Consider the following 285,844-nt stretch of genomic DNA (forward strand, 5'->3'; position numbering starts at 1 on the left):
GCCACCTGGGCACACTGCTGGCTCATGTTCAGCCCCTTCCACCACCACCCCCGGGTCCCTTTCGGCCGGGCAGCTTCCCGCCCGCTCCTCCCCAGGCCCGCAGCGCTGCCCGGGGCCGCCGCGGCCCAAGCGCAGGAGCCGCGCAGGCGGCGCCTTCCCCTCCGGCGGCGAGGGGCGGCCCCTCCCGCCGCCCGGCAGCGGCCCCCGGCCCGGCCCCGCATGCGCGGCGCCCCGGAAGCGGCGGCGGCCTGACCTCGGCGGCGGCGGCGGCGGCGGCGGCGGCAGCCATGCTGCGGGCACTGCGGGCCGGCCGGGCGCGGGGGCTCCTGCAGCAGCACCAGCAGCAGCACCAGCAGCAGCAGCAGGTACCGGCCGCGGCCATTTCGTGGGGGACGGCGGCTCCGGCGAGGCGGGGGCAGCGCGGGCGCCCTGCGGGAGGAGGCGCGGGGACGCGGGCCCTCGGGGCCCGGCGAAGCCTGTGAGGGCCCCGTGAGGGCCCCGTGAGGGCCGAGCCCGCCCGCGGGGGGACCGGGCGCAAGATGTCGGGTCCCCGCGGGGCGCCCCGTTACCGAGGCGGCGGCAGGGGAGGGAGGAAGGCCGGGCGGGAGGGAGGGGAGCTGGGGACGGTGGCAGGGAGGGGACGGTGGCAGGGGAGCTGGGGACGGCGGCAGGGGAGCTGGGGACGGCGGCAGGGGAGCTGGGGACGGTGGCAGGGGAGCTGGGGACGGTGGCAGGGAGGGGACGGTGGCAGGGGAGCTGGGGACGGTGGCAGGGAGGGGACGGCGGCAGGGGAGCTGGGGACGGTGGCGAGGGGACGGTGGCAGGGGAGCTGGGGACGGTGGCGAGGGGACAGTGGCAGGGAGGGGACGGTGGCAGGGGAGCTGGGGACGGGCCCGTCGGAAAGCACCGCAGCAGCTGCGGGACAGCTCAGTGAAATGCACGGGAGGCGAAGCGGGGAATGCAACGGCGGGGCTGGCAAAGCCGGGCGAGCACGGAGGGGCTGCCGGGGCTCTGCGAGGGTGGCACAGAGCTGTGAGGGGACCCCCTGGGTGCTTGGGAAGGGCCTTTTGCTTTAAATGAGCCATTTGCCGTAAGAAAGCGGTTTGACTGGAAGTTTGATTTGCTCCTGACTAAAGCCGCGCTCTCCTCTTGCCTTTCAGTTTCTCCTGAACTCCTGCCGGCACTGTTCTTCGGCAGTCCTTCCCAATGACAGGATCCGCAACATTGGGATCTCGGCCCACATCGACTCGGGGAAGACAACGTTAACGGAGCGAATCCTCTTCTATACGGGCAGGATAGCACAAATGCACGAGGTCAGTTTTCGGAGGACTCCAGAGCAGAGCTGCTTCATCGTGGGCTGAGCGTGCCGGGTACCGTTGTGACGCTGCCGTGACTTGTTCGTCTGCACGGTGTGCTGCATGGAGAGCTCCATGCAAGTAGAGCAGTGCTTGGTGGGCCCGGTGAGGCTCTTCTGGCCAGGCTGGAGAAGGAATCTTAAAAATCTGCTGGTTTCCCCAATACCCCTTTAAAAATAAGCGGAGGGCAAGGGGATAGAAAGTAATCCCTTGTTTTCTGCAGCGTTCTCCCTCTTTCAGAACGCTTCAAATCTTATTTCAAGACTGACTTCTCCCTTACCACCTCTGTAGTAAATATACAATGGAAGATACATGTTTCTTTTGATGTAGTCAAAGGTGACTGGGAGAAACAGAGAACATAGGGGTGTAATTTTTTAGCTTCAGGTATGTTACCTTGTTAAATTCGCAGTGAAGCATAATTTCCCGCAGATTTCTGATAACTTTTTTCAGGAGTGATCCTCAGGAGAGCAAAATACATTAAAGTTGCAGATGAAGCTGCAAAAAAATAAAAAATCAAACTTGTTTGTAGTTCAAGAATTGTAAGCGATTCTGCCATGTCTGCTTTTCTTCAGTCCATGAAAGATGATGCTCAGTGTCTAATGCATCACTCCTGCACATGCAAAATTCTTAGTAAACAACCTTGGACTAAATTTTTTCTTTTTCTTCCCCCCCTCCCCCCCGCCTTTTTTTCCTAAGGTGAAAGGTAAGGATGGAGTTGGAGCTGTCATGGATTCAATGGAGCTAGAGCGACAGCGTGGAATCACAATTCAGTCCGCAGCAACATACACCATGTGGAAAGACACCAACATCAACATCATAGACACGCCGGGTAACGACAGTTCTGAACGCGTTAAGATTGCTGTTCCCTCGCGTACGCACGGAGCGTGGTGCCGCCTTTGTGTTCGTTAGTCGCTCACGTTGAGCTGCTGTGACTCTTGCTGTGTAGCCGGAGGCTGATTCTGTCGGCTGTTGCTCCTTTCTGCACGTATGAGAAAACAATTTCTCATTACCTTTTATCATCGATGAATAATTTTTTTTGTTGTTTTTTTTTATTCAGGACATGTGGACTTCACAATTGAAGTGGAGAGATCTTTGAGAGTTCTTGATGGAGCCATTCTGGTCCTCTGTGCTGTTGGAGGAGTTCAGTGCCAGACAATAACTGTGAACAGGCAAATGAAACGTTACGGTGTGCCATTTTTAACGTTCATCAATAAACTGGACAGGCTGGGCTCTAGTCCAGCCAGAGCAGTACAACAGTTGAGGTATTTATCATTTAAAATTATCTGTGAAATAATTCTGAACTATTCACCTAGCAGGTTAATACCAAGAATATTGAAAAGGGTTCTCTTGTGAGGTCTGTAGTTGCAGTTTGGAGGATAATAACTTGAGGTTAAATCTTAATCTGACCTATAACAAGTCTCCATTTTCTCCAGAAAAGCTAATATTTGTGTCAGCCCAGGCCTGCAGTGACCGAGAGTTGGGGTTTTGATACTTCAATTATTTTGTTGATGGAACTATATTTGGAGCCACTTTGAAAACAGCGTTTTAATTTTACCTATGTCCTGGTAGCATACGTGCTGTAGCTGACAGCAGGGAGATGACACAGGGTTGGACAGCTTCTAGTTCGGATACCAGCAGTCCTGCTTTCTCCTTACCTGCAGTCTTTCTGTGCCTGATTTGATCTGTGAGATACATGCATTAATATGCATTAAGGGAGAAGCAACTCCCGTAATCAAGTAATTAATCTGAAACCAGTTTGCAGTGCCTTCTTTCCCATGGAAGTGGCTCACCGTATCTGTTGGGATATAGAGGGCTGGCAGTCACTCGGGTTAAAATGCAGCTAGGCATTTCTCATCAGCATTGGTAGACTTTTGGCACTGTCCAAAGAACAAAAGAGAGTGATTTTGTAGGAGTGGGATGTTGTTCAAAGACCATCTGGAGCACATATATAGAAATGACTTTTTTCTTGAAGTAACTTATATTTGCTCACTTTTTCAGATCCAAGTTAAAACACAATGCAGCTTTTGTTCAGATTCCAATTGGGCTGGAGGGGAACTTTAAAGGAGTTATAGATCTTATTGAAGAAAAAGCTATATATTTCGATGGTGCACTTGGGTAAGTTTTGAAACTTGCATATTTCTTAGTTGGAGCTAGTCTTTGTCTGAGGAACTACCTATAGTTGCTCTTCAGAGGTGAAAAAGCCTGCTGTTTGGAATGTAAGGGATGCAGCTTGTGCTAGGGCTGAGGTATCACCCTTCAGCTCTCCAGGTTACAGCAAAGCGATTCCGCAGGGTCAGGCTGAGTGATGGGCAGCTGCAGCGTGAGTCGTTTGCTAACTGCAGTAGTGTGAAGGGGTGGTGGCCACACTTGCCACCCTGAGAAAGAGGAGACTTGCTTCGTAACGGGAACTGAGAGCCTACGTTTGGCGCGAGCTTACTGGGATGCCGATAAGATGTGGGTGAGGTTGTTAAACAGGTTATCCTGCATCCTTGCAGACTCCTGCCATGAGTAGGAAGAAACCCTCTCCTGCTAAAGCATCAAAGATAACATGTTGATATTCTTACATGATTTTTTTTGTTGTTTTGCAATATCCATATCAACAGTGAATTTTTCTTGGTCAGGCTGGTCATCCCAATGATTAGTGATTGAAAGGTTGATTCGTGTGGTATTTCTTTAGAGTGGTTATGTTATTTATGTGTGTGTAGCCAGACTCTGCGCTATGATGAAATTCCAGCTGAGTTTAGAGCTGAGGCTGCAGAGAGACGTCGGGAGTTGATCGAATGTGTTGCTAACTCGGACGATCAGCTTGGGGAGCTGTTTTTGGAAGAAAAGATTCCTACAGCTGCTGAGTTAAAGGTAACTTTGTTGTGGTTCTTCTTCCTGTAGCGCTGTTATCTCGCTCTTTTGTGTCCCTATCCTGCAATCCTCCAATAAAGATTTCTTGAAGTCTTTGAAGAAATTTTGTTTGCTTGAGTTCTCTGGTATGAGTGTCACCTCCCACAGGTGGACTCCCACTTCACTCCCCATTGAGGGCTCATTCCAGATTTGTTTTTTGATTTGCGTTGGAAAGTCTGAGCTTGCATCTGCCCTTTAGGGACCAGCAAATGGCTCGAAGGTACCTCTGGTCATTTTTGTCATTCTGTTGCCTTGCCATGCTACAGCTTGATGGCTCTGACTTGCTTCGTGTCCCGCAGCAGTGGGATCTGCTCAACAACAAGTCAGTTGTTGAGATGCTGTAAGTCGTCTTTGTGCCTAGGAGATCCTGCCTTGTTTTGTATTTGCACTGATCACACCTGAAGCGAAAAGAGCAGTATGCTAGAAGGGAACTGGAATGACTTGACTTGGAGACTCCAGAGGGAAAGAATCCAGGTCAAAATACAGTTTTCAAAAAAAAAGGAGAATTGCAGTTCTTGAAAGAGGGGGAAAAAATTGATAGATGATTTATTTTATGAAATACTTCAGATATCAGGTGGCAAACATGCCAGCATAAAAAGATGCTCACAGAAGTAATCAAATGGCCGTAGGCTGAAAACTGTTCATTCTCATGACAGTTTGGCACCGCTGTTTCTTCAAGCGCATGGTCACATAATAAAAGCTGGTGGGGAGACCTAGGGAGGTCAGCTGCAGTTGTACGCTCTTTACGCAAGTCCTGCCGGTGTTCGCTCCAGGATGAGATCCGCTTGTGCGGTTCCGCGGAGGCTGGGCAGCAGGTTGACGTGCGTTCCTTCTTTTCGACTGTTTTATGTCAGACTTGGCAATCTACACATGCCATTGCGGGTTGTTACCTGGCACGCAGTCCCTCCTTTAAGGTTGGTAGTTGACTGATAATGCCTCTTGAGTTCCTGTGGGATTAGCTTTAGTCAGGACGGGTGCAAAAGCTTGGCTATGCCGGTGTGAGAGAGCCTGTGCCGCACGTGGACCTGCTTCTGCTGGGCCGTGAGCGTAAAGGTAATCTGAGGACGCTTGCCCCTGGAGAAGCAGCGCTAAGCTGGCTTGCATTTACCGCGCAGCCCCGTGGGGCAGGTGTCACTCGAGACGACGCCGTGTAGCTGTTGAAGCCCGGCAGGCTGCCGTGTGCCGTGTCTTGGCAGACGGTAGGGCGAGGGAAGCACGCTGAGGGTGGTACGGTTTGCAGGCCTGATCTCAGCGGGGGTGGGTTTTGCCCCTAATTGCCCGCTCGGTGCAAGGATTTGTGTGATGCGTCCTGCTGTTTGCCACCGCCTCTTGCTCGTGTTGGGAGTTAACTTGAGCGTACTCTTCTAGTGCCTGCTGTTAATAGCTATTAATTAGTCAAGAAGGAAACTGCTAGAGGAAACCAGTTGCTTAATACGTTTAAATAAAAAAGTGAGGTCTGAAAAGCCCATTGCAGTGGGAGAAGCCTTGCAGGCAGGCTGCTTTTCCTAAGAATGCTGCTGTCAGAGCTGGAACAGCTTGTCTTTGAGCAGTGGTGTTGCACAGTCTGCCTGGAGCCTGCCTGACGTGGCACTTTTACCTCCTTTTGCTTCTCTTTGCCTGCAGCTGGGTGCTTCAGTTGGTAGCTGGAGAAGACGAGCGGAATTGAGGCAGAACTGGTTAAAAAGCAGGAGCTGTTTCTCTGAGCGGAGCCTGCTAGGCCAGCTGAGTTCGAGTGATCACTGGGGTTGCTACTTTGAACATAGCTTTGATATTTAAGTCCTCTTCTAAGTGTTGGGCCCGTTAGCAGTGCCCAGCTGCCCCTGCGCCGTAGTCCATTCCCTGCTAGGATCTGCAGCGCTCGCTTTCCTGGACGTTGCCCGCTCTCTGTTGGGTTCTAGAGGACTGGCAGTCCCTCAGAGCTGATGCATGTTGCAAGTCCCCTTAAGATTTATTGCTTTCAATCTTCCTGACCCCTAAATTTTGATTGCTTTTAACTTTGCTACATACCTCGGGTTTAGAGGCGTTTTCTTTAAAAATTGCTTTGGCTGTATGGGTGATTTACTGGTGATTAACGTCTCTAGGAAGAGTACGCAGGAATCTGTATATCCCAGCTTGGCTTGAGACAAATGCACAAGGGTTTTTTTGAAAGTACCAAGCAAATGCATCTCTTACTGATAACAAGGCACTTAGTTATTCCAGTAATTAAATCTTATTTTATGAAGCTGAGCTATTTCTGTTACAAAGCAGCTTTGATAAAGACAGAAATGTAATAGCAATTTGAGAGACCTGTAAGGATCTGTCCTTCACCTGGCAGAGGGAATGGTACCGATGTGAATACGCTGCATCGCTGTAAGAGGTGGGAGATTTTTAGCAGGAAGCTATTTTTGATAGCTCCTGCTGGGAGGGAAATCTGTTACCAAGATAAATTTGTCTATTCAGCATGCCTCTGCTTCCCACTTCTGAAAGCCAATTAATTACAGCTCTAATGGCTATACTATTGCAGATGCAGGTTAATTTGTACTAATATGTCCCTGAAGATGGATTTTCTTTCAGTGGCCAGCAGCCAAGTTTCCACTGAAAATATCTTTTTGTGGAAATGATGCTAAGTATCACTCCTGGCTGCCACAGTCGTAGCATATGATGTTTGCTGAAGATCAGCTGCTTTAAACATCACCTAATTTGCCGCTATCCATAATACTATACTCGAGGAACCGATGTGCACCGGATACTCAGTGGGGCACTCGGTGAAAATAATCTTGATGTGAAAATAAAATTACTTTTTTCCCCAAGATAATTGTTAATGAGGATAAATTGCAGTCATGTTGCTTCATTTGAAAACATGTGGCCGAATAAAAACACCAGGCACCGGCGCAGCCGTATTTCCAGCGCTCTGGTATATAAGAACAGAGAAGGGCTAGACGAGCAGTATTGCTGATGTAGGATTTTTTTCCTTGTATTATTGTTGTGAAGTCATTACATCAAGAAATTTAAGGAACCGCTGTTCTGTCTGTTAATTATGAAGATAGTTTAACTGTCCGTACTCTAAATAACTCCCAGATCAGATGATATGGTTAACTATCTTGGCTGTCAAGGAGAATTCATTTCTTTTAGCTTACCCAAGACGACAGGGGCTGCTTTTGGTGGGATCAAGTGCCTCGGTGAGCGCAGGGGGATGGCATCCTCTAGTGGCAGGGAGAGGTGAGACCGCGGTGGCAACCTTGGCTTCAGTAATTAATTGCAGGGTGGGAAGAGGGGCACATAGCTTCTGTCCACCTTTGTGGAAGACAGCTGTGATCACTGTTAAGGAAGCTGTTGGTGCTCAGTTATGCTTTGCAACGTCGTGTGATGCTCGGGTGAAAGGCACTGAAGAAGCAGGAGATTACCGTGCAGTTAGTTTATCTTGCTCTGTTTGCTAGAACGTGCTGGAAGGATTCCCAAGACGTCGGTGCAACTTCAGCAGGTCTGTGGATGAACGTGAATAGCTTCTCCTGTTGTGCTTTTAAAACATTCCTCATCAAAAACTGCTGATTCACTGAGCATGGCACTTACCCAAATATCCCTTCCCTACCTAACTTCCTCTTTCAGAAGAGTTTTCCATAGTTTAAGCATACTGAAGCATCTCATCTTACTTTCACAAATTTAAATGTGTTTTTTTTGCCAGTGTAACTAAATAGGGACAATGAGACCTAAACTAGAAATGAAGAGTCCTGACTTTACCAGCGGAGAATCAAGAAACTTTTTCTGAGTATTTTGGGGTTATCATTATATTTATCTGAGGCATTTTCATTTTTAAGTTGAATTTAAGATGAGGGGAAAAAAAAATCTCACGCTTCTCTAGAATTCCAGTGAGCAAGTTTTATGGGAAGCTCTTGTGTAGGGGGTGGTACAGGAGACTGCGTGGGAGCGGCTACTTTACTCCAGGAGTAGAGCTGGCCAGCAAAGAGACAATCTAGACTGCTGCTTGGTTGGTGCTGCATCATGCTCCTGTAGTTACAGAATCATAGAACCGTTTAGGTTGGAAAAGACCTTTAAGATCGTCCAGTCCAACCATTAACCTAACATTACCAAGTCCATCACTAAACCAATTAAGGGGAGAGTAGCAATTTCATGTTTCCTGGCTTGGTGGCTGGATTATTTATAATGAAAGTAAAAACCAGGAATCATTAAGATTGGAAAGGCCCTCTAAGATCATCAGTCCAACCATCAACCCAACACCTCCATGCCCACTAAACCATGTCCCAACGTGCCACCTCTGCCCGTTTTTTGAACACTTCCAGGGATGGGGACTCCCCCACCTCTCTGGGCAGCCTGTTCCAATGCTGGAACGTTGTTGCAGGAGGAGAGTAATGCACTGGTATTTTTCAGCTTGCAATCAGAAGAGCGACACTGAAGAAGTCCTTTACCCCAGTACTTGTGGGAAGTGCTTTAAAGAACAAAGGAGTACAGCCATTGCTGGATGCTGTCCTGGAATACCTCCCCAATCCTTCCGAGGTTGAGAACTATGCTATTCTAAACCAGGGGTAAGTATATTCGTGAGCATATGAAGTGGTCTGGGAATCAGGTTTCAAAGCACTGTAATATGTAGCAGGAAACATTACTAACAAAATACCCGGTCATTTACGATTTGTATTAAATAATGCCATCATCATTTTGCACCAACTTCCAAAACGAAGAAAGCTCACCTCTCATTACTGTTTATACTGGTATTTTTAACACACATTAAATGTTAAATTTGAAAAACTGTTATCTGATGAGATAGTTCTTTAGAAATTAATGGTAACCCTTAAAACCAGGCCTACAGTGGAGGAGAGAGCACATCTGAAATGTGTAAACAGCGTTTTAGTCTTTGGACTTGTTTGTTGAAGTTGATGTGCTTTCACAATTAAGAAGCGTGGAACCCAACATTAGAGCCAGTAAATAGCCCTTAATGTTCCAGTCATGGCTTAGGGGTGGCCGTCAGGTCTCCTTAATGCGTTTGAGTTGTTCGGACAATATAACGACAGCTAAATAGCAGTTACGCTAATAAATACAGTTTATGACTTTTTCTCCCAGCAGTTACGTGACTCTTCGAGTCCTCACTGCTGCTCTGCCTCTCGCTGCCTCTAAGATCTGCCTGCTAGGGTAGACGAAAGCTTCTCACGTGGCTCATGAGCACTGTCGGAAGAGTTACTGCAGCGTCTCTTCTTCACTCTAAAACTGGCCTTGCTCATGAGTTGTGTCTGAGTGTATGATTAATTGTTTTTGTGGCAAAACAGTGGGATGATATCAAGGACTAGTGATATCTGTCATAGTTTTGACCTCCTTTTTGGGATCCGCCCCAGTTTCTCTGAGCTACTTTCTGAGCATATGAGCTACATATGAGAGCATCTTTAAGTCTCTGTTAGGAACCTGTGACACTCAAGGTCCTTGGGACTTTCCGAGGGTGGGCTCCTGTTTAGAGGAGGCTGCCATGTTTGAGTCATTACACAAACTCCCTCTCCGTGCCTGTTTTTAAGGGATTCTGAGGACAAAGCCAAGTTCCTGTTGAACTCCACTCGAGACGATTCCCAACCTTTTATAGGCCTCGCTTTCAAACTGGAGGTAAGCTCTTCATGTTTTCCTTTCTAATGCAGCAAAACCAGTAGAGAAGCGGGACATTTCCTGCACAAGTTGTTGGTGTACGCAAGTCCTGCTTGCGCTGAGCTGTCGGTGGCTTGTTGCTGATGCCTGGCAAATGCCTTTCGGTTTCGGGGAAAAGCACACATTTAAAGCTTTGTGTTTTCGGTGTAGCTATTTGTGCGTGTGGTGGCTTTTTTACTTGGTCACTGTATACCGCGAGTCCAAACAGGTGGTACTACCAAAACTTTTAAAATCAGCTTGTTTAAATTCAATATGAATTTAACTTCTTTTAAAAAAAAAACCAACTGGTTTCAACCGTCCACAAATGTATCAAACACTGCCAAATTTTTAAGTTTTAAAATGGGTTATGTGCCTCAAATTCTTCATGATTTTTCTTGCTTAAAACCTGGGAACATGAGAGAGTTGGGGAGGTAAAAGTACACAGTTTTAACTGAACAAGTTGTTTGCTACCTAGAGGGTGGCAGTTCAGATTTTCGTGGAAAGTGGCTGGCCAAATTGCTAGTTAACGTATGCCTCTGTTGGGAAGGTTTAGGGCTGGTAAAATCGGAGAAGTAAAGAAAATCGCCAGGAGATGCCAAGTTCCATTCCAGAGCCAAGTACAGAAAAGACACAAGACACAAGAAAGCTGAGACTACGTTAAAAAAAGTTTCATTTGCATGCCTAGTGTTTAAATTCAAACCAGAAACATCTAATCAGTCAACGCAGATCATGCTTTGAATAGAAGTGGTCTTGACTCCCAGAAGGCTTACATCTGATTTTTAATGAATTTTGGTTCCAGGCTGGACGTTTTGGGCAATTAACCTATGTTCGAGTTTATCAGGGGATGCTGAAGAAATCTGATTATATCTATAACACCAGGACCGGGAAGAGAGTGCGCGTACAAAGGCTTGTCCGTATGCATTCAGACAACATGGAGGTGAGTGTGAGGGGTACAATCCACGCGGATTGCCTTTTGAACCACTCCTACTAAACAAGCCTCTTGCTTTTCAGCTCTCTCTGAACAATGTGCTATGTCAAAATTCTGCTTTTGTTGTTAATCCGTACTTGCCTGTAGCACTTAATAGAGCTCTACAAGAAACTGGAATGATCTCTAGTGTATTATTTCCACTGAAGTGGAAGAAGCTTTCCCCGAGAAGCATTATAAAATGGCTTTGAGGTGATAGCTAAAGAAAGCCAGCTGTGGTATTATCCCCATATTCCATACTTCTGGGAGAGGGGAAGTAGGATTGGCAAAGCATACAAAAAAGTTTTCTTTCATGTGATTATTGAATACAATTCTTAAACTAAAAATGGATTCTCAAACTGCTGCAAATACTACTCTTTCCTGTTTAAGATTCCTGAAGTGGGTCAGGACTGCCTGAAACACAGAATGTTGCTTGCTTCACATCCTTAAACTAGAATAAGTTGGCATCCAAGCTGAGGTCTCCTTTTTGTGCTTTGAATAAAGAGGGAAGATTTACAGAGCATTTTATCAAAGGTGGAATTTTCAAAGGAGCTTAACATCAAGCTTTTAAACACAGTATTTATATATCTTCTTAAAACCAGGTGAAGTTTGTAATATATCTTTCAGTGTTATCTAAATAGTGAACTTTTCTTTCTCAAGGATGTAAATGAAGTTTATGCAGGGGACATATGTGCATTGTTTGGAATTGATTGTGCGAGTGGGGATACGTTCACGGATAAAACCAGTACTGACATTTCCATGGTGAGTACACCTTTTCATCCCTATGCCTCATGCATTGGAATTTACCAGGATTTTGTGGTAAAAGTTTGTAATTGTTTGTTCAGTTTAAATATTTTGTGATGTATATGCAACTGCAAATATTTTTTGCAATTATTTGTTATACCACAAGGAGCCTGAATATATAGAAGTACAGTATGTGCGAGAGACACACCTGTGTGCTGTGCTTGACATCAAATATATTACTTCAGTGTTAGCAAACTGTTCTGGGCTGCTAAAATTGGATGCCGTTACACCAAAATATTAAGCTACGGATTTGTATATGTATTTCAATACATCAGTTGTATTTATGTATGTGTTTACAAAATCTTATAGGAAGCAGAGTCTTCTAACTAGTGTGAAATCCAAACATCGATCAACTTGGGTCTAGGAAACGGTGTTGGAAATAACATGGCTGGCAGGATGGCGTGCATTACATTATAGCCGTGTAGGAATCCTCAGGAGAGTGGCATAATTTTGTTGCACAATGGTATTAGATACAAGCTAGATAAGTAAAACAGCCATCCCTGTTTGTAACCTGGAGTTCTTGTGACCATACTTTTCTGGAGAAATAACACCACCAGGTGTAGTGGAACTCGGTTGTATGATCTCTTCCTTTCTGGCCGTTGCAGGAATCGATTCACATCCCTGATCCTGTCATTTCAGTAGCTATGAAGCCTTCCAACAAGGTAGGGGCCTATGAATCAACCTTTTTCTGAGTGACCTTTCCCCTGCTGCTCTTATAATTTTATGCAGGTTAGCAGTTAAATATGGAACCACAGACTAAAATGAGCAGTGTTTTAAAATGTTCCATCCAAAGTGCTTAAGAAGGTATTGTTCAGATAACTCGGCGCGTGGCTGGGTTAGATGGTATCACTTAGCCACAAAGCAGCAGCATGTCTTTGACCCGGGTAAACGTGGACTTGAAGTAACTGGAGGGATAGATACAGGTGTAAACGTACGGCTGTATTTCAGAAAATAACCTCATGAGAGCAGAAGTGCTAAGCAGTTGATAGGATTCGAGGCCTTTGTGTTGTGTCACTTCTGGATGCTGAGTTAATGCTTTCTTGGGTGCTAATTGTTTTTCAGAATGACTTTGATAAATTTTCAAAAGGCCTGAACCGCTTTACAAGGGAAGATCCCACTTTTAGAATCCATTTTGATGATGAGAGCAAAGAGACCATTGTTTCTGGAATGGGGGAGCTGCACTTAGAAATCTACGCCCAGGTAATTTGGAAAGCAGATTCCATGGACTCTGCTTTTGACTGTTTTTCCCAACCAAGAATTCTTCCTTCCTGGCTGAGACCAAAATCTGTCTGCAGACAGACAAACTGACACCAGCCTTTACGCCCAATTTTGTAATTGGATGCCTAAGCGCACGTCGAGTTTACAGAATGTTTGGAGGTGTACAACTCCACTTGCTTTAGTGTAAATCAGGGCTATTGTGTGACAACTATTTTAAGATCTTCCTGACAGAAAGCACCGCGGCATTAATGTGAACAATGCCAGCTGCTTAGGGAGGAGCTTAACTACTTAGTCAACTTTTGAAGACTCTTTCTCTGCAGTGGTTCTGTTCTGAAGGCTTGTAATCCATTTAAATGAAACTTCTGCCTGGAATATTTTTACTTTTTGGTTCAAATTCATAAAAAAAATGTTGTATTAAGCACTGCACTTTCCTTATAAGGAGTTTTACCATTAGCCGTTTCCTATGGGAGAGAGAAATACTCTGTTTCTGTGGTTTTAAATGTATCATTCCATAAGAGACGATGCAGGCAGGAGGGAATAGTTACTTACAGTGATTTATTTGTTTCTTTCAAGTGGATGTCTGTGCTTTATTTTAGTCTAACACAATAGATGTATCTGAAGTGTTGACAGAATGAAGAAAAGATGGCTTTTGTCTTTAAAAACTTAAACTCCGGTAAACTAATTAATGCTGTTCCCTTTTCCTGTATCTAAAGCTATAGGCCCTAAACAAGGTTGACCACAGAATGACAGTGAATAATTTGTAACGTCTAAAAGAACCAAGAAACGCCCCCCCCCACCAAGACCCCAAAAATCAATCCAACCCCAAACCAAAAAAAACTGGTTAACCCTGCTTAAGTTTCTCATTTCAGAAAGCTCTGTAAATAAAATAATTTCCAATCTATTGTTCCAATGGAACAACTCTATTTCATTCTATTTTTTTTTTTCTGCAGCGAATGGAAAGGGAATACGGTTGTCCTTGCACCATGGGAAAGCCCAAAGTTGCCTTTAGGGAGAACATCTCCGCGCCTGTGCCGTAAGTATTTGTTCTGGCAACAGAAGTTTTTTAAATGTATTTTGATGCAGCATTTGATTACGTAGCAGACAAAGTGCCTTTTGGCTTATCAGATCAAAGCACAATGTACAGGGAAAGTTTAATTGAGGAAGGACTTCTTTCTTCGTACCTTGATTGCGTATCCGCCCTCACCAACTCATCTGCCCTCCCTTCAAATGCTTATTGTAGCATTTGGGCTTCTTCCACTGCAGTAGCGGGTGGTCGGCTATTCCGATGCATCTTTTGGCTGACGGCTGTCCTGTGTTACTTGAACACCGTGCTGTGGGTGCCAGAGAACTGTCATTTGCCAGGGAATGATCTCCTGTGGGTAGAAAATAAAACCGTAGAAAGTGAGAAGGTATTTTCTCTGAACAATACCGAAGGGGAATTGACTGCTGTAATACAGCCATACCTGGGCTGAATATAAGTAGGTTGATAAGCACCAGTAACACGGCAGGGTAAGCGCTGTAACACGCAGTCCTGCTGAGCTGTTCAGAGATCTGAAATTCTCCTGCAAGCTTTTTTCAGCCTGTGTTGTGCTCCATGCTGCTGCAACTACGTTTTTCTTTCACCTAGGCAAGTTTTGCAGCTTGAGCATGTCTGTGTTGGATGACCCCTCTTACTGTTAGTGCTATTGATATTTTGGGACATCTGCCCTTTGCCAAACCGAGTACAATGAAGAACCCATGCTTTTGTCCTGCAATTAGTTAGCTACTACTTTTCTATGAAGAAAAATTCATGAAAACTTAGGAACTTGAACCACTACAGATGTCCCAGCTTAACTGAGAGTGCAGTGGGGTAGGAAGCAGTGGAGCTGGAAGTGGGAGTGAGATCTCTGATCGTTAGCGGTGGATGATCCCTTACAGGAGGTTGCACAATCAAGAGCTTCTCTTTCAAATTTTCTGTGTTTTTCTTATGAAAACACTTGCCTAGATCGCGAAATTGCGATGGAGGATAGCAAGCAATGTAAATACTGTTCTGGAAACCAAAGTTTCTGCCGCTTTCTTGTGTGAGCTGCTGGGGTAGATGATACCTCTGTGTACCGGTCCACTGCTGCTGTCCTCTAGCGTAGAAGCACTCTGCAGATCCAGCTGGAATGCAGTTAAGCAGTCCAGGATGCTGGCAGCCGCTTCTTCCCTTTATCCCTGGCCAGTTTGGCAATAGGATCTCCCAAGAGGAGAGAGCTGTGAATGACCAGTGTATTGAACCTCTGCCATTCCCAAGAAGGGCCCAGAAATAGCTGAAAATGACTGTCTGCTGACACAAGTTAGAGACGTGTTGCCTCCTGCCTGCATAGGGGCAGAAGCTGGTAACGCTGAGACAGAAAGCGATCGTTGCCCTAACCTCACCCTGTTTGCTGACGGACCTGCAAGCATCAGATCTGTGAACGCCCCGCCATCTGCATGCCCCAGCTGGAGGTTACACAGTTGGCAGTGGTAAAAAAAGGCTTTTTAGAAATAAGACTTTACCTGGGACACCTTTTCGTGAAGTAGAATCAGGTAGTCAAATTCAAGATATTCATCACTTCTTTTCTGGAAAGACAAGATGAAATGGGCTGAATCTGGGGCTTTCCCCCACCTTAAAAGTGAATCAGTTCTCTTTGGTTATCATAAAAATTCTCTGATATACTTCACATTAAACCGGCAGCTCGTGTTAACAGATAAAGCAGATGGAGTTTAGTCACGATAACAAAACAAAAAGATACTGTTTTGTGTTTCTGTGAACTCCCAAAATTGCATTTGAGAGACTGAATGTGAAACTTAAAACCGTGCTAATTCCTCCCTTAAAGAAGCTAGATATATCTCAACTTCAGGACCTCATTTGGGAAGGGAACACCTGATTCTACAAGGTGTCAATTTAACCCAAATAATCCTAAATAAAATTGCCAGTGGGATAAGACTTGGAATGCACTCCAGCGGCCTTATAGTGGACAAGAAGTTAGCAGTGATTGTGTGAGCGACAGAACACCCGCTGGCCTTTAGAGCATATTCTTTATGCATCTATTCTTCAGGGAAAAGAAAAGGAACAAAATTACTACAGAGAGATGACAGCTGGTTTAGTTTAATAGTCTTATCCTTAAATTCATCTGGCTTGTTAAAAGGGGGGTTTAAAAATCTTGCTTGCACACAGCCCTGCGGCATCTGTGAACTGCTTTCAGGTAGCCATCAGAGGGAGCAAAACGTTAACAAATCGCGCTCCAGAATGAGTTTCTGCCTTTCCTTCATACCCAGAACTTCATGGGAACTCACTGGCTGCTCTGAGTGGCCAAACATTCGGGCTCTGAAAGTCTGTTCTGAAGACTCCCGATATATTGGGTTTTTGAAATGCGAAGCCCTGCTTCTTTATTCTAGCGGACATACTAAATGTCCTTGAATTTAAAGTTGACCATCCCTTTAGGAGCTATTCTTAACGCACGGTATATTTTCTCCAAATCGAATAGAGAAGAACCAGGAGAATCTATAGAATTGCATTAACTTAAAAACAAAACTGAAAACTTTGCTCTGATAATAACTTTTCTGAAAGCAAGTTGCTTTATCAGTTAAGCCTGTTCCAGGTAAGACACCTGCAAGGCCTGTGATGGTGGCAGCCAATGACTCAATTAATTTGAACAGCTAGAGTGACATTTGCCAGTCATATTTATTTCTTAGCTTAGGGCGGATCTAGATCTGCTCAAGATAAACACAGCACTTGTAACCACTCAGAAATAAGTGAAAATAGAAAATATTTTGTCCCGCAGTATTCTGTTCCCTTTCTGCCCTGTGACACGTCTTCCTGAATTCCATTTTCTTGTCATAATCTTGACTGATGCTCATCATGCTAATGTAAGTCTAAAAGCATGGCTCCAACTGACTGAATTTTTCAAATCAGGTAGAAAGCTATCCCTGAAGTAAGTGTTACTGTTAACTGGGTCATTTAAAAAAACTGAGACACCGCTTTGGCAACATGAATATTTCAACTAAAAATTAATTTTAGGGCCCCCCCCCCAATAGTAAATTTGGGAAGAACAAAGTAAAAAAGCTAATATTGAGAGTGGAATTAAATCAATACTTTCTTTCCTGACTAGTGTTTTGAGGTGAACTAGCAAATGGACAGAGACTGCAGTAGTGCAAACAAAAGCAATGTAGATTGTGTTTTACTGAATTTGAGGTGCAGCCCACTGCTATTTGTCTAGACACGGCTATCACAGAGATGTCAAGCAGTATTACTGTGACTGATTGCTAGATCACGGTGTAGATCAAGAGATAAAGGACAATATTCCAGCGCATGTTATGCAGATGCAAGAATGCTGTCAGCTGGGCTTACACTACAGATGAAAGGCAGGAAAGTAATATAAAACTATAATCAATGTGATGACCTCTAAGTGGAAGAGTCAATTTTCGTAACTAAGTAAGCGTAGAACACCGCTCTTGCCAAGAAGACAGTTTCTGTAAGCAAAATTTATGAAGAGGAGTAGTGATCTAAAATAAACACTCAAGCCACCAGTGAAAGCCTTCATCATTTGCTAGAGGAAAAGGTGAGGGGGAAACAAAAAGCAAACGCTGGCTTAAAAATGAACCGGCCCAAGAAGTTCAGACACGTTTGAGGTTTCTCGCTTAAGAACTTAGCTTCAGCTGTAGTCCAGTACACGCACAACTGCTTAGCTCCTAAATACGGTTTTTATTGCAGGGCATTGATGGTAACTTACCACTTGCTTCACATGTTTAATTTGGGCAAGGTGGAACTCTGTGTTTTCAGTTGAGTTCTGCCATATCACGTAGCCGGAGGCGGCCCAGGCTAGCAGGCGGACGGGCTCCATTTCTGGGGACAAGTTGCCGTGGCTGTCTGGCAAACAAAATGAATAATATACATTGAGCAAGATCGACGGAGTTGCAGCCATTTGCAGAACCTTATCACCTCATAGTAGGGTTTGGTGCTGAAGTCACTCGCTCGCGTTCCTTGCTGTGTCGGAGCCCTTCCGTATAATCTCGGAAGAGCAGCTACATCACCACTGTGTCTGTTTTCCTCCCGCTTCGTTCTCTTAATATATACACTATAAGGTCTTCAAGGCAGGGGGTTGCTCTAAAGTAAGAGCAGACCCTGGTGCGGCAGCCGGTGTGTCTGAGGTACTGTGCCGAGGACGGCCGCCAGCGGTGAGCGGGACGCTGGGAAAGGAAGAGGTACCAGGAGCGGGTGGTTTTCAAGAACAATCACAGGCAAAGCACGTTACCGGTTCTGGGTTTCAGAAGTGATGAATAAATTTAGTAATGTTGAGATTGACGCAGCACCCGGAATGAGAGAAAGTGAAGCAGCACGTATGCAGCGTAGGGCTGACGGCCCGATCCCCTCGGCCCTGGCTCCCGTCCTGCTCGTGGGCCACCACCAGTTGAGCTCAGGTTTGCTTCTGGCTACGGAGGACATTGTCTCAAAAACTTCCTTCTCACCCAGCCCCCTTCTTTGTACCTGGTATGTTTTCGGCCACAAGCTCTTTTTCCAGGCTCTTGATTCGGTTGTAGAATACGTTATCTGCTTCCTCTGTGTTCTTAAGTTCTCCTTCAATTGTGAATTGCACATCTGGAGCAATGTTTTTGTTGCCCAGATGGTAAAGAACCTCAGCAGTGCAGTTAACAGTACTGTCCTGTTACAGAGTTAATTATGTGTATTAATATTTGATTAAATACATGTATAGTATTGGTAATTCGCACTTCTAAAATGTATTTTTTTTCTCTATGTAGTTGCCGTTTTCTCCGAGTCTGGCCCATAGAGATTTGTTGTTATTTAAGACCTATTTAAATCCATGGCATTTCTGTGACTGTACTATAAGGGTAGTTTTCTTTCTGCAGCGGTAGAAGGGGCAACATTTGTGGTGCAGAACCTCACTTGTGCTATTCAGTTGGACTAATGGGTTCAAATAACTTCAGTTTGAATTTGAATGACACTGAAATGCCATCCCTCAGGCATTTTCTTGTGTCATAGTGGTAGGCACCAGATGTTCAGGGCTTTTATCACGTAGAAGATGGGGGTTCCTTTTGGTAAAGTTAAGCCTCTTTTTTTTTTTTTTTTTTCTTTCCTCCCTGATTTGCAGTATAGAAAAATACTGACTCAGTAGCCAAGTGTTACTAACTGGTGTGTCCGCTGGCCTCAGCTAGGATCAGCAGCATAAAGTGTTGGGTTTTTATTACATACCAGTAGTGCCAACTTCTGCCCACAGAACCTATTAATTAAATAAATCTGAACTCACTTTGTCAAGGACGTCTTCTAACACCAACTCCAGATGGTACTTATGCCCAGCATCAGCGATGTCCTAAGTAAGGAAAACATTAAGAACATTTATTTTGTAAAATACTGAATCACTTCACGTTGTGGAAAAGATTCTAGTTACTGCGCAACGCCGCAGCAGTGCCATTCTCCGCAGGGGCTGTACAGAGCTAGGATAGTCTTGTATTTCTTCCTGCCGTGTTAAGATCGCTCATTGAACGTGTGTGTGGTGCAGCGTCCGATTAGTCCCTCCTCGTCCGTTCCTAGTCTTGTATACTACTTAATTGCCGTATTTGGGCTCCCAGTTGGGCTCCCAATTGGCATATTTGGGCTGCTTGGTTAAATACTGAGGTAGGAGTCTTAACTGGGGTCCTTACAGTAAGTCCATTTTGCACTTTATTATGAATTGTGCCGTGTATGTTCTGGATGTCTACACCAGCGACTTAAGCGGGTTAGCTTTGCTGTACCCCCTGTTTTGGCAGGGTTAGAACGGCTCAGTGGCGAGCTCTCTCCTGGTCGTCACGCAGACAGCACCCTCCTCCCGAGCCGGTTTGCTGGGGAGGTTCGGCAGGCACCCACGCCTCGACGCGCTACACGGGCACGGCGCAGGGCACGCGTCTTGTCCCAACGGGCGAGAACACGAAGCGCGTTCCGCGCCGGAGCGTGGGCGGCGGGGATCTGCCCTGCTCTTCGTGAACAACCCGAGGGCGACCGTCACGAGCGGGGCTCGCTCCTCCATCCCTCGCGCCACCGGCGCGGCCGCAGCGCTGCCGGCACGCCGTGCCGCGAGGAGCATCGGGTGCGTGAAGGGAGGCGGTTTTTTCTAGCCCTGAGATTACCCGCCGCAGCCCAGAGAACGCCAAGAGGCCATTTTTGTAGGATGCGCCGGCGCCTCTTTGAGGCGGCCTTGCCCTCAGCCGCTTCGTCCCTCTGAGGGGAGAAGCGAAGCCGCTGCCCGCCATTCGGGAGGCAGATAGGCAGCAGCGGAAAAGCAGGCAGCAGCGGAAAAGCAGGCAGCAGATAAGCAGGCAGCGGAAAAGCAGGCAGCCGGCCTGTCCGTGCTCCCGGCCTCGCCGCCCTCACCTGCCTGCGGGCGCGGCGGGCGGCTCGCAGGACCAGGCCGCGCCCGGGCCCGCCGAGGCGGTAGCCGGCGTAGCGGGCGGCCAGGGCCGCGGTGCGGGCAGCGGGCTGGCGGCTCGGCGGCAGCTCCTCCATGGCGGCGGGGAGCGGCTTCTTCCTCCCGCAGGAAGCGAGCAGGGCGGAGCGGGGAGGCCCCGCCGGCTGCCACCCCCGCGGCGGCCCCGGGAGGAGGCGGGAGGAGCCGGGGCCGGCCGTGACAGGGCGGGCTCGTCCCGCCGCCGTGGGGGATGGGGGGCAGGTGCTTCGGAGAGACCTCGCACCCCTCCACTTTCATTTGAAAAAGTATTTAACAGTTCATCTTCGCAAGCTTTCCCCCACCTGATCCCCTTGTTTAGTGTCTGCACTTAACATCAAACTACTTTGTGGGTGGAGACCATATGTATGGTGTATTGTGCAGAAACAAACAAAAAAAATCATAGAGTCATTCAGGTTGGAAAAGACCTTTAAGATCATCCAGTCCAATCATTAACCTACACTACCAAGTCCACCACTAAAACAATTAAGAGTAGAGGAATAATTTCATGTTTCCTGCCTTGGTGGCTGGATTAGTTTTTAATTAAATTAAAACCAGGAATCACTAAGGTTGGAAAGGCCCTCTAAGATCATCAGTCCAACATCAACCCAACACCCCCATGCCCACTAAACCATGGCCCCAAGTGCCACCTCTGCCCGTTTTTTGAACCCCTCCAGGGATGGGGACTCCCCCACCTCTCTGGGCAGCCTGTTCCAATGCTTGACTACCCTTTCCGTGAAGAAATTTCTCCCAATATCCGATCTAAACCTTCCCTGGCGCAGCTTGAGCCCATTTTCTCTCATCCTATCGCTCGTTACCTAGTCAACAAAAAGCACAAGCCTAAAGGTAAGCCAGCTTTGTTAGCATTGCGTACCACATGCAGAAGAACCTGGGGTTTGCAGTTGTTTTTTGAGAGATTAAACTCATCGCAGTCGCTCAGCTTCCTGCCTGCAAGATGAAGAGCCACGGTGCTCCCTCTTCGGGCATTAAATATCCCCAGCTGTTTTTTCAGCCGCTGTTAGGTATTTAGCCGTCGTGGTTACGCATAACCAAATGGAATAAAGCCAAATGCGGAATGGAACTTTTTTCCTTAGATAAATGGTGGTTAGAGCATGGTTTGTGTCATGAGTAATGTGGTATTCTGGGGGGATTTGTTTGTTCTTAGGTTTGAATATACACACAAGAAACAGACGGGCGGAGCGGGCCAGTATGGCAAAGTTATGGGCGTTCTTGAGCCCCTGGATCCGGAGGACTACACAAAATTAGAGTTTGAAGACAGAACCGTTGGCACAAATATTCCAAAACAGTTCGTGCCCGCTATTGAAAAGGTACGAAGCATTTTGTGTGTGTGTGTATGATCCAAGAACTACCAATTCTCGTCGTTTTCCTGCTGTACCGACCACATTTACTGTGACTGTCTTGCCCCAGGCAAGGAGGCTTTTCCCATTACTTCAGTGGAAGCAGAGTCAGATTTGTGTGGCTTTGCTTAATATCTTACATTCCGAGGTTTTTCCACTTCATTTAGAAGCTGCTGTTTGTTTTCTTTGGTAGCATGTGCTTGCTCTATTTCCGTAGCGGTGCCCCAGTGCAGAAGGTAGGCTTCCCTTTCTTACAAACAAGCCTCCTCCTGTTGAATCCACTTTTCAGCGGCCCTCTTCTGCTTTTCATTGTGGCCACACGATTCTCATCTCTAACCCCGAAATATGTAACTTCTTTTGTGGCTTCTCTGAGGCCAGTTATGTAGGAAACTGTAATTAAGTTAGATTTCCTGCGTGCATTATCAAATACTCCTTCTTTTTAATCTCTTCTGTGGGATTCTTCTCTGTGTCTGTCTCTCTGTAACTGTATAATTTATCACGTAGTACTTTAAGTAGTACCTACCATGATCTTTCAATTCCTGTAATAATGCATCAACCTAAAATCATTCCTTTGTTAGTCCATGATGCAACACTTAAAAGATTTTTGCCAAATCCTGGAAAAAGCATGCAATCTTAAAGGAACCTCGTTCTTCAGTCGAGTGGTTAGAGTCGTTCTTCCCACGTGGAGCATTCTTTCAGTTCGTGATCATACAGCCCCTTAGCAAAGCAAAATCCTGAGTGCGTTTCTTTTTCTTGTCCTTAGATTGTCCTCTTCCTTGTCCTCTTGTCCTTGTCCTGTTACATGGTTTCTATTTTTAAAAAATAGCAGTATGAAACTGAGGTGCCAAAGAATGACAGTACAAAGTTTTCAAACGCTTGGGAATGAAAAGTTTTGCCCACGGTTATTTTCTTGCGTTACCAAACAAGAAGGTCTGTTGGGTAGATATGGGATTGCTGTTAAAAACTGTGAAAGGTTTTGGGGTTTTTTTGGTATTGCTGTTTTGGTTTTTAAGTTTAATGTCTTGTGTAGGCTGATGTTAACACTGCTCTTTTTTTAAGCTTCATTTTGGTCTACAAACTGCTGACTTTGAGATGTTATTTGACAGGGATTCCGAGAAGCGTGTGAAAAAGGCCTAGTGTCAGGGCACAGGATATCTGGAGTGCGGTTCGTCCTAGATGATGGTGCACATCACATGGTGGACTCTAACGAAATCTCTTTCATCAGAGCAGGAGAAGGAGCCCTTAAGCAAGGTATAAAGCTGGTTGGTTGAGCGCGCAGCCCTGCTGGCTTCTTTGTTGGAGCTAAATTTAACAGCCCGCTTGCTTGGAGGTTCGTTTGTTGCCTGGTGTATCCGTGCGTACATTTGAAGTTTGGCCGGCTGCGTAGAGCAGAATAGATGCAAGAGTTTATAGACATTTTGAGGGAGGCACAATAATTCATTTCGGTGTATGAAGGAAATGCTGTTTTCCTAGAATGCAGTAAAGAAACACCAATAGCTTCATCCTTACGTGGGTACAGAAAGAACATTCTCTCCAACTGTGTACCTCCCGGCATTACGGTCTCAGGGATAAAAGGCAGGGGAGCTGGAATGCCGCATAGTCGATTATTGTTTTCTCCCACTGATGTAAGAAGCACTTAGCATTAACCATAAAACACTTCTTTGCTATGCATAGGGGCATCTTGAATTATACCAGGCTTGTTCTTTGATGTTTGATTATTTAGTTAAGTTTTTTTTTTTCTCCAGCTATGGAAAACGCCACTGTGCGTATACTTGAACCCATTATGGCGGTGGAGGTGATGGCACCCACTGAATTCCAAGGAGCAGTGATAGCTGGAATTAATCGCCGTCACGGAGTGATCACAGGACAAGACGGCACAGAGGGTTACTTTACTCTCTATGCTGAGGTTTGTGCTGTTCCCTGGTTCCTGACCTTTTCCTTTTCCTGCCTTGCCTTTCGACTCCGTTACTGTTTTACTTCCTGACCGATAGGCGTAAACTTGTAGCCAGGTTTTTCAGTGGATAAACATAACGTTAGTTTTTCAGCGGATAAGCGTAACGTTAATTTTCAGCTCGTGGCAGCGTATAGCGCAGTATTAGTGAACCTATGGTAAATCTGCCTGGCTCCAGAGAAGCCGACTTACTAACCTAAAATCACACGGTGGCAGAGAAAGGGGCAGAACTGGGGTTTCTCCAGGTGGGCTGGCCGCGCTGCCTCAGAGCGAAGCGAACTTCTGCAGCCGTACCAGTGCACGGAGTTCAGGGGGAAGATCTTTTTGGCAGCTTTTACCTGCATTAACTGTAATAATTGCAGATAAATGCAAATGCCTTTTCTTCAACGTTCCTTCTTTCACGTCCCTGCTAAAAACATATTTGTTCTCATGTCAGGTCGTGTAGAAGTGTACGGCTAACGGTGGCGGTAGGGTAAATCGCCTCGGCAAAGCCTTAGCTGATGACAAACCACACGCCGTGTCACGACTGCTTCGTAAATTGTGTTTAGGGCTGCAGTCCTGAGGTTCAAACGTTACGATCTTGTGCCTGGTGACACGGATTGCTGAGTTCGGGATACTCCGGTATCTGGTGTGTTCAAACCCCGAGATTTTTGGGGTTTCGTGCTGAAAACACATTGTGGATATAAATCAGTTGAAATAAGAGGTACTTTGCAAAAATAGATAATGAGATCAGTACTGTTTACAAAGAGCACCAGATTTTACGGTCTCTTTATATCGTAATGGAGATTAATTGGATGACAACCCAAAGTTGATGGAAAAATGTCTTGTTTTTACAAGAATAGTATGCTTGGATTTTAGGTGCCACTGAATGATATGTTTGGATATGCCACTGAGCTGAGGTCTTGCACAGAGGTAAGCACTCTCGGTACTTTTTGCTAGAACATGTTTATTGCTGTAAATCGAGTGTGCTAATTTGCATCATCATACACCTAGCATGCGTAGCAGTAAAAGCGCTAAAAATCAAAACAAATGTGGAATAGGAAAATAACCTTAGAGTTTTTACGGTTACTTTAACTGCTTGTTAATTAACATGGCTATCATCAGCTGTGTCATTTCTGGCCAAAACATTCTTTCATCCTTTGAGGAGGGAAGAGGTTCAAAGTCGTAAGTACTACAGAGCGCTAGGTATCAGTGAAGGTATTAAATTCACAGGCTGGGAAAGTTGAGGCATACTCCTTAAATTACAAACGGCTGCAAGTAGAAGAGATTTTTGACAGCAGCGCTCCCGTTATTAAGATGTCCTTTTTTAATAATACGTATGCCTGTAGTTTTACGCCCATTGGATGCATTTGAATCGGGTGAGTTTGTGCATTACGTAAGATTTGCTATTCCGCATCTCGTAACACGGGAGTGCCGCTGGTATTCTGCGAGCGCTTGACCGGCTTGTTATTAATACCGTGATCATTTCCAAGTTTTTAAGCAGAATGTCACCCTGGTGAACCCCAGGCTTGTCTCAAAGCAGCAATGTTCAGCTACTGTTTGTACGTCCTCACATCTCATAGCTGCGTGCGTGTTGGTATGCTGAATTGGAAAGGATTATTGCGTGTTATTTCACAGATTAGGGTGTGGCCTGCTGCTAAACAGGTTTACGTGTTTAGCGTCCTCATTTTGACTGTTCTTTTCCAACTCTACAGGGAAAGGGTGAATATACAATGGAATACTGTAAATACCAACCGTGTTCGCCCAGCACTCAAGAAGAAATAATTAACAAATACCTTGAAGCAACAGGGCGACTTCCTGCAAAAAAGGGCAAAGCCAAGAGCTGACTTTTTTCCTCTTGAGTGAACGGTTTTTCACAATCTTCTCTGAAAACTGAATTGCCCAAGCAATAGAAGCAGTCGAGGCTGGCTGGATAAGTGCGGGCTGCAGTGGGACTCGGGCTCGTAATTTCGTCATAATATCCTTCCTTTGTGGTATTCTCAGAAGCCACCGGGAGATGACAACGGAATTGTTCACATGTAAATGCTGCTCATTCACAAAATATATAAATGTTATAACGCTGATAATAATTTGTCTTGAAATTTGTCTTAATCCATTTGTATTAAAATTGGGTGGTGTTTTTTTTTTACTTGATACATCTTTTTTTTGTAATTAGGCTAGTTACCGTTTCTCTGGTTTTGAAAGCTGAAAAATCTTAGTTTAGGAGGCTAAACTAAATGTTAACTGCTGGACAGGCGCAAGGGCGGCTCGTCATCCAGTCCTGAGCAGTTTCCACATCTGTGCCCCAAGCGCAGCTCCTCTAGCTCCTGCGCTTACAGCCTACAGCCCGGGGAACGAGCGTCACTTTTTCCTCCTCATCCTTCAGAAACAGCGCTGGGAGCCTCCGGACTCCTCACGAGCTGGGCAAAGTCGCTGTCAGTGCAGCTGCTTATCGCCACGTCTGCTTATCACTGATGGTACGAGGCATTCAAAAAGAGTCAATGATAATCATGTACGTAGAAGTTAACTCTTTCCAAAAGTATGAACAACATGGATTTATTTTTCCGGGCTTGCTTTCTTGGCTCTGTGTTAGAAAACGAAAGCAAAGATTCCTTTTCCCAGAATCTTACAATCAAAAGTGCGCGTCGCTGATGATGCTCAGCTTGGGAATGGGTTGAACAGATCTTGCTCACTCGGAGAAGAGAGAGAAAAGAAGGATGTTATAGTTAGGTGAGAAAGAGAAGGTATTACTGTCTTTTTTTTTTTTTTTTTAAATTACTACCAGAAGATCCGCGCTGGATTTCCTTCGCGTGCTCTCTCTTCCTGACATACTCAGCTTAACGGCATTTTTGCAGGCTTCCAGTAAACAGAGAATGAAGTTCCAGTTCAAAACCAGCTACGTTCCTGGCACAGGACTGTGCGTGATGTTTACCAGACGTAGACGGAGCTGCAGTGGCTGGGCTTTTTTCTCAGCCTTCATGGAAAGACGGTGAAAGTTATTTATTTTAACCTTGAAAAAAGTACAGAGATTTGTCAGGGGCATGTAAATGCTAACGAAACACAGGCACAACGTTGTGTATGAGCGTGGTGTTGCTTTGGGCCAAATCCTTCTTGATTCCCTTACATTCAGAGCTTTATTTTGATGTGAAAATACTCAGCTGGAACCTGTTTCAAGAAAAGCCCTGCAGGTTCTCTGACATTCGGAGATTTTCTTAAACAAGCAAATACAGCGTGTTTACTGACATCCAGAGATCTTATAAAAGCAGTATGAATGCAAGAAATAAATGGGGCGGCACAGCGGGGTCTGCTGAGCTTGACTGCGAGGGAGAAAGTCTGCGGGTGGGGGAAGGCTAGTGGATGGCGGGGGACAGCGGAAGAAGGACAGAAGCACTAGCAAGAGCCTAATTTTGGGGCGCCCTGGGTTTTGTTTCTTGGTGCGTGACCTTTTTTTTTTCCCTTTAATCGAATTTTAGATAGCACTCGTAGTCTATCTGACTGAGTCGAGCTCTTCCTAGCCACAAAGATGGAAGAGAACGATTCCTCGTCTCTTGTCTGTACAACCTCTTACAGACACGCTCTGCACGTGGCGCGTTTTTAGTGTGAAGAATTCTCTGTGAATTCGCCTGACCCACAACTCTGATAATGTCTGCGTTGATAAAACCCAGAATTTTGCCTGAGTAAAACCTGTATGATTTTAGGTTCTGATCCACTGACTGAAATCTTGGCCCTAAAGAAGCTGGCGGAAATTTTGCCTTCGAATTCCAGCAGGTTTGCTACTTGTCCCAAAGCCGTCGTTGTGCGGTTTCTTAACTGACGTGAGTTTGTGTTGCTTAGCAGCAGTCAACATTACGCCGATCTGGCAAGTCGGAAGTGCCCAATCCTCTGCTCCAGGTCCGGAGAGCGGTGACAATAAGAAGGTAAGGGAACTAAACTTGTGGTTAAATGCATTGCTAAAGTAGAGCCCCGAAGTGCAAAATCCACGCTATTTTCTTAATTCTAAAAAAAATATTTTCGTCACCAATTTCTTTAAGAAATGTTGCCATTATAAGCTCTGTTTTCATGCTTTTGATGGTGAGGAATGTTTTACCGACACAAAGGAACACACCAGGAGTATGTGAAATGCTGCTTCACTGAATTTATTGTGATGCCTGTTACGCACTGACATAAAAAGCTTCAGTCAGTAAAAGTATATCAGACTAATACACTCGTGTAAAATGCCTGAATTTGGGGGCTTAACAGATCACCCAGCCTAAATATCCCCCGGTTAAAGCTTTCACCTTGAATACCTTAATCATCGTTACCGACTACAGATCAACAGTAGCGCAATATACCGCGAGTTACGAAGAACACAACCACCCCAGAAGGCAGAGACCGTTGCCTCTTCTCCAAAGTGAGGTGTACTTATTGATACGGAGCTAATTTAACCTGGCAGAAGTCTTGCTAATGGGGAAAATAATAAAAAAAAAAACAGACGAACTTGAGACGGTTTGGCACGATCTCGGATAACAAAGGTGGGACAGTGGGTGTGCTCTAAACCCAAATGGAGAATGTGGTGTGAAAGGGCAAAGCCGCGTTCTTGCAGGTGGGCTTTGTTGCGTTTCGGATGGGTACGAGACACGGCAGTCGTGAACAGAAGAGCTGTTTGACGGGGTGTGCTGGCAGCGGGCTGTTTCCCCCGCCAAACCCAAATGTGGAAGTTCATCCGTACAGAGCCGTCCTGTCTTTGCAGTTCCGTCTGTTTTCGTTCAAGGTAAAATAGCAAGAACTGCGTCGTCCTGCAAATAGACTGAGACAACATCCTCAATTTCCACCCGACAAACACTGCCTCGCAGTGTTCTGGACTGGTGACAGATGTGGGAAGACAACAAAACATGTTTTCCTTGTATCAATATTTTCTGAGTTGCCTTCACAAATACGAGCGAAGAAACTTTCTTTTTATGTCAGCTCAGGCTGCAGGGAACAGCAGTGCGTCAGCGGGACTAGGGCCACGCGGATGCTGGTTGCTGGCTTCTGGAGGGCCGTGCGGGGAGGCGTTTCGCTGCCTACGCTCGTCCACATCCTTTTTAAGGCCGGACACTGGGAGAAGATGGGAAGCTGGGGTCAAACAGCAGCGTCGTGAAAGAAAACCCAACCTCGACCCTGCGTGGTGGTATTTGTTTTATTGGAGATGTAAGTTAGAAATCGGCATGTATCTATCCCAAAAAATGAAAAAACAAAAAATTAGTAGACGAGTATTTCGTAGTGACAGATTAATACTTTTCTCAAGACTTTTATCCAAATATATTATCTTTGTTTACAAACCATGTTACTCTAAGTAGCAGTGACATAAAATCAACTTGCGTACGTTTATCTGCATGTACGTGTAGTAGCAAAGTTTTTAGGTAGCATTCTAGAACATGAGTTTCGCAGTTTAAGAATTTATAGGAATTAATTTTGGAACAGAACAGACTAGTGAAAGCATTCAAATTCACTGTTCGGCTTGTATAGGAAAATTATCACAACTCCAGGTGTATTAACACAAGGATTTTCTCATGTAATACATACACGTAAAGCTGACGGTCGTGTTTAAAAATTTGCTCCCTTTTCATGTAAAATCCCAGCAGCTGACCCAGATTCCATTGCAGATCCATCTTCGAGCCCCTGATTGTCTGAAGCGCAGAAGTATTTCACTTTCAGAGGGTGACCAGGAAGCCAAGTGAGCCGCATGTGACATGAAATAATTTCCTGGAGAACAGATTTAAAAATACACATCTCTTACGATCTTTATACTGTTCCTCTGTGGATGAAAGGAGGTATTATACGCATACGCTTTCTCACCTGTGTTGGAATTTCGTGGAGTAGGACAGTGTAGTCAAACTCAATAAAATCATCTTTCCTTAGCTGGGCGTGGATCAAAAAGAAAAAAATGAAGAAGAACACAGGTTATATGGCTGAAGTTTAGAGTCTACTCTGATTTACTTGACTGCATTTAGCTTGCGTGGGGAGCGAGACGAACAGGGCTCGAGATGGCCGTGGTCGTTGGCGGGAGTGAGACAGGCTTTGCATGAGGAGAGATGGGGAATTAGGAGCCCTTCCTGCATAAAAGCTTTGAAGGCACTGACTGCAGCGTGGCTCTGCAGTCTGACAGCTCTCTGACACGAAACTAGGCTGACTCAGATGCCAATTAATTGAGTTTAACCCTCAAATAAATTTGAGAATCTTACCTCCTTAATCTCCCCTTCAGAGAAATCTCATTCTAAATAACTAGGGAGTAAACCCCGAACACCGTTTATCGATCACAGATGACTGCGGGACCCAAAGCTTTGGGAACCCCTATATGCTGCAGGTCTAAGATGTGTTCCCCGGAGAGCGCGTGTTGGGTATTAGGCTGATGCTACCTTCGGGCTTGGCTAGGAGGGCAGAGAGTACGAGGAGCGACTTGGTATGGGGCTGATGAACTGCAGGACCACGTGTTCAAACCTCCCGATTCAACCTGCAGAAGCCAACAGATCCACTCATGCAAACAAAGAAAACCAAATTTTGTCCAAATGAGTAAAATTTTTCCTCCAAAACCTGGACAAAATACTTGTCCGGAGGTGGAGATACTTGTATGGAGAAGCCGCTGGGATTTGGGGAGAATTGCACCCATTACAGAGAGCGTGAGCAGTTGCGGCTCGGTTTATTCTCTGCTGCTTGGTAGACTCTGTTAGCTTCTGCAACGCAGACGTGTAATTTCCACTGCACTTACCCACTGCTTCACAGACTTGACTTGTGCCATGGAGTAACCCAAGTTCTCCGTTGACTTTTCCCACATGATGTAACTGCTGCCAGCAACAGCCAAAGCCCACACTGGCTCCAGGGCAGGTTCAATATTTCCATAGCTGTCTGCAAGGGAGGAAGAGAGTAATATAAAAATGATTAATTCTGGCTGTTGAGCAGACAAATGATAAAGCCCGGAACACTTTTGCCTGGCGTAGCACTCTGCCTGGGAAGTGACTCTTCTCTCGGATGCGTTACAGTTGTGAACAGGGAGAATGATGCTAAACCTGCAGTCACAGTAGAAGTATGAAAGCGTGACAGAACTGGAATTGCCGAGAGACTGTTCACAGGGTGCCCGCAAGGAGGTGAGAACCCCGGCATCTGCGAGAATGCAGGTCCCTACCTAGCCGGCAGGAAAAGAGGGAGCGGGGCGCTCTGCTTCCAGGATGGAAAAATTCTGTTAGTCATCCCTCGTGAGTTTCCACCCGCAGCTGGGGAAGGTGTGTGGGTTACGGCAGTTGTTATTACTTGAGGACATCTTGCATTTACTTGACTATAAAATGGCGTTTTACTTGAATATAAAATTGCATAGGCTTGGTTTTAAATCCAAACCACCTTCACACCATTGTGTTGACTACCATTATTGCTAAACGCAGCAGGTTTTTTTTTTTCTCCCCAAGAATCGCTGGCAAGGTGGAATTGTTTTGGTAGCTAGCTCTGTGGTTTTAGGGTGCTGCTGTAAGTGTGTGTATCTGCTTTTTAAAATGAGTGTATGTTTGCTTGTGTTCTTAAAAGTGCGCGGACTCTTTGAGATAAAATGAAATACAATTGATTATTTGGAGGAATATACCTGGAATATTGTTTCCAATTATTGGTTTGGTTTGGTGCCTAATTTTTTGGTAAAGTCTGTTGTCCTCTTCTTTGATTTGCTTCTGGCCTTTGGTATGCGTGCACTTGATACTGACAACAGGCAGAGACTTTGTCTTCGGATACAGCACTGTAGCAAGGCAGCTCCCGGCATTTTCCTGTGAAGGTAGAATTTAGAATTTAAAACTGTTATCTTTAATGGAGATTTTATTTACCAGCACCACATTCTTAGAAAAGCTCTTGGTATTAACATGTGAAGTATACATGTGGAGTACGTACATGTCTTCATGAGACGCTTTGTATGAAGCTGTACAGGGGTCAAGAAAGTCTTCAGATGGATATAAATTTTTTTCCCCGAAAAGTAAATAGGTTAAAACTACAAGGCTAAAGTGATTTAACAGAAGTTTTTAATTAAAGTGTAGCAGAAATGCACCAAGTCATCTTGGAAATATGTTTGAGAGTTCTCAAGAAATAACATTAATTGGTAACAGGGAATTTCGTTGTATGATACTTCAGCCTTAAAACAAAAATATGCTTCATATTAACTTCTGAAAATAATCTGAATTTCACAAAACGTGTGTGTAACGGAAAAGCAGATGCTTACAGTGAAATTGCTAATGACAACTGTCTGACAGAATGAACAGGGGGGGTTACAATTAAAAAGAACACACAACTGTCAACCCTTTAGTCTTTTGGTGTGTGGACGCAGCAGGAGCTGCAGCGGGATAACGAGGACCGTGCTGTCACACTGAGTTTGGGCCGCGGCAGAGTTTTTCACTCAGGCGTTTCGTTGCCTGACGTGACTTCAACGAGACGATTTCTTCAGGCACTGAGCAAAGCGGGTAGCTCCGGCGCTCTGAGCACCTGGACCCCGGCGGAGGCAGAGGACCGATCAGAGGAGCTATTCGGGCGATGCTCAGTGCAAACCATGCCCCATGCGGGACGGGCAGGTAGAAGCATAAAGGTAAGTCTTTCCATTGCGAAAGATCCATTTACGAAAGCAATTAAATGTAGCCTGTTCTGAAGATGTTGACCTTCATTTAACGCACGCTGTCAGAGGAAAACATTGTGGACCATCAACTCACCCCACTTTTGTAGTCTTCGGTAGTGAACTGCAGGTAGTACTTGTGACCGGAGTCTGGGATGCTCTGGAAGAGAGAAGGATTCAGGCGTCAGTGTAACTATAGCCTTACGTACCGCAGCTTGCTGAGGTGTTGCCGTGAGCACTGAGGAGGGCAAACGAGGGCGCCGTGGCTACGTCCTGACCTTGTAGCGTCAGGAAATTGGGCGGATGAGATGCGCGGAGATGATCCTAGCAGCAAACACAAAGGGTCTTAACAACAACAATAAATAACCTTTATGTTAAGGGATGTTTTAAAGCCCTTCCTCGCAGTGATATGCAAGAAGAAAAATGCGGCTCAAAGTCCTTCACGGGACGGATTGATACTGAGTAACTTTAAAAATAATAAAATTACAACTCAGCGTTCAGCTGCCGAGGAGGTATTTTTTGCACAGGCTATCAGAGTGCCCTTGAATATATAAATGAATCAAGTCTTGCTGACTGATTCACAGCTGAACAGGCATTACACAGGCTAATTTAATCTTAGGGATGCTAACCTTTCTAGGGTTTTTTTTTTCTGTTGTGACTGGAAAGACTGATTTCGCTACACAGCGTGTCAGAGCAGGATTCTGATCTGTCTGCTCTCCTTTGCCCTGAAAATACCAGTCATTAAGTTGCCCAATCAACTATCTGGGATTCTGCTTGTTGAGGAAAAATAAAAGAATACTCCTTGCTGATGGGAAGCAGGCAGTAGCACCTCTTGTAGCACAAAACATTAGAAACACCTTAGTAATGTACACCTTTGAAATACATAATTTTCTTGGATTTGGGTTTTTTTGGTTCTTTTTTTTTTTTCCTGTTGCTGACAGAAACAGTTCAGTTAACAAATTGTATTTTTGGTGTGCGATATCACAGCCTGTCCTGGCCCCAAGCATGCTGAAACGGAAACTAGCTTTTAATGTTGGCCATGAAAGATATTAATTACCCTGAAAAAGGATCAGTGTCTCATTTAATAGTGTAAGAGCAGAGCCTAATAAAAAGTATTTGCATTATCTTCTCTTTACTTCATGAGTCAGTCTTATATTTTCCTACCAACTTGTATATTCACTTTTGAAATTTCTATATTTATTTTTTTGAGTGGGGAGTCCAAGTAACAAATAGTATGGAAAACTTTATATGTATTCAACTAATTCCTTGTAAAATGACATCATGTGTCGTTTAACCGTTTGGTGCGTTTCCAAGCCTTTCCTTTGATGAAACCAGCCAAAAATATGCTATACTGTGATTTATTAGATGAGCTTTCTCATCTATATACAAGCCAGGTCACTTCTGTGTCTGCAAGTTTGATCCTTTTGCATATATTACCTGGTTTAATAAGACGCAATCTCCCTTCTCCTAAGCCTCTTCTCGCTTCCATTTGCTACCGGTGTAGGATATACAGTTACATGGGTTTTCCTTTGTGCGGCACATGTCAGGTAGTGTGTACAAAATGCATTTTACCGGAGGATGCAAGCTGCCTTTGAAAGTGTACATTTAAGTCAAATTGCTGTATTGCAGCAACAGCTTATTCGGTTTTTAAATACAATACTCTTCAGATAAACAGAAGGGGAATTCTGGCTGTTTGCACAATTTTGAAGGTGAGAACCCAAAGCAAACGTGCACATGTTTTATTTATCTAAACTCAGGCCTTTGTGTTCCCATCATACTTTCTTCCAGGAAGCCATTAATAGCATAGCGTTAGCTAAGTTTCATTCCCAGGGCAAGGCCATCAGCCCAGCACCTGCCTTTAGTATGTACATGGAGTTACACGCTGCAGGTGAGAGGGCAAATTGGTTTAGTCACTTGCTCTACTTTCATGAAATCCCCTCTTGAAGCTTTACGATGAGGCACATCTGGAGCTGGACCCAGCTGACACTGTGACGGGAATGGAGAGGATGAGTTCAGACTTACAATCTCTTCTCTGCCTCCTCGTTCTCCCCTCCTCTCCTGCCCCCGTTTTCTGCATTGGCTACCATCTTGCCCTCAAAATGACAGAGCTTATGACATGAACAGATGCTCTTAGCATAGCAAAATGGTAAAAAAAAAAAAAAAAAAAAAAAGAGATTATGATATGAACAGACACTCTTAGCGTAGCAAAATGGTAAAAACTAGCTTTCTGAAATGCAGGTTTACAAAAGAATCAATAATTTGTGGCGCTGAAAGAAGGGTCTAATCTGTCGTGATAATCACTGCAGTTAGGTCTAAGTTTCTCATTATTGTAAAGCTACCCGAGAGGTCTTATCTCCCTTGTTTCTGACATTCTTCATTTGATCAAGTATGGGTACTTTTTAAGCACAGTGACCTAGGCTTGTTCCTTCTCTTGTCATCAGTACCACAGATGAGAGAACCTGAAATAGTCAGCTGGACTATACCACCTCTGAAGCAGGAGAAACTCAGCTCTGATTTAGCAGATGCTAGTGGACAGGGTTTCCTGCTCAACCTTTTCCTCAAGGGGCACCGTACAGCAGCCCGACTGCACGCTCCCAGTTACAACACCATGGTCTTAGTTTGTAACAGAAGCCTTCTATAGTTAAGCTGGATCTTTTCTGTCCAGCATATTCAGTCATTTAAAATCTGTTCAACTTTTCTTCCAATATTACTTGTTCCTGCATGATGTCACCTGTTCTGTCTACTAAAGAAAAAATGTTTTTTATAGCTGTGATAACTTTGAGAATAGTAATCTGATTCTGACAAAATACCTCAGCAGTTTCATTGCATTTGCCCGATATCAAGCACTAAAGAAGAAAACAAAATCAGTTGGAACTTTTGATAAACTAATTATTCAGTCTCTGATTCTTCTCAATAGAAGGATATAGAAAAGCTTCATGACTAATAACTTGCTAAGTACTCACTTTAAAAAGAACACATAATTCTGTGCGTATGTGGGTTTTGAAGTAGATGTTCTCTCTTCATTTGCAACAACTCCACCACAGCGGTACTACTCACCTAGAAAGCTTTCAAGTGGTGCTACGCAGCCAAAATACATATTCAATCTGTGTATGCATACCAGAGAGCTGCTTTGATCTTACCAGGGAGAGGGAGAAGGTACGTTTGGCATGAAATAATTTTAACTTTTACAAAAGTATTTCTAGTTTCGAAGAAAAACAGCACCTTTTTTTTCCCCCCGTTATTTTCCACTATCATCCCCAAATGCATCACTGTAAACCATCCCATAGTGTGAGTTAAGTGCGTGCTAAGGAATATTTGACATCACACAGCGATGGCTGGCTGAAAGCAGCCAAAGATAAAAGTGTCCAAAAGAGAAGAAAACAAGTGAGTAATTCATTTTTCCACTGAATATCTGGGTCACGGGATTTTTATTTCCGGGCTCAAAATTAATGCAACTGTCATGACAGATTTTTAGTACTGTGAAGGCTAGAAGAGCAATTTAAGAGCAGTTTTGTTCCAGGTCCCCAAGGAGGCAGTTTCGCAACTGGTCTGCACTGCTCTAAGTTCCCACTGGCACAGAAAGGGGTGATCCCTCTCTCACCCTTTGCTGCAGGTTTCCATCTCTTCTCCTGTGTGCTTCCCCACCAGCATTTCTTCCCCCGGACCAGTTTTCGGTCGCTGGATCAGAGGGCTGCCCTGATCACTAAGCAGGGAGAAGCTGGCACTGCTGAGAGAGGAGTGAGAGAGGTGTCCTTGGGGGTCTTGCCTCGGGGGATTGCCATCTCGCAGTCCTGCTGCGTCCCAGCAAGCCAGCCCGGGTGGCCCATGGCTTCTGGAGGTGCTGGGGACGTCTGATCTGCAAGCAGACAGGTGAGCTCTCGGGCTGCCTCAGCAGGGAGGAAAAGCCAGCAGAGATGGCTATTTTTGCTACCTCTCTGTATCTAGCTTTCCCTAGACAATTTACCTACCCTGCCACTGATTTTACCTTTCTCACTCTAACGTGGGGTCCTGACTGCTGGAAATAAGTAGAATCACAGAATGGTTTGGGTGGGAAGGGCCCTTTAGAGCTCCCCCAGCCCAGCCCCTGCAGTGCCAGGGACAGCTTTAACCAGCCCAGGGTGCTCACAGCCCCGTCCAACCTGGCCTGGGATGTTCCCAGGGATGGGGCCTCCACTGCCTCTCTGGGCAACCTGGGCCAGTGCTTCACCGCCCTCAGTGTAAAAGATTTCTTCCTTATATCCAGCCTAAATCTCCCCTCCTTTAGTTTAAAAGTAGAAATCTTTTAACTGACTTCCAATATTAGGACTATAGTCCTGATATTACACTGTTTTGTGTCAAGATGAGCTTGTGAAGAGAAATATCCATCTGTAAATTGTATTTTGTAGTCCAATTTAAGCAAATGTTGCAGTTTAGCCAAGAGATTACCTAGCTTTACCTTTGACTTCACCTCCTGATTCACCTACCTACTGCTCAGTTACGATTTCCAGGACAGCTTGGTATGGGAGACTGCTACATCAGTGTTTTGAAAGTTTCTCTCTTGAATTCTAGGATCTTCTGCTGGCACACACTAATGCTTCTCTTCTCAAAAATGGATTTTAAAGTGCAGCTGTCAACAATTCCATGAGATGCATGCTGCTGTTTCCTAGAAGATACTCACTTAAGAAAAAACCCAGATCAGTGAGAAGGGACAACAAAAAGAAAACTGCGGGTGATGGCAAGGTAGGAATTGTTATGTCTGGTATATCTCTACTATTTGTTGCTAGGAGAGAAAAGCACTGAAGTCTTATTTTACCCAAACTTGAAAAATCCTTCACATCTAACAGAGTTACCGTACTGGTGACTGTCTCCGGTCCTGTTTCTAATAACCACAGTTTCACTGGCTAGTGGGCTAATAATGTTAGCTTTAAAATACAATGCTCATGATTAAATTCCACGATAAAATTATCCTATTTTTACTAGATCCAGTAATACACCAACCAATAGGAAACTACCCTTCTTAAAAACAAACAAACAAACAAACAAAACCAACCCCAAACCCCAACATTTCTGTCTCTTGCATTCACATAATATAGCACATTCCTTCCAGGAAATTCTTTTCATTTTTTTACAGTGGAGGACAGGAAAGAAGGAAGTGACCGTGTCTAGTGCATTTCTCCTCTTGTTTTCACAGAGTGTGCAAAGAAAAAGGGGAAATAAACTGCAGAAAGGGGTTACAGCGAGCCCCTACAGCATCAGTACTGTGAGGAAATAATGAGGCATTTCACTTCTCTGTAACGAACCATTCTTTTTTCTTTCCTATATTAAAAAGCAGGTGGCTGATAGTGAATAGAAAAAAACCCCTTCCCCTCCCCACAGCCAAAACCACCTTGCAAATATTCAGTTACACTGGGGTTGGAAAGAGGATGTGCACCAACCCCTTACTTATGTCTCTTTACTAGACAAGCACACACTGCTCCCAGAGGCCACATCGTTGTGCTTAAGAGAGGCACAAGCATTTGTATATGTAAACATATATGTATATACATAGGCACACTACCCAGTAAAGTGCCCAGTAAATACAGAAGGAGTACTTGTATGTTTTGAGAGGAGGATCAAATATCACAGTAAATTTCTGCCATAGGTGTGTGCAGCAATTTCATAGGAAGAATTATGTCACGTATGTATAGGGAAGAAAAATGTCACGCAAGCACGTCCATGCTCAGCACCTATTAAACTCTATATTTAATGACGTGTTTGGGAATGATGATGAGAACAGAGAGATACCTAAAGGGTATGGTCTCAGATAAATCTGTAGCAGGATATCATGTTTGCGTTGCCCGACTGGCAGCATGACTAACGCTATCTTTCAGCCTTGCGTTACACAAAGTAATACACAAAATCTGAATCGTTATACAGTAGTTCGTGTTTTGTCAAATTTAATTGGAAATTATTCTGGTCTGTTAGCTGTTGTGTGCAACTCAGGCTTCAAATTGTTTTGGAACCACTGTCAACTGGGATATATGGGAAAGACTGAGTCTCAAGTTCAATGTTGTAAGGACCGCAAGAGTACATCCTAAGCATCCTAGGCTGGCTTGGAACTTCTTTTCTTGAAAGAGAAGATTTTACACTACACCATCTTATTCTCAATTGTAGGAGTGAGGGCCTGGATTGAACAAGCTGTGCAGATGATGAAAGACAAATGTTGGAAGATCTCCTTTTCAGATGCCAGAGCCATGAAAAGGATCCAGTGGAATCCAGTGCTGCATTTGGCACTTCAGACTGGGAAGCCAAAACAACCAGCCCTCGCTGTAGGCTGCTGCCCAGCACTAGCCTGGCGAGAAAGACTAGATGAGGGGGCTGGTTTTAAATCCCATCCACTGCCATAGCTTAGACCCTCCTCAGCTCTCCAGGAAGGCAGTGCTTTCCTTCCAGGACCTACGGCCTTGGACAAATGTTCCCCAAAAGTTTTTGCTTGTTCTCTTACTTTCAGAAACTGAGTAAGCTGTAAAAAAATCCCCAAAACAACCCAAAACCTGTGGTCAAAGGACGAGAAGGGCTGAGTGGCAGGTGCTTGCGGGCAGCGGTGGGGGCCCTGGGCACCTCCGTGAGCCTGCCTGACAAGCTCTCCGTGATGGGAAAGCTCTGTCCCTGTAGCTGCTCCTATCTAGGATTCCCACCCCGTTCTGTCACCTCAATTTGGCGTGTTTCTTGCGAGATAAAGGCGTGTTTTCTGCTGGGAACTGTATCGCCTTGAGTTGAGCTCTTGGTCTCCAGAGATAGAAAGCCAAAGGTCTTTCCCGTCCCTACTCACACGAAGTACATGGTCGCTCCAGAAGTGATTCTGCTGAAAATATCTCCTTATCGAACCGTTTACTTTCCATCATGTGCCCACCATGTGCCTCGGTTTCCTCTTTCCCTCATCTGCCCTGCGCTGCTTTTGATTCCAGGACAGGGCCCTCGGTGCAACCTCAAGCAGCGTACAGGGTGCTGGGCTTGGATTTGTGGGATATTTAAATCCTGAGTAAGTTAATGACCTTTCAGGGTGGATCCTCACTCCCCCTCTGAGGGGACCTGGGTGCCGCGAGCCCCTGAGGGAAGGGGCATCGGGGCAGCAGCCCCTGAGGGAACCTGGGTGCCCTGAGCCCCTGAGGGAAGGGGTATCGGGGTAAGAGCCCCTGAGGGGACCCGGGTGCCATGAACACCTGAGGGAAGGGGCATCGGGGTAAGAGCCCCTGAGGGGACCCGGGTGCCATGAACACCTGAGGGAAGGGGCATCGGGGAAAGAGCCCCTGAGGGGACCCGGGTGCCCTGAGCCCCTGAGGGAAGGGGCATCGGGGCAGCAGCCCCTGAGGGGACCTGGGTGCCATGAATACCTGAGGGAAGGGGCATTGGGGCAGCAGCCCCTGAGGGGACCCGGGTGCCATGAACACCTGAGGGAAGGGGCATCGGGGCAGCAGCCCCTGAGGGGACCCGGGTGCCATGAACCCCTGAGGGAAGGGGCATCGGGGTAAGAGCCCCTGAGGAGACCTGGATGCCCCGAGCCCCTGAGGGAAGGGGCATCGGGGAAACAGCCCCTGAGAGCACCCGGGCGCCCCGAGCCCCTGAGGGAAGGGGCATCGGGGAAACAGCCCCTGAGGGGACCCGGGTGCCATGAGCCCCTGAGGGGCATCGTGGCAGCAGCCCGAGGGAGGCGGGAAGGTGCCCGTCGCCCAGCCCGGGACCGCGCTAACCTCAGGACGGCTCAGCGCCGCACCGCTGCCCCGCTCTTTCATTCTAATAATTATTATGAATTTTACTTTTCCCGGCGTGACTTTAAAGACGGCGCTGCCCTCCTGGCGAGCCCGCCGCCCGCACCGCGCTCCTCCGCAGCCACCCCGCCGGCCTTCCCCCCCGCCTCTCCCTTACCTTCAGCGTGGCTTTGCGGACCTGCCCCAGCGCCCGCAGCGTGCCAGGGGATGCGGTCTGGAAGTTGAGGTAATGGAGGGCCACCCGCGCCGCTCCCGCAGCCAGCCGGCCGCCGGGGTTCAGTTCCCGCTCGGCGGCCGGCGCCGCGACCGCCGGCAACAACAACGCGTTGAGGCGGAGGAGGAGGAGGAGGAAGGCGGCGGTGAGTCCCTGCATGGTGCTGAGAAGCGAGTGAGCGGGGCGGCTCCGCACTAAGGCGGGCTTCGCCGAGGGCCGGTACTAATAGTGGAGGTGGGGGGCGGGGGGGGGACGACGACAGGCCCGCTACCTCCCGCCCTCCCTCCGCCCGCTGTCAGTGCCGGGAAGAGCTCGGGGAAATTTCTGCCTTTTCGGCCCTCCCACCTGCTGCAGCCCGGCTGGGGGCTTGAGGGGGGCCGGGGGTTGTCCGAGGGGGGACGGGGGGCCTGAGGCCCTGAGGGAAGGGGCATCGGGGCAGCAGCCCCTGAGGGGACCCGGGTGCCATGAACCCCTGAGGGAAGGGGCATCAGGGAAAGAGCCCCTGAGGGGACCCGGGTGCCCTGAGCCCCTGAGGGAAGGGGCATTGGGGCAGCAGCCCCTGAGGGGACCCAGGTGCCATGAACCCCTGAGGGAAGGGGCATCGGGGCAGCAGCCCCTGAGGGGACCCGGGTGCCATGAACCCCTGAGGGAAGGGGCATCGGGGCAGCAGCCCCTGAGGGGACCCGGGTGCCATGAACCCCTGAGGGAATGGGCATCGGGGAAAGAGCCCCTGAGGGGACCCGGGTGCCCTGAGCCCCTGAGGGAAGGGGCATTGGGGCAGCAGCCCCTGAGGGGACCCGGGTGCCATGAACACCTGAGGGAAGGGGCATTGGGGCAGCAGCCCCCGAGGGGACCTGGATGCCCCGAGCCCCTGAGGGAAGGGGCATCGGGGAAACAGCCCCTGAGGCCACCCGGCTCCCCTCAGACAACCCCCTTCCCCCTCAACCAGGAGCGGTGCCTACGTGAGGTGAGAGCCCGCCGCTCCCAAGACAGATGCGCAATCATAAGAACACATATCAACAACAAATACACATAATTCCCTGGAAAACCCCCGAGTTACCCCTCCTCAGCCTTGCAACAACACTTCCCCAAACCGACCTGGCTGGCTTCAGAGATGCGCCTTCCCCCAGATGCCGCTGAAATATTCCAAAAATCGTGCGCAAGAAGCTGAAGGAAGCGTTCTTCCCAGACGTAAATCTCACTAAGTGAAGTTTTTGGAACTGGTTGGGTCATCTCTCTCATAGCGGGAAGAAAATGAACCGAGACAGCAGCTCGGCAGCCAGTTTCCCTTAAAATGATTTTTTAGGACACAAGTGGGCTTGCTGCCTTGCTACTCCTGGAAGCATGTCTTTCAGGGACACTGCATGTGGTATAAACATAAAAGACTGCAATACTTCCTGGGTTGAAAATGCGCATTTTTTTTTAATGACCTACACTATTACCATTCAAGTTAGATGGGCATTAGTACGCGCAGCCGGGAATCTATTTTTATGCTTCTGCATGTGTATTGGGGCATGCTTCTGGGCTGGGACGTCAAATAAGCAAATCAGAACTCTGCTTAAAGGCTCAAACTGTCTCTCATGGAGTGTGAAGCTGCCGTTATTACTGTAATGCCTTTTCAGAGAACTTGAAATTCGGTATTCTTCAGGCTTTCCGAAGTGAGGGAAAGAATTATTACAATAAAGGCTTGATAACATTCTTTGTTACTTCGTTTTCTGTGCCACCCAGCTAATTTAATTGCCCTGACTTTGGTGGTGATTATGATTTTCGTTCCTGAAATATTTTCAGTAGGTAATAGTTTGCATCTTCACATTCTCTGGCATGCTGTTTGATTTCTTTCCATTGGGGTAGCAGATGCAAATGTAGTTCCTCTCTTTTATCTTACCTTCCCAGAAACCCCGCGCTGTTTCTGTTTTGCCCCTTCAGCAGCTTTCTTCATTCCTTTTTCTTGCTTGTTAACAAATTCTTTGTGACATATTCTTTGTGACAAACTGAAGTACCTCCAGAGAAATGGGCCATGTTTTGGGTGAAAATGTAAGACGAAGACAGCTGTATTGGGTCAGGCCAAGAGTTCATCTAGCCCAGTATCCTGTGACAATGCCTGTCCTCCTACCCTACTCTAATGATTTTTTATTGTAATGTGCTATGATTGGTTCCAGACAGGAGTACAAACATGTTATTTTCCCATCTCTTTCTTTGACGTTATTTAGCTTTCTGTCTTCATCCCCAGAGAGTCTGTGTAACCTGTGTGGCAGTTTCCTCCAGGACTTGTATTAGGAAAATAAAAAACCAGTCTTGTTCTCTGATACCAATCGTACTAGAAGACAGTAAAGTTTTAGTAAATTCAGACAATTTCAGGAAGTTTAGCATCCAGCACCAAGAGTGCTGCTATGCAGTTTGGGTCTTTTTGCCTTCAGTCTTCATTGACATTGTCAATAACTTATGCAGCAAATTAAGTTTCTTTTATCTGGTTTAGGAGCCAACCTTCTCATCCACATCTGAGTTATATCCCACATAGAAAGGTTAACTTTTGATTAACTGACATCTCTCCTACTTTTGCAATGCACTGCTTTACTTAACATCATGTCTGGAGTCAGCCACACAGCCGCTAATTAGAGGGTAATGGCATTTTTCATATATTTTTTGCGGGAAGTGTTTATAAGATTTTGAAGAGGGAGCAGGCAAATTTTTTCCTTATTGGGAAACTTGCCATGTTTGTGTCCAATATTTTCTGTTTAGCTGGAAGAAACCAAGCTCCAGTCTTCTCTCATTTATCCTCACTGCGATGACAGCTCCAATGTTACTTTTAAAATGAAATACAACGTGTGATTCTCCTTAGCTGACACTGGAGGGGTTTGAGCAGCGCTAGTTGTTTCCTGATGCTACCGGTTCGCTTCACGCACTTCATTTCTCACCACAGTGCTCTGGAGGTAGGACGAGCGGCTGAGGACATCGTGGGAGCGGAGGAAGCACGGGCCGTGGAAGGGCAAGCAGCGAGGTGAAGCAGGGATCGCTGGTGGCGAAAGCTTTGGTGCAGGGTGGCTATCAGAGGGTGGGGAGGGAGGAGGTGAGGACAGTGAGGGGCCAGCTTCTCCAGCTCATGATGTTAGCGTACTCTTGTTCTGCAGCTGCCCCTGTTCAAGGAAAGAAGTTAAAACCACCCTGCACAGAAGTTTCACTCACAGTTTTGATGCCTTAGTTTTTGTGGGAGCTCAGAGGCTTAAATGAGAGGTAAGAGCTTAAAAAGAGGTAAGAGCTTGTAGATCTGGCTCTTTGTCACTCGTGCTGGAAAAACCTGCAAGCCCCTGATGTCTCAGTACTGAGCCATGAGGCTTTGACCCCATCCGTAATTTTCTATGTACTTCCTTTTCCCTCTTATGTTCTCCTCCTTTTCCTGCTTTCTCGGTCAGCATTGCTGTCAGTGGTATGGTTGTTTCCTTCCTCCCAAGTGCAACAAAGAGGTTGTGAGTAACCAAGACCCGAGGGTCAGTATGACAAGGACAGAGAACCTGTATCACAAAGCAGGGACAAGAAGGAATTTCCATGGCAATTTCCTAAATTGCTGTAGAGATTATGTTGCTATAATTTGCTCTTGATCAAACATGATTCTGAATTTACAAAGCATTTTGACTTGGGAAAATAAAAGCTGAAACGCCAAACAGGTCCAGGTCAGGGCTATTCCTAAATGCGTACAAACACAGGCATTTGCTGCTTCCGCAACATTTAGAAAACATATTTATTTTAAGCCTGGATTTTACGCGGCCCTTAAAAGCTGAAAGTGCATCTTCTGACAGCCAGGCCTCAAGCTAGGCTCTGCTCGTTTGCTTCAGACTTTTTGGTGACAGTAAAAATGAAGCTCTACAGCATGTAACATCTGAACAAAAGGAACCAAAGCAAGTGGTCTAACTTGAAGTGACAGATATATTCTAGTTAGCTAGAATGCGGTGCATGTAGGTTTTTGTCCTTCTGTAATACCTTTCTATCTCTCAGCCCAGTTAACTTGGTCCAGACTCAAGGAGGACAGCGGTGGTGTAAGTTACATGTTAATAAGCCTCTCTCGCTCTTCCCTTCTCTGTTCTTCTGTAGCAAACTGTACATTATGGCACGTTTCCCAACGTTAAGATTGTGCGGCGGTTTGCATCACGCTTATGTCACATCTGACTGGGACCCTTTAGAAATGGAAATGAGGGGTGTTCCAGGCAGCTGGTCTAAAAAGTATTCTGAGCTTTTCGTTTTCTTACCATCTTTCTCATACATCAAATGCTTGTTTAGAGGCCAGTTATCCCTAATTTGTTTCATATTTGAAGACTATTTCTATATCCTGTGTAAGCATTTTACAACAGACCTCACTGGCTCATAATCACTAACAGATGACTGTAATGTAATACAATGAATTTGGACAAACTTCAGTTTATTTTGTTTTGCAACTTTTCCAGTTCTAACTTCAGCATCTTGCTGTAGTTAAAAACAAGCTTTGTTACTTGATTTTAAGTGAATTGTTTATGGCTTCCCCCCCCCCCCCCCCAATAATTATAGCTTGATTTGATTCCAAGTAATTAATCACAAGAGCTTATTTTCTGTGTAATTAGTCTCCACATTGTTTTTTGCTGGATAAATCAAGCTTTGAATAGGTGATCTAATGCATTGCTGGGGTGACCTTGCCTGTGGTTAAGCATAGGCATAAAAATATGGATGTTGTTTTAGCGTGGCTCATTTTTTGAGGGAAATTTGGTTTTGAAGGCTTCTGACTATTTTTAAGTCTTTCTGGTTATGGATAGGATTTTTTTTTTAAGACACAAACATATGTGTCAGCAGCGACAGATGCCATTCTCGCACACCCAGGTGACAGAATCTTCCCAATGGATTTTATGTATGTGACTCAACACAGACTGTGTTTCCTGCAGGTGTTAGTGGTCAAAATCTGTGATATATCGCATTTTTACAAAAGGGCAGGCTACGTTAAAGCCAAAATGAGGTCTCTTATGTTTTGAGTGAGTATACAGTAGACAAGTTTTCTAAAAACCTGTGTATCATATGTGTTGATTGGCCTATGGGGAGGTTTGCTGTGTTCCATAGGGAATGAACAGAAAAAATACACAAGCAGAGAGAAAGCAATTGAAGCCAATAAACACTCACTGTGACGTGAATTACCTTCGAGGCCTTTGACTTGGTCTCCTCTTAAACTTATGGGATTGTTTTTGAGTAGAATTTTTAGAACCAGGAAACGAAGAAAAGTGAAAGGACTTGAAAGCCATCGCTTAAATGCAAGTTATTTGGGTCAGTACAGGAATAACACTTGACATGTAAGGGACTACGATATCTATGTCGGTCAAGGTCTAGTAACCCCTCTAGTAACCCTGCCAAAAACCTGCAAATTGATTGATGCTATCCGTTTCCATTATTTTGTATATTTTTATATTGCTTTTAAAATGCATGCCAGCATCCTGTAAAAGTGAAACAGTCACGAGTTCTCTTTTAACCGCTCCTGTGCTGTTGACAAACTTTTCCGGTGAACTATCCATAAGGACTTCTGGTCTTGTTGCTTGGAGGCTACTCCAGTTCAGAAGCGATGTTTGGTGGTGTAGAGCACCTTTAATCTCCCATTCTACTCTCTTTCCCTAAGGTTTTTGAAGCCATGTGGCATTTCTTTCAATCTACTGTAGCTTTAGTGTACCAAACCAATACCTTTTACAGGGTCAAATATTTAAGTGCAGAAAAAAACTTTGTGAACCTAGTGAAACAGAGAAGCACAGAAATTCTCACGCACATGAGCATTTACAGGATCCTTTTTTATTGCACTTCCCCAAATATTAACAGTGGCCGCAGTATAAATGCGCTAGCATCCATTCCAGTAACACAAAGCACGTGCGATTTGGATCCTCTTTAATGGTGGTATTGCATATACCTGGGGAATTCAGCATGAAACCATGTGTCACCGGGCTGCATCTTCAACCGTTTCGAGTGACTAATGCAATACGCTACACCGATTCTTCGGGGTTTCCTTGAGGGTATATTTCATAACAGGACCATATTTAAAGTCATCAACCTTGGGGAATAGTCACAAAACTATATATACTATATATATATATATATACACCACATTTACAGCTATTCTTAGTTTCTTAAACTTTATCAAGTGTACGAGACTGATGCTACACGTGTTGCTGTGCCAGCATCTCTGGAGTCTGGCTGGCAGAAAAGCAAGCTGCTCGGCATGTCAGTATGAAAGGTTTCAGGGTATTTCTTGGGACGGACTTTGCTTGGGGGTTGCTGGGCTTGAGAAATGAGACAGGCTTATAGCAGATGGCTAAATTTGAGAAATAAATAATGGAATCAGAAATGAGGTTGTGCTGGAAAATTGGAATAGATGTGAAATGACCTAAACGCAAGAAAAGTGAAAGGCTATATGTTGTAACCAGGGGGAGTAAATCCTTGCAGATTGTTATCACTGTTATTCTAACATTAAAAGGAGACACAGAACATTTTGCTAACTTGCTTGGATAATTTCCTTTTGATTATGGAACAGGTATGGAACAGAGAAATCTTAGTTTATAGCCCGGCCCCAGCAAACAAATCCCTTGCATGCCCAGTGAGATCTAATCATACAAAGCCAAGAATAAACACAAGCAACAAATAATACCTGTTAATAAACTGAAATCACAATTCTGCCTTGTAAAACTGTAACAGATGGGTCTTGGACACATGCTCAGGCCTGTTTAAGAACAAATAGAAATTAAAGCAGCCATTTAAAGATGAAATGCTGATAGGTATGCACGCCTATTTGAGTATTTTGTACCACTGATGGCTGTCACAGAGGAACTCGGCTGAAAGGCTGGGCAGAGCTGTGATGTTTGGTTAGAGTCTTTCCTTCCTTTGTACAGCTCTTACAGCCGTACTGCCTCTCCAGAGATGTTTGGACAGTGCTCCGGATCTCCAAAAGGTGGGGTCTAAAATGAAGCCTCTAAAGCGCTGTCTGTATTCAATTCCTCCCAGCAGATCCAGACGGATGCTGTCACGACCCCTCACCCCCCCAACCTATTTTAATTTGTTTGAGGATAACATTTACTTGTAGCTGACAGCAATAAAAATCCCCCTGAAATACCAGCTTTTTTTGACACAGGTTTTATAAAGATTCAATATATGTCACATGTAACTATTGCAGCAGAACAATAATTTTTGAAGTGTTTAGTTGCACAATGTTTAAACAAGGTATTAAATATTTGCACAATAAGGGAATGACGGCTGTTAGTGTTTTATATAAGGTGGGGACAAATGAGTGAATTCTTACCCTAAGTTCCACCGCATTCTGTCACAAACCATTTGTATTGTAAGGTGATGTGTTTGAAAAGATCCAGCAGAAGCAACAATCAAGAGGAAACACATTTTCCATGTCTTGCTCACTGTATCCTCCCATTTGTCCTCTCCTTTGGGACCGCTGTTCTCTCTGCCCTTCGCAGTGACCATTTCCAGGTATCTGCTCGCCCCAGGAGCCGCAAGTGCTGAGGTGTAAGGTCCTGGCTCGCATAATGGAAAGCCAAAATGGGCAAAACACTGGTAGGAGCACAGCCGGGGACAGTTCGAAGCTGTCACTCCTGAACAGACCATGCTGGGCAGACAGACCTAAAAGGTGATCCTGATTCCCCACCTCTCGCCCCATAATTTCTGACATCTCTCAGACAGAAGATGGGACACGCACACAAAAATATTCCTCATTGAAGGGTTCCCTTGGTTAGCTAGGAATGTTATTTAGGCTGGAACATAGGTAGATTTTATTGTTAATTCTCTGGTAAGAAGTTTTGTTGCAGGGAGATGTTTTGGAGATCAGTTCTGCATAGTATCTGATAGATTATATTCTCCAGAGCTGTCAGACCATTTTCGTGCCTTCTTTTTTGCCTCAGTTTTTGCTCTTTTGAAAAGGGCTATTTAAAAAAAAAAACTAACCAAGATGGATTAAAGCCAAAGCAACTGAGCCTCAGAACTATCAGTGTCGATGTCAGGTTTGTCAGTCAGCAGCAGCGGTTATACTTCAAGCAGTAATACCCGGTCCCACCAGCTGTCACTGGCTGCTTGGTCCTGCTCTGCTTATGTGTGGCATTTTATCTTCACATACTGCATTTTGTACTTACATTTTTTTAAGATTTGCTCAGAGTTAAATACCATAATCTGTATTTATGTTAGTAGGTATATTACCCAATTTTCAGCTCGCACCTATAAAATGGTGTGATGACAACTTGCAGGTTGCTAATTTTACTCTCCTGCGGGGTTTTCTGTAACACCAGATGATACAGTCCTGAAGCAGATTGACCACCTTGACAGCAATAAAGGCAGATTACTCGTCAGAACCTTCTAAAACCATATTATGATTTTTTTTTTTTCATTGCGAGGGTCATATTTGGTTATTGTAGGCACTACTTACGTGACAAAAAATAAACCGGTACTATATTTTTACTCTGAGCATTAGATGAATATGGAATAAAATCATTAGAGCAACTCTCTCCAGTTCTTTAAGAAATTCATATATATTTTTTATCTCCTTTACATACTAATGAACGGTTCGTTTTCTCAGGATGTCTCTCGTTGGTCAACAACAGTTTTCTTATCATTGCTCCACCTCATGATAATCACCTTTTCCTGGTTCTGATTAGGAATAATTCCTTCTTTGTTCTTTTCTGCATCACTGTATGTTCCCAGAACTTCTGAGAAAATGATCTTTTTTTTTCTTGATTAGTCATACTGTTTTGACAAATATGTGCTTGTCTCCTCTATAAACGTATAAGAACTATTGTGTTTATTTCTCCACATTGTGTAGCTGGGCTTAATCAGCAGGATGGCGGTGGAGTCAAAATGAAAACCTCTCTGTTAGGTTTAAGGCTTAAAGAAAATATGGAGAAATAGCATTGCTTACAAAGCACAGACTTCAGCGTCGCCAGTGTGGTACTTCATATAATCACCGAAACACTGTTTATACTGAAAAAAATCCAAGCGACAACCAAAAGCTATGATCTCAGTGGCAGCTTTGATCCCGTAATAAGACTGACTAAAAGACTTGCAGCCATTTAAAGCTCAAGGAGAAAACAGTTTGTGAAGAACACTAGAGGAGCACTAAACAGTAATTTTCAGCGACATTAATGCCAGTTGGAGAGACTAGAAGGAGAAAGTGCCTCAGCTTTCATTGCCGCTAAATTTAAGTGAGTTTGTGTAACCTGGCAAGCCTCCACCACCACGAGCTGAATACGGCCCAACTGCACCGCGCTACAGCGGGGAGCGAACTGACCGCTTGTGTGGTCGCCTCTCGCTACGTGCCGTTGTAAAAACAGGTTTTATGCATTTGGTCAAAAATGCTGAAACAGGCATTGATGTTTAGCATTTTCCCTTTATATCGAGAGTTTCTATGAGAAATAGAGCAAATGAAAATGGGAAAGGTTTCATGTCATGTATAGTCTAAGCAGTAGTTCTTGGTCTGGGAAAAATAAGCCTTTGGTATTTTCAAATGTTCAACATATTTTATCAGATTTTTTTTTTTTTTAAATATGCGCCCTGGTCTCTAATTTTACACATCAGCAGATTGGTAGGCCAAGACCTAAGAATTTTATGGATTTTTAAGGATATTTTACTGATGGAGAACATGATATTAAATCAGTTTCCCTGGAAATGATTGGCCTATTAGTATGGATCAGGAGATGTTTATGCCCAGCTCCAGCACAAATCACTGACCTGGTTTTGGGGGACTTTTCTTTTTTTTTTTTTTTGCATGTCTAGATCTAGACGTAATGGCATTGAGCAGTCATCGGGTTTCTCCTGCAGTTTGTAGAACACATTATTTTTCCCCTGGTGAGCAGCCTTTCTGGCACCGTGTTTGTTATCACCAGCAACATGCATCTAGCTCATTAGGTAAGCTGCTTCGGACAGGGAATACAATGTGATCTGGGAAATTATTCTGCTGTTTCACTAAATCAAACTGAAATGTCAGGGCTTTGGGTTTGATACCCTCCCAAGCCTTTAAGAAAATGCAATTTATGGCAGAAACCAGATGAATATTTTATATTTTACAGATGCAAATTTTTCTGTTGGAAGATCTCTGGTTCTCCTGCTGACACTAATACATTCACGATGAAAGCCTGGGATAGGGCAAGTTCTGAGCTGAAGTTGTACGCGATGCATCAAACAAAACTCGACGCCATTTTCCTCTCACGGGGGAGTTGCTTTTTAATGGCAGAGTGTCTGTACTGAACCAATGTTAGCATGAGATCTGGGGCTCGGGTTACAATGTAAAACTATGGTTGGGATGGTTTTGCTAAATTTTTTTTAAAGAAGAAACGCATTCTCAATTGTGGAATTTTATTCTTCCCCATATCATTGTTATTAGGTGTTACTATAATGTGCTGAAGTATTTGTATTGACACCTCAGATGAAATGATTTGCTGCCAGTTTAAGAGCCTGATGCTATCATCTTCTATTAGGTAGGACTGGGCTTCAGATCTATAAGATGTTCACAAACAGAACATACTGCTGCATGTATATGAAGCAAAAAAAAAAAAATATATATTGACAGAGGTGTAACACATATCATCAAAGTGTTGCTGTGAATATTGTGTTTAAGATTTCCTTCCTCAATCCCTGATCCACCCCTTCCTTTTGAAAGAATTTTTAATTGAGGGTGGTATTCCATTCTTGGTCTTAGCCAAACAAATCTAAGAGATTTAAGGGAAATTATTGCTTAAAAGAAAAAGGGGGAGGACTTTTCCTTTTTTTCTGTGTAAGGCATGACGATTATTGCAGTTTTCCATGCAGATAGCTCAAACCTATATTGGCTTTTTTTTTTTTTTTTTTTTTAAAATAGTCCTCCCTGACCTTGCTCCCAAAGGCGAATGGGAAGAACAATAGCAGGGGAGTGAACGCTGAGCATATTTAAAGCACAATAATGGGAAATGCTGATGACCTCTCATTGCCACTGAGTCCTTTTCCTTTCCCTGGCAAAACCCATGGCTTGTCCCCACCACTGCGCTACCGGTCCCTGGTTCCATAAGCCTCTTCAATAAGGTAACCGTTATCAATATTAGAAGCATATATATTCTAGTGGTAACATTTTAAGGGTACAATGAAATCTCATCGCGACAGGACTAAGATAAACTTTTTTAATGCATGCATAAGTTGCTGCTTATGACAGAGACACGCTAGTTTTTAACAGCAGATTTCTCCCAGTAGCATCTTCCAGTTTAATTTCTCATGAATGCTTGGTTAAGTATTATTAATGCTCACTTTGAATAAAAACATTGCTGATTGTGTACTTTTTGGATTTTTTCCTCTTCACATTTTTGGGAAATGGGAGATTGGGTTCAAGAAGTCTGCTATATATTGGCTTCTATACAATACTAAATCAATTTTAGTTTTAATAACTGGACTTTTGTACTGACCTGAGTTAAAGTGTTTTCCAAAGTAACTTGATGTAGCGCAGCCATGATTTAAATCAAGGAGCTGAAAGCAAGTTCCTTTATTGCTCTTCTTTCTGTACATTCTGTTATGCCATATTCTAGAGGGTTTCTTTAGAAGGTTAAACATGTATTTTTAGCTGTTATAACTTTGCCATAATGCACAAACTGCAGACAGAGCTGGAGAAAAGTAAAGTACTTCCGTAGTAGCTGAGCATTTGCAGCAGTCAGTGCTTGGCCCTGCGCAGACTGCAATTGCAAATTTGCATGGATAAAGCACAGGCAAGGCAAAACATGTTCATGGACAGAGAGGAGAAGGCAGGGGATTTTATAAAGCGCTTGTGAGAGCAGTGTAGTTTTGCCTAGTAATACATCACTGGAGACAGCAAAAGCAGGGAGGATGGTGCTTTTAACCCATGTTTCCTCATGGGCATAAATGCAATCCCCATTTTGCACTCTGAATGTTTGTCAGAGCAGAAGACTACAGATTTAACCTCCTATTACTCATGCAGAGCTTTCATTCAGCCTTCTAGGTGGAGCCCAGTGTAATTGTGTGGTTTTGTAGTATTAAATCAGTGAAATGTGACCTTGTTAAAAAAAATAAAAAAGTTGTGCAAGCACCTCATTGTGAATGCTGGCACTGCTCGGGGGTTTGCTTGTAGTGGCAGAGGGAATTCTATCTGCATGTGTTTTACGATAACTGAGGAATTAGGAATAAAAGGGCACAAAGAAACACGCTGCATACAAAGGTAGAAGGAAATGCCTCGAGCTGGTTTACGTAAGTGATGTTACAACCTAGGCACCCTTATTAATGTCTGGTGTGGACAAATAAAAATATTTTTCTGTACCGAACTTTGCAATGATAAAGAGAACCAAAATCTACTGGAATAGAATCACAGAATCATAGAATCGTTTAGGCTGGAAAAGGCCTTTAAGATCATCAAGTCCAACCATTAACCTAACACTACCAAATAGAAAAAAGAAAACCTAATAGATTAGGTTTTGCTGAGATTATGCCGCTGTTATGATTTAACTATGTATTTTTAATGAATTATTTTTTTCTAGTCTTCTGGATTCTAATAAACAGCTTTGCATATTTGTAGTGAATGCAGCATTTTAGAAGGAGAAGAATAAATGTGATTTAGGAACAAGACACTTAAAATGGAGGGGGTTTTTATATTACTTTTTCACTTACGAAGGCAGCCTATTGACCCAAGGAGGGAACGCCTGGCAACCCCAGTGAAAGAGTCACAAGTACCTGCTCTTATATCAAACAGATTTTTGGCAGGAATTATCTAACTGCTCATGATAAGTGTGGTAGAAAACATTTCCTTATACAAATAATGAAGGTACCTGAAAATAAAAGACCGGATCATGACGTGACATTACTGAAATGAAAAAAAGTTTTAAATGAGCTAGAGAAGGTAACAGAAATCTGCTGTTGTAGTAAGAAAATATGAGGTGGTGGAAGAGCAACACCAAAAATCACAGACAGTGGGATGGGAATGGACCTGGGGAAGTCATGTAGCCCATCTCTCACTGATTGACTCACCTGAGAATAAAGTTTATTGTTTATCACAGGAAAAGCCATGGTGTTGTCAGGATAGAAGTTATAAAAACCTTAACTCATGATATAGCACCTGATCTTGGCCCATGATTTGCGTGACTCTGGTGTGGGCTGCAGAGGTGTGTTTGTGCACGTTTGCAGACATATATGTACGTATGTATCGGATACTACAGGTATTAATTGTCAAGTCTGTAGGTAGCTATACCTGTTTATATTTTGTTAGACACTGTACAATTGTACCTGCCAATACAATTCCTCTCTGCTTTGTTCATGAGGTTTGTGCTGTGAGGGTTTAGTATGACAATGTCCTTTTCCGAAAGCTTGCTCTCAGTCACGGGGTCATCAGAGAGATTGAGAAGGGAACAAAATTTTAGATATGAGAGCAAAGGTACGATCTAACCTATTGAGATATTTATAATCCATCTTGAATATTAGCATAGGATACTTTCCACTAGTTCTGTGAAGTTTTTTTTCCCATCCATTATTTTTGCTGTGTTTCCATCTGCCAGCAAAGTAACGAGGGAGCATGAGTTTAGGACAGCCTTGTCCAGGACAGCCTTGCTGACACTTTAAGCAGTTCAAGTTTCCCCCATCAGTCTGTCTAATTAAATAAAAACATAGCACTGAAAAAATGTTGGATATTTTTTGAAGTAGGCGGTGATAGACTTTTCTCAGACTAAACCAAAGGCAACCTGTTTATGAAGCCAGCGTGTGTCCAGGGGCTGAAGCAGCTTTGCAGTTGTTGATCGGAAAAGGAATCGCAGACATTAATTCCTCGGTTTTGCCCCTGTTTTTTCTTGCTTATCCCTTAGCTGAGAGGTGATGAAAACAACCGGCAGCCCCTCGGGTGGGAGTGCAGGGGCATCTCACAAGCCCTAGGAGTGAGTTGCTGGTTGGGAGCTGGATTTGTGATGAACTGGTGTTGGGCTCTAGGGCTTATCCCAAGACAATAGTATCAGTGGTAAATCATCACTTTGGGGCCAACGTGGTGTTAACACAGAAGAAACTGCAGGATTGCTGTGGTAGATATTAATAGTAAGCATACAAAATAAATCTTGAAGGAGGAGCATATCTTTCCTTAACAATGCCTGGTTGCTAAATCTGTTTGCTGAGTACCCAGTGCACACATAAATGAGAAAAGCATTGCAACAGCACACAGATATGCTTACAGATTCAACACTTCGTGCTGCGTCAGCAGGACCGTTTACTGCCGGATGCTGTTTCTTTTCTTACAGACCCCCTCCTGCCCAAACTTTGACTGATCCAGTTGCTGCATACATCAAGATCGGGGTCGTACGGTTGTAGGCTGAAACGTGGTTGTGGGCTTCAGCAAAGGGTCCCCCTCGGCCCCCCGGGAGCCAATTATGACATTTGGAGCCCGTTATTTTTCTCTTGACTTCCTTGAAGACATGTGTTGTGAGCAATGATTCATCCACCAGTTCTTCCCAGTCCCCTGGGACCTGTGAAAGGGTTGTTTAAAATCGCTGTGTTTCTTCTCCATTTCCTGGAAGCACTCGCTGTTTGGGGCAGGTTGCTGGGCTACACGCCGTTGCTGGAGACCTTCCACGGCTGCGCCGGGGCCAGGGCTGGCTATTGAAATGTTATCTCCTGGGTGTAACATCCATGACATTATCTCCCTGAAAACCCAAGCGCTTCACTTTTGTAGGAAAATTACTTTTCCTATGGGGGACACGGGGTATGAGGCTGTCTGTGGGAAATATTCCCAGGGAATAAAGGCTGGGAATGTGCTGAGAGCTGCATTGCTCTTTCAGGTGTCAGTATAAGGAACTTATAAAAAACTTTGTTCCTGCTTATTGAGCAGAAAGTGCAGTAAAATGGGAGCCAGGGCTAGGAAAAACTGGACTAGAAGCCAGAATGATGTTGGGAAAGCTAGGGATGGAGGCAGCAGGGTCCTTTATGGAAGACCCATATAAGGAGTTACACTGGAGTGAAAGCTTAGATCCAGGTGTTGTGTTTTGCTGTTATTTATAGTCATGAAAAAGCGAAGTTTGGAAAGCGTGGAAGCCTAAACCCAGAGGCTGTGTTTTCTGCTAAGCCGCATACTTAAAGCCTCTTTTGCAGACTCCTCCTCGCAGGGTTATTGTTCCGAGTGCAGGGTTCTTGCCTTTGCTTTCTTTTTCTGTGGGGCAAAGTAATTTTCAGCAGCAAGTAATGCTCACTTCACCGGTGCCCAGGCTGTACACAAGCGCTGCGTGTCGTGCACGTCTTGTCTAAAGCATCGCTGCTGCCCAGGGATCAGTGCTCCATCCCACCTCTCACCCTGGGGATTTTTGATGCCACAGCTCTGCCTGGGCTGATGCGCTTGCTAGTAATTGCCAAATTCCCAATCTGGTAGTGGTAATAACCATCAACATAATTTTATTTTGGGCCAATTCTTCACAAGGTATGCAGCAGATAGGGATCTCGGCGCACTGGGAATGTTTTTCACTTTCTCAGTCAAAATATTTTGGCATGTGTAATATTTTTAATAACCGTAACGGATCTGTTCGAGCACACTAATATACCGAGAAGAATTTGATCAATGCTCAGCAAGAGAAGCAGAGCTGGGCATAGTAACAGGCAGCCTTTAAAGGAAGAGAAAACTTGGAAGTGTGGATTTTAGGCAAAAATTCATTCAAGGATGAGGAATTCTGATTAGTTTGCAGTGTGACTTTGGTACACGTGAACTCACTTTGGAAGATGAGATTTTTGAGTCCTAAGCGGTGCAGGTTTTGAACACCTGACTATCAAAGCTATGTTTTTGCTCAGTGTGAATAGTTGTGACAGTTGTTCACTACGTCATACAAGTCTAAACACTAAAACATCTAAATCTTGTTCAGACATACAGGTCTAGATCCTCAGTCACACTGAGGTGCCTTTCAGGATCCAGGGCTAAATTATTGGAGAAAAATGTAACCTTTGGGAAGTATAGACACGCTACTGTGGGCTGAGGAATGACCAAGGACAATGCCTCTTTTTGTGAAATGTAATGACATAAAAAAATGTCATTGCAAAATGTTCCTATCTTAAAAAAAACCTCTATGTGATCCTGGCTCCTTTGTGAGGTTAGCCCTGTGTCTGCAAGAGGAGAAGGAAGCACGGACACTTTGTGCTTGCCGGTGCCATCCCTCCTCCACAGCACGCATCAGAGCAGGGTTTAGATGCCAGAGTGCCTTGTTCCACCCATCTCACCTCCTATTAACCTACGGACTCTCCAATTCCCTGAAATAATCAGACTTTAAGAAGCTATAAAAGCACTAATTGTTTGTTTCTGTTCTTTTTGTAGCGATGTAAACACTCCCATGCAGCACAGAAAAGCTGTCCAAAATAACACGGTCATGACCAGTGCTTGGAAAGACTCCGAGGGACGCATTCTCCAAAGAAATTAAGAGTCAGTTCTTGTTCACCAGCAGGTTATATGTAAATTGGATAGCAGGGCATTTAATTAGAGATCTCGGAGCCTAAGTCTGTCCCAAAGCAGTTATTGTTTAGAGCGTAACTATAAGCTGGAAGAAGTGTGATTTTATACAGTTTGCCAAGGGAAGCAAACACTCCAGATCTTGTGTGGGGGCCAGGGTGGGATGTTATTACTTGGCATCATTCTCAAAAGCAGGATTTTTATCTGTTCCCTTTCCTGAGTTCAGTTTTCTCTTTCCATTTTATATGCCCTGTAATTTTACAAAGCAGTATGCTTGGCGTTTGTTGTTAGATGTTATTTGAAATAGAAGCGCCACAGCAGTTCACTGCCTTCTTGTATTTGATTTGAATGCTTTGTGGATGCAGATCTCATTGTAGATATGTCACATGAGCTGACCGCTCAAGTTTCCAGAAAAAATTTTGCATTTGCTTTCCAGATAAGAGAAAAGAAGAAAACTTTGTATTCTTTTTTTCTCTTCAGTTTCTTCTAAACTAAGACTTCATCTAATGGTTACCATGCAGACCCTGGGCTGAATCTGTGTGAGCAAAGCCGTGGATGTGCAAGGGAGCACTCTGAACAGGGAGCTGGTGTTCACCCAAGCTCTGTGCAGGTCCAGAGCGGACAGGCATGGCAGGAAAGGAAGCTAAAGCTGTTACTCATGGAGCATGCAGTCATTTACACGTGGAGCACCTGAGACGGAAGGAATCCCAGCAGCTCGGGATAGGTGAAGCCAGTACAAGCCCTTTCCAAGCCATCCCTCCTAGGCCGATGGGGAACACTGGGATGTTCGAGGGACAAAGAGGAGCGCTCAGAGGTTTCCCATCCAGGCGACTGCATGGTGTGAGCTCTTCTCTGCAGGTTAGCTTTCTCTTCAGTCTTGGGCTCTCTTTAGAAAGAGCAAACAACTTGTTATAGCTCAGAAGGGTATCTGCATGTCTGAACAGTGTGTAATCAAAACAAATCTCACAGGAAATGTCAAAAGTCAGTTCAGTGTAGTGTAATTTTTCCTTACTCATCCAAGTGAGATCACAGTTTATATGTCCAGTTATGGTAATTTAAATTTTAACCTTATTGGGACTTTTGTTCCTGATGGAAACAGGGAGAGGTAAGGTTGCAGCCTTCCCATGTCACTGGGATCAGTTTCTTTTTGTGTTCCCCTACTGCTGGTGTTAAGAGGCGGCCGTAACTTAGGATTTGCCAAATGGAAGTTATACAAGCAAAGCATAAATTCCAATAAGAACCATCTCAGAACTTTTGCTTCACCCATTTGCTTACGCTCAGATAAGATTATTTTCAAAGAAGTCTTTGTTCCTTTTCCTCCTTTCTGAAAGGAACCACCCAGAGCTCAGGGACAAATACACTTTGCTGTGGGTAGGTCTGACTCAGGTTGCAAACAGGTGACAGGGACAGCACGATTCTTCCTACCTGCACGAGAGGAGGCAGGACATCTTGCTTGGCTGTGGGGTCAGGAACACGTGCCCTCTTTGCTCAGCCCTGACCCCGCACGGTGCCCGGGAAGTTCCCCAGCTCTGGCTGCGCAGGAGGGAGGGAGGGACCGCGTCTTTCCGCCGCTGGGGTGAGGATTTTTCCTTCCCAGGCGCTCATACAAATGAACTCATGTCGCCAACGTACAACAAGGGCATTTAAAAACTTCAGACAGAAATACATGCAATATACATATTTTTTCATACCATCTACAGACAATACACATAACAATATATGCTATATATATACAGAGCATACAGTATATGCAATGAAAGGATGTATGCGTGCCACTAAATCATCCTCTCCGCCTGTCCCTACATTGTAGAAAGAAGGTGAGTCCTGTGGGTGTCATTAAAAAAAAAGTGTCTTAACATGGTTTTCCACACTAACAAAGCTAGAAGGACCTTTCATGGAAACTCTGGCCTAGGGATGATGTTAACTTCAACGCGCATTTACTCAGTATTGATCACCTCCGTGTATCGCAATCGCGATGTGCCTATGCTGCCAGGAAACATCAGTGTAATATTTCAGTTAGTCACTCATATAACTTGTATTTATTCACGTGTCATTTATGTGGAAGAACGTGAATCTACTTGGGTTTTTTCCTATTGCTATGAATAATATTTATGAAGTTGTTTGTACTTCAAAACCACAAAGTGGTGAACTCGGAGGTATAAAAATGCAAAGAATTGTAATCTCTAAGGAATGAAAATGTGAAATCAAGTGTTGAGCAAGGTGCTTCTAAAGGAAACAATATATTTTCTGAATTATATTACAAGTGATTTTCTTGCTGCACAGAATAATTTTTCATTCACTCTTTGAAGGAAAGTAAAAAAGGAGACTCTGCATTTCATCCCCCTCTCCAGCCCCGTACTTTAACAAATGCTTAGGCAGAATAATTCGTCCTCATTTTATTTTTGATTATCAGTTTAGGAAAGTTTTTCCTCCCCTCTCCAGGCAGATAAACTGCTAGTTTCCAATCCTTTGCCAATGAGGAAACAATTATGCTTTTTTGTTTTTGCTTGCCTCCCCCCCCCCCCCCCCCCCCCCCGCTTTTTTCTTCTAAATGAGACCTTTTTGTGATTTTTTTTTTTTTCCCTGTAGTATCACTTTCTTGGGGTCATGAAACAGAGCAAAGCCTTATACTCTCAGAGATAAAGCTGGATATGTGGAGATCACTCCAAATTATTGGAATGATACTGATTTTGCATTTCTTGGTTTTATTTTGAAAGGTCTCGATCCAGTAAGATATGAACGTATCCAGAGATTAACCTAACCATGTCAACTACAGGTATAGATTTTTTTTTTTTTCAAAGAAACTAATAGGTGAAATACATCACGCTTGTCTTGATTATTTGCTGCTCTTTATGGACAATCATGCAAGATCACTGAATTTTGAGAATTCCTGTAGTGGATGAAATATCGACTTATGCTGTGCCATTTGCTAAAAGTGTTGCAGCTGCAAACAAGAATTCATGTAAATGCTGGAGCAATGGAGCAAAGGGGAAGTGACCATAAATCAGGAAATTAAAAACTGATGGCAGGGTGTCTCCTGGAAGAGCAATTGCTGGGTAAGAGTGTGTGTGAAGTGGGGCAATAGTTATCAGGGCGTTGTCAGGAAAGACCTCGTGCTTCGCAGCAGGTTGCACCTAGATAAGGAAGACCTCAAGCAGAAGGTTGCCCAGTGAAAGAGACATTGCAAACAAACTCACAGGTCGAAAGTGGAAAGCAGTTCCTCAGATCCAGGGCCCAGGAGAGATAGTGAGAAGCAAATTGCACAAAGGTGAGAGGATTCATTTGCAAGGAAAGGAAAACGAGCGATCAGGTGCTTCAGCAAAGGAATTAATCACAAAGTTCAGGAAACAACCGTGCCACTCAATAAAGCTGTTTGCTTGGAAAGTCCTGCTCAACTCTGGGCTGCAGCCTAGGGAGAGAAGGAAAAGATAAACAACCCGTCTTAACCATGTCTTGGAACCTCTCCAGAAAAGTTCAATAACTTGAGGGCGGAGGAAATGCCTGATGAGGAACTGCTTGATGTGCATAAAATACTTCAGCCTTGGCGGGAGAGAAAAAGGAGTTTGACAGCAGATCTGCTTTTGGAATAGAAATAACGAAGGGAGATAAATACAGAGCGAGGTGGGGACACCACGAAGCTTTCTGCTGCAGTTAGAAAGGAGAGCTTCTTGTCGGCTACTTAGAATGTGTGACAGCCTGCTAGCCAAATTACTGGGTGGTAGTAATATACATCAAGTTAAGAAGAGAACGACATCTGTGCGGTGAGCTACTCACGTTATATATTTACAGGGTTATTAAGGGTACACTACAAGGCCTGCGATGGCGTCAGTGGGAAACGGTTTCTTTCTCCCATCAGTTTCTATATGCTTTCATTTCAAAAGAATGAAAAGTCTAGCCCTGGTGACAAAGAGCGCCTTTGCGCTGCTTTCACTTGGTCTGCAGCCAGAGGGAGGGAAACAAAGCCCTTGTCAAGGGTGTGAGCTTCCTTCATTCCCAGGGCCGCTGGGCCAGCGAGCGGTGGCAGTGTGTCGCACCAACCGTTGAGCATTTTTTTCAAAATCAAAGCTTCCTTCCAAAATTGCTGGGCTTGGTTATAAAAAAATACTTCATGTCCATCTGGCTGAAAGAAACAGTTGAGTTTTTAAAAAGTTTAAATGTTATGAGAATGCATCTTTCCAACAACGAACTATCCGGTAAATGCTTTGGCTCACTGTCTCTTGGGCATCTGTAGTTGTTCAGTATTTCAACCAAGTAACCTGGAGATTTTTAAAACTTAGCACTGTTAACATACAGTGCTACCACAGGGAGAGACAGGAATGTGTGTACCCTGAGGAAAACCTTTGCAGGCACAAAGGGAAAATTGTGCATTGAGCAAAGTAGAAGTGTTATCTAGCAATTCAACTATAGTCCCCAAAGTCAAAAGTTCTGAATTCCCTTCCCTCCCAGCTCTGGACACTTTATTCATTGAATAGAATCACAGAATCGTTTAGGTTGGAAAAGACCTTTAAGATCATCCAGTCCAACCATTAACCTAACACTGCCAAGTCCATTATTTGGCTCTAGACTCGTACGCGTACGCTAAGCATCCTCTGATAAACTTTTTTTCCTTAGAAGGCTTGTTAGACATGAGCTGTTTCCAAAGTGAAAACTACTTTCAACTTCTACAGGTTACGCTTAGGAAAGCAACAAGATGAGAGTGCTGAGTTAAGCTCTGGAGTAGACACGCAGTGCCCTCCTGCAGGGTGCCTGAAATTGCACAGCTCTGCTGTCCTGGTTTCGGCTGGGATAGAGTTAATTTTCTTCCTAGCAGCAGGCATAGTGCTGTGTTTTGGATTTAGTAGGAGAAGAATGTTGATAACATGCTGATGTTTTTAGTTGTTGCTGAGTACTGCTTATGCTAGTCAAGGACTTTTTCAGCTTCCCATGCTCTGCCAGGCGCACAAGAAACTGGGAGGGGGCACAGCCAGAATAGTTGATCCAAACTGACCAAAGGGCTATTCCATACCATATGACGTCATGCTCAGTATATAAACTGGGGGGGGGTGGCTGGGGAGCAGCGATCGCTGCTCGGGAACTGTCTGGGTATCGGTCGGCGGGTGGTGAGCAATTGCATTGTGCATCACTTGCTTCGTGTATCATTATTATTATTATCATTATTATACTGTTACTATTAGCATTACTATTTTACTTTATTTCAATTATTAAACTGTTCTTATCTCAACCCAGGAGTGTTTCTCACTCTTACTCCTCCGATTCTCTCCCCCATCCCATCGGGGTAGGGGGAGTGAGCGAGCGGCTGCGTGGTGCTGAGCTGCTGCCTGGGGCTAAACCACGACATCTGCTCACGCCTGTCTCTGCCGGGATGCACAGAGAAAGCGGGAAGCGATCTCTGAGAGCGATGCAATGAAGCAACCAGACCCAGCAGCTGGGAAATGGGCCGGCTTCAACATCACACCCATGCAGACGAGCCTGTGAAAAACAGTAGAAAAACTACGCAGAAATGGTGATTTCTGAGGAAAGGTGATGGATCCAGAGGCCTTTTGTAGGGAGAAGTTATTGTGTAGGAGTGCTGCGGCCAGCACACCGAAGAGTTACACCACTCCGCAATGCTCTGGCCTGTGTGTCCTCCCTGGAAGCCGGACGCCGGCATCTGCCTGTGTTCCTGCCGGCCCCTGGGGCTCAGGCAGTGAGACAGCCCCGCGGCCCATGCCCCTCGCTTTGGTCTGCGTCGGTACATTACTGCCCGTGGAAGCGCAGGCACCGAGCACCCACCTCTGCACGAAGGGTCAGGGTTGGCAGCGAGAGCAAACGGGTCCCCAGGGCTCGAAAGCAGCCAGCTAGGGCAAAGTGGTCCAAAAAGGAAACGGCACGTGAAGGTTTAGAGGTCTCCTGTGTCGCATTATTTCAAACAATAGCCTGTTCGCAGGAAGTTAAATAAAGTTAATTAGCAGGTATTTTAGCAGTCTGCTCTGATTCTTTTTTTTTTACATCCTGCTAAGTCAAAGTACCCAGGTAGTAATAATAGAAAAAGCCTACTGAAAGTACTGGCTTGGCTGAGAGGCTACACATCATTGATGATGCTCTCACGCTCACTGCAGGCTTGGTGGTTTTTTATACATTACTTGAGCAGATTTCACTAGTAGAGATACAGCTTGGTACCCACTTGTCTTAGGGAATAGTGAGGGGCTTTAAGTAATTTTGGGAAATCTGAAGAGCAATCTTTCTTGATGAGCGTACTTCCAAACCCAGCAATAAACCCACAGTGCTCAGTGCTGTGGTCTGCTGTCTGACTCAGCTGAGCCTCCCCTGCTGAGAGGGGAAGAGGTGTTTGCTTTGGCAGAGTATCCTTTCAAGCCTCAGGAGGTTCCGTAGGCTGAGGCCTTTGGTCTCAGACAGATGTAATGGTGCAAAAATGCTGCCTCAGCCTTTTTTCAGGTGTTTACAGAAATTAGACATGTCTTAAGGAGATTGTACATAAGTGCAATAATATTGGAGCGAGACCGGAAGAGTACAGGACACGGAGGGCTTTATAATAACCTGTTCCTTACCACATGAAGTGATTAAAAAAATGTTTGCGTGCCCATGTATGACAGATATTTCATGATAGGTTGCTAATGCATGGTGGAGGCAAAGCACAAGATTTTTCTTTCAGAGAATGGATAATAGTCTAATGACGGTGAAGTAAATTTAATCATGTTAAATGTGGTTCCTGCTGCTTTGCAATGTTGTCATATTTTGAAGCATCTTCACTGAAGACAGTAATAACTTAGAAGAACTGAACTCGGAAAGCTAATCGTTGTTTCACATGAGTATTTACTATCCAGAGTGTTCAGTGGACTTGATTGATCTGGGCAACGCAAAAAAGGTGAGGCCACAAGCAGAAGAATTTTATAGCGCCTATAAAGTACTGTACACAGTTTTTGCTCAATTTTATGCTGTTAAACTAAGCATTTGGTATCATATGGCACTTTAAGTACTTTGATTTATGTTAAGACAGAAATTGCATCTGTAATAAACATTCTAAAGTATGAGTTTAAGAGCAATCTACTGTATTTATTTGTGACATAAACACTCACCTGCAATGCATTTGAGAATCATCTTAGACTTAACTCACACTGCACATTACAGCCATTAAGCTTCAGGCACAGCAAGGTCATATCCAAGGTGAAGACGGAAGCGACTGGGAAGAAAGCGGTGGCATGGCAAATATTTTGAAATAGCAAATGGAAAAATATTCTTCTCCTGCTAAATATTCCAGATACATGAGCGTAATTTCTTACTCTACTATAAAGGGTCCTATGTTATGCCAAACAAGATAAAGCACAAATCCAGTCTCGTTTAATGTGAAATATTTAAGCACACAGCCATGAAAATAACATGAAAAACCCACTAGACACCTTTGAAAAGAAATATAATAAAATTGCATGTGTTTCAGGTTTATGAAAACTCCCTCAAGGATGAATGAAAGCACAGAAATCTTTTGTTGTACCGGACCCTGCCACGGCTGTGCTCCCTGTGAAGAATCCTCCCACCATTACATTTGCTATTTTGGTACTGAATGAATTGTGCTCAGTGGAACCTGCTTAAGTGTAACATAAAATAATAATTTTTAGACTATTTAGGTAGCTTTTTAAACAGCTTAAATAGCTAATCCTTCCATCTTTGTGTATTTTTGTATGGTAGTAATCGAGCATGGGAGAGTGGCAATACCGTAATTGATATTATTAGGAATGAATGACAAGGCTTCGTTGGCAGAGCGGGACGTTGACGCTCACGCATTTATTTCTTAGAAAATCATAGAATAAGTGAATTCAGATGGATCTCTGGTCTCCCAAGAGCAGGCAGAAGAGAGGACAAGAAAAAGCAAGACATAGACTGGATGATCTTAAAGGTCTTTTCCAACATAAACGATTGATTCTATGATTCTATGATTCTATATTACTCAATCATGACTTTGAAGTTTTCAGGATAAGACAGCTCATTTGGGTCATGGCAAATAAAAAAGACAAATCCAGCATTCTTTAGTAAAAATAATAAAATTAGAGATTATTAAACAATAGTCAGCCTTTGAGGTGGTGTATGCTGAACGAGCCTCACCTCACCGTTTTTACAGGGAAAGGAAGGAGATGCTGTCTTTCCATCTTGGTCACATACTGACGCAACAGTGGAACACTGAATTTCTTGCAGTAAGGAAGACTTGGACTGTAACGCTATGGAGATTTACATCAACTAGAATGGGACACAAGGATGGGAAAACAGTGCTTAAAATCCTGCTGCTAAGTTTACAGACAGTCAAGATGATATTCTTTGCTGATTATTTATTTTTCCAGGAATCCTTTGTCATCGTACTTGGCAGAGACAATCTGACAAGAAGCTCGCAAAAATACTTTTGCAGAGTGCATTTTTTTTTTTTTTTTGGTCTTTACTGTAAAAACCACTGCAACAAAAGCACCCAGGATGAAATCCTGATCCACAAGTCAGCTTGAAAGATTGCAGGATTTTTTGTGCTAGTTAATTGATTAATTGAAGTTAACCAAACAAGAGCTTTGGTGAGGAATATCCCCAGAGCCTCTGAAAGCCGTTCACTTCCGTTCTTCCCATTGGCATACACAGCTGAATCTGGCCATAATATTATTACCCTAAATCACAAATTGCAGTTTAATATGTTTACTTGCTATGTGGTTTTGCCTGTTACTTTCATTATGGGGCTAAAAAGCCTTTTTGAGACTTAGGAGATAAAATCTGTTTTGCTAGATCTTCCTTTAAATATCTTCCCTGACAAAATTGATCAAAAGTTACATGAGGCATTTTCTGTGGGATCCTTTTGTCAAAGTGCTGGCATCATGCCACTGCCCGTATGAGTTGCGCATTAGATTGATTTGAAATTGATACGAGAGTATTGTCGTTTCAAGAACAAAATGCAAGTACTACTGCGCAGGACAAGGATAAAGCATTAAAATGGCACCTCTGAGTGTCTGCTGCTTACCTCTCCTTCAGCTTGAACTACCGCTTCTCTATATTTACCTGCGCCTTCTGAACTGACACTTAAAAATAGTTACAGGGAAAAGGGCAATATCTATTTGATGATAACATTCAGGCACTCTACAGATTTGTTAAGTTTAACTTTGCTGGGTGCAGCAGCCTGGGATTTGTACCTATCGTTTTATGGCGGAGGTTGTGCAGTTCATTTCTCCTTCATGAGCGTTATCTTCTCTGACCCACAACAGAATGTCTCAGGAATTCCTGTGGTTGAGATGATGCTCGAAATGGAGCAGGAGGGTCTTGGGGAAGCAGCTGTGAGCCACAGCAAGGTCAGTTCTGTTGACTCTGGCTCTGTACCTGATGATCAGAGCGGGCTGGGGCTCCCTTCGCCCTCACCGACGATGGATCCAGCTGTCTCCTGAGGTTTCTCAGCATTTTCTTTCCAAGAATGACGGTGGGAAGGTAGTTTAGCCTGGTTTCGGCTGGGCTAGAGTTAATTTTCTCCCTAGTAGCAGGCACAGTGCTGTGGTTTGGATTTAGGATGAGAAGAATGCTGATCACACGCTGATGGTTTAGTTGTTGCTCAGCACTGCTTATGCCAGTCAAGGACTTTTCAGCTTCCCCTGCTCTGCCAGGGGCACAAGAAGCTGGGAGGGGGCACAGCCAGGAGAGTTGATCCCAACTGGCCCAAGGGCCATTCCATACCATACGGCGTCATGGGCAGTATAGAAACTGGGGGGGTTGGCCGGGGAGCAGCGATCGCTGCTGGGGAACTGGCTGGGCATCGGTCGGCAGGTGGTGAGCAATTGCATTGGGCATCACTTGCTTTGGATATTGTTATTATCATTATTATATGGTTATTGTTATCATTACTCTTTTACTTTATTTCAATTATTAAACTGTCCTTATCTCAACCCAGGAGTGTTTCTCACTCTCACTCCTCCGATTCTCTCCCCCATCGCATCAGGGCAGGGGCAGTGCACGAGCGGCTGCGTGGTGCTGAGCTGCTGCCTGGGGCTGAGCCCCGACAGGACTCTGGCCTTTTGCAACAGCCATATTTGTGTCCTGGAGGGAAACTAGAGTGTGTGCATGGACAAGAACCATGTTCTGTGGATCAGAGAGACCTAGGAAAGTACCGGCTGGCATGACAACAGTCTCCTGGAATAATTGGTCTAGTTAGCTAGGAAAAAGACTACATATTTTTCCTGTACACAGGCTTTCACACTGCTCTCCAAAGTTATCCCTTTTATCTGTGTTTACAAACTATCTCCCTTTAATTATGCCCCTGTGAAACTCAAGGTGATCTGCATAGCCATGTGTTACCTTTGAGCTCCCTCAAGCGGCAATGAAACCCTCAAGCTCATTTGCACGGGCGCTTTTGCAAGAAAGCTTTGCAGTTCAAGACCATGTTTTTTAAGAGCAACTATGGTAACCTGAAAGAGCTGCTCTGATTTCAAGGAACCTAGGATAGATTAGGGCAGCTGAACATGTGACCCTCAGAATTTCATAACACAGCTCTCGTTTGACAGATCTGTTAAAAGACACATATTGAGCGAAAAGTAAGCATTTTATGCCCCGTAGCAGTTCACAGCAGATGCGCTACAAGCACGCGATACCAGCATGCTTTGAAAACTTATCTTGATTTTCTTGAATGGTTACTGGCCAAATTAATGACAGAGTGGCTGGGAAGTGGACCTCTTGGTTCACAACATGTCAGGTAAAACTCAACGCTTTCCTTTCTATCATGCTGAAAAGGTAAATAAATCCTTTGGCTTAAATAACAAGTATTTCTGCCCTCATTAAGAACATATTTTGATCAAAAGCACCATCTGTCACTTGATGACGTGCACACAGGATTCAGGTCATCTTTGGTGTAAGAAGATGAAATTTGACAGAGGCTGGACCTTTTCACAGTGAATAAGTAGCTTTTGCAAGAGTTTGTCTAAAACAGGAAGACATTTTTGGACCAAACGGCTCAAGTAAAATTTTAATAGCCAAAAGGAGGATAATGGAGCAATTTTACAAGATTTCGCGTTTCTCGATGTGCTTATTGTAGGGCTTACTGCAGTCTATACTTTAAACTTTTTTTTTTTTTAGTTTGCTGTTGCTTACGAGAGGTTTATTCCTCTTGAATATCTCAAGCAAAATGAAAAAACGAAGCCTAGTCATGCGAGGGGAAAGGCTGGCGAAGCAGTGGAGGAGGCAGGGACCCGTCAGGGCCGACGCGCTGGCTGTGATTGCTCCTCGGCACCTCTGGCTCCAGGCCGGGAGCACGTGGCCCGGGCAAACCTGCCTGCAGGAAAACCAAAAGCACCTCTCGGGTTTTACGTTTTCAATCAACCAGAGGCAAGAGAGGCACTGAGCTCGCTCTCCGTTTGACCACGACAGGCCTGCCTTTAAAATCTAAATAAAATTTAGAGACAAAAGGCTATAGGTGCTAAAACCTGAAATGCAAGGTCCTGCACCTGGGTCGGGGCAACCCCCGATGGCGATACAGGCTGGGGGATGGAGGGATGGAGAGCAGCCCTGCGGAGAAGGACTTGGGGGTGCTGGGGGATGAAAAGCTGGACACGAGCTGGCAATGTGCGCTTGCAGCCCAGAAAGCCAACCCCATCCTGGGCTGCATCCCCAGCAGCGTGGGCAGCGCTCGAGGGAGGGGGTTCTGCCCCCCTGCCCCGCTCTGGGCAGACCCCCCTGCAGCCCTGCGCCCAGCTCTGGGCCCTCGGCACAGGACACGGAGCTGCTGGAGCGGGGCCAGGGGAGGCCACAGAAATGCCCCGAGGGCCGGAGCCCCTCTGCTGCGGGGCCAGGCTGGGGGGGCTGGGGGTGCTCAGCCTGGAGAGGAGGGGGCTGCGGGGAGGCCTGAGTGCGGCCTGGCAGTGCTGAGAGGGGCTGCAGGAAGGGGGGGGTGAGCTTTTTAGCAAGGCCTGTCATGACAGGGCAAGGAGTAATGGCTTTAAACTGAAGAAGAATAGATTCAGACTGGATATAAGGAAGAAATGTTTTACAGTGAGGGTGGTGAGGCAGTGGCACAGGTTGCCCAGAGAGGCGGTGGAGGCCCCATCCCTGGAACATCCCAGGCCAGGCTGGACGGGGCTGTGAGCACCCTGGGCTGGTTAAAGCTGTCCCTGGCACTGCAGGGGCTGGGGGAGCTCTGAAGGGCCCTTCCCACCCAAACCATTCCATGATTCCATGATTCTAAATAACTCCTTGCCAGCCCTACCACACTGTTTCCCACCGCTGCAGCGCCGGGCACGCTGTGTGTAACTAATGCCCTCACCACACCACGAGGTCAGGGTAGGGGTAGGTTTCTGGGGGATTTTAAGTGTTTTTTTGCCACTGTAACGTTCCTGTTTTGACTCCAAGCCTCACTAGTTGTAACTGCTGCTGCTGGGGATTTTGCGCTTCTCACGGGGGCCACCTCCCGTCCCTCACAGGCCCGCCGGCTCCGAGGGGGCCCCAGGGCCCGCCGCCGCGGCTGCCAGAGCAACGGCTGCCACAGCAACGGCTGCCACAGCAACGGCTGCCAGAGCCGCGCGCCGCCGCGCATTGTGGGGCGGGCCCGCGCCCGCCCACGTGACGCGGGAGTATCACGTGACGGCCGCTCACGTGACGGCGGCAGCGATGGCGGAGGAGGAGCGGGCGCTGCTGGCCTCCGCCGGCGGCGATGATGGCGGTGGCGGGGGCTCTCCGGGCCCCCCCTGCGCCCCGCCCGCCCTCTGCGATCCGCGGCGCTGGCCGCACCGCCTCCTCGTGCTGGCGCTCATGTGCTTCCTGGGCTTCGGTGGGTGGCGGCGGGCGGGCGTGCGGGGGCCTCCGGCGGCAATGGCGGCGGGCCCGGGGGCAGAGCTCTGAGGCGTCCCCTTTCTCCCTGCAGGCAGCTACTTCTGCTACGACAACCCGGCGGCTCTCCAAACGCAGGTTCAGCGGGTGAGTAGCTGCCTGGGGCGGGAGCGGGGTTGCGGAGGCTGGGGAAGTACAGGAAGGACATTGGGGTGCTGGGGCGTGTCCAGGGAAGGGCAACGGAGCTGGGGCAGGGTCTGGAGCACAGGGCTGGTGGGGAGCGGCTGAGGGAGCTGGGGGTGTTCAGCCTGGAGAAGAGGAGGCTGAGGGGAGACCTGATCGCTCTGCAGCTCCTGGCAGGAGGGGGGGTCGGGCTCTTCTCCCAAGGAACCAGCGATAGGACGAGAGGAAATGGGCTCAAGCTGCGCCAGGGGAGGTTTAGATTGGATATTGGGAAAAATTTCTTCACGGAAAGGGTGGTCAAGCACTGGAACAGGCTGCCCAGAGAGGTGGGGGAGTCCCCATCCCTGGAAGTGTTCAAAAAACGGGCAGAGGTGGCACTTTGGGACATGGTTTAGTGGGCATGGGGGTGTTGGGTTGATGGTTGGACTGATGATCTTAGAGGTCCTTTCCAACCTTAGTGATTCCTGGTTTTACTTTCATTAAAAACTAATCTAGCCACCAAGGCAGGAAACGTGAAATGAATTATTGCTCTCCCCTTAATTGGTTTAGTGGTGGACTTGCCAGTGTTAGGTTAATGGTTGGACTGGGTGATCTTAAAGGTCTTTTCCAACTTAAACGATTCTGTGATTCTGTGAAGTACAGGCGGTGGCCAGGTCACAGAGCATACTTGTTTCTAAGTGCTTCTACTTGGGTGCTTGTTCTGTGTCCTGGTAATGACTTTTTTTAATTCCCCTTGTCTTTATGTAGGATATGAAGGTGAACACAGCTCAGTTCATGGCACTCTATGCCTGGTATTCCTGGCCCAATGTGGTTCTTTGCTTCTTTGGAGGTTTTCTGATAGACAGAGTTTTTGGAATACGGTAAGTGTGGTGTTACTGTCGCTCATGCTCAATGGATGGTAGGCTTAAAGTGCATGTCAAGTATAGGCTTTATAATACAAATTTTTTTCAAATTGTAAGTTTTTTTCCAGTTTTTTTCCCCATGATTTAGGAATTTCCACTAGTATAAATGAGCTTCCTTCCCTTTACAGCTTAAAGTGTCTTCAAAAGCACCAAATTGTACAACATTTTTTTAAGGAAGCTGTCAAGCTGTAGCATTTATTATGGAGACCGTTTATTGCACATCAACCTCCCCTTCTTTCCTTGCTGTAGGTCTACTATAGTGTTTTTTAGCAAAAAAAGATTTTAGCTATGCATTAAGTGATATTTTTCTTACAGGTTGGGCACTATAATATTTAGTATCTTTGTTTGTGTCGGGCAGGTAAGATCTGATATGTTTCTGAAGCTTCTCTACTGGGGGTGGGGGAAAAAGCCTGAACAGCTTCTTGCGTAGTAGCGTGTATTTCAGATGGGAGTGGGCAGGTGAAGAGAACTGAAATGGGAGAGCCCTGAATTGTATTGGGGTAGTTGGGAACAGATGGGATAACTGGGAACAGAGGACCTTGAAAGATGAGTGAAATGAGAATGTGAAGGAACCAAATGTTTTATCTGTTTGATGTGCAACCACTATGTAGGTGTATTTGGGTGGGGTTTGATGCTAAAGCATGACTTGTGCCTCTAGTGGTGTTTTCTGAGTGCAGTTGCAGGGTGGGCCAGGCTGGATGTTCTGTAGCCAGCAGGATGATGAATTAAGGGATGCAGAGCGAGGAAAGGCAAAAAGCTAGGAGTAGGAAATGGGTGTCAAGTACTTCTGCAGGTCTGGGAAAGGAAAAGCATTTTTGTTTCTGTTTTGAGATGGTTCTAGTTTGTTCCATACTTCAAATATAGAATTAGAATTTTTCCTTAAATGTTTATTTGGCAGGTAATTTTTGCTTTGGGAGCACTACTTAATACTTTCTGGGTGATGGACATGGGCAGATTCATATTTGGGTAAGTCTAGCAGAGTACAGTATGTGTTGTCTGAGGTAAGGACCGTCTTCCTGTGTCCTAGAAAGCTGCTACCATCTTCATACTCAGAGACAAAATTGTTGGATTTTGAGGCATTATAAAGTTGAGGCATGCAAGATCTTCAGTTGCGTTTGCAGTCTAACTTGAAGTTAGAAAACAAAAAATAGGACTTTGCAGGTCTTACTGAATTCAGAAATTATGAAACTACCCAAATAAAGACATTCAGTAAGTTGATAAAACTGCGTTAGTCCTCTTTTTCTGTTAATTCTTTCTTTCCTGAGTAAAAAGAATTCTTAGCGACAACAAATACAACAGGGCTCCGACAGTGGCGAAAAATGAGAGCAAATATCAGAAGAAATACCTCCAAGCTGTGAATGTGCCACAGCATAAAAATGTTAGAAAATCTGACCCACTGTATTGGGGGGTGGGGCATGACTCCGTTAAATTCTGATTCCAGGTAGGGTGCCTGCTTTTGGCTTCATTTGGGTCAGGATCTATACCACTTGGTTCTTTAATGCAGAAGAAAATGAGAAGCTGCTGCCCGTTGATTTAATTTCTGTAAATAACCAAAGGCAATTATAATTGCTCCTAGACTACTTAAGATACCTTGTACTCTTAATTATTCTTAAGACACTGCAATTCTCTTTCGAATTGTCTTTAAGACTTCGATTGCCTTGTACATACGCATCAGATCGACCTGTACACAGATAGATTTCTCTGAAATACTGTCACCTTGGTATTGCCGGCAACTGATGGATTGCTTCCTTGTTGCTTTGCATGTTGTAATTAACGTGTTTTCTTCTGTGCCTCCCTTCTTTTTTAGAATAGGTGGAGAGTCCTTAGCAGTGGCACAAAACACATATGCGGTCAGTTGGTTTAAAGGCAAGGAGTTAAATCTTGTGTTTGGATTACAACTGAGCATGGCCAGAATTGTAAGTGTAAAACTGTATAGCTTTAATTCATAGACTCTAAGGTGTGGGGCTTCTCTTGGGAGTGAGATGGGTGGAAAACAGCATTTCTAATGCTCCCTAGGGAGTTTTAGTTAAAAATGGATGTGAAATTTAAAAGGTTAAAAACTTGTGGTAAACAAACAAAGGATACACAAGGAAATGGGTTAATAACATTTCTTAGAACCTGCCAAACTTCCAGAGAAGCCTGGTGGTGTTATTAGTGTAGATTAGCGGGTGGGACAGTCACAGTGCTGCATTTTGTCAGACTAATTGATTCTTGGCATATCAGAAAACATTGGCTTAACTGAGTGTGGCTTGTGGCTCGGGGACTAAGTGCAGGCTTTGATAAATGAGCTGGGATGGCTGCTTTAAGAACCCCCATCCTTATCTGCTGTTGTGAGATGGTTTTGTCCCTGTTGCTGGTTCTGACAGGAACTGTGTGACTGCATCTCAGCTGTGCCATTTCGGTTTGCTGTAATCACTTAAACTGCTGCTAGAGGTGGGTTTACACTGATACCCCAGGCTGCGAATGGAGAGACTGGAGACAGGCCTCTCCTGCCAGGGGTTCTCTTCAGCAGCCTGTGGTGTCTTAAACCACTGTGGGTATTTACCTGGGTAAAAGAGTGAGCTGGCCACAGCTGGGTCTGGGTTGATGTTCAGGCTGTTGCTAATTAGCAGTTGCCTCATCTCAGCTGAACTGTAGTTAACTGTCTGTTGTTCGCCTTGGGATTGCAGCCATGGATCCCTTCTCTAGGGGGAGAAGGGGGGAAAAAATGTGCTTCTTCCTGGTGCCCCTCAGGTGGCAATACTGTTTGCTTTAATGTGGTATTAAATTCAGCTCGGTTTATGAGCTAATGCAGTGTGTGATGTAGATTTTATGGCGCTTCTAATGTCTCCATTGAAACGCTGTTAGAGTTGTATAAAATTTCAGTTTGTGACGGTATATTATTGTTGCAATGGTTGATTTATTACAAACACTGACCAAGCCAGCAGGGAATAATTTCATCATTGTTGTTGGTGATTTATGTTCCCTGTGTAGCACCTTACCTGTTTGTTTTAAACACTGTTCGATAAGCAGTCTGCCAAATGTTCCTTTTGAATTCATATAATTGTGAAATACGTTATTCTTCACATGTGTCTGTTCTGCCTAGGGAAGCACAGTGAACATGAATATCATGGGATGGATATACTTGAGAGTTCGAGATCTTCTGGGGTATACTGGTCCCAGTACTCTTGGGTTAACTCTCATGATAGGTCAGTAATATTTTTGAGTTGATGTCACCTGCTATTTTAGGCTTCTGAATTTGAACAGCTTGCATAGGTGTTAATGATTCTTACTAACTTGAAAGTGGGACGAACATGTTTGAGACTAGGAAGAGCAATTCAAATACTGCTTGTATTAATGGCTAATATTCTTACGCAGAGTGTATGATTACTGCACCTGAAAACATGCTGTGTGATTTTTGCAGTTGCCAAACTCAGGTTTGTATCTTATGGAGACAAAACATTTAACATACTTGGGGTAAAGGACAGACTTGAAAAATTTTCTGAAGGGTGTCATGTCAAAGCTTGCGTGAAGTTGTCTGCTGTGTAAAAGTGAAATTTCAAATACCTTTGGCTTTGTGCTCCTTTCCTTCAGAGCCATGGGGATTAAGGCCCTGGTGTTGGTAACAAGGCACAGGCTTTGTTTCTGTTATTATGATAAGGAGCTTAGCTGTGCTGAGTGGGAATGGTGGTAATGTTTTAAATAAAATAAATGTAGCTACATGTTCATACTCTTGTTCAAGGCAGATGTCTCGTGTGGCAGGCTTCAGTATCTACACCTTGCTCTTTGAGTTGTAGAGCTACTGAGTCTTGTACATAAGGCAAGCTGGTGTTAAACTTAGTTTGTATTCGATATGTAAAGGTATGCTGTGCTAGTTGTGCTTAAAAACCAAATTACTACTTGAGTCAACAACTAAACATGTTGTGTTGCCTTCTTGCAGGTGGCGTAACGTGTCTCTTTTCACTGACCTGTGCATTAATCCTTGCTTATCTGGACAAGAGAGCAGAGAAGCTGCTTTGTAAAGAGCAAGGGAAAACGGGTGAGTGGTGCGGGTGCTGTGGCTGAACCTGCCTCGGGCTCCGTTCCTTCATTCAGGAGCAGCCCCTTCCAGTCACTCGGTGTGCTGTGTAGGTTTGCATTTTATCTAATTCAGTGGCTGCTGCTTAACGTCTTTTTGACAGTTACAGCTTTAATTGTGGTTTTTAGTTCATTTTTGTATCAGTAGGAAGTTTTACAGTTTTAAACACCAGTTCACAGGCAGGTGAACTGTCATCTGCTTTATTTATAAAGCATGTGGAGAGCCTTCCAGTTCACACCAATTTGATCTGTGCCATTGCCACTGGTACTTGTTTTGTTGGAATTGATCTTATTTCCTTTAATAGGTGTGCAAAACCATGCAGCTCTTCTCCATTTGTGTGGTGTTTTGAGTTTTCAGTGTGGGAGAACTTAGACCAATTAAAAATAAACTCAATTTGAGATCCAAGTAAGAGCATATGACGTGAGGCTTCAGACATGAGTTTTGCTAGCTGATTAAACATTTCCTTGAAAAAGTGGTTTGTATTTAATTCTCCTGCATAAGACTTTCAGAGGCTTTAGAGAACTTGTACATCTTGTTGATTTACGGCTTGTATATTCTTGACCAGCTCTCACTGTGTAAACTTCAGACAAGAGGGTAGATGGTGTCAGGAGTATATGCTTTAGTAGTGACCTGTGATCACCTTAATGTTTATTCAGTGTGGGTGAATTTCAGATGTGCTTATGCCGACTGAAACAATATTGTCTCTTGCCCCACTCCAGGTGAAGTGATTAAGCTAACTGATGTGAAGGACTTCTCTTTGTCCTTGTGGCTCATATTTGTAATCTGTGTCTGTTATTATGCAGCGGTTTTTCCTTTCATTGGACTTGGAAAGTAAGTTATACTCTCACTTACGTAGCTATTCCCCTTGAATTTGGCTGGGGTTTTAACTAGCTACTTACAAAGGGAGAGGTGCAGGCTAATATTTAAGAACCCCAGGTGGCTACAGAGCTGCTGGTCTCCCAGCAAGTCTGTACTGTGGTTTGTCATTTCTTCTGTGACATTGTTCGCTATACTTGTGATACGAATAAACACAACTCTTAACGGTTTCCTTATGTGCTGCACTTTGTGGGAAATACCATTGCTTAGCATAGGCTGAGTTGTCAGAACTCAAAAGCGTAATGCATGCTCCGTTTCCTGATTAAAACTTGATAGAGATTTAAAGCGTGGCGTGTGTTTTGGTGTGGAAAGCTGTGGACAGCTGTTATGTAGAATTCCTTCCGTACTCATAAGCTATTGACTGAATGCAAGGTGGGGGCTTAGATGTAGTTACAACTTCAGACTGAAGTTCTCTTACTATGCTGGCTTTGGTATATATCGAGTTGAAACTTGAAGTATTCATCTGTAGGTTTCCCTTTTGAACCATGTGAATTGATCTAATAGCTCGATCAAGTGAGTTTTGAGTATATTTGGCATTTGAAACAGATCTCTTGAGCTCAATGCACGTTTTATATTGAGTGAGATGGAAAAGTCTGAGATGGCTGGGAGAGGCCTTACAGTCAGCAATGTAGATGCTGATTTTGTCCTTGTGCATGCACTCTAAAAATTCTCACTTTGGTCTCTCACAGTTTTTTCATTGCTAATGTAACCCAGTAATGAGACATGTTGGTTATGTACTTTGGATGTTTTCCCCAAAGTGTAATTTGAATAGTCCTTAGACAAAATTTGTAGAGTCTGATAATAAGCTCCTAAATGCATTATAAATGAGGATCTGTGATGGGATGTTTATGTCAAAGCTATATTTAAAAGTTTCCTGTAAACTAGGTGGTTGTCTTTACTTTGTCTGGCTTAATTTTTCTTTCATGTCCTACAAGTGTGCATTTTTCTAAATCTGGGTTTGGTGGTTTTTTTTTTTTTCCTTTTAGGGTTTTCTTTATTGAGAAATTCAAATTCTCATCTCAAGAAGCAAGTGCAATTAACAGGTATATTGTGGTTGATTTAATAAGTAAATGTGCTACTGCCATGCTCGAGGGGATGTATGTATCTTTGGGCTCTCACCATGTGGGAGGAATTTGGGATCTACTGTTGCAGGTGGTGACTTGCACTTAAATGGACAGATAGATTTCACACAGCCCAAGGAATAATTGGGAGGTGTGGGTATTTGTTTCAAGACAAATGTCTTAGATGTTCACATTGAGGAATTGGAAAGAAAAGGCTGTCTGAAGCGTGTTATTTTGGTATTTGGTGACTCCCTTCTGAGTGATAGAAACAGTTTAATAGCACTGAATGAACTAAATTTTCCTAGTTTGAAGGTGAATTTGTGATGTGGCAAAAAACCAAACAAATAAAAACCACCACCAAAACACTTGCTGGTGTATGATTTCAAGAGCTCCGAGTGTGTCACTGTTTCCTTGGATGTTGAATGTTTTCATGTCCTCAGACCTTTTTGGAATTTTGAGTTCCAGAGTCTGTTGTTTGGGGTGTTTTTTTTTTGGGGGTGGTTTTTCTTATGGCCTCACAGGTAACAAGGGAATATGGTGTTTTGTCTGGAGACACTTGTATTGTGTAACACCTAAGGCTGTCCATGGCTAGCTGGTGTTCAGTTCTCTTATTTTTATTCTCTTGTAGTATTGTGTATATCATATCGGCACCCATGTCCCCAGTCTTTGGACTCCTGGTGGATAAACTTGGAAAGAATATCATCTGGGTCTTGTGTGCTGTAATAACTACACTTGCTTCTCATATTATGTTGGCTTTTACCTTCTGGAACCCCTGGATAGCAATGGTAACTAATTCTCTGAGGCTTATAGCTAAATATGGTAAAATAAGAAATGGAGTTGAGGATGAATTATTCGCGTAAGTTGCCACTGTCTTCTGAGTGTTTAGGTAGTCCTCAAAACCTATTTTGATACCCCTGACTTGAAGAAGGATATACTATGTGAAACTGAGTTTAAAACTAAAGATGGTGAAAAAGCAAAGAATGTGTAATACGGGCAAAACTACCATGAGCTCTCTGCAGCCTAAAGATGTCTTCAGGCTTTGGTGTTTCGTGGGGGGAGGCAGTAGTTACGCCTGTGTGTTTTGAGGTGGAAAAGATGGGCTGCTGTCTGTAGCAGTAATTCTGTAGCTGTTCAGTGCAAAAGGGTGTTCAGCTTCTTGGGAAGGATGGGCTTGGAGCGCAGGGCTGTATGGAGTAGCAATTCCTTGTCCCTTCAGAGAAGGCCGTCGTTCATCACAGTATGCACGGTTCGGTGGTGCTGTGTTGCAGAGGTCTGCTCTCGTGCTTCACGGACGCTCCTTCCACTAGCTACTACTAGATTACTGTGCTAGGGGCTTGCTTTTCTCCTAAAACTTGTTATTTTGGTGCAGTTCTGAAGCTTATTACTATCATACAATTAAACCAGTTTCAATGATTTTAAACTGTCTCTAACATGCTGTATTGGATAGTGGTAAACCTCAATAAAAATCTTTGTTATTAATTTCCCCTTTCTAGGGCAGATTCCCTGAGAAATTGCTTTTGAGCTAAGGTTTACAGGCTTAAATACGGTGCTCACCAGTGTATCAGGATCGAAAACAGGGTCCTTGTTTTTCAGGTATTTTTCTAGTGAGTTGCAGCATTGATTGTTTCCCCTGAGTATTCAAGTCAGGCTCTTTACTTAATGCTAATTAGATAGGGTTTAGTTTGTGAGTCACTACTGGAAAAAGTTTTCTATTTTTCCACTACTGGAAAAAGTTTCCTCTCCTTCTAAATGTACGTATTTATTTAGAACAATGTTGCAAAAAGTGTTACTTTAGCTCTTTTCCCTTTTGGGAGAAGGGAAGAACCAATATGTTTGTTTATTAGAACTTTACAGGAAAAATGCATCTTGTCTAACATCTGTTTGCTTGTTCTTATTTATTTCACCAGTGTTTGCTAGGATTGGCCTACTCATTGCTTGCCTGTGCCTTGTGGCCCATGGTGGCCTTTGTTGTTCCAGAACACCAGCTGGGAACTGCTTATGGCTTGTGAGTACTTAGATCTGTCTGCTTACGCTGCTCTGCAGTGACCGTGTCCTGATACTGTTGAACCACTGAGTATCAAGCAGTTCTAACACATTAATGGTTAATAATTCCTCCCAGTTCAGTCTAGCAGGAAGTCTCATGTAGTTTCAGGATATATATACATGTGATAGAGCATGCGGTTGTGGTAGATGCGCAGAAACTTCCGCAAAAATGTGGAGTCACGACTCTGTCGTATGTCATAACAAACAGGGAGAAGTCAGTTTCTTTAAATAAATAATAAATAATAAATTTCTACACAGTGGTAATCCTTTGTTTATGTGTTAGTATGCAGTCTATCCAGAATCTCGGTCTGGCAATTATTGCTATAGCAGCTGGGATGATTCTGGACACAAGAGGATACTTGTTTCTTGAAGTCTTCTTCAGTGCTTGTGTTTGCTGTAAGTATTAAAAACATTGAAAATGGATTCTGTACATTCAGGAAGCTTTATTAGGCTTTTTTGTTAATGTTTCCTGTTGAAGGTAACTAAAACCTAGTGAAATGTTTTGTGGTTTTCCTGAAGCGATTTAGTGTAAGTAGTTTCAGTGTTTTGAAAAAAAAGGAGTAAAAGGGTAGGTGAATGTTACTCTTAAAGGCTATGTTTGAGGGCTGTTATTAATATAACTAAACCTAAAATCACCTTTTCTGAGTTACCATCTTACTTATGGGCATAGTGGAATTTTCAAAAGCAATTAAGAGATGCTGCTGGCAAAAATCTCCCTTCAATTACAGCTATCATGAAAAATCTTAGTTGTTGCTTGGTTGTATGTTAAAGCTGTTCTTCTGTCATTGTTGTAAACTTACTGTCAGCTAAAACTGTTCCTTTTTTTTTTTAGTGTCACTAATAGCTGTAGTCATGCTGTATTTTGTGAATCACCTCACAGGTAAGTTTCTCCTGATATTTGTTACAATTTTTGAAGTTGATCAAGCTGCACCATTTACAGGTGGTGTTGTGCAGTCCTGTGTCAGGTGCTATAGTCATGGCTTTGGTACCAGGAGCACCTCTTGCTGAGGCCTGTCCTTGTAACATCTTCGTAGATGCTGTAGTATGTGCTGAGCCTTGCTGTGATGTTCAATCTCATCAGCAGGCCAGTGGTACCTATCCCTTCAGCTGACTTGAACAAATGTTTAGGCTATTCTGCAGCTTTTTCTAAACTGCGTATCAAACTTGACTGTATATGTGCCTGCAAATGTAAAAACTTGATTCTGTAGGCTTTCCTTCAGATAGCAGTGTTCTGTTTTTTGAAGCAGTGACTACTGAAAGATCTGGAAGAGATATTAATAGTTTCTTTCAAAGTTGCTTCCCCTTTCTTTAGTTTCACGGGGTATTATGGTGAGTTGTAGAGAAACTTCATTGTTACTCAACAGAAAACTGGATCAGGCTTGAGAGCTTAGTTTGGGTCCTGATTTTGCTTGCTTGGATGATTATGAACATGTTGCTCTTTCTCTTTACCTCAGTTTTTACTTTTGTAAACTTACTCCACTGATCTCCTTTGTCAAGTGCTCCGAGAACTTTGGTAGTGAGGTATGGTATCAAAGACACAATACAAAAAGACCAGTTTTGAAAGTTTCAAAGTGTATATTGCTTATGTTGCAGGTGGTGATCTCAACTGGTCTGCAAAGAAAAGGGAAAAACTGCAAAAAGTAGCTGCAGCTGAGTAAGTGTAAAGAACAGTGTCCTTATGAAATGTTTAACCCAAAGTAGTTAAGTAGATTACTGCCTGAAGTCAGGCTCTTTTGTAGTCTGCCATTTGTATTGAATGTTGCTTGCTTTCTTACCAGTTAGTAGTAGGATTTCATATTCCTGCCTCCTGTGAATGAATAATTAGAAGATGTAGCGATTAACCAGGTGTCCTTTCCTGGCACTCTTTGCTATTTTTCTTTATTTCAGTGACCTTCCAACTGAGTGGAACTGAAGCGCATTTAAAAAATGTTCTATCACTTATTTAAAAATGTGCTGCCTTTATGTAGTGCATACTTGACCCAGTCAGCAGCAAACATTGCCTGGGTTTAAGGTCAGGTAATGCATGGACCAGTTTTTTTAAGTGTCATTAAAAGCTAGATCTCTCTTCAGAAGAAACTGCGCTCCAGTCACTTCCCCTTTGGTTTCAGCTTGCTCCTCTTGCTGTCTTATTTAGAAGTCTTCATTCAACTTAGAATCATGGAATCATAGAATGCTTTGGTTTGGAAGGGACCTTGAGAGATCATCGAGCCCAGCCCCCCTACTTGTCTCTGAAAACTCTGGCTTGAGCCTAAATTGCAGCGCTAATGTGAAACTCAGTTTGTGGTCAGATCTGCATCACAAATATTATTGATTACAGTGAAAAGTTTCCATTTTTACAAAGAAAATGGGACATAGATATTTCAATAACGTGGAATCCGCTTCCTTTAAAAGGAAATGGAGCACTTGAGGTGGGCTTAGGGCAGAAATTGTTGCAATAAGCAAATTTTGACAGTTCATCCAGTTAAGCAAATTTCATTCTGTGGGGACTTGTATGTCCTGCTTTCTTTACAGAAAATAAGGACAGTGATACTCTTCAGAATAGTAACTTAAAAAATTCTTTTCCTTGGTCTTGACAAAACACTGGGGACATGTTAAGGGTCCGTTGCTGTGCATAGTCCTTACAGCTGGAATCAGGTACTCTTGCTTTTTAAGAGTGTTGTTTGAGCAGACGTGGAGGTATCAGTCACCTGCTGCTGGGATATCCCCTGAGTTCTGGGGCACTGGATTTATCCCGCCTGCACAATAGAAAGTTTACTTGCTTTTTTGTTTGCTATCCAAGGACGCTAAATGAGGGGTAAAGCTCTCCATGGATATGGAATGCTGTACAAGGGAACCAGACACTGGGTTAGTCCTACAACTTTCAAAATAATTGCCTTGTATTGGGGGAAGAGGAGAGAAAAAGCATTGTACGGCAAAGTCCATTAAGAGATGTCACCTTAAGGCAGAAGAAAAGAGCCTTCCACTCCAGCTTCTCCATTATCTACTTAACTGTTTAGAAAAAGAACTGTGGTTTGTTTTGTTTTTATGTAGACATAAAAGTCTATCCATCAAACTGAGTTTGGGCAGCTTAGTTTGCTCTGATGACCTTGTTGAAGACGCTTTTTCTAGTAGTGTCTCAGCACCCGAAAATTGTGTTACCTTTTCCTAGTTCTAATTAGTGCTGTGAGGAATGAAAATATGTGCCTTGGAGAATGTAATGTCAATGGGGATGCAGTCTTGGTTAATGCTTTTTTTTTTTTATATTTAAAGCAAATGTTTAATTTGAAGGGTAGAACAAGTCTAAGAAATCTGAGGTTCTGCTCCTCTGATCTGAATTTGTTTTGGTGAGATGATGATAACTGTTGGAGAGGGCACAGTATATGCGTTTCATGACTCTAGTTGTAGTTTAACATTTGTCACATGGAAGAGTAAGTCAATATGCAGCAAGTCGCAGCTTTCAAGTAACATCTGTAGAGTTCAAGCTGCTTGTATGTGAACAACACAGAATTTTTTCCTTTGAAATGCTTTCTCTTCTGACCTAATTCAGCTCAGCGAGCCTCTTCAGATCTTGAAGTTCATTTGCCTGTAATGTTGTCGGAATTCTTTACTTTTTAATAGGTAACTACATTTCACCTGCAGATATTATCCATCTCACAGCTTATATCTAAGTTTGTTGCAGATAAATACTTCGCTAACAAGACATCTCTTATAAATGGACTTTTCTAAAACTGGACCGTGTAACTGTCCATACGATGATACTTAAGTTAGTCTCGAAAAAAACCCCAAACACCTGTCAACAAGGTCTAGCCTGGTGACTTGTGGGGTTTAACATGGTTTTGTTTCTTGTCCTAATTTGTGGGCTTTTTGCTCATCAGTCTTGAGGAAAGCTCAGGGAAACGAAAACCTCATCAGACCTGGTGAGCATGCTAGCTTGGTTGTGATGAGTATCATTTTTGAGCCAAAAGGTCACAGCCAGTTTTTAATACAAATGCAACAACAAAAAAAACCCCCAACCCTTGAACCCAGGAGCAAAGGAATTCTGTGTCCAAATAGAGCCGCTTTTCAATCTGCCTGGCCCATGTGGGTCGTGTGTAACGCTTCCAATGTTTTCTGTGAAAGATGGCTTTGTGTTAGTGTATGCTGTGGGGTATAGTGTCTTAGAACAATATTTTCAGTAATTTTTATTACAATGTTTTTTGCAGAAAAGAAATTTGAATAGCAAATACCATCCAGAAGTGGGGAGCATTTGATCAGCATCATGTCAACTTGAAGAATTAGTGTTGTTTAGTTTGGTGGTCAGCACTGGACAGTAGTTCTTTGGAAAAGAAACTAACACTTTGGGGATTTTACAGCAAATGGCTAGATTTTATGCTTTGTAACCGGTTTGAACTAATGCCGAATCATCTCTTAATTTGAACAGAATGAGTTTACGGTGTTTTACACTGTGCTTAAGCTCCCTCATTGGAGAGGGTACTCTGCAACCCAAGACAAAGCTGTTCATCCTAAGATAAAGATTAGTATAAAGTGTCTTCTATCTGCAGCACTACCATTTTGGTGGGGGTGGAGACTTCTTAACATGGCATTTTACGTTCTGTAACGAGGCCCGTTGCCTTACAGAGCTTAGAAAAGGATCTCTGTTACTATCTTTGTCACTGTCCTAATGCAAACCACTGTCTCAAGCTGAGTGTATTTAGAGCTCTGTTCGGTCCTGTTTCTCTTAAAGACTTACACGGAAAATGAGCAACAGTGCTCTGATCAAATACTGACTCTTGTAGGAGACTGCTATTAATGCTGAAGGCTGCTGAGCAGTCTTTTATTTGCTTTTTTGATGATCTATTCTTTTTGTATTCTAATCTTTATTTTAAGGAGTGAAAGCTTGTTTAATAAAGAGATAGTAAAAATTGTTAGAAAAGCTCACTGAGCATGTTGTAATCTGTGAAAACCAAAAGGTTTATCTTTCTGCTGAATTCTTGCAATCTAAATAAAAGGAAACTGCAGAAAACAGCCTCTCTCTTTCTTTACACTGAATTAGAGTAATCCATACGCATCTCTTAGTCTCTTGTAATCTGAGCTCCAGTATGCATCTATAAACATTACAAGTTTTTTCCTAGTTATTAAAAGTAGAACTGCATACACAGGGTAAGGTTGCTTGGGTTTGCACTCCGCAGTGCAAATATCTGAAACCAATTTTCTTTTCCAGAGTGGAAGAACAAGAGAGACTCAGACGTCAAAATGAAGATGACTTGGCTAAATTACGGCCAAAAGCTGATGACTTTAGTTTAAGGAATAAATACCTCTCCAAACTAGGCGCTCAGGTATTGATGATAAAGTAAGGGTTTTAATAGTGAAGACTAGAACAATGAGATGTTTATTTTTAAGGACTTGGCTAATTGTTTCAAATAGCCAGCAAATCAAGGTCTGTTTAAAATGCTAAAAGTACACTTGTTCTCAGACATGAAGTCTCACCGATGGTAATTAAAAATCTGATGAAGAAAATGAATCAATGGCTGGAGGACCAAATAAATTGAGGAGCAGGCTTATTATGATGCATGATTTTTTTAAAATTTTTTTTTTTTTGCAGCTACCAGATAGTTACTCTTCCTATTTATCAACAATGGTACACAGAAGCGTGTTGAAATAGCATCTTGCCCCACTTGCAAAAGCAGAAATGCATTGAAGTTCCTGGTACACAGAACTTTGTTTCCAGTACTGAGAACTACCACGGCTAAAGCAGAGTGATGCACCGTGCTTTTCTGCAAGTATAGATCCTATTTTGAAAATACCTGGCTTAAGCTCCCCCTCCGCACCGTGCGTAAATAACACAGATACCGATGAAGAACCACCTGGCTGTTTATTTGAACCCATGAGCAATGTACACCCTTTTCTCTAAACTACTCAGTGAGTAGCTCGAGTCAATAGTTAAGACTTGATCTCACTACACAACGATGTCTGAAATGTGAAAGCTTTGTTTCAATGATCAAATTGCTGTGAATGAGCATTGATGTAGGTATGGGGTCTCTCAAGCTGGACAACTTTGTTACCATGGTGGAAATGGTCTGTTTCATTTTTTCTTACAGAAAAATGTGAGGAAAGACTACCTTTTTCTTTTGGCCCAAGCAAATATTTTGGAGGAAACCAAACTATACAATTTCAGTGTTACAGTTCAAAAAGTGCTAGCCCTGGAATTTAATACTAGATCACAGGCTTAGCAATAAACCTCATGTAAGTCCTGATTAATGTGAAAATTGATGTGTTTTTAAGAGGTTGTGACTACAAACTATGAAAAGCGTTAAAGGCGAGAACCGAAGTTTGGCTTTCAGTGGGGAAAGCGTTGTTCAATTTCATAATGAAACTTTGCGCTTTCCCCTACCTTCAGTGAAAGGCTTGTTGCTGAATAGCTGGTTCCTAGTAACTCCTGCAGAGTGTTTGATTTTTGTTACTCATGTAACAAAACTTGCTTATGTAAGTATTTTACTCAGGCAATTGGACGAACTGTTTCTAAACTAAGCCAATCTTACTTTAAAAGGCAAGAGTATCTGGCTTTCTGGAGCCCTAGGTGCACCAAACGAAGAGCTGCTGTACAGGGAGAGGGGAAGGTGCACAGGGGTGAGTGAGCTTTCCTTGGCTGGCTTCAAGGAGCCCTTGTGTGCCACAAAATGCTGAAGAGCCTTTGGACAACTGCTTGACTGCAGGGAAAGTGATTTGTGATAAGAAAAATGTTGCATTATACCTGTAATTTTTTTTTTTTTTTTGGCCTACAGCAGACCTTCTGGAACTCACATTCTTAAGGTTTGGGGTTTTTTTAAAGATACTTTTCAGTGGAGATTTCTTTCACGTTCCCGAAAGACTAGGATCATCTTCCTGAACGACTAAGCCAGGCCTGTTTTGGTTAGCAGTTCTGTACTCTGAAGAACAATCTAGGAAGATAAAGTAGCAGGTTGTGAACTGTGCCAAGCTTACTGCCGCAGGGGAGTAGTCTACTGGCCTGCGATAACTTTTATTGGTGCTTTCTGTGCTCTCTTTGAGAACCAAACACTATCAGCTCTGAGAATGCTTGATGCAAGTTGGTTTATTTTTCCTTGTAGACTTGTGAATTCTGGGTCTTTTTTAATAAAAGCTTTAAACGGATACTGGCACCTGCATTTTTCTTACCTGACTGTCTAGTGATGTGTTGTTGCCTTTGGTGGTTGTTGAGACTTATATATGTTGGTTTTTTTTTTTTTAAACAAGTGTGACTTCTGCTTTCCTCTGAGAAATATGTAGAGTTTCTGGGGAAGTGTATCTTTAAGGATCCAAAGGCCAAGTTGCCTGCAGTTCATCCCACTGATAGATTGTTTTTTTTTTTTTCTTCTTGGGGAGGGAGGGAGGGAATTAGATTCTTGTTATTCTGTTGCTCTTCATCTCCTTCAGCTATCTGCTTCTCTTCCAATTCTGATGTGTTACGGTTGTAGGTAACTTCTGTTGTTACGTGTAGGTCGGCACTTTGTGTGTGATATGACAGACAGTAACTGTGAACTGAAATGTCTTGCTGAAACTTTATTTTCAGTTCTTAAATTCTCTGTACCCTTGAGCATCCTGCTGAAATACTATGGTGGACTTCTGTAAATAGTGTAACTTCCCGTGTCAGCTCAACTCCAAATGTCCTCGCCTTGCCTTTTGGAGGGATTTCAGCCCATTGATTTCCTTTACCTTGCTTTTTCAGTTGTGGATGTGGAGTATGGGAGCCGCCTGGCTTATGTTCCCTTGTCTCCCATTCCTCTAATAAATTTCTGGTAGGATGGAGCCTTCCTCTTTCTATTGCCAGCCCTTTTGCTTCCACCCCTGTGTTAGAAAGTCTTGCTGCTGTGTTTCTGCTTCAATGTATAGTTTATAGGTTCAGGCTGATCAAGGAGGTTGTAGCAAGGTGGGTGTTGGTCTCTTCTCCCAAGCAGCTAGCAATAGGAGAAGAGGGAATGGGCTCAAGCTGCACCAGGGGAGGTTTAGATTGGATATTGGGAAAAATTTCTTCATGGAAAGAGAGCCCAAGCACTGGAACAGGCTGCCCAGAGAGGTGGGGGAGTCCCCAGCCCTGGAGGGGTTCAAAAAACGGGCAGAGGTGGCACTTGGGGACATGGTTTAGTGGGCATGGTGGGGTTGGGCTGATGGTTGGACTGATGATCTGAGAGGGCCTTTCCAATCTTAATGATTCTTCGTTTTTACTTTCATTATAAATAATCCAGCCACCAAGGCAGGAAACATGAAATTACTACTCTCCCCTTAATTGGTTTAGTGGTGGACTTGGTAATGTTAGGTTAATGGTTGGACTGGATGATCTTAAAGGTCTTTTCCAACCTAAATGATTCTATGATTCTACGATCAAGAAGAAAATGGGACAAGGGATTTTTGAATTCTGAAATGCCGTTTCTTTTGGATAGAGAAAATCTGGTTGTGATCATTGTGGGAGGGCTGAGGCCAGCAGCTACAGCAGCACGGGGGCTGCCTGCCTTGGCTAGCGGAGGGACTGTTTGAGCATGTGCTGCTGGAGCGGTGTTTGGCAATATCCGCGTGAGTCCTCTTTGCAATGAATTTGGAACGGCTTGAGCTGAAAGCTGCTTATCTTTATAAGACTGCCTATTTTTTTTCCCCTGCATTTTTTCCCTCTGCATGAAGCGTAAGCTTCATTTAATGGCTTCTACCGCCACCAGCCTGAGAAGTTGTTGGTACAGTATGGCTTTCCTGACTTCTTTTTTAAATACAGACTTTATGGGTTGGGCTCTGCTTCTGGACTGCAGTGGTCTGACTAAATTCTGCTAGTGAATAAGTACACTTGTCTGGAGATGTTTATGGAAGAGTTGGTAAATATGGTAGTAAACAGTAGTTCAATGCAGTATTTTATTAAAATTATCTGGGCAAATTTCAGAGGGATGCGTGACTAATGAAGAATATAAATGGTGTTATCTGTCTCTGCTATTACTTCTGCTGCTTACATGGGATGCCCCCAGGCATGGGGGACTCCCAGAGCTGCTGTGGCTTTTGGGTGGTTCTGTTCCTTTCCTTTGGGTGTGGTTTTTTTTTTTTTTCCTTTCTCTTTTGACCTGTCCTTTCTTCAGGGGCTGTCGCTGGATGTTTCAACAGGCTTTCTTATTCTCATTTCAAAAATTGGTTAATAGTCCATTGTGTATATTAACCGCTGTACGTGCTCTCTTATTGCTTCTTCTGTTGTGGAGATGGTCGAGCAAAGAGACAAAGCAGAGCTCTTCAGATGAGCTGCATCTCTGAGTAATGTGAAAATTTCTATTCCTAATATGTTCACGCTGTGTTCTGTTGGATGGGGCAGATGCGCATTGGTGTGAATGGGAAGCCAGAAAGCTTAAGTACACACAGTGTGCTGTTCCATGCAGACCTCTTCAAAAGGAAATGTTTAAAGCATAGAAATACTCTGTAAATATTGAAACTTCCCATGCGTGTGAATCATGAAATACCACTTTCAAACATTCAGTAATGGAGGAGCTGCCTGAGTGACACTGCGGTGCTTCAGATCTCGTGGTGTTTTCCAGGTATGCAAATATTGTTGCACGTTGGAGATCTTTTTATAAATACTGGTCACTAAGAGCAATAAGAGTGTTTGTGCCATAAAGATGGTACTTATGAACAAGCCTCTTATCCTGCAGGACCTTGGAAGTTCTATAACAGCAACAGTAGTGAACTCTGCTTCATCCTGACCCTCCCAAGAAGCCTGTCTTTGAGGTGGCCCCAGAGCAAGACAGCAGGAATGGTTTTGTTTGTCATTACCCATGAGGAACTGTGCTGGAACCAGCTCGTGTGGCCTGCTAAACAGCTGTCGGAAGTGGTGGATTTCAGCTGTTACCAACCTAAGCTGAATTTGAATCAACAGATTGGAAATTCAAGCTGCTCTGTCTCATCGCCAAGGCTCTGCCTGCTGAATGTTAGAGAAAGAAACAGAAGCAGCCTTGGCTTGTCTGGGTGGCTTAATCTGGATTCCCTGGTGGAGTTTGCCCACATTCTTGTGGTTACACCAGACATGCACAGGTGGGGAGAAAGCAAATGCAATTCTGCCCAGAGTTCCGATGGAGGTGATCTGGAACATCTGCAGTAAAGGGTTTGGATTTGGTTTTATTTGAATAAGGAGAAGACGTTTGTAAAATAAATCAAAGTACTTCTGTCTGTTTAGTCTGGGCTCTGGCTTGTGTCAGCATATGTAAAATTGGATAGCTGAAGCAGTTGCTGTGTCCTGGCCATCTGGTCTGCTCTTCTGAGAGAAGCTGCTACACTGCTGTTGCAGAGATGACTTGAGAAACAGATTTTTTTTTTTTCCCCAAGTGTCTTAAAGCTGAGTATTGTTTAGAGGTTATGAACAAACACGACCCATTTTCTTGGCTCTTGTTAAGCTTGCTTTCTGCTACTGTGTCTCTGCTGCTTCTCGGGTGTATACCTTGCTTCGTCTCTGAATAATTGCTGCTCCCAGCTGGCTTGACTCAAATGTTGTGGGCAGCGATGGGTCTACAGTTGCCTGTAGCTCAAATATGGGTTTGGAAGCAATTAGCACTTTCTAAGAACAACTCCTCAAATTATATTTCTGTTACGGTACTTGCTGAGGTCCTTATCAGGTTCTTGCATGTTAACTTTTGTACAGATAGTCAAAGCCTGTTCCTATCCCATTGTGCCCACGGCATTTAAACAACATGTAATGGGTTTTGACACTGTGGGAAGGAAGAAATTGGAAGTTTCTCATTCCTCTAAGCTCCGGGTTAGCTATTTCATTGAGCTGCCTTTGCAGACAGAACAGAAGGTTTCTGAGGCAGACTCTTACAGCAGTGGCAGTCAATGTGCTGTAGGTGTGGCATAAGATGTGACCATGCGAACAGTGTGTTCACCTTTCTAATTGCCTGGTGCTAGGTAAACCCCTGCTTCTTGGCTGGTGAACTCCCCGAAACCTTTGGCTCCTGCTGCTGTTATGATCTGCATCTGAAGATGCTGTGGAAAATCACTTTGTTACCTTTTCTGAAATACACCACACGAAAGGTAAAAGCCTCTCTTCATAGCGCATTGAATGGGAATGCTCCTGGCTAGCGACAGAAAGGGTTGCTGCCCTAGAGAGAAGGTGCTGATGTGACGGACCCTGCCAAGGAAATAGTAGCCAGGTGGTAATTGTCCTTGAAGTAGTTTTTTGAAGTACACTCATGGCATTTTAAAAATTTGTTACCTAACTGATGGCTGGAGATGACTGCTTACCTCTGCTCTGGTGTCTTCCTCAGTTATTCTGAAGAAATGTTTTACAGTGCGGGTGGTGAGGCACTGGCACAGGTTGCCCAGAGAGGTGATGGAGGCCCCATCCCTGGGAACATCCCAGGCCAGGCTGGACGGGGCTGTGAGCGCCCTGGGCTGGTTAAAGCTGTCCCTGGCACTGCAGGGGCTGGGCTGGGGGAGCTCCAAAGGTCCCTTCCCACCCAAAGCATTCTGTGATTCTATTCACTATCATTTTTCTTTACAGCCCTCTTTACAACTAGAAGTAGCAGGTGTTTTTGGAAAGGGTGCTTTTCAGCTTTATTTAGTCACAGCTAGCCCAGGAATTGATGACAACTTGCCTCTCCGTCCTTCATAAAAGTACCTACTGTGTTCTTCACCCAAATTTGTCCTCACTGCAGTTTGCCCTCACTCTGGGGGAATTGCAATTACACGTCTTTTCTGTTGTGTAGGTGAGTTTTATGGCTCTTCTCCAAGTCTCATACCCAGTGAAGTGGAACAAGTCTGCAGCGCTATGAGAGGGCAGCAGGGACGTGCTTCCTTGGCGAGGGGCAAGACTTGCTGGGGTGTCTGTCTCTTCCGTGCATATGGCAGGCCTGGCAAGAGGACCTGCCTTGGGCAGTCTTGGCTCCAAAGTGAGCCTTGGCTCTGTTAGTTTGACCGGAAAGAAAGTAGAGGAGGGGGTTGATGCAGCTGTTGAGGCTGAGCAGTGGCCTCCAGATCTTGGAAAGCAAACTCCAGCGCTGTAGGAGCTGGCAGTCAGCTACCCGGTGCACACAAATGAAGAGGTAAATGCTGCGGGTGATGTGAAATGGCAGTAAACAGACAGCAAAAAGCCCCCACGCAAGGAGAATGGTTCAAATCGACTTGGCTCAGGTGGAACTACCAGTGGGGTCGGTGTCTGCAGCGTGCTGGGTGAGGATTCTGATCGTCGGGCAATAGCAGACTAAAATGATGAGGAAAGGAGAGAGGAAAGCAGGTTAGGAAACCATGACCCCCTGGTTAGGGCCACGCTGTAGGGGTAGGAGCTGCTGAGGTCCTCGGGGCTCGTCATGTCGTAGCAGATAGTGTGGTTATTGGTAACGCCAGTGCAAGTGTAGATCAAGGTGGGATGAGGATCACCGGTGCCCAGGATGCGGCTGTGCTGGCAGCAACCAGGCGCCGGCTCCGGTAGGGTAGGGAGCGGATGGGGTAGCGAACGCCTAGAAAGCGGTGGACGCTGATGCAAGTCAACAGCAGGATGCTGCCATACAGGTTGGCATAAGACAAGGAACGTTCCAGTCTGCAGAGCAGCTCTCCAAAGGCCGTGTGTCCTGCAGGATGTAGTTGATGATGAGCAAGGGCAAAGAGAAGAGGTAGAGCAGGTCCGCCACAGCCAGGTTCACCAGGTAGGCGGAGGTGCAGCTCCAGTCCTTGGCCTTGGCACGACAGCAGCGGAGCCCCAGCTTGGCTCTGGCGAGGAGCAGCCCCAGCACGAAGACGGAGCTGTAAGGAGGGGGTAACAAGATGGATTTACAGCTTTCCATGAGAGGGCACAGAGCCTTCCCGGAGGTGCCGTTCTCCATTTCCTTCGGTCCCTCCATTGCTGGGTGCAGCTTTAGGCACCGCGCTCTGCTTTTCTGTTGTTCTAAAGCTCTCCCTGCCAGAAATAGAAACGCAAACACCTGGCAGTCATTTGTCACTCTTGGCCCTTGCCTCTTTCCACCTCAAAGAAATCTGTAAAATCCTATTTAAAGCACGCACGATCCTCTGAAGAGACGAAACTGCGATGGAAATGGTGCGTCACTGTTACCGCTTGAGTTCAACCAAAGCGGCGACTGCTGCAAACACTTGGTGGTATGTCCTTGGGCACCATCACTGTATTGCAAGGGCAATCAAATGAAGTTTATTGCAAATGCAGGCTCTGCCACGCACTGAAATTCCTCTGAGCTTCGGTTACTTTAGGGGGGCGGTTGAGGGAAGGGCTCAAGCAAGCACACGTTTTGCAAGAGGCAGTGCCAGGGGCTGCTACTAGTTTGGCATTGCATGCAGGTTGGTTGAGAAGAGGCGAATTTACAGCTCGCCTGTAGCAGCAACAAGAAAACAAACTTGATGAATAGCTGCAGGCGGCCTTGCTCGCTGGGGTGAAGGCAGAGCCAGGCTAGGCAGGCTGGGGAGGGGTTTCCTCAAGATGTGTGTTTGTTGCAATCTGAGAAAATAGGGATGTCATTTCCCTTTTCCCAAATGAGTGGGGAAGAGATTTTCTGCTTTCTGGTGTCCTCTTAGTCCCATTTAGAAAATAGCAATATAATTTTTGTAGACTAAAATTTGTTTTGAAGCTTGTACCCAATATACCTCCCGGATCTTGCAGAAAAGCAAGAGAACCAGGAGGGGAGGGGGGTTCATTAGCAGACATCCTGTTCTAAAGAGGGCAAGGATCAAACCAAACTGAGAAATGACTGGATGTCTTTTTTTCTTGATTCAGGGGAAAGCTTGGTAACTAGAATGGTTGAAGAGTTTTCTCCCAGCAGGAACGATGGCGTGAGTGTTCTGGCGAGCCTCTCTGATTTTGTCTACCAGGCATTCTCGTTTTACACTCTCATGTCGGGCCCTGTTTGGGTTTGTCTTCTGTTGTAAATCAACAACTTGACCCCCTCGGGGCATCTCGGTCCAAGCTGCGGGCTCCTGGGTCGTTACATCGCTCCTGAGACCCTTCCTTGCCATGCGTCCTGCAGTGAATCCGGCTGTGGAGGGTCCTGGCTGGCTCCTCTCTGCCCAGCGTCTGCCTGGTCGTCGTCCTTACTGCAAAACCCCTCCAGGCACGCACTCCTGAGCATGGAAAAGGGTTTTAGCCCTCGCTAGGTAGTGATGTAAATAACTTAAATATCTCAAAATCAGTAACTTACTGCTTGGCTTTTGAATTATTGTACCAATTCCTTCATAATCTGCTTTATGTAATTTGAGAAGCAAACGTTCACTTGGGTATCTTTTAATATTTTGACCCTTTGAAAAACTGGTTTGTGCAATAAGGATACCACGTCCGTGGTATTACCTGGGAGCCAGTGCCCAGGGTTGCTGGGGGCTGCTCACCCTCCGAAGATAGGGGAGATGGATCCGGACTGGTGGATGAGATCAGGAGTGAGGTTTATCCCAACAAATCCTCCTGTTTTCTGGGTTATTTGTCACTAGAGGTCAGCACTGCAACGTTAATATACAAGAAATGTTTTCTGTATTAGGACAAAAAGTCTTACTTCAAGGCTGCAACTGCTGTCATTCATTTCTGTCACTTATTTACATGACTTTGGAGGTTCGTTTCCAAAGGCAAATATTAATACCAACAGTCTTCAGCAGGAAGAGGTCACCTTTATTTCTTCTCATGCAAATAAAACAGGGTAGGGTAATAAAGTGACCAAACTTGCCTTTTTTTAAAGCTGAATCATAGAAGAGTTGAGGTTGGAAGGGACCTTTGGAGATCACCTAGTCCTGCTCGAGCAATCGTAAACGTGTCTAAACTTTCTGAAATGCTGGCCCATGTGTGTCCCCTGCCAGCTGCCTCAGGCTGCCGTGGTTTGCTGTGCAGACTCTGCTACTGTTGCCTTCGGTCCAATTTTTGGGAAAAGCGCCTGTTCCTTGCGGCTCTGTTGGATAATCTGGTGGAGATGCTAGTTAACTCCCATGCAGCCCAGGGCAGAACTAACCGAAGCTTCTGCCATCCCACCTTAATATGAATGCAGCGATGGCTGCGGTTGTTGTGTTGTCTCTTTAGTGGATGTGGAGCAAGCCGTGGTCCCTGGTTCACGCAACGGGATGGGTGGCACCGCAGCCCCCTCCCCGAACCGGAGCTGTTGACCGGCAGCATTGGCATCCTCAGCAAAAATCCCTTTGACTCCCATCAGATGTGTTTTGTGAAGCCTGAAGTTGCACAAAGTGATGTAGGTCTAAATTCTAGCTGGAGTGGTGCCTGCATCCATTATATATACGAAGCAAAGTTATTTAAAACAACTCTCAAAAAAAATCCAACCCTCTGATCCACAGATGGAAAAGGAAGGTGTGGTCAAAAAAGCCCTCAAATTTTGCAGTCTAAGACCTAAACTGTGTCCTCCAGAGAGAAGTGTTATGCGTGCTCAGTGGTTCCTTATGTAGCTGTGTGCGTGTTCAGGCACAGGGAGCACTGCTGACCCCTTTTATGACCAGGCCTTGGTGTTCCCACCACAAAACCCTCTTGTTTTCTGTAATTTCACTTCTCTCAAGAGCTCTTTCTGTTGGTACAGTCTTGGTGGGTTGCAGTGGGATAGAGAAGTTTCTGCTGCATGGAGTCTTGGTCCAACCAGGTAGTTACGCCCCCCAAAACCCTCAGTTCTCTTAAATTGCATTTGTTTCCAAGCTGGATAAATTCTTGGTCTTCTCCGTCTCCTTGGGAATGATTCAGTCCATGTCGCTTAGGCTGCTGGCCTGGGAATAGTCCGTGTTGGAGACCGGCGCGTTATTCAGTGCGTTACGGAGCGGTTTTGGGGTGTGTGTTGTGGGGCGGCTTTGCCTGATCCGGCTGGAAAGGTGCCACCTGGGGAGGCTTCAGCTGGGTCCTGCAGCTGGACGTGACCTTTGGAGGAGAAAATCCATGTATCCGTTGGTTTAGGGCTGAAATCTCTTTGTTCTGCAAGCAAAAGGTGGAGCCTTCCAGCAAACAGAAGGAAGCAAGCGGTTCCTGTTCTGTTTCCTCTGAACAAGCAAATTCTACTCTTTCTGGTATTTTTATATAGCATCTGTGGATCTGTAAACATCAGGCTGTTCCTCAAATTATTAAAATCTATGTTACTATAGTATGTTAATTAATTGTCTTGTTTACATGTTTATAAAGCTTTGTCTGCAGATATGAAACAGCTGTTAATGTCAGTAATTCAGAAATAGTGGAGCTGGCATCCTGCATTTCTCTTGTCAGCTGAAATGATGATTGAACATAAATGGCCACTTCAAATTAAGGTAAGTGAAGTAACTGCCTTATAGCGGCTGGGGTGAAATGGCTCACTTAGGGCTGTGGCAAATTGATGAAAAAATCTCAGATGTCACTTAAATACTTATGGGAAATTGGTTAACCTACTTAATACTAATGACTTAAAGACTTTTTAAAATTCTACTTTATTCACAGAGCCAGTGAATGTCTTACAGGTGATCGTTACATTTGTATTTATTTAGATTATTTTATATTTTTAGATACATGTATTTTGGGGGTTTATTTTATAACGTGGCAGTGGGAACAAATCAGCTTAGATCTGTTGGTCAAGGTGAGGTCTGTTGGGGAACTGTCTCTTAAAACACTTTCTCCGTGTTCCCCGTTGGCCTCTTCCATGCTGGATGGTTTTGCATGGCTGTTGGGCGATCTCTTCCAGTCAGTGTTTCTGAGTAAATCAAACCTGCTAACCTCAGTTTAAAACCCATCTTGTTTGGCTTTGCCATTGCTTTAACGCGAGCTGGCTGGCTCGGGGTCACCCTCATTTACCGTCCTGCAATTCAGACCTGCCTTGAATATGAGGCTAAGAGTAAAACCTCACTTGTGATGCTTAGCCTATCAGAAACTATATTGCTTATAAAAAAAGCTCCCAAAAGCAGATTTTTTCCTTTTCTTTGTATATAAAATTAACTTAAAATAGTTTTTAGTGAGACTAGAGGTGATATCCCGGTGTATGAAATCTGTCGGAGATGATTGATACGCGTATGAGAAACTGAGTGAAAATTGGAGGAAAGATGTGGCATTGCCAGGCTTCATTTAAATACAAGAGCTATGCATTTAGATTGATTTATTTTTATGCCCACAGGTTCTGACATAAATATAGTGATATATAATGTATTGGCTATAATGTCAACATTATTTTAAAGCTGACTCGAGGAAAAATATCTTATTGTTAGTGCTGAAATATAATGCTTTGTTCTGCTGAAGGGGAAAGCCTACGATCGAGTAACCTCTTTCTTAAGACCCTTTGTAATGGCTTTTAAAATGAGTGAGTAATGAGTGAGTAACAGCAGAGGTGACCTGTCTCAGGGCACTCTGTGTCCTGAAATTGTTTTGGGACTTTCAGGGCCGTGGCAGACTGAGTAGAAGCACATCCCATGCCGCTGAGGCTGTGCTCGGACAGCCCAGCACCGTGGCTCATGCCTTTGCCCTTTGTCTTGAAGTATCCTAAACTTGCATCCACCCTACATGTCAGGTTGGCCACTAGTTTTTAATGCTAATCACAGTTTTATACCATGCACTATGTATGTTGTACTATGTTAAACTAATGGGTTACAAGTCTGTTGGCAATGTGCTGTTGCCCTCAGCCCATCCTAAGATGTCAAATGACCTTATTTGATTTTTGCTTTGAGGTCTTTAATTTTTTTTTGACTTGTTTTGGAGCTAACCTTGCTAGAGGTGGAGGAACTACTAGATGTTCTGGGGTGAAGAGGCAGCTATTCATTGAATGAACAATCTAGTGCAAATGGGATTCACCCTTTTCCTTTACCGCCTCTGCTCTTTACCTTCTGTTCTGAATTTTCCAAGTCAAATCTCTGGATATTCAGTGAAGTAACGTGACCTTCAGGACCAAGTTAATTGGTGTTGGCTGTAGCCATTGGAAGTCAGTGGAAACTGCAGGCTTGCAGTAGGTCTGCCTTTCTTAGTCCACGCTTCTGTTGGTCCCTGGGAGAAATCTTCCAGCCCACTTTTGAGTTAGGTCCACTTCTTCCATGTTCTTCTGCATTTGCTTTATTTGCTTTGTTTAAAACAAACAATACAAAGCAAAACAATGACAACAACAACAACAAAACAAGCAAAAGAAACCCCTGAAAAGTTCTCTTCCGTTACAAGCACTTTGCAGCGTTCGGTTGACTGAAGCCTTTGCATTTGCTCAGTGTAGGCGTGAGAGCTTGGCTGTGCAAATAGCGGCGATGCTGGCCCAAGGGTGGCTGCTGCACGCTGGACTTGTGGTGTGGTCCTGCTGTAGCCCGTGAACCGTAGTGGCAGAGAGAGATTGGGTTAACTGAAGGCTTTTCTTCTCTTGAGTATATTGTTTCTTAGCTTGTGTTTAATCTGCTTAAATTATGCCAAACTGTACCAGTTTAGCTTAAGTCTACCTTTGCAAATTTTACCAGGTTTCATCCCTTTTTGTCTTTAGCATCTTTCTAGTAAGTTATTCTGAGCACGTAAAACGTGTGAAAGTGCTTGTGGCTCATTGCATGGTGTTGCAGCTAAGAGGCAAGGCCCCGTCTGCAGTTTTGCTTGGAGCCTGCTGTTGGGCACTTTGGAAAAGCCCCTTAGGCCGGTAACGCTGAATTTCTTGACGTAGGTGGCCTCCGGGTGCTGATGTGCTGAGCACCTGCAGCTCCAGGAGCGGACGGTAAAAGCTCCACCTGATTATCACCTCTGCCAAGGTGACTTCATCCCAGCACCCACAACTCACGTCTACGTTGGTTTTAGGTTGGCTTCAGCGCACCGGCAAAGGGCAGTTGTCAGGAGCAGGGGCTCAGCAGAGGACTCGAGACTCCCTGGCTGCGTAGGAAGCCCTTGCAGCGGGGCCGGGGCACTGCTGGCTGCCCGGGAGAGTGGGGATGCTCAGGAGCGATGCTTCTACCTGGGGCTGGTTCTGCCTTAACCGCTGAATGGCGCGTTAATAATTGCATATATGCATTATAGCATACGGCCGGAATGGCCTTATGGTCGCTTCCATAATGCTGTACCCATGCGTTTTGGTACATCGGCGGCTGTGACATTTCTATTCATATATGAATTGTCTTAAAAGTGTCAGATGGAGAGTGCTATACATAAATGCAAGCTTTCTCCCTTTGCATGAAATTATTTTTTTTCCTTTCTCATTTTCTCCTGCATTTTTTTACTTTCACTTTGTACAGGCTGCTGATATAAAGGGTTTATTCATGAGGTTAACCTAATTACTGTCTTCAGAAACAAAGCCTGTTTCTACAGTGAATATCCTTTTGATATCCATCATCTGAATATTGCCTAATAAAGTTAGCAAATGGCCTGCAAATGAACCAAAATGATTCAGTATCTCATCTAGCAAAGAGTGTATTATGGTTTTACCGATACTGACAGAAATGTTTAAAATTCTCAATGCATTGCTTTGCCGGTGGATTAATATGCATTTTCTCTGTCTTGAGATGAAAAACACCGTCTGGATTTAATGCAACACTTACAAAACTGCTGATGTGAGTCTCTGTTAAAGCTATTTTATATACACACTGGAGAGTTTACCGGAGACAACTGGAAAGTTCACTTTGAATAGCTCCAATACTTGTAATCAGTAACTAAAATGTATTCGTGGAGCTGCAAGACTAAAAGGCGTGAATTTAAGTGCCTTCATGTATTTTTTTCCTTGCTTGGAACAAAGGTGATACATTTTTCATGTAAGCAAAGCTCCTTGGATTTGAGTATGCTCTGGGGAGGTAATTAAGAAAGATCGATATATACTGATTGATTGAGTTTTGACCTGAGCATATGCTCTCTGTCTTCTCCCAAGTAGTTAGCGATAGGATGAGAGGAAATGGGCTCAAGCAGCTCCAGGGGAGGTTTAGGTTGGATATTAGGAAAAATTTCTTCACGGAAAGGGTGGTCAAGCATTGGAACAGGCTGCCCAGAGAGGTGGGGGAGTCCCCATCCCTGGAAGCGTTCAAAAAACGGGCAGAGGTGGCACTTTGGGACATGGTTTAGTGGGCATGGGGGTGTTGGGTTGATGGTTGGACTGATGATCTTAGAGGGCCTTCCCAACCTTAGTGATTCCTAGTTTTACTCTCATTATAAATAATCCAGCCACCAAGGCAGGAAACATGAAATTGCTACTCTGCCCTTAACTGGTTTAGTGGTAGACTTGGTAGTGTAGGTTAATGGCTGGACCTGATGATTTTAAAGGTCTTTTCCAACCTGAACCATTCTACAATTCTATATTGCGATGGCCAAGCTTTAGAGTGCGTGGCTGGTGGCTGGATCCCTGGGCTGGCTTAGCTGCTGCTGGAGTCATCTAGTAAGATCTCAATGTTGGGTTGAGATGGGAAATAGTTTACATTTGGTCAGACTTCTCTGGCTTTCGTGTGAATGTTGGTTTAAAAACCTGATGTAAAAGCCCATTTCAGCCCTTCCTGGTACTTGTCTTAAGACGAATATTCCTTGCTCTGCTCTTTCATTTGTCTTTTCTTTCTGGGGAGAAACAGAAGTGGTAAGTGAAGACACAAATGACCTTTTTTTCCCTAAAGATCATCATTCTATTAAGTGAATTCTTGGACAACAAAATTTAGATTTAGCTTGCCTTCTCTGAAGCAGAAACCCAGCTAATCCTGTTAAAAAGTGTAACCAGCAGATTTCAATGTTCTTGCTGCGGCCTGCCTGCTTGATTCTTGCAGGTATTTATTGAGAAGACTGAAGCTGTCTTTATAGAATCATAGAATCGTTTAGGTTGGAAAAGACCTTTAAGATCATCCAGTCCAACCATGTATGTTCTTAATCTTCCCTCTCTACTTGGACTGGAACTTTTATAAATAATTTAATTTAATTATAATATATCTTTATCGGAAAATATTAGTTTACAGAAGAATGTTTCAGAAAGCTGACGAACTGCCTTGTTCCACCATGCAAAAATCCAGCATTAAGCGGTGAAGATGCTCGATGCATCCAAAGGAAAATCATTATTTCAGTTACTTCTTAAATAGCTCTCCAGTTTGGAATGAGTATTTGAGTTAATGGTAGTTTGGCATCATTATATATTAATGGGCTCCATCTGATTTATTTTTTCTGGCAGTTATCCACTTGCACGATGTATTACGCCTGACCGTTCCATTTCCCCTGCTATTGAGTGGTAGATGGTGGATTAGTATCTTGAGAGGCTGCATGGGAACATAATGGGATCTTGCATCATTTTTAATGGTGAGTTATGGACTGTCACGCAGAATATCTCGACACACTTAATAACTTTCTGATGACAGCTGTAACAGACGTAAAGGTATGTGTTATCACTGAGCTGCTAGAGAGGCAGGCTCCTGCTCGTCAGATGCTGTTACATTGCACTGAGTTGTCTTTGTAGATATTTTTGTAATTACAAACTTTTCCCTAGCTCCAGTAGTGCTTAAATAAAAAATTGATCCCATGGAATTATATTGCTGAATATTAAAGTCGGTATTTATTTGCAAGAGTCACTTTGGGGTGTCTAATTTGTCCACGAGAGCAAGGTTTTCTGCTCAGGCTGCAAAATGGTGCAATAAAAATCAGTGATTGATGTTTATTATCAGATTAAATGGTTTAGCTGTGGGGATCAAAGTTATAAATTACAGCCCTCCCCAAGCTGTGATTGGCCACCAGAGATCTTTCAAAGTGCCAGCGTTTTTTAATGAGATCACGTATTTTCAAGCTTCTAACGATATCAGCTTTTGTAGTTTTATTGAAATTGTGTTTAAAATAACAGCTTACCGGGTGTCAAAAATATTGGATACGTTTTATATTTGCTTGGTCAAACATCCTGGGGGGAAAAAACGTGAGTTAAAAGCAGGTATTTTGATTCCCAAGCAAAGTCTGAGGACTTAAAAGAGCGTGAGGAATGCCGTCCTCTAGCTCTACACTGGCATAATTTTTGCTGCTTCTGGTTTTTGGTAATTTCGCTATAAACATGGGGCTTCAACGTGCAGCAAATGCAGATGCTCTCGGGCTCTCCCTCGGGCTGCCGCCCTGGCATGCTGCAAAGGGGAACCATAACCTGGTTATTCACGGAAATTAAGTGTTTCCATTCCCGAGTGTTGTGGAGAGACCGCAGCGTTAGCGTAGTGTTGGGTGGATCAAAGTTTCATGGTCAGCTTTTTCTCTGCTGGGAGACTGGCCCTGGTGACACCAACATTTTCCCCCGCTGTTCATCAAAGTGGAGGAAACTGGAGATTGCTCTAAATGGCAGAAGAACGTAAACACCCTAATCTTATTTGCTTGTAGCTGGTAGGGCATGCCCTAAATATCAAAAGCATAATATTCAAATAATAGGCATTTGATGAAAGGAATGCTGAAATAATGTTGTTAGATTGCTCTTAAACTCTCTATCTGAAAGCTAGCAAAGAATAGCTAAAATTTAGTCTGCCATTAGGGGAAGACTAAATTATATTTTGTTACTTGCTATGGGAGATTTATAATTGGGGTAAAATCTCAACTGTGAAGGCATTGATCTCAAGTACGGTATCGTAGCATCAAAAGCACGACACCATCTTCCTGTCCCCAGGACATTCTTTGTTAGAAAATCATTTGTTTTACTCAAAGGAGGTCTTTTTTTCTTTTTATATTAAAAAGTTGGGTGTTTTTTTCCTTGCGGCTGCATTTACTCTGGGGAGATTCTGATGAAGCAGCTCAGTTCAAAAGAGTTCGCGGTGCACGGTCACTTTTGGGGGGGTGTGGAGAAATCATTAGGCGTGCTGTGGGTATTGCAGCCGCTCAGCGGGGGGGTCAAAGCAGGCTCTCTGCTTCCATTCCCCTTTGTCGTGGTTTAGCCCCAGGCAGCAGCTCAGCACCACGCAGCCGCTCGCTCACTGCCCTACCCCGATGGGATGGGGGAGAGATTCGGAGGAGTAAGAGTGAGAAACACTCCTGGGGTGAGATAAGAACAGTTTAATAATTGAAATAAAGTAAAATAGTAATGCTAATAGTAACAGTATAATAATGATAATAATAATAATGATACACGAAGCAAGTGATGCACAATGCAATTGCTCACCACCCGCTGACCGATACCCAGACAGTTCCCGAGCAGCGATCGCTGCTCCCCGGCCAACCCCCCCAGTTTCCATACTGCCCATGACGCCGTATGGTATGGAATAGCCCTTGGGCCAGTTGGGATCAACTCTTCTGGCTGTGCCCCCTCCCAGTTTCTTGTGCGCCTGGCAGAGCATGGGAAGCTGAAAAGTCCTTGACTGGCATAAGCAGTACTCAGCAACAACTAAAAACATCAGCATGTTATCAACATTCTTCTCCTACTAAATCCAAAACACAGCACTATGCCTGCTGCTAGGAAGAAAATTAACTCTATCCCAGCCGAAACCAGGACACCCCTGCATCAGCACAGCGCGGGCTCTTCCCTGGGCGTCGGGATAAGCGAGGGGGTTTTTTCAAAGGCGAGAAAATATTTTTTTTTAAAGCGATGTACAAGTATCGATTGATTTGCAGCCAGTCGTGCGGGTGTGATTTCCCGCATTATACTGATGGGGGAAGGGCTTGCCCGAAGCCCACCTCAGGCGCGGGGGGATCCCGGTTTCTACCCCCTGCTTGGCGTATGCTCGCTTTGGCATCGCTGGAAGGACGCGACTGCGTGAAGTAGCGCTTGCCGTAATGACCACAGGTTTGTACATGGAGCGATTTGCTCTGTTGTTGAGTCAGGCTGGTCTGTTTTGGGGTTTTTTGGTTTTTTTTTTTCTTAATTGTTTTTTAAAGGCTAAAATGAGCAAAGGCGATCTGTGACGACTGCGGCGGGGGCAAAGCCCGATAGGGAGCAGAGATCTGCGCTCAGCGACTGGGCGCTGGCATGGGGCCGTCAAGGAGGCTGGCACTCCCTCGGTGCGAGGCGCGGCCCTCGCTGCTGTAATTGCACCTTTACCTTGCAAGCCCTGTGGATAATAATTAAATTTCATAAAAGCCTGCGTCGTTTTGAGCCCCTGAGGGTATCAATTAAATGTAATAATGGTAACTGCAGCTTTTAAGCAAATACGTAGGGTTTTGGTTTTTTTTTTTTTAAAGAAATGAGGTGAAGTCTTTTGCACAGCGTGGAGCTGAAGACTTGATTTCCATGTTCCTGTCGGGGCTCAGCCCCAGGCAGCAGCTCAGCACCACGCAGCCACTCACTCACTGCCCCTGCCCTTGATGGGATGGGGGAGAGAATCGGAGGAGTGAGAGTGAGAAACACTCCTGGGCTGAGATAAGGACAGTTTAATAATTGAAATAAGGTAAAAGAGTAATGATAAGAATAACAAAATAGTAATAAAAATAATAACAATATCCAAAGCAAGTGATGCCCAATGCAGTTGCTCACCACCCGCCGACCGATGCCCAGCCAGTTCCCAGCAGCGATCGCTGCTCCCCGGCCAACCCCCCCAGTTTCTATACTGCCCATGACGCCGTATGGTATGGAATGGCCCTTGGGCCAGTTGGGATCAACTCTTCTGGCTGTGCCCCCTCCCAGCTTCTTGTGCCCCTGGCAGAGCAGGGGAAGCTGCAAAGTCCTTGACTGGCATAAGCAGTGCTGAGCAACACCTAAACCATCAGCGTGTGATCAGCATTCTTCTCATCCTAAATCCAAACCACAGCACTGTGCCTGCTACTGGGGAGAGAATTAACTCTAGCCCAGCCCAAACCAGGACAGTTCCCTTCGCTGTAAGTACCATTCCTGTAAAGCCTCAGGAGGAGCCGTTGATGCCCAAGAAACAGCAGCAGGAAGATGTTCCGGGGTTTCCTTGGTGGCCAAAGGCAGGTCCTGGCGGTACCAAGTGTGCCCATCATTTTACGTTGCTTAGCTGGGCTACGCCATAAGCGGTAACCTTAAACCGCCCGAGCCAGCTATTGCAATTCATCACCTAGCATCTTTAGGAATATTCCTAAAGTCACCATAGAATTTTTTTTTTTTTCCCCAAGTGTCTTGCCACAAATGAAGATGTGTGTCCCCCTGCCATGCTCAAATTTCTATACCTCGGGGTATCTGCTTAAAAAAATAAATTAGCACGGACTACCCCCCTGATCTGGAGGTTGGCCCCTGTGGAAAAGGGGATGCGTGTTGCTGGGCTGCGGCTCCGTTAGCAGCAGGCTGAGCTGCTTTATGGGAGCGTTCGAGAAGCAGCATACACGTTCTGCAAGGTTGCATCAGAGGGAAATAAACCACCAAAATTATCCTAATAAATTATAATAATTGTGCCTGGCAGCATGCGGTAATTTAAAATAGATTAATCTAACAAGCTTTAAATATGAATAAATAATAAACATCTTCATGCATTGGGAATCTTATTCTACTTAATTCTGAATGAATATTAATTACCCCTCATAAACCCCATGCAAAAATCGATCCGTGTGGAGAAGGCACAAGGTATTAAGTATAGCAAATTGGACAGAGCCCAGACGAGTATTCTCATCATCAATTAAAGTCGGATTACACTGCTGCTCGGCTCTGTCACCAGCTGCCTGGTGATGAGAAGCAGGCTTTAAAACGGGGTCTGTGCCGTTGCGGTTTATATTCAGTTTTGTATCCCTTGTTTCCTGGCGGGGTTGGGCAGCCGGCTTACTGCTGCCTGGGATGGGTCGGGAATGACCCGCTGTCCCTGTGAGAGAGGGGGAAGCCGCAGGTGATGCTTGGCCGTCGGAGCAGCCGCTGGTGCCGGCAGCCGGCATCTCCCCGTGCCACGGCGTGTCCTCCATCCCGCCTGCGCGTGAATCCACGGAGCTGGGGATCGGGAGTCTCACCTCCTGACTTCTGCAGGGATAAATACTGGAGAAAAACTTGCTCGCCTGGCCAAAATGACCCCTCGGGCCACGGTGACCTATTGGGTAGGGCGAGATGCCGTCCCGGGCAGGGGTGTGATGCTGTGGTGCCTGTTGCGCCGTGCTTTGTGTGTACGAAGAGCGGGGATTTCAACTGGAGCAAAACTGAAGACCTGCTCAGTGTTGAGTTGGAACATATGGAAGATGGATGAGTGGGAACATCTGCACCATCTGCTGCAGGGGTGCTCTATCCTTCGTCACCATCCCTGGAAGTGTTCAAAACCGGGTAGAGGTGGCACTTTGGGACATGGTTTAGTCTAGTCTACCCTTGATTGGTTTAGCGTGGACTTGGCAGTGTAGGTTAATGGTGGGACTGGATGGTCTTAAAGGGCTTTTCCAACCTAAACGATTCTATGATTCTATTCTACTCATCCTCGCACCTCGCCGCGTAGCTGTTGTGTTTGGATGATATCCTTCGTTCCCTCCCATTATTGCTGTTCTCCGAAGGCCACGTCTTTCTTCGGCAAAATGCTGTGCTTAGCAGTAGGCTGCACTGGGAGCTCCTAAACGGAAATTTCCTCTGCTGCCTTTTTCTGTGTGTGGCTTGGGCAAATATATTTTGCCTGTACAAGCAGGCATCGGGATCTTGTTTATTGTGACCATATACTGCGTGCCAGAGTGTAAAATAAGCTGGGGCAGGTAGCTGGGGTATCCAGAGGTGCAAAGTGATGCCGGAGCCGAGGCGGGGAGCCGGCGGGAGATGCTGGCTGCGGTGTGGGGCTTGGCACGGCAGGAATGATGCTCCTGCGGGAAATTGCTGGGTAAAACTGGGTTTGTGTATGGGAGGGGAGAGCCCAAGGCAGGCGCATCGCGACCAGCGCTCTCCCCGGGATGCGGGGACGGCGTTTTGTGTCTTGGTTTAAGTCATAAAGCCTGGCAGAGTTAAATGAAGGTCACCGGCTGTAAAACGTGACAGGGACATTTTAAGATGTGTCGTAAAATAAACTGTAGCCTAGCAAAAGCTTATGATGGTATCTGCTGCAAGCTTTGGCCTCCATTTTAAAGCTGCCTTGATCTTTTAACACGGAAGGGGTTTGCCACCATTGTACCACGCCTGAGATCTGCAGAGACTGGACTTGAAAGCGTTTGGAGGCTGCTGGTATCCTCGGGGTTTAAAGATAAGGGGGAAGGAGATTGGAGGGAGGAGGAAAGGAGAAATGCTTCCTTGTGTCTTCCTGAGGCAGGCGTTTCAGGGGTGCATTGAGCAGCTGCTCACGGACTGAAGTGTGCAAGCCAAGGGTGCATGGAAAGGGAATGGATGAAGAGCACCAGGGGGACGTCGCTTGTCTCCCCGGGGTCTGTTCGCCTGCAGCTTTTTCTGGGACCTGGGTATCCAGAATGCTGCTGGTTTGGTCTGGTACCCAAAATTATGTGGCTGGCCGGTGCTGCGGGGAGGTGGAGTGACACCGCATGTGCGTGCAAGCGGGGTTCTTGTACAGGATAAAAACAGGTTGGCTGGGAATTATACAGAACTCTGTGCTTTTCCTCTGCCCGTGTTGTCACTCTTCGGTAAGTAGAAAGGTCTCCTCCACCTACTGCACGTAAGAAGAGTTAACGAGCTAATTAAAAAAAACCCCATCAGCCCCCAAATCTAAATAGTTCCCATTTCCCCAGAAACCAGCAATTAGCAGATGTCCGTCTTGCTTTCACCTACAGCTTAAATACCAGAGAACTATCTTCCCTACTTGCAGCAAAATTTGAGAAGCATTAGCGATCAGCTTTCCATGCTGTCTTCAGTGTTAGAGATGGATGGGCAACTACAGCAACATTTGCTCTGGTTTATGAACTCTGCATGCATCAGTTTTGAATATTTAATAACAGTTTCCCAAGACCCTTTACATGAGAAAAGAATTTTTAAATGGAAGTGTGAGACCGGAACTTCAGCATGAAGTGAGAACCACCCTGGTATCAGCAGGCCAGGAATTAGACTTAAAATAAGGTAAGAATAACACATATTTTGAAGAACTTGAAAAAAGTAGTGATTGCTTTAACGTTTGTATGAATTTGATGGGTTTGTGTATTTCTGCTTATGGATATTTTCTGAATTTGTTGACAGGTTTTACCGAGGTTACACATTCTTTGGCTAAGGGACCGTGCTTTTTGCAAGGGTTGTGAAGAGCCTAGGAAAATCCCCTTTTGTACACAAATGGGCTTGCTAAATACAAGCACTGCATAAAAAGACGACAAAAGGAGCAGATGATCTATGGGCCAGTTTCCCTTCTGCTTAGAGCCTGCAATGGTTGTTTACCATTTGTCACCCTAAGGACAAATTCTAGCAGTGACAGGTACGTGTTTTTGCCAAACCTGACTTTTTTCCATTTAATTTAATACATTTCCCCAACCAGCAGATACTGCATTTGTGGGGAAGGAGGGAAAAAAAAATAAAAAAATCTGTATTATCATCTGCGGAGCGCAGGCACGGGCGAAGGTTCAATGAGCTTTGGACCGAGACCAGTGGATGCGGTCCCTGCAGATCTTTTTGCAAGGGAAAGGTTTCCCAGTCCTTGCCTTGGGAAGCAGAGGGATGGGGGATCCAGGAGAGGAGCAGGTGACGGCTTACAGAGCATCCTGAAAGGCACTCGTCTGGGGCAGTTAATCGATATCTAATATCGCCGTGGCATCCCCTTGGCGAACCCAAGTACACTTGAAAATCCAGAACGCCCACGGGAGCGGAATCGCCGGTCGGTTGCTGGTTCCCAGCTGGTTCATTTTCGTTGCTCCGCTTGCAATGTTTGGTGCGTATTTTGAAGCACCTGCGGCACGGGAGGTGGCGATGGTGCCGGCCCTCGCACGCTTGCGGCAGCTCCGCAGCAACCGTGTTCTCCCAAAAGCCGCCGCTGATGACAGCCAGCGATATAAAAACAAGGAGGAAGGGGGGAGAGCACGCAAAAAGGGGGTTTGTAAGACTGGAAGCTTATAGGTCTACAAGTGTCTTTGGAGGATGCTTCATTGTAGCTTAAAGCGTTAATTAAATGTATGGCGTGAAGGTGTTTTCTTTGTTTTTTTTTTTAAGATGGGGCATGCTGGAGCGAGGACTGAGTTGCAGCAGCTCATGTGGACATCGCAGCATCTGCACTGCTTGGGGATGTGAGGCAAGCCAGCCAAAGCACGTAAAAAACCACAGTGAATTTTAAACATAATTATCATGTAGCTTGTTTTCATCCAGGCTTTTCTGGAAATACCTTAAATCTGACAGTGCCCATTTAAAAAAAGAAAATAATTCTTGTCCTCCATGCTAACCTGGAGACCACCGGCCATTTTTTACAGCGCAGGGACATGGCTTGATGTCATGGGGACAGAAATCACTCGCCGGCATGTATTTCATCCCGGTGCGTGGGGGGGTGAGGGATCGCTGCCCGCTGGCTTGGCCCCTGCGTGACTCAAACCGCTCGCGGCGGTGCGGTGGGCTGAGCTCCTGGGCTGTTTCCCAGGGAGGGCGGCTGAGCACAGCCCGCGGCGGGCGAACCCAGCATTCACGGGGCATCGTCCTGAAAGCCATGCGTAACCTGCGGCACGGTACCGGGAAGAATGTAAGTAGCAGCAATATGGCCTAGCTGGGAACTTTTAAAAGCATTTTTATATAGATCCATTACCGAGGACTTCAGAGAGATTGCTCTTGGGTTTTTGCTGCAAAGGGAACAAAGCGTTATGAGTTTGACCTGTCTGGAGAAGCAGTTCCTTTGCCTTGCTGCTAGGCAAGATTTAAATCCTGCTCCCGTATTGCATTGATCCCGAATAATTGCTTTAATAGCAGTCCCGGTGTAAACAGTGAGTAGGTTTCTGTCACTCAAGTAATGGAATTACATATATTTTTGCTGTGAAAGAATTTATCCCGCAGCTTGGTTTTGTTTCCCCAGGATGAGGAAGCTCCTTGCTCTGAGCCCGGGCGGTACGACCCGCACCTCCCAGCAAAAAGGAATTAGGGGGAAAGATGGGGGGAGGGCAGAGGTTTGGGAAAATAAATTCTTTAAGGCATCAGGGCAGTTACTTCTGTTAGACAAGAAGATAACAGGTTATTGCTTGTATCGGAGGCTGTAATTCCAAGGAAATGTCTCATGGTTTCTCTTTGTCTAGACTCCTTTAGTAACACCCAGCGTGATTTCCCCTTTTACTGAGTAGCTGTTCTCCAGCTTAGGGTGATGTTCTTTCTCCAGTTTGATCATATGTAAATCGTACGGGTTTTGATTAGAACAAGTCAGCAGCATCATCCTCTTCCCTGCGCATCCCAGTCTATTTTGTGACCAAATACAGACCGCTTCATGCTCTTCCCTTGACAATCTTGTATTTATTTATATTGCTTTACCTTTCTCACTTTCCAGCGGTGGGTGAGAAGCTAACAGCATTTGTAAAGCGGGAGAAGAGTAATTTATGAACCAAAGGTCCAAGTTCAAGAATAAGAAGCACATCATCCCAGCTCAGCAAAGTGAGCCTTTGCTTTACCAGGGCTTTGGGAGCTTAGTTTCTTTTTTTCTTTCTTTCTATTTTTAAATACACACGAAGCACTTCGAACAGCCCAGTACACAGCCTGGGCTTCAGCCCTGTCTTTGTGCAAGTGCATTGCTCCTGGTGAGAAACGGGATTTGTGACACCTGCAGGTTTGTCTGAGAGTTTTGTAGAGATATTTACCCTTTGGCAGAAAGCAAGTGAAGAAGATTCTAGCACAAAAGTAAGACTCATAAACTTCCCAAAAGGGAAACCATTACAAAACCACAGCAGTCACAGCGTCTCCGCGTGTAATGAATGCCTTTTTCTTGAAAGAGTGATTTGCAATATAGCAATAACTGGCAAAATGTGTACGCTTCGGTCATAAGCTCTCAGTAACGTGGAGCTCTAAACAGCAAAATTCACCCCATCTTTGTAAAGTGTGGAAAGTATACTTAAAGTATATATATGTATTTTCCACCGCGTGGTAGTTTCATATGGTTCCATCTACTGCATACAGGCAATTTGCATGTGATTTAGTGCAATATTTATGCCAGGCATTTCATGTTGGTCTAAGTAAATGAAGTAGTGCTGGCAATCCTTTTCATTATTAATACTGCTAGAAGTAATGATTTTGTATACCAAGTTGCAGGTTTCCAGCGAGCGGGTCCCTAGTTAATGTAATGTGTTTGACCTTCACGCTTAGCGGGGTGAACTCTGATAGTCTATCTGTTGTGTAATTGCTTTTTGATTATTATTCACCAACCCTGGTATGGTTTAATGGGCAGATTAGTATCTTGCTTGTGAGCTTTGGTTCATAACCATGGCTCTACTAAACATCGTGCTATTTTGTCCCTAGTGAAATCACCATAGTAACATTGTAGGGAAAATAGTGTGCCTTATATTTTTATCCTATGCTGAAATATCAGGGCTGGCTAATATTTTTCTTACTTGTGTCCATCTCTCATCTTTAACACTTGCAGAGGCCGGAGGAGGTTGTACCTTTGGCTTCAAGATGATTGCAGTTTCTCCTGTGGATGTGGATGCGGCTGGTCTGTGCCCGACCCCGTGATGCTTGTGGGGCGCGGGAGCCGCTCCTTACACCACGCCGCTCTTGATCGTGCTGACCGCTACAAGCGAGATGGAAGATAGTCGTTGTCTCAAACAGGTGGTAATCAAATGGCACAAAGCCAAACCCTGTTTTACGCACAGGTGATTGAGAAACTGAAGAGTGAAGTTATTTCAGGGTGTTGTGTAGAGTATTGGGGTTGTGTTGTGCTGCCTTGGGCGTTTGCTTCCTGCGGAAGGTCTCTGCTCTTTGGGTCCTCTGTCATTCTCATTAATTAATCTCCATGTTCAAGAAGCATTTGTCTGTCTAGATGCGTGTTTTTGAAGATAAGCTTATTTTCCCCCTTTCTTTCAAGAAGACTAAGGAATTTAGTTCCCCAGCAGGTCTGTGCATTGTAGGGGGAATATGGCGGCGACTTTGTTGGCAACGATTGCTGAGCTCTGTAACCTTCAGGTTCAAAAGCAGAAGCAGCACAAACTACGCTATTGCACCCAACACGGCACACGGTGACCAAGAGCATCCTTGTCCTGGGGAGGAGCGGGGTCTGGGATCAGTGGGCGCGTCCCGGTGCCACGATGGCTGGCGCCCGTAGGTGCTGCGGGCCCCTTCCCCGTTACCCAGCTGTGGGGCTTCGGCGTGGGTTTCCCTGCTTGTTAAAGCACACTATGCTGTGTTGTGTGAAACGAGAGAAAGCTCTGGTTCAATAATACGTTGATAAGTTAAACTCTGTGATTCTGAAAATAATAATTGGGTTGCCAGTATGTGTTTAAACAAGGGATAAATTATACGTGGGTTTTGGCGTGCAATTTCACCCCTACTGGTCCAGAAACTCATTACAAAGGTAGGAGTGATCGCTAGCCAAGATTTCCAGCTTCCATTCTCTTTCCAATAAGACTTTATACTATTGCCTTATAATCGTTGGCTGGTATCAGCATGTATCATGCCCTAACTGCCACGGGTGATAAAACGTTTGACAGTTTTCTGCATCCCTGTTAAATAAAACCTAGCAATGGTAAATCATCCGGAGCAACGTCCTTTAGCTGGGTGCAGAGCACGTTGTTTTTCAGCCTGAACCTCTCTGAGATGTGAGAGGTGATAACATGTGTTTCCCAGCTCAGTGCAGCAGTGCCTCCTTCCTCGGAAATACTGGGGATGGTTTTGGAAGCCCTTATGGCTGCTGTTACGGCTTCTAAGTGAGGGGGATCCTCCTGCAGTGATTTTTCCAGGGAAGTCCCGCTGTGCGGGCAACCGGCCCAGTGTGGCCAAGCCATGGTGGGAGGCTCCTCTGCAAACCTTAATTCCTTCCCTACCCTCCCCGTCAAACAGAAATCGTCTGCTCTACTTGAGTTATTTTGCTTTGATATGGAGAAGAATGCATTAAATATGTTCCTTGGACTATGGCTGAATAGTGGGTCAAAAACGTGATGGCATTTTTGCTTCTGATCTGAAAAAAGAATTACTCTCTGGGGTGGATGCTGAGAGGTATCATACATACATACAGCTTCCACAAACAGAGCAGAGCTTTGGCAGGGGTTAGAAATTCCTCTTTGGCGTGATGATTTGTGACCATGTTGCTGTGTTATTGGGTTGTCAACTTGAAAGAAAAAATACCCCTCTGCTTCCATTTATTATGCCTGGAAAAAGGGCTCCCATTGCTCTCCTTGCTCTTCTCTTGATTCATCACAATGTGTAACCCCAAAGCACACCGGGAGAGCTGGCTGCATGCTGGGATCTCTGCTCCCCTCCTAAATACTTCTGTAAGTTATGGTTTCACTTATGGCAAAATGGAAGGCGAAACCTGGCCTCTTCCAGCTGCTGGCTTGCTATTTTTGAGGTATTTATGGGAGAAGATGGAACCTACATCTTTGAGGAAGAAGGCTGGGATATCAGCTGGGGTATTCCCCATAGAAATTCAGATAGGGGAAAAAATGGGTCGCTCTGGGCTACCTTTGGCTTGAATTTTTCCTGTCCTGTGCAGAAAAACGCTTTTGGGAGACACGGGTCCAAAATCATTAACAAAACCATCTGCAGACTGTACGTTGGCACAGATGGGCGTTTTGCCTCGGTTCTTGATTAATCGAAGTCAAAAGTGTGTGTTTCCCTGCTCCTTATGAAGAGAAACTGTTCCGCAGAGAGCAGTAAAGCTTGTTTTGGTGCTTGAAGCAAAACCTCTTCTCCTCCTTGAGCAGCTTGCTTGGTGGTGTGACCAAGGTCAAGACGAGAAGCGTGGGATGGGGCCGGAGTGGGGCTGGATGCCATGAGTTGGGGAGGCAGGGGAGATGCAGCTCCTGTCAAAGCAAATATCTGTGAGAGGAGTGTGTAGTTCGGGTTGAAATAGTTTGATATATAGATAAATAATGGAAAAGCACTCAATTCATAACTGCTTAACATCAGGATATTTATGCATCCTTGCTGTTACAAAACCAGTGTTACATGTTACTCCTCCTTATTGCCTTTCTTTCACTTCTTCTTCTTACCGCCTTTCTTTATGTGTTTTGTTTTTTAGGAAATGCATTTTTAACAGGCTGCTTCAGCAAACAGGTATCAATTCACAAAAGCTCCGCTGTATGCCTATATATAAATGTTATAGTATAGTAAAGTATATATATATATAGTAAAGTGTACATACTTTTCATTGGTTCCTCTTGTAAGCCCGGGTGCTTTGGATTGCTTGCACAACTCAGCATTAGTTAAATCTATCCAGGTAACACACTGAAAGAGATTCCCTTAGCATAATGTATTCAAAATGGGGTTTAAACATCCTGCAGAAAAAAAATGTACTGTGTGCGATTTCATTCCCAGGTCACGTTAAGTGCAATTACATTTATGTGGCTCTGAATCAGTTTCCTTAAATATCTGGGCTATATATTTAACTTCCCAATGAAATGGCTTATGCTGTAAATATTGATGCCATCCAGGGTGATTAAATATTAAAAATGACATTTAAAGAAAGCTCCAGTTGCTGCGCGAGCTGAGCTTTCCCGGCTTTTGCCGAAGTGCAAGCTGATAGCCAAGCTTTGCGTCCGGCTGCTGATGCTTATTTCTGGGAAATCCCCCAGGAAATCCCACCTGGGGGTTATGGGTGGGTGTCAGAACCCTCCATGTCCCCGGGACAAGGGCAACGGGTCCTGAGCTTTAATGTCTTCTTGCTTCTCCCTTGCTCAACCAGCATCTGGCTGGTTTTGGCCAGATTGGGCCATTTCCAGCATTAGAGAAGAAAAAAAAAAAAAAATCCCAGGTCTTGAGGGCAGTCCTGGTGATGGGGATGGCTTTGGTGAGCTCAAAGAGGGGGAGAATGACCCTATCTTACTGTCAGCTGGAAAGGGGTTTCTCCTGCCTGTGAGCCTTCACGTTGGGCATGCCATCGGGTAGTAGATTTACTATGTGAGTTTCCAAAGAGCAAACCAGAACCAAAACACCCCAAACAGGCAGCAGAAATGGATTCCCTTGACACGTGTGCTAGCTCCTCGGGCAGGAGGGTGTCTGGCTGTCCAAGTCTTCTCTCTCAAAGGGTTATAGCATGACTGAGGGCACCGGTGGAGGCACTGCTCTAGTGTCAGAGTTGTAACAAGTCAGGCAGTGGGATCACTATGTTATAAAGCACTTGGTAAATTCAATCTTATTTTGTATAGCATCTCTCCAACAGCTAGCATGAAACTCCTGAAGAAAATATATATAGAACAATTACAATGGTCTGTTCGAACTCTGCAGAAAATGAAGCAGATTTAAGGAGAAACCTTAAAACAGCCTACTTGCTTCAGGTATCACAAGGTAATTTATTCCCCTACAAGGAACACAGTAATAAAGACTAAAGCTCTCCTGCCCAGGGTTTGACCTCCAGAGGTCAGGACTTTCACGAGGAGGGAAGTTGCAGAGTAATAATTCAGGGAGAAAGCACCTTACCCGAATACAATCTTTCTATGTGTAGTAAAAACGCAGTGCATGTGCAGCCCTTGGCTCCATTGTAATCAGAATTAAATAGCCTGACAGATACTGTTGGGTTTTTTTCAAAATGACGTTTGTAAGTGTTCAAAAAACGGGCAGACGTGGCACTTTGGGACATGGTTTAGTGGGCATGGGGGTGTTGGGTTGATGGTTGGACTGATGACCTTAGAGGGCCTTTCCAACCTTAGTGATTCCTAGTTTTTACTTTCATCAAAAACTAATCCAGCCACCAAGCCAGGAAACACGAAATTACTACTCTCCCCTTAATTGGTTTAGTGGTGGACTTGGTAATGTTAGGTTAATGGTTGGACTGGATGATCTTAAAGGTCTTTTCCAACCTAAACGATTCTATGATTCTGTACTACGAAATTCCACAGCTCACCTAAATGCGAAGAGGAGGAGGGGGAGGATGGGTCTGTGCGCAGCGTACGCAGGGTGGTACCCGAACGAGGGGGTCTCATGCAGGGGCATCTGCAGATGGCGGGAAGTGAGGGGGGTTATGGTCCATCATCTCTGATGTGGCTGTAAGGGTACGTATGCCCCAAATCCAGCCTGGCTTCCTGGAGACCCACACACGGCAGAGAGGTGGGGCAGAGGCGCCAGGAAAGCACTTTCCTGCACCATCCGGTGACACCAAGCATAACTTTCTTAATTACCCTCTCTGACAAGGCTTACTGTTTGTTGGTCTTGAAATAAAGTAGTATTAAAAGTCTGCAATTTATGGGATCTGCGTGCCTGTGGGAAGGCTGTAATGTCAGGCCATTGATTTAAAGGGATATAATTCAGGAGGGAAAAATAAATAGAGTAGATGTCAACTTTCAGATTGTAGGTGACATACGTTTTGTTTGGTTGGGATTTTTTTGGAAGAGCGTGTAGCCATCGCTTGCTTTAAGTGGAAATGATGCAAATGGGTTGCACACTGATCTCTGTCCGAGCGGGAATGAGCTCCTGACCACATCTCATTCATTATCCTGCAAAACTCCAAGGGTGTCTGGGACGCTCGTCAGTCTGAAGATAAGTTGCTGCCTCTGCTATCTCTCATGAGTCCGAGGTACTCGTAGTTCAGTTTGTTCAGCAAGATAAACCTGTTGTAAGTGAAATGAAGGAGGCAGTGCATAAAAAGGCCCAGGATGCCTTTGCACACTGGCCCTATAACTGTTGCGTTCACCAGAGCAGAGTGTGTGGAGAGGACAGAGAAATCTGTGGCTTCCAAAAAAAAAAGAAAAAAATATTTCAACTAAAAAAACCCCCCAAACGTACAAATGACATCTGTCATGCTATCACAGAAGCTGTGTACCGAATCTGAAAATACCCAACACAGCTAAAATACAGAAATAAATTTTACAAACCACGGGAGAGCATAAAAATGTTGGTTTCTTTCCATGTGGGTGGTGAAATTCAACACAACTGTGCTCATATTGGTGGCTTCAGTGACATACGGTGAATGCATACTAATTTTAATTTTCCATCTGGAAACATCACTAGTTAAATGGTGAAGTGTCCTCGTCGTACTTTATTTCAATAGGAAGGTACTTGAGGCTTTTGGAAACCTCAGATTTGAAAAGACAGTTGCAGAGTTGCTGAAAAGCCTTTACTGAACCTGTGATACCGTGCACACTCGACGTACGGGTTTATCGGAGGAGGTGGAGGTCTGCAGAGCCAGGTGCAGAGGAATGCTCCTCTGCGTGTCTGCTGAATCACTTCTTATGTTATTTGTGACAACCCAGCATGTCCCCAGAGGTCAAGAAACGTGAATGCGTGTCACCTTCAATGGATTCCCATCAAGGACAGTCATGAAGAAGGACTTTTTTCAACTCAACAATTTTTTTTTTAATTTTTTTTTTTTCCCAAAACCCCCGATGTTTTCACTCAGCAGGTGAGTTGCCACTTAAGTTTATCCATCAATGGTGTTGGGAGAGACTTGTGTAATAAACGTCGGTATCTGAGATTAGTGAGAGGTTTTGTTTAGGTTCCTATTGGGTGCCTGATTGCTTTCCAGCTGAGAGCAGATACTCAGTTTTGGCCTGGATCTTGCATGAGAATATAGGGCAGCCCACAGCTCCTGGTGTTTTCTTTTATTTTTTTTTCCCCACAGTGTTTTTTAAAATTCATTTAGCTGTTCATGAATATCGTGAACAAAAATTTTTGTATGTTTTTATGCCAAATGATCGTTAGATCTGCAAGAGAACTGTGGTCTTTTTATGTTATTGCCGAGGTTGCACTGAACGCTACTCAATCTGCACCTCCAGTAACACTTCCCAAAGGTGGAGATAATATTTCAGAAGCCTGCTCTGAAGTTAACCCTTTCTTTTGGCTGCTCTAGCAGATCAGCCAGGTCTGCATACAAGCCCAAGCTGGGAACCGTGGTAATGTAAGATAAAGATGATTAAACACTTTCCTGCTTCCCAGGGTGAAGGGCAAGTTGGGACACCATAGCTAACTAATTGGTCCTGGTTTATGTAGGAAATCTGTAGTATAGTAGGTACTTGAACCCACATATGAGGCAAGTGTCCTATAATTGCATCTTCAGCAGGCTGTGGATAAATGTGTTGCTCAGCGATCAATGGGATAATGGTCATGCTTGTTCCCTGCCCTCCTCAGAGAGCAGGATTCAATATATGTGTTACTATGATCACAAAAGCGGTGAAAAATAGTGATTCTTCTTGCCTCCCCGCAATGCAACTAGGATGGTTTGAAGGTAGAAGTAGTCTACTGCACGTCCTCCAAAGTGGTAATAACGTGCAGCAGCACTGATGGGCTGCGGGTGCGGGAAGCCCTAGTGCGTAACCTGCTTTTAATGAGAAAGCATCAGTGGGGAAGAGTCATTAATTTGTTGGTATCGAGAGGCTCTGCCACGTCTGTTGGCAGCAGCGCCGTGGCGTGTGTGGTTCCCCCCGCGCAAGGACTGGAAGTTGATGCAGGGTTGTCATATCTGTGCTTTTAGGCAGACTGTAACGGAAAAGGGAACAGATGTTGTGACTAATTGTCTTTTTTTGTTCATTTAAGCTTCTTGTCTCAAATGTCAAAGTATTAAAATCTCAGTTCAGGAAGTTACAGTAAAAGAATTGAGCTTGTAAGCAAAATTTTTGCCTTGGCTGCTGTTACGTGTATTTATTTGCAACTGATTTTTTTTTTTTTCTTCCGGAACTTGAAATTTGCTTTTTACCTCTGTTAAAAGAATATCCAAATATGATGTGCCCTTGAACTAACCGGCACCATCAGGTCCCCCCAGAGCATGTAAGCAGATTACAACGTCCTGCAAGCTTGCACCAGGGGGGTCAGGCTCAGGTGAGGGCTTACTGTTGAGGTTTCAAACAAAACATTCAGCAAATGAGCTGAGCGGGTACGTATGCACACCTCCTCCCTTGAAGATCCCCTCTGCGCTGCATGCAGGTGGCTCACTGTCCTGGTTTGGGCTGGGCTAGAGTTAATTCTCTCCCTAGCAGCAGGCACAGCGCTGTGGTTTGGATTTAGGATGAGAAGAATGCTGATCACACGCTGATGGTTTAGGTGTTGCTCAGCACTGCTTATGCCAGTCAAGGACTTTGCAGCTTCCCCTCCTCTGCCAGGGGCACAAGAAGCTGGGAGGGGGCACAGCCAGGAGAGTTGATCCCAACTGGCCCAAGGGCTATTCCATACCATACGGCGTCATGGGCAGTATAGAAACTGGGGGGGTTGGTCGGGGAGCAGCGATCGCTGCTCGGGAACTGGCTGGGCATTGGTCGGCGGGTGGTGAGCAACTGCATTGGGCATCACTTGCTTTGGATATTATTATTATCATTGTTATATTGTTGTTATTATCATTACTATCTTACTTTATTTCAATTATTAAACTGTTCTTATCTCAGCCCAGGAGTGTTTCTCACCCTTACTCCTCCAATTCTCTCCCCCATCCCACTGGGGCAGGGGCAGTGAGTGAGTGGCTGCGTGGTGCTGAGCTGCTGCCTGGGGCTGAGCCCTGACACTCGCCAAACAGAATATCTGAGAGTGTTTACTGAGCTGCTGGGTCCTTTCTGCACTTGGCTGGAGAGATCATTTTGCAGTTTGTCCCTGAGACACAGGAGGGCTGGTACCAACCCACCTCTTCTGCACCCACCTCCCCATTTTCCCTGTCCCAAGGAGACAGCCAAATGCTGCTTTTGTGGGATAACTTTCTTCTATTTGCATGTGTTGATTCGAAAACTTGGTAAAAAGTTATGCTAATAAGTTTGCACTTTCTGGGATTGCAGTAGAAGAACCTGGTGGTTATTAATACGCGGGGAGAGGACATGAAACGTTCAAGGTGAATTCTGCAAGAAGCCACCGAAACCTTGGAGCTGGGGATCACGGTGGGGGCTGCGAGTCCTCCTCTCCCGACGAGAAAGCACCTGCAAGCTGGTTTTTATTTACTCGCCCTTTCTTGCTGAGGTCCGTGTGATTTTCTGCCCTCTTCAGCCGCCCGCTCCCCACTGAAGCAGCCCATGCGGGGGTCGCACGTGAGCCAGCCTCGTGCTCGGCTGCGCTAGCTGCAAAGGGCACTGACGTGTTTCCTTGCAAACCGCTGGCATGGCCTAATTAGCTATAACCTAATAAAGTGGCATTTTGACACGCTGGGAAGTGTTGGGTTTTTTGCCATGAGAAACGTTTACGAGAGAAAAACTGTTCTTTTGCTTGGTCTGCACGCTCGGCAGAAGTAAATGTGATCGCCAGTTTTAATGGGGGCTTACTTAATGGCAGACTTTCTTCTGCTGTTGGGACCATTAAAGCAGAGGCTAAATACCATCCCCCTCTCCCCAAATCTGTGGATATCGCCGGTGCCCCAGTGCCACCCACCCTGTCAGCCCGGCACTGTGGCCCCCAGCTCCTGCCTGTCTCCTGCCTGCAGGCAAGAGCTATCGATTAACTCGCTGCCGTTAACTAAGCACGCACAAGATGGAAAATGCCAGCTTTATTTTGATAAATGCATTTCAGTAAGTGCTTTTGGTAACACTGATATATATATATATATTTTTTTTTTTTTTTTTTTTTTTGTTATAAGGGTCTGCAATACTGCAGAATCTCCTGGGGTTGTTAATACAGTTTAAAACCAAAACCGAGCTGGGTAATAGTATTTAAAATAATCCAAACACTGCTGCTTTACATGTGAAGTTGCCTCTGGCTTTGTTCCAGTATAAATCTACCTGGCTATTAAATCTGCAGTGACTGATGCGGTCCTTATTTTTCAAGGATGCGTTAAGGGAACTGCGATTGAAAGATGACATAAAAATTATGTGGTGTTACTGCTGAGATATCTCTGATTATAGCTGCCTTTTACATCTTCTGTAAATTCCTGTGTTTGCTGTGTTATTTCCCTGCAAGGGTTTGTAAGTATTAAATTAATTTGGCAGCGTGAGGTTCTAAGAAACAGAAGATATTCGTGTGCCAAGGAAGACTGTAAACACAACCTTATCTGAACTCCATCTCCTGCACAGAAGCCTTGTTCCTGCGGTGGGCGAGTAGCTCGAGGAAAGGACCTGATTCAGGATGTGGTTGTGGGACTGTTGACTTCAGAGAAGGGCAGCGGAGCTGGGGCAGGGTCTGGAGCACAGGGCTGGTGGGGAGCGGCTGAGGGAGCTGGGGGTGTTCAGCCTGGAGAAGAGGAGGCTGAGGGGAGACCTCATCGCTCTCTACAACTCCCTGGCAGGAGGGGACAGGGAGGGGGTGTTGGGCTCTTCTCCCAAGGAACAGCGATGGGACGAGAGGAAATGGGCTCAAGCTGCGCCAGGGGAGGTTTAGGTTGGATATTAGGAGAAATTTCTTCATGGAAAGGGTGGCCAAGCATTGGAACAGGCTGCCCAGAGAGGTGGTGGAGTCCCCATCCCTGGAAGTGTTCAAAAAACGGGCAGAGGTGGCACTTTGGGACATGGTTCAGTCTGGTCTGCCCTTGATTGGTTTAGAGTGGACTTGGTAGTGTAGGTTAATGGTTGGACTGGATGATCTTAAAGGTCTTTTCCAACCTAAACAATTCGATGATTCTATGATTGCAGGAGGAGGCATTACGGCAGGAATGGATTTGCTTTAGTTAAAATTAATTTTTCCTTCCGTGGTTTCCCTGAAAGCCTACGGTTTATCTGTAGGGTGTTGCAGAATACACGTCTATATGTGCGTATACGCGCATGTGCCTCGTTTGTTAGCTGCTTCTGCGGGGTCTGTCTTGTCTCTGATTGTTAGGGCGTGGAGCTGCACCAGGAGTATTTTAGTTTGTTGAAGATGCAAATGATGGCGGCCGCTCAGGTGTTTACAAATGGCTTTCTGCGCCTTTCTGTCGCAGCCTGTTTCAGAAGGGCGACATCAAGTAAGAGGTGAAGGTCGGAAGTGTGTACCTGAAGAATAAGGTGAACGCAGCATCTGGTTTGCTTTCTGCTGCAACAGGAGACTTCACCTCTACCTTGCTAAATAGCTCTTAAGAGAGATTATCATTAAAATCTGGCAGTGACTCAACTGGAGTACATCTGTGCGGTGTGAAATCAAATCTTTATTTGAGTCTGGAATCCTTGGATCAGCTGACTGTCTGGTTCATGGATTTAAAAAAAAGAAAAAAAAAAGGAAATCTGTAGAAACAATATTAAATAAACCCCATTTTCGGTGCAAAGCTCGAATGATGAAGGTCACTGCAGCAATTCCTCCTTTGGTGAGCGACCAGGAAGGAGCAGCTGCTGGGTCCCCAGCGCTGCCTCCTGCCGTGGCTCCTGCTCGCCCTTGCACCCTGGGAACCAGCTGAGGACTGGCAGAATTGTTGTAATCCACTTTTTCCCACTGCTGGTGCATGTAGAGATACGCCCCTGCTATAGAAAGCCCTCCCCGGGGCTGTGCCTCTTCCCAGGGCTGGGTGCCCGCAGCCAGGAGAGGGGATTTTGGGCTGGAGCGGGATGACCGCACCCCAGTGATTAACAAATGAATACAGCAAACAGAATACTTTTAATGACATATAGGACATAGAAACAGAATGGATTATTAACTAGTCTGTATTTGGATAGCATGCATTTTATTGCCTTTGCACATTTTATTTGGCAGAAATTCTTCTTACAATTAGGAAATTAACTGATGTATTGACTGTGACTATAAATTCTTACGTTGCTGGGTCCAGCATCCATATTTAAAACAATTCAATGAATTGTTATTTTGGATGGAGAATTGTTGTCTGATGAAGAACTGATTTTTTTGCTGATCATAATGCCAGAACTTGGGTATTCAGGATCAACGATGTTTGCTTTTAAAATGTCAAAGCTGCTGGCTTCTGAATTTTGTGCCTAAAGGAACGGGAATGTCCGTGGTGTGAAAGGATTTGTGGAACGATGTTTGGTATGGTTGTGCCTGTAGGGTTAGACACTAAAATCACACCGTGGGGTTCTTCTGGCCCGTCAGAGCTAATCGGCAAGTGCAAATGGAAACCAGTGACTGCTGGCAAAGAGCTACCCGAATAATCCTTGCAGTCATCTCTTCTTGGGGTCTATGCCGTGTCATTGCCTTTCTCCTATTCTTCACGTTCAGTGATGAAATGGAGGGAAAAAAAGAAAAAAGCAGTAAATGGTTGAACAGAAAACAGTGGAATACCATTTTTCTGTATACACATTCACTAAATATTTAAATGGAAAAAATCCTCTTTTTAGATACTGTTTTTTTTCCTGTAAGTAATATTTTTTTCCAGTCATCTCAATTCAAGTGTATTAAATACAGTCCAAGTAGTTACTGTTCTTCTGCATAATAACAATCTGAAGAAGCTAACATGCTTGCAACTATTTTTTCCAGCAGAAATAAAGCTGAATTTTGTGGATACTGAAAGTTATGAACTTGATGTGTGCAATGAGGCAGAATGCTTTTTTTTTTTTTTTTAGATACTTACTCATTTAGTAGTTGAAAACAAGAAATGATGGATGAACAGCACTGTTTTTGAATAAATATTTTTCATTTCCCTCACTAATTCTTGACCTACTGCAAAATTTCTTGTTACAAAGATAAGGTCATTAATTATATTTTTTAAAAAGTAATCCCATTACATGTCCTATCTTTAAAGAAGAAACTTGTGGAAACGTAGACGCTTGGAAGTAATGGTTTTAATTTTCGCCACGGCTTTAATGCTTCATGAAAGACTTGCTTTTTGTCACCATAAGGCAGACCATGCCCTTTGCTGTAGAGGCGTGCAGCCAACTTTGGCCTCTGTTTAAAGTTAGGAGCCGCTGCCATTAAACAGCTCTTTTAATGTGGTCCCTGCTTTGCACAGATGTGTTACTGGTATCTTCTTCATCCTGTTGGTGAGGAAAGATGCAGCTGCCTGGGTTGGCGAGGGGCACGATCGCCGTTTCTGGAGGTTGTGCCAGGGGTGCTGGGCTCCTGGGAAGTCACTTGAAAAGCCAGTGGTTCATCCAAAACATCGGCTTCAGCAAGGCCGTGCTCATGCGCATGAGAAGGGCTCGTGGGTGTGCGAGGAACGGCGCCGTATGTGGTTGAAGCGTGCAAGCCGTGCTCTTGGCACCAAGCAGTGCCGCTCTGTGCACTGAGCGCTATGTCTGAACCCAATGCTCATTGAGATAAGTCGACCATAGTTTTCCTGCCATCAATAGTAAAAAGGACATATTTGAAGAGGTGTCTCAGTGCAATGAAGCCATAAATGTCACACGGGCTGTAGTGCTGGTCCACATGATGCTCTTATAAAGAAGTGTGCATGTGTTTTGGAATCGGTTTTAGGAGGTTTGTCTCTGTGCAAACGCAGTCTCTCGTATTTTCTCTTTCACTAGTAAGGACATAAGTTTCTTTCTGAGGCTCCCTAGGACTCTGAAAGCTTTAACGTGCATTAAAAATGCACACTTTTTAGATTCCTGCTTCATCACCTTGTCAGCTGCTATTGAGCTGCCATGGGGAAGGGGAGGGTTGGCTTTGCGGCGTGTCAAGTAGTCGGCTAAAAATGCCTCGGCTCTACGGGGGGTGCTCTGAATGAAGGCTTTGCAGTGCTGTGCTAATCGCTTCGCGAGAAAAGATTGAATACTCTTCAGCTGGAAGGGAAAATTATAAATACAGATATCTGAGCAAACACATTTTTGATGACAGAGGCTTTAAGACCCCTGAGAGCGAGAGATCCAAGTCGTGATAGGTGCACCTCATCTCTAAAATTAATTGAAGGGCAAATGAGAGGGAAGGCTAATGTCTGTGGAGTCCTTGGTGTGACATATTGTTGCTGAATTCCTGGGAAACGTGTAGCATTGTCTTAACAGTGAGCTTCCAAAAAGGCTGAAAGGATTAGATTCAGGGAGAAAGAAGAGATAAGAATGATTAGATGGCTGAGAAGCCCGGTGGAAGGGGTAATTGCTCGCTATAATTGAGGAGGAAGATCAAAAGAACTTGACATGAATGCCTGACTTAAAACAGTGGGAGGAATTATGAAGAGACTTCAGAAAAAGTAATTAATAAGGGAAAAATTTCTGTCTGTTTTTTTAGCTGGAAGAAGGTCTTTAGACATTTAGTTGGTCCAAAGATCTTCTACTCTTCATCCCATAGAAAGGTAATTCATCATCTCTCCAGCCATACGTGCGAATTTGGTGTAGGACGCTCTGGCTGCTTGCTCTTTGGCAGAGGAGCAAGCCATGCTTCATGGTGCATCAGCTTATGGAAGACCATATCAAACTACATGTCAACTACTAAATTATTATTTATACCTTAATATTGAATGGACCAAAATTGTGGAATTGGGTAGTTTGGAAGGTTGAAAAAACAATGTTACAAAAAAGATGGGGGAGAGAAAGTTCAGGAAGAGATGTACAAGGGAATAAAACCTCTCTGACATTTTCAAGCTGTGCAACTGCCCCATGAGAATAGCATATGCTAAATTAAAGGCTAGAGTCTGACGTGCTTGCTTATGTTGAGTAAGCACTTTGATCCTGTTGGTTTTAGTGTACTGATGCATGCTCATGGTATTTTACTCCTTGAGGTACTTAAAATCCCTGGTTTCAGTGAATCACTTGAGGGGTAATCCTGCTTAGCATGAGGAGAGGTATCAGAAAACAGCAAGGCTGTTTATGTAAATTCAGGTGGTATGAAAGTATTGGGTTTCTGTCCTTTACCAGTGACTTCTGTGTTACTCATAACTCTAAAGAACTTTAAGCACTCATTTTCAGTTGGGAAAAATTTCTCATTGACTCTCTTGTAAGAAAAATGGATGTTAGCGCAGAAGCTTGTGAAGTAACAGTTTCACCCTAGCTGTCCAAATGTTGTAAAAGCCCTGTGACTGGTATGGAGTGTGTGACAGGCAGGAGGATTTAAGGATTTTCCTTATGACCGGAGGGACGCTAGACCTGCCCTGAAATAAAGGTTGTGTGTAAAGGACTTTTAGAAAGCATATAAGGCAATTGAAAAACAAAGATGAGCGATGATTTGTTCGACTTCCCTTGTGCAGGTATGATTTAGTTGCATCCGGAGATACACCGAGGTGGGAAATGATGCCGTCCTTTCCTTTCAAGTCAGGAACCAAAGCAGCAAGAGGCTCCCCGCGAGCCCCCCTCCAGCATGTCACAGAGCAAGGGTGCGGCTCCACAGGGACGGGAAGGTTTTGCCTGAAAGCAAAAACATGCCATCACCAAGGCTAATAAAAATACTGTTCGGTGTCATATAGATTAGCCCAGGCACCTTCCTTAAGCATGCCTGTGGCTTTTAAAGTCTTAATTTATGTTACAAGTCCCAAATAGCTAAGATCCACTTATGGGAAAGAATGCAAAGGTGTTCCCGTTATTTGCATTGTTTAACAACCTCATTTACAAGGTACTTTGAGATGGTCCAGTGGGATAGCCCACGTGCATGTACCTGAGGACACACAGCCCGAGCTGCCCCCCAAAACTCAGCAAGACTCTTATACAACTCTCCCCTGCCCAAGACATACACAGTCCCTCCCAATAACTGTGTTTTATTCAGATGTTGCCAAGAGTTTGGTCAAAAAATCCAAGCATTTTTGAGAGACTCTGTTAATTGTAGATGGTTAAATAAGTTAAAAGTGCATTTCGCTACTCCCCTGTGTCATTGCTATTCCTTTTCCTTTACCTGGTGTTGCGTTGTAACTCAGGGGACTCTGATCATGTCATGATTTGTGTGTGAAGAGTCCCTAGTCTTGGGGGGACTCTTCAGAAGGAAATATTTCTTATTAAGGAGGAGGTGGCAAGTCTTTTTTGGATATCACGCATTGAACACTCAATGTGTAATACACGTTACACTCACCAATCCAAGACTATTTCTAAAAAGAAAATTGTAGTTTCGTTGCTGCTTCTCTGCTTGGGTATTTCCTACCTTTATTCTTTTCTGGATTGTCAGTTCAGCGTTTGAGAGTTTTACAACCTCTAAAAGTCTCCTGCAGAGAAGCGGCACAGCATTTAATGACTGTAATACTCACCTTCCCCCTTTCCCAAAAAAATGTTCAGACCCTGCCACCAAAGCATTACTTGGATGGACAAATGCTTCCCTCGGTGCCATCAGCTTTTCCCCCAAATGAAGCCAATATGAAGATCTTCCAGTGCTTATTGTCTTTTTCTGGGAAGGTCTTGTTTGAAGGTAGCTCACTGTAGACATTTTTCCTCTGTGATGCAAGAACTTGCTGCCTTTGAACTCTTTGTCTTTGCTGTGTCCTCCTGACTGATGGCACATCTTCACCTCCTCAGGTTTGGACCGCTGTGGACTGCACTCATAGTTCTGTGTGCTGAGGAGCGGAGATGGCACCAGAGCACCCAGCCTTCTGCTGTTGTCTCCTTCCAGCTCTGAACAGCGGGTGTCCTAATCGGTTTTCTAGCAGCAATGATTGAGAAAGTGAGATATGCTCTGTATCCTATATATGTGTGTATGCATGTATATAGATAGACCTGCGCACAGAAATCAAGACAAAGACCTTGTCCGTATGTATGTGTGTGCGTATATATGCACAAATATAAAACAGAAGTCATCCTAGAAAATTACTTGTGTTCCCTCTTGGTAGAGAGTCTGTTCCCTCTTTTTCTCTGTTCGATCTTTTTTCCACAGCAGCCACCATGCCGTTAAGTGCTTTCGAAGCTGAGTGTTGCACGTTGGGCTGAATGGGAGGGTGATGAGGGACTGGTGTAGGACTCCTTCTGGAGGTGAAAATCAAAGGAATATGCAGCTTTTTACTTCCCTGGGAAAGAATTTATGCATGTTGTTTGGAAGGCAGATCAGTAGATTGGGTATGACGGTGGTATTTGCAATCATAGCTTGACTTTGGGTGCTAATTTTCATTTTTTTAAATGTAACAGAAGCACAGCTTGTCTGCAGTGCTGGTGCAGAGAGGGGGTTGCGGCTGCATCTGCACCCACTTTCTCCTGAGGATAAAGCACAAGACGACTAATAAAAAGCTGTATCACCCACTTTTTTGTGCTCCAGCACACACCTTCTCAAAAAGTCTGTAGAGCTTAGTCATTTATTGCACGTTTTTACAGATCTCACTTGCATTTCCTCTGCTGCAGTAGAACAGATGAGCTGGTGCTCAACCCCTGAGTGGTCGGGGCTTTGGGCACAGGTCGGAGTAGGCAGTGGCCAACAGTGGCCACTTCCCAAACTGCCACCCCAGGAGCCCCCCTGTCCTGGAAGGGAGACAGTGCTTGGGTGAGGAGCTGCCGTAGCTGTCCTGGCACACCTCAATGTATACAGGCACATATGCCTTCCTCCGGTCCTTGGGATTTAATTCCTGCACAGCAGCAATTTTTAACAGGGCGTCAAAATGGGTTTCCTACCCAGTGTTTCAGAGCTGTGCTTGACTCAAGCTGGCCTGGGAGCCCCAGCTGGCACTTGCAGTTATGGCATCCTCAGCTGACAGCGGGAGACTGTTTGCATGTTTTGCTCTCATTCCTTGCATCTTTATGTCTGGAAAGCAGATCATTTTCTGGGAAATGGCACTAAGAAGAGCAGAATAAGGAGACTGGGGCAGGTTGTCTCTGTTCGCAGGAAAAAGTTAATAAATGATGTGACAGGATGGAGTAGTATGAACATAAGTCTCTTTTGATCTTCACTGCAGGCTTACGAATCATGTGAATTTAAACAAATTTGATTATACCTCAATCTATTAGTGGTACATGCTGTCATTACAGGTCTTTTGCATTTCTGTTTATAAAGCCCTATTTAATGTACAACAGTCAAATTGTCATCAGCCAGCCAGAGATTTGCTGTTCAAGGCACAGTTCGTCATGTATCTTATTTCTTCCTAGACACTTCTAGGTTTGTATATGAATCTTTATCGTTCACTAATGGGAGTTGTGGGGATTTGCAAAAGCGAGATCTAGTTCACCTTGGCATTGATGAAATGCCAGTAGCAATAAATGCAGCACTTGCTTTGCAGCGGAGGAGAGGTCATTTCCTTAATGAGTTAAGATATAAAGGTAATAAAGTAGCTATCACAATTTTCTTTGATACATGAATTAACTTGTTATTCAACATTGCTTCTGTACATTGTCATCCCTGGTGATTTCTGTTCGGAAGCGTCCACAAGCATGTTAACGCAACCCAGTCGCCAACCGTCTGCTTCTACAGGACAAAGTGAGTGTTTTCAAATATAGCCTTCCATTTCAATTCTGTTGATATCTGGTGTAGCTACAGGTTGCCCCGTATTTGGTGTGTAATCTTCAGCCTGTTCTCTGTGGTATGTGAATCATGTAGTAAGTTTTGAAACCAATTAAGTATTGCCGTAGCTGTTAGACAATGTCGGTCTTCTGTGTTTGACTTTGGGGAGACTTTGTCGCATTGTCTGTGGCTCTCATCCAAATCCTTACAACAGATGATTTCATATACAATTTCGTGAGGGATTGTTCAACAACACAGGCACAGCAGGCTAGTCTGATGGTGAAATGATAAAACAGTCCTCAGAATGAAAATAAGAATAAAAAAAAAAAAAAATCCGGGACTCTAGAAAGAAGAAGTGGTTGTAGAGAGAAAGGGCAGATTCTTCACTGTAAATATTGGAGCTGGTGGAAAACCAAGATTATAGTGGATGGTGTGCCAATTATTAATTTTAAACAGGGCTTTAACTACTTGGCACACCGCGCTGGCTGCTGCTCGGTGCCCGGGGGGGTGGTGGAGGTTGAAGGAGATGCTGAGGAGTGCGGCTGGGAGCAGGTTCCCGTCCGCTCAGAAATTCATTTTTGGTGTAGTCTCACGGGAGCGTGAAGTCAAAAGTTAGCATTTTAGAATAAACATGGAAATCTGTGGCTTTCACTTTAGTTAGGCTTTAAGGGTACGTTTTATTCAAACTGCTGCTGAGTAGAAAGTTTGTGCAATAAAATGGCCAAAATCCTGATTTGGATGAGCCTGAAGAAAGCTCAGCTGCGGACCCACATCCATGTTAATAGCATCGCCCTCACCTCTAGCGAGCTGTGATGCATTTCCTCGTATTTTGGAAGCTGAGCTGGCTGCATAGTCCATACCTTGCTGTAATAACGTGTAACGTCTGCAGCAAAGCCACGCTTGCATTTTGGCCGACTGCCGTTAAGCAGCTGATAGAGGTTTATTACCATTTAAAATAGCAATAGGATGAATTAAGGGTTTCTCTGGGGGTTCGTTATTATGTTCTGCCATGGGTGGAGAAGTATCTCGGTGCAGTGCGGCAGCAGGGCTGCACAACGGCTTTTGTCCCAGGGTGTTTCGGGGTATGTTATGAGGCACAGCCCAAACCGCTGTCCGCTTTGGCGTGCGACGTATTGAAATTCATTTCACAAAGGGAGAAAGGGAGTAATTTCAATTAAGGCGGACAGGAAAGACAGTTAGAGAGACTGGCTCTGAACTCACCTTAATTTGTGGGTGTGCATTAATTTCTACATTTAGTGCTGCGGGTTATCCTACGTCATTTTCCCCATCACGCCAAGGAGCAAGCGTTGAGCGTGATTTCACTGCCTGCCTGGTGCTGGGCGGGAGGCGGGTGCGAGGGCAGCAGCAAGCCTTGCCCAGGGACTTGCCTGCTGGGGGACCCTTGGCATGGTCACTGGTCATACTGGGTGCGGCGCTAGCGTCCGGCTGACCTCTGCGGAGGTGATACGTCTTAATAAAACGCAGTGGGTTTCAGCAGCATGACGCTGGACCACGCGGGAGCGCGTGCATTTTGCAGCCCGCTGCTCTGCCTGGGGGAAGCTGCTTAGCGGTGGGTTACAACTTGGGAGCAGTGTTTTGGTTCGAGAAATCCAAAGAGGCTCAGGGGGATGTCCTAATGGGAGATTATTACTCGTCGTTGAATATCGAGCAAGACTTGAATTAGAAATAGATGTTACCACAGCTCAAAAAATGGCTTATGGGTATTTTTCTAAATTAGAGCAGAAATTGCAAATTTTCCCCAGGTGACATTTAGTTTACATAAAAAATAATAAATTCAAAGTTGACTCATCTATTGTTCCGTAAAACAAGGTGCAATGCATTGCTCGCACTTGGCTTTGCTCTCGCTGTATTAACGAACTTGTTGCCAGTGTAACGTGAACACGTTCACGAGCGGTCAGAAACCTTCCCGCCCTGCGTGGAGCTGCAGCCTGGGGGCAGGGGACTTTGCTTGGAAGGGGAATTCAAAAGGAGATGTTCGTGGCTAAAGGATCGAACCCCTATACAGAGATGCAATGGTTTTTATAGGTGTCTGTGCAAATAAAAATACCCTATTTTCACCCAGCTGAAGTGATGATTTATTTTTTTTTTAGCCCATCACATAGTATGTAGTAACAGATCGCCTCTAGGAAAAACTAGCAGTGTTGTGATATGAAAGCAGTCTCTTGCATTAATCCAGACTGATCTATATGGATTAATGTATTGATTTTAGCCTTAGATAACAGAGTTTCTTGCAGCGGTGATGGGTATGAAGAGACGTGGTGATGCAAAGGTCTTTGTTCAGTTTGCTAAAACTCATTATGGTCTTTCTTGCATAATCTGGTATTATGCAGTTTCATTTTTTAAAAAAAAAGTTGAGTATATCTAAGGGTGGTTCCTATAATTACTGAATTTCTTTGAAAACTCAATTAAGAAGCCATCTGGCCTAGGGATTTTATTGACCTGTCACTGGCTAATTATGTTCAAAATTTAATCTTTTATGATTATCATTAGTAACTGCCCAGTGCTTTGAAAAAAACCTTTTTGTCTTCAAGTGTTGCCATCTTTATATTTCAAAAAGTAATGAGGGGAATGTTTTTATAGCATTAGAGGAAATGTTAAGAGTGAAATCCGATGTATTATAAATATCATCGAAATGCACAGCAGTCAGGAAATGTGAAAGCTTGTTTTTAGAGCCCTAATTCAGAAAACGCATGGAAGGGCTTGAATATGCACGTCCTTTCCCATAAAAATATCTGGAGACCGCGGGATTTGGGGTCGGTACTTTCTGTCCTCCGGCAGACGGGGATGTCCCATGTCCTTCCGTGTGCTTCACCTCTTGGTGTCCTTTCTCCACACAGAGCACGTCCAAGGTCGTGCAGGCGTCTGCAGGCTAGAAAACCTGCAGGCCAGGGTTTCTGGGAAGAATACTTTTGGACTGTGGTTGTCATCTTGGTTTTCTTTCGTGTCTGCCTGCTGCTGGTGCTTCCCCGTAGCTGCCAAGCCCCCGGCGTGCTGAGCAGCACCGGTTATGTGAGCATCGGCAGATCAGCTTGAAGAAGCCTTGCTTGGGAATAATGAATGTACATCTGAAGTATGAAGGGAAATTCATGGTATTCTGAATCTCAGGTGACGGCTGGGAGCTGTCCAGCCTGCCTGTTCTGCTGGAGCAACAGCCAGGGATGCTGGTGGATCTCCTGCTCCCTGGTCTGGGTTACGTCTGCGTGAGCTTGAAACACCCCTTTGGGTTGTAGCCTAAACCTGTGCGTCAAATCCTGCCCGAGGCGGGTGAAGCCCCCCTCATGTCCTGGAGCTGGAGAACCCAGGCGTGAACCTCCCCGCCCATCCCACACGTCCCATCTAGGCAGCGTTTCTGGGTTGCTACGGAGGATTTTGGCCTGGGGCAGGCTGAGGCCACGCTGTCCCCGTTGGTCACGAAGAGATGGCGTTTCTTTGCTGGGACACCCTCTGGAAAGCTCCATCCCCCCTTTTGCTCCTTTGGCTCTGATGATTTTCCACCCCGCCCTTGCATCCCATGAAGAGTTCCTCCATCATCTTGCTATTAATTATGGATAGTATGCCAATGTTCTTGAGTGTAAACCAATTAAAATAAATTACATTCAGGTGGGCATTAGCGCGTATCGCTTTCATGTCCCTGAAGCATCTCACAGAGCCTGCCAGCGGGCGACAGCTCCTTCCTCCCTGGAGATTTTCTCTGCCTCTCCTGCATGGAGAGCTTCCCGTGGCATCGTTTTAAATGGGATATTTCCACTATTGGTTATTTCTTAGCACATGCCTTCTCACCGCTGCCATCATTTTGGAGGCATATCGATATGAGGCAGCTGATAACCATTGCTGCAGACCCTGGGACATGCTGGGTGACAGGGGAGCCATTTTCATCAGGTCCTCCAAAAACAGCTGGGTTGCGGCAAATTAAGTACTGTAAGGATTCCAGGAAACAAGTTTTCCATCCCACTTACCATTATCAGGACAGACACTTCTTCTGTATAAGCAATAATTTATCAAAGGAAGGCACTGTGCTAATCTAGTGTCATTTGGTAAACCCGTGTTGCATTATATCCCATTTTCCAGCCATTCTTGCCTTTAAAATCTCTTTTGAAGTCTCACATATGTTTGAGGTCAGACTTAACAGGTCCCAATCTCTTTCTTTTCATGGCTTGGATATAAATGATGCATTTGGAGTTCTTCAGTGAAATATGTGAAACCTCGGTTTACCAGATAACAGTATGAGGTGCTGAGTTCTGGGCTTGTTTTAGGGTATTGTCGTGGTTTAACCCCAGCCGGCAACCAAGCACCATGCATTGGATTAAAAAAATGTTTACCTATTAATGACTTATTGTCCACTGGAGTCCTTTAATATGAATGGCTATTACCAAAGAAGTACTCTTTTATCTGGGTTTTACAGTTAGCCTTCCTCCATTGGCTCCTTAGTGCAGCTAATTTAGCAAAATTGCATTTAAATGAGTCCCTGATGGGAGACCCAGAGTTCACATTTTTCTTTTAATAGACATGTTAGTCTTCCTGCATGCTAAAATTCCATAAATGGCTCTTTACTTTTCACATGTGAGACAGCTATTATATATCAGCCAGTGCATTATATTCCCGGCCTCACCTTGGGGAATTACCGAGTAGTCATGGTGCTTCTTTGAGCTGAAAGACAGGCTTTTTAAATTGGATAATTTATATTTATATAGTCATTGGTGTCCTTTATCAGAGAAGTCTTGTAAAAAAGTGTCTTTCAACAAAGTTAATTCCAAAAAATAAATTAATTCAATACAAATAAGATTATGTTTTTCTTCAGGCTGAAGCCTTTGAAAGTTAAATTGTTTTAATTTTGGGCTTGCTGTTGGCAGCCTATTACATAGTCCTGTAAAATCCCACAGCTAATGTGTGAAATACTTTAGCTGGTGAAAACATTGGGATGATGCAGGGATTCTCTCCTCCTCAACCTCAGTTTGACTTCTGTGAAAGTGTCTTTCTGGCTAGAGATGAAAAAGCATGTGAGCCTGGTGGGTAAATGTGTCCTTTCTCTTCAGGCAGGGTAGCTGTAGGTAGAAAAACTAGCTAGAATAAAAGGAATGAAACCACAAAGAAGTCCTCTGTAGGGTTTTGCACCATTTCTTGTGTAAGAGGAGCATCTGCTCCGCAGGCACGTTGGTCTGCGGCAGCGCTGGTGCTGCTTTAGTAGCAACAGTTGTAAGTCCAATTAAAATATTCCTCCTATTCCTGCCTGACCGGTGGAAGTCTGCAGCTGCTTTTTGGTGCTGGGAGGAACAAACCTTGCTTTTCTCTAATGGGTTCCTACCCACAGCAGTTTAAGCTGGATTCTGTGCTTTGCAGGGTGCGGTATTTTCAGTGCAACGATCAGAGTGTGAACCCACAGCTGGTCCCTGAACCAGACCCACCTGTGCCGCAAGAACCAGCCTTTACTGCGATATTCTTAATTCTCCATTCTTAGGATGAGCAAGAAGAACGCGTTCTGGTCCTAATTACTGAGGTGCAGGCGCTCCGTTGCCTGCAGTGGTCTATAGAAATGTGCAGAGGAATTCGTCTTTTATATATGAAGAAAAAATAGTAGGGCCATCCTGTTTGCAAGAGAAGAGGCGCTTTGCATCCTCACAGGACTGACTTTATTCAGATGGTCCTTGCAGAGACAAAATGATCTAGAAGTGGCAGGTTTTTTTTTTTTCTTTTATATCCACCAAGCCAGGAAACATGAAATTACTACTCTCCCCTTAATTGGTGTAGTGGTGGACTTGGTCGTGTTAGGTTAATGGTTGGACTGGATGATCTTAAAGGTCTTTTCCAACCTAAATGATTCTGTGATTCTATGATCCTATTCTATCTGAAGTAGCTTGCATTAAATTTAGTAAAACAAAAAAAAAAACTGTGGTAATGAAATGTCATTTTCTTACTTGTGTCTACAACATCCGTGCTCTTGATTTTGCAAACCCGTTTGCAAAGTCCTCGTTTAAGGTGAGGTGCTCTCTATTCTGTAACGTTTGCAACTTTAGGGGGTTTTCTTGCCCCAGAAGCTGTGTTTCTGATGCACATGAGAAGGGTTGCCAGGGCAGGATGGATGAGAGACGCTGGTAAGTGATGGTGATGTGGGATGCTGGGCAGAACACACACCACGGACACGCTTCCCAGAAAATCTGAGCCTTGAAATGGGAGCCTCACATCAGCGCATCCGTTGTGGGAAGCGGCACCCGAGTCCTTCGTTCCTGGAAAAATGCATGTGAAGGCAAAATGGTCTGAAGGTACAAATGGTGTGTTTCTGTTTAATTTTATTCATAAAATGAACGCGATATTGCACAGAGATCGGCAGTGTCGGGTCCCTCTGACCGGCAGGTCGGTGTCACCTGAGCAGTCTCCCAAGGAGAAAACACTTAAATTGTCCCTGTAACGTCAAAACCTCTCCGGCAGCCGGTAGAGCTGCAGCAAATGTTTTGGCTGCCGTTCCTTGCCCAGAAGAAAGGGAGGTGCAGATCAAGGGAAATATTTTATGAATTCCTATGAATTCTGTTTGAATGCTTGCGGTTGGGAAAAATTCTACACAAGAATTTTCATTTTGCTATTTCAAAGGAAAACATTGATTTATTTTATTTTTCCTATTCCAAAGTGGTTTATTTCTAGTGTAACCATCCTATACATGAAGTGCTGGTGTTGATCACCGAGTTCTTGTGAACCGTGTTAAATTGGCTTTGGCAGATGCTGATGTCTAGATGAAAAAAAAAGAAAATATGGCAGCATCCTGCTGCAAAGAGGGACTTTGCTGGCGTTGCCTTTCCTGCCCGGTGGATTTCTGTGGCAGCCTCCAGTGGCCCTCTATGATTTAGTTACAGGTTGCCCCCAGGACAATTTGTTTGAAAAGCTGGTGCCTGCTGCTGTGCCGATGTCGAGATCTTCGCTGCACCGCGAAGCTGACCCCGATTCCCACAGTGCGTGGAGTCCCGTTTGCGGGGCACCAGCTCTGCCACTTGGCATGCGCTCCAGGGAATGCAGATAAATCTCCCCTGCTCCTTATTTTTGGGGCTTTCCTATATGTCTTGAATACCGCGCTGGCAGCGGAGCTCCCTGTCGTGGTGTGCCTTTTGGAGGAGGCTCCCCGTCGATGCCATCCGGGCTCCCGCGGCAGCCCGTTAGTCGGGTCCAGGCGCAATTAGCGATAATCCAAGGTTTTACTTTGTTTAGACTGATGCAATCTCTTAGATCTTTTAAATTTTATAAATCAGAAGAGACCATTTATCTTATTCCCCAGGCACCACTAATGACTAATTAAAAACCATAATTAACTGGAGCAAAACCATGAGAAATTGCAAGGCAGCAGAAACGCAGCTCCCAGCCACCTGGAAGAGCATCTCCCCCCGCGCTTGCGCCCTGAGGACTGGCCTGAGAAGGGGGCTGACGTAGGCGACATCGTGACCTTTTTTTTTTTTTTTTTTTTTTTTTTTTTTACTGTTTGCTCTCCAATGTAAAGGTTTAGTATATAAATAAGATGATTCATTTTTCCAGATGAATTTTGGCTCAAAATTCAGAAGGGATGATGGACTTCAGTTGGCATCACTAAAGCAATAAAGCCAATGAGCAGACCTGCCCTGAACAGCGCTGGGTACCTACACATGATACGATGATGTGTGCACTCAGGTATTCAAGGGCTTTGTCTCTCAACAGCAGCCAAAACCCCCAAACCTGTTATTAATGCAACACTAGCATTTACCCACACGTAAGACTTCATGTTCCCTTGCAAAGCTTTGGTGTTTCAGCTGGCTCTAATCCCCGTATTCCTGAAGGTACAGGCTGGAAAGGGCATTTTAAAGAACTTAAATCGCGTCGGTAGGAAAGAGGATGGTATTTTGAAGTTTTTTCCATTCGTTCCTCCTTCAGACTGACAGATGCGATGTCTGGATTTGATCTGAGCTCTCTGGGAGTCAGTTGGGATTGCGCTTTAAACAAGCGAGGGCATCTTGCTGAGTAGCCTATGGAAAGACAAATGTCATACTTTCCAAGGGCTTCCGCTTGTCTTGCGCAGCGCAAGGACGCTCAAAATAAACATTTTTGAGATAAAGGAGTTTCTAAAATATATCATTCACTCAAAGTACTGTTGATTGTTGCTCTGGGAAGGCTCTTGAATGAAAAAAATAAGCACCGTGAAGCTGCAAGTAGAGCAGGATTCACAATAAAATCAGAAAGGGGAAGTATAGCTGAAATAGGTCTTGGGCAGGCCGGTTGATTACAAATGACAGCTAATAAAGGGCTAGGAATGACAGCACCGAGTTTAAAGAGAAATTAATGGGATCTGCATTATTTCTGCTGCTTTTCCTAGGCAGGCTGGGCTTTGCACATGCAGCTCTCCTCCAGGACTGTAAGGGGGTTTCATGCTACAAATTTGTTGGTTTTAGAATGGAGATGCTGAAAACGTACCATTATTTCAAAAAATGTGGAGACTAGAGTTGGACCAGTAAATATATAGCAGACTAAACCAGGAAGGGTATCAGGGGAAATGACTTCTAAATTAGCCATGGTATTAGAAGAATAATTAAGCAGTATTTACTTACAATTATATCCAATAACTTTTTTTATGCTGTGATTAATTAAATTCTAAGATTTCCTCGTAGTCTCCGCATATATTAAACGTGGAAATTAATTTTCTCCGACAACTCATTAAGGTCCTGAAATGCTGTGGATTCCACTTTAATCAGTTATTCTTTACTTTGCATTGTAAATCTTTACATGCACATCAATCAGTCTGAGCTCTCAAACAGAGCCAGTGGGGAGCTGCAAATTATGGCTGAAGCCACTTACCTCTGCTTTTATACAGTAAATCCTAGCTCGGTGTCTTTTGAGAAAATAAAACCAGTTCCCACTTAAGCCATTACAATTTTTTTTTTTTTTAAACATTGCGTTTTAGTAATCTACCAGGTAGGACTGAAGAGGGAATTTCACAGCACCAAAATGCAGGCACTGAAGTTACCTGCTGATATAGATGGGTGCATGCAAAGTCATCTCCAGGTGCTTTCATGCCCAAATCCAGTATTTGCCAGGCATTTCTATGCGGAATGGTTTTATTTTAAAATAATTGTTTAATCATAAAATCTTATTCAGTGGCACAAATGCTTTTATCTCCTGCATGGCATAGGTGAGTTCTCTGTTCTCATCCAGACAAGGAAAGCTGAAGCAATATCTGAGGTCTGAAAGCGGTGAGTCCTGGGGGGCTGGGACTGGGGCTCTGCAGCCTGGGCACATCGCGTCCTATCACAAAAAGTGGGTTTTTGTATGTACTGATTGGCCCCCGCAATCCCCTTCCCCTGGCAAAAGGGGAGGTGATGCCAGCGTCTTCATGGATGCTAGGAAACTGCGGTTTCCAGGCTTAAAAGGCAACCAGCCATTTTGAAAGGAGTTAGAGATTCGTACAGATACCCCCTTGTGATAACGCTGCGGTGAGCCGCATCTAGGCTTGGTTTTCTGTTGGATAAATATGTCTGGAAGCGACTGAGCGCGGGCGGGATGAGACAACTTCTGCTTAGTACAATATTTGAATTAGACAGTTCAATAATTGCTTTCTAAAATATATTAAAGTCTGTTTCTTGAAATTTGGCCAAGGCTGTTAGGGCTGTCCAGTAGCTTTTGTTTGGCTCCAGTATCTAAGAGTTGAAATCCCAAACAGATACAGCACTAAGAGATGGCTGAAAATTTCCAGCAAGTGTTTCCACGCTAATTAGCTCCCCAGAGGTATGAGATTTGAGCAGAGGGAGCCAGCTTTGCTCTTCTTTTCCATTGGCATTCAGGGAGTGTAGAGCTTAAAATCTCAAGCCATAGCTGATCACCATAAATGATTAATATGCTATTTATAGGATACAATTTCTTCAGTATACAATAGGTGCTCTTAAATTAATTTCAAAAATTTCAATTAATTTCAAAAAAATTAATTTCAAGGCTCTTAAAACCAGATTACAGCAAAAGACTGTGTGTTAGGTCCAGCGCTGGTCAAAAGCCTAAAACAATTCAACACGTAGCCTTGCAGTCTTGTGAAGATCTGGTGACACAGCGTATATGACACGTGTCCTGTATGATGACGTCAAGGGCAGACCTTACAAATCCCTTTTCATTGATAGGTGACAGGTTGCCCCGGTAGTGGTTCGGGAGAAGTTGCCTGTACCGCAGAAACGCCCTGGAGAGGAGGGGTGAGACGTGCCCGGCTCTTGCCCCGAGAGCGGGGGATGCCGAGGAGCATCCTGCTCCCGCTGGACCGCTCTGCTCCAGCCCTGCCCAGGCAGCGAGGGCCAAAACCACGGCTCATGAAACATGCACAAGGAATAGAGTCAACTTCAGCAGATGGGGACTGCTTCTTCAAAAAAAGTTGGTTAAACCATGTTGTCCCTAGTTAAATGGTATATATGTACATGTATGGCTGGATATACGTTTAGTGCTAGCTCTGTAGACCACACTGCGTCTTATCAGACTAATTAGTTGGGTGAGAAAAATACTCCTTTACTTTGTTGATTTAATTCCCGGTTTTAAGGCTATTTAGAGGGTTCACAGGCAGTATGGGGTGAGGCGCAGGAATGCAGGATCTCCTGGGTTTTGGCTGACTGGCTGTCTTAAAATCTGCTAGTCGGGCAGAGAGCCCTCATTATTTAAAGAAGCAAATAGGAATTAAGCAGATTGGATACGAGCAACTTGCACAGACCCTTGCTTTCGCAGCTATAGCTGTTTGCATCCTTCCTGCTCTACCAGGCAGTGAGCAGGAACCAGCTCTTCTTCCTTTCCATCTGCTATCCCAAGGCCACCCACCACACCCTTGCCGAGGTCGTGCTGCTGGGTCCTGAGCTCTTGGGAGCGTGGGGAGGGGCAACCACGGCTCCTGGGGAAAGCAGAGCGGGTTTTCCTGTGTGGAGAGGTGAGGAAGCGGGGCTGAAGCACAGGAGACCAAATAACTTCATGGAGACCTGGGTTCTGGAGGCGTGAAGAAGTGCTGAGGGTGGGTTTTGCCCTCTTGGCACCAGACTTGGGAATGAACTGAGGATACTACCCAATGCGGGAACCATCAAGCTTTCCAGCTTTATTTTCTGCTTAAAAGTCAGGGTTTCTGGCTGAGAGCAGGTGCACGGGTACCTTTTGAGAGGCAACCGTGCAGCCTGCTGGGGAGTGTTTCGTGGTGCCTTGCTATGGCTTCCAAACTTTCTTGAAAAGGGCTTATGGAGGTAATATTTGAAATGGATTTTCTCTTTTCTTTTTTTTTTTTAACTCTGGGTATAGCGTTGCAAGGCATCATATTCAGCCTCTCTACAATGTCTAACTCCTGCGGCAACCGCAGGGCAGAGAAAGGCAGCACGCAACCTTTGGAAAATCCAAGTTTCTCAGTAATTCTGTTCATTCTTCCTTTAAACAAACCAGGTATTAAAAAAAAATTGGCATCTTTGCAGTAGCTGTCAAACAGCAGGGCTCAGGCTTCATTTGCAGGAATAGGTGAATATTTATTTCCTAATTCACACAAGTTGATTACAAAATCAAAAAGGCTCTTAAAAACTAGGTTTGCTGTAGAGGGAAAGCAGAACTATCGCTGCCCTGCATGGGTGGCGGCCACCTGACCTGCAAGAGGCTCGGAGGGTCCAAAAGTCCCTGGGACCCCGAGGCAGGGCTGGAGGGAGGGCATGGGGAGGGGAGGCAGCTCGTTCTGCATCTGATGGAGCTGATGTGTTCATAGAAAATAGATCCTCCTTGCCTGATCTATAATTAGCTGACTTTGAATTATATTAAACCACAGTTAATTTTAATTTCTGATAAAAATTGGATAATAAAAATTGGATCTTTTTCTAATGGTGCATTATTATCTTACAGATAGAGTAATTCAGAGTATTAATTATTCCAAGATATCCAGGGCTTCTTTTCTTTAAGAAGAAGAAAAACCACATTTCTTTGTCTCCGTAATCTTGTCTAGGATTAATAAATGTCACCGTAGGTCTTCTGTAGGTGTATTTTGCTGCAAAGCCCGGCCTGGGATCCTGCTCTCGGCGGGGGCCAACAGCTTGCGGCCATGGGACGTGCAGGGTCTGCCAGGAGGACGCGGATGCTGCGACGGGGTCCCGACAGCCCACCCCGGGGACAAGGGGGGACCCGTCAGCCCCGCTGGCCCCCAGCCTCAGGCGGGTGCCAATGCACCCAGTTCAGCTCCTACATCTGGAGGAAGAAGCAACAAGCACAATCAGCTGCCTAAAAAATTTGGGGGCTGACGTCCAGGCAAAAGCTCACTTCCACGAGGAGCCACCCAGTTTTACCAGGGCGAGGCGAGAGGAAAGTCCCTTTCCCTCCCTGCGCGTGGATTCGTGCACGAGGTGGCTCATCCGTGGTAGGCAGATGGTTGCAAGATTGCTGTTTCCTTTGCCTTTTCTTTCTTCTTCTGAATTGTTTTTATTTTAGTACGTGAAAAAGTGACTATGAACAAAACCTCAGAAAGCCGGTTAAACCCAAATCCTTCTGACAGAGCGTGTAAAACTGAGCTGACCGTAGTGCGGCTCGGGGGTAAGCACGGGGGGGTCAGGGCAGCTGCAGCTCTGCCAAAGACCTTGGTTCCTCTCTTTTTTGCGTAGGCAAATGGTAGAAATGAGATCTGGGATCTTGATAAAGCGCTTGGCTCGAAGAGCAGCTTTCTAGTGATCTTTTTATTTGAGGGAAAAATTAAATTTTTCTCTAACCAATATTATCCAGATTAGATACGCACCCTTTTATGGGCATAACCTCAGTGTTGTTATAAAAAAAATGAGCACGCCTGGAAATCAAAATGTAAGCCAAAGAGTGAATTTGGAAGTGTTGTCACTGGTGCTAAGGAAGCTGCGGGGTCTGTGTGTGCAACGTCCCCGGGAAAGGAGTCTGGTGCTGCCTCCACGGCGCTCCCCCGAGCCCTGGCATCAGTTGACCGTAACTTTTTAGCGCTGGAACTGAGTTTTGACAGCATGGGAGAGGTGCAAACAACTCGGTTTTGTTTCTTATTTATATAAATTATATTCTATAAATTCATATAAATTACATTGTGCTCTGCAAAGCTGCTCAAAGAAGGGAGAGAGAGTTTCCCAGTCAGTCATCTGCTGTTACAAATTGAAGGGAACTTTGTGAAGCGTCTAAAGGCAGAAATCCGATGCTCTGAGAAAAAAAAAAACAAAACCTCCGGTGCACAGGAAGGATGTGTAAGAGAGACCTTAAAGCCATTTCAGGCCGAGGTGTTTTCAGTTCTGTCTTTGCTGTGAGAAAAACAATGGTATGCCAAGCTAAATGAAGAAGTGCTGGAGCTGGAAGTTACGGCTGCGCTGGCGTGGTTGTTGGGACACACTGGCTCAGATAAGTGATGTGCACAGCAGGCTGTCAGACAGCAAATGGAAAACCAGCAAAAAACCCCCCAAACCTCAAATGACATTAGCTCTGAGCAAAACATGCTTCATCAGCTCGGCAACTTTCATCACATATTGGTAATGATCTCCCTTCAATCACAGGGAGACAGAGGACAAATTAAAAAAAAAAAAAAAAGGGTAATCCACTGAGCATGTTATACATTGCAGACTTACGGTGCAGTATGTAATTTAGACAGAATCCAGCTCAGGAAAATCTCTTGTGCTGGTTTTGGCTGGAACGGAGTTCATTTTCTTCGCAGTAGCTACTACAGGGCTACGGTTTGGATTTGTGCTGCCAACAGCGCTGATCACCCAGGGATGTTTTGGTTCCTGCTGAGCAGCGCTGACCCAGAGCCAAGGCCTTTTCTGCTCCCCACCCCACCCCACAGCGAGCAGGCTGGGGGGCACGAGGAGCTGGGAGGGGACCCGGCCGGGACAGCTGAGCCCAGCTGCCCCAAGGGATGTCCCACACCCCATGGCGTCATGCTCAGCACACAGAGCTGGGGGGAGAAGGAAGGGGGGGACGTTGGGAGTGACGGCGTTTGTCTGCCCAAGTCAGCGTCAGGCGTGATGGAGCCCGGCTTTCCTGGGGATGGCTGAGCACCTGCCTGCCCACGGGAAGCAGGGAAGGAATTCCTTGGTTTGCTCTGCTTGCGTGCACAGCTTTTGCTTTCCCTATTCAACTGTCTTTATCTCAACCCACGAGTTTGCTCAATTTTACCCTTCCAATTCTCTCCCCCACCCCACTGTGGGGGCAGTGAGCGAGCGGCTGCATGGGGCTGAGTTGCTGGTGGGGTTAAACCACGGCGCTTGCATAGCTAATGGCTCCCTGCTACTGTTCCTTCCTCTGCCCAGCCCCTCGGAGCCTGCAACTCTAACAGGTTACGACAGCTTCAGCATCTTCCCAGTCAAAAAAAGTGCATGTCTCTTTTTATATGCCAAAATATTTGACAGAAATGGGTATGCTAAATGCACAAATGTAGCAACAGGGAACGTGGCTGAGGACAGGATACATTCCAAATATTTACTCCTGTTCATTGCGAGGCGATGCTGGGTCTGCACGGCTGGATCTCGGATGTCAGGGACCGCGCGTGGAAAAGTCTTGTGGTGCAAAGAAGTAACGTTGTTAGTTTTGCAAAATCCGGATTTGTGTGTGCTCGGAGAGCTTTCGCCCCCGGCTCTCCCCCAGGTGTGGAGCTGTCGGTTTGGGGGGGTGCTTTCAAATTGATGGACTCTTGCACAAAACCCAGGCATATTTTCCCACGATGCAATCACTCCTCAGGTTAAATCCTGCAAGTGGTAGGAGATTCTTTTTAATCTCGATCTTTAGAAAGGACCATTGATCATCTGGTCTGACCTTTTCTTCATCACAGGCCATTAAGCCTCACCTGAGTGCCTCTGTATTAAGCCCACAGACATTAGTTAGACCCAGCTGTTACAGTCCTTGGGAAACTCACTGTGCCACAGGAGCGTGCGGCGCCAGCAGAGGCAGGGAACTGCTGAAAGAAGAGATATGATCTCACCCTTCCCGGGTCTCCCAGTTTTCACTTCCTCCGTGCAATCCGATTTCATCCATTTTTATAGCCCTGACGTATTTTCATAATTTTTGGTGAGGTTGCTTGCTAGATGGTGAAACTGGATGCTTTAGGTCCTTTCCTGCCATGGCAGCAAGAAGGGCTGGGGGAGCTGCTGCTGCTGCAGGGGGAAAATCAGGGAGAATGTGAGTGAGCGAGTGCAGTTATCGCTTATGGTTAGGGTGAGAAAATTAAAATAGGATGTGGTAAGTGTGATGCAAATCAAGACTGCCAGCCAAAATTTTTCTCAGGTGATCGGCGGAGGTGAATGAAGACGCATGGAAAAGCAAACTCGCCACAAAAAATATTCCAGCAAAAGGTGGGTTAAATTCAGGGAATTCCAAACTTAAAGAAAGAATGTGGGGACAAACTGAGGGACATGCGGAGAAGCAAGTAAGTGTAAATAAGAGCACAGAGGAACTGTTAGAAAGTCAACATGTTTAGTGGTGGACTTGGCAGTGTTAGGTTAATGGTTGGACTGGGTGATCTTAAAGGTCTTTTCCAACCTCAACGATTCTATGAGTCTATGATGCTATGGATCCACATTAAGAAACACAAAGCCAAGCAGGTGTGAAAAGCCAGATGCAGCTCCCGCCTGCCTGGCCGCCCTCGGCCGTCCCCGTCTCAGGGACGTGCTCCTGGGGAGGGTGCTGCCAGTACCTTTCTCTTCGTTATTGATTTATTAATAAATAAAGGAGTGGGGCTTTGCTGCTGCTTTGCGTGCAAGTCAAAGCAAGCTTGCTCTAAATTCAAGCGCTGCAAGGTCAGCCTGGCCTTGGGAATTCAAACTTTGTTCTGCTTCCTACTCGCAATAAGATCGCCGGCCGAGAAGCCGTGACTGTGCTGGTGGATGAGGCAGGCGAGGAGACAGCTCGCCCCACTGCAGCGTCCCGGGCTCTGCCCCAAACCCACCCAACCTGGGATCCTGCTGGGAAAAGAAGCACAATTTTTAACCAGGTTTCCAGGTTTCTGCCATCCCGTCGATGCTGTCTGCCTCTGCATCATTTTTCAGTTTCCTACGTTTATGCTGTCAGCCTGCAGTTTGCTCAGTAATTTCAGGCCAACTTGGAGGCAGAAAACCCATCAGCCCCGTGTTCGAAGTGGAGCTTGCCAACAGGTTTAGACAAAGCATCCACTATCAACCTGAACACAATGGGACACGCAGTCTCCAAAACACCACTTTTGCCTTCAGCAGTGATAGTGCCTGGGCCAATTTCTTCAGGTCCTGAAATGCTTGATCTTCCCTACTTCGTTAGAGATACCCCCTTTAGCTGGTACTAACGATGCTATTAAAAACCAGGTTATCCACCGGTATAAATGCCCATATTCCCTGGTGAGAAACGCAGATTTGCAACGCAGACCAGATAGATAGTCAATTTTGGGTTTTCAGCTCGTGTTTCGGGAGCTATGCTGGGGTGGCTTGGTTGCTCAGCCACCCCCAGGAAGCCTCCTCCTTCCCCACCCACCCGTGGCATCGGCTTGGCTGTGTCCGTGGGGAAGGAATGATCTGAGATCCTGAGTGGGACACGAGCCAGCCCGGGATCTGCACCTTGTAGCGGGGCTGGAGGGTGACCATGGACCTCCCAAGCCAGGACATATTTGCCCGGAGCTCCCGTCCAGCTGCAGCGTGCCACCCTCTTTGGCGGCAAAGGGAGGTGCGCGTACAAGAGAAGAGAAATGGGGTTATTTGAAAAATGCCTTCGTGCTTATCCGGAGAGCAGATGGATGTGGCTGGTGATTACCGACCGCAGCCACGTTCCCGGCGCTGGGGCCAGCCTGGGCTCCGGCAGCCATACGGTCCCTTGCTGAACTTGACACTGACACAGCTGGGCACAGCTGGCTCCTCTTGGCCGCTCCATCTGTGGGGTGGGAGCTGAAAACTGGAGATGAACCAAATGTTGTAGCGTGGCTGACGTTAAGGCTGCTTCTCCTTCTATATATCCAAAAATAGGTGGCAAATATTTTGCTCTTTGTGACAGAGCTCTTCTGCCTTCCTCGGCATCGCCTTCTGTGTCACTAATGAATTGTTGTTTGTTTGCTACTGTTTGATTTTCTTCCCACAGAGGACTGATTTATTAATAGGAAGAAAACAAGCAATAAAGAATCCCTCCAGTTATTTAGCTTAGCTTGACTTCTTACTCCTCTTTGTTAGCTAAATTAAAAGCAATCCAAATCTACAGGAACCTTACTTCTCATTTGGAGAGCTCTAATCATTAGAAGCTATATTTACCAAGACACTGTCTGAACTTGTAACCAGATTTTAAATGAGTGCATTATCAGGGTAAGGAATAAAAGAAGCTGAATTCAGTTACGCGGTTTAACCCACACTGTGTGGAGCCTCTACTCCCTTTTCATGCCAAGAACGTGTTTATTTACAAATTTTTCATGAGTTGACATTCACTTTGCATACACGACTGCAAAATATCTAAACACGGCAGACTGCGCATCCCTGAGACGTGCTGGAGCCGGGGTTCAGTGCGGAACACCAAAATGAACCACATTCACTACCAGTATTCAAAACTACCGATTTTTGCATTTTCAACAAATTCAGATTTAAGGACTTTCTTAGTGATCGTGGTTGTTTACACCTTACGGAGTCTTTTGACCTATGAAAAATGTGCAACTAGCAATATTTCTTGCTTATTATTTCAACTAGGGACTTGTTTATTTTCCTTCTATTGGCTGAAAAATGCATAAATGTTTGGACAAGTTTAGTCTCAGTATGCTGACACTTTTGCCACGTGCTTGAAAACGTCTGAATTATCTCTGTAAAATGTATTTTAGCTTCCTGGCAATACCAGAAAAAAAACTAAATAAATTATAACCTCCCCCCGCCCCGTGAATCCACTTTGATACATAACAGGAGTTTGAGTTGCCGCTGTACCTCTGTGCTGGGTTTAATAAAATTCACAGCAAATAGCTGATGGAATGAGCCATTTGAAGTTTGTGCTGGCGCCTTGGCGCATATATATATGTGTGTGTGTGTGTGTGTGTGTATACATACCTACCATACTATTTAATTTTTGATCCAGCATTGTTCCCAGATGAGCCTTGTAAAACGAGCCGAGCTGCAACCTGCACATCTTTGCAGAACGATTAGAGCAGGATCCAAATCTGCCTGTAAATTCAAGTTTCCCTTCATTTCCATCGCTATACATCTCTGAATGACAGCAAATTCATTCCTGCGCTGGAGACTTGCCAGAAGTTTCTCATCTCGCTGTCTGTGGGCTGCTCGCTCCCGCTCTGGCTCGCTCGCTCTGTGGTTTGTTTTTTTTTTTTTTTCTTTGAGGTTTTTCTGATGCCTATAGAGTGAGCTCAACTCAAAGGTTTGCAGCTTTGCTCTCGTCTGCTATTCTGTAAGAGCCAGCCTGGGCGCCGGTGCAGTCAGGAGTAGTGTGTGAACGTCGGATTTCTGCCTCATTTCCCTGCAGGTGACTCAGAAACTTCACAATGCGGCTGGTAATGTATTTCATTTCCTAAATAAATACTTAAGCGTTTCTCTCGTGCAGCTTTGTCAGCTTTTGGATAGACCGGCTTTCGTAGAACTAATTAAATGAAGAGATGTCGGGGGGTGGCGGATGCCTACTGGGACATGGATGCTGTTTGTTTTACTTGCCAGCCAGGGATGTGCAGGCAGATTTCCTCAAGGAATCTTAAATCAAGCAGCACTTTTTCCTTTCAATAAGGAGGCTTGAACAAATACGGATTAGCAGACGCGATTCCTAATGTGCCCAGAGCTGCAGTAAGTTTATTAGGGAAGCCAAAATTTAAGGCTGTGTTACGTTGTGAGCTCAGAAAAAGGAGAGAATCGTCTTGGTGTGCTAACAATTTAAAACAGTGTTTGAAAAAGATGCCTGAGGATTCGGAGGGCTCTGCTGAGCAGTGGTCATGCTGCTGTGGCAGAATTTCTCTAGGTTTAACTGCCCTTTTCTTTTTGCTCTGCAATTATTGAAAAAAAAAAATGTGGCTACGGTTCATGGGGTAACCCTACAGGGCTTTTCAGCTTCGGTATTCAGCAGGCATTTCAGCTCCTCTAAATACAAGCCCTTGAATAGTAAGCAGATCAATGTAGAGCTCCTGTAGCCAAGAGTTCAGCTGTTTGTCAACATGTAAAATCTCGCAGCTTTTGTTGGGTGCCGTACAGGCAGCTCGCTGGATTCATATGAAGTCATCCAGGAAACGCTGCGGGGACCAATCCTGGCTCTGACAATGGTCAAAGGACTGAAGTCATTAATCTCAGGCTGGTTTTTTGGGTTGGGTTTTTTTTTTTTGGCATTCCTAACACAGCAGTTGTAACAGGCAGAGATTTAGTTTGGGGAGGCTACTCGTATATATTTGGCATCAAAGTGCTTTTAAGAGCAAATTCCGTCTGCCTTCCTTTAGCAATACTTCCCTCAAGAACAGCTTACGCAGCGTGTTATCTTTACACCTGATGCAAAACTGTACATCATCTCAGCACAGTGCAGAAATAGCCCACGAGGCTTTTTCATTTTCTTCTGCTTACAAACAGACCGCTTCGGTGTTGTGTGCATCGTTACAAAGCTATCCATCAGAAGGCAATGTGTCGAAGTGACTGTATGTAAACACCACAGGGTGATAAATAAAAGTAGGTGCTATTAACTCTGAAGAGATGGAGCAGCCTAACGTGCTTCTGAGACAACACATGGGAGTTAAAGCTAATTGTGAGCGGTAGCTCAGGCATTTCATGGCAAGGTTTCTGATGCAGCAGGTGAGGATACGTCCCGCACAGGCGATTCCTCACCGCGTGGCATCCGCTCCTCCTCTTAATTCAGTGGGAAAGGAGAAGGTTTTAACATGTTGGTATTGATATATCTGACATGGCATAGAAGATATGGCTCTTGGCTCTAGTGTGGGTGGATGTAAATAAGCAAATATTGAATTATCATTTCTACAAAGCTAGAATTAATCTGAGCTTTTATGTTTTCCAGGACAACTTGTCAGACAATGTAAACTAATTTGCTAAATTGCACAGGAAAAAAGAATGCGTTAGGAATATCTAATTTACCTAGAGCTGAATATATTTTGATTCCCTTCATTGCCTGCTTCAAGTTTTTTGGCTTTCCAAAAGCCTAGATGAGCTCTATAGGTAGTCTTATAAATAAAAAAAATACATAAAGAACTTACCTTAGCAGTAGGATGCTGGGATTCACTTAATGTTCACAGTGCAGCACTGTAAAGCCTCACGCATTATGTCAAATACTTTTCTCACGCGCTTGCACCATGCATTTCAAAGTGCAGATGCTATACGAGACCGTCACTTGCTTTAAATCTCTGACCTCTTAAAACTTTCATTTGCTGTTCCTTAAGGGTCCTGCAGGTTCTTACTCTTGCAGTTTGTGGACTCATGTAATCTCAATAAAACCGAGGAGCCTATTTATATGCCCAAGGGCTAGATCATGTGTTTTGTGTTTAAAAGCTTGTATAGACCTGAAATACAGAAATGAGATCAAATGCAAGGAAAATGTTTGCGCTTACAGTAATTTCCCTGGATGCCAAAGAAAATACAGTAATAAATGCCACTGTTTGTTAGTATGCTCTCTGAAGGGGAAGTCTTGTTTCAGAATACCTGTAACTATTATACAGACTTGTAGCTGTATGTAAGCGTCATGGTAAAACAATATTTAACACTTTTTACGTCTGCAAAGCCTGCATTGTAGCATCCTGGAGCATTAGAAAGGCAGTAATTCAGGTGGGTAGGAGAAGCGTAGCTTCCAGACGTTGTCCCAGGTCGCTGTGCTGTCCACAGAGCAACGGGGCTGTTACCCGAGTTCAAATATACTCCTCTACGACAGGTCGGATGAGTAGACACGGTGTGCAAAATCACCCGCGGCAACACCAGAGGTAACGTGAGAATTTCTCATGAACCAATGATGTCATCAGGAGTTTAATTGGAGTTTGGTCATGAGACAGATGAAGTCAGCTCTGCTCTCCCCAGATTCGGCAGAAGCTAGATGTGGAGACATTTTCTTTTAGCAAGCTCTGATCCTTTGAAGAGCATATAATGTGTTTTTGAGAAAAAACGGTGCTTGGGAAAAGATCTACTAGGGAAGAGTAATGAGCAGGTCTCCTCTTCAACATCTCCATGAGAACGGGACAGTCAACCGAGCTTAGACAATACTTCATTTAAAGGTATGTGAAATAAGTGGAGATAGATGTGGCCTAAAATTGTCCTTAGGAAAAGTGTGAGCGATGATAACCGGGTGTTGGTAGAACCAGGCTAACACGGTTTGTACGTAGACACTGAAATGGGCCATTAAATTGGACTAGACGATCCAGACTGAGCTGCTGGGAGACGAAGTGGAAAGCAGCTCCCAGCCCATATCACCGGGTGCATTTCCCAGGCAGCCTGGGTAAGGGATGGGGCAACACCTTGAAGCAAGAGGCTTCAAAGCGGCGGCAGCTACCTTGGCAGGCAGTATTTGACCCCCAGCATCGACTGTAACGATGCACCTCAGCTCATCAGTCCTCCTGCCGGCCACGATGGCTCGGAGGAGCTGGTTCCTGGGAAGATGCTTAAAGTGAAATACATATAATTTGGCTAAATAGGAAAGGATCGGGAACATAAACCACTCACCAGCCTGAAACTCCGTAGTTTTCAAGAAGGGAATTGCAAGGAATTATTTATTGTGGTAGAAAGAGATGTAATGAGTAAGATGATAAAGGCATAGTTATGCTGAATATAGGAAAATTTTCCTGTTGTAGGGTCTTTTTTATAGTATGCAAAATAACCTCTACAGGGAGCCAAATGAAATTTTACTACTTAAGCACTGAAAAAGAGCTGTGACAAGCCCTGTGCCCAGATGAACAAGGCACATACTATGTCAGGCAACCGGATGCTTTTTTTTTAAATCTCTATTACCATTCTATGGCAAAAGAAATTTGTAGTAAAACTTGAAGTTATTTTCAGAATTCAATGAGGTGTTTAAATAGGACTATTAAATTACAAGTGTTTAAAACACCTATAAAATATAGTTGTTTAACAGGACTATTAAATGCAAAGCATAGCTGAAGCGCATTTCAACATCGGCAACGCTCTTCAACCTTTCTGGCAAGAAATTAGAATAATAAAACCAGGGGAACACGGTAAACTTTTGCAATCGTTCTTGCACAGGACTGAGAATATTCTATCTGATGCTCTGTGCGAGCCAGCCGGATGTGGAGATTGGTGTAACCAACCCACCATGCCCAATTTTAACTGACATATCTGAAAACAGCTAAGCTACTTAAATGCAAAGGCGTTTGCAGGAAAGCGCTCCCGAGCCCTTTGCCTCTTGAGGAGGGGCAGCACGGTTGCCAGTCACTTTATGGCATTACCTGAAAATACTTGTAAAAATGCTTCGTAGCATCGGTACAATTTGTGGCGGCGCAAAACCACCGCTCCCACCAGCAAGAGATTTTGCTGAACTTTCTCCGCCCAAAGCTCCCCTTCCCACCCAGGCAAACAGCACAGGAACAAGAAGAGGTTAAATGGGTTGGAGGTCTCTGAGCATGTTTCCCTCCTGGGAGGTTTAGTTTTTGCAGCAATTCTGAGGTTTTATGAAACATTCTCGTCTTCGTGCATTGAGTACTACCTCAGCATGTCAAGCTAAAACCAAGAGAGGCTTCTGCTGCAGGGTTTTCTGTGGTAATTACTCTTATTGCTGCACCTGAAATACCTGTAATTGGCCCCAGCCTGGCTGGCTGAGGGTGTAGGAAGCCAATTACCGAGGTGCCAGCATCTCCACCCCAGTGGGGTGGGAGCCAGCGCTGCTTCCTTCCCTGCCTGGCCCCTCTGTTAAGAGCCAGTGCCTCCCGGAGCAGGGTGAGGGCAGGTTTGCCTTTCCATGGCCAGATGTTAGAGCCATCTGCTACCTTCCCTTCCGCTGTTGTACTTGGGCGGTGGTGGGGCAAAACAGGTAAGAGAGTGTTATTCCTCTTCTTCTCGTGGAAGGGCTGCGGATGTGAGTGCTGCGCCTTGCAGGAGGGGTCTCCTGTGGTTATTTATCTTTCGTATTTGCATCTTAAAAGAAGGAATCTTAAAGTTGGGGGTAGGGGGAATGTGTAACTTGTCACATAGAGAGATCCCGCAGGCTCTGGAGAGAGGTGACTGTTTTTCTCAGGCGCTCCCTGCCCGGGTCCCAGATGGGTCTGGGGTGCTGCTGTGTTCATCCTGCGGCTCTCTGGAAAGCAGGCTTTTTCCTCAGGCTGTGGAGAAGTGGGAATGGGAAAGTCTCTCGAGATGCTGTTGGGCAGAACCTGCTTTTCTGAGCAAGTAGGTTACAACCACGTTGTCTATGCAAAGCTTCTGTGACTCCCTGTCCTGGATCTTGTGATCTACAGCTGAGTTACCTCCATGGACCCCATAGCTGGCGCATTTGGTTTGATCAGATGTCAGTAGGATGCACCTGACCTGGCCTCGGTTGCGTTACTGCTTCCAAATTTAATGACTGTCTTTGATCAAATTTTTATACGCGGGAATGGACTGTACTTTGTAATGGCTGTGGCTTAACCAAAAGCAGGACAGTAATGTTGTTCATGTGGTATGTTTGTCTCCCTGAAGAACACAGTGTAATATTTTCTTTGGGGACAGATGTTTGCTAAGCTCCAGATTTGAGAGGAAGTAGTTTCCCCTGGTCACAAATGGCAGGGGGGGAAATGCCCTTTGCTCTTACCCGTACCAAGCACACAGAAGCTGTTCTGCCAGTGTGGGCTGGTGCTGGGAATGCTGCTCTGGCCCATGCTCTCATCTGCTACAGCCTCACGCAGGGGTGCTGCCGGGGCCTCCGGGGCATAGATGGGACTGAGGAAGGTCCCACCGTGGTCTTTCCTGATGGAACAAGACCCACCAGGGATGGGCTGTGATCAGATCTGGAAGGGACTGGTGGTTTAGCGAGGGAAGGGGCAGAAAGCTCCTGCCTTTTTGTCCAGAAGCTGCGTAGCATTTTGGCACCTGGAGACATTGCAATACCTTTTTGGTACTATTATAGTGAAAGATCCGTCGTACTGCTGTTTCCAAACCATGGGCGAAGTCGGAAATCTCCTGATACTTTTACAGAATACGGTGTTACAGATGGGTGAGATAGGGTGCAGGTATCATCATTTATTTTATCATCATCATTTATAGTCCTGATGAAACTTTCCATGTGGGCAGGGCTGGGGCTAGAAAGTTCGTGGTGGGGAAAGGTGGCTGTGCCCATGCGTGGGTGGGTTTTGGCCGTGCCTGACCCTCCTGCCGAGGGACTCGGGTGGCGGCAGCACCGCGGTGCCCTTCGTGTCCTTGTTACACCGTCTAGCGGCGTTCTGCTCCAAGCCACGGTCATTTTGCTTTGCATATCTAGAGCGTGAGCAGTTTCTCCCATCTTGTGTCTTGCTTTGTTACCTGCTGTTTGCTCTCGTGCTGCTGAAGATGGCTCCCAAGTCCCAGAGTTTGGCTAGTGTTTCCAGCAGCATCAGCTGCTGTAATGAAGGATATTACATTAGCTCTGCCCACAGACCTGGTGTCTCCCACAAGAGGGAAAACAAACAAATAAACTGGGAAGTTGAAAGATGTGATTTTGTTCCCTCAGTAGTTTCAGGGCAAAGTATTTTTATTTCCCCTGCTAAAGATACATTGGGCAGCGCTGCTCCTTGTGGAAGAGTTGCAGGTGTTACCTGCAGCCAATTTAATTGCAGCCAAACAAATATTGTTTGCAAGCCGCTCCACGGTAACATTTGGGTGAGATGTGACATGGTATGGCACTGTAAAGCTTGATATTAATTTTTAATAATGTTTGGATACCCTTTGGAAGGATACCCTCCATAGAATATTAGCCCCTGCTCTTCAAAGCTCCAGCTTTCCTGCCCGATAAATTGTACTGTAGCAAATAGCTGTTTCCAGGGGCTCACAATCAGCTTCTACTTGGTCAAAAGTAACTGGCAAGGACTGCGTGTCTCCTGTCCAGAGACATGTCTGGTTGCAACTGCTCACGACAGAAGCTTTTGATTATAGAAAATATAAGTTGTTCCTAGTCAGATAGGAGTGTTTTGAGAAGCTCCTAAGGAACAGGTAAATCAATTTTTAAGAAATGGAAAGATATCTTTTTTTTTTAAGAAAACCTTATAGAAAGATTTTTAGGCTTTTTCTGTGCTATCTTTGTTTACGAGAACAGAAACATCTTTATATAGTGCTAAATACATTAAAAAAATGCGGTTTCCTATAACTTCCAACTCTGCTCACTCTGATCAGAAATGAGGAAAATCCTTTTGGAGTTACTTTTTTTTCCCCCCCTTCCACAAGTCCTACCATACATTCATCCACGTTAGTGAGTCCTAACTCTGGTGTGTTAATTTTAGCTCATCTTGCTTATTCTTGATAAGCATGAAACAAATTAGGGCATGTTAACACCTACTGCAGTCCTGCCTCAGATTGCCTCTTGGCAGATAGCCTCGCATCAATTTCTGCAGCACCGGAGGTAGCTGAGCTTGATCTTTCTTTTGCCATCCTGGGCATAATCCCAGCAACATTAGGTTTGGAAATGTTTCAGCAGAAATGGCTGGTGATTATGCTAGCTGCCTGCCAATGCATCCCTTGCCAGGAAGCAGCAGGAATAACGGCCACACCTCGACAAATGGCCTAATGAGCTGAATTCACGTCCCTTTGGAAACAGGTTATTCATGAGTGCAAAGCAAGCCCAACAGCTCTTCTATTTCCTTTTAGACCCGTGTTAATATTCTATTTTCTTGCTCTCTGTAGACCAGTTTTGAATAAGCAACTGCTTCCGTGGTGATATTTGAGCGCTGGTCGGACACTGGCGTCGCAGGAGGAGCTCAAGGGCCGACGGCGGGTGGCCTTTGCGAGTTCCCCAGCTGACCCATCTCTGCTGGCGTGACGCGACGTGGCCAGCTCTGCCAACAGCCCATCTTGTGTAATGTAAAATATCGCAGACTTTAATATTGAAACCAGGAAATAAATGACTCTTATGAAAGCACAAGGTAAAAAAATATCTTGAATGCAAACTCAAGAGATATGGAGATTAACAGATATGGAGATGAACAGGGCATCGCAACCTCTAAAACAGTGAAGGGCAACCGAAGGTGTTCTTGGGGGCTGTTCCCATTACTGACCTGCTGGTACCTGCTGCCAACAGGAGTGGGTCACGGTGGACGTGCCTCTGTCACCAGCTGCAGGACTTCTCCTTCCCTTTTTGTTTTCACATCCTTCTCCAGGATGAAGCTGCAGCTGCAAAGGTCGCCAGACGTCAGATGCTGCAAGTCAGTGTTATTATCCTTGGAAGAAAATTGCATCACTTAAGCTAATTACCAAATGGCATTTCTCCTCTGAAAAATTACATACCTGGGCTCTCTAGGAACACAGAGTGCACAGCTTTGAAAGCAAAGTCATTCCTGAGGCTTTTTGAGCGATGCAATTTAGTTAACCTACTTCCTAAAGCACAATTAAGTGTAGCTGAATAATGGCTGTACAGGAATGACCTTTCCTCACAAAAAAATCTGCTCATCATGCATTTGGTGCTTCGCTCGGAAGGTTTGCACAGCAGCGAGCATACAGTTAGTGCTCAAAGAGTTGCCAAAGTCTTTCCCTTGATTTCATCTTGCCCGTAGAAGGGTTAGCACACGTGAGCTGCTGGCCAAAGCATCCTCCCTTCAATTTATCAGCTTCATGGAAAGCAAAGGAATTAAAATCTTTGGGACACAGTTTGAAGATGTGGGGAAGCAGAGGTGTTTGGGAGCGTTGCCTGGTCTGTAGGTACCTGCCAGAGTGGGTGACAGGCAACAGGCAGAGCAGCTTCTAGGTTTTGTGGGTTGTGTTTTTTTTGTTGCTCCCCCCCCCCATGTAAGGGGATGGGTGAACAGATCATTTCCCTTTCGTACGTTCCCAGCCGTTCATATCTTACGCTGGATAAATTCTTGCATGAGCCTGCATGTTAACAGCAGTGGTACAGCCCGGTAAGGGTTTGGTCTTGTTTCTAAGTACTTTCAGGGTATTTTAAAGCCAGATGCAAAATTCCTAATTTATGCCTTTCTTTCCTGTGATGCTTCCTGATAGAACATCCTTTAGTAACAAAATAAAACTCTTCTAATCAGTGCAAGTGAACAAGTTTTGAAATGTTGCAGTCAAAAATGTGACCTCAGCTCTTATTTCTCAAGCCAGCAGGTTGTCTCCAAGTCTCTGGTGTGAATCCCACGGGCAGGTTTTAGAGTAGCTTTATGCCATCAGAAAAAATACTGAAAGAGCAAAACCTGAAGAGGGAAGACTGGCTAAAATCGCACTTTGCAGATTTGCAGAGCTTTTTGCATCAGATCTGCTGGCAGGGTCAGTTGAGATATTGTTGATGCATCAGTATTAAGAAGAGCTTGCTGTTTGTTTTTCCAGCTCCACATTTTGCAGAAATATTCTTGCTTCACATTTTTACTGAGAAGATACGTTTCTGGCCTTCTGTGTTTGCAGGGGGTAGGTTACAAACGTGAAGCCGAAAGGCTCAAAAACCCGAAGGCAAATAAAGCACCAATATTTACAGCTGTTTAGAGCCGCTCTTTTTAAATTGAGTTTCATGACATTTGGTGTTTTGGTTTATGGATTTTGAATGATAATATACTGGTTTTGAAGTATGTTGCAAATTACTAAAACTGTATCAGATACTGGAAGTTAATCATAAATGTTATAAACTGCCATTTGGAAAACATCCTTTTCTTTTTATAAACATAGAATTATATTTTCGAAATCCTGTTTTGAGGGATTTCCTCCCATGTCATAAATTACTTGGAAATTATTTAAGGAAAGAAGAAACAAAAAGTAAAATTGAAACCTTTGATGTCAGTTTTTCTCTATTTTTATCTTTCTCCTCGCTTTGTATCTCCTTCCCATTCCAAGTCTTTCATGCAGTGACTGAGGACAGCATTCCTTGTCCTTTGTATAAAATGTAGTAGATGGTAGGCTTATTTTTAACTATTGCTATATTGTCTAATCACCTAGATTTACCGGCCATTATGTGTGTTATACTGCAATGTGCAGTCTTAAGGGGGGGGGGGCGGGGGGAGGAATATTTCTGTTCTTATTTTCCTTTTGTTATTTTTTAAAAAATTCTGTCTTTTACCAAAGTCACAGGCTTGGAGCTCTGCACTGGCCGTCACGTAGAAGTGCCCTGGCCACAGCGGTGGCAACAGTAGCCTGGATCCCGAGCGGTGGTGGCCGGGGCAGGTGACATCCTCTTAGGTGAAATCATGGACTTCACAGTCCAGCGGCTTAGGTGGGCGTACATCCTTCTGTGGGCATCTATACGTCACTTTGTCCTTTCTCCCTGCACATCCAGAGCTGTCTTGCCCTTGGCATACTGCTGAGCTGCATCTTCTCCTGACAAGGAGCTCCTAAGCTCAGGACCAGTTGGGTGGGACTGTATCTTCTGGGCATATTTGAATTTGCTACTTATTTTCCAATGAATGCCAATATCCCGTGCTGAAAGTTGCTGCCCTACAGTCCCTGTAATGTGCTGGAGGGTTTACGGGGATTGCTCCGCTCCATCCCCTTTCCGATGGGAGAAGCTCCAACGCTTTCTCTGGGGATGAGAAGCTTTCTTGACAGCCTGGCCAGTCTGGTGACTTGTCTACAGGTTGCTGCTTCTCAATGAAGAAACCTGGGTCTAATATCCCAGCGGCAGGAACGTTGCCATTAGGTTTGCATGTAAATCTAATTATATCCTCCAGTGTCTGTGGCATTTCACTTGTTAATGGTAAGTTTAACCTCCCCTCAAATTCACCAAATTTCAGCATTCTTTACGGTCTTTGTTAGGTTTGACTGAATACTGGTATCATCTGCAAATATTGCACCCTTGCTGCTCATCTGTTTTCCTGTATTGATAATAAAAGTAATACTATGGAGCTCTGTTGAAGCCCTTTTCAAGCTGGGAAAGTTTTGCTCATTTTATTCCTGAATGCTGCACATATAAGTCCTGATATTCAAGCAGGGACTTCATTTACATGCTGTATATAGCTCAGCTATCCCTCAACTACTGCCATTTTGTCCCTGTTTCAGAATATTATTTACATTTATTAAAGAACAGTTGAACGATATTTGTCTAAGTTTATTTGAAAAAAAAAAAACCCAATGTAAATCAGCTGCTTTCAGAAATACATAGACACTTCAGACGAGTTTCCTATTAATACTTTAAACAGCTTCAATTAACCTGTTTTTAAAGCATTTAAAGTGTTTTACATGCTCATAACTGAATAAACGAGCAGTTCTTTAAGCAAGCTTTTGTTTAAGACCATCTCTGCAGCTTGTGCATCTCCTGTAGAAATACAGGTTTGCAGGGTGAGAGTCATGTTAGATGATTCTGCGTTTGTGCTCTGTGGCAAATAGTCTTGATTCTGGGAAAAGGTTACGGGATTTTAGGCATGTCTTAAAGAATTTATTTTCCTTGAGCAAAAGCTTGTTGCACAAATGTAATTTGGTACCAGCAGCGCTCCTAGATGGGCAACTTTTGATTTATATGGAAATAAAAGTGGCAGAGCAATACTATTTCCTACCTTAGGAAACATCTCTCCTGCTGGTCTCTTGTCATTCTGAACGAGGCCACTCTTGCTGGTTCTCGCTGCATAAACTGAAATGCTCAAACCCCTTAATGTTGCTGGCCCTATGCTATCTGCATCTGTGTGGAACTCAAATGTTTCGCTTACTAGAGCTGACGCAGGTGTTTGCTTCACATGGGAAATGTGGTGTTGCCGTCCTGTCCATACATTGCTCATCTGAATTTCATATACTTGCATACGATACACAAGGTATGTAGAACATCATCATCTTTTCACCATGCAAGAGGGAGCAGGGGGAAAAAATAATCCTTAAACCTGAAATGAGCCACAGAAATCCAAAGGCTTGCTCTCTCTGTTCTCATTGAAAGTGATGTTCTCTATAACAGCAATGCTGATTTTTCCTGTTAACCTTACCAGGAACAGGCTGAGGCAAATGCTGAGAGCATTTAAAATTCCCTTCTGTATATTTAACATAATACTAAGAAAGATCTTGGTGTCACAGAAAAGTGGGTTTTTTTTCTGGTCTTAGGATTCCAGATTTACTACAAAAATTGCCATAAATAACACAGCAGCTGAGTTATCTTCTCACTTTCTAAGAAACGTATATCAACACTGGGCCAGTCTGGCATGTCCTACCTGTTTTCATACCATCAAGAAGAGGTAGAAGGTGCTTTGTATAGCTAGGCTTCTCTCTCAAATACGAAAGTCTTACTGGTTTTGTAGACTGAGTGGGATTTTGCCCTTTAAGTTCTGCAGGTGATTTTTCAAATGTAATCCAAATATGTAGTTAAAAATAATCATCTTCTGTGTTGTTTTGTTCGGATGCTAGCTTGGTGTGGGTTTTGCATCTTCTCTTGGTGTGATGGACAGGAAAACCTGGCTGGGTGAGCAATGGGTCTTCCTTCTAGCTCATCCCTCTGGTGTCAGTGGGCACTTTCAGAGCCCTTGCTTGGGCTGGGGAAGGCTTTCAGGCAGTCCATCGTGTGTCCATTACTTCTGTTGTCTTCCCACCTCGCTCACCACTTTTGCTTGGGAGAGAGCAATGTGACTTGATTCCAGTCATTTTGTCTGTTTATTTTTGTTTTCTTGCCTTGGATGAATATTGATGGTCAGGGCAAATGCTGTCTTTGAGACTCTGTTTCCACTGCATAGTGAGGGTGGCTGCCTTTTGGGTACTACTGTAACGATTGCTTTTTTCCTTTTTGTTTCTTTTTTTTTTAATGCTTTATTTTGAATCCACAACAAAAGATCCTTGAGACTATAGCTTCCTATTCTACTAGGAATTTACAGAGTGTAGCATCCAGTTTTTCTAAGCTAGTACTTAGCTACGTGCCTAAAATTGTAGAGTAATCTTTAAATAGCCTACCTTTTTTTCTTTTTCTTCCCCCCAAAACATCCTGAGCTACTAGCCCCTCTCTTTCCTTCTTTCTATGGGAAATGCAAGAGGCAACCTGATAAAGCCAGCAGTGACCGATGGGGCATTTTCCATCAAACAGGAACGCTGTGGTGGTGGTTATTGATCTAAAATGTGGGCAGCGGTGTGATTGCTTCCAAATTGTGATGGCAAATGTCCACTCACAAAGGAAGAGATGCAAAAGCTGGCTGGAAATGCTGGTGGATTTTAGGCTCAGCAGAGCGTCAAGGGGTGTATGTGTGTCTAAACCCCTCTCAGGTCCATTTTTTGGTAAGCGTTTCAGCAATCTATTAGCTTTGTGTCAAACTCTTCATCCTGTTGGTCTCACAAAAATAGGATCTGCTTATACATAAAAATAAAGGCCCAAACTGAGTAAAATTAAACTGGAGTGTTCAAACTGAAATGTATGTCCCAGGCAAAATGATTGACCTTAAATTATCCATTTAAAAATGTTGCTGCTAATTGAAAATAATTCTCAGTGGAGGCTTTAATTAAATGCAGTATCATAGGAAGCATGTGGACACAAAATGCAACTAATTTTAAAGTGATTGTGACTTTGCCCAAGCTTACCTTTTCATAAAATCTGAAAGCAAGGAAACATCATCTCTTCCTTAGTACAAAGAGCACTAGCGAATTAATGTCACCGAAGTGGAGAATTTAATGGCTGTTCTGCAAATTAAAAGCTACTTTCTCCTTAGGTTTATGATTTGAAGTAACGTTCCCGAGTGAAGTGTTGTAATTAAAAGTAAAACACAGGCCTGAAGGATGATAGATGTGACCCGAGGCGCTCGCATGCTGAGAAGTCTGTGTAATTTTTCCCCAGCAGAAGGTAGATGGGAGATTCATCATCAGGACAGCAAACATATTCAGGCAGGGGTGGGGGAAGAAATTACATAGAGACCTGTCACTATGAGAAGCCTATGAATATTCTTACACAAATTTTAATTTAAAATATTGGTTTAATTGTCTGTTGGGGAGCTTGATGTTCACTTCATAAGCAAAGCAATGGGTTTGGTGATGGATGTGCCCCATCAGACTGGGAGGTGTTCTTCTCTGCGGGAAGATGAAGTGGCCTAAGACACTGCGTACTCGTGGTGCCTGTCACAACCCTAAAAATAACAGCATTAGGTAATTTAGCATCTTACGTTTATAATTGAGTAGGACTTATCCAGTGATCTCTGACAGCGTAAATTGTATTGTACTAGGGGAGCTTAAACCAGTGGACAAGATTAATGGTCATATAATGGGAAGAGAAGTCTGAAAACACTTTCTTCATACAGAAATTAAGAGGCATTAATTTAGACATAAAAGGCATAAATGTTTGAAGACATTGGCTTGCTAGGAGTGATAACATGTATAATAACAGCACTTTTCAAGTTTATTACTGTTTTCAGTATCACAGATGGCTGCAAATTGTAGGGCTCTCTTCTATTGTGTCTTCCCCCTCTGCCAAATTAACAAAAGAATGTTAAATCTTGGCTAGCCTTAATACAGTGCATATGTTAACGATGTAAATTGCTTCATTGTGCTGCTAAATTGATGGAAGCAAGACAAGATGTGGGGAAATGTGTGTGTTTTAGTTGGTACTGGGTATTATTTTGGGATTCAGACTTCTGTTCTGCACATAGTGGGGCTCTCTGGAAGATGAATACATTTGCATTTCATGTTTGCCAGCGCATTTCTGTTTTGAGCTCTTTCATGTTTCAGTTGCTACTGGGTATATTTCGGGACAGAAACTTATGTTCAGTATAAACTGGAGCTCTCTAGAAGGTGAATAACTCCGTATTTGGCAGTAGGCTACTGTTTTGAGTGATTGCATCCTAACTGGCCGCGCAGGCACGCAGTTCTGATCAATGTGTTGCTTTGAATTATAAAGAGGCGATTGCCCTGATCTCAGCCTAGCTTCTGGTGACTGGAGAGGCAGGCTACAAACAAGTCCTGGAGATAAAGCAGGGCTGCAGCATGCAGGAGGTTACAGCTGGCCGAGCCCCGTGTCACTTGGAGCGGCTTTTGGAAAGCATGTAGGCGAGATGAGGGACTGCAGGTAGTTGAAGAGCAATATCCTAGCTAAGGGATTTAAATGCTAAGGGGGATCTTGTCCTCTGAGCTTGTCTCAATGACAGCATTTGTGTGTGGGTCACTCAGGTCATGTGTCGCAGATCCTGGCGTGATCTTTGCTCTCCTGGATGCTCAGCTAATGACCTGCATCGGTCTGAGCAGTCGCATCTGAAATCTTTAAGTACATCCAAGTATTCTCTGGTTCTCCCTCCTTGCTCCCCACTCCAGACTGTGTACCCAAAATGAAAGAAAAGCTTTGCTCTTGGTCTCTCTGCACCTCTGATTCACTCTGTGAAATGGAAATTGCTTCCATTTCTTCCCCAGACTGGATAATGAAATGCCCTGGTGATATTGTGATGAGCATATAGGAGAGAGCAGAAAGAAAAGTAGCAATGCAGACTGAGGTTTGAAATGTAGGTATGTGCAAAGATGTTGGTTCCTCACCAAACAAAGAGGAGAAAGCAAGCCGTATAGAATATTATTTACAGAATAAATCAACTTTTTGTGGAATAGTTTTCACTTTGACAGACCCCATCCTATGCAATAGGGTAGAGCTGGGTTGTGTAGTTAGAAAAAATATCAGGAATGCATAAGGAGTCTGAGTGTTTGGGTTAGGCTACTTTAATTCTGGCATTTAATTCTGGCAACTTAAATGCTGACGTTTAGCGTGACATCATTTTTCATGTAAGGTCTAAGACCTTTCTGCTCATCCCAGCTTTCCAGGCGGGCACGAGAGTGATATCTCTGCTAGTCCTAATCTATCTTGGACCTCACTGGCAGAGGTCACCGCACCAAGAAAGCATTGCACCTGCAGATTTGGTGGTCAGCATAACTTTCTATCCTTGCTTTTTCAACTGTGCGCTCTTAGTAGTTTCCCTATCCCTACCTCAAGATGAGAAACTCTTATATATCCATATGCAGAAAGAATTCTTGGAGGGACCACCATATGACACGGAATTCTTCCCTTGTAAAACCGGTAGAAAACTGGATATTTGTATTTTCTTACGAATAGACTTGCCTCTGCTATTGGAAAATGTTTCCTACTCTTACATACCCATGGTTTAAGGAAAGCAGACCGATGTGAGAGCGTAGCCGCTTTGCTCTGCACTGGTTTAATATTGCTTTTGTGCAGCTCAAGTTGCTCTTACTGAAAGTCTTAAATTATGTGTTTAGTGCTTCCTTTCTGCTCATTTTAAGCTCAGTGGGAATAACTGCATTGCCTTTGTCCACAATTTCTTGGAGAGTCAGCAACTGGGCTTTCTTGGAGCTGGTCCTCTTTATTGTTCAACAAAGCATAGCTCTGTGTTTGTTTGTTCCACTTTTAAGCAATTCTGTAACGCACTGTGTGGCAGAGAGGCATGGGAAGGGGTGGGAAGACTCCAGGATTCTCTCATTTTATTGACTCGTTGATCACGTGGGCTTTTTCATATCTGTGTCCATGTGCGTACGTACAGGTGCATTGTACAAATCTGAACAAATGCATTGGTCTTGGTACAGATACCCTTTCAAGCCCCATCTGGAGTGGGAGTGTGACGATCTCCTGAAGATCCCCGTGGCTCTCTGAGATTTTCCTTGGCGTTTATTTTGAGCTGTAACAATATGGTTTGCCACATAAAGACTGATGCACTAATCAAAACTTGATATAAACAGGTTTCAATGACAAAATATTTGCAGGGAGGTGTATTGCATTTTCTCGAAGTCGGTAAATTGAGCTAAAAATGTTAAAACTGTTTTCTTTAAATAATAAAGAATTGAACACCTACTTTGTGTAGGGAGGGTAAAGAAGATAATCACCGATAGTGTATTCATTTCGGCCTGCTTGGAACACAACCTATTTGGATTTTCTCACAGGGAAAAAAATACAAAATGTGTAAGCAGAAGCTCTCCTTGACCTTCTCGCACTGGAGTAGCCATCCAGCTAAGTCTGCTAATGGAGTTCACTTCAATACAGTAATGTTGCTGTTTGGAGTACACTCGGATATGAATTATGGCCATAAAGAAATCTTTTTCTGATTCAGCTCTTCCACCTGCGGAGCTGCCCTGTGCAGTCGTCGAGCCCTCAGCCCAGCGTGGCTCTCCAGAGCCACCTGCGATCCATCACCATGCACAGGCACTGCCGAGACCTCGGTGCGAGCAATGCAGGGAGCTGAAAGAAAAACCCGCGGTGTGTTGTGATATAATTTATGCTAGTAAGCAGATTTAAATTATGTAAATTACTGTCTGCACTGAATCTGCCATCTGGAAAAAGTTATGCATACAAAAATCTGTCGGGGCAATGCGAGGGACAGAGTATCATTGAAAAGGGAGATGGGTTGATGGAATAAAACCAACCTGCTCTAGGAAAATTTATTCATGTGCTACAGTCCAGTGGTAAAGCTATTCTTCTGTAATAGCCAGTTTAATTTAGCAGGACTGAAACAATCGTTTAAAGCTACTTTGGTGTTTGAAGACTTCCTTGTTACCGGGACCAGATAAATGCTGGTTAGGATGCAAAGAAGGAGCAGGAGGGAATGCTGGTATATCCAGAGCTGCAGGTGTGCAGGGGCCAGTCAGCAACGTAAGGGTAGGTGCAGAGGAGAGATGAGATCTGGCTTGAAAATCTTTGGGCAGAGGTTAGGTTCTGCAGCCATCCTACATGTAACGTTTCTCGCAGTAAATGAGAATGAGAGGGGTAAAAGGCTACAGCATTTACTACCTCTCTAGCATGTTAGCCATCCTGGGGTCTCCTAGGTCAGAGCAGACTTGTCCGGTTTCTTCTGTCCCAAAGCAAGAGCTCCTGTGAGCTGGAGGAGTGTGCATCTTGGAGTTGCACCACCCAATGACATAAGTTTTCTGGGCAATATGTCCTCTTATGAGCAGGTATTGCCTTACCTTCTGCTCCCCAGAGGTCCCAAAGTCAGACCTCTGCAGAGCATGTTACAGAAATCAACGTTGACAGGGGGATAAGGACTTGTAGGACTGCCTAGAATGGCAGAGTTTTGTTCTTCACCTGCTCGCAGATAGTAAAGCCTCTTGGCTTTTCAACAAACCCACTTACATGTTTCAACTCGGCTCCTTTTGTGTGCCTTCAGCTTAAGGAACCAGCAGGCTCTTGGTGATGTGTCATTCATTACAAGAGCAGCACAGTGCATGTATTAGTAATATTCTATAAAGCAGAGCAGTAATTACAGAATGCTTTGTCAAATTTTATTATCTGTTACTACAAAGTATTGTGTGCACTGTTACAGGAACTTATAGAGAAAACTTACTGACTGCACGCCTATTAACTCGGTAGGCATGGCGTTTAATTTAAAAAAATAACAGTTGGAGACTGTCAATGATGCTCCCATAAAAAGTATGCCAGCTTCTGCTGCAATGCAGAAGGGAAACAAATGGTTCCCATTTAGACTTGTCATACTGTAACCCTACAGAGCTGACTTACCATGATAAACTATTATCATTGAATTGCATTCCCACAAGCCATTACTATAGCCTATTTAAAAAGCGTAATGCCATCTCGTGTATTTCTAATTATTTGCGAGATGAAGGGATAAATGCTTCACAGTGCTATTTTTTGCTTACCATTCTCATAACTTGCAAAGCAGCTCCGAGTGCCTTGCCCCTTTCCATTACTGTTTATTAAACTGCTCTTTAATGAAATGGGTCAGCAATATTGTGAGACACTGAGCTTTTGCCTTGGACTGAAAAGTCTGTATTAATAGCTTTAGAGAGCGGCTTGCTGGACAGTGGAGGAGCAGCATCAGGCTTTGAGACAATAATGCTGGTTAAATGGAAGATTATAGAGCTCTGAAGAGGAGAAGCTTGACGTTTTTTCAGCAGGCTTGCTTTTCACAGCACACGCTCACTTCTTTGAGGATTAGGTTGCGTATTGCCAGGCTAATGGACTGGCAAAGTTGGTCTTTCTTTTGAGACAAGCTATGTGTGGCCAGCTTTGAAGAGAGTATCAGTAAAGCCTGTTGTGGCAGGGATAACGAGTGAGGAAACACATCGCCCCCGTGCTGCATGCTGCGAGTCACTCCCACCTTCTCAAAAAGCCTGGGCAAAGCGTAGCTGGTCAGTGGGAGTCATGCAGGAAAGGACTAACGGGATAAATTGGTGCTTGCGGTGGTGTCCAAAGTCCATGTACTAATTCAAGCTTAGATTCCCCAGTTCATCGCCTTTGATCCTTTAGAAAGACCAGCAGCAGTACACTCCACTGCTAATTAGTGGCCACCATAGCTTATGCTCTTAGTGTGCTGTTTCCTACTGGATCCTGTCCTAGAGCTGCTCTTCTTAACCAGGGCTGTTGCATGCAGCGCAGGGCACGCATTCTGTTCACTGCTTCCTCCACAATTACTGCTTTTTTTTTTTAAAAAAAAAAAAAAGGCAGCCTTCCAACTTTCTTTGTGGAGAAAAAAATCTGTAGTCCTTGCAGACAGCCGTAGAGGAAGGATAACTATGCCTGTGCTCGATACCACTAGCTCCTCTAGGACACTTCACCTGGGAGGAGTAGCTGCAGCTCATCCCCTTCGCAGGGTACACGAGCCCAGCTCATCACCCTCTGCTTTGTGCACTGCCTCCCGGCAGGGCATCGGGTCAGGCTCACCTAGACAGCCCTTACGTCTCAGCTGCCAGAAAGAGATGAATGCGAGTAGAAAATGAGGCCAAAAAAATGGCAGCTGTAAGGATGATCGGTGACCAGAGCCATTTGCCTGTGGGTGTGGGGGGTCCTCTCTTTCTTGAAGTCCCCCCATTAAGGTTTGGTACCTTTCTATCAGAGTTGTCTTTGCTCAGCCAGGGGTTATGTTCTTCAGTGCTGGAATGGATAGAGAAAATTCTATGTGCTGTGTCAAATAGCAAATGAGACTAAATGATCAAAACTGCTCTATGTCCTTAAAAATCCATTACGTGAAACTGCTACAAACGGATGGCTTTGTGCTTTGGTGTAAGAAAGAGCAGCCTGTTCTTCCAGCTGGGTCAGTCTCTGGATTCTAGCCAGGCGATGGTCTCAAATGTGTTTTGAATATGTTTTCAAACCTTATAATATTTAAACAGAAGGGTCTGATGGGATAAGAGCAGAAAAGCTTGTTCTGGGCTCAAGCTGCGTTGGGGGAGGTTTAGATTGGATATTAGGAGAAATTTCTTCAGGGAAAGGGTAGTCAAGCATTGGAACAGGCTGCCCAGAGAGGTGGGGGAGTCCCCATCTCTGGAGGGGTTCAAAAAATGGGCAGAGGTGGCACTTGGGGACATGGTTTAGTCTAGTCTACCCTTGATTGGTTTAGTGTGGACTTGGTAGTGTTAGGTTAATGGTTGGACTGGATGATCTTAAAGGGCTTTTCCAACCTACACGATTCTATGATTCTACAAGAATCAGTCCCAGAGCAAAGCTCCTCCATCTGCACTGTAGACAGGGCTGTCACTCCAGGGGGGTCTCACAAAACCCACGCTGCTGATATTCAGGTTTTGAAAATGTGCAACAGCCTAACGTGCGATGGCAAGAAAAGTAATGACTCTACCATAGATACAATAAGTATTGATTAAAGGTATTGCGCTGCTTTGTCTGGTGAAATTAGAAAGGGAAAACATAAGATTTAAATAGAAATGCATTTTACTTTCTCAATAGCTTTTACTGCCTCTGTGCTAAATTTAGTGATTATCAAGTTCTCCGCGCTTGTAACAATGCACTTCCTTCTCCTGGTAGCTCTTTCCCAGTGGTCAATCCTTCCGCAGAAGCACAAGGGTTTCCCAGTATCAAGTAGCGTTGTAACAAGCAATAGTTCATGTTACCCTGTAGTATGGGGATTAGACTGAAACAAATGATCTGAGTAAAAACTTTCTCTTTGTTAGAGAGTCTGGGTTTCTTATTTGTTGAGTAGGTAAGAAAGCCTCCTTGAAAAACACTTTCATTTTCCTCTAAGCATCTAGCAGGAGAAGCTTCTGCTTATAATAAAACTGACATATTTGTATACCTTCTTGTATACTGTTATGAAAGCAATAAATTATAAAGAATCCATACCAATTCAGACTGGAACCTTGACTGATGAGAGCAAGGCTTCCTTTTGGTAGTTTGCTCTTAAAATGGTATTTTATCACTAAGCAAATTTAGAAAAATACTTCATCCCAGTTGTGGTTGGCTTTTTTGGTGCAGGGATGAGCTTGGCTGTGCTCATAGAGGAGCACAGTGATTCTTATTCACCTCTTAAGAAACCGCAAGTCCCCTTGTGAGGGAGCATCATAAGAGCACTTTGGCTTTTTGGTTGTTCCTGGCTGCTCAGGAGACGCTGCTGGGTTGGAGGCATCTCCCCACTCCCTTCCCCAGCAGGAGAAAGTGCTTGGGTCTCAGGAGAAGTTTCTTGGGTTGGGATTGCAGTGCTTTTGGGTCACCGTGCTTTTGCATTTTGGGTGTTGGCTATAAAAATGGACTGCCCAGCAAGGGAGTCCTCAACCAACCAGAGAAAACCCTTGCCTATGAGAGCCACTTGATACTTCTGGGCTTAAGTCTTAAGCTTGAGGCTTATGTTTTGTTGTAGCTTGTAAAGCTTTACAAAAGAGTCTGAAGGAGAATAATGTGCTTAAAATTAACCCGGCGCATACCTTCCTTTCACACTGGAGAGCCCAGCACTCCAAAGGAGTGGAGGGCTGGCTTTCCTTTGCATGTCCAATGCTAGCTGGTACAGCCAAAACCGCCCCAGCAACAAAACGATCTTTGCGATCTTCCTAATGATGAGTGCTGGCTGGCTCTGAGAGATTACATAGCATTATTGATCTGACCTTTCCTTCCCATGGCCAAAGTTTATCCACTTGTAAGGAGTTTTCTGTAGAAGTAGTGATTTGACCTTTACCGCTTTCAGCAATCCATGATAAATGGAGCAGATGAACACCCAGTGCCAACATTTGCTTTTTTTTAAACCTGAATCTCCAGATTTTGACAGATATATCCTGTTAATGCTGCAGTTTCCAGCGATACAACCATAGCATTAAGGTAGCATCTTCAACTTAACATTTATATAACATTTCACTATAGCTCCCACCCTCACCCCACCGTACTCACACACACAAACTGAATCTGTAGGGATGTGACTCTTTGTGACCATTCGACCTTTTCTTCAGCTTTTCAGTCAATAAAGTTCACTTCTGTGACCTTATTGTAGCCTGGCAGTGGTTCTGTGTTATGATAGTGGTATTTCTTACATCCTTGTAGCATTAAACTTGGCAAAACTGGGATGTTTCACTTGTAGGCTCAGCTGTGAAAGATCTTTGGTCTAATGGGCTAACTTTAAAAAATTGAAGGCACTATAAAAGCACCTTGAAAAGAAGAGATATAATCAGGCAGGTTCTTTCATGTGTGAACCTAAGGGCTCTATCTTACTTTTTGATGACGGAAAATTTCAAACTTCTGGTGAACTGAGTTTTTGTCCTTTCTGCCACTTAGATGGAGGAAAGATGCAGGCATTTGAAAGTAAGGTTTCTTGCTGTGCTCTTTCTGGCATTTCATGGTTTGTGAGTTCAGTCATTCATTTTTGCTCTTGGGAACCCAACACAGAGGGTACCGTGTCCTTCATAGCAAAGACCTGTGCGATGGTACCGGACAGTGAGGGAAGGGGTTTTCTTGGCACTAAGTAATTGGGTTTTCTTTTACTTGGAAGAATTATTGCAACATTTTTGTTTAGTTTGGAGAAAGGGTGGATATGGAGCTCCTTATGTTGGCATTTTCTAATTTAGCTAAGAGCCAATAAGTAGTAATAGTAAGAGCCAATACCGGTGATGCTACTTCTGGGGGGGTTCAGTGAGCAAAGAGTGGTGTGGGTTTGGTTTTGTTTGGTTTGGGGCTTTTTTCTGAAGCTGTCCAAAACCTCAGATTACCATTATCACAGTGTGCAAGCTGCAGCCATATTGCATGTTGTGCAGCAAATGAAACGACAGTCCCAGCTGCATAGGATATCTCCAAGTAAACCCACATAAATGTCCTCTGGACTATCCAGCTTTGCGCACTGTATCAAAGACTTCAGCCTCTCTTTTCATTGACCAGCCAGGCTTCTCTTAGAACACAAATTAATAGGCTCATTAGTGGAAATGGAGACTACGTGTTCTGCCTGCCTGGTTTACTAATGATCCTCAGTTGTCTTTCTGCTGATCTCCATCATGTAGTGAAAGAGGTGGAAAGTATTTACAAGAATGTATTAAACTGGGGGCACGGTTTTTGTCTTTGCCCTGGCCATTGCTCGGAGAGTGCATTCACCGTGGTTTTCTGCTTTCTGTTGGAGAAAACATTGCTCGGAGTGGTGGTGTGGCTTGGGAAAGGAGGAGGGAGACCTTGACGTGCACCAGCAGCTCCAGTGGGTGCATCAAGAGTGGCCCAGGGCAGTTTTATTTCCCAACCAGCTCCTATGCCATTGCTCAGGACCTTAATGGGACTTACAGGTTAGGTCCAAATCCACATCCTTGAAATGGCGACAAACCTCAGTGTTAAAATGAATGTGCTAGTTTTACCTTTCCCGACTGACACCATCTGGGGCTGCTTAGTATGTGTAGTTCTTTTCTTTGTGAACACTGTGATTTGATTTTTTTCTTTTTTTTAATCTGATATTGTGATGCTTGGGAGATGCAGCCTTAATTTCCTGTCCTGTTGGATCTATCTTTTAAAGCTTCCTCAGAATGTACGTTTTCAGGAAACTGGGAGTATGAAAAGACCCCATCTGCACATTTAATATGCAACAATGCAGTTGCAAATCTCAGATGAGGAGGGCAGAATTAACAAACCAAATCAAGCCAATATTGTATAATGCAGTCATTATAGACTGACCGCATCTGACTGAATTAGCTGAAGATACTGCAGGTCATGAAGTCACCTTTAGATTTCACAGCAAGAAAATTCAGCGGACCAAGACAGGAAGCTGCAGAAAGCCAGCAGGTCCGAAGGACAGGCTTTTTGCTCCATGATTGCAGAATCAGACTTAGCTGGTATGTCTCAGCTGGGATTATTTGCTGTTAGGTTCTTTGCCAAGCAGCAGCAAGTGTGGTTTTATCTCTTAGGGAAAGCTGTAGCCTGTTTAAAAACTTCAAGTAGTTATAGTCAGACTGGAGACTCCCACAAAGTCAGGGTGGCTGTGTGGTGTGTGGCTTTTTTTTTTTTTTTGAGAAGCCAGTAGGGAGTCATGAAAAAAAAGTGGCCCCATGGCAGTTTCACTTATTCAGTATTGTAGAAGTGTAAGTGTTGAGGCTGGGAGTTGTGTGTCTGCTTGGGTTAGAAAAGCTTTGAGGAGGAAAAGCTTTTCAAGCTTTTCAGGATGGACCAGCCACAGAAATTATGAGCAACAAAAATTTTATGAGATATTGAACAAGCTTTCCTGCCAACTCTGGGTCTGCTCAGTGGAGCTAGATAAAACCATTGCCAGCTGAGGAGCAGGGTTAGGGGGACGTAGAGACTTTTGAAGAAAAGATCAATTTTAGTCTGCCTACAACATTTGTGATTAACTTATCCTGACTCTTTAGAGTGGCAAGTCTGCAAAATCAAAGCAAAATCACTCTGGACACAGTCCTATTTCCACTGTCCATTAAACATCGATACATGTATATTTTCTTATTACTTGAAAACTCATTAGCAGTTAAAGGTTGATGCAAACATTTAATGCATGTGGCTGAGGCTTAGGGATCTGTACCCCTGAGAGGAGTCTGCTTTGCACTAATGCAATGTGTCATGGTTTAACCCCACCAGCAACTCAGCCCCATGCAGCCACTCGCTCACTGCCCCCACAGTGGGGTGGGGGAGAGAATCGGAAGGGTAGAAGTGAGCAAACTTGTGGGTTGAGATAAAGACAGTTGAATAGGGAAAGCAAAAGCCACGCACGCAAGCAAAGCAAACCAAGGAATTCCTTCCCTGCTTCCCGTGGGCAGGCAGGTGCTCAGCCATCCCCAGGAAAGCCGGGCTCCATCATGCCTGATGCTGACTTGGGCAGACAAACGCCATCGCTCCGAACGTCCCCCCCTTCCTTCTCCCCCCAGCTCTGTGTGCTGAGCATGACGCCATGGGGTGTGGGACATCCCTTGGGGCAGCTGGGCTCAGCTGTCCCGGCCGGGTCCCCTCCCAGCTCCTCGTGCCCCCCAGCCTGCTCGCTGTGGGGTGGGGTGGGGAGCAGAAAAGGCCTTGGCTCTGGGTCAGCGCTGCTCAGCAGGAACCAAAACATCCCTGGGTGATCAGCGCTGTTGGCAGCACAAATCCAAACCGTAGCCCCATGCTCGCTACTGCGAGGAAAATGAACTCTATCTCAGCCAAAACCAGCACACCGTGACTGGTGCAACTTCCAAAGAGATGTTCTGGGGCTTCTTCAAACCCTGCCAATCCACAGTACATCTAGCCCTGTCACTTCGAAGTCCCAGTGAATCCTAACCAACCAGCTAACCAAAAAAAAGCACTGAGGGAACATTCTGCAAGGTGGGAGGCTGCGGGAGGAGGGCCTGCAGCAGACTGGGGTGCACAGTGGATGGGGAAGGCGGGGGGTGTCTGGAGCTGCTGGAACCTCGCGCTGGCTCCGGGCTTCCAAGAAAGGATTTGGTGTCTTACCGGCCCTAGTGGGTCTGTCTTCACTTCTTTTTTAGACTTGAAGCTCTGAGGTGAAATGGAAAAAAGTCTTAGCACAATGTGCAACAGAAAGCCGAGTGATTGGTTTTTTTTCTTTTTTTTTAATCAAGCAAAGCAAAACCAACAACCCCCCTATGGCTCTATCTGATTGACATTGTCTAAAAGCATAAATATCTACAGCTCCATCACCTGCGGCTTTTCAGTAGGTGCTTTTCAGGCCCCAAGCTGCATTTCAGCCCTGCAGGAGTGCTAAGCCTTACGCTTGCCAAGCAGGAGCTTACACATTTGCTTTGTCCTGGAGGGTTTCTTTCCCTCCCTCCTGTTGCTCTCGCCTCAAATGAGGTCTGTATGAGTGGGTTTACTTGAAGATCACAGAAGAAACAATTTTTTTTTTTTTCCTACTCCTGGTACTGGATAATCTGCTAAGCATGCTGATTTATGCAAAATGCGTTGAAATTTTCACTTGGATTTTCTTGGTACTGTGCACCTATGTAACTAGAAAAATAATTGCAGTACAGATAGTGGTCTTTCTTGAGCTGCTTTTTTTTCCTCTATTGATGTTATTTCCAAACGTGTGTGTTAACAATTAAGTGTTAAATTGTTTGTTTTAATAAGTAAAATGCTCTGTTATAGCATCTTGCAGTTTGATATGGCATAAGCGCGAATAGCATACCATGACCATGACTTAGCACCGCAGAGCCTTAGATTATTTAAACCTTGATAGCCTTGTCCAGGGTGACATGTCAGAATGCACAAAAGAAGGTATCTGGAGGGGAAAGAGTCTGGATATTTCTGTGTGGCCTGTGAATTTGTTTCTCCAAGCCCTGAGGATGACTACATCGGTAGCCACTTTTGGGCATGACTTATCCTCCCACGTGACTGCGCGGTTGAGCCTTCAGTCCATGCCTAACCTCAGCTTGTCCCCACCATGCCCAAGATCTTTCTCTCTGCACCTCCCTCTGCCCCAGGTCTCCCGCAGCCCTGTGGTGCCTCTTGCCCGTCCCTCTCCAGCTGAGCCATGTGGAGACCTCTGCACTCGCGTGGTCGCAGGGAGGTGGGGCTCCATTTCTCTGGAGATGTTCAGAATAGTACCATATTATTACTGCATTTTTCTCAATAACCACTGTAGTAAAGCAGGGTATTAGAACGTGAAACAAATCATTGTTGGTCTAATAAATCAGATCAAGACCAAAATGGAGAATTAGACCGTTGTTGGTCCAATAAAAGATCAAGACCAAAATGGAGAATCATACTGCAAGATACCGAAAACTTCTGATGGCACTTCAACTTCTGCCTCAAGCAAACTGCGAGATTAAGCTCTAAATTTGTTTTTAAATATTTGTTCTCATTTGCTTTCTTTCACGGCTAATCTGTTGATGTAAATTTGTTTCCTGATGGTAGAACTATAGGAAAAATGCGAATCCGTAGACAGCCTTTTAAGTTTCTAGAACAGTTTATTGCAACATGAAAAAGAATAATTCATGTGTAGGTGGAGGAAAAAAAAGAGAAATCAGATCTGAACAAAGAATTTTTGGTGAGCTTTTTGGCTTGTATGTATAGGTGTGTGTGGATATATGCATAGTACATACACATGCACAGATGAAGTATAAATATGTGCTGTGCTTGGACATAAAATCCAAGAACCAAAAGACAATTACAGGATGTTTCTTATCGGACCCTTTCCCTCTCCGAGGGGAGAAAAATAACCCTGCAGTACTATGTGATAATACACTGTCACAATAAAATTCTTACTGGTATCAACCAGACTGATACAGATCTGGTGATAAATGACAGGCTGCGTTTTCCCATCATGCTTAAACTGGTCTTGAATCTTGACTTATGACTCTGGGATCTGGGAGTGTAGTTTTCCTTTCCATTTGCTTTACATAGGTCTCATCTTCTGACTGTATAGAATTTCCATTTCATAAGCAAAATCACATTCACTCCAATCTTAAACAGGGAAGGCTGTGGGAGCCTTTTTGGTTTTTTGGGGGGGGGGGGTGTTTTTTGGGGGGTTGGAGTGTGGTTGGTTTTTTTTGGTGGTTTGTGGTGTGGGTATTTTTTTTTGGTGGTTTTTTTTGTTTCCTTTTTTTTAACCAGGCTTGAAGTAGAATATAGAAAACTGGAATATGTTTACTATTTAAGGTCTGGATGATTAAGAAATACTTTTTGCCAGGTGTTTAAAGTCTAAATTTCTGTTAATATTAAGACATTTCTCTTAAATGCTGAGTGGAACAGATACCTCTGCTCAGCTTGATGAATAATGAAGTGAGATATCATTTCTCCCTTTGGAGTTCCGAATTAGAATAAGCATGATATATCTAGTTGTAAACTTGCCATTAGAAAGGATCAGTGTATGAAATGGCACTAGGTGACAAACCAGATATTCTTCTTTCCTTTGAACTATGTTCATAAAAATGTAGATGTCTTACTAGAATCTAATTTCTCTGCAAGTCTGTCCTGAGAAATGGACTTTTATTTCAAGATTAGGTCAATAAGTACACCTAGTTACCACTTTGAAGTTTTCTCTTTGGATGATACAGTGGCAGTAAGCTTTGAAAATTAAGTTGTTGTTATTTGAACATTTATTTACTGCCAAATCACCTGCAAATGTGCTACCTATTTTATCTGAAATTATGTCCTTCCACGACTTTCTGAAAAAAGGGTGACTGGGGCAGTGACAAAGTTTCCTTAGGGTGTTGCATTATTTGGGTTAGTGAAGGTGGTTGGCTGTGAAGAGTGGCTAAACAAGCCTGGACCAGGCATTACATTTGCAGATGAAGTTCACTACAGAGAATGCAAATTGATGTGTATGTGGGGGAAAATCCATACTTCACATATAAAATGATGGGCTCTGAGCTGATCGTTACCACAAGGGAGTGAGACATTAGCACTGTAATAGATATCTTGATGAAAATGTCAACTCAATGCTCAGGAGGAGTAAGAAAGGCAAATACAATCCTAGTCATTATTAGGAAAATAACAGAGGAAGGCATCATGATGTTATCCTGATGTTACCGTATGCAGTGGTGCCCCTGCATCCCAACAGGACAGAGCAGAGTTGGAAACACTCCGAAGGAAGGCAGCAAACAAAATCAGTTGTAGAGGAGCCTATGTATGTGGATGAGTAAGCAAGGGCTCTTCAGTCTGCAAAAGAAGGAACTGAGGCTAGGCATGGTAGGTGATTTGTAATCGTGACTGCAATGGAAAGGATGAGCAGGATCAATTGTTCGCTGCTTCTTCCGCTAACAGACCCAAGGCACATCCAGTGCAGCTGGCAGGTACCCAGTTGAAAATGAGTACTGGGAGATGCCTCTTCCTTTGGTGCGTGCTTCCCCAAATGGTTGCTGGGGTAAGTGCCCATTTCCCGTTCTGATAAAACTGGGCTTGAGCAGATTCTGGTGGTCTTTCACAACCATGTGAACAGGCCAGCCTCACAGTCCCTCAGCTGGGACATCTTTTTTAACTGTGTATTTTCTGTTCTGAATTCTGTTTGCTACTTGGGCATCTCATTTAGGGAAAAGAAACCAGTAAGAGTCAGATATAAAGTTATTAAACTATAATGTATGCAGCTAGAATTATGTTTAAAATGTGAAGGCGAGCACATTAATCTTCCTTCAAATTAATAAAGAATAGTTTTCATGTATGCCAATCACTTTTTTTAAGGACAATTTCACAGAAATTTAAAAAATGGAGGCAGTCAGTTCCGTAGCCAGAACATGACTCTCTCTCTAGGCAGGGAGTAAGGTTCACATTTTTAGAGGTGAGACACTTTAGGTCCATATGAAAGTGTTAATTTAAATGAGTGAAATTACTCAATAGAACATTCTAAGAACAAGAATGAGCTTTTTCTGTTGGCAATTATAACTGTAAATATAAAGAATGAAATTGTTTAGATGACTTGTTCGGTGTCAGTTTGCTCAGCATTAAGACTTATTAACAGGGAAGCCTAGATAAGGCAGCTCTGGTAATCCAAATGATAAATTATTAAAATTCCCATTAAAAACATGGAGCTAATATTTGGAGTTATACTAGTGCGCTGGGGAAACTCCATTAGTAAAACCTCCTTCATAGCAGTGATGCTGTCTCAGGCATATGTTAAGTAAAGGAAAGTCAACCAAACTCTTGGAGCCAAGGTCCTTCAAGTTCACAAGCCATGGTATGAGCGACAGTCACCTCTGATAGTGCTCACCCCAGTTGGGGAATTTAACTGTTGGGAGCTATGCAGCTACTTCTGAATATTTTTATTTAATTCCCCTTGAAGTGCCGACACTCCTCTAGCAAAAGCCTAAAGGAAGAAGCTGGGCAAGTAGCAGGACTGAATTCTGGGAAAGGCAGCAACGCCCAGAAAAGAAGAGCTGAAACCACCGTGAATTGTTGCTGTGGACACGTAGAGGGTGTGGACCTGTGCAGGAATTGCTGGGCCTGTGAAAACCTGTCTTTTCAACAGACCAGTTTGTATGAAAACCCAGAAATTCCTATTGTGCATCATATGCGTCTGAATGAGAACACATCCCATAAGGTTGTTTTATCAACCTCATAAATATTCACCATGACAACCCAGTTTCTAGAGTTACAAGAAACTGTGAATTCATTTTGGGAATTAGTGTTGATTATAATAATTTGAGTTTGGGGCTCAAATGTGTAAAGAAATTTCTACAGAATTATGATGCTAAAGCTATTTGTTGCTTTTCTTACAAAGTACCAGTTATGCCACCTGACAGAAGTGAAGGGTTTCTGCTAGCATTGCCCAAGTGTCTCTTCCAGCAGGGTAAATTGCTATTTGAATTAATAGAAACTTTACTTGCAAAGATCTGATCCAAGAACCACAAAGCAATTAAGTTGGGGAATCTTCATTTTTCCATAGTATTAAAGACAACAGAGCTTGATAGCTAATTTATGTAAAGGTGAAGTTCTATTAAAAAAGTTACCTGCATTTGGGACTCTTGTCCATGAAAACAGTCTTTCCTCATTAATTTTCATTAAGCTATTATATTCACACAGGTCCAGAATGGAAGCAAGCCATGTGGAGCCAAAATGATGCTTGAAACTGTTTAAATCCATATTTTTTTCGCTTTGCCATGAAGGCTGCTAGAGTTCATAAATTATGTCTGGCTTCTGAATGCATCTGCTTCCTGGTGGAGAAATCTAAATTAGCACAAAACGTAATTTGTATAAAGATATTTCTAGTTAGATGGAAGTTCACCTTCCCCATTATGGTGCAAAAAAAAAAAAAAAAAAAAAGAGGGGGAGGAAAAATTCTTTTCATATCTGCTCTTAAGATCTTCTCAGTGTCCTGGCCATAAATGTTCTTGGGTTCATTTTTGTTGTGTGTGAGAAATCCTTGTTTCCATTAGAATTGTTTTGAAACTTCTTTAGTTTCAAAGAGGACAGAGATGGGCTGTGTCTAAAAGTGCCACTAGTTTCCAGCTGGAAGGACGCTTGTGGGCTCTTCTCATGGGCAAATTGCCCTGACTTTGCTGGATACACAAGTCCATCACTTGATGTTTCAGCTAAAATGAATGATTGCTCAGCAGCTGCCTTTCGTATACAGTTTTAACGACATGGAATTTCTACATATATACACACTACCTACAAAATTGTGCTTGAAAATGAGTCGGTACTTTTTTTCCCCCTTTCCTCTTCTGTTTTCGCTTTATGATGGGTTCAGAGGATAATTCACAATTGGTCATAAAAGGCATAACATGAAATTTAGGATTTACTTTTGGGCAGAGCACTCCCAGCCTCTTGAGAAACCACACATGAGCAGCCCTAGTTGTTTTTTTTTTTTTTTTTTTTCACACAAGGAGGGCGGCCCTGGAGTCACACAGACAGGCATAACTTAATCACTGTGACTCCCTATGGAAAGTGAAGCATAAATCTTTGATTTAAACTCATGCTTGGGTGTTGTTTCTGATGATAATTTAAATCTGTTGTATTTTTGTAAAGTGTAGGTCAAGGGAGGAAACTTGTTTCTAATGAATCACTTAATAAAAATGGGCTTCTGCTTTTCACCGTGAAGAAAATTTTAATTCAGAATTGCAGTGTGTTTTGCAGGGCTATTTGTATTAGCACTTACTATGCAGCAAAACTAACTTGGATAAATGGACAAAATTAGAATGTCTTATTTTCTCATAAGTATCCTTAATGTGAGGGCCGATTCTTTCACCTTGGGGGAGGGAGTAAATCTCAACTCCAATAAACCTCCTCCGATGATGCACGGAGCCATCTCCTCCTGGGTACCTGTGCCTTCAGCTGGCAGAAGCTATTGAAATGACTTAGGTAGTCTTCACTGCTCTTCATTTCTCCAAATCCAGCCTAGCTAACACAGCCAGAGGAAGGAACATGCTGTATTCCTGCTTTTGAAAGGCATCAGCGATATTGTTTACCTTGAGGATTCACCTGCAGTAACTGGATTAAGATAGAGTTTGTACAGATATCAGGGACAATTCCTAAAAATAATGGAATTAAAGGCTCAGAAAAATGTTTTTAATCAGTATTTTTGTCATGTTCAAATTAAATGCTAGACACGCTTTTTGACATAACTTTCTCTCTTGTGTTTTGGGCTTTGCGATTTTTCTCTTCTTTCTTTGTTCTCATCCTAATTCCTTAGGAAAAGCTATCTTGCAAAGAGCTGTGAATATTTGGGAAGCAAAAGACTGGCATCATAAACATGTTAGGGTTTCCATTTGCTATTTTTTCTTTTTAATTCGCTGATATCATTAATTGATCTGCAACTCTCTGTGGTAGTTATACAGCCTACAGCACTGATTTCTTACATCCAAAGTAATTAGAAATGTGCGTAGGAATGTTTTGGATTCCTTCGCTAACCTAAGGTGACCGTTTAGCTACTGGAAAGGTCATGGTTACTCACATTCCTTGGCAGACTATATGGTGGGGTTTTTAGTATTTTCTGTTCTTTGACTGTTACTGTGTGGAAAAACTTGCTACATAGCAAACAGCAAAGCTGAAGGCAGAGCATGAAGAATGTGTTCCTCAGTATCCAAAAGTGTTTTGAGGCAGATGTGTTGTCTCTTTGTGCTCCCTCTCTGTGCTGAGCGGAGCTGTCTGGTTGGCAGCCGCTGATGGGTTCGATGGAAGAAAGCTATGTGGGTTGGGTGGGAAGCATCTGAGCAACAGAGGAGGTGGTGACTGAGCGTGACGAACCTCAGCACCCACAAAATGGGCTGTGTCTAGTTGATGTCTAGCCAAATCACCTAGGACAGGGTGAATATATTGTGAGTAGATAACGTATTGTGGAAAAATTATTTGGGGAGAGTATGTTTGGCTCTCCCCTCCAGGATCTGGGGTTGACGGCAAGCGCAGCTCAATGGGCTGAATAAACCTGGTTGGTAGCCCAAGGCATGGTGGTGTGGGGAGATGGACAGAGGAGGGCGAGCAACCCAAGCCCCTTGTCACAGTGATGCCCAAATTTGAACCCAAGCAGGGCCAGACCCATAGCTAGCTGCAAAACATCAGTCCCGCTCCTCTTGCGTAGAGAGCAGACACATCTATCCTTAGAAAGTGAGGACTATCTTAAGGAAAAAAATAACAAACGTTTTAAAAACCGTAATGGATAAGTAAGTGCTCCTGAATGCACAAATTGCCTAGGAAACCCACCGCAGTTTCTCCAGCGGGTTCTCACTGTGTGTGCTGTGGTGGCATTTAGTGCTTAGGTTTTTCTCTATGTAGTTAAATCCATCAACAGATATTAAAATGGAGATGACCCCCTAGCTTTGAAACCTAGCATCAATGTGGAATGACTGTGTCTTAGTTTGGGGGTGAAATTCCCGCTGGCTGGAGTTTCCTTGGGGTGGTGGAGGAGGTTAGGGGTGCTGGTGGGGCTGGGGAACCGCTTCTGAATTCATGGAAGGGCCACGGAAACAATTGTTGACTTCCTCTGTAAATAAAGACCCAACAGCCTATTTTTCAAAGCGTTGTTGAAAAATGGCCAAAGGCATATCTGCAATTTAGAAATCCAGCATATGCCACAACGTCTCAGCAACAGATCTGGGCAGTGGAGTCATATTTCTATAGACGTTGCATAAAAGTAGCCATAGCAATGCTAATTTGTGTGTTGTCTAGGGAGCAAACACAGATCATCAGAACAAGACTAATCTCCCTCTGTTTTTTCTAATAAAAAGGAAGAACACTAAATAATTAACATAAACAAATGAAAACTAATTTGCCAATTTTTAATTTTTACCCAATTGCATGATCCATGTTAATAAATAATTTACAAGTCAGAAATGAATATAAAATTAAAATATTTCTCTGGGCTCTGCTGTACATGTTATCTGGGCATCCTATCTGACTGTTCATTTATATATATATATATATATAAAAAAAAGTAAAAAAAAAATAACCCCAGAGAAAACAGCATTCAGCATGAACCAGGCTGTAATAAAAAGAGCTGCAGACTCCAGAGGTTTTACCATTTCCTTATAGACCTGGGATCATTTGTCTGAGGCTGTCTTTGAATTATTCATATAAACTGTAGCTCTTTGCTTTCAGAGATTGAATGCAACCAGCTTCTATCATATGGTTTCACATGCTGCTTTTTTGTTTGCATTTAAGGTTGTTTTTTTTTTTTTATAGGGTGCCCTTTATTCAAAGGCTCTGCTGGATACTGCAGGATTCTATCAGCCACACATTAAACATTAAGAACCTGTATTGTGGCTAATATTGAGGGTTTCACACAGCAAATAAGGCAGCTAGTAGGAGGGTGAGCCAAGGAAACAAGGCAATGTAATAACTGAAGAGCTAATAAACCTTGGAAATAAAGCCGTGGTTCTGCTTCGACTTTGGAGTGCTACCACCGAGGAAAAAGTATTTATTATTTTAGCTCCAAATGCTATCTGTTGATTTTACGAATCTTCTGCATCCTGATGCCTCAGACCTATGTAAACCTAACAGGATGTTAGATTGACACCACTGCCTCTATATTAGCATTTTAGTTTGGATCAGGAGAGGGTCTTTGAAACAAATTTCCCAATTGCGCTCTTTTACTGTCTTTAGAACATCTCGCACTGCACAAACTGTATCTGTGGTGGATGGAGCCAAGCTCAGAGCCACTGATGGGTGTTTGCCCCTAGGACAAGGTTGTTGATGTCCCCAATCCTTATCAGACCATTGGTTTTGCCATGCAGACCTGCTCCTGTTCTATCCTGCTACTTGTTAACGTAGACATTGTCATGGGTCCAACCAGGGCATCACCCCACCCCTTCAACCTGCCCACAAGAAACTCGTGATGCTACAGGGAAGTGCAATGGTTTAACTTTCCTATGCCTGCCCATGGCTAATCAAGTCTGAAGATGGCAAAGAGGGAAGGGAGCCTCTTCTTGGCCCTACCAGAGCTCCTTAGATCCAGAAATACAAGTGTTGATTGCTTGATTTATAATTAGAAGGACATATTTTGGGTGTAGCTGTCTGGGCTGCATGACTACATAAGGCTGTAAATTTTGCTTCCATCTTAGGTGGATGACTTTCTTCCAGTTTTTCTAAATAAAACGCAAAATGTCGGTGTCCAAATATCTTGCCGGCAATACTCTGGTCAAAACCAAGGCAGCTCTATGGGATCTTATTTTTGAGGAGGGAAAGAATTTCCTTTGGCTATCTTTATTTTCTACTCAGTAGCTCAAGGACGGAATTTTCCAAATATTACTTTAACTTCCTTTTAACTGTCAAATAGCAGCATCCTTATGTAAAGCATTGCAACCATATTGTCATGAGACGAGGCATTCAAACCTGGCAACCAGCTTAAGTTACTCCTCTGTGCTTCACTTGCCTAGTGTCAGGTGTGTAGAAAACTGCCCTGTCTCTCATTTTTCAACTGTTTACTAGCTCTGCCAGTTGTTGAGATAAGAATGAAGATCTAAACCAAGGAATAATAACAAAGAACAGAGAGTTATCAAGGAGATTAAATGGAAAAGAGGAAACTGGCTTATAGTTTCATTGATTCATGTGGTTTACAACTAATGATTCAACATGATTCATCCTGCAGATAAAGAATACATTTGGGACAAATTCTCTATGGCCCAGGCTAATTAGTACTTTGTCTACATTACAGTAACAGCCCTCTAGAATCTGGACTTCAGCAAATAGCTCAGTAACTGCAGCCAAGCTCCAATAAGGATGTCCTTGGCTCGGTACTTTGGAGTGATGTTAGAAGATGTGACAGAGCCCTGCTGTGTATCTCAATAGTTGTGCTGTGATATGGAGATGCTAAGTCAAAGGCAATCTCAAGAGTACTTGCCAAGAGAAAGCAGAGTTTGTAGCCCACTCCTGCAACACCAGCTGAGGGTTTGTGTGACTCACCCTGGGAGAGGCAAAAGCCCAGGCTCTACTTCTCGTAGTGAAGGCTGGAGCTTGGTACGTGTAACACTAAGACAGACTTCTGCCACGTGCTGAACTTCATCCTAATCCTAGACAGCAAGTTAACATGTTTTTCCAAGGCCTATTTAACATAAAAAATCCAGGCAGATGCTCAAGTACCAGCTGGAGCAGAAGGGGTTTTTTTGAACGGGGACCTTTGTGGTGGTTAGGTGTTCAAATCCAGGCTGGGTGATTGAAACGTGCCTTGAAAACCCTCCCAACACACCCTCTCCTGGGACTTCCCCAGGGCATAGTTCTTCTGTATCTTTCAAGGAACCATTGACCTTCCTGGCAGCTCTTTTTTGCAGTTGGTTTGGTATTTGACACGTCAAGGCTGGTGAAAAATGTCCCCTGCTCCTCAGCTAGCTGCCTGGATTACAAGCTCGCACTCCCTCCAGCCCCCTTTGCCCCTTCTTGGCCCCGTGGTACCAAGCCAGGCTGCTCCCGACCCCGTAAGCTGGAGTGCTGCTGGTGAACAACCCTCTGAAGGTAGCTAGAGACCTGAGAAGTGAGCCTCACACACATGGCTCCGAGCATTCAAATAGACAGATCTCTGGGGGCTTGTAGCCTGCTATTCTGCGTGTGGTATTAGGGGTTTTGGGAACATAATAAAGGCAACAAGAATAGCCTTTACTTGGCAGATCGCATTCTGGTCGTGGCTGGGACACGTAGCTGACTTGCAGTGGACGGGAAAATGCGTACGAATCTTTTCTGAATCTTAAATGCTTAATTGGTCACCACGTATTAGACCCCGACAAAGCTGATCACTGAACGTGACAGAAGTAATGTATAAATGTTAACTTTTATACTAACATTATAAGGCAGAGATGTGGAAAGTGAGCTATTCAAGCGCTTAATGTTATTTGTTAGAAACGCAGTAGTAGTACCAATAACGAGCTCTTAAACAGCTTGTAAAGGCTAGTAGAGCAGCAGTCTTCAAACAGTAATGTCCAGTTACAAAAGTTATGAGGAGATCTTTTTCTCTGTGGTCTGGAAATGTGCTTTTTCTGATGCTTTTCAAAGAATCGTAGGCCTGTTCAGAAAAACATCTGTGCGCGATCGCAAGTACTCTAGTATTTTATCATTATGTGTTCAACGCCAGCGAAATCTTTCGAGTAAGAAAAACACTGCCAATGCTATCTCCCTCCTGATAAGCTCCAGTTGTGAGAAGCAGACCGAAACATTTGCTGGGTAAGAGGAGAAGAGAGCTCTTCTAACCTGCAAATGAGTTTCTTTGGGTTTTCCATGCTGATGGGTATCAGGTTAGAAGCATAACTTCTGGAAAAGCACTTGCAGCTCGTTGTAGGCAGCTATTTCATTGCTGCTAATCAGATTTGTAAAGTGCTATCCTGATGTTTATCTGCTCCAGGTGAAAAGCATTGCTGCAGCACACGGGATGCGGTTGCTAAGCAACCGCCTTCAATTAAAACATCTTTTTAGATATCTGCAGTATATGAGAAATTAGATTTAACTCCTCAGGAGCTCAAACAGGAGCAACCTCTGAACCTAGCAGATACTGCCATAGATCCCTCCTCCTTTACATCGGCGGTTGCTGTCGCTTTGCCTATAATATAAAGCTTGGGAGTGTTATTTTATTTCTCTCCAGGTTAGCGATGTGACTCCTGCGTGTGCTTGTCATTAAATATTTTCAGAGTTGCAGGCATCTTGCTAGTGTCAGACAGCTCTGAGGAGGGGCAGAGGCTTGAACCAACCTCTGACCTTAGGATGAACTTTTCAAAACAGGTTCCAGCCTAGATTTTGAAAGGAGTTTGCCACCTCTGCCCACCACCGCCGCCTGCCTCTGCTCCATCTGCCTTGGTCCGTGGTGGTCACAGCCAGACTCTTCCTCTTGCTCCAAAGGGCTGCGGCACGGACAGGCTGTTTTCATGCTCTGACTCTCAGCGATGCACACCTTCACGAAAAAGCTTGGAAAGACAGCCTTTGCTTCCTACACAGCACAGACTCCTCGCGCTTCCTCCTAAAAGATGTTTATTGGGAAGAACTGTCATTTTTAGCATGCTGTTTTCAAGCCTCCCTACGGCTGGAGTAGAAATATGAGGGGGCTTCTTTTACAAACTAGAAATATTTGCTGCCCAATTTTGTGATGATCTGAATTCCCCACCTGATTATTGTTTGCGAAAGATAAAAAACCAAATGGAGAGCATTTGGAAGGTTAAGTCCTACTGAAGGATGAGGAGGGACTGGAAACACAAGAATGAGAGGCCTTTTATTTACATTGGGAAGCTCAATAATGTTAAACTCTGAAAATCCTGTTTTCTAATCTCCAAAGTGCTCAAATGCCTACATTTTGTTGAAAACTAACAGGATCTGAGTGCCTTTTCTTGCATCCTGTGAAAAAAAATCTCACCTGAGCTGTTTCTGTCCTAAGATGCCAGTCAGGTCCACGGCTCCGTTGTGGGAGATGTTTCACAGTACTTGTGCATTTGGAGTCTACGTCAAGCATTTTGTTCAGGACCTGTGTAGTTTGTGGAGAAGCCCAGACAAAGCTGGAGTACTCCGCTGCTTTTTTTTTTTTTTTTTTTTTTTTTTTTTGAAACAATCTCCTAATCACTTTCCTGGATGAAAGTGAGCCTTCTGAAGGTGGTATTGGAAGCTTGGAAGTATTAGAAGAAGTAGATAATATTGGAAGCTTCTACATGCTGGAGTTTAGAAGTTGATGCTAAGAAGCATAAATAGAGAAAAACAGCAAACATCTGTTTCATTATATTTTTACAAGGTCCAGTGCCTTCACTCTTTCCGCTCTGTTGAAACACCCAATGCTTAGCATCTTCCAGCACCTCAAATTACATAACAGAAATAACTTGAATACTGAATAGCAGCAGAAATTTAGCATAAGCTGTGAAGTAACTAAATCCTAGCTTTTTAAATGAAAGAACTTTGTATACCTTTTGCGCTCTTTTAGCACTCGTGGCTTTTTCTTGCTATTAACAAAAGAAAAAAAGTCTTCATGGTTGCTCGGCCACGGAACAGAGTATCCCACAATTTGCAATTATATTTAATTTTTACGCAGAAAATTAGATAGGTGGGTTTTGATGCATATACTTGCTCTGAAGCCTGTTATGTTCTGTGACTTTTTTTTTTTTTCTCCAGGATTCATATAGCTATAGCTAATGTGCTAAAACCACAACTGAATAGTTTTGTAATTTGCCTCTGAGGCTAATCTGTGGCCATCTTTTTAATGGGATTGTAAATTATATGCACTTTAGAAAGGGACTACAGTAGACTGAACAATTGTGTTAATGACTCTTATCAAGAGATTAACTAGGAAGGCAGGGTGTAGAAGATTAGGTTATTTCACCTGTGAGATTGCCAAGGGAACATCTTTATGACTTGTCTAATTAGCTCGGTACCATTTTATAGTGGTCCCCAGCAGTGCTACAAAAATTAGAGGAATTTCTGCTGTGATCCCCCTCTTAAATTGCACTGTGGCTGCTTACAATTGCATTGGGGTGAAGTGCCAGGGCATAAACAGTCTCTTTCTGAAGGACTTTTTTAAAAAAAAAAAAAAAACTTAGCAAGGTGCTCTGTGTATATGTAGCCTTGTACTGTGGTGACCGCTCTGCCAGCACAGGGTCCCTACCTTGATAAATTTGCTATCCAGTTTGCACACAGCAAGCTGGGGACTGAAGAGAAGAAAAAAGAAAAAAAAAAAAAATTCCTGCTAGATGAAACGGATGAGTTTTGTAAGAGGTTATTAGTTGGAGCTGTTGGCTCGTGCGAGAACAGCAGCTGATCAGGAACCCATGTTGGCTCCCTGGCTTACGGCTCAGCTTTGGCAAGGTGGAAATGATATACAGATGTAGGGTGCTCTTAGCTTAATCCTAAAATGCTATCCATGTTGGGATCCAAGCAAGGGCCATGGCATTTGCTTTAGCCTAGATAGCCCTTTTGCTAATCTCCCTACTGATTTAATTGGCTTGTGCGTGCCTCTTAGCATAATTGTGCCCATCCTGAAAATGGGTATGATGCAGATTTACTTCTTGAGCTGAGGAAGCTTTGTGAAAGTTAGATCTGCATGGAAAAATGCAAGTCCTTTGTTAGTCCTGAACTTCTGGGATGTAACGTCTGGAGTGGATGATGAGGGACGTTGGCTTGGCTGGATGGGGGGTGCTGTCCTGCTGGAGGGATTTGGCTTTGGAGGAGAGTTTCTCTGTTTCTGCAGTTGTAATGATCTTTATGGCCGAGCAGATATTGGCTGCTAAATATAAAAGATTTTTCCACTTGCATTAGGAAATATATTGTGTGGTCAAGAGATGGTGGGGATGGAAAGGAAGGTAGCGCAGGGATGGAGACTGGCATAGCTTGCGCTTGCTGTCTCTAGCAAGCACAGCTCAGCTGGCACGTTAATAAGCGGATTGCTGGTTTCTTGGTGTGCTTGCATAGTTATAAGCATCAGAATGAGTGAGTAGTTTCATTATTATCAGCATGGAAAAGCTATTTCTCATGTTGAAGACAAACACAAGAGTGTTTGGTGGAAATTACAGTATACATAAAGATTAAGGCCCTAATCAAAACTGCTCGGTCTGTAGTTCATCATAACGGAGAAAATAGTGTTTCTGTGAATGCACCTATTTTTCCATGAACCTAAAATCTGTAGATGTGGCTGCTCTTTTCCACAGTCCTCGACCAGAGATTTCACGTTGCTGCTGACTGTGCTGGCACCCCTCACTCACGTGCCTTGCAGGAGAGGGACCATGTTAGCGACAATGTCCCAAACGCCTGCAAATGGGAGCAAAGCACGGTGGCCTGCATGTTCAGGCTGGTTGGGAACTGGTGGTACCTTTTGGGAGCTAGCGTTGCTCCTTGATGCTGTGGCTGAGGACAAAGCTGCCGTATAAACAGCAGCTAGGTGGTGTGGAAAGGCTTGATGAGCCGGGCCATGCCGGGGCCATCTTCCTCGGTAGCCTCCTCCATGCATGCCCATCCACGTTCATTATGACTCGTTAGGGCAACAAAGGTGGTGCAGGGTCTGGAGCACAGGGCTGATGGGGAGCGGCTGAGGGAGCTGGGGCTGTTCAGCCTGGAGAAGAGGAGGCTGAGGGGAGACCTGATCGCTCTCTACAACTACCTGACAGGAGGGGGTAGTGAGGGGGGTGTTGGTCTCTTCTCCCACGTAGTTAGCAATAGGACAAGAGGAAATGGGCTCAAGCTGCGCCAGGGGAGGTTTAGGTTGGATATTAGGAAAAATTTCTTCACGGAAAGGGTAGTCAAGAATTGGAACAGGCTGCCCAGAGAGGTGGGGGAGTCCCCATCCCTGGAAGTGTTCAAAAAATGGGCAGAGGTGGCACTTTGGGACATTGTTCAGTCTAGTCTACCCTTGATTGGTTTAGTGTGCACTTGGTAGTGTAGGTTAATGGTTGGACTGGATGATCTTAAAGGTCTTTTTCAACCTTAACAATTCTATGAGTCTATGACTCAGAGCTGCTTAATGCTTCTGCCTCATTTCTGTCGTCACCGCCCTGGCATGGGGACACCTGTCCTGCCCAGGGATGGGCATTCCCATACGTGCAATGTTGGAGGGCAAAGCGTCCTGGCATTACATCCTGCAGGTGCATTGTTCAAGCAAAGGCAGTCACTGTGAAGTTGATGGCTTGGGGACCCTTTTGTAAGTGCTGCTACAGCGCAATGTAATAGATACTTGTGCACGCTTTCTGAAAAGCAGCCCTCGGTTACAGACCAAATACATACTGCTTGGTCTAAATGGGACTTTCAGAAATGCGAGAAGTGTAGAAAAGCATTTCTGTAATAGATGTGTGATTTCTTTTTTTTTTTTTTACAGTAACCTTCCAATTCCTAAACTAGTTCCTCAGTCTTCTCTTTTGTGAAAATTAGTAGACAGTACCACATGCTGAAAAGCTGAAAATTGGATTAATATATTTCTTTTCAGTTTTAAAACAGTCATCTGTTGTTGTCATTAAAAGTAATAAGCTCACAAGCTATAAAAAGAGCTGCTTGCTTTTTCTGGGGGAAAAAATCTCCACTGGGAGTTCAGAAGATGGATCTGTCATGTCAGATTTTTCCCCCTGCCTTCCCCTTCCTGGCTTGCTGAAATCCACACTGGTTTGGTTGCAATCTCATCATATTTCTCTCAAAATTAAGTTGGACTCAACTGTAATTTGCAATGAAAACCTTAGAGGGAGATGGAAGCTGTGGGTTTCTTCCAGGAGAGTGGGCTCGGTGCAGATTTGTGTTCTTTGTAAAGTAACTGTTAGACCAAAACACTGGTGTCTTTTTAGCAGGCATAATCCTGCAGCCCTTCAGAAGAAGGGTAAAGTAATGGTAAAGATAAGGAAACTTGGACTGCTGGTGACACTTAAGGGCAGATATGTCTCATTTCCATAAAAATATTCACCCACTATTCCCCATGTAATTTGGCCAGTGCTGTTCTTTCCAAGGTGCAGCTTTTGTGCCATAAAGCAAAACACAACCCTAGGGTTGCCATTTACTTTCATTTCTTGAAAATTAATGTACCGTTCCACGTGAACCAATACTGAGTTGGAAAGCTTCATTTCTTCTGAAACATGCTGTTATCAGGCTTTGCTTCGCTCTCCGCAGCGCAGTGTTCACAGGTGGTCAGCCCTGGTGAGCTTTGGCCCCGTTGCCTCCATGGCTTTTCCAGCACTGGACATGCCTCCTTGGGATTTTGGGGCTGCCTTTTGCTATCCAGGACTCGCAGGGAAGGCGGGTATTCTAACAGTGTGTGTGATGGCATTTGGCATGTCAAAATTGTTGGTTTTCATTCCAAATGGAAACTTGTTTTTGAAAAAATCATTTTCCCACAGCATGCTGGTTGCTGTCTTGACCAGTTCTAGCTCTGGTGTAGGTTGTTGCTGTAGTAAAGGCAAAGTATATGGACAACATGTAACACACGTTGTCTGCTTCGGTGAAGCTGTGGTGACTTACACCAGGTTTTGCACTGTCGCATCAGGTCCCATACAAATGGCATTAAAATCCTAAATATAGTTATAGCATCTCCTCATCCCATAAGTGAATCATTTAGTGCCTGCTGTCACTTGTAGGGTAGCTGTCATAGCTGACTCCAAAAAATTTCTGGACTTCAGTGAGAAATTGGCTTTCTTGCCATGGACTTGAATTCCAGTGTGTGTATATATGTGTTTGTGTGTATATTTTTTTTTTTTTTCTTTTTCCCTTGACCTATAACCTATGAAATGCTTTCTTTGCTGAGTCTCCTATAGCACTCGTGTTGTTCCAGACCTTTTCTTCAGTGTTCAGCCTGGCTGTAGTTTCAGAAGCACTTTGGTGACAGAGAAGCCAAGATGTCAAGAGGCTTCATTCTCTCTAGTTGGTTCCCTTGGCAAAAGTTAAAAGCTTGTGTATTTTGAGGCAGAAGCGGTGGCATTGAAAGCCCTGACTTCAGTGACAGCATCAGAAAGAGGCTTTTTAAAAGGAACCTGACTTGGCTTTTTAACGATATTCATCCTTGTGCAAGGTTTCCAGAGCTGCTGTAACTATGAAATAATGTTCTGTAGCCATGGTGCAATAGATTACTCTTCCTGAGGGCAGAGCTGAAAGAAGGAAAAGAAAAATGTATTGATATCACGGAAAGTGGAGAAGAGCTCAACAGGTCATCTTGTGAGTGCTCCCGTCCCCTGGGAGATATCACCAGCGCTGCTGCATTTCCCTTCTGGCTGTTTACACGTGCTTATGAGAGGGATTAATACATCAGCTGTCCTGGGCATCCTTATGTAGCCAGGATCGCAGCAAAGGGGTTAGGCATGAGCTCAGTCCAAATATATGAAGGCCAAGACTTTCTGCTTTTCTTCCCTATGCTGGGTTTACACTTAGTCAATGAAGTTTTTTATTGAGCCCTATTTTGATTAAATTATGAGGAAGGAGAGAGCAATGTCACGATTTACAAGACTGGGTAGAGAAACAATTAGATATTATGACCATAGGGTATAAAAAGGAACGGAGGGCTTTACATGAAGAAAATGAAAATATTACCAGTTCGTCTATTAAGTGATGAAAGTGTCCTGTGAAATAGGAGGCAAATGCATCCCCTGGGAATTTTGAACAGTAATGAGTAAAACTCTGAGAAATGCTGCAGTGAGTTTACCTTTGGCAGAACAGTAAACTCGCCGCTCTAAAAAAGCTTTTCCTTCTCTGCCTCGTTAGGTTTTCAGTGAAGGGACTGAGGGATGTATCTACAACCCAACATTGAGTTCCAGCTTCTGAAACCCAAGCCAGCCCCGGGTGGGTGGTGGGGTTGTGCTGCTGCTGGGTTAGCAGGCAGGAGCAGGGCGAGGGACTTGGCTAGCCGTTGCGTTGGGTCACACCATGTGCTGAACAGCACAGGGTGCAAAAAGCAGAAGGCAATCTAGAAACTAGCAGAAGTGCTGGCGTATTTCTCTTGCAACATTTCCCCCCCCACCCCTCTGTGGGACAGTGTTACAGGAAAGCCTGATTCAAATGATCCTGAACGTGCACCCCTAGCTCCATCCTGAACTCCCACAGTAAACCTCAGAAGTCAATCTGAAAGCAGTTCAAATCGGCATGGAGATTTTGGGAGTACTTGGACAAGAAGTCCCTCAGCCAGAAGGGACTTCTCAGTGCTAGCATTGTAGGTGATGCTCCACTGCTGTACGTGTGGAGACATCATCAATATGCACTACGTGTGCAGGATGAGAAAAAACCCGGTGGTACAACAGAAAAAAAACTAATAGTATGACAGATTTCTAAACACACCAAACTGAGCAAGTAAGAAGCCACAAAAGACTTGTCAACTGAATCACATTGTAAGGAGGACCTAAGGGGACTTTTGGAAAATTAGACCATATTCTGTAAAGATATTAGCTAGTAAACTTGTGGGAAACTTATTTTTGAAAAAATTCCCTGAGAGTTGGCCTGTGCTGGCGAAGAGTGGAAAACAATGTGGTCCTTCTTTTGGGAGAATAATCTAAACTGTAGCAATTGGGCTCTACAAGCGTAACCTAATTATCAGTAAACTAAGAAAATGCGTATTGAGTGCAGTATCTCTTAAGTACCTAGAATAATGGAAACATGAGCAACAAACTGTGGGAGTCAATTGCCTAATGGCTACTGTTCCCATGTGTGCCCCATCTGTCAGCTAGATCCTCAGAAACCTTGCTGCAGCACCCGCGCACGCTCGTTTGTGCTGAACAGTCGTAATGCTTAATGCCCATCCCAGTGGCACCCTAATTAGTGGTAACCTCTTTCCAGCCTGAAATATTTCATAGAATAGAATCATAGGATCATAGAATCATTTAGGTTGGAAAAGACCTTTAAGATCATCCAGTCCAACCATTAACCTAAAACTACCAAGTCCACCACTAAACCAGTTAAAGGGAGAGGAATAATTCATTTCACGTTTCCTGCCTTGGTGGCTGGATTATTTTTAATGAAAATAAAAACTAGGAATCATTAAGGTTGGAAAGGCCCTCTAAGATCATCAGTCCAACCACCAACCCAACACCCCCATGCCCGCTAAACTATGTCCCAAAGTGCCACGTCTGCCTGTTTTTTGAACCCCTCCGGGGATGGGGACCCCACCACCTCTCTGCGCAGCCTGTTCCAATGCTTGACTACTCTCTCCGTGAAGAAATTTTTCCTAATATCCAATCTAAACCTCCCCTGGTGCGGCTTGAGGCCATACGCAGCTTGAGCCATTTCAGGGATGCCTGCCCTTTGTTTCCTACTCTTAGCCTCATTTTCTGTTCAGTGTGATGCTTTCTTTCCTTGAGCAGTCCTGAGGTTTTTATTGATAACTTCTTTGTCTTGTTTGGAAAGATGAGCGTGTGGACAGAGCCTGCACGCGCTTACCCTGTGCTCACCAGGAGCAGCATTTGTAGCAGAGGGGCTGTGGTCCCCCTGCAGTGAAGGTGAGCCATGGAGGGGAAATACAGGCAGTATTTGATGGAAGAGCGATGGAACAGTCTGAAATAATTTGCTGTTAATTAGCGGTTGATACCCACATTCTATTCCAACTAATCAAGATCAGAGCGCTGATGCACAAGCAAAAAATAAGAGCTGTTCCCTTCCTTGAAGATATTGTGACCTAAATGGACAAGATGCACACAAGAAAGGCGGTGGAGAGACCTAAGGTGCCGTCGGAGGGCAGTGACAGGCCAGGGTACAGGATGTGACCTGAATGACCACGTTGTGTCTCCCTGCAGTAACTAACCCATTTCAGCGAGACTAATTCATATTTTGTTTCTAAATCTGAACGTGAAACTTGTTTAAGCAGGTTTAGGTAACTCTAGTGATGGCACAATTTTTTAAAGTGATCTGGCAAATTGTTCTGACAGCTGTGGATCACAGAACCCTCGTAGCTGTGCTAATCTGGTGCAGCTAACGTACTTTTCCTGAGCGTTCGTAGCTGAAGTGTTCAAGGTCTCTGTTGGGTTGCCAGAGCAAATAAAATGGGACCTTCCCCCTCCCACCCCCAATATACAAAAGCCACTATCATCTAATGTGTCTTCATGTTCCAAGATATGAAGCAGTTGTCACCATCTGACATTCAATTACCAACTGGATTCAGGGTGTATCATTAGCTTTTATGTTCCAGCCCCCAACATGGGGGAACACTCTACATGTCCCTAAAATGGGAATTAATGTGGATGGTCTCGTGTCTGCCCAAACTGGGGCTCCTTGAGCCTCTGATGTACCCCCATACCGGGCACACAGGTGCCACCAGAGACGCTGCTTTGGGGACAGCCCCCCTGCTGTGTGCCCAGAGGGAACAGGAGGTTTAGGGGGCTGCTTGTGTAATCCAGCGCGTTTCCCACGGGAGCAGCCCCTCCATGCCGCCATGAATGGCTGCCCAAAATAGTAGCGAGTAAAAGCCTTCACCACAAAGGCCCCTGATCTTTCTATCCTCTTTAGACTCATTGTATCCTGCTAAGAGGCTTAATTAACGCACTGCTTGACAGGCCTTGTCAGACTGAAACATGGACTCTACATCATTTAATAGAGGGGCCGTGGTCTTCCCTGAGAAAACCAGGCAAAATATAAATGAAAATGAATAAAATAAAAAAAAAAGAAAAAAATATAAAACGAATAAACCCCAAGATGCTTCATGGACACAAAAAGGAAGTGGGGGGAATTCTTTGTTAAATGGGAAACAAAGTCTTAACAACAGGGATAACAGCAGACCTGGGTGTGAGCAGCTGGGAACAGCATTGGCAATGGACTGCTTCCAGTAACCGAAAGCAGCTGGGGTGTTTGAAAAGCAGCTGAGGCTGCTGCTCCTGTGCTGGGGTACAAGTGGCACGCGGATCAGAGCTGGTGCTAAAGGTGGTTTAGCACCGTGTGTGCTGTCCCCAGCCCGGTGCGAGGGACTGGAAGAGGAGAGCAGCAGCAGAGCGCGCTTCATTATCTTGTATCCACCTCCGATGACAACAGGATTGGAAAACGGCAGGAGGTGAGAATGTTTAAGCCTCTAAAGTGGCTTCCTGATAGGTGACAGAAAGAGGCATCAGGTGGCTTTGATCAGAGGACGGACCCTGCATGGCTTCTTGTCTTAAGGGCAGCAGGCATTGCAGTGTTTCTGGCTTCAGGCTGCCTTGCGCTGCGCTTGCCCTGGCTGAGGTGGTGCTGGGAAAGGAGCGATCGGTCTTGCACCTGCCTGTGTCCGTGCTACGGAGAAGTTGTCATACGTTTGTCTTTAAATGCATCAGCTCTGGAACGATGGGATGAGCTAATGCGTTCTCTGGCAAGAGAGCGGCTCTGAAAGCTCCAGTGATCTTTATTGATATTTCCAAATTAAAGCTCTGGGTGCTATCTCCCTCCCTGCATAGCACCGGCAGGCTGGTGAGACATAGTTTGCCTTCGAGGCAGCAGCTGGGCTGTGCTCTGCTCCGTCACATCTCACCCGGGTGCTGTTGGGCAGGGCTGGTGCTCCAGCCCCTTCCCGGCACCCTGCTCCGACGGGGCGAGAGCAACCGTGCCGCTGCGGCGTAGGATTTCTCCAGTCACTGTGGCCTTTCTATGCCAGAAGAGGAGGATCTCAAACTGGCACTGTGGTGTTTCACCAAGCGATTTGCAAGGAAGGGGAGGAAGAAACTCACATAAGTGCAAGTTTTCCTGCATAATAGAAAATCACCATTCAACAGAATTTCGATTAAAATTTGGAAGAACATCAATGAAATATAGAACTACCCAAAGCTGGCATGTTTGAATAACTGCTACGCTCACTCTTAATTACAAAATGGAAAACCAAACCTATTTTACTGCTATTTCTAGGCTGCAGTTCTACTGAAATCAAAGCTTTCTCGTCCAATCTCCATTCTCTCACCTCTTGGGAAGCACTGTTGTATATTCATTTGGCACCAATTTACGGACCTCTTAGAGATACTGAAAAAACAGCACGCGTGTCCAAAAAGGATTTTGAAAATTAATTTTTAATATGTGGCCTCTGCTGCGATTTCTCTGTGCTAGTCCAAACGCACGGGTATAAATAGCTTCACTGACCTGAATGGATATTTTTTGGGTACAGCAACAAAAAGTATCATTGCCTGCTACTGGAGGTGAATATTTATCTAGGTATGAGTTAACGTCTGCAGATTTTTTTTCTTTCCTTAGAATTTGCACTAATAGCGGTTTTTTGAAACAGACTTCTTCAAAATGAATTTAGGGACTGGTGCGTTTAGACTGTTTTAGATTTCTGCTCCTCTGCGTCTGACCCTGCCTCGAGGATCCCATATCTGCTGGCTGCCATCATCTCCACAGCTGGTCAAACGAGAGGTGACATTTCTGTGCACGCCTAAACAAGGACCAAAGTCTATGGCAACCTCTGGGTTGTTCAGTGCAGCTTAAACCAGCTCTTTTACATGGGCTTCTCCCTGGGGAGAGTCTATAGACTTGAGCCCCTTGGTCTTTTCTGTCCCATAATGTTACAGGGCCTCCTGGCAATAATTAAGTCATGGCAATAGCCTAGTTTCCTAAAAGTACAGATCCACAGGCTGAAAAATAATTAATGTACATGTTAAAGACTAGAAAAAGACACTTTAGTTTGCTCCAAACACCAGTCTTGTGTTTCAAGGTTTCATTGCTTTTTCTTCCTTAGGTATCTATGTGTGTGTAGCTACCCGATTGCTATTAATGTCTGTATTCAACTGAAGAAGGAAAATGAAAGCTGCAGTAAATTTTACAATATGTTTACATTATAACAAGGTTTATAGAGGCATCATAATTCATCATGTATTCCAACAGAAGCATGGATCTCTTCCAATTTAATTTTCTGAAGTTCGAATTTGCAGCTGGGTCACTCCTGGTGTAATCTGGGAGATGCATCTCCTAAGGCTGCGGGTTGGAAGAGCAGCAGCCCGGCTGTCGCTGCCACCCATCACTTACCGCTCCGGGGGCTGAGGCCAAAGCAGCCGAGTCACTTTCTGTGGGCGCAGCAACATAGCTAGCTTCATAAATTTTGTTGCAAGGAGCAATAATCAATACTTCATGGTTAATGACGCAAAACTGAAATTAGTATAGATTTTATGTCTCCTTCTCTTCCCAATTATGCAAACATTGCTATGCCCCTTCTGTAGTTGCCTTATATTACGGCTTTTATAAAGACTGTCCGGTGATGTTTAATTGAAAGACTGAATAGTCAAAAATGTCACAACCAATTTTGGTTTTTACTTTTTTTTTTTGTTCAGTCTTCACCCTGAGGTTAATAGAAAATGATGTCAAACACAAGAAATGATTTATGTAAGTCATGCAGGTTTTGTCACCCAGAGCTATATATAAAGTCGGTTGCAAATTGTTTTCCCATTCTAAATTACTGTACATAGCTCTGGGATACGCTGAAAAAATGACCAACGGAATAATATGAGAGAAGAAAAGGTTATCTGCTGAACTGAACTGTGCTTCAAAGAAAACAATTTTGAAAGTTGCTTGGTTTTAATATACCAGAAGAGGATGTTCCTCACAAGAGGGGAGAAAAAAAAAAAAAAAGGCAAAAATAAAAAGAAGCTTCATGACTGGATTATTTCCAATGGCTGATGAGCAGTAGGCAGCAGAGCCAGGCATCCCGAATCACCGCAGTGCTTTATCAGCTGCAGCGTGTCCACAAAATGGTGCTACAATTAGAGACCCAGAGGGGCAAAGACTGGAGAAACATCTAACTTGTCATCTTGACAAATCTAGTTTATGCATAAAACATATTTTGCAGTAATAGTCCTTCCAAGGCTGGGAAGAAATGAAAGCTGTATTAGGAGTAAATCAGCTACCAACTGTGATCTTGTTTCATGTCAAACAGGGTAGAATCTTGTACAGGATTAAAAAGCGCCACGTAAAATTTCTCTGTTTCACAAAATCAGCTTTATTTGGGAAAGCAGAAGGTAGAGCTGCCTGATCTGTTGTGCTCATGAAGACTGCAGCAGCCTTATTGGAAATGAAAATCTATGATCCATCCCCCGGTCAGATAAGATATACAAGATGAAAATATCCTTGTTTTGCCTTTTTAATGGTCTTAGCCTTTCTGGGAATCCTGTATCTATATGCAAGGTAGGTGTGAAGTAAATTACCTTCCTTCCTTACTCTGAGTAGCTTTTGCTTTTACATTTGATTCCCAACTTAATGAGCTAAAAGAAGTCATGAGTTAACATCTTTGTGTTTTGCATAGACTTCTCATTTTCCAGTGTTGCTTAATTAGCAAACAGTTGATGTACAAACACAAACCTGAAGGCACATCCCTGCATCTCGGGACGGTGACGCTCTTTGCGTCGCATCACAGGGATGCAGTCGAGGGGTTCAGCATTTGCTTGTCAGCCCAGCTTTTAAGGAGGCTGGGTGCGTGTCCTCTGCGTGTGCGTGTCCCGGCGAAGCCAGGGCGCTCTGCGGGATTGTGCCCTGTAAGGGCTTGGAAAGTTCAGTCCCGTAGTTGCATCCCGTGGAGCACACGCTTCATTGCAACCAGGTTCTCCTCCACCCCCCAACTCCCACCTCTTCTGCACAATAAAACCCTGCCAGCCAGATACAATTTAGTTTTTTAAGCCTTATCTCCGTGCTGAACGCAACGGGTAGGTTTTCTTCCTGGGACATTGACATGGATGCGGGGAACCCCAGCTATACATCTGCAGTTAAATTTGTGATATCTCTGCTATTGAAACAGGATCTGATGCAAATACCCTGGTAAAGGCATCAGGTTGTAAATCTCAATTGTGAGGCTGAATACTGTTTGATTGCAGAACAAAGGGAAGTGCCTGAAAGTATGAGCTGATGCTCACTTGCTTCTTACCAAGACCATCTCCTCTGAAATCAAAACAGCCACACACCTGAAACATGAAAGAATACTTTCCTCTTTTGCTCTGCCTATTATTTTTGTAGGTCTGATATTTTCTTTCAAACTTATGTGCTGGACATATTGAAAAACACACTGGTTTCTTTATGGTTATTTTAGTTATCTAAATTTGAAGGCAACCCCATAGACATTACCCAGGGGACTGTTTTGTTTAGTGGTTGGCTCACAACATCTTGAGCTTGAGGAGGAATCTCCAATGTTGTGCTGGTTTTGGCTGGGACAGAGTTCATTTTCTTCGCAGTAGCGAGCATGGGGCTACGGTTTGGATTTGTGCTGCCAACAGCGCTGATCACCCAGGGATGTTTTGGTTCCTGCTGAGCAGCGCTGACCCAGAGCCAAGGCCTTTTCTGCTCCCCACCCCACCCCACAGCGAGCAGGCTGGGGGGCACGAGGAGCTGGGAGGGGACCCGGCCGGGACAGCTGAGCCCAGCTGCCCCAAGGGATGTCCCACACCCCATGGCGTCATGCTCAGCACACAGAGCTGGGGGGAGAAGGAAGGGGGGGACGTTCGGAGCGATGGCGTTTGTCTGCCCAAGTCAGCGTCAGGCGTGATGGAGCCCGGCTTTCCTGGGGATGGCTGAGCACCTGCCTGCCCACGGGAAGCAGGGAAGGAATTCCTTGGTTTGCTTTGCTTGCGTGCGCGGCTTTTGCTTTCCCTATTCAACTGTCTTTATCTCAACCCACGAGTTTGCTCACTTCTACCCTTCCGATTCTCTCCCCGACCCCACTGTGGGGGGAACGAGTGAGCAGCTGCGTGGGGCTGAGTTGCTGGTGGGGTTAAACCACGACAAATGTCAACCAAGGGCTTCCCATAAGCACATTGAACTGTTTTTTCTCTCCTTGTAGGAAGAACTCAAAAGGCTCCAGCACACCTTGGAACATGTCAATGATGGCAAAGACTTGCTTCAAAGGTAAATGTGTGATTTCCGCAGTATCTCACGCATGATAAAGTGAAAAAGCTTTTATAAGGCAATAAGCCCTTTCTGAGGGGCAGTCTCTTCATTGTAGGCTATGTTTCTCACTTGGTAGTATACTAAATATTCAAGATTTTGCATCTCTCCCATAAACAATTCTTATTTTTAGTTACAGGAGGATAATGTCTGAAAACTGCTGCTGATTGAATGATGTAATTAAGTGTCCAGTAAAGTCTCAAAATAACTCCACAGGTTGGGGTCTAATCTTACCAATTTTCATGTGAAGACCTTTCATTCATGTTGCTAGTCCCATCCAAAGCAGCGTCCCGAGATGCTTGATTTTTATCTTCTATCATTTTAAAATTGCTTTCTGAAAATGATTGGTTTGCAGCACCAATTCCTGGGTCATCATTTATTACAAAGAATTTTTTCTTCATATTCCTGTATGGCTCTTGCTGATGTAATTCATTTGCTACCGGCATTACCATTGTTACTTTCCATTTTACTCTCCAGCTTTTCAAATGTAGCCCCAGGGATGAAAGTTAATTTAGCAAGAATATCTATTATATTTGCCAGCGTTTTTTTATTTGCAGTGGCTTCTTTGCTGGGTGTGCCTGTCTCTGGAGCTGTGGCATCTGGAAGGTTTAGTGCAAAGACTCAGGCAGGCTCCCACCTGGAAACTGGATCCAAATTGGTACTTTTTGTTAACAGTCAAATGGGGCTGGAGATGGGGACCCAAATGCCTTCCTCCAAAGACAGTGATACCTTATAATGAGCAGCTCTTGTGCATTCCTGTCAAAATTTCTGAATTAATTCATAGTGATTGCAAAAACATCATGCTGAGACATGTTAAACCCTGGTTTTTTTTTTCTTTTCCGTAGCCATCAGCTTGCCATGGATGAAGAAAATAATATCGAAAAATATCATATCAACTTACAGCCCTTGGAATCAAAAGTGAAAATGTAAGTAACAAAGAATGCCTTTTCTGCCTTTAAACACAGCTGAGCTTGTCCAATTCCTGAACCACAGCACCCAGACTGTGTCCATCGTGGATTTCTGTGTAACTTTAAGTATAAAAAAGCCTCAGTTTTGCAAGGTAGCTGAGCTCTTCTCTACCTTTGTGCATGTGAACGTTCTTTTTGAACTGAGTTTCAAATGTTAAACTTCAAAGTTGCAATAACTTTGTCATTTCCTCTGTGAAACTATAGAATATTTGAAAACCTGCTAGATTTTTCACATATACAGAGAACATCCTGGTGGAGGGACGTATAGTGCAGAGCAAGCCGAAGTCTCTTCAGTGGCGTTTTTGAGATCTAATGTGAAGGTTGGTTAGAGCTCCTCAGGTGGCTCACGGGACTGCTCCGCAAGGAGCGGTCCTTGGGTTTGCATGGGATGGAAGGCCGAGGGGACGAGGGTTCCTGGCCCAGGGGGTGCAGCACGGCTGTATGGCTCTAAGCAAGCTGATTTTTATTGGAAAGCAAGGCAGTTGCTAACGCTCGGCCAAGGCACATAGATGACACCTAGCTGCATCACCTGGAAGGAAGGGATAAGCATCACTGTGCTCTGGTAACGAACTCCCCAACTTCCAAATGCAATAATTTTCGCCTTTGTAATACATCTCCCACATGTTGTATAGTTTACCGTGGGGTCAGTTATTCTAAAAGGCTCGATGTGCTGTATCAGGACACGTGGTAACACTGGGGATATAATTTAAATCTTACCCATGTGTCTATTGGAGCAGAGGACTCCTCTTTGTGCCTGTTCCAGTGTTGTTCCTCCAGCCCTGGTGCAGCCATCAGCTCCATCCAGCTGGCACCAACTCTGCGCTAACACGGTGCCACTGGGCTTCCCAGCAGAGAGCAAAAGTTTAACGTGGATCCACTGGCATCAAAAAATATGTCCATCTTTACGCTGAAGCCCCCAACTACTTCATGGCAAAATTTTGCGACATCAGGCACAGCTTTACACAGAGTTGTATGTGTTGCTACATGACACGCTGAATTTCACTTTCAGTTGAAAAGCCACAGCTAACTCCCTATACAGGACGTTAAAATATTAATGCTATATTAAAATATTAAAAGGACATGAAGTTTCAAATTAAAATCCAGCCAGAGTCTTTTAGTCATGCAAATATAGGACTGATGAAAGTATAAATTTTCAGAGAGCTTTCTAGAAGGGTAGTTATGACTTCAGCTCAGTATATTCTCGAGCTTTAAAATAGAAAGTGCATGTAAATGTAAATATGTAAATACCACTTGTATATATTATGCAGTAAAGCTTGAAACTGAAACAATGCAAAGTGTAAATGTTTGAGGTATGGTAGATGTGGGGATTTTTTAAAGCCAAATGCATTTACCGAAAGCTCCTCTGTTGGCAGGCGCATTTGGGAGCTTTGCTGTCCATTTTAAAGCTCCTGTATGAAAACCACGCAGGACTTAACCTACCTGAGCAGCTCTACAGCGCACCTATCCTGGTGAGGCTGTAATGAATGCTGATGTCTTTCTGATCTGGTATTCTTCTAAAAAAATAAAAAAATACATGTATTTGACTTCCTCAACCTTGAGGTGTTCAAAATGCCATGTGCGTTGGGAGCGTTGTTCCCTGACCAGGAAGAATTGCATGCCAAGAGGCGTCTCCCACCATCTGGAGTTCCCAGCACTGTAGGCAGTCAATGAGAAGCTGTAGGTGTCCTGGCGTTGAGCTTCATCCTCCTCCTGCGGAGCCAAGAAGCTGGACGTGCCAGTCTGTAATCAAATGCCTTTTCAGCGGTGTCCGGGCGCTAAATGTCTTTTGTGGCTTGTGGAGGTGGGAGCAGAAATGACATCTGAACTGTTAAAAGGCAACATAAAAAAAAAAAAAAGTAAGTATTCCTAGGATAACGTAAATCCACGCCAACGTCTTCGGACCCTTTGGTCCGAACCATAAGGCACATGGTGAGGTCCCTTCAGGAGGGAGCATTGCCCTCCACACTGGCCCAGGGTGCAGGCACCGCTGGTGGGAGCAGGGCCAGGTGAGGTTTGGGTGTGCTCCCGGGGAGCACCCCAGTAGCAAGGCTGGGTGCTGAGCATGCCAAGCCCACCCGCTCCCCGCCCAGCTGCCTGGGTGAGCAGCACACGAGTTTTGCACCGCTGAGAACAACTTAAGCAAAGGTCAGGGTGCCCTACCTGATTAACAGACACACTGAAGGTTTTACTGACTTGATATCCCTGTGAATAAACTCTCAACTGCTTAAAAATCCTAAAAGGAGCTGTTTTAGCTCATTGCACTGCAGCAGCACTGCTGAGTCTCAGGTCAGAATTTAGCTCCGCTTTCCTGCAGAGTTCACAGATCATCCTGTGTGCAAACACCCACGTACTTTGTGTTAATGCCATTACTATTGCAAACACAGTTTTAATTCCCAGCATCTCTCCCCTGCTCTCCCTGGCACCTTGAGAAAGGCGCAGGCGGTCCGGCACTGCCACCTGGTGAGAGCCGCTCCAGCCTCCAGCTCCCCAGCTACCGCCCGGCACAGAAAATGGAATTTCTTTACAGAATTTCACATCAGATTTTAGAAACTTGGTCAAAGTTTAGAGTTGGGAAGCAGAGTTTCTACCGCAGTCCCCGCGCGTTGCTTTGGAGGAGGTTTTAAGTCCGCAGCTACCCAGGACGGAGGAGATTTTAAAGGGTGCTGGTCTGGCTCTGAATTTCCAACCATGTCTACATTATAATCTGAAAGCTGATATAAATACAAGATTTTGAAGGCTGGTTGTTCTTTTAAACAGATAATTGCATCTTTTTTTCTTTGTTTGCAAGATGTAAGACAATTGCTGACTTCTGTACAGTCTCAAATTTAAAACACTGGAAGTTTCAGGATCTGAAGTGAAGAAGTGCTTCTACTTAACAGATAACTCAAGTTATGCTAGTAGTGGCTAATAGAAGACCTACAGAGAGTGGTTATGTGTGATCGTTATCCAAATTGGAAAATAAAGTGTGCAAAAAAAAAAAAAAGAGGGAAAACCACCAAACCCCACCTCTTCGGTCAAGAATATGTATTGGTAATATTAGGTTAATGGTTGGACCGGATGATCTTAAAGGTCTTTTCCAACCTAAACGATTCTATGATTCTATGACTTTTAAATCCTTTTTGTAGCTGCATTCCCCCCCAACCTTGTGCCTTGGTGTTTGCCTTAGTATCCAGCGAGCATGGCGTGAGTACCTGCAGCGCCAGGACCTGCCACAGCACGAGCAGCTGGACAAGCGCAGCCCCTCGCCGCCGTCCCTCTCCTCGGACAAGATGAGCAGGTCCATCAGCATGAACACCTTCTCCGACAGCAGCACACCCGTGAGTACAGCGTTGGGGCCCGTTTTCCTATTTGGTGCTTTTTTGTTGGGTTCCTTTCTAGGACTTGGGATAAATGAAGGCTAAAATATGGGCTAATCATGAAAGAGGGACTTCTAAGGGAGTAGTAGCGTCTCAAATGAACCTGCAAGCAGATGTGCTTCTTGTAGGTGCAGTTGAATGTGTGACTGTATGTGTCAAATGTGGATCTCGGCAATATCGTGTGTTGGCCACAGCAGATATCAGCAGTGTTCTTGACGGGAAAAGGTGTTTCCAAATGGTGTTGTGTTCTTCTGCAGAAAGAAGGGATCTTCACATGTTTTTAGCACTTTGTGTTCTCCAAAAAACCAAATTGTGGTGCTTTTCCTATAAATAAACTTGTTTTTTCCCTAAAAGAGACTTAGAGGAGTTGATCTAAGGATTAAAAATGAAACTTGATTTTTGGAAGAAATGTTCATACCATCTTGCAGACTGTGTGACTAGCAGCTGGAGGTGGTACTTCTCTTTTTAAGGTGACTCTCAACTAGAAACTCAAATATAGAGACCGTTTTTTGAAAACAAGTGGCTTTGTGACTGTCTCTGGAGTGGGATCTTTTCAGTCAGTAAATCAGCGGATAGATATAGTGCCTATAAATATTGCTTTTGGCTTTGTGACAGAATACATCAGTTTTGAGGAAACTCTAGAGCAGAGCACATGAAATAATTCAATAGTTTACAAAAAAAAAAAAAAAAAAAACAGGAGACCAAAATTGCCACAGTGTGTGTTAGACGAGCTAAATCAAAGCAGGATGTGTCCAACTCTTCGACTGAGGTGTGCAGGATAGGTGCGAATAGGTTATGGGGATCCTTGCTAGGAGTGCGTATCGGTCAGCTCTATGAAGCTTCGCTGCCAGTCACAGGACAGCATTTGGTGGCTTCCGAGTTCACTACAAAAAAACTAGAAATCGTTGCTAGTGGGGTTCTTAAAGTAGGTGGATCCCCTGTGCAAGGAAGAGACGTTTGGTAGTTTAACTACCAAAAGTTAAGCACTGGTCAAGCACTGGAAGGGGTTGCCCAGAGAGGCGGTGGAAGCCCCATCCCTGGGAACATCCCAGGCCAGGTTGGACGGGGCTGTGAGCACCCTGGGCTGGTTAAAGCTGTCCCTGGCACTGCAGGGGCTGGGCTGGGGGAGCTCTGAAGGGCCCTTCCTACCCAAAGCACTCTGTGATTCCATGATTCTAACTCTGCCTTCCCGTTGCAAAGTTGGAGCAATGCCACCTAACGTAAAGCACAGGGCAGGCTCGCAGATCCAGCAGCGCTTTTCTGTGCTAAGAACTCTGGTCTTGCACTTATGGGGATGATATGGCTCTTTCCTCCATTGAACCAGGTTCAGGCTGAAGCTAGGTGAGCCGTTTCCAGCAGCTATTATTTTTGTGGCACCGCGGTCAGGCAGGCTGCGTTAGATAAAATATTACTGAGAGTGCACTGCTTTATTTTTAGATGCCTTGCGTTCGTAGCTGGAGACCAGGATGATAAACTAGGTTGCACTATTGGGTTATACGCTAATGCTTCATGTCTCAAACGAGCTAGGTTGCATTAATGAGAGAGATAAATTTGGATCTCGTTTTCATCTGCAGCTGGCGTTTGCTGGAGCCTGGCTGCACGCAGGAGCGCTGGGCCAGCCCTGGGCCACCACAAGAGGTCCCTCGTACCCTGTGCAGGGAACTCCTGGGTGCTCACAGGTTCTCCATCAGCAACCTGATTCGGAAAAAGATGCATTTTCAATGCTTTCGGGTCTTTCGGGGTAAAATGAGGACGTCTGGGAGTTAAGTATTTGTGGGGAAACAAAGCCTGGACACTAGAATTGCTACTTATTTTGTATTAATGCAACACCCCCTCATCTCATTTCCACATCCCACTTGTTTAATGCAAAGGAAGATGGGAATATTTTCTTACATTTTTCTAGTATGGCTGGGAGTTACGTATTTGTGGGGAAATGAAGCCTGGACACTAGAATTGCTACTTAGTTTGTATTAATGCAACACCCACTCATCTCGCTTCTGCATCCTACTTGGTTAATGCAAAGGAAGACGGGAATATTTTCTTACATTTTTCTAGTGCCGAGTCTGTCAATAACCTTTGAAAAACCAGGGGACCTTTCTGAAGGCAAAGGAACGCCTATCTATTTAGTGTGTCCTTGATTTACTTGGTCATGAGATCTGGACTAGCTAGTAGGGTGATAACCTTTATAAATTAAACAGAGTATTTTGAAAAGCATTCTGTGTGCTATACAACTTAGCTTCACCAGTTAATATCTAGCTAAGAAAAGAAGAATATCTGAGAATATTTTATAGAGCTTAACACAAGCAGGGTATCATCTACTCTAGCCACATTTGGGCATTAGGAAAGGTTCTTCACTGAAAGGGTGGTCGGTCACTGGAACAGGCTCCCCAGGGAAGTGGTTGTGGCACCAAGACTGTCAGAGTTCAAGGAGCATCTGGACAATGCTCTTAGTTATATGGTTAGTTTTAGGTAGTCCTGCAAGGAGCAGGGAGTTGGACTTGATGATCCTTATGGGTCTCTTCCAACCTGAGATCTTCTATGATTCTGTGATTATTGCAATATCTGAGGCTGTGAGGGACCCACACTTTCATGTGCAGGATGGTCCTCAATTCTGGGATGAGGCACCGTGGCTCCAGGCAAATGCTGTTGTACATTTCAAGGTCCTCAAGAACCATTTAAAAACAAACCTACTGGTTTAAGATGGCTTTCCATCTTCATCAGAGAGTGCTCTGGGCATCTTGAAAGTAAGGAGCAGATGAAGGAGGTGAGGAACAGCCTTTAGTGTTGGGAGCTCAGCAGGTGCCCTCAGAGGGAGGTGGTGGAAGGTGTGAGATCTGGCGGGAGGTGTTATACGGGTATGGTGTGAGAACAGCTACTGCCACAAAGCAAAAAGGCAGCAACACCACCTAGGGTAGTTTTGTTTCCTGATTGCTTCTGATGAAGTAAAGCAGTGCTGGCCCTGTGTGGATTTTAGATTGGATATTAGGAAAAATTTCTTCATGGAAAGGGTAGTCAAGCACTGGCACAGGCTGCCCAGAGAGGTGGTGGAGTCCCCATCCCTGGAAGCATCCAAAAAATGGGCAGATGTGGCACTCTGGGACATGGTTTAGTGTGGACTTGGTAATGTTAGGTTAATGGTTGGACTGGATGATCTTAAAGGTCTTTTCCAACCTAAATGATTCTATGATTCTATTCTATGATCATGGTCCCAGTTTCTGCAGTGTGTGGTTGGGTGCACAGGCGTGCACGCAGAAATACCACCAGTGCGTGTGCCTCCTGGAGCTGGGCTGGGTCATCCTTGCTAGTCCTTGGGCGCATACGCTAAGGATAGGCTCTCATCTAATGCAGTAGTGAGTATGTTTCTGTCTGATGCACACGTGCTTTCCTGATGGCAAATGTCACATATTTTTGGTTTGGAATTGATACTGTCAGGTGCGGGGCAGGGCAGGGACAAGGCCAGAACAAAACAGGGACAATTAACCTTGAACTGTTGACACGTGAATGGGAGAGTAATTGATTTTCTTAACCAAATAAAGACTGGGGCAGAATTAAATGCACCATTTTGACCATGTGAGCCACATTTTCTGCTCTAGTATAAGGTAAACTTAAAATAGGAGAAAAAACATCTGAGAGCAGAGAAACTGCTGCTGCACCCATCTGTAATTTTACACCCTCTTGAAGTTTTGTGTTTATAAGACCCAAGCTGGAAGCAGGGGAGTGGAATTGGGGAATAACCAAGCAGTCAAATGCATCCAATTGCCAAGTCCTCAATTTGGCCTACATTGCAGAACAAGACTTTTGAAAAATGGGGCATGTTCATTATAATGCCATTTCTTTTGCATTAGCAGTGTTGCTGGTGCCCTAAGAAATATGCCTGTGCCTAGTCTTTGTGTAAAAGTATGCTGTGCTGAGCAGCATGGAGTCTCCCAAATTTCTCTTGCTGTCTGGCAGCCTTCCTCTGAAAACTTTGGAGGAGGGAGAAAGACTGAAATTTGGACTTTTTGGATGTTTTCCCATTTCTTTTTCCAAAGAGGTAGAAAGCAACTAGCATGTCAAAATATGTTAGCAATAAGCATTGATGCAGATGGAAGAGAGAGATTTATGAAGTATATTGAGAAACCACTGTCACAACACAGCCACTTAATTCAGCTGAAATCTAATCCTGGTTTTCAATTTCCTTTCTCAGCACATGCCTCCCAGCTTTGCCGGATCCTCAGCTGGATCTTACACACTCTGGGGGCAAAAAAGCAGTTGAATAATGAAAGACAGAAAGGATCTCATGCCCCCAAAATAAATGAGAGCCTGTGGGCTAACAAATGCATCCACTGCAGCAGGATGGGTATTGAAACCATGCACACAGAATATCTATTTATACCGGTATGTGGGACCAGCAGTTGTGGTGAGGTAGAATTCTGAAACTCTTAATTGGCTGAATAATACCTAAACCCAAGGTTTATTCAGACTGTTGGGGAAAACAGAGAGTGTCAACATGTGCAGTCTGCCGCTGGAGAGTTAAGAATGATGTTTGGTCATTTATAGTTGAAAGAGAAGGTCTTTGAGCTCATTTCCACGACTACTACAAACCTCCAGAGGCATTTGTAAGGGGAGACAGGGAATTACTAGGACTGAGAGAAGTCAGAATTTCAAAAGCATTTTTCCTCTCTCACCCTTGAAACTTTTCCGTTCTTAAAAAATAAGACAAAAACGTGCAAACAGGAAGTAGAGAAAGTAAGTAAACCCATAGAAAACTTAAATCCAGGGAAAAACCTGTACACTCAAAATAAAAAATGCCCAGAATCAAAGGGGTGGGGCCTTTTGTCAGCGTGTGCACAGCTTGTGTGCAGGGTGGGAGGGCAGGACACTGGCAGGAGCACTGGTCCTGGGAGGACTTAGCGGTGGTGACCTGAGCCTTGCTAGATGTGGTGCAGGGGAGCTGTGCGTTCCCGATATGCAGACTCTTATTCATTTGTAATCATTAAAACTTCATGAATTCATCAAATCTGACATTTTCTTGTTGTCCCAGCCAAAAGGATGGATACAGAAAGACCAAGCCACAACCTCTGAGTAACTTTAGAGAAGTGAGGAGAAGGGGAGGTACCAGGAACAGCTCTTACTCTGCTCGGCAGCAGCACGGATGCTTTCTGGTCAGCTGTAGCACAACTTTCATGGTTAGCATTTTTCATATGACATTTTTTTAAAGCCACTTTGTTCCCATGAGACAGGCATAGCTAGGCAAATGGGCTTTGCCTCTGACCAGCGTGAGACACTGGCCATGTAATCAATCAGTTCATCACTAGCTCGTTGACGGAGGGTGATGTGAGCTCTCCTTGACTTGCTGAAGATTGTGTATATTTTTTACATATTTGGCTTCAAAAAGCTGTACTTTAGCCCTGCTGGCTGTGGTTACCATATTTCAGTTCAGAGAGTCAACTTAATTGTGCAATTCAAAGACTCAGAAACTTGATAAATCGTTCATGATGATACCTTTGAAATCAATGTTTGACTTGGTTTGGATCAGCTAGCTGCCTTCATGACTGCAGAAAACTGTTGCTCTTAAAATGAAATACTGATGAGAAACTTGTGAAATAGAAAAGGGACTACGAGATTAAGGAAGAACGCCCCCCCCCCCACCACCACCAGTGGAAGTAATTCCTGATTTTTGCTGCAACTTCCAGGTCTTGATGATTCCCAGCAGCTCTCCTGTGTGAAATTTTGTCTTAATTTTATGGCAGAGGAATTGTGTCTTCTGGACTGTGGGACATGGAATTCTTGAGGGTACTGAAGGGAAAAGACTCTTCCTTCAGGCTTTTTTTATTGCTCTCTACAACTACCTGAAAGGAGGTTGTAGTGAGGTGGGTGTTGGTCTCTTCTCCCAAGTAGTTAGCGATAGGATGAGAGGAAATGGGCTCAAGCTGCTCCAGGGGAGGTTTAGATTGGATAGTAGGAAAAAATTCTTCATGGAAAGGGTGGTCAAGCACTGGAACAGGCTGCCCAGAGAGGTGGGGGAGTCCCCATCCCTGGAAGTGTTCAAAAAACGGGCAGAGGTGGCACTTTGGGACATGGTTTAGTCTACCCTTGATTGGTTTAGTGGTGGACTTGATAATGTTAGGTTAATGGTTGGACTGGATGATCTTAAAGGTCTTTTCCAACCTAAAAGATTCTATGATTCTATTTTTTTATATGCCTCTTGCCCTTGAAGTCTGAGCACCTCATCTCAATAGCATTTCATTACAGTTGTGCATGTCCGTTCGTTAGCTGCCCCAAAGGTACCAAGTGGTAAACAAGGCCACAACTGATTTTTTTTTTTTTTTTTGACAGGCACCACCTTTGTTTTGCTCCTTCTGGCTTAAGGGTTGGTCAGAATGGCAACTGAGGAAAATAGATAGTTTAATTCAAACTTGTACTGACTGATCACAAGTACCTTGAACAGTTCCAGGTAGCTGGAAATCAGTTGCTCTGTTACAAAACATTTAGAATAAGTGTATTTGCAGATAATATAGTTTAAGAAAAACAGAAAGATTGGTAAGCCTTTTCTGGGATGCAGTGACTGAAATAGCGAGATGAATGATTACCATTCTGGAAAATTACTTGGAGAGTAACATATGCGCCTCTTGGAAAAGTTTTCTGGTTTTAAGGCATACTTTTATGCTTAATAAAGTACACTCAATTTGATCTGAACATTTGTCACTGAAGATATTCATCTTGGAGAGTCACATCCAATCAACATGTTAAAACAGCATGAAATCATCTGCCATGACTCTGAGACATAACACAAGGCACAAAATAAAATAAGGCACAAATGAAAAGCAATAAAAATCTTCTGTCAGATATGTAGAAGGAAGAAATAAAGCAGTGCACTTAGCAATCACAAACTCACAACCAGAAAAAAAACTATAGTAACCCCAAAGTATTATATACATTGTAAAGTTGATGAAGTCCAGAATTTCACTTTTTAGTATTTTGAAGGAAAACTTAAGAGGATAATGATCTGTGAACGTTCACAATGAGATTTCATCTCATGTTTTAAGCAAATTGATTTTCTTTTAAAATTTCAGGCCAAATTGCCTGCTCTGCTGCACAGTGTTTATGTGGATTTAACTCTGACCCATAATTAATAATGTCCCACCTGAAACAAGAACAAATCCTCCTTTCTTTTCATCTGGCTTTCTTCTTTATCATAAACTGCACTGGCCAGTCCTAGAAGGACTCTCACCAAGGCTGCCTCTATCCAGGTCTTAAGACACGTATGCGTGCTCAGTGAAAGCTCTGTTAGTTCACTAGGCTCCTGCCAGAGTGCTTACTACCCTCTTAATCCAAGAACCTTTCAGGTAGATCAAATTATCAGGTAATGGGTCATGCTTTCTGTTTACAAACAGATAAATCATTCTTGGTGTTGGGGGCGGGGCGGGAAGTGCTGAGGCTATCTCAGAGTGTTTGTGCTATCGTATGCAATGTTCCCTTGGGCCCGCCCCCCAGTAGAAAACTGATAGAATGGGCAGAATGACAGAGAAAAGACACAGCTTGAGTGATGAGGTGGGAAACAGACTTTTCTTGTTAGGCTACGGCTTTGTAGGCTAGCAAAGAGAGCGTTTGCCAACCGTGTGTGCGTAGTACAGGCAGATTCCTAACTGTTGGAAAAGACCTGCTGTCAATCACTTATCAGATTATCATATTAGGAGCATGCAAGCAGTGTCTGTACCATCTTTAATTGCTTTTGTTTCCCTTTTGCATGTTTATTTTTAATCACAAAATGAGGAGCAAGACCAATGATAGATTTGAAAATAACGTTCTTCCTGATAAATACTTTATTTCTTTTTATTGCATGGAAAAGGTGGCAAAACTTACCTTCCTATGTGGTGTGTGATTGAGTTTCTGGTTTTTTTCCCAGAAATAAACTGTGTCTGTAGTTACTAAGGAAAAAAAGACAATGCTGGGTATGTCCCACTCGCCCGTGGCTGTGGTTATGACCTGTTTTCACGATGACATCACTGTGTCTCTTTAAATGGTTCAGTTGCAAAGACGTAATCTGTGAAAGCCACAGAAAACCTGATAATCCTCAACAGAGAAGCAAAAGCTGGTGCGAGACATATCTGCATCCAGAGTCCTTATAGAATTGCTGTGGGATCTTCCTTTTTTTTTTTTTTTTTTTTTAACTTTAATCTGAAATATTGGTGTAGAAACAAAAACAACTTGTTCCACTCCGGGCAGAAGCGACTTCTGCTGTGCGTGCTTTGAAATTGCGTGTCCAAGAGGATGCGTTTCCCCCAGCAGCCAGCTCCCGCCCTGCTTATAGCTTCCGAGGGAGAGAACAGCAAAACACCGCCGGTGCTCATCCCCGCAGCCCCTCGGGTCTGTGCTCAGCCGGGGGCAGCGGCCCCGGGGCCTTCAGCACCGCGGACAGCGGCAGCCCCGGGGCCCCGCGCATCCCACCGGCCGGGCTGGCCGCTCGCCGCCTCTTCCTGCGGTTCTACCCTCTGACCATTTGGGTCCTGGCCAGGCTGTCCTGGTTTCAGCTGGGATGGAGTTAATTTTCTCCCTAGTAGCAGGCACAGTGCCGTGGTTTGGATTTAGGATGAGAAGAATGCTGATAACACACTGATGGTTTAGTTGCTGCTGAGCAGTGCTTACACTAGTCACGGGCTTTTCAGCTTCCCCTGCTCTGCCAGGGGCACAAGAAGCTGGGAGGGGGCACAGCCAGAAGAGTTGATCCCAACTGCCCCAAGGGCCATTCCATACCATACGGCGTCATGGGCAGTATAGAAACTGGGGGGGGTTGGCCGGGGAGCAGCGATCGCTGCTCGGGAACTGGCTGGGCATCGGTCGGCGGGTGGTGAGCAACTGCATTGTGCATCACTTGCTTTGGATATTCTTTTATCATTATTATTATTTTCTCTTCCTTTGCTGTCCTATTAAACTGCCTTTATCTCAACCCACTGGTTTTACTCACTTTTTTTTTTTTTTCTTTTTAATGATTCTCTCCCCCATCCCACGGGCAGGGCAGGGCAGGGAGGGTGAGCAAGCAGCTGTGTGGTGCTTAGTTGCCAACTGGGGTTAAACCACAACACCAGGCATACTGACAAAGCACATGGATTTTTTTCTGCTAATAACGTTCATGCCGATGTTTGTGAGGATGGGAATAACTGATTCCACTGAATGATCGCTTCCTACTTGAGCACAGTGCTTGAATATGCTGCTTTCTACTAAGGAAGAGTCTTGTTAGAGTCCCCATCCCCGGAGGTGTTCAAAAAATGTGCAGACGTGGCACTTTGGGACATGGTTTGGTGGGCATGGTGGTGTTGGGTTGACGATTGGACTGGTGATCTTAGAGGTCCTTTCCAACCTTAGTGATTCCCAGTTTTACTTTCATTAAAAATAGTCCAGCCACCAGGCCAGGAAACATGAAATGAATTATTGCTCTCCCCTTAATTGGTTTAGTGGTGGACTTCATAGTGTTAGGCTAATGCCTGGACTTGATGACCTTAAAGGTCTTTTCCAACCTGAACAATTCTGATTCTATAAACGTGTGAAACATGCTTTTCCAAACATGACTATGTGGTTATTTTTCTACCCTTTCTCCATTGGTTGGTGTTGCAGAAGTCATTTCCAAGGTCTTCCACCCTCCCCACAAGCTGGATTAGCTGCAAATACAACATCCGCATTAAAGACCAGCTTCCTACTTTGTCTCACAAGGGTACTGTTGACAATAAAACGTTACTTCAAGCTAATTAGTGTCAAGTACGTGATATTCACTCTCTAACATTCAGGACAAGAGCAATGAGCGCAAACTGAAAGACAAGAGGTTCTGTCAGAACATTAGGAAATACTTTTTTTACTGCGAGGGTGACCGAGTACTGGCACAGGTTGCCCAGAGAGACTATGGATTCTCCATCCTTGGACATATTCAAAACCCTCTGGACATGGTCCCGGGCAAACTGTTCTAGGTGGCCCTGCCTGAGCAGGGGGGTTGGGCCAGGTGACCTCCAGAGGTGCCTTCCAACCTCAGACATTCTGTGATTCTGTGAAGTAATAAGTGGGAATTGGGGTGAAATGGTTGGACATGGAGCGTAATATGTAATCAAAGATAATACAGACAACTGCAAAGAAATGTTCATAATCAAGCCTCTTACCTGGCTGGAGCTCTTATCTTGTAGCTTGGGGAATTTGGACTGCAATAAAAAAAAACATTTCTACTTAGTAGGAATTAGCACATAATTTACTAAGTTTGCTATTGGGGAGGGAGGGATCCTTTGTAAAGTAGCAAAATAAAAAGTTACAAGGAGTTTGATTGCTTTATAAAAGGGGTTGTTTTTTTTTTAATACTTCAATAGTAATGCATATAGAGCTTTGCTAGCTTCCACCACTTATCCTGTGTGTATATAATTTTCTATACTACACATTTGAAATAGTAACCTTTTTATGCAGATTTACTACTAAAATCCATAACTACTTACTGTGGGCAGAATTTAAGTGACTATTTTTCATTAAATCATAAAATTTACAACGTGCTAGTACTTACAATGTGTGGGTGGGTATCTCTCTAGAAAATCAACAGTTAGAACATTTTCTTCATAACTTGCAAACGTCTGTAGATGGAACAAAGAAAAAAAAATAGCTGCGCTGTTACCACATGCTGCTCACTGAAAATTATTTAACTCTTTGATAGCAGTTAGTTTCCTTTTTAGCTATTACCACCCCTTTAATAGATGTTATTTTTAAAGACTGAGGCTTGTTTGGATCAAATATATTCCTTTGTTTTAGTACCGGTTACCTTTGGTTATCTGGGACTGCAGTGTAGCCCGAGAGTTCAGAAACGTGGAGTTTTCTAAAAAAAGAGTTTTGGACAATGTCATGTGTTTTCCTATTTAATTTGCTCTACCAGAAGTTGTCAACCTTATGACTTAGGAACAAAAGTCCCTGAATGCTTTCTAATATCATATATTTCTAAATCTTGTCACCTTTAGCTGAAGTGATCTCGGCGTTGTATACTGCAATGCAGTGCTATTTAGAAGCAAGAAAAAGGTCTAGGGTAAAACCTAAGCTCCACTCATGGCAGGTTTAAAACTCCTCGTGACGTAATGTAGGCATAGCCCACCCCTCCAGGGCCTGTATCTCAGGGCTGAGCGTTGGGATTTTCTGCATTATCATCAAAGTTTTATTAAAAAAAAAAAAAAAAAAAAAAGTGAAATTTAACACACAAGATTGAAGAGGTTCTTTCAGTCCATTAATTCATCCTTTATTCTCACACTGATGGAAAGTCATACATCATCCTGGCTGCCATGATTTAAAATAAGACATTTCCAAAAGAAACCTGCCTTCAATCAAAATACTGCCTTCAAGATTCGAAAGAAAGGACTTGCGATAGTGGTATCTCTGCTCTAAATGTTCTGATGGGGCTTGGACCCTCTGGCTTGCGGGCAGATTGTTCCCATTTGTAGGGAATTGTATGGGTGTTCATTGCGCTCATTTTGGAGGCTAAAAAAAATTCTGTGTATTGCAGCCATGAGAATTTCGCGTTTCTTGCTTTATCTTGCCTCAATGGATTTCGCAACGTACTGTGGCTTAAGCGCTGGTATAAAAAGGGGAAGTGGTGGAAGGCAGCAAAACCAGATGCCGTCAAAGCCCATGCCCGATGGTAGAATCTGAAGGGAAGGTTTGCTCTCCTCCCGTCTCCAGCACTGACTCCTTCAGCCGTCCAGTAAAACTGCGGCTGTGGGATTCTGCACCGTAGCGCCATCCTGAACTGTAATTGCTGCTCTGACGCAGGACTTGTGACGTAATGACAGGAAACACGGAGATTTTTAGTTCTTACAGGATCGCATCGGTGCCCGCCCCCGAGCTTGGTTTCCCTTGGACACTCTGAAGCTCAGCTCTAAGAACCGACTGGAGTCGGTGCGCCTAGGAAGGGGGCCAGGTTAGTCAAACCTGGTCTTTGGGACGTTTCTCTGCACTGATAGAAAGAAACTCCTTTTCCTTCATCACAGCACTCGTGCATTCCCTCACCCCTATTTTTCCACCCTTTCGATTATTTCCTACCTCCCCTTCTGCTTGCTACATCCCTGCAGTAACCCCCTGCTCACACCCTCCCCCTGCGTGAAACTGTGAGAGTGTCTTAATTTGAGTACAGTGTAGGTACAGTAAATAGTCCTGCCTCTGCAAGTCATCCCTCTTGGTTGAAATGGCAACCCTCATCTAATACTTTCCCCCTACTTCTGGGTTTGTTTGTTTTTTTTTCCCCTGTAGAGTCTTTTCTGTTCTGTTCCTCAGTTCCATCTGCTTCAGCACTACACACCAGTCCTGCCCTTATGTCCTGCTTAAAATAAATAAGAGAGTACACTGTAATGCATTAAAAAAAAAAAAAAAAAAATAGGGTTCCACATTTGGGTTACCAAAAATAGCTCCAACTTTCCAAACAGAATTCCTGCCCTGCCTGAGACTGAGCCCAGGACAGCTCTGGTGGGAGGGATGTGTTTCAGAAAAATAGCTTTCTTCTGAAAAGTAGAATAGAAATTGTAAGCGTGATTTTGTAAGGTATTAGTAATACTAAGCCCTGTTGCTTTGCCCTCATTCAAACCAAATATTACTTCCCTCGGTTTTCTCTACAGCTGGTTTGTTACTGAGAGTAAATATTAAAGTGTTAGCAGGAATTGTTGAATTGTTCAAACATGCACCGGTAAGCCTGTGTAGCTTTAAACAGACATGGATTAAGGTAGTACACAGTACGAGCTGGGACTGTAAAATAGATTTTTTTTTTTTTTTTTTTTTTTTTTTAACCTCTGGCAGTAACCAGGCAGTATTAGAAGGAGGGTGGTAGTTTGTTTAGGTGGAACTTCACCAGCTACTATAATTTGTGATGATTAGCAGAATGAGCTCCCGTGCCAGACTTGATTCACTGCTTATGAATCTGTGACTCAATATTACAGAGAATCTCAGAGGCGTTAATTGTGATAAATGTATTATGTTGTGTTCTTAATGATAATAACATGTTCTTAATGATAATAACATTTTATATATTTGCAAACCAAAGCACGCTCTAGCACAATACTGAGGCCTGTGCCAGGAAACCTCATAGTTTTGTTCTGGATGGTCAGATGAAGAATTGTTGTTATTTCTGATTGTCTGGAATGGGAGCCCTCAGAGCAAAATGAATCCAAAACTAAGAGGCTTATGAAATAAGAGCAGATTTTTTTGTGTGTGTGTTCAGAAAATGGGCAGACGTGGCACTTTGGGACATGGTTTAGTCTAGTCTACCCTTGATTGGCTTAGAGGAGACTTGGTAGTGTAGGTTAATGGTTGGACTGGATGATCTTAAAGGTCTTTTCCAACCTAAACGATTCTGTGATTCTACTTTGCACAAGATGAAGGCAGTAGGATGGGAAGGACAGGTCCAGTTGGGAAAAGACCAGGTGTTGAACTAGTTCTGCCACCAAAAGCTCAGTTGCTTAGCTGTCCTTCCTCCCCTGTGCGGTACCTCCAAAGCCGCACTCATTTTGCTCAGTGATGTGCCAAGACTTGGTTCTGAAAGTAGAACAAAATCTATTTGTGGCGCAACTGATACCTGTGCTTATGCCGACTTCCCTCAGGTGTGTTTTGCACCTGCAGGAGCGCGGAGAAGAAGCCGAGGTGAAGGGGATACCAAATTATTGAAGGCAGTGCAATCCTAACAAGCACTTTCTTGTGTTTATAAAGCTACCCCTGAAAGGAAATGGAGCGTTGGTAGGGGGAACACTCTCTCTTTTCTATAAGGCTGGCTTCCAAAATCTGTGACGAGCAAAGGAGAGAGGGAGCAGCCTGATAAATATTTACAATGTGACTTCTATATAATGTAAAAAGGCAAATCTTTGCATTTGCTCTTGAATAACGTAGATGGGAACATAATTAAAGACGAGGAAGACAAATCCAGCATTGGGATAAAAAGGGCTTAATTAGAAATCAAATATTCAATGATTTTGTAAGAAACATTAGTGCTGGTGTGGGCTATAAGACAACATTTGAAATTAAGTGAACATGGAAACGAAGGTTAATTTTGGTTTCTTTAATTTCAGATAATTTCAGCTCTAAACATAAGCAGACAACACGCAACACTTCTGGCCTAATATGACATTTACCTTTTGAATGGGGATTTTATGTAGAAATAGTCCTTGCGGTGAGTTTGTGTATATATGTGTACATACACGTAATAATCCAGAATGGCTATGTATGTTTAACTCTCTTACAAGTAGTATCCCACGGAGCTTTTAAATGCTGGGATACAAAAAGGCCATCTCAATTCCTTTCTGCTGGTGGTAGGAGAACGCCAATAGATTTCTTTTTCTTTGTGTATACTGAATGTTGACTATCGATGTGGTTAGTCAATTTGACACATTGCAGTTTAGCAGCAGCAAAATCAATTCAGAAATTACCTCAGTTGATGACAAAATGTCTAACAAGACATCTCTGAACTATGCTTCTGTGGGAATATTCAGCGGGGACACGCTTTTCATTGTACAATTTCATTGTACTTCTGGAGCAGGGGCTGGCTTTGGGGCGACGGCTCACAGCAGGATTGCCCTGTTTGGTACTGATGGTAGGGCTTAAAAGTAATAGGTTTATTTTAGAACTTCCATTTCAGAAAATTAGGCTGAATGCTTCATAAATGTTTTCTAAGACAAAGAACCAGAGAAAAAAATTGCCTATAATGTCTCATTTATTCCACACCCTTCCTTTGGCAAAGCCAGGCCCCAAAAATGGAAACAATTGCAATGCAAACTTTTAATGCTTGACCAAGCAGGCGGGTGCAGAGCAGAGTCAGACCATTACAGAAAGCTGTTGGACGGTTTCTCTCCAGCCCCGTGGCAACATCTTGAAAATCCAGATTTTCACGTGTCTGAGGAACACCCCCCAAAATCACATTTCACCATTTTTGTAAGGTGTTCTATACACCTGTTCTTTTACTTCTCTATGCTATTCTTCCCATGCAGAACAGGGCAAGAGCGCGTTGCTCTGCGGTTTTTTACCAGCAGGCTCCTGTGCTGGCAGCTGGGGCAGCACGCCGCAAGCGCTGACAAATGCTTTAAGCTCAGCGGCCAGTGAGTCTTGATGATGGTATTTGCAGCCTCTTTGGGCAGTGATCCCTCTCCTGTTGAAAATGATCTGATTTTTTTTCTTTAGACCTGAAAAGACCAAGTGTTTCCCTGCTGTTTAGGGCATGTATCTAAAATATACTAGAATATGTATACTGAGGGGAGACCTTATCGCTCTCTACAACTACCTGAAAGGAGTTTGTAGTGAGGTGGGTGTTGGTCTCTTCTCCCACGTAGTTAGTGATAGGATGAGAGGAAATGGGCTCAAGCTGCACCAGGGGAGGTTTAGATTGGATATTAGGAAAAATTTCTTCACGGAAAGGGTGGTCAAGCATTGGAACAGGCTGCCCAGAGAGGTGGTGGAGTCCCCATCCCTGGAAGTGTTCAAAAAACGGGCAGAGGTGGCACTTCGGGACATTCTAGTCTACCCTTGATTGGTTTAGAGTGGACTTGATAATGTTAGGTTAATGGTTGGACTGGATGATCTTAAAGGTCTTTTCCAACCTCAACGATGCTATCATTCTATGTAGTTACTACCGAGACTCTCTGAGATCCCAGCTTTGTACCCTGGGTGTCGGTGATAGTTTGAGACCTGAGCATGGATGAAGAGAGAACACAGCAGAGCACGTTAATACCGGCTCCAAGGATGTGTTGGGAAGAGCAGGCCTTGGCAAATTCAAATTATAGAGATCTGGTCCTCCCCATGTGCGGGGACAGTGCTGCAGAAGACAGAGGTTGGATAGGCAGATTCACAGAGACAAATATTTGAGCAGTGCAGAAAATGAGAATTGCTTTTGAAGGGGAAAGAGAGGAAAAACCAAAAGCTGAGCTCTGTGGTTTGCTCCGGCCCGGCAACATCTTGCAGGTAACGTGTCTATTTATCCCTACCACCCTCCGGGCCATGACTGCTTTTCTCATCTCATGGATGGGGTCTGTATTGTATTTCCCCCGTGATAGGTGCAAATGACTACAGAGAATAGCCAGAGCCAGACCCATCAAATTATATCAGTGGCTGTATCGACACTGAAATGTGGTAGCATCACTTCAATGGTGTCTATTACGGAACAGTGTATCTTTCCAAATATATTCACTTTGTATCCTCCCAAAGTGGAAAGTATTTATTTCTGCTCATAAAATAAATTTTTAGATTAAATATAATGGAAAAGTGTATTTTTACCTGAATGAACACTAACTATTTTATCTATTTCTCTCACTGCTGTGAATTTAAGCAACCAAATAGCAAACATCGTCCTGGTCTTCGGGAGATTTTAAATCTATTTTAATAACTACATTTTTTGAGCCATCTCAAGTGCTTACACATATGAAATGACTTCTTAGGGTCAGCTAAAGTTCATTAGTAAGACATATATGACATTTTAGGAGGGAGAATGTGCTGAACGGTTCTGCCAAAGGAATACATTTAAGGCAAACCCCCTTATTTTCTTAGGCAATTTCTCTCAAAGTAGTGAATTACTTCACATGGGGGAAAAAAAAGCTGTTACAATTTTTGCAGAGAGCCCAAGCTGGAGCAGCGAAGTGCCTCGATGTTTATGATTCGTTTCCCATCTGCTCTGCACATGGCGGAGGTGAGCCCAGACCACGCGGGCACTGCTTTCTGAGAGGGAGGTTTGGCAGCTCTGCATCCCTCCAGCACTACTCTCAAAAAACAGAATAAACACCGCACAGAGCAGCAGAACCTAACCAAACCCAAGCTGGCTTTCTACGAGCCGCAGTTTAGAAGCCCTGAGTACTTTTGCTAAGGTCTTCATTTTAACGTTAAGATGATGCATGAACTTTCCATACAGGAATTATCAAATCTTAGTCACAACTTGAATTTGTTAGGTGTAAATTACTACTTGGTTGGTTGACCTCTTAATGTTATCTATCCATTTTTCCTTTGGTCAAATTCCAAGAACAAATTACTTTATAAAATCAGCTTGATCTAGACTGTCTGTCAGTTTTTCTATTAAAAATGACCGTATATTATTTCTCTGTGCCACTAATGTGCAGGAGAGAATAATTTCCAAAGTGAGCTCTTGCACAACTGGGTGCTAATAGTAATAGTTTTGTGAGCAGATCCTTCCCTGATGTAATTTTTTTTTTTTTTTAACTTAAATGGATTAAGACACAATTTTCTGATGTATTTGGTCATTGTTTTGTTTGAGAAATGATACTGTGGATATTGGAGATGAAATTACCACCTGATTTCCCACATTTGGTGACACTTGTCACGGATACATTGTCACAGATGACGTGGGTTTAAATAGCATAAATTAAAGCACAGCCTTGCACCATGCCCCCTCTACCTTACACGTACCCTGTGCATGATGCAGCTTCCCAACGTGGAAACCAGGCGGGCAGCCCCAGGCCTGTGGGGTCCGTGGGGGACGTGGCAGCCCCTGGGGAATCGGCTGTGGGGAGGGGAAAGAAGATGGGGGAATTCTCCATCTTGAAATAGCGGAAAGAAATTAACTCTATGTAGCTGAAGAAGTATTGTTCCCAACAATCTCATTTGTCTGGACCATGTAAGCTCATATGTGTCTTTCTAGTCATGGATTCTTGGGTGGATTTAACATAATTAATGTTGCAGCTTTGAATTCATAGGATTTCTTTAAAAATATGGGTGAGGTGGCAGCCAGTACCGTTGCACTATCCAGAGACAGCACTTTTATTTTTTATTTATGAATAGAACTCATTACTGGTTTAGTAAGCTGCTGGGGCTTCTTTGGATTAGTTGCGTTGATGTGAGTGTTCCAGAAATTCAATAAAAAAAGAACAACACAGGACGTAAAGAGCAACCTATTCTTGCAGTTGAAATCTTTTGGAGAGTGTCTTGTTAACTTTTATTCTAATGGATGGAGATTTGTTTGTTATATTTATTGATGTCTTTATATTTTCTGAAAACCTCATCTTTGATAACAGTATTTTTTAGCAAGGCCACCCTGCTTTATCAAAGGCCTTGAAGAGATCTAAGGATGGCAGTGGACCTTTGGTTTTCATTCTGTATTATGAATTACTTCCGTGATTTGTTTTTGATTGTATCACTTAGTTGTCTACTGCATATGAATCCCATTTGGTCAGTGCTTAGAGCTGAGGGAAGATTGCTGCTTTTCCCTGGGTAAAAGTCTTTGAAAATATTTTCACATCTAGAGTGGGGTTGGGCCCTCCAAAGAACCTAGTTTTTTTATAATGGTATATATATTTTTTTATATATATTATATATTATTTATTATATTCAGTTTTGCCTAAACCATGATTGCAATAGGAACAGGTTCCGTTGGGTTCTTTTTTCCCTCTGCAGGAGTAACTGCTCTTCTTTTACAATTTTATTTGTCCTTGGGATTTTTTTGTGTTGCCAGTAATTGCTATTGACCATTTTCCTCTCATGCTTTTCCTATGGCGAGGCCTACAAACATGCTTACTGAGCGTGGAGTAGAAACAGCTTATGCTAGGGGGAAAAAAATCCCTTCTTTTCCATTTCTGTGACTCCTTCTCCCTCGCCTCTAAAGTAACAGCCATTATGAGCCTCTTCTGCTTGATATTCCAAAACTTCCACTGTCCTACCCAAGTAAGAGTAAAGTTTGAAGAAGTTTCCCATTTCTTTGTTCTCATCTCGTGTTCTTTTATACAGTAATATTTTGTTTATCATTGCCAGGCTACCTAAAACCGCACTCAGACTGATGGCACAAACACCTGTGGTTTCTTCCCTGAGGAGCTGAGCTGTGGCCAGAGCTTTGCCAATGCACCAGTCGTGTCCTTACCCCACCAGACTGTAGTTTAAACTTTTCTTCAGTGGTGGCTTCTGAAATTTTAGTCTTTATTTCGCCCGTTCGGGATGGTTTTATCCTTTTTAACGTCCTAACTTGCATCCCATCCCATTTGCAGGGAGCTCTCCTGCCTGCTGAGCTGCCGCGCCAGCTCTCAGTCCCCCTGCTTATGAGACAGCCGTTGCTTTGGGTGTGCCTGAATTTCTCTAATTGTCCCTTCTTAGGGGACATTAATTAAATATCTTTCCTCCTGTTGGACAGGATAATTGTTGGGGTGAGAAAAAAAGTTGGGATCAGTTAACATCTGGAAATACACGAGTTCAGGGTATCAATAGAGCCATAGATGAACTGTAGAATATTGCTGCAGTATATTTGGCATTTTACTGCTGCGTCTAATAATGCATTCTTCACATCGTGTGCAACAGTCATGTTGCTTCATTATTTCAAGATTTAGAAGCTTTTGTTTTTCAAACTAAAACCCATGTTTCCAGTTCCTCATTATGGTGCTGGTTTAATTGCATTACTCCTCTCATTGTGAGATTGAATATGGCCATTCAGCTAGAAAAATGCTGCTAGAATAATGTAAATGGCCAAGCTTTGGTCCTTCCAAGGTATTTAAAATTCTGTTGCTGTTCCCATAAGCCACAGACAGTGGATTATTTTTCATGGACAGACAGTACGTCCTTCTCTTGAGGGTTTTATGGACAGACTGTATAAAATGGTAACACAATGAATGGGGCACCTGCCATACTCTATCAGCTGCCTAAATCGGCTGTTTCAGACAGAAATTCAATACAGTAGACCATGTTTCAAATAGATTTTCAGGTACAAGGTATAACAAGGAATTTCAAGAGTATTCTTGATACATTTGCACCAAGATAGCTTTAAAGACATTTATGTTGCTTTAATAAAGATGTAGTTAAGATGCTTCAAACCATCTTCAAAGTAATAAAATGACTTTGGTACACTGAGGAGCTAAGAAGAATATCATAGTATTATTAAATTTGATTATGGTAGTGTCCAGAAGTCTCAGATATTGTACTGCCTGTTGATAAAATATTACTGTTTTAGTGAGGAACAAAAGGAGCATCTTGTTCTAAAGAGCACTTTGGGGATGGAAAGGAAGAGAAGGTTTTACATGCAGGAATAAAAGCCTTTCCGGTAATTTTATTTTTATGCAAAGTAAATGCAATGATGAAATATAAATAGATTAGCATGTCATAATACTTTACATGCTAACTTCATGGTATTTCCGTACACCGCAGTGCTGTTTACCCTAGCCTGTAAAAACCTGCTGCACGCATTCCTGAGCAGCCCAGAGTGCTTGTGATTCATATTGTCTCTTGTGTTTAATTTTGCAAACTTGGAATGAAAACCCAAAGATTAAATCTTGAAGCCAAATTTCAGAAACAGACTTTCTACCTCAAAGGAAATTGGAATGCAACATGGAGGTGCTATGGAGAATTCAGCAGGTTTAGTCGGAGCTGTATTTGTTGGCATGCAAAGCAGTCAAAATTATGACCATGGCTTCTCTACCAAAGTACAACACCACTGGAAATCCTGGTGTGGCTTCTTGCCCACTTGGTGCCCATTCTGATGTTCCTCTTCCTGATGGTAAGGTATTTTCTAGGTTTTCTTCTGAAATAATTTTAAAATTAGCTTCAAGGGGTGGAGTTACATCAGTTGTTGTTGGGCAGCTCTGGACATCCGTCTGCCCCTTCTCATTTCCGAGCTTTCTGAATTTCTGCAAAAAAAACCCCAACCCACTTGATTGAGACATAAATCTTCTCTAAGACAGCATGGCAAGAATCAGTGAGGCTCAGAAGAGCTTAGGTTTTGCAAATACAAATCACTGTTTGTCTCTTTCATTTCTCTATTTCCATCCAATACGCTTAATCCTGATATACTTAGTTGTTAAGTGTATCTGCAGGAACTCCTTCATTCTCTTCTAATGAAACAGATCCTTTGCTGATCCTTAACCTAAATGAAAGGGAATTGGACAACTGGTACTTTGTGCATGAATTGTGACCTTTCAGGAGAGACTCTCGCTCCCTCCTGGAGAAGGCTTTGTGAGGGCATTGATCTCCTGCAAAGGTGGGCTTGAATCCCCACATTATTAGACATCCCCAAACCCAACCTGATGCTGTAAAAATATCCCAGAGTTTCTTAACTTGCTTTCCAGGAGGAGGTTTAATGATCCAGAAAATTAAGAACATTCACATTTTGTCAATGAAGAGATATTTTAATTTTAAATACTTGTATTTCATTTCCCTCATAGCCTTTAGCATAAGCATGGACCTTTGCTCCTGGACACTGCATGTGGTAGAGATGTCCTTTATAGACACTGCATGTGGTAGAGATGTCCTTTATAGACACTGCATGCGGTATAGACGTCCTTTATAGATGTCCTTGTCTTTGGGCTTATATTTCTGCCACGCCCCTGTTTTAGATCTGGCTCTCTTAAACAGAAGAGCATTATTTCATGCATTAGAGGGCATGCACAACATGAGATTCTGTATAATCACGCCAAAGAAATTAGAGGCTGTTACTGAATCCCTCTCACTATGAAACAAGAATGCCAGTGCCTCTGGCTCTCAATGAATATATTTTCCAGCGTCACTGAAGGGCATTGCTTGGGTCTCCTACAGCATCACTGTCGTTTGTCTTAAGCCTTTGCCGTACAGTGTAACTCTTGTGTGATTGAATGGTTGATGCCAACAATGTAAAAGGTCCTGAGAATTTATGGAATCTTTCCGGACACATGAGCCTCACTCTAAATAATGCTTTATTACATCAACATGAGCATAAAGCTATATTAAAAGAGAGGTAGAGTTATAGAAAGCACTCGCTTAAAACATGCCAGAATGAATCACATCTGGTCAAGTTTATTTCTCTGCATCTTGGTTTATTCTCAAACTGTGGCTCTTCAAAGAGGGATTTCTTTTTTTTTTTTAATTATTATTTTATGCAAGTCTAGACTCTATATACGGTTGGGTTAAAAGTAATTTTTATCACAACCTGATGGTTTGGGTGGTTTTTTTCACCCTTAATTAGGGCTAAAAAGCAACTTGAGTATAAGTTTGATATTACAGCTGTTGTTTTACTTTGTCTAAGGTGTAGTTTAGCATGTCCCCTTGTCACTGCACAGCAGAATCAGTGGGGACAAGCTGGGTTTCCAGTTCCCCCAGTGTTCTTGCTGCAGTGTTGTTGAGTGGGTATTCTGGATCATTTACTGTCTAGAAGTGAACCCTTATGGTGGTGGCTCTTTTGCTGTCCCCTGCAGTCCCAGGCTGCCGCCCTATACCGAGTTCAGGCACTCGGTGTTAACCAGGGCACGCATGCAGGAGCTGGGGAGGGTGTCACAGGGTGTCATTTACTTGGTTAAATAACAGCTTGTGCCTGAGATAAGTTTAGTTTCTGTTTAACTTCCTTTAAAGCACGAAAAGTGCATGAGTTTTTGAGAATTAACCTTGACGTAAATGATTGGGAAATGTAGCTATATTTTAATAGAAGTATTTGTAACTGAGAAGTAATTTATAATTGCATGAGCAAGATGTTTGCCTATTCCGTACAACCTGCATGGACATGTGCAAACACAAACATACTCTTTTTTGGCATTTTCTTCCTCCTTTTCTTTGAAAGTTGATGCATAATCATGGAAAGGATTAGATAAATGTGCATGTTTAAAGAAATAGAATATGCTTTGCATTAAACTTCCTAATTTCTGTGACTGAAACACAGGACGTTTTTGCTGAAATAAGCTCCAAACAGAACTGGTGTGAATAACATTCCCAGACAGTATTAAAAAAAATAGCATTCCCAAGTTATTTACATTTTTTTAACGTGGGTTTCATCCCCACTATTGCAAACATCATCCCCATACCACTGTTGGGCTAAAGAGATATTACAGAGTATAATATGGTGGTATCTTTTATGAATTATTTTAATAGAGGATGGTGGTAAACAGAGCTATACAATCTTCTCCATGTGAAATGTTGGGTCAAGAGTTTTAATACTTAAATACCCTCTCCTTTCAGCAATACACCTTTATAAACCGATTTATCATGCGTGGAGGAGCGTTTCACATATGTATCCGAATCCATCCAAATGCATGCTGCTGTCCTCGCCCACTTTCCCTATGATCCTCACCATAGTCCAGAAGCAAAATTTAACTCGGTGTCCAACTTTTATTCCCAGCTTGATCAAAGATCTAATCCTAATTTAGTCCCATCTATTTCCCTTCTTTATTTTACTCATTTTTTCTGCAGTCGCATGGCAACTTTCTTCTCTGCCGTCCAAGATCTGGAAGAACGCTGGAAATCCAGTATTTAAAGTCTAATTCTGTGAGATAGGGTAATGCCAGGTTAAATGTTAACTTGCAAAGATGTACGTACGAAAATTTAGGGCTAATTCACTAGATTAAGCACTGGGCAGAAAAATGATGCTGTGCACCAACAATTTGGCAAGCCTAAGTTGCAAATGGAGATAGAACAGAGCAGAGGAAAAAAGAAAAGAGCAGAGAACAAGAGCACCTTGTTCAGCCTCTCTTCAGTGGTTTCTTATTGGTTTAAACACCAAAACTCTTATAAATTTAAAAATCTACTTAGACATTTAAGTGAAAGACAGCGTAGGGAGTGTTTTGCTGAAACTGTTCTGAAATAGTTGGAAAAGAGGGAATTAGTGTGTTTCCAGTAGCAGGGTTCCTTGGCTTATACAATTGTGAAGACGTTATCTACTTGGAAATAACGTAAAGAGTTTATGTTTCATAATTTTTCTTTATTGTGGAAATATTTTATGCAAATATTCCGGGTAGGAAGATGTTGCCAGATGGAAATGCAATAGTTGTGGAATTTTTCCTGGCACTTTTGACAGAATATATAATACTGAATGGCTTTATGCTAATGCTTTGCACTGGAATTCATATTTTATAGCTACTTTGAAATGCAAATTAAAAAAGGTTTCAAAACTGAAAACCTTGCCCTCTAAGAAATACAGTAGTATGCAAAGAAGTATTTAGATATGTTAGCTCCCAAGTACTGCCGCGGCTGGTGTCTAAGAAGATGATTTTTACGCCATGAAATATGAGCTGGGAATCTTAAAATGCCGCCTGTCCTGCAGGGACTTTCTGCGTTGCTGGGCAAGTGCCATTGAATCGAGCTTTTGAAAAAAGTCATTTCTTTCCAGTGGGGCTGGTGGAATATTAAGGCTCCAAGGGTCATTGTAAATACCACGGAATTAATGCGTTGGGTAGTTAGCAATGCCCTGATCGTAAAACTGCTTCCATGGGTCTACTCACAGCGAGCCGGCATATAGGATTGGGGTCTTGGATACCAACTAACCTTTCATATAATATTGCAGCGGCAAATATCAAGATACCAGAGAATCTAATTTCCTACCAGTTACGTCTCCTGTGAGTTACTGCTGAGGTAAAGTTTTATTGATAGTCATAGGAAGAAATAACAACTGCAGGAAAGCTAAAAGGCGACAACACTTTACCCACGCAGAGCTCAATCCCATTTCCACATCTCTCCGTTCTCATAAAATACTCATAAAATACTAATGTGGTCAGATCTGGCTTAGGATTATTTACACCCTAACATAAAAACTTCTCAAATTAGCAGGAGTTTGTGCAGTAACTGCAGTGAGTTTTTGTGTAACCTGATGGCCCTTAATCCTGCCCAATTCTCAGGTCCAGATTTACCAGAGCAGCTGAGGGATTTGTAGCCTCTCCAGCAGTTATGGTACCCTGGCCCCTTGCTGCAGCACCACCACCGGTTCTGGCACTAGAATAAACTTAAATCCCCAGCGTTTAAACCAAAAATTATTATAATCCAAAAAGTGGAAATCTACACATTAGCACCCAGCAGAGCAGAGTGAAAGTCTGAAGGGTGCAGAAGGTGATCCAAGACTTGGGGGTTTTTGGACTGGCATTCAGCCACTGCAATAAATTGCAATTCATAATCTGCTAATATAGTGCCAAATCATGGTTGCATTCTCAGTTTAATTTATAAAACATGTATTTCACTGATGTGTAAGGGGTATTTTACACGCTGGAAATATTGATGTTCGTTGTGTACGTGATTTGCTGTTTCAGTATGGTGCAGTCAGTTCATTCACCATCAACGAGCATGCCAAATTAAGAGCTGACAGAAATGGAAGTATATAAAAATGAAAGGAGCCATCTAATATTCACTATTGCAGCACAGATTTTCCAATTAGGTCTGAAAATTGTTTTGCTGGAGCTGAAGTTGTGAACTCCACAGGCCAGACGCAGAGTTTGTACGAATTGCTTCGAGGTAGAAACACGATATATGAGAAAATATGTTCTGCATTTGTTTTTTCTTAGGACTCTTAACACTGGAAAGAGCTGAAGTTGTGTTCAAGTTGGTTTGTTGAAATTTTTTTTTTTTTTTAAACAGAAAATAATTAGTGTATTCTCAGCCAACCTGCAGATGAGGAGAGGGTAGGGAGCTGATTCGGGGACTTGAGAGCTACCTGCAGCCACAGCACTCATGGAGTACTTGCAGCATCCCTGCTTGCTGAATCAGTAGTGGTTCTTTTCCACAGTCATAGTCTTAGGACAAAGCCAGAATTCCCATTAATTCTTAAACTAATTCTTAAATAGCTCAGATATCAACAGAAGGAAAGACCCCCACCCCAACTCATTTTTCATAGCAAAAGCGTTATTTTATATATCTGATCAGCCTCAGCTAATCAGGAACAACTCATGCTGCATCCAACACATTTGAGGTAAATTAGGGATCACCATCTGGCAGAAAGATTCCTTTAAAATCATTCTCCCTTTTTAATTGAAATATGCTTTAATTAAAAACAGACGTGTTGTGCGTCAATTATTTTAGAGACAACAATTTCCAATTTGGGAGGGACATATGCGCCAGGAAAGGATCTCTGCCTTTTCTCTTGGGTAATGTTGTGCCAGCTCAGGACAAGCATGGAAATAGCATCTTACGCTTCATTAGCATAATATGTAATATAATCAGTGACCATTTACCAGAACCCAAACTAAACAGAACATTAGGGATATTATTAGTAAGAAATTGTACTTTTGTGTCTTGCAGTCTTGAGATCAAGATTGCATGAGGGTAAAAGTGATGGGGACAGATTCCCGGTACTCAAAGCGGCTTTTAAAGGCTGTAGCTACATGGGGGGAAAAATGGACTTTGGACGCAAATTATGCACAAAATTATTAAGATCGTGTGACATTCATAGCAACCAAATGTGTAGGGTTTTTTTTACACATTTCATTAATCATCCCCATGTGCAGTGGCTGCTACTGCCCACACAAATAATAGCTGTACATGTAAATTAGGCAGAGAGATAAACGTGTGTTCTGATGTGCACAGTTTTCAGAAAATCTCTTCTCTCGGGTCTGAAGCTTTGCAGCAAACTGCCCATCTCAGGCTGGCATGGCATGTTGTAGGGAACATCGGTTGTAGGGAAAGCAGTTAGGTGTGCATGTGTGTTTTTACATACGGTAGGAATACGCCCTCTCACTCGTGTAAATTATTCTTCAACAAGCCATAAAAGACTGATTGCATCTCATCCAAATTTTAGTGTACATGCGTTTTGTGACTGATACTCCAAGAGGATCTAGGACATGCCAAGGATTGCGTTATGTTGTCCTCTGAGCTTTGATAAAGGCAGCCAGATGCGAGCAGTACAATACACTTTCAAACTCGCCATCGTTCATCTTTAGTCAACCGGTTGCTCGTTTCCCAAGTTTGCTGGGCTGTGGTCATCGCGGTGTTAATGCACATCATTAATTAATGATGTACAACGCAAAAGATGGGCCAAGGTTGATGGGGAAGGGAGGCTGCCCACTTGCTGTCAGTGCAGCATACGTTTTTAAGGCAAGTGCTTTAAGCAGTTACCAGCTTATTTTAACGGTTCATTTTGAGAAAGACTAAAATATCCTGAGTTGTGCAGTATCAACTTTATTTATTGTTGGTGGCACCAGTCATGAAATAAAATGACCTAGATATCATAGCCTTGAAACAGATCTTTAACAGCTGGCAGATGGGATTTATTCATTCATAAAATGCTGATTTATAGCATCTGGGGAAAAAAATGACAGAAAAGATGAAAATCCGATTCGTCCATCAAGTATCCTGGGGCAAACAACAGATCTACCGGTGAGAGAGAGAGGAATTAGGGTTGTTAAAAGCAAAGCTATCATAGTTTCATGTTCATCACCGTAGCTGGCAAGGTTTGAAGGTGGAGTTACAGGTATGCAAATGACCCTCAGATCTCAGGCCCCTTCCCTGTTCTTGCTCTTGTGCAAATAGTATTTCTTGTTCCCATTTCCCAGGAGGGCAAAGATAACAAAAAAATTGAGCAGCAATAATTTTAGAAATACTCTCTGTTTGAAATTACTTTCTAATTAATCACTTTGGACCTTCAAACTATCAAGATATTCAAACACTAATGAGTGACTTATTCAATTTACTTTATAACTTCTGTTTTGAAGGCATTTTATCAGTGTTAATTGAAAAAGAAATTAAAAAAAATAATCTGACCCTGGAATAGAATGTTCCGTGTGGCCTTTCATAGTGAACGTTTTGCAAGACAGAAATGAATTGAAGAGTTAACTTTCTTAATAAGGCTCTCGTTAATTGTCCCTGTCCCAGAGCTTAGAATTACACCCAGCTATACCAGTTTAATCCAAGCTGCTAATTTCAGAAATTATAGCCCTGACCAACACTGGTTAGGGTAAGGCTGGTTAGGGTTGGAGATTAGACACTACGAAAGGCCTGCATTCAGCACTAATTTCACTGCAGCTTTGTGGTTGATGCTAATTGATCATTTCTAACTTGGCCCAATGCTGCTTCTTCATAAAAATATTGGACCCTTTTTTCCTCTCTTTCATAAAGTTCTGAAATACAGGACATGAATCAGTGGCATTGTACACCAATAAAGATCTCTCAGTACTTGAGCAGGCTGGCGAGATGACTCAGACAGTGAGAAACAGTTCCATCAGAACGGAGTGAGCAAAAGGCATCCGTCTTGTCATTATTCCTCAAGCTAGTGATATTATGTGTCATCAGATTGTGCTTTCTGAAGAACACTGGAATTCGTTTGCCAGGTGCAGGCTTTGGAAATTCGGAAACTGCCTTTGGAGCCCATTTCTCATCCCACACCTGCCCCTCTCTTCCCTGCTTCCCTTAGGGCTCACCTTGCCCTATACCTTTCCATAGGTATTTCTTCCCTCATCTACTCTCAGTTACCAGAAAGTCAGTTTGGTAAACAATATTGAAGCTGGGGGTTTAATCTGCTCAAATATGTTTGTTATATGAACATTTTTACCTTTTTTTTTTTTTTTTTTTTTTAGTTTCTGTCCACAAAATATTTCGCTATTTTCATTGTGATTGATTGTTTCAAAGTTGAAAACTTTTGACTTTAGTACACAAGCACGAAAGTCGCAGCACACCAAAAAATCGCAAGACGTTTGCCTGTGATGTCCTTTCAGTAGGCTGAAATGTGTTCTGTAAATTGCTTGGAAAATTGCAAATCATGAAAACCTTTATAAAAGTGAGATTAATGGAAATAGCACGTAAGCAGAAGAAGTTTGAGTAATTCAGATAACAGAAATCTCTCCTTGTAGGCCAGAGAGCTGTAGTCAGGAGCATCCCTCTGCTGTCCCACCACTTGCCCTCGCTCCTGCCCACCGCTCCCTCGCAGCCCTGGCAGAGGGATGCTGTGGGGTCGGGGTCTCTAAATGAGCTCCCAAAGGTGCTCTCCAGCCAGCATTCCCCTGCCTCTATAATTTGGTGATCCTTCGGAGAAACATGACCTTTCCCAATGACTAATAGCTAAACTTCCTACACTTAAGTAGCTAAATTAGATGGTGTGAAAGCCTTGCTCAGTGCAGCTTGGTGATTAGGACAAAGAAACCGGAATTGGAAATCATTACTTATTAAATATTTCCTATGCGCAGTAATCTAAAACAGCTGAATTTTTGAAAACCAGCTGGTTTAGGAGATCAGCAGACTGGTGTGGAGATGGAGAAGGCGCAGTGAACCTCTCCTCATACTAGACAAGAAGCCTAGAAAAATGTTTCCACAGTGATACTAAAATCTTAATAACCTGTCAAACGTGCTGCTCAGAAGACATTTGGAATGAAAAATAGTTCCAAGATTTCCAGCTGAACAATGCAGAGTTCATTATACATCCATCAAAAGCCAAAGTGAAAGTTAATTTACCTCAAGTCATGCTGCTGATGAAAGCCAGAGCTTACTTTTTAATTTTAGAGGAGAAAACTGCTAGTTTCAGCCAAAGCTTTCTAACTGCCCGCGTTTATAGGTGCCATAGTAGCAAAATCTGAGCATGGAAAGATAAATCTAACTGAGTGGCCAAATACTGGAAGGTGTATTATATCTAAAATAAGTGTTACCTAAATACAGACACTGGGGGGAACAAAAATAAATAAAAACAGAGCCCTGTGGACTACAACTATGAACAACTTAATTGACCCGGCAGAGGTAACCTGAGGATTGTACCACTCGGGCAATTGTTTTTTGGACAATCTGATTAGGAAAAATGGATCCTATAAAATACAGCACACGGGCACCACGCAGGAGAGACACCCAGAAATCTGCATTAATAAGGCAGTTTTGTAGCGCTCCCGTAAACCTCGTCGCATCTTCCCAGCGGCACGAGCCCCACGGGGAGGGTGGCCAGATTTTGCCTTACTGTAACCCGATGAGTTGGCCCCAGGAGTTGCTGCTGGTGTTCAAGAGAGCCTGGGCAGCCGCGCTGTTGGTGCTTTGGGTTGTCCTTCACGCTATCGGACTAATATGAGTTGTTCTCAACGAGTTTGTCTCCGAGAATAGGAAATCCATGCCTTTTCCTAGTGTTAAGCTCGCACAGATGCTCTCTCAGGCTTTGCTTTTTTGCCCATCATCACAATGTTTGACTTGTGAGCTGTCACTTTATTTTGTGGGAAGCTGATGGGGTCACAGAAATAATCTTGATTTTTTTGGGCAGTGACATATTCTTTTATAATAAGGACTTTTTAGTAGGCCTGCTGTTGAAGAAAAGACAAACTTTCAATCCAATTTGAAGCTGGTTTTAGTGAGAAAACTGATGCCACAAGTAGACATGGCCCCTTGGTTATCCCATTAAGAGCAGCAGCAGATCTCCGAATGCTTCGGTGCAAAAAGCCACGATGATAACTTTTGTGAAGGGAAACTTTAACAGGGGTGGTGCAGGCAAATTGATGACTGACTTACCTTTTCATGTAATTAAAAGCTGCTTTAGAAAGTCTTTGGCAGAGAACAAATTAGGTGGGAACCTAGAATAGGAAAGAGTCATTACTCTTAAAACGGGAGGCTACATTTCTCAAGTGCACAAGCTGTTAATTAGAATGTGGAAGCTAATTTAATGAAATGGGGGAAGCTTAAATTAAGGTGTTTCAACTAGGGATGAGATGAGGAAATCTGAACTCCTCCTGAGAATGTGCAAAAAGCATATTATTGCTGAGGCTGTGCTTTCTCATGAACACCCAGCTCCCAGGGATTTCCTCCAGAAGGACGTGGGCACGGTCACCCCGAGGGGTTTGGTGTGAGGCCACCCGGAGCCTCCCCGTGCCCACGAGGGCACCCAAAGGAAAAGGGCAAATACCCAGAGCAAGGTTTCCTCCTTTATTTCCACCTTTGTCTCACCAGCTTCTGAATTTCTTCTCCCAAGATTGTTGCTCTTTATTTGTACACGTGGCCCACGGAGGTAGTTAAACATAAGATCAAATGTCTTATTACGGTTCTTGTAGGAAAGGTGCAAATTAAGGGCTTGTGCTACGCGTTGCATGTGAATGACAGATAGATCCTGTCTTCGGCTCTTTTTTTATAATGAAGATATTGGAGTAAGTAGCTGATTTGGTTCCAGCGCGCGCAGTATTAGGTACAGTACATGCTATATTCCAGAAGATGAACTACAGCTCCTGATGACTCATCCCCACTGCTGCAATAATTATAGTTCAGCCAGGAAAGATGTAACAGAATTAATTCAAGAATGTTTAGCCTGAAGGCATCTGGCAGTATTTAGAAAACCTGTGAAATGTGTTTTCTTTGGGTAACTTTTTTAGAAAGAAGCCTTTTTGTAGCTTGACTAATCTGAGCGGAATGACCTAAAAAAACCCCCCGCAACCAAACCCGAGGTGCCAGGGTGCCCCAAACACCCCCCAAGATAGCCCAAGGGAATGGGGCACCATCCAGGCGTACTTTGCTGTGTATTTTGTTGTGTGGTGGAGGAAAAGGAGGGGGAGGCTGACCCCACTTGTGCCACATGGACTGTGAACATTTCCCACCTACCGAGCCCAAACCCAACTATTTTTGCTGGGTTTTAAGTGGATTTGGCATCCTCTGACCACAACTGTGAGCAGCAGCCTGGGGTGGGCTCTGCCTGCATGCCCCTCGTACAAGTAAGGACATAATAAATACAATTAAGTATCTAATATCTACAAAAGTCTTACCTCCATGCCGTGTATTTTTGTGCTGGATGCTTCCCATTTCCTATGTAAATGGGTTGATAAGCATCTTAGCTTTGCTATTCATTAAAAGGATCTTAATTACACAATACAGCACAAAGCCCTGTCTCATCAGCCTCCAGACAATGGAAATTGGTGATAAAATGCATTAAAGCCTTCGCTGGTATTGTTTATGCATTTACAGCAGTTGTTGTGGTCTCCAGCGATAGAAAAGGCAATAAATAAAAGCTATTAGGATTGTTCTTTTCATTATCATATGATTTTATAGCCTTTGGTGTCTTAACCACCCATGCATAAAATTGACTGATATGACTCGTAATTACTGGAAATAACTACTCTTAATTCTTCTGACTGATATTTAAAGCTTTAGCTGGGATCCCAGTGGGCTGTGGCACCGCTGCTCTGGGCTGCACTAACCCGGGCATGATCCCGAGTGTGCGAGTGGGTGAGGAGGAGGCACATCTCCTCCCAGCAGCGAGATCTCGCCTGCAGCACGGAGCCCGTGCAGCTGGAAGAAGCCAGAAAGAGCGTACAAACATGCAAGAATCCTCATGCCGCTGCAGAAGGGGTGGGAGAGCCGGACTGCAGTGGGGTGCCAGGGCGTGGCACGTGGGAGAAGCAGAGTTTGGGTCACCCAGTAGCACGGCAATTGATAGTGCTATTCATAATGTCGATGGATGCGGGTAATGGGGAGGCTGACAGCATTGCGAAACACAAAGGGAGATGGAGATGGCTGTGCTCAGGGCATTACTCACATTTAGTAGAAGGCTCTCAGGGAGGGGTGGCTGAGTCTTGTTGCATACAAGATCTGGAGCTGAGTGCTCAGGATTTACTAGCTGTCCCTGGAAGTGGGGTGGAGGAATTGATTTTTAATAAAAAATTGGTTTTTCTACCAAGCAAGCTGCTTTATATGTATAATTTCCACTTTCTGTTGAAAATTCAAGATCTACTTGTTGGCTTTTTAAAGCCACGAGTGCAAATAAACCCCCTGTTGTTGGCTTTTCTGTGTCTGTGCACAGTGACTGGGACACCAGCATCCTTACTGGGGTCTCACTGCACCAAAAACATAGCGCAGGGGAAAGATCTTGTCCCTTCCTTTGTGGAAGGTACCAGCTTTCCTGCCTGCAGGGATGGGCAAGGACCTCACTCTTCTTCTTCCTGCTGGCCAAATTCATAGAATCATAGAATCGTCTAGGTTGGAAAAGACCTTTAAGATCATCCAGTCCAACCATTAACCTACACTACCAAGTCTACTCTAAGCCAATCAAGGGTAGACTAGAGTGAACCATGTCCCCAAGTGCCACATCTACCCATTTTTTAAATACTTCCAGGGATGGGGACTCCACCACCTCTCTGGGCAGCCTGTTCCAATGCTTGACCACCCTTTCTGTAAAGAAATGTTTCCTAATTTCCAACCTAAACCTCCCCTGGCGCAGCTTAAGCCCATTTCCTCTCGTCCTATCGCTAACTACGTGGGAGAAGAGACCAACACCCACCTCACTACACCCTCCTGTCAGGCAGTTGTTCGTCCATCTCCAGTCTTCCCTGGGAAGTCTCCTTGCCTTGTTTTGGAAGTAATTGTATTTGAAGTAAAATTTTGAGATGTTTTCAACCTGACACCTTCCCAATTTAAGTCAGGGCCCTATGCTGGAAGAAAAGTGAAGCCTCCATCAATTCTCCTGACAGAAGGTAATTCTTTGTCATCGCAAACTCATCCTTAGGTCTGTTTTATGGCTGATGAAGAAGATCTGATCATTCTAATTCATTGATTTGTTTTCAGCCTATCTGTGACTTTGATTGCTCTAGCTTTCCACCTGAGTAAAGCTGCAATGTATTAGCCAGATAATGAATTTGCTTAAATGTAGATTTATTTATTTAACCTTCTTAAAATGAAATCCAAGGAAAAGTACCCAGAATTGATTTATTCTGCCATGAGTCATCAACTCTGAGCTGGCTGGTAACCCTAAGGAGGAAAAGTGCAAGTCACCGAGCTCTGCTTCCCCGGGAGCCCCCACGAGGTGACATCGTTTTGGGGCAGCGGTGACACCAACGCATCCGCTGAGCTGCAGGGTCAGCCTCGGGAGCCCCGGAGACTCACCAAGCTGTATGGGAAGAGCTGCGCTTACCGTCCTGCCCCTCCTTCCACCAGCCTGGGCTGGCCAAGGCGGGGGTCTTGTACGGGGGCATGTACAATACTGAGGTTTGGTTTACCTTGGTGAGTGTTTTGGGCGATTGGTTTTTTTGGGGGGGTTATTTTTAATTTTTGCTCTTCTGTCATGTTCCCTGCCGCTTTATTCTTCCCCACAGTATATTCCCAGGGAACGTTACATATGCATAAGGAAAACCAGAAAGGCGGCTTAAATCTGCAAAGCTATGTGAAGTGCATTTTAGTTTTACCTTTCACACAATCAATCATGCCTTTAAGTGTAGAAATTGTTATAGACCAGCCTGAGATAGACAGCGCAATTTTTTTTCTGCTTTAAATGTTTCTCAGTTATACAATATTTTATGAAAAAGCGAGGTCTCGCTAGTCAACATAAGGAATGTGGAGATGTATTTTAAGGAGTTTATTTTAACCGTTATGCATTTAAATTGTTCCATTAGAGTGGACATGCTCTCCTCTCTGCCAATAAAGATCAGTCTTAAGAGAGCAATGTAGGCTCTTCAAGGAATTATTTTTGCTATTTCAAAGTTTAATCTGCTACCTATTTTATGAAAACAATGATTTTATACAAATGAAGCAGCCTTCAGTTTAACCTTTGTGGCCATATATTTATTTCCTACAATTGCCATGTGATGTTATTATCTATTATTACAGATTTCCTGAACAAACGAGTTAGCAGCAACCTGATCAGGCCCTCAAGGGGCTGTATGGATCCAGACTTCTTGATTACCTGCTTTTCATTGCTCTCTATCAGCCAGCAGCAGTCACAAGGACACAAGTAGCTATTCTGAGCATTGAAAAATAGAGGTGGGGTACACGACGTTTTCCTGTAATGGCTTTTGTCAATATATGATAATAACAAGAGCTGAAATAAGAAAAGGCAGGGCATTTAATACCTGTTGTATTCAGTCCTGCTTCTGCTTCTAAAGGTTTTAAGATAAATTTAAAGATAAGTTGAAATACTAAAACCTCTTACAATAAGTTATATGATCCTAAAAAATATTAATACCTGAAAAATACCTCTATGAACGTCTAAAGCACGACTCATTACAAGAGGTAATACTTGTGGGACTCTGAAGCACGACTGATGCCAGAGACTGACCGTATTCACCGTGTTCTCCAGAGGACCTAAAATCTTCCAGATTCCTTATTAAATGACAGCTGGGAAATAGCTACGGAGTCTCTTTGAACTCATCATTGCGACACTTATTTCTATAAAAGAGAACAGGAGAGAAAACCAGTTGATGTTTCCAATTACCACTTAAGATAAAACAGATTAAAGCAGTTGCTGGCAGAATCCAGTATTAAAAAAAAATCAAACCTGCATAAATAGCATTTGTTCAATGATGGCAAGAGACTGCCAGAACAGTCCAAGCCAGTTGGATAAATCATATACGACAGCCCAGGATCCAGGAGCCCCTCTTAGACTTTGATGATCCCACTGCTTTGCCTTTACGTTGTTCGTGACAATTAGTGTAAAAGCGATGCACAAAGCCTGCCGAGACCTTCAAAAAAAGTGTTTAATGTGAAATGCCATAGAAAAACTTCTAAACTAAGGAGGAGATTAAAGTAAGATTTAGTAAAATAAGGGCAAATCCCTATTTTTTATTGTTAAAGCTTGTCCAACCCAGTGTCATATATAACATCGTGGCAGTTTCAAGACACACAGAGGACGCACGTACCTGCGTGCACAGGCGTGTGTACACACGCTTACGCACCTCCTAATCTCCCTGACAATTTCTTTCATCCCTCAGTTTTCAGAGAAATTTTGAAGTCCTTTAAAACTCTCAGTACACATGAAGGAGTTTGTGCTGTACCAGCCAGCAATTGTTTTAAAAAATAAGTGTCTGAGCGTGTCTGTGCCCTGAAGGTGCATATTTCTGTGGAGCTGAGGGAAATAGTACTCAATTCATTAGACTTTGGGGCCCTAGCAACTCAGGGAATGCTAATTATTGTGCATCCAGAAAATGATCTAGTTGTAAGTCCCTTTTCAAAGCTCATTTTCCCTCCATGCCTGGTAGTGTTAGCTTTCAGACAAGTATTTTGTTAGGCTCGCTGCACTTGGTGCTTGAGACAGCTTGTCTTAAAGCCAAGTGAAGGTGAACCTGCGTGCTGCTGGTTTATGGCACGTCCCAGGAGGTTTGTTCCAGATTCAATAGTCTTTTTTAGGAGAGCTGCTGTTTGTAAAAGTGGAAGCAAAGCAGCTTTTTCCAGGGAAGGTGGAGGGCATGGGTTGAGGTCCTCCAGCCGGGGCTTGGAGGAGAGGGCTGGCTCTTCTCCCGGCCTCCGTTGCTGCTCACCTAGCTGAACTCATTTAGAGTGCTTTGACCGACAAGTCAAATATTCTCCTCTGACTCTTCTGACCACGGCTGGTTTGTTCTGGCTGGTGTTGGGTGAAAGGCTGTCCCAGCAAGGGTGTCCTGCGGTCTGCTGTTTGTCTCCTTTGGCTCCGTCTGTATCAAATGTAAACTCATCTTTCCTGTATTCCTCTCTGCAGCCTACTAGCATTATCACTTTTTAAATTAGTCTAATTTTCCCTTTCTACCTGAGAATCTATTTGGAAAATATATTTATTTTTAAGTATCTACATCTCTTGACTTGTAGCTCTAATTATGAATAATGATTTGAATGGGCAAGGTAAAATGATCATCCTGGTGAGTGAATTACAAGGTTCAAACAGCCAAGACCTCTATCTTACCACCTGTAACAATTTCAGGAATAGAAAGTGTAGAATTGCATTAAGTGATCATTTCCATCACTGTAAGACATGTGGTGGCATCCTTTGCATTCTCCCGGTAAACATCTTCATGGCAAATAGGGCAAATTTCACTGTGGACACTTTCTCCACAATTTAACCTTGTCCAACATCAGCCCAAAGGATTGAATGTTTTGGTTTTTTGTTTTGTTTTGTTTTGTTTTGTTTTTTTTAGAAAGGAGTGCTCTTTTGAGATGTGGTGCAAGGACATGTGCTGACCTTTGAATAAGGAGGATTAAGGCAGGACAGCTTTGATTATTGGCTGTCTGGTTAAGCCGGAAAATAAGATGTGGTCTTGTTTGTCAGGGGTGATACAGATAAGACGCTTTGAATTTGATCACATAGCAATAGTTTGGGATGTTTGAAAACAAAAATTCACCACCAAAAACTGTCTAGTTTTGAAAATGTTGCTATCAGTCTGTGCCAGCATGGAAATGGGACCATTCAAAACTTTCCACATGTGGGAAGAGAAGAGGGTGAGAGACTGAGATCCCTCAGAAAACTGGAGCAGCCCGGGGCTGGGGTCACCCACACAGGGTGTACGATGCAAAGATGTCATTGCAGCACTTGCTATGCTGTGTTTTGACCAGAAATTTCCTCTTGGGCTTGAGAAACTTCCTCAATAACAGTTTACAGAGAGATGCTTTGGTTCAACGTAGCAACATTTAAAAAAAGACAGTGAAAACTTCCTTGCTCACCCTGACTCGAAGATATCTCCTCTTAACAAAACCTGTTCGATAGCACCCTCTTACTTTTTGGCTTTGGCAGGACGTGCCCAGCCAGCCAGGAGAAGCAGAGGTAAAGCAGATGACTCCTGTTTGCATGATAAGGGGCTCCTAAGTGTGTTCCCTATAACCCAACAGCCTGGCAAGTGAGGGAACCGAGTGTGGACATTGAAAGAAACTGGGTAATATTTTTAGAGAGGTTAGCCAATATCAGCGCTGTGTTAAGTACTGACGTGGCTTAGGACGTGTCCCAAAACAACAGATCTGGGCATTTACTGCATTTCAGCTCTATCCAATTTTTTTTCAACATTTGGACCAATGAACACTTACGCAATTGGGCAAATAATTCTGGGCAGAGCTGGTAAGCAGAAGACAAGCAGTTAGCCAATGCTGTTTATACAGTATTTTGCCAAGGGTGGAGCAGAATTTGGTGCTGTCTCCGCCAACCTGCTCCTCAAGCAGAAACGAGTGCTGGGGGGCAGCGCAGAGCTGGAACCAGGCAAGTTCTGTTGCTTCTCTTGAAAACCGGTCAAGGGTGGAAAAGACATCTTCCAGGGAGCCAAAGGGACCGTACGAACAGACACGAAGCATGATCAATGTTTCTTCCTAAACTATAAAAAATAAAAACAAAAAAGAGATCAAGAAAAAGAAAAAGTGGGGGAAAAGAGAGAGAAAAGAAGACACATATGAAGAATTATGACATTTCTGTTGCCGTCTACCTTTGATTTTCAGACTAATTTTTTTCCTAGGGTTATGAGTTTCACTTAGATGGCGGATATGTATTAAATCAACCTGACGGTTTTGCCAAGATCTTTATTTAAAACCTTATTCCTTAAATTATACAGCAGTTATCTGACAGAAAGATGATTGAATTAATGAGGGATTATTACAATATTCTTGATTTGAAAAATTAGAAAACAACACCTCCCTGTGCCCCCAGGAGATCTGGCTGTTTCATTAACAATTAATAGAAAAAATTGACACTGTGAGAGCTGCAAATCACGCTTACCATGAATAATATAAGGTAGAGAATGTTGGACTGAAATATATTTAAAGTATTTTCCCATGAACCTGCCAGCTCTCATTTGAAAAAGTTCTATGTCCACCTGCCATTTTGTCTGACAGTAGATGGAGAAATGGAAACCAGCAAAGTAAATTGTTCTTTTTCCGCCCCTGGTGATAAAAAAGTCATTACCATGAAGACCATTTATCTTTCTGAACAGAAATGGTATTGTTTGTTGAGTTTCTTTTCACATAAGTTTCCCAGGTAAGGCTGTGGCACTTAGGGATGTCCTGAGATATACTGCTATCTGGTTTTATTTATCGCTTAAATGATAGTGAGCATTTTACTGAAGCCATTCAGTGCAGACCTGAAACTGGTTTCCTCTACTGAAAAGTCAAATAATAAGGTGACACCACAGCATCATGCTCACTCAGCTGACTTCTCTCCTTATTTTAACCACACTCAGAAAAGCTCTGCTGTAAAACCACCATTAAATTGCCAGTTTGTGTGCCAGCCCTGCGGGCTGCGGGCAGATGGGAAGGATGCTACCCACCGGAGATGGTGTGCTCCAACCCGACAGGAGAAAAAAATTAAATATTATTTTGTTTGGCCAGATCTCCTCGCATTTTGCATTTGCCCCAGAGAATTGCATAACTCTGATAGTAAAGTCTGATGGAGCACTGGGAGTAAAGAAAGTTGCCGATGAGGTCCATCATTATTTTGGAGAAGTCATCCGACGTTTCTGGGCCCCATAATGGGATCTAGCGGTGCTTCCTCCGGTGGATGGGAACAGCAAAGGATAATTCAACTCCCTTTTCTTGGACATCTTTTAAATGCTTTAGTGCAGTGTGTCAGTGGTGAGGGTGAGTTCCAGGGAGCACAGTTACCGGTCCCTAAGCCCAGACCTGTTCAACGTGGTCCGACACAGCCAGGTGAGGGATGCTGGGGGGTTCATTCAATTTGATTTTACATGGTACCAGTGAATTGCTTTCCTTTTTCTCTTCTTAATACTTTACCTATTCTGCCATGCAAATTATTTCTAGTGTCTGTCAGAGCAGTAGTTATTAGCACAGGTGTGTTGCCCGTATGCAGCTGCACCAGAACACCCGGGCGAGGGCTATGGCTGCAGTTCTTCACTAAGAAAAATAACTTGATGTGTGGAAAGTGGTGCTGAGAGAAGATTTTGATGGAGCGTAGCCTTCCTGGGAAATTTTAAAAGGCGTCGGGCCGTCTGCACATTACTTCTTTTTAGTTGCTCAAGTGCAGTAAGACATATTTTGAGTAGAGCACACATGCATAAGCATCACAAATTGTCGAGACGGTGAGTCTTCCTTATCCTTGCTATAAGCAGGTTTGCAGTGGCTGTTGCAACAGCAGAAGGCAGCAGTACCATCAGATCTCCAAATCTACCTCTGTTCTGACAGAAAATGGACAGAAATGACTGAAACTTAATTTCCTCTTGGTCCCCGCAGAGCTTCTGTAGAGAGAACATGGAAATTTGGCAATATTACCAAATGCCTGCAAAGCCCAACTCATGTCAGTTGAATATTTGTGAAGTAGCCCAAAAATCTGTGAATGAACTGTTCCATAGTTTCAGCAAATAGTTACTTATTTAGTTTCAAGACTTCCACTGAAGATCTTAAGAAGATTTAAAAATATTTTCCAGCCACCACTTTAATGTTTACCACATATTATTAAATTACCATGGACCATGACAATGTTTTCAATCAACACTTTTAATGGTTGACCATAAAAATGGCACTCAGGAATTTTTCCAGGGAATTCCTCATGCAGTCAGCTCATGCTGATGCTCGGTGTATCAATACCTGGGCGCGGCATATCAATACCTACCTCATTCTCTTGAGATGTCCCCCACAACCTAAACAAGAGCTGGAGGCACTTCAAGTACAATATCAACTCTCCTTAAGGGAATACGCCATAAATCAACACGCTCCGCACATACGCACACTGTTCATGAGCCACGTACTGTGCCTGGAATAAAAAAGGCTCCTGATTAATATAAAATATTTATTATATTGAGCTTCCAGGCACCTGTGCATGGGAAGACAGCATGGAGCTGGTGGCAGGTAGGACCTGCTCATGAGCATCTCCCTGGCTGGGAGAAAGAGGGGGAAGGAGGAGGTGGATGAAGGGCTGATGTGTTGGCCCCATAGTGCTACTCCTGTCTGCCATGTCCACATGACTGCACGTCTGTCTGTAGGTATTTAGTGTGCCATTTTATGTTTGACTGAGCTGGCGGATCAATTAAAAATTTATAGACTGTTTTACTGTAATTTACATTACAATTAGACTGCTCCATTCCTATGGTATTAATAGGACCATAGGACAAGAGGAAATGGCCTCAAGTTGCTTCAGGGGAGGCTTAGATTGGCTATTAGGAGAAATTTCTTCATGGAAGGAGTGGTCAAGCATTGGAACAGGCTACCCAGAGAGGTGGGGGAGTCCCCATCCCTGGAGGGGTTCAAAAAACGGGCAGAGGTGGCACTTTGGGACATGGTTTAGTGGGCATGGGGGTGTTGGGTTGATGGTTGGACTGATGATCTTCGAGGTCCTTTCCAACCTTAATGACTCTATTCTATCTCTTCTAATCATAAAAAAAGTGTATCAATACCACATTTTCAGTTCAGCATGATGGCTCGTAGGTTTAACTTTTCAGAGGTATTTCTCAGAGGCTTCCTTTCCCATCAGAGTCCCTTCAGGACTAGAAATACCACTTTTTTTAGGGCTGCTTTCCTGGTGATCATTTTAGCAGCCTCAGAGAGGCAATACATGTGTCCCCAGCAGCCTTCCCCGGGGAAGGACTGCACGTCAAAACAGCACACAGCCACTTCGAAACTGCTCCTTTCCTTACTCCTTAAAACTCCGCATTTCAAATCAAATGAAGCAGCTGCTGAGTTTCCAGGCTGCTGCATCGTGGAGCTGCAGGACCTGGAGACCCTGCCTGGGAGCTGACAGCTGAGTTTTGCCAGGATTTTTACTTTACTGGTTGCAATGCCTTCAGAAAACTTCCTTTCGAGTACATATTCAACAGGATGTTATTTTTCCTGGAAAAGATTAACTCATTCAAGGTTTGTAGCAAATATTTCTAGCTGCTTGGATGAAGTGTTATCCTCACAAAAAGCTGGGGTAAAGGCGGTGGCTGGAGATGCTGGCTGGATTCTCAGGATGCAGGGTTGGTGGAGGAGATGCTCTGTTTATACATCTGAGGAGCAAATATCAGATCTCTCTGAAATGGTGAAGACAGACTGTTCAGGTTGTCAGATGCACACGTCCTGGTTACGGCGAGGGTACAACGGGGCGTGCGAGGTGCGGAGGGAGAGGAGACACCATCCCCTGGCTGCGATCCCCCCGTGGGGCTGGTTTGTGCTACTCAAGCGCTGGTCTCTTAGGTGATACGCATAGCTTTTAATCAGGAGATGTGTAATTGCATTTAATTAAGGCCACTGCGTTTGGTAGTAGAAAGCATGAAAATAGTAAATAGAGAAGTCAAGTGCAGATTGAACCTTGAGCTATTAAGTGGCGAAATGATTTAGTGGAGCACGGGCTTTAATAGGGAAGCCTGTTGGATTTATAAGGCATTTAAAGGCAATTGTTTTCTGGCAGGGTAGCGGTGGGGGTTTAATGAGCTGCTCCTCAGCTGGAGCAGAGACAGCCCCACCTGGTTAGTGGTGTCGGTGATGGAGGTGCTGATTGCTGCTGCGATGGTAAAAGTGCTGCAGCAGGAGCCTGCAGCCTTGATGAAAAGTGCTGCTTGTGAGGGGCTGTGATTCGGCAGCGCTGGGGGGAGAGCTGACCTCCGAACGCCGGGATGGCTGGGGAAGGTTGCAGGCTTCACCTTGCGGAATAAGAGCGTGCCTCTGGAAATCTCAGGTATGGCTTTGTGTTTCTGTGTGCAAATTAACCTTCCTGCTCAGGGCTGTGGGTTCTGTGCCCAATGAGAAGGAATCGAGGCAAAGGGAGGAAGGTTTCTTTCTCTGTAGCGGAGGGTGGGAGCTGCTGGCGGTGCAGCAGCTGAGGAAATCCCCCAGTCTCTGGGAGCGGGACCCAGCCTGGGAAAGCAAACACTGAATGATCCGGAAGGCGCTGATAGCAGTGGATGCACCAGCCTGTGCACGCTCCTTGCCAAACCCTGCCCTTGGTCAGAGCAGGGATGCTGGGGAGGGAAGGGTGTGGATGACATGACTATCTGAAACCCCTGCGGAGCTCCCCTCGTGAAGAAGCTCCAGAAAAAGCTTTGGAAAGAAATATTGCCTTGCTTGCACCCTTCCCCCTTGCTAAAGGGGACCCTCCTGGTCCCTGACGGCGGCTGTGGGACTCGCTTTCCCCTTCGGGCTCCTGGCAGGACAGATGGCTTGTGACCTTCAGCCAGGGCACCCCTAAGGCCACCCTGCTTTTGGGGTCATAGCTTTGCCGTGCGTTGGCGTGCGGGCAGGATCCTGCCCGTCCAGCCTTGCCTAAAGCACGTTGTTTGAAACAGTTTGCAACTTCACAGGCTGCGCGTCTTGCGAGAGGTGAAATGTGAAAGCGCCTTCCAAGTCTGCGCTTGTAACTCGAATGCGATGGGGCTGAACCATGCAATTGCCCTCCAGCCCCAGCGTGAGCACACGTGTGCTCTTTGGGGATCTGATGCGCTGGAGGTACAGGAAAAAAATGATAACTCTAATGACTTTTTCTGTTTTCATGTGTACAACACTCTGATGTTAAGCAAATACTCTCCTAGTAATAATTCAGGCGCTTTCTGAGGAAGCCCTGCATTCCCTCTGGGGCAGCAGAGCGTATCTGTATTGCTCTTTTTCAGAGGATCTCTCTTCAAGGCTTTAAAACTTGAAGTATTACAGCACAAGTCTGACTTCATGAAGTTTGTGCGTAAAAGAAGTAGTGACAAGCACCAAACCTGTCTTTAACCTGAAAGATTAAATCCCTGGGGGAGAGATTATACTGGGGCAATTGGAATTGATAACATAAGGGATTATATTTGTGCATCCAAGAGGTACAAAACAACCGTCATACCAAATTCCCTGTTTGTCTATACTCTGAAAATGTTCTTTTTCTCACCGTGACAACTGCAAACTAAAGCAGAACAAGCTCCAGCACTTCAGTGAAGTCTCGGGTGACGTGAGCCTGCATGTTGTTTTCCCGAGTAGCTTGTCTTTCTGATAGGCGTAATGAAGACAATTAAGCCTGTTTTCTCCTTTTTTGTGGTTGCTCACAGTATGGCGAGAGCATTCGAACAGTTCCCGCAAACAAGCTCTTCAATCATGTTTATTGTTCCTTGACATTCTTTACAGCATCTTAAAACTCGCAGCTGCGTAGCGTTGCGGCTGCCCCGCGTGTTGAGTCTCCGGCGTGCATCGGGGGCTTTATACTGCCAGTATTAGAGCTCAGTGAGTTAATTAGTGCCATCAGAGGTTATGGCTCAGGAACTGCTAATCAAAAAATGGTAATGAAATGCATGTTCATTTTTGCCCTTTTTGCTATTTTTGGCTCCTTATTGTAGGGGAACAGCACAGTGTGCATCTCCTCACTGTTGCCAGGCTTTTTGGAAAGAAATGAGGCTTTGCTTACAAATAATTATTGCCACTTTAAGAGGCACAGGAGCTAGGGAATCAAATCTGTACAACCCCTCAGACCCCTGAGATGGGATCTTTTAGGAAGAGAAGGGTGCAAGTCAGCAATATTTTGAAACATAAATCACTGTATTTCAGAAGCGAGACAAGGACCCATAGTCATGCCTGGGCCTGCCATGCAGATGAGAACATTAACTGTTCACTCCCCAAAGTTCAGCAGCAGAGAAAATGGTATTTGCGTGTTCACTGCCATGGACAACTGGAATTTTTCACTGGGATATAGGCTGTCCTCTGTAAAACAGCGGGTCGTGCTCTGAACTGGTGGGACCAATTGCTGAGGATTTAAAATGGGCAAACGCTGCCGTGAGATGGGTGGCGATGCATGGGGAAAGCTGGGGCAGAGAAAGGCAGATGGGTTTTGGGGCTAAAGACGGCGATCTGCAGTCAGACCTTACCATTTGACCTAGCTCTGTGTCCCGCCAGGCTGAACACCGACCCTGTGCCCTCCCTGGACGCCCATGGGACTCTGCCCGTGGTGGCTAAGGACTTTGGTGGTCAAAGGGGTCAACCTGCACGTGGGTCTTGGGCGGGTTCCTCTGCAACTCTTCACAGACTTTGGAAAAACTGCTTGCAGGAATTTTTCTTTAACCCTGGCCTTGAGTAAAAGATTTGTTGTTGAACAAAACTGCTAGAAGCGTATCAGTAACCTTTTTTTTTTTTTTTTTTTGCCTGAGTTTTTTGCTTCAAGCTCACGTTCCTCTGTACCAGCCAGTTCTCCCAGGGATGCAAATGAAAACTTCAGATATCTTTTGAAAGCCTTGTCATTGGCTGTGACACACTCCTATAAATTTTCTAATGCATTAAGTTGTCAGTGCTTTTACTGGGTATACCTTGAAGATGTATTTTAAGGACAATTGTAAATCTCTGGAGCAGGTCAATGTTATTTTGAAATCCGGCGTCTTTGATGTATTGCCGTGTGATGGTGTGGATGTTCCTTACGCTACTAATGCACGGGAGTATTGTCCCACTGTACTCGGCGCTACTGAGGCCACACCTGGAATACTGTGTCCAGTTTTGTTCCCCTCAGCACAAGAAGGACATTGGGGTGCTGGGGCGTGTCCAGAGAAGGGCAGCGGAGCTGGGGCAGGGTCTGGAGCACAGGGCTGGTGGGGAGCGGCTGAGGGAGCTGGGGGTGTTCAGCCTGGAGAAGAGGAGGCTGAGGGGAGACCTGATCGCTCTGCAGCTCCTGGCAGGAGGGGGCAGGGAGGGGGGTCGGCCTCTTCTCCCAAGGAACAAGTGATAGGACGAGAGGAAATGGGCTCAAGCTGCGCCAGGGGAGGTTTAGGTTGGATATTAGGAAAAATTTCTTTAGGGAAAGGGTAGTCAAGCATTGGAACAGGCTGCCCAGAGAGGTGGTGGAGTCCCCATCCCTGGAAGTGTTAAAAAAACGGGCAGAGGTGGCACTTTGGGATATGGTTTGGTCTACCCTTGATTGGTTTAGTGATGGACTTGGTAATGTTAGGTTAATGGTTGGACTGGATGATCTTAAAGGTCTTCTCCAACCTAAACAGTTCTATGATTCTAGGTGTTGCTCCTGTTGAAGTCAATGAAAAATGAACCATTGGTTTTAGCAGCAGAAAGATACAGTCCCTAAAAAAGGATATACTTTTGGGGGAAAAAAAAATCTCCTTATTTCTGCATTACAGAGGATGTCTAATATTTTATATATATGAAAGAAACATGGAATAGTTATCTACCTACACGTGGCAACTGTGGGCAGGTATGCAGAAGTTAATTCAGCTCAACAGAATCACCAGTGTCCGAACCTGAAGAATCAACACATTTTGTGCAAAATACCCCTTGTACCCCATCCTGGCCCCCTCTTCAGTGAGCCAACATCCCAAGTGCCCCAGGCTTCTAAAACTGGAGATAAGCATATGCACTCTTACCTATGGATCATCGGGTTTAGACCACAACAGATATTATTTCAGATACTTCTCAATGACAAGATACGTAGATTTGACTGCACAATATTGCAGGAAGTGTCTGCTGTGCTGTAAAGAAGTCCCAGCAATATATCTAGTGGGGGACACAATGTAAAAACTTTACTAGGAAAATTTTATAAGAATTTATAATCCTGAATATAGTTTGTAGATCAGATTTTAAACAATGGTTGTTATGTACGGGCTGTACAAAATGTACAGCATCACGTGGCTTCGAATGGTACAGGGATAAAATAAGCAATGCTAAACAGGTTGCTGCTGCTTCTAAAAGATCTTTACCGTTCATTAAATTATCTGATGCTGTCATCTAATGTTTTGGGATCAATGATAGTCTGGACTGCATTTGTGCTGCTATTAGTTTTTGTTACTGTATTTCCTGTGAATGAAATTTATACTTGTGCTACGTTAACACCATTTTGCATGCTGCTGTGCCTGCTGCCTGGGGGCTTGGCTCAATCAAACGGGAGAAGCCTTTGCTAGCTCATTGATTTTTCGTTTATCCAAACCCAGCTGTTTACTGTGCATCCAGGTACGGGACTAGTGCGTGTTTAAAGTGTCCATGGTATAGGCTTGCTACTGTGACCAGGTATTAGCAATGTGTACGTGATGGAAAATGAAAGCCAATAGAGTTCTATGGTTTTGGAAGGGGGGAAAAAAAAAAAGTGTCATGCCAGTTAAGAACTTGTGGGTTCAATTTGGAGCTCTTAACGCTGTGGGGTTGTCTGGTTCTGCTGGCATCAAAGCTGTGCACTCTGCACCCCTGGTCTCCACCAACTTGCTCCACACTTCAACTCGCTGGCCTGAAATGCAAGCAAGAACCCGAATGCAAAGTCCTTATTGTTGCTTAAAAAAAAAAGATAACCACAAAAAAAAAAAAAAAAAGAACGAAAAACCCAAACCATGATCAAAGCAAGGTGTTGCTGCCTCCAGCTGGACTGCGTCTGTCCTTAGGTAAAAGCAATTTGCGAGCAGCACTGGCCTTCTGGTGTACAGCCAAGTGAGATTTTGGGTGCTGCTGATCTTGCCACTGAGATGTGTCCTGAAGGACACGTAGGACAGCTTCCCCAGCCACGAGGCTTTGGACCCTTTTTCGGGGGGATGACATGCATAGTCCAGGAGCTCTCTGGCGTGCAGGCAGTTGCTGTCTCGGCTCATTTGAAAGCTGCTTTACAGGGGAGCAGGGATGGCACCTGCAGCCAAACCCGGGGTTGGAGTCACGGAGAGAGATGTCGGTAGGTGGCTGGGTGGTGGGGAGCCTGCAGCTGGCTGTGTGGTTTGTGTGTCCGATAAGGACCGCTCGTGCTTCGACCACCTATAAACCCAAGACCAAACTCCTCTCCCATGAGGTGGTATTGTCATAATTATCTGGTTCGGCTTTATTTCTTTTTTTTTTTTTTTCCCCCTGATAGAAAAGTATTTGGTAAATGTGGCTTGGTTGGTTGTTTGGGGTTTTTTTTAATCACTGAAAAGCAAGTAGTACATGTCTGTGGTTATAACGTTAACTCGGATTCGGTATAAGCCTCTTGCAGCCTTGCAAGGCGGGAGACGGCACACCATGACAACAGGTCCTCCTGAAAGTGGAGCGAGCGCTTGGTGACCTCCAGCCCCCAGCATGGCAGCAAAGAGATCAAACCACAAGATCTAGTTCTGGCCTTCTGACATTCTGTAACTGCTCAGCATCTATTTGCAGTATCTGTTCCGCTCGAGTCTGTTGCTAATGTTGGGTTGATTGGGTTAGGGACCTTAAAGAGGAGCCAGATTGTGTTAGGCTGTCTGGGGAAGCTGACCAGGTCTGTAGCGGTGTGGGGTCTTTTTTCTTTTAAAAGCATCATGCTGCTTTTTCCTCCAAAGTATTGAATTTCATTTGACTTCCAGGGGCACCAACCTGGGTTTCCTAGATCTAAATTACTCTTTAGATCCAAACCACTGTGGGAGACCACAGCCTCTGCGCAGCGCCGGGCAAGCTCTCCCTCCCCAAACAGACTTTTCTGATGCTAGGAGAGAATCAGTGGCCATACATGTAAATAGCTTACCCTGCAAAATGTCCTGCAGCAAGTAAGTGGAGGCCAGACAGGATAAAGTCTCCATCAGACGTTTTCATTAGTAACTTCTGCCCATCTCTGCAGGGTGAGGAGGTCCTGTGGGATCCTGCTGGGCAGACGGTTATGTTGCTCCTGCCCTTCACCTTGGGGTCAGGATAAAGTGGCGTTCAGCAAATGCCAGACCCTGGCAAGCCAGCTGGAAAAGCCAGGAGAGCAGCAGGCAGTGAGGTCTGACCTGTTTTGGGGTGATCTTTGGTAGGGACAGCCCTGCTTAGGCTGAATCAGGGGCTCATTTGGGGTCACCCCTTGAATCTGGAGGAAGAGGTCACCTTCCTTGGTTAAATCATCAAAATAACCACTTATTGAGTAGTTTGAGCAAAGGAATGTCACGTTTAATGCAGGCAGTGGGGAATATGCAAGCTATAAACTTCATAAAATGCTTTACTGCCAGGTCTGTGTCTGTCAGTACCAGAGAGTAGTGGTGAACCACTGGCATCAAACCTGGCACTGCGAGCTGGGCTGGCATCACCAGAAATGGGCAAAGTACTAGCCAAAACACGCTTGGCAGAAGGTACTGGAAAAATTGGCCTTTCCTGCTCTGTGCTTTTACTATGGGGTGTACTTACAGCAAAAGATATGCTTCAGGTATTACGTTTCCCTGCAATAAATGGATATCAAAAGGCAGAAATTGAATAAAAGAAGCCTTAGTCACATTGAGCTACAACCGCTCTTTCTACATAGCAGTTTTGGTTTGGAGCTTTTCCTGGATTCTTTGCAAATTCTTATCCAAAACTCGGACACGTGTATTACGGTATCAGGTCTAGATACCATATTTTTGATCTTTTGATGGCTGTAGAAGGATTCCAGTTCTTTAACTCCACCTGTACTCAGTATTAACTCACTTAGCTTTTTTCCCCTCAGAATACGGGAATATTGGGTACCTCCCTGGGATTAAAGCTTGCTTACTGTCATTCTTCAGAGCCTTCAGTGTTCAGGAGAAGTATGCATGAGAAAGCGTTGTATTGAATGCCAGCAAGTACCCGTGCTGCCCAGAACGGGTAACTCAAGGCAGAGTTGAACTCTCTCCATAACAGTTCAATCCTATTAATGGCTTATTTTTGCTGTTCTTTATTGCTAATACCTCTAGAGGAAAAATAATGATCGCAGCAATTCTGTTTTTGTTTTGTTTTTTTTTTTTTTAATACCTCGGTTGCACTGGGATTTTATTAGGGCAAAGCCCTGTCCGTGCACCTTTCCTGGGGCCGTGTAACACAGGCAGTCCTCTGCAAAGCTCTTGGTGACGGACTGCCTGGCAAAGGATAAACATTGCCACAGGCTCTGATCTTAGCACCTGCTTTTTTTTCTTTTTCTTTTTTTTTTTTTTTAAATTTATTTTTAAATAGAGCAGGTCTTGCTAAAGTAATTAGCCTGCCTGTGATAACTCTGCTGCTGTTCTTGGTGCTCCCACGATGCTAGGGCTCATCTTGAATAAAAAAGCAATTTGGGGCTCAACTGTGTGTCTCAAGGGTCCCTTTTTGTACATGCTTATTACACTAGCTCAACAATTATGAATTTGGGCAACGTTTTAATTGCGTTCACTTCTCTGTAAGAAGTAGTGTAGAATAAGCCATACCACTGATTAATTTTACAGTTTGATTAAACTGTGAAAATGCAACATTTTTATTTTAATCATGCTGCGCATATATTTATTTACGTGCATTCACATGGACCTTGGCGTGGGATTTCAGTGAAAACCCAACATGAGAATGGCTTTTGAGACTTTATATTTGCGATTCAAGTGGTTTAAAAGGGGTGGGGGGGTAGATATGTAGCTGAAGGTGTCCCAAGATTGTCATTACTGATTGTCCACTGAAGAATAGATGCTCTAGTTCATACCATGGGCGTTGGGTAATGTGCACTGAGGCCAGCGCTGTGCCACGGGATGTAGCCATCTCCCTGCATCTCCCTCCTGGATGGTGCCAGGACTGATTCAAGCCTTTGAGGATTTGGGGCCCTGGCTGGGAGCAGGCATAGTTCCCAGGGTTGAGAAACCTCAGGCTGAGGCATTAGGTTTGCAAAACCCATCGCAATTAAGGAACTTACTTGAAAAGTATGTTTTAAACTATTTTCCTCTTTCTTTTAAAAGATATGGCTGTGGTACGTGATGCTCAGCTATGGGGAGCAGCAAGGTGATGGAGCAATAACCCCCAGCTCCAGGGAACACGGTGGTGACACACAACAGTTTCAATAGGGGTTTCAATGTCTCAGAAAAATGAAATCCCCAACAAAGCATTTGGGGAGGGGGGTACTACAAGTTTACTTATTTGCTAATTCACCATTCAGGCTGCGGTCTCTCCTGCATGCCCAGAAGCACTCTCTCACCTGCGTTAACAGAATTATACCTACAAAGAAGGGTAAAAATGTCTCTACATGTTGAAATTACTCGCATCACACTGATGGATATGCCTCCGAGGAAATAAGCAGCGGTTCCAGACGTTCAACTCCTGTTTTAAATTAGATCTACATAAGCAGATCAAGCAATTAGCTTTGCCTGCAGCTTCTCTGGTGCTGGCATTTTCTCACTTGCATCTTAAAATTTTGTTCAGATAATTATTCCAAAATAACAGGGAAAGCAAACCGGAGGCAATTAGTTTGTTCTCGGGGGGAGAGTATTCTGGGGGATTGTACATGGAGAGGACAAAATGCTGTTGTAGGACTGGGAATGAGAAATCAAGAAGGATGGCCAGCCACTCCAAAGGCAATGGATTAGGTGGGCTGAAAGGATTGAAGTCTTGTTGGGCTGATTAGTATTTCTCCGAAAAAAACCAAAACGCACACAAAACCGTGCTGCCTGGATAACATAGGCAAAATGCTACAGTAACTTGTATGCTCACGTTTCCCTTGGCTTTGCCAGAAATATGCCTCAAAATCTGGCTGGTTTTGTTCATTGAAGCAGCTCATTTGCAATTATACCATTGGTTTTATCAGGATCTCCACTGAAAAGAGTTCTTTGGGGGGGGGGGGGGGGGTGTTGGTTGTTTTTTTTTCCCCCCATGTGTTCCCTGTTTCTCAGTTTTTCTCATCCCGCGGGCGTACTAACAGCCCTCTCCCCACCACGGCTGGTGTCGGGGTGCCCCGTCCCTGCTGGCACTGGGGATGGCCGGCGGGGTGCCCCGCCAGTCTCCTCCTCTTCCCAGCGTAAATAACGGGGGACATCCCTGTCCCTCCCCTCCCGGCAGAGCCAGCGCTGGTAGGGCAGGCTGTTTGCCCCCATGTTGGGGACCAGGGGGACAGGGTTGGGGACAGCCTGTTGATTTGGTGCGTGTTTATTTTGCGCAGTTGGTTTCTACCTTAGAAATCAGCTCGATGGCAGCTGTGGTACATGGCTACCTCCTTGAGCAGCACCTTAGGGCTGGTTCTGCTTTCTATCGTTACGAGAAATCCCAGCTGGGGCGGACTCAGAGCTTTCCCTCAGCGCCAGGGTGTTTCAGCTGGACCCACCGTCATTCCCATCCCGCTCCTGTACATTACAGCAGCTACACAAGACCATGCTAGAGCAAGCATGGGTAGCACCAGCCATACCCGAGCACAGTACTACAGCTTCCAGTTAACAGTTATCCAAGATTGATGAATAAAACCATAGGTTTGCTTTGTCACTGCTACTGGCTGTTGTTACTTTAAAAATGCAAATTAATGCATCTGCTGACTCGACTTTTTATAGTGGAATTGAGCTCACCGATCACCTGAGTTCACCAGCAAACCAAATATATCTATTTGACTAAACCTAAGAATAGATTGTTGTAACATTGGGACAGCAGGGAATATGCATTTACAGTAGGTATCTCTTGTATCTTCCAATGTGATAATTTTATTATACTAGATGATAATCTCCTTGATTAGACTTACATTACCTAAAAATCAGTTATTTCTTTCTGATTAAGTATCCTCATAAATACAAGATAGGCTGTAGAATAAATTAACTTTAGGATCAGATTTTTATTGCCCTTAAATATTCAGTATTCCTCCAGGCTCAAGCTGAACATATTTTGCCTGGGTGAAGTCTCTGCCTGTATGAAGTCTCTAGGCATTTAAACATCATTTGTGTTGTTAACTGATTATTGTGAAGCAGGGATTTTTAAAGTTGCTCTGTTTTGATCACCGCGGGGGGGGGGGGGGGGGGGGGGAGCGCGGGCACGGAAAGCCACATTCCCAAAATCATGTGAGAGGATTTAACGATAAGACATGCATCAGTAGCAGAAAAATCGCACGGCTATATGCTGCTGCTTAGATAACTTAGGGGTTTTGTTACGTTAATAACCTAGAAACTCCATAAAGAATTTTCCCTTGCAGCACGGATCTTGCCTGAGCACCCGTAGCCAGGTCCTGCTCAACAGGGATATAGGTTATTACCAGCCTAAATGGCCTTTTCATGACTTGAATGGTTTTTCATATACTCATTAGCTGCAAGCTAGAAATAATATGAGTCTCAGAGGCTCTTGCTTTGCCAGCATGCTGTTCTTCTCCAGGCGCTGCCCAGAGCTTGCCCGGGAGACTGGCTGTGGGTGGAAGGGAGCAGCAGTGATGGCTCCCGCAGGAGACATCGACCGTCTCCTTCGCTCAATGAGAAAGTGAGAGCTGTGGTACAGTAAAGACACCTCCCGCATCCCATCAGCGTATAACCAAGACAGTCTTATGGATGCATTCCTCTTCCTTTCGAAGCTGGCCGTGTGCGCTGCTCCGGCAGACAGCTCAAAGTTCACCCCTCTCTCTGCCTGCCACCCTTGTCCTGGCACCGGCGATGGCTCACCGCTGCCTGGGACCTGTGACTGCCCCAAAACTGGAGGTGCTGCTGGCAAGCAGCCCAAGGGAGGCACGGCGTAGGATCATGTAGGACTGAGCAGATGCAGTTTGTAAGACTTTTTCCTTCCGAGAGCTCTTCAGTGCAGTGCTTTCAGAAAGGCAATGATAGTTAGCTCTGTCGCAAGTTTTGGGTTTTTTTTTTCCCCCTGCTTCCCGAACAGGTTAAAGGAAGGCCGTGAAGCAGGAGGACTAGCCAAAGAGCTTCACGAAGCTTCTGCCTTTCTGAAGCTGGCCACAGTAGCTCATGGACAACTGGACCAAAAATCTTCTTGGCTGGCTGGGCAGACCAGCAGAAAGTCTTCCTCTGTACCCATTCCTCTGAAGACCTAGCAGCTTTTTTTAATGTCCCTTGCTCCTTGCCTTGTGCTCTACTCTTGCTCAGGTGCCTTGTGCCCCACGCACATTCACACGTAGCATCCGTGACTGCTGTGCTATAGGGGATGGTCTGAACCCGCGAGCTCTGAGCTCCCAAAGCTATGACAAAACCCAGTGCATGAATCAGGTCACTGGCACCTCTGAAAAATTGGTCCCAAGGACTTGAATTAGCTACTCACGACATAAAATCATGTCATGACAACATCTTCTTGCCAGGAGTTTTGCTAGCAAGGAAAATGAGAGTTTCGGAAAGCCTAATGCAATCAGGCTTTTTTATTTCTTCATCCTATGGGTGCTGCAAATAAGGGAGGAAAAAATTAAGACAGTGTCCTTTGTGTTCAGGCAAAAGGAACCCATTAATTTTCAAGTCTGAGGAAAGGGCAAAAAGACACTGTGGAAGGTTTAATTGAGAAAATGAGCTCTGGTCTTAGCAGAACTACTTGTGGTGTCTCTTTAACAGCCATGCGACTAGAGCTGTTGGCTCTTCTCAGAATTTCAGCAAAAAGACAAGACTCCAAGAATTTCTTGCAAACAGACCTAATTACAGTGACGTACCTCATAGCAGCAGTAAGAATAAATGTCATAAAGAAGGTGCATTCAGGCTGTCTTCCTTGTAGGTATGGCTTAAAATGAATTCCCCCCCCCCCAAAGTTTTAATACCTGTTAATTATCATCGTATGAGAAAAATGGTTTCCTATTCACTGCAGTTTTAATTAAACATTCTGCTGGTCCTAGTTAATAGGATATACATCTTACATGAGGGGATTAATGCAATACTTTATAGCGAACCATGTACAAAAATTTTAAGTATTGTATATATGAGGCTTTCTCTTATACTCTACAATTTACTTAAAAAAAAAAACCTTGAGTTTTTTTTTTTTGGTTGTTTGCTTTTTCTTTCTTTTTTCGATTAAGTTGCAAGCTCTAGCCATGCTTAGTAATGTACATCTTTAAGGAAACAGACAATTAAGCCCAATATATCTTCTTTGCAATTTGCCTATAGAAGGGATAGTGTGAAAGCCATTAGGAAAGAAAGGATTTAGCATATGGAGATACCCGCGCATCGCGGTGGGGTCCTGCCTGGCAGCTGCAGGCGTATGTCTTTACGAAAGGAAATAGGATGTGCACTGCTTTCTATAACTGCAGTGGCTTCCTAAAATACACATTAAGAATTTGTATATAGGAAAAATCATAGGTACCAGGGAGGTTTGGCAGGAAGGCACCCGGTTCTCTCCTCACGTCTCTGTTGGCTCATGTGGAAAGAAAAGGAACGTATAGTTTAAATGACCAGTTATATTGAAATGGACTTATAAATAGCCAACTTAAATCTGAATCTTTCAAATTTTATTTCATACTTACTTTCAGTGATTTCAGATAACAAAGCAGAGTTGTAAACTCAATGGCCAACGCACTGCTGTTTCCCTCTTGACCCCCCTGGACACGTGGCAAGATAATGCTCTGTAGGAGTTGTACAGTTATGCTGAAACCTAATGGGTTCACATCAGTCTTGAGTCATCTGCTGATAAAAATAGAAAGCAGGATCGGAAATGCCATTTGAAGAAACATCTTAGTTCATAAATAAAAGCCAAAATGGACAAAGTGTGAGCAAGCTGTGCATGATGGAAGTGGTTTCTGTAAAAACACAAGCCGAATGAGAAGGCGTCCACCTTGGTATTAGTAAGGAGAGAGAGGAGAAGACATGGGCTTTGGTTTGGGTGGGTTTTAACCAATTTGGTGATTACTGTCACACCCCTTACTGCCACATTCAGCCCGGGCACCCTATTGCCTACAACTGATGGCCAAGACGGTGCAATTTTCTCTGTCATCAAGTACTGCTGTGACAAACTTGAGTTTAAATGGGTTTTGCAGCTTCCCAAAGACCTCAGAGACCAGAAGACACCACTTCCAAACTCAGTCTTTAAAAAGTAAGTTTAAAACTGCTGTTGGGCAGTTCCAGGAATCTCCCCAGCAAAAAACCTGCAATTTGCTTTACCCATTACTGAGCAGAGCAGGAAAAACATGCTGGCTCATGTACGCAGTTTGAATGCAAAAAGATGAATATTCTAAGGGCATTCATGTACATTGGGTTTTTCATCTGTGTGTGTGTTCAGCAATAGAAGTCCATGTCTACTTGCTGCTCTGACCAGATTTTAGTTTGATCACTGGGGAAGACCAAGGTTGTAATGGATTCGATTTGTGTTTAAGGGTGGAAAGTGAACTGTGCTCATTAAAACTGCAGCTGGTGGTTTCCTCGGTCCGCATCCATCTTGTGGTCACCATTGCAGCGGACAGGGCGTTTCAGTACTGTCCTGGTTTCGGCTGGGCTAGAGTTAATTTTCTCCCTAGCAGCAGGCACAGTGCTGTGGTTTGGATTTAGGATGAGAAGAGTGCTGATCACACACTGATGGTTTAGGTGTTGCTCAGCACTGCTCATGCCAGTCAAGGACTTTGCAGCTTCCCCTGCTCTGCCAGGGGCACAAGAAGCTGGGAGGGGGCACAGCCAGAAGAGTTGATCCCAACTGGCCCAAGGGCTATTCTATACCATACGGCGTCATGGGCAGTATAGAAACTGGGGGGGTTGGCCGGGGAGCAGCGATCGCTGCTCGGGAACTGGCTGGGCATGGGTCGGCAGGTGGTGAGCAACTGCATTGGGCATCACTTGCTTTGGATATTGTTATTATCATTATTATATGGTTATTGTTATCATTACTATTTTACTTTATTTCAATTATTAAACTGTTCTTATCTCAGCCCAGGAGTGTTTCTCACTCTCACTCCCCCGATTCTCTCCCCCATCCCATCGGGGCAGGGGCAGTGAGCGATGGCTGCGTGGTGCTGAGCTGCTGCCTGGGGCTGAGCCCCAACAAGTACCGCGGTGGTGCTTGTGCTGGGCAGCCCTGTGTAGTGTCCCAGGGGATGCTGCCCTTGCAGGCAGGGTCTCTGCCCACCCCGCTCTGGTCCCAGCAGGTGAATAACCGCGTGCAGAAGCATGTTTGAATGCTGTGGCTGGAGTAGATGCTTACTGATCCATGCTAACATTAACCCTGTGCAAGTGGGTTTTATGGAAGTAACGTGGGTTAATGCAGAGCCGCAGCAGGGTATGTTGGTAACGGAATAGTTCTCACGCAAGTTAGGCTTTTGAGTACAAGCAAGCAGCACACACCAGTGCTGTGGCATGCTGGAGGTGAAGTGGCCATGAGACAGGATGGGGACAGGAGGCAGCTGACTGCTCTCTTGCTTCAGAGCCTCATCCATGCGCCGAAATTTTGGGAAGAGGAGCTGGCAAATGCCATCCGCAGTGGGACAGGGAGGTACAGCCAGTATGAAGCTTCTCCTTACCAGAGGGTGAATTCAGAGGAACTTTAGGTGGAATTGGCAATTATCAGCTCTAAATATCAAAGCTTGATAGTGGAAACTATGTGTGGTATTACCACAATTCATGCTGCATTCAAGTGATGCAGAGTACAAAAGCCAGATCATTTACCTCTTGAGACAAATTATTCAACGTTATCATTTGAGTGACCTAATCGCGTGCTGCCATGGATCAAGGGAGATTATCCGTGTTGCTGTGCAAACAAATTAGGGATTCCTCTTCAGAAGGAAACGGAGGAAAGCATAACACATAATTTGCATATAATCAGAAGCATTAATACTAAAAGCTCCCTTCAATTTTAGAAAAGGGGGAAATCTGTCGTATCAGCACAACTGCTTTACCAAGGTGAATTCAGGCCAGGCTCAGGCTTTGCTGGGAATGGAAGATCAGAATTTTTTCATTTGTGTAATTCCTGAGATGGGTGACCACAGCCAGGGCAGGGAGAGCTGCTGACCACTCGCCGGGTGCAGCTGTGGGTGGGTATGTGTCGACCACAGCTTCTCACAGCTCTTGGTTTGTTCCCCTTCCCATTTAAGTGGCTCCTTTTATCAGGTCTCGCTCAATAGCGTAAAAAATAGACCTGTTTGGAAACTGTACCTGGGAGTTACTGTAACGCACCCCGACGCCACTTCATCTGTGAAAGTCACAATTTATTGCACTGAATATGCAGCATTGACAAAGAAGCGGCGATGCATTTAACAACTCCACACTTGGTTATATCTGGAATTACTGTGGGAACATAGAGTACGGCACTGCCTGCTGCTGCTTTCCTGCACGTGCTCTTGGGGTCTTGTTGCAAGAAGATATCAGTGGAGCGACCTCTGTCCCTGGGTAGTAATATAGTTCTGGTCTAAACAAATGAGTCTCCCAGTATTAGTTTAAAACATCAGATTTTATCCTAGTTAGAGAATTAAGGTGTTTGTGTTATCCATTTGAGACGCTTTCAGTTTACCATAAGGGAGGTGGCTCAAACAATCTCTGTCCTGGGACTTGTTTGCATGCCCAGATGGACCTGTTTGCTCTTTTTTTATAGCTATGCTATAAAAAAAAAAACCCAACACCCCCAAATCAGCAATTAATGCAAATGGAGGTAAATCCTTAGCTGAAGTTTATGCATGTGAACAAATGCTGGTGGAAACTGTTTCTCGTGATTCCCTGGGCTCTGGTAGTTCAGCAAGTGCCCATTAGGTGGTGAAAACCGCTCCTAGAACACCCGCCCCCACCCTCTCCCCATTTGGGTCGGCATTCCCAAAGGCACTGATAACAATTACAGTAGCAGAGCAGATCTCCAGGAGCCAGATTCCCATCCCTTATTGAACTCGGACTGAGAGCTATTTTATTCCTCCAATAGTTCTGCAGGCTGGGCGGTCCCCGCGAGCCGTGTGCCGTAGGACTGAAGGCACCCCTGGTTGGGTGCCCCCCAGACCCAAATATTGTTACTCCCGTCTTTCCCCGAGACCCTTTGGCTTCCCTGTCTGATTCCAAGATTTATTCCTGCCTCACGTGCACATCAAGCAGGGCTCAAGTTGATGCAATTAGTGTAGATTTAATGAAGGAGCCATCTGCACAAAGACAACGGGAGTGTAATTTCTTTTGCCTGGAAGAATCTGTATTATGTATTTCACCTTTCTCGTCTTGCCTGTTAACGGGGGCAACCCATTTCAGCCCTCTCTGCTCTGCGCTGCCCAAGCCTGGAGCCCCAAGCTCCTTCCGTGACGGTGCTGGGATGAGCAGCACCCTTGCCGTAAGGAGTACGGCCTCGTTGCAGCTGGGTGGCTAATTGCAAACGGAGCAATGGTCCAGCGGGACCGTGCGGGTGTCCCTTTATCTCCCATCTACCGCGCCCAACCATGACCTGGTGGCAGCACCATCACGACCACGCAAGCCGTGGTTCATCATGCGAACTCCCGTCTCACACCTGCAATGCAGGTGAATGAGTGGGTTTTTTTTTTTTAAAAAAAAAGGAGGGGGGAATATATCTTGTGTAAACATTTGAATTTTAATTTTCTTTTAATTTCGTGAGGCCTGTTATGTGTTTATCAAGGCATGTAACAGCTTTGCGTTAACAACGCAACAATGCACCATTAAACGTGCGCCAGCTGTTCCTACCCTGGTTCCCGTTACCGACAGCCCTCAACAGTTCCTGTCAAGGGAGGAGGGGGGGGAAAAAATGCACGCTTTGCTTTAATAACTAACATTAACGCTGCAAAACAAGAAGCAATAACAGAAAGGCCCTGACACATTTCTTTGATAAAATACTGTCTGGGAACTCATTAGCTGAGAGTGCAGAGGAACGCCCAATCCTGAGTGGTACACGCGGCAATTGAGAAATGAAGGTTAATCCCAGGGATCGAATTGTTGATGTTATTTCTGATGACAAGTTTATTGATGTCTTACGAATCCCGAGCTCCAAAGCAAATACTTGAAATTACGGTGAATGCTTTCTGCAAAAAAAACGTTTAGCAAACCTGATCAACCCTGTGCTAGGTCGCGGCGTGCTCCCATGGGATACCACCCAGGAGCCGGGAGAGACTGTGGGGCAGCTGGAGGGAGGAGATGCGGCACGCTGCGTGCTCCAGCATCGCCTGGGGTGGGAGCCCAGGTTGTGATGGCAGTAGTTGGCTCCAAGGTGGCCTCAGGACCATTGCTGTAAGAGGTCTGCTCAGTGAGTCTGGGCTCTGCTGGCACACGAAAGTTCATTCTTGGGGTGTTTTTATTTGTTTTTTTATTAACCTAAAAAAAACTTTGCCTATTTCCATGGTATACCTTTGCATTTGTTGAAGAGCACAAACCCGCGGTTTTATTTCAACACCTGTTTGATACTTTGCACGTACGAACACCGTAAGGAAGCGGGCAGCTGTAGGAGTGGAAATCTATCTTTCCACCGTGCTCTCAAAGTGCAGGCAAGGAAGCTGTGCCCTGGCACGCCGCTTGCACCCACCTGCGGGCTGGGGGAAGGACGGGCTGCCCACCCCGGAGTGACGGCTGGGTGAGGGAGCACCCACCGCCAGGGAAGGCGCACCAGGGGTGCACAGCCCAAACCTGGGAGCTCCTCTCTGGGTGGCATCCCGGTGCCGGAGGCTGGCCGGGGAGCTGGCGGGTCCCGGCTCCTGCCGGGGCTCCCTTACATCAGGTGCTGAATGTTTGCCTCTTCCACCTGGGCTGTCCCGTATGGTTCAAGAGCTAAGCAGGGCTTGAACTCTTGCTGGAAGCTGACATAGGAGATTTTGTTGGAGGGTATATTGGGGAGCCTGAGCTCTCTTTGATGCCACTCTCTGCTGACAGGAAGGCTCAAACCCACTTATTTAGGGTGGCATCGAGCAACCAGATGATGCTACATTAACAGGTAGGAAAAATTACATTGATGTCATGGTCCCTTAAGGGATTAATTAGCTTGCGTATCACTGACAAGATAGAGTATCACGAGCTGCCTGAGCTGCCGTGAGTCATACACACTGATTTTTGCCATAATTTTTGCACTGCAATGACTTAGCTGGCCGAGCTACCCCAGCGTGAAGGGGAGCGGAGCGGGGGGCTGCCGAGTCCCGGCCGTGCCGGCAGCGCTGCTGGCTGCTGAAGCCAGAGCCTTTGTGAAACCAGCTCAGACACGTTTATACCCTTCTCTTACACGCTGCCAGTGCAAAACATCATTATAAGAGGTTCAAACAGCCTTTGCTATATGATGAAAAAGAATTCAGTGTCAATGATTTGGTACTTCACGAATGACAGCCAATTTGCACTTGCCCAAAACACAAGAATGTATCATTTTTACTCTAATGTACAATAATGGTATATTTTAGGTATAGCTTATACACCACCTCCTGCTTTTCGTAGGGACGGACACTAAGAAATCGCTGGAGGGCAGTGTAAGAGTCTGCATTTTGGCTGTGACCTAGGCTCAACAAATGAGCAAAAGGTTTAAATTTATACCCAGAGGGACAAATTATAATAGGTATAGTTTGAGTTTCATCACTTTCTGATGTATTACTGCGTATATATTGTTCTGTAATTCAAGGTTATCATGTGAAGTTTGAAACTTTGCTGTGAAATCTATTGCAGAAGATTATTCTGGACCGTTTCGCCTAATGGATGGGAAACGGCTGGTTTGACCCTGAGGTCGGCATTTCTCTGCCTTCGGTTTAGCTGTGTGAGAACGGGCTGTCTGGCCTGTGGTTGACTGCCGAAGGAACCCAGGTGACTGGCTTAGACCAGTCCTTAATGTTTGTATTAAGGATAATACTAAGAACATCATCATTACTAGCTGATAGGCAAGGTTAGTTTAGGAGGTTAGTGTTGTATTTTATTTCTCTGTTGTTTTCTCTCGCTTTGGCGAACACATTAGGTTTCTAATCTTTTTCTTGCCGAGTCACCTCAGGCCTTCAAATGCTTCAGTCAGGGTTCCAAAGTCTGTCCAGAAGCTGGTGAGAAGACCTGTTGCCTTCCCCAGCTCATATTTTGTGTTGTAGCTCTGCCAAATATGGAGAGGAAAACACAAATTAAAAAGGGATGGTAGATAGGGACAACTCGGTAGTGTTAGGTTAAGGGTTGGACTGGATGATCTTAAAGGTCTTTTCCAACCTAAACGATTCTGTGATGCTATGATTCTGTGACTACGGTACAGCAATAATGCTGTGTATTAGTTCAGCTGGAGGCACGTGTGCATCCTGACGGTGCTGCCAAGGTGCTCCAACGGTAGGATGATGGGGACTATGCACGCACATGCCTTGCTTTTGCTTTTCAAGAGCATACACCATCCAAGGGAGAGACAGCCCACCAGCTGCCAGCACTGTTTTCAGTGCTGCGCCAGTTACACTTTTCCCAGCGATGTCGGGCAGTGTAGTGTCAAAAATAGCATCCGTGGGCAGCCGCCAACCGCTGTCAGGGTTCCCGGTGCTGCCAACGCTGGAGCTGATGAGCCGGCACCACTGGTGGTTTTCCCCGACGTGTCCGTTGGCCATGAGGAGCTCCCAGCCCTTGGTGCATTGGCTCAGGGCAGCTCCATGTGGATGGACCGCCAGCATAGGAAACATCATTCCCAAGGCATCAACACAAGCTTTTACAGCTGCAATTGTCTGCCTTGTTTTATTGCAACCCAGTCGTGGGATTCTTTTACAGAAGCAGCCTTTGGTCCAGACACTCTTCATACTCATGTGCTCACCCAACATGTATAATTTAGTAGTTGGTATTTGTTTGTCATGGAGTAAATAAAAGACCTGCAAAACTGTACAAGGTAATCTATAAAAACATTTTAATTAAGCTTAAACCTCTTATAAAATAGACATAGCATTAACCACAGAGAGGGTAAAAGTTGGCATCACTGGAAGTAATTACGCAGCACTAGTGGGCTTGTGCAACACTTGCTCCAAAACTCCAGTCACCTTTCCCTTAAATTCCCCATTGATTTAAAGAGCTTCCTTTATTACCTGACAAGCTTCCTCATTCTCTGCATTTATTTTGATTTTGTAGAGCTTTCAGCCATGCCTTTATTGCTGCAGAGGAGTAAAATATCTGTTATAGCCAGAGCCATAAATCTCCCCTCTACCCGGGGACTACGTCCTCATGACTATAGATCACTTTAGTTATTGCCAAAAAGTGCCGTCATATCACATTGCAAATTAGGGGGCCGAAAGACAGGGCTTTGCTGATTATGCCGATTATGTGTGTCTGAGGAAAATTCTTTACTCCCCAAACTCAGCTTAGACAGTTGGGCAAAGTTCAGAGAGAAAATCGATGGTCGGTGGCGGCTCTTTCCTTGGTTTTATCTGAAGATAGATGCTGGGAGGGGAAGGGTGGCCACCAGCGCATCCCTGCGGGGCTGGGAGCAGGGGGTCAGGACCTGTGCCGTCCTGGGGGCTTTTGTCCCTCCATGCAGGGGGTCTGGTGCCTTGCCCTGACAAACAGCTTGCTGAGACCTCACGCGTGGAGGGGGGCCGAGCATGAGAGCTCCTCCAAATGATGGGTAAATAATACCCAAGGCTAACTGACACCCTTTTAACCACTGAAAAAAGGAGAGGTAGCCAGCTGGTGTCCTTGGTGTAATGGTACCCACCAGCAGCGGCACTGGGGATGCCCCATCCCCATCCTGAGCCCGGCTGCGTCCCGGGGACCCGCTCGCACCCCGCTGCGCTCCCGTATCCCCTCCGAAATGGTGAGAGCCCGGAGCTCTTCGTAATACATCTCTCCACGATGGTATAGATGCAAGAGCCCGGAGCAACGACGTAGGAATGCCTCCTGTTGATGCCTGAGACGCTGGGCGCATCTCATCTGTCTTCTTTCATGCAAGGAACAGCTTAATTACCGATGGCTTTTAACAGGGCTGATTTTTCGACACCTCGTTGGTATAAATGGAGATCAAAGTACCCTTTTAACGTGAAAACTGTAGTGAAACATACGTCTCTTGCAATGCTGGAAGCGCAGCAGAGAACAAGCAGCCGTGCCACTGGCGGCCAGAGCTTTGCTGGGCTCTCCTGGGCTCCCCGCCTTCCCTCCCCTCTCCTCGTGACTACAGTTACACAGCCCCATCCTTTAAGCCCTTCTTTTCTCTCTGGAACATTAGTAAAGTAAAGAAATATGAATAAATTAAATGCAATATTAATTATTTACCAGTCTGAAGCGTCTCTTCCTGCTTTTTCAGAACCCAGCATCCCCCTCTGCAGCACAGCTCTATTTTATTTTTTAAATTATCTAACGTTTCTTTCAATTTTTAATTCTCCCCCGCCATTTAATAATTAATGGACTAACTTTCTCTTTAATATCTTTTTCCAAGCAGTGCTGCAGGGCTTAGAGAGAGGCCTCAGAGACAGGCGGAGTGGATGAGGCAGTAGCCCAGCATCCCACAGCTCTTGGCCTGATCCTGCCCCTGGTGCAGGTGTCCCCTCTCCCTTGGCTGTAAAATAACTTTTTTTTTTTTTTTTTTTTGGTACTCTGTTGGTGTGATTTTTTTTTTCTGGTCACTCTGCTACTGCAAGGACCTTTCCCAGTCCTTTTTTCTGCTGGTTGTTGGTCCAATGTCCTCCCTTTATTTTATTTTATTTTGGGGGGGCTTCCCTCTCCTACTGTTTATATTCTGTACCACCACCACCCCCCCCATTAATTTTTCTCCCTTTTTTTTTTTTCCTCCTTTTTTTTCTGTTTTTAAGATCCTTTCACCCCAGTTTTTACTGTTGCCTCTACTCTTTCAGTCTGGTTTTCACTCTTGCTTTCCTCGGTGGTGCTTCCTGCTAGCTGGCCGTGCTGGAGACTTTGCAGCCAGCATATTTTCATGATACTTCCATATTTTCAACAGCAGATGGACCTAGAATGCCAAATTCTGGGGTTTGTTTTCTTTTCTTCAGTGTAGCTTATTTGTGTTTGATCAGGGTGTATTTTGATCCTTGAAAATGAAAAATTTCTCTCTTGAATGACATTCCCCCTCCTTTTTTTTTAAATCTTTAGGGAATTTCTTGGCCCGTATCTCTTCCCAGAAGAAATCCCCCGAGGCTTTAGCGCATCCCTCAGCGACTGCAATGGCAAAAGATAATGTAAAGCAAATACCTTTTAATATAACATATTTTTTCTGAAGGAGGCTTGCAGGTAATGGTTTGTACACAGTTCTCAGACGCTCAGCTAAAGTCATATTTTACATATACCTACGCGAAAGACTCGAAGCAGGGCACCGAGGACACCTCTCCTGGGATCCCCTCTCTCCAAGTGTCAGCCTGAATTTCCTGTAAGGAAGCAGAGCATCCCAACATATGCGGTTAAAACATTAAAAGCTTCCTTTTAGTCCATTAAGAAAGAGGATTTTAGCTGCGAAAATAGGCTTACCATTATCGAAGAGAGTATGTCCCCCTGACAGGGGTAAGCTTTCAAAGCTTCGTTAAGGAAGAAGCGGATCATGAGAACTCCAAATGTAAAAAGGCAGCAGGCAGCGTGGTGTTAGGGGTTGGAATTCCATTCCTCTTTGAACGCTTTAGCAGAGGGTTGGCTCGGAAAAGGGGAGACCCTTTCCTGCCCGCCGCATCTGCCGTCTACGGAGCCGATAGAGATGGGGAGAGAGATTGGTGTACAAACTCTGCCCAAGTATTGACGCTGTTAAATTAATCCCCATTTCTGAACTTTCTGCAATTTTCTCATTACTAGAAATGTTTCCAATTTTTTCTCAGATGACATAGAGTACCAGAGATGAGGTGGCACGGAGGACGACCGGCAGCATCATCCAGGGCTGGGCTGGTTTGGGGTGCACAGGACGGGGGGTGAGCAGGACCTGGGCTGCTGCTGACCATCGGTGAACTCCGTGGCTTTGGGGTTTTTTTGTTGGTTTTGTCTGGTTTAAGTTTTCTTTTTTTGCTCGGCCAGATTGTAGCGTTATAGAGAAGTATCTTGGTGTCAACACCATGTGAACGCAAATAATTCAAACCCCGTACATGCTGTGGAAAATGAAAGCCATGATCCTAGAAAGCTCCTTAGAAATCTTGCCTGCAGTGGATTAAAAGGACAATTTTGTCTTTGAGAATCAGTTTTTTCCCATTTGTTTTTATAGCCTGTGCACCACAACGCTGCCGGGGCACAGCTGGTGGCAGCAGCGCAGGAGGGGGGACATGAGGAGGTCTTGTTGGGGAGCACCAGCCCCAAACGGCCCCTTCCCACCCCGGCTGCATCCCCCGGGAGCCCTCGGGGCTCCTGAAAAATGTAACCTGTGGAGGCAGTCCCTGCCGTAATGCAAACATTTAAACTGACTGTGATAAATCCCACGCGAGCCCCGGCGCGCTGTAATACCTGCACAATCGAGTGGGCTGCGCACTTTAGCCATATTAGAAGTATGCTTTATTCATAAATTCAAATTATAGCCATTTACATACCAGATAACACGTAATTGCTGTTTAATACTTTTACATCCTAATGCTGTTACAAAGGACAGAGAATTATTAGGATCTTTCTCCAATGATCTCTTTTGATGAAGAAAATATTAGCTGGGAGTTCTTGGCATTAATTCTGAACGGCTGATATTGATGGCTTACTGTAAGCTCAGCTTGAGCCGGCAAAGAAGATATTTCAAAGCCCAAAGCAATACAAAGACGTGAAAATGAAGTGACACGTACATTCTGAAAACAGCTTGAGAATAGCTCAGAGAAATAAAACGTGGCTTTATAAGTGAAATCTCCCAAGGTCTGGAAATGCTTAACCCCAGCCTATTTGTATTCCGCATCCCTGGGTGCTGTTGGCACTTCACTTGCGATCAGATAGGCAGGTAGGTTTTTGCTAGTAGAGGATTACATTAGTTTGGGATTGTTCTTTATTACTGTTCTAGCGGAAAGCCTGACTTCATTTTATAAAGTGAACAGGAGGAGTGATTTAGCGTGAGCGCTCGGAGCATCCCTCCTCCCACGGGAGGCAATGCTGCTGCCCCGTGCATCGGGCGCAGTTACCGTGCCGTAGTCTCCTGCCCGCTGGCAGGGGTTGGAATGGAGATAACACGAAGATAAATGGGATGAGTATAATTCAGGGCCTGGGTTCCCCGCCGCAGCACCGGCACCGCTGTCCGACCCGTGCTTTCCCCTCCTCCTGCTGCCACAGGCTGTCTTCTTCTGATGCTTGGTCCACCCCACGCCACCCCTCATGGCCACTCTAAAGGTGTGTTACAGGCAGGAGATTTTGACCTAAAATGTTGGTTATCGCCCAGCAAGGCTTTCAGATCCTCCCCGTTTGCTGCGGATGGCCAGGCAGGGTGCGGAGGTGTAAGGACCGGGGCTGTGCACCCTTGCTATAGGTTACACCCTATGAAACGTGTTTCCATGTGTATATTCACATACGTATCTTCACTTCTTGGTCTTACCGATGAGTAGCGCTAAGCTGTGGCACAAATTTTAAAGCTAGCAATTAAGCTGATGCAAGAGTAGCTAATTCATCAACACCAAGCAGAGGGTTTTATGGATTTCATTCACTCCAGCTGCACTTCTCACCCAAGTCCCTGCAGGGCTGGTATTTTACCAGGAGCTACTCTGGCTTCTCTGGTGTGATTCCTTGATATGGCATGGTGAAGAAAGACAAACACTCCACTACCCCCTGCATAGACTGATTAAAATACCGAGTTTTCGGTGCTCCAGCCTGGACAGTGTCCTCCCACCCCAGCCCAGGGGTGGGCTTGGGGCACCTTCCAGCCTGCAGCTCCGGTCTGGGGCCAGCCCCACCATCGCTTCGGCTTTTTCACTTTCTTGGAAGAAGGAATGCTGTTTCATACAATTGTATGTCTTTCTGAGAAGACATTTAAAATCAAATTTCTGATTAATCGCAGCCTGGCATGTCAAGGTTTGAATAGATTCCTAAAATATTTTATGCTTGAAGAATTAGACTGATCTCTTTGAGTGTGACCTCGGGGAAGGCAATTTTAAAGAGGGGTTTTGAAGCGATACCTATCTTTCAGAGGTGACTGCTGTCTATCAACCTCCTGCAGTCTAATTAAAATGAATGATTGAGCTGTTATTGCCTGAATAGCCATGCTGACGCTGTACTCTTCTGGAATTGCTTTATCCCAGTCTCCGTTGTTTCATGGACTTGGGGCCAGGCAATGGGACAAGCGCTCAGAGGCACTCAGAGGTATCAGGGGGCCATGCCCAGCACTAGCCAGCCAAGGCAGCCCCAGCAGAGGAGGAGGAGGAGGAGGCAGCATGAGAGGCTTTCCAGGCTGAGCAGCCCTCTTCAAACACCACACAATTCTGCATGCATAGCAACTGGCACCGTCTATCAGGTGATTGAACCACCGAGAGGATTTACAAAGGAGCCACTACTCTGTCAGGTCAAAGCATTTTTTTTTAAATGCCTTAATATTAGTTTTCAAAACCAGCCATTATCGCCAGCTCATAACTTGAGCAAATAATTTATCTGTCTTTTAAGGAACTTTTCTCCAGGCATCTTGGGATGCTGTGTTAAACTGAAGCTAGAAACCTCAGACAGGGTCCATTACCACAGGAAAACCATCTTGCCAAAACAGAGAAGGGAACGCAGCAGAGGAAGGGTGTGAGTGATGGGTACCCTGGAGCAGCGCAGAGGGTGTGGATGGAGGCACTGCCCGGCGCTACGGTACTGCTTACGCCTTTTACTCTTGGGAGCAGGGTCTGGCTTGTGCGATTTCACATCTGCTTAAATATAGACGTGCAGAGGTAGAGCAGACTGCGTTTTGCATGGTATCCCTGTTGCAGGCTGTTGTTTGTTCTGTGTGGACATCAGCTCGCGAAGGACGGGAGCTGGGGTGCTAGCTCCTTCCCAGCCAGCCTTTCCCAGCAGGTTTTTGGTTGGAAATGTGCTGCTCCTCTCCCTTCTTGTTCCTTCTGCTGGTTCCTGCCTGCAGGCTGTAGAGCACGATGGATGGGTGTCGGGGTTTAGCCCCAGGCAGCAGCTCAGCACCACGCAGCCACTCGCTCACTGCCCCTGCCCTGGGGGGATGGGGGAGAGAATCGGAGGAGCAAGGGTGAGAAGCACTCCTGGGGTGAGATAAGAACAGTTTCATAATTGAAATAAAGTAAAAGAGTAATGATAATAATAACAATATAATAATAACAATATCCAAAGCAAGTGATGCCCAATGCAGCTGCTCACCACCCGCCGACCGATGCCCAGCCAGTCCCCGAGCAGCGATCGCTGCTCCCTGGCCAACCCCCCCAGTTTCTACACTGCCCATGACGCCGTATGGTATGGAATGGCCCTTGGGGCAGTTGGGATCAACTCTTCTGGCTGTGCCCCCTCCCAGCTTCGCGTGCCCCTGGCAGAGCAGGGGAAGCTGCAAAGTCCTTGACTGGCATAAGCAGCGCTGAGCAACACCTAAACCATCAGCGTGTGATCAGCATTCTTCTCATCCTAAATCCAAACCACAGCACTGTGCCTGCTACTAGGGAGGAAATTTACTCTATCCCAGCCAAAACCAGGACAACGGGCTTCTCTGTGAACACTTCAGTTTGTCACAGTCCACGTTGCCGCTGAATTTCCAGGGAACGGGAGCTGCTCCCACCCCGAGTTGGAGGAATGGGCTAGTTCAACCTGGGCAGTCCCAAGCGCATCGCAGTTTGCATAACCTCATCTTAAAACTGCAAACCTGCCCATAAAGGATCTGGCCCTAAAGCTACCCACGTCTCTTTGAATTCAGCAGGTTTTATTTTAGATCAGGCCTGTTAAGTAAATCTCTCTTTCAAATCTACATCAAGGGAATAAACAAAGCACCGTCATAGTGGCATATTTAAAAAGCTGCTGCGCTAAAACCAACGTGCGACTGTGAACCACAGTCAACCAGAAATAAATGGAAGCATATAAACAGAGCTTGCAGTAAATGTCAATGCATTTTAATCTGCTCCACTATCTACCTGCCAATTAAATCTCACAATACACTTGTAATAATGAAATAAAACACGGCAATAAAAGTATACAGCAGGCTTAACCCTTGAATGTCTGACAGGCAGAGGTGTGGGAAAAACATGCCCTCCACCACTGACCTGGAAAGGGTTTAACAGGGTTGAGCCCGTGGCTGGGCAAGTAGACAGCCATGCTGAACTTCATTATATATTTTTATTACCAAATTATTACTACTGGATTCTAAAAGCCTAAAATGGGCGAAAAAAAGTCTGCCAACTTTGAAAACTCTGGGGAGCTGCATAACGACTGGTGCTAATTATATAGTTACAACAGGAGCTGAGCGAGCAGGCTGAGAAGGCAAAATTTTAAGTAAATAAAAATGACAGTGGGATTTAATTAAAACAGAAGGAACTGCGTGAAACCCGTGAACTTTATGTAGCTGCTTGTTCTTGCCAATGCCGCATGTAACAGAGAGAGGCTGGGAAGGCAGCAAGTGAGATGAGTTTTTGTCTGTTGTCCGTCCCCGCTTCCCTTACAGGCGAGCGGCAAAGGCTGAGGAGCGATTTCAGCTGGCGCCTGGCGGGCAGGGCAGCAGGGGCTGCTCCCCGTTACGGACCGGGAGAGGTGCGGGTTGGGGAGGGTGCTAGTGGGAGCCCCGGCGCAGATGCTGCTGCCCGTGGCAGAGCCGCTGGTGCCCCGGTCCTTGGCAGCGGGACGGGAGCAGATGATGCTGCTGGAGATGCTGTGGCTTCACCCACCCGCCTTTAACTTGGCTGCACCGCGGGAAGGGGGAAACAGCCGGTGTCCCCTCATTTGGGTGCGGACAACAGCGATTCAAATGGTTTCTAGCAAAAATCATGACTTCTGGGTGACTTAGATTTGCAAATTGTGCTGAATTTTAATCCTCTAACAGAAGGTTTCCTTAGCTCTAGGGATAACACCCTAAAATGCCCCTGGGGTAAATGCAGTCCCAGCAGCTGGACTTCCTCGCAGTTATCGTCCCCTTGACACACAAGCAATGTCCCCTGCTACGAGCCTGGGCTGCCCTGCCCTTCTCCTGTGGCTTAGGGGATGCCACGTGTACCAGTCCCTCAGCAAAGGAGCCCAAAACATGCGTGACCCCTTCCAACCCTCCCCTCGGCCAGGCCAGCACCGCCGGCAAGAGGTTTTAAAGGTGACTTGACGAAACGCGTACGCAGATTACTTCAGGGCAAGTCCTCCGAGCTATCAGTTTATGCCAGGTCAACTTAGCGCAGCCCTTTGATTAAAGAAAACTGAAATACGATGCAGGTTTCCTTCTGCGATCGTCCCCTGAACGCTGGCGTGGGGTCTGGGTGCATGTTGCCAGAGGTGGCTGTGCTCATGTGGTGGTAGGTGTGGGTGTGCATGGCCCCGGACCCACGGTGCCTGGTTCTGGTGATGGCTCAGCAGCCCACACCTTTCTGCTGCCTCCTGCACCTCTGCCATCTTTTTTTCCTCCCTTTCTGCACATAAAAGGTGAGGGATGGATGGCATGGGAGGTGGAAGGGCTCTGTGGAGCAGATGGTCTGCGTGTGGACCCGTGCCCGTCAAGCCAACCTCAGGAGACCCATGTCTTCTTTGGTGAAGAGCAGCGAGCGCAGAGATGGCGAGAGGCGGTAACCACCCAAATACCACGCTGCTAAGATGAGCACCTTCTTGCAGAGGCCAGGCCAAATGTATTGACCAGGAGTCTTCTAGATGACAACCAGACCTTTGTGTTTTCCTTTGCCTTTCTCTGAAGCCTTGGTGATGGGTGAGAGTGAGGGCCATAGCATCAGCTGCTTGGGACCACAGGGTGAGGGGAGATGGGGGAGTTTTGGGTTGTGTTCAAGATGGCGGAAGGAAGGAAGAGAAATAGGAAGAACCGCTGGTGTGGGGCCCAGGGAGGAGTATATCCTGGGTGCGATGGCGAGGACCTTGGCAGGGAGAGGGGACCACGAGGAGGTGAAGCAGCACCTCTCTCAAGGTCCCTTCCAACCCAAAGCATTCTATGATTACCTCTATGATTCTACCTCCCTGTGCGCAGGGCACAGCATCCCGGCGTCTAACCCACCCTGCCGGCTTTAATGCAGGAACCTTGGGATGAAACGATTGCATTAGAACGGCAGAAGTGAACGTACGTTATCTCACAGTGGCCTTCTAGCTCTCTGAAGAGATTTCCACCTCTCCCTTGCCCCGTTCCCTGTGTCCCCGCACCTCTCCAGCCCCAGGCACGTGCCGGCACTCAGGCAAAGGATGCTGTTGGCTTTTCCCCGATGCTCCTTGCCCGAGTTGCAGCCCTCCCAGCCCTAAAATATCTCCACACCTGAACGTTTTGCTGATGGGGAATTGTGTTGGTACAGCACTGCCTCGCTCCCGGGAACCGGCATCAGCCACGAACACAACGCTTCCCAGCCAGGCGTAATCAGTGCATTCACAGCCTTTCTTTGGGTTACTTTCATCCTCTTCTGCTATTCCAAATTTTGCGCAGGCTCCTCATTACCCTGCCGGTTAATAGCAGCTTCAAATGCAAATCCCACAACACAAGGGTGAAATTGTGGTACACAAAGGAGCCAGGCTCCTGTGCCTGCCTCAAGTGCCTCGTCCCACGGCTGCAGAGGCAGGAGCAGCCCCGGCAACACACACGCACAGCCCTGCAGCTGCCGGCAAAAGGGAGACGCAGAAAGTCTCTCCGAGGGGGAGCTGTGTTTCAGAGATGCACTGAAACCAAAACTCGGGCTTCCTTGCTTTGCTAGAAAACTTAACAAGAGCAGAAATGTTTACCTGTTTTTTAAACTTTTTTTTTTTTTAGTTATTGCCCAAAATAGGCTTATAGAATCATAAAATCATAGAATCATTTAGGTTGGAAAAGACCTTTAAGATCATCCAGTCCAACCATTAACCTACACTACCAAGTCTACTCTAAGCCAATCAAGGGTAGACTAGACTAAACCATGTCCCAAAGCGCCACCTCTGCCCATTTTTTGAACACTTCCAGGGATGGGGACTCCCCCACCTCTCTGGGCAGCCTGTTCCAATTCTTGACCACCCTTTCCGTAAAGAACTGAGGGGCTCCTGAGCACAGCAGCATTTGGGTTTGGAGGCCCTGCTACACGGAGCCTGGCAGCCATGGGAGCTCCCCCAGCACCCAAGTGGGAAACAAGGGGTGCAGGGGGCTTCATGCTGCTGAATCCATGCAATTATTGATTTTTTTTTTTTTTTTTAATTCATTACCTTGAACATCCCCTTAGCCCCCAGTCTACAGGACATACTCCTACCCCCCGGATGCTCTGCTCCGGCTGCAGGAGGGAACTGCTGCTGCTGCTCTCCGGCGTGGCAGCTTCCTGACCGTGCTTGATAGCTCCTTCAGGACTCGGGCTATGAAAATCATTTGTGGTCTCCCACAAGGCAGTTGGATGTTATTTGCATTATGAGATTAGCTCAGGAGCCTGCAGCATCCCAGGGGAGGAGGGTGCGATATTTTGGACCCAACAAGGAGTGCTGCACCCAGCCCTTGGCTGGAAGGGATGCGGGGTGCTCATCCTCTCTGGAGGGGGGCACCTAACCCTGGGGGGGAAGCATACCAGAGCTGGGCTGGACTTTTGTGCAGCCTCTTTCCCCTGCTAAAGCTCTGCCGCCTGCATCCCATGCCCAGCCCATTGCTCCCCCCATGCTTTAGGCACTGCACTGGGCTCGCAGGCAGCACGGGCTTCGTGGTCTGGGCGGGTGGCTGGGAAGGCAACACGCTCATAGCTGCCCAAGTGATTATTTTGGGGAACGTGAGCACTTGCTGAGATGTAGTCAAAGGATGGGTATGGGAAGGGGATGGTAGCACCAGCATCAAGAAAAACTTCTTAGCTGCAGAGATGTGTTTGTTCGTGCTCTGCTCTCTTAAGCAATTAGTGCAAACCAATTATAGGAAGTCCTAATCCCATGTTGGAAAGGGGGGATTAAGCGGCCCAAAGAATCACTGCCGTTTGGGCTTGCCGTGCCCATTGCCCAGGCGGGGCCGTGGGTGCTGCTGGACGCTGCGTGGGACAGGGCAGCCCCAGCAGCTCTGCACCTCGGCTGCAGGCACGGTGTCTTCGGTTTGTACCCCGATCCTGCCGCTCCCCACCGCCGTGGCAGCTGCCAGCCCAGGGAAGGACCTTGCTACCACTTTACTTGTAGGTCACTAATGTGTAGGGACCATTCGGTGAAAGTTATTAGGTGCATGCTAGGAAATACTGAAATATGTAATAGCTTAGTAGATCCGGTGCCAGAGAGAGAGAAATGAAGCTAGCACAACTACCACTCAAATTTAGATAGAGGATTCAAGTTTAAAACCTTTTAGCAGGGGGAACAAACTTTACTGTTTGTATGTGCCTGACACTTGAAGCTCTTTGTCATTTCTACCTGGAGCCCAAATACAGTAGGTTATGCACCAAAATGCTTTGTATTTTATAGTATCTTATGTTTTGGACTTACAGCACATTATGAACAGTTCATTATCTCTCACAGCACTGAGTGAGTCAGGGACAAACTGGTCCTGTCGAAAGGGATGGAAGATCTGAAGCAAGAGAAACAGATTTTCATGAACACACATAGGCAGCCAACAAAAGACAAGGTCCTGCTCCCCACATCCCACCTTTAACCACCTTCAGTAAAATTAAGGCACAGCTCCCAGCCATGCTGGTTAGAAATTACCTCTCGGTTCACAATCAGTGATTCCAAAAATCCCACTAAACTCTGAGAAATACGTTACTGGAATTTCAGATCCTGGAGCTGGCTCCTGCTCAAGCCAAGGACAGCCTGTCCTAAAGTCCAGCTTCACACTTGCAGCCATAGCAGAAGTCAGTATAAACATTTACAATAGTCACTTCTTTGCAAAAAAAACCCCAAAATAATTTAGCTTTTGGGAAATGTGTAGTAATTTGCCATATAATTATGGGCTGGAGCAGGCAGCCAGCACGTGTGTAGCTTAAGTAAAATGTGAAATGCCGGTGTTGGCGTGGTGAAGAGCAATCCCAGCTAGAAGTCAGGCACGGTGCCGCAGGGAAGATGGGTGCTCGCCCAGACCTGGCTCCCACTGTGCCGCTGCGTCTGGCTGCACAAAATCAGCTGTTGGTCGGTTATCAGCTAGAAGATAAGGCATGTTTGCAATAAATTTGGGGGTGTGGAAAAGCTCCACAAACCCATCTGTGGGGCAGGAGGCTGCAAGGGTGCAAGTCTCCATCTGTCCTGGGCATCATGACATTGAACAGTGCGGGTTCGCGCCGCATTTCTGTTATAAAACCAGTTCAGGTTCCTATGAAAAATCCACAAACAAGGGAATTTTGTTACAGTTGGCGGGTTATATCTGTTCCTATTTCAGCTCGATTGGAGCTGCAGCAACCTGTGCATCTCACACCTGGGCTGCTGGGCGTGCCTGGGGCTGGGGCAGCATCCAGGTGCCCTTCACCGATCTGAGCCCCCATCTCCCTTCCTATCCACAACCCGGACTTAGCAATAACCCCACCTCAAGTACAGAAAATAATTTAAGGGATGATGAAAGCAATGAGTTCAGGCTGCGATTTTACTGGCAGGAGTTCCACCCCGCTGCTGAAATGTCATTTCCCTCTTCAGATAACGGGACAGAAATTTCAGCTCTTCCAGCCTTGAGTCAAGCAGTGGGAGCCGAGAGAAACATTAGCCTCCCAGCAACCCATTAATGGCTCCATCCGACTTTCAATTAATGAGTGTTATCCGTGGGACAGAGAGGACCCGTTGGACCCGAGGGAGCGAGGGGCTCGGCCGTTGTGCCCGGCGTCCTGCCTGGGCTCCGTGCGGAAGGGCTGAGGACCCTCCGGGCAGTTTAATTCATTTTCAGACCCCAGGGCATGTCCAGGATCATCGCAGACTGCATCACTGGACAAAGGTCCAGGGACAGATCCCGGTGTGAGCTGGAGGGATGCACCCACCAGGCAGCACCGCGGGGAGCAGAGCCCGGCCCGGCCACCATCATCAAGAATGCCACAGTTTGCCATCAGCTTTACTCAAAAAGGATGAAAACAAGCTCTTCTATAGAGTTCACAGCACGGTTACCTTCCTTGAGTGTTTTTTCTTCTGATGCTGGAAGCCTACCCTGCCTTCCGTCACCAGCAGGCTTGCAAACTGCGGAATACTGCCAAAAGCGTGAGCTCCAAACATGGTTTGCAGTGCTTTAGCTAGAACCAGCCAGCGCTATCCCTGTTCCCGGAGCTGTTAAAGTGGTATTTCCCACCAGGAAGGGCGTGCATTAGGATGGAGACATTTTTTTTTTATTTAGTAAATCAGATGAATGCTAATTAATATAGCCACGATCGTGTTATTTTGCGAGCGGCGAATCGTGTCGGAGAAAAGATAAAAGTCCAAAAGATAAAAAGTCATGACATATTCATGATTGAAAATGTATGCTGGAGCTGGCAGAACAGAAAGTATTATGAATAATTCAAATGAGACAGGATTTCCCTTGCAAGGTCGAGGCATGTAAAAGGGAAGGCTTTTGGAAAGAGCAGCAGCATATTCTCCCGGCGTTGCCAAGAGATCTCCATCCATCCGGAGGGTTAAGACGAGTTCAAGCATCACCCAGTCGTTCGGAGAGGAGATTATATTGGAAACGATTGGCACCGCAGCTCCTTCGGTGGGACATGACAGCTGCTGGGAAGAGTTAAGCCGGAATCTTTGATGCCAAATGAATTAAAAGTCTATTTTTCAACTCAACTGGCAAGTCCCGGAGGAATGGCCATCGGCGAGCAGGGGAAGGAGGGAGCAGAGCCGTAGGCAGCCGGCGTGGGGCTTTGCCCGGCCCGACAAGTGCTGGGATCTCTCACAAAATGGCTTGAAAGAGGAGCCCGGGGTGGAAGATGAATGTGAGTATGCTGCAAATCGGATGCTTTCAGGCTGCGCTCTGCTTTTACGCTTGCCAGTCTTTTTTTTTTTTTTTTTTCTTTAGCCACCTCTGTAGAAACACAGTTCGGGAGACAGACCCTTTAAATAATGCCCAATCTGAATGCCTGAGAGTGCGACTGCCCGTCTGGCTCGCCACCTTACAGCTAGTGTTGTAAACTGGAATGCAGTAGGAAAATCGGGACTTGAGCTCTTTTGATTTAACGTGGGTACAAGTGAAAAAAATCCCATCCCTTGCCTGAATGAGCTCAGACACAACGGGATTTCTATAGGCACTGGGGAGAAAGCTAAAGGCCAGTGAAGAACTCAGTGTCTCTGATTTCAGAGCTCCAGCTTAGCCTGAGCCCATCTCTTGCTGCTTCTCAGCAGCTTGCAAAGACGTTAGGGGACACGCAGCAAAATGTGTTAGCTAGTGCTTTGCATAATCAAATGTATTGCAACTTCCACTCTGAAGCGTTTGTGGGTGCACCTTCTATTAACCAGCAATAGCTACAACGTAGATGTATTTCAGGCAAGCCTACTGGATCCTTGAGAGAGATCCTAACCCATCCTAAGTCAATATTTTTAACCCTAATTTGATTTATTTGATGAATTTTACATGGACGGGTTTTGTCTTAAAGAGTATGTAAAGGGCAGTTGACAGGTTTCTTGGTGTGTGACCTTAAGCTGGCTTGTGTGTCTGGAAATTTTAAAGGAAATTATTCCGGCACCATTTTTAAGCTGTGGTCATTTGTGGGTGTAAGTGAGACCCTGCAAGCATCCAGTTGCCTCACAGGAGCCTTTTGGGATTTGGATATTGCATTGTAACACATTCTGCTCAGACAGGCAAAAATCTACTTGCAATTCCCAAGTGCAAGGGGCTGCAGATATTGCAGGTATTTTTGGTGTTTGGCTGTGTTTGTGACTCAGCATCTGGAAACGGGCAGCTGCCCCAGCAGTAGGTGTGCAGAGAGGAGCGGGATGCAGTCGTGGTCGGGGTCCGTGGGACTCCCCGGGGGCTGGCGGGGCGTGCAGCCCCTCCGCGGCACAGCCCTGGCTCCGGGGGTCCCTCCCTGTGCCTCTTGCGGGGAGTTCTGGCTTTGGATGCTGCTCTGCACCGAGGGAACCCCCCATTTTCCCCCACGGGAGGGAAGGAGCCGTTTGGTATCTCACAGATACGCTCCATCCGTACTGTGTTGGTGGCAAGGGGATGGCAGCAGAGAAACCACCTGGGGATGGGCAGAGCAATGAGCCCTGCCCAGGAGAGGGGGTGTCCACCCCAGGCTTGGGGGGGCTGGGCAGGCAGCCCCATCCCTGCTCTCCTTTGGGTCTGTTTTAACCAGGTTTTGATAGGATGAGAGGAAATGGCCTCAAGTTGCATCAGGGGAGGTTTAGATTGGATATTAGGAAAAATTTCTTCACGGAAAGAGTGGCCAAGCATTGGAACAGGCTGCCCAGAGAGGTGGGGGAGTCCCCATCCCTGGAAGTGTTCAAAAAATGGGCAGAGGTGGCGCTTTGGGACATGGTTTAGTCTAGTCACCCCTTGATTGGTTTAGTGTGGACTTGGTAATGTTAGGTTAATGGTTGGACTGGATGATCTTAAAGGTCTTTTCCAACCTAAATGATTCTATGATTCTATGATTCTAGATTGGATATTGGGAAAAATTTATTCATGGAAAGAGTGGCCAAGCACTGGAACAGGCTGCCCAGAAAGGTGGTGGAGTCCCCATCCCTGGAAGTGTTCAAAAAACGGGCAGAGGTGGCACTTGGGGACATGGTTTAGTGGGCATGGGGGTGTTGGGTTGATGGTTGGACTGATGATCTTAGAGGGCCTTTCCAACCTTAATGATTCTATACTAGTTTTACTTTCATTAAAAACTAATTCAGCCACCAAGGCAGGAAACATGAAATGAATTATTGCTCTCCCCTTAATTGGTTTAGCGGTGGACTTGGTAGGGTAGGTTAATGGTTGGACTGGATGATCTTAAAGGACTTTTCCAACCTAAACAATCCTATGATTCTATGATTCTAAGGTGCGCATTCAGCTCCTTTCAGTGGGGTATTAATGCTCCGAGCTCTTAAAAATAAGTAAAGTGGGTCTTTAGTGTCTCAGAGGGGCCAGAGCTTCCGAGTGGCTGAGGTCCCATGGGCAAATCCTGCATATCGGTACTGCTGGCCACTCTGCCAAGAGCCATAGGAGCGATATTTAACTCGTTTAAATGTCTCGGGCAAGACATGTTCCCATAACCACGCTCTCAGTAACAGCTGGACCATTTTGAGTGAAATTCTTGATTGGAAAACATGGCTCCAGTCTTGCTCATGGCAAAAATGATTCTGCCTGTGCTGTGCACCATTGGCCTCTGCCCAGCGTGGGGAAGCCAGCGGCAGCCCCTGGCATGGCCAGCCCTCCACGAGCAGGGAAAATGAGAATAACTCTTGCAGGGAGGAGAGGAAACAGCCCTTTGAGACTGAGCCCTGCCAGGACTGTGCATGGAGGAGAAGCGATGCTGGAGCTGTGCATGGAAGAGAAGCCACACCAGAGCTGGGCAAGGAGGAGCAGCGATGCTGTACTTACCCACTGCTTGGAATAATCCTGTGTACCCTCAGGAAGCAGCCTGCACGTCACTCCTCTCTGCATGTCATCCCTGGAAAGATGCAGACACATAACCTGCAGAAACACAGGGGCTCCTGGGCTGTATTTGGGCAAAAGCCAGAGGAGTGGAGGCTGCAAAGCTGAGCTCTGGTCCTGAGCCTCCGCAAACCTGCTGCGTACTCCGGGGAAATGGCATTTCTCAGGCTCCTGACAGCACAACTTGTCCCTGCTCCTGCTTTGTCCCCTTTTTTGGAGATAAGGACACAGAGGAACCAACGTTTGTCAAGCGCTTTCTGGAGCAGGAGAGCTGCAGAAAAGGCCAGCAGTTGCTCCTCAGCCGTGGTTAGCATCCCTCAGGGCTGTGCTGGATGTCCCCCGGGGCAGAGCGTCGGTGCCACTGCCGAGGACATCATGCCTAGGCTGGAGAGGGAGAAGGCGCAATGCTCCCTCCGCCTGAGCCGAAATCCAGCCCCGCTGCCGGCGTCGCGGGAGCGGGTCCCCCGGCTCAGCATGGCTGAGCCGTGTCCGGTTCCTCCATCTGCCCCAGCCCTGCAGACCAGGTCTGTCCAGAGGCGTTAATAACCATGGCAAAACCGAAAAGGAGCTGGCTGTGAGAGTTGTTCCTAATTGGATCTGTAGCAGCTATCGCTGTCCGCCTCTGCCTCTGACCTCCTTAAATGGGATCCTGAGAAGCGCAGCGCGTGTAGCCACGCTAATAAGCTTATACTCGAAATGGGAAGAGCCCGGTGTCCTGTGCTGTCCATTGGTCCATCCTGCCTCAGGCTTGGACGGGTTTTTCCTCCCAAACCTGCAGGTGTTATTTTAATTTTCTCCAGCCCCCAGCATCCAAGAGCTGTGCACTTATTAATTCCCGTTCAATTAATAGCTCCCCTAATCTCATTCCGAGACTAATCTCTTTCCAATTGTATTGCAACATTGGAATTACACGCTTTTTTTTTTTTTGACGAATGTGATAAGGGGAGGAAGCTGCCTGCACGAGGAGCTGCAGGCAGTCCTGCCCAGGGCACGCATGCCTGCCTGCGCTCCTGCATTGGTCCGGTTTTTCCTGCGAAGCCTCCAGGCATGGGAAACATGGGAAATATGGGAAAAGCAGCTTCTGGAAAGAAGCGTTTCCATCAGCCATCCTCGCAGGGCACCCATGTCGACAGAGCTGGGCAGCCTGGAGCCATCCTCCACCGCAGCAAACCCTGGGCTGTCCGAATTGCACTTGCTTGGGTGCCAGCAATATTCCCATTTACCTCCGCCCAAAGAGCTGCAAAATACCCAGCGCAGACAGCGAGAAAAATCTCCTCCTATGGCGTGTAACAATCTTGAGTTCCCTTAAAAAGCATTTGGGACAAAGCAGACTCTTTTTTAGCATCATGTGCCTTTAGAGAGGCGCATAATTTTATCCAGTTTATCCAGCAGTCCAGTGGAAAGCGTTGGTTTGTACCTACCGAAGCGATTCCCTGTTTAACGTAGCCAGCCTCTTTTATCTTAAATACATTCTCATTACTTACAGGTTGTCACTGTTAAATGGAAAAGCTATCAAGTGTGCTAAAGTTTATAAATGAGTTATTCAAGAAGCACAATGATAAGAGCGCCTGGGGCGCAGGGCAGGGTGACACCGGCTGGGTGGCAGCCGGGGTGGGTGCGATGGGTCCGTGCATGTTTTGCGGGGGAGGCTTCATGCTGTTTTCCCGGAAGGAAAATCATTGATAACTACTGAATTCTGTGTTTAAAACAAGCAAACAAGATTTTCCTTTGAGAGCAGTGCACCTTTGAGACCTGAGAAATCACATTCACGCAAACCAAGGTCCTCTGCAACACTCTGTTTGAAAGAATAACTGCAGATTAAATACCAGCTTGGAAAAGTGACAAGGGTCAGCTTCCAATTTAAAAATCCTGTCGAAGTAGAAGAAATGCTTGGGCCGTGTTTTGTGGAGGGTTTGACGCCATGGATGGGAAAGGCGTTCGGTTTGGGGGGCAAAGCGAAAGCTGAGCTCCAGTCGCACCGCTGGCTCTCGGGGCAGAGGCAACACCTCGGGGCCGTTTCCAGACCTGCCAGCCCCAGGGAAAAGCAGCTTTTGGCTCTCAGGAGTGTCCCAGGCCCTGGGGTACAGGGGTGTCTGTGGCGAGCCCCGGCACGAGCAGAGGCACTGGGGACCCGTCCCCACCACGCTGGGGTGGCCGGCGGGGTCCATCCTCCATCGCGGGGAAGGTGCTGATTCAGTGCTGCTTTCAAGGCGTTATTTTTTTTTTTCCCTGTGAGTTATTTTAGGCCATCTCCTTTCTCCCAGCCCAAGCGGCCGTGCACTAAGCATGCTCAATTCTCCCTCCATCCCATAAGTAATAACAAAACCTCCAGTGAGGCTTAGCTGGTGGTGTTAATTGGAGCGCAGCACGGGCGATGGCAGCCGGCGCCAGCCCTGCTAAGAGGATTATTCACTTTCTGTTTCACCAACTTCCAGTTCTAGTGGGAAACCCAGTGGCACGAGGCTGTTGCCGAAGCCCGGGCTGCAGTAGGAGCTACGGGGACATAAACATCCACCACAGCCATGTGCTACGCTGTCCTACCCTTTATATAGGCTGGGTTGGTCTTAGGAGTTAACTTCGGGTTTTGTCTTCCATATAATGTAGGATCAGGCTTTATATTGCTGAGAGGTACTCCTCTTCCTTAGCTCCGCTACCCGGCTTTCTTGCAGAGGAATGCAAATGTTGGTCCCACGCTTTCTTGCGGCACAGTCAGAAATACCCAACCCACCCACTTTGCAGTTTAGGAATAGCTGAAGATGGAGTTTCTGCCTTGCAAGGGTCCTGTCAAATAAACAGATAAAGCTCTCGAGCTGGATTAAATCTACCACTTCTTCTGAACTCCTGCACTTGGTATGTTGATTATTAAGGCATTTAAATAGATACAGTTGGTTTATTGAAGATATTATCCTGGCATGACTGTAGGGAACTGAATCTGCCGTCTGTTTGGGAGCCAGCCTCTCCTATTAGACGCAGCATAACCCTAACGCCAATTGCTGAGCCAAAATACCAGCAACTGTATCTTGGTTTTCAGTATACACCTTGAAGCCTTGCTGGGAATAGGAGCAGGGAGAGATGCCTTCAGCAACATCTCTCTCCAGCATACTGAGAGATTTTCTTCTTCGCTGCATCACAGGGCTCGGGTCGGGGAATACCGAGAGCTTACATCAGTGATAATCCTCTTCGTGGCTGCAGGCAAGAGACCTCCTCTTGCCCCAGGGACTTGGATGAAGTTAAAGGATGACATTGCCTGTCACCGTACCTTACGCAGAAGGCAGCACGCTGTTGAGCGTGCGTAGCACGTGCTGGCCACGGCCGCGTCCCCTGCACATCTTCTCACAGCCTCCCGCTCCCGGGACCGGAGAGGATCTGCTTCCCCATCCCAGCGTGGGAGAGCTCAGAGCTCACGCTAACAGCCTGTGACCCACCAGAGCTGTTGCCTAAAGACCTGGAAATTATCCCTCTGCGCCAATAATCCAGCCTTTTCATGTGCACCGTGTTGTTTCCTCTATGATAACGTAGATCAGTCTTGTTCTGTCCCGCTGCGTCGTGCCGGTGTGTCGCCGGTGAATAAGCAGCCGGAGCTGGCAATGATACTGCTTTATGCCTGAAGCTTTGCCTAAGTGGGTTACAGCCTGAGACTAGCTAGCAGTACGTCTGTTTAAATAGCGTGTGTATCAGAAATAGATCTTTTCTCTAAAGTAATAGGTCATGGCAATTTGCTTTCTATTTTTTGCTGTCTTACCCCGGCATTTGTGCGCCGAGTTCAGCAGCATCCCTCTGACCTGCTGCTCCATAACGAGAGCTGTCAGAAGCAGAGCTTTTCGATTTTTGGTTTTCCACGGGAGGGAGGAGAAAGCATGTTTCTCTGTCCCTGCAAATGGTGGGGGGGCCTTTCTGCCATGGAAATGGCTTTGGCCTGACGCCACACGCAAGGGGAGGGGTGGGGAAGATGCCCCGTCTGGGCAGGGCGGCTGAGCCACAGGCGCCTGGGACCCTCCCAAACCCCCGCAGCCTTCAGCCCTGCCTGCGAGAGCTCACCGTTCCTTAGCCTTACCTAAACCCCCTTCGGCAAGAGTTTCTGTGCCCATCCTCTGCGATGGAAAATGGCTTTACGGGGTCAGGGGGAGGGGGGACTGGTGGCACCCGCGTCCTCTCTGCTGTCACCTGTGCCGCTGACTTCCCCACACGCTCTCCCATGCCCCGCAGCCGCTTGCAGGCAACGCCTTCACCCTGTAAAATGAGCAAAGGCTTGTTTCTGTTGTTAAATTCAGCCTCAAAGCCACCCCTCGTTTCACCTGGCTTTTACCCGAGCGCCTACCCTATCTACGGAGCCGCCTTCCCTCCCACCAGCCCCAGGAACGGAGATGAGCCCCAGGAAAGGAGATCATTCCCGAGGCTTCCCAGGGGAGGGGACGGGCGCCGGGACAGCGGGAGCCGCTGAGGCTGGCCAGCACAGATGGGATCCTGGGAAGGAGCAAAACAAGCAAGGCTCTCGCCTAGGAGGGTAGGGTTGCTCACCGTGGCTGTAGGACAAGGCTGCTCCCGCTAACGATACACCGCAGTAATTGTTTTCTTGCTTCGTCGCTTCAGTTTCCAGTGAACAGATATTAAATAAGACTCCTTAGAGGAGAGGAAAATAAATTCGCTCGGAGAGTTCTGTTCTGGGAGATACTACAGAGACAACCATAAATTCATCAGATGCATTTTGTAAAAACAATTAAAAATAATTTAACTTGACACCAACAGTGTTAAACAAGATTATGAAAAGCTGAAAAAAATGGGCTCACTGTTTAATAAGATAATTATATTCGGCACCTATCCTTTTCACCTTTTCTGGCTGCGACTGCAGAATATTCCTCCACCACCTGCACCCCAGGCATGCTCCCACTTTTAGATTTCTTGAGGAATAAGGCTCCCGGGGCAAAACCATTGCCCATCCACGCTGGGGATTTGCCGCCAGCCATGCTGCAGTACGCCAACAGCCGTCCTCACTGGCCATCCCCGCTCCGGGGAAGCCTGTCCGGGTGGCATCATGCAATAAATTATAGATGATATAAATCAAATTGCAGAACAAGACCGTGGCTCTCGCAGCAGCTCCCGTCTCCGGCGCTGGGTCACGCAGGCACAGCACCCACCCCGGCTTGTCCCTCCCCATTTCTTTGGGTGCTATAAGCCCTAGGGCTCTGCCCGTCGCTCGGGGCTGGGGAGATGCCGTCCCCATCGGCAGGAACCGGTGGCTGAGGGCAGAAAAAAGGTCATGAGCTCCACCATGCATGCAGCAAAGTCACTACGTGGTCCATGTCCACCCGCTCCCTCGTTGTGTTTTTAGGGCTGGAAAAAACCACAAAATGGGGCCGTTTGCTGGAGCGAAGCTGTGCTCGGAGGCCCCAGCCCCGCACTCGAAGGCAATCAGCTGAAAAGAGCAGTGAGTGATGGAACCAAGGCAAGACAAAGCACGTACAGTTGCTTTCAGGCTAATATGTAGATTTATGCAGAAAACAAATATAAAGAGCTGCATCTGTTGCAAGCGAAGTATAATTCATCATCAGGGAAGAGGACTTGTTTCCTCACAGCTACATTTGCTGTAGTTACATATTTTATTTTCCCTGGTTTTGCATGTCATGTGGATTTGGGGTCTTTTTTTTTGAAGTTACATTTCTTTCTTTGAATACAGACGAGTACCAAAATACTTGCCAGTGCCGGCTGACCAGATTCCTAATGCGCTACGTTAGAAATCTGCAGCCATCAGCTCTTCAGTACGTTTTGCAAAACTAAGTGGGTAAAAAGCCAGCAATCAGCCTTTGAATGCGCGCGGAGCTGTTAGGTGTGATAGCAGATAAGGCTTTCCTGGCCTTTCCGTATCTGCAATCTGTTTAGTCTTCTGCGACCCAAGGGATGACGGAGGGAAATCTTTCTAGCTGAAATTTGCCCTCTAACAGGCGCCTGTTCTGCGTGCACATATATTTTTGGCAAGCCGTTCAAGTTTGGTGCACGAAGGCAAGCTGCGACCGTGCGGCTGCGGGTTCTGATGCCCTTTGCTGCCTCTTTGGGCTCCCACGTTGCCCCTGCTGCTATGGGGCTGCCCCACGGGTGCAGCATCCCCAGCCAGATTTCATGAATAATTGCAGGGAGATGCTCGGGGAGGCTGCTGGCTCTGCCCCAGGCCACGAGAAATGGGTCGGTGGTCTCGGTGATG

At 44.8% G+C, this 285,844-nt stretch overlaps 5 protein-coding genes and 3 long non-coding RNA genes across 22 annotated transcripts; 6 read left to right on the forward strand and 2 right to left on the reverse strand.

Annotated features, from left to right (window-relative positions):
• Window positions 1-1,163: 1,163 nt before the first annotated feature.
• GFM1 (G elongation factor mitochondrial 1) lies at window positions 1,164-27,648 on the forward strand. Of its 5 annotated transcripts, XR_012831312.1 has the most exons (18): window positions 1,282-1,313; window positions 2,052-2,184; window positions 2,413-2,617; window positions 3,354-3,470; window positions 4,061-4,211; window positions 8,616-8,770; window positions 9,746-9,830; window positions 10,648-10,785; window positions 11,473-11,574; window positions 12,222-12,278; window positions 12,679-12,816; window positions 13,785-13,867; window positions 21,439-21,601; window positions 22,738-22,882; window positions 23,377-23,537; window positions 24,441-24,494; window positions 25,277-26,291; window positions 26,417-27,648. XR_012831312.1 is itself a non-coding variant. In XM_075716676.1 (17 exons), exons 1-17 carry the CDS (start codon window positions 1,305-1,307, stop codon window positions 25,406-25,408), a joined length of 2,028 nt encoding a protein of 675 aa, XP_075572791.1. In that variant the 5' UTR covers window positions 1,164-1,304; the 3' UTR covers window positions 25,409-26,361. The 5 variants fall into 5 exon arrangements, 4 of the variants coding, with proteins under 4 accessions (XP_075572791.1, XP_075572792.1, XP_075572793.1 ...); XM_075716676.1 differs by lacking the exon at window positions 26,417-27,648 and having other exon boundaries at window positions 1,164-1,313; window positions 25,277-26,361; XM_075716675.1 differs by lacking the exons at window positions 25,277-26,291; window positions 26,417-27,648 and adding an exon at window positions 25,055-25,138.
• LXN (latexin) lies at window positions 13,889-20,335 on the reverse strand. Its single transcript, XM_075716684.1, has 6 exons — window positions 20,204-20,335; window positions 19,104-19,166; window positions 18,326-18,500; window positions 17,571-17,707; window positions 15,355-15,417; window positions 13,889-14,207 (listed from the first exon to the last, which is right to left on the reverse strand). Exons 1-6 carry the CDS (start codon window positions 20,333-20,335, stop codon window positions 14,112-14,114), a joined length of 666 nt encoding a protein of 221 aa, XP_075572799.1. The 3' UTR covers window positions 13,889-14,111.
• Window positions 27,649-27,672: 24 nt separating the features above from the next.
• Window positions 27,673-40,268, reverse strand: LOC104027147 (ovocalyxin-32). The gene is made up of 7 exons (XM_075716683.1): window positions 40,039-40,268; window positions 32,252-32,314; window positions 31,150-31,324; window positions 30,289-30,425; window positions 29,379-29,441; window positions 29,106-29,285; window positions 27,673-28,753 (listed from the first exon to the last, which is right to left on the reverse strand). The coding sequence occupies exons 1-6, from the start codon at window positions 40,252-40,254 to the stop codon at window positions 29,127-29,129; spliced, it is 813 nt and encodes a 270-aa protein (XP_075572798.1). The 5' UTR covers window positions 40,255-40,268; the 3' UTR covers window positions 27,673-28,753; window positions 29,106-29,126.
• On the forward strand, window positions 36,419-39,242 carry LOC142594290 (uncharacterized). Its single transcript, XR_012831322.1, has 2 exons — window positions 36,419-36,873; window positions 38,287-39,242. It is a non-coding gene; the product is annotated as an uncharacterized LOC142594290 (long non-coding RNA).
• LOC142594291 (uncharacterized) lies at window positions 40,201-41,492 on the forward strand. The gene is made up of 2 exons (XR_012831323.1): window positions 40,201-40,240; window positions 41,045-41,492. It is a non-coding gene; the product is annotated as an uncharacterized LOC142594291 (long non-coding RNA).
• Window positions 41,493-42,619: 1,127 nt separating this feature from the next.
• On the forward strand, window positions 42,620-61,206 carry LOC142594289 (uncharacterized). Of its 5 annotated transcripts, none has more exons than XR_012831320.1 (9): window positions 42,620-43,093; window positions 43,224-49,283; window positions 49,855-49,986; window positions 50,148-50,555; window positions 50,936-51,135; window positions 56,378-56,482; window positions 56,990-57,367; window positions 59,227-59,285; window positions 61,177-61,206. It is a non-coding gene; the product is annotated as an uncharacterized LOC142594289 (long non-coding RNA). The 5 variants fall into 5 exon arrangements; XR_012831319.1 differs by lacking the exon at window positions 61,177-61,206 and having other exon boundaries at window positions 43,224-47,722; window positions 48,905-49,283; window positions 59,227-59,263; XR_012831318.1 differs by lacking the exon at window positions 61,177-61,206 and having other exon boundaries at window positions 43,224-43,326; window positions 44,086-49,283; window positions 59,227-59,263.
• A 7,909-nt stretch (window positions 61,207-69,115) lies between these two features.
• MFSD1 (major facilitator superfamily domain containing 1) lies at window positions 69,116-107,226 on the forward strand. Of its 7 annotated transcripts, none has more exons than XR_012831315.1 (20): window positions 69,116-69,275; window positions 69,369-69,421; window positions 70,205-70,317; window positions 70,675-70,717; window positions 71,258-71,325; window positions 72,167-72,275; window positions 73,445-73,547; window positions 74,279-74,377; window positions 75,136-75,247; window positions 76,279-76,335; window positions 76,982-77,138; window positions 78,261-78,358; window positions 78,680-78,792; window positions 79,229-79,276; window positions 79,990-80,050; window positions 83,576-83,690; window positions 83,957-84,273; window positions 99,378-99,502; window positions 105,782-106,064; window positions 107,139-107,226. XR_012831315.1 is itself a non-coding variant. In XM_075716679.1 (17 exons), exons 1-17 carry the CDS (start codon window positions 69,116-69,118, stop codon window positions 84,014-84,016), a joined length of 1,569 nt encoding a protein of 522 aa, XP_075572794.1. In that variant the 3' UTR covers window positions 84,017-85,503. The 7 variants fall into 7 exon arrangements, 3 of the variants coding, with proteins under 3 accessions (XP_075572794.1, XP_075572795.1, XP_075572797.1); XR_012831313.1 differs by lacking the exon at window positions 107,139-107,226 and adding an exon at window positions 106,182-106,328; XR_012831314.1 differs by lacking the exon at window positions 107,139-107,226 and adding an exon at window positions 106,182-106,328 and having other exon boundaries at window positions 105,817-106,064.
• On the forward strand, window positions 92,135-202,253 carry IQCJ (IQ motif containing J). The gene is given in 5 exon segments (XM_075716816.1): window positions 92,135-92,139; window positions 197,127-197,234; window positions 198,119-198,199; window positions 201,408-201,558; window positions 202,155-202,253. Coding segments are annotated over 5 exon segments (444 nt in total).
• Window positions 202,254-285,844: the final 83,591 nt, after the last annotated feature.

This window comes from Pelecanus crispus, chromosome 9 (assembly GCF_030463565.1).
Source record: "Pelecanus crispus isolate bPelCri1 chromosome 9, bPelCri1.pri, whole genome shotgun sequence".
In the NCBI taxonomy this organism is placed as follows: Eukaryota; Metazoa; Chordata; class Aves; order Pelecaniformes; family Pelecanidae; genus Pelecanus; species Pelecanus crispus.

Bases quoted from the DNA above. Each gene is read 5' to 3' on its own strand.
- GFM1 (XM_075716676.1), top strand. The intron at 2,618-3,353 runs GTATTTATCATT...TCACTTTTTCAG, and splicing joins AGAGCAGTACAACAGTTGAG to ATCCAAGTTAAAACACAATG. The intron at 23,538-24,440 runs GTTTGTGCTGTT...CTTGGATTTTAG, and splicing joins ACTTTACTCTCTATGCTGAG to GTGCCACTGAATGATATGTT.
- LOC104027147 (XM_075716683.1), bottom strand. From the start codon at position 40,254: ATGCAGGGACTCACCGCCGCCTTCCTCCTCCTCCTCCTCCGCCTCAAC. The intron at 32,315-40,038 runs GTAAGGGAGAGG...TCTCTCTTCCAG, and splicing joins TCCGCAAAGCCACGCTGAAG to AGCATCCCAGACTCCGGTCA. The intron at 29,442-30,288 runs GTAAGTGCAGTG...ATCCACGCCCAG, and splicing joins TCAAGTCTGTGAAGCAGTGG to CTAAGGAAAGATGATTTTAT.
- LXN (XM_075716684.1), bottom strand. From the start codon at position 20,335: ATGGAGGAGCTGCCGCCGAGCCGCCAGCCCGCTGCCCGCACCGCGGCC. The intron at 18,501-19,103 runs GTGAGTTCAGAT...ACTCTGTAACAG, and splicing joins TAGAAGACGTCCTTGACAAA to GACAGTACTGTTAACTGCAC. The intron at 14,208-15,354 runs GTAAAGTCTTAT...TTCTACCCACAG, and splicing joins TTCACGAAAAGGTGTCCCAG to GAGATCATTCCCTGGCAAAT.
- MFSD1 (XM_075716679.1), top strand. From the start codon at position 69,116: ATGGCGGAGGAGGAGCGGGCGCTGCTGGCCTCCGCCGGCGGCGATGAT. The intron at 69,276-69,368 runs GTGGGTGGCGGC...TTCTCCCTGCAG, and splicing joins CATGTGCTTCCTGGGCTTCG to GCAGCTACTTCTGCTACGAC. The intron at 74,378-75,135 runs GTGAGTGGTGCG...GCCCCACTCCAG, and splicing joins TAAAGAGCAAGGGAAAACGG to GTGAAGTGATTAAGCTAACT.